Source organism: Salmo salar, chromosome ssa18 (genome assembly GCF_905237065.1).
Source record: "Salmo salar chromosome ssa18, Ssal_v3.1, whole genome shotgun sequence".
NCBI classification, from domain to species: Eukaryota; Metazoa; Chordata; class Actinopteri; order Salmoniformes; family Salmonidae; genus Salmo; species Salmo salar.
The window spans coordinates 58,999,440-59,287,797 of NC_059459.1; the positions used below are offsets into that span (position 1 = coordinate 58,999,440).

General features: G+C 42.6%; 8 protein-coding genes, 2 non-coding genes and 1 pseudogene across 27 annotated transcripts in view; 6 read left to right on the top strand and 5 right to left on the bottom strand.

The window, feature by feature from the left end:
• Positions 1-13,773, bottom strand: part of LOC106577580 (gastrula zinc finger protein XlCGF57.1) — a 14,562-nt gene extending 789 nt beyond the window's left edge. The window contains exons 1-8 of one of the 3 annotated variants that reach the window (XM_014155747.2): positions 13,449-13,773; positions 12,894-13,096; positions 12,465-12,566; positions 12,267-12,362; positions 8,511-8,621; positions 8,184-8,304; positions 7,051-7,365; positions 4,431-4,647 (exon numbers count right to left, since the gene is read on the bottom strand). In XM_014155747.2, the coding sequence (XP_014011222.2) occupies positions 4,431-4,647; positions 7,051-7,365; positions 8,184-8,304; positions 8,511-8,621; positions 12,267-12,362; positions 12,465-12,566; positions 12,894-13,096; positions 13,449-13,470 (1,187 nt within the window). In that variant the 5' untranslated portion in view covers positions 13,471-13,773. Of the gene's footprint in view, positions 1-2,461; positions 4,648-7,050; positions 7,366-8,183; positions 8,305-8,510; positions 8,622-8,899; positions 8,958-12,266; positions 12,363-12,464; positions 12,567-12,893; positions 13,097-13,448 lie in introns of those variants that run through there. The other 2 variants (XM_014155745.2, XM_014155746.2) reach the window with 2 other exon arrangements.
• Positions 13,774-22,053: 8,280 nt separating this feature from the next.
• Positions 22,054-27,633, bottom strand: LOC106577583 (tripartite motif-containing protein 16). Of its 3 annotated transcripts, none has more exons than XM_014155753.2 (6): positions 26,796-27,633; positions 24,376-24,471; positions 23,834-24,067; positions 23,427-23,586; positions 23,254-23,313; positions 22,054-23,155 (listed from the first exon to the last, which is right to left on the bottom strand). In XM_014155753.2, the coding sequence occupies exons 1-6, from the start codon at positions 27,384-27,386 to the stop codon at positions 22,626-22,628; spliced, it is 1,671 nt and encodes a 556-aa protein (XP_014011228.1). In that variant the 5' UTR covers positions 27,387-27,633; the 3' UTR covers positions 22,054-22,625. The 3 variants fall into 3 exon arrangements, with proteins under 3 accessions (XP_014011228.1, XP_014011227.1, XP_045557295.1); XM_014155752.2 differs by having other exon boundaries at positions 23,777-24,067; XM_045701339.1 differs by having other exon boundaries at positions 23,741-24,067.
• Positions 27,634-27,647: 14 nt separating this feature from the next.
• On the top strand, positions 27,648-37,018 carry LOC106577582 (HAUS augmin-like complex subunit 6). Of its 3 annotated transcripts, none has more exons than XM_014155749.2 (17): positions 27,649-27,818; positions 27,919-28,088; positions 28,292-28,387; positions 28,476-28,554; positions 28,679-28,811; positions 29,308-29,452; positions 29,871-29,933; positions 30,056-30,113; positions 30,229-30,402; positions 30,682-30,881; positions 31,043-31,172; positions 34,264-34,366; positions 34,469-34,529; positions 34,833-34,968; positions 35,367-35,465; positions 35,795-35,927; positions 36,043-37,018. In XM_014155749.2, exons 2-17 carry the CDS (start codon positions 27,961-27,963, stop codon positions 36,828-36,830), a joined length of 2,526 nt encoding a protein of 841 aa, XP_014011224.1. In that variant the 5' UTR covers positions 27,649-27,818; positions 27,919-27,960; the 3' UTR covers positions 36,831-37,018. The 3 variants fall into 3 exon arrangements, with proteins under 3 accessions (XP_014011226.1, XP_014011224.1, XP_014011225.1); XM_014155750.2 differs by having other exon boundaries at positions 27,653-27,818; positions 27,922-28,088; XM_014155751.2 differs by lacking the exon at positions 27,919-28,088 and having other exon boundaries at positions 27,648-27,818.
• Positions 34,609-34,739, top strand: LOC123728807 (small Cajal body-specific RNA 8). Its single transcript, XR_006760581.1, has one exon.
• LOC123728806 (small Cajal body-specific RNA 8) lies at positions 35,547-35,677 on the top strand. Its single transcript, XR_006760580.1, has one exon.
• Positions 37,019-43,964: 6,946 nt separating the features above from the next.
• Positions 43,965-124,573, top strand: LOC106577584 (DENN domain-containing protein 4C). Of its 3 annotated transcripts, none has more exons than XM_014155754.2 (34): positions 43,965-44,264; positions 76,148-76,458; positions 94,452-94,704; positions 95,081-95,150; positions 96,806-96,975; positions 97,444-97,685; positions 97,918-97,984; positions 98,145-98,203; positions 99,291-99,435; positions 99,645-99,820; positions 99,997-100,097; positions 100,485-100,703; positions 103,379-103,524; positions 103,856-103,894; positions 104,067-104,200; positions 104,927-105,059; positions 107,483-107,689; positions 108,157-108,285; positions 108,630-108,777; positions 109,064-109,225; positions 109,503-109,628; positions 110,058-110,201; positions 110,397-111,556; positions 114,204-114,408; positions 114,658-114,761; positions 117,775-117,950; positions 118,326-118,511; positions 118,804-118,984; positions 119,437-119,547; positions 119,863-120,000; positions 121,541-121,658; positions 121,898-122,051; positions 122,175-122,239; positions 122,410-124,573. In XM_014155754.2, the coding sequence occupies exons 2-34, from the start codon at positions 76,160-76,162 to the stop codon at positions 122,544-122,546; spliced, it is 5,904 nt and encodes a 1,967-aa protein (XP_014011229.1). In that variant the 5' UTR covers positions 43,965-44,264; positions 76,148-76,159; the 3' UTR covers positions 122,547-124,573. The 3 variants fall into 3 exon arrangements, with proteins under 3 accessions (XP_014011229.1, XP_045557296.1, XP_014011230.1); XM_045701340.1 differs by having other exon boundaries at positions 114,670-114,761; XM_014155755.2 differs by lacking the exon at positions 109,503-109,628.
• On the bottom strand, positions 123,590-143,913 carry LOC106577705 (NLR family CARD domain-containing protein 3-like; annotated as a pseudogene). The gene is made up of 10 exons (XR_006760289.1): positions 143,902-143,913; positions 142,473-142,654; positions 138,309-138,365; positions 129,533-129,617; positions 129,244-129,426; positions 127,274-129,044; positions 126,994-127,155; positions 126,441-126,614; positions 126,223-126,269; positions 123,590-125,452 (listed from the first exon to the last, which is right to left on the bottom strand). The product of XR_006760289.1 is annotated as an NLR family CARD domain-containing protein 3-like (transcript).
• A 153-nt stretch (positions 143,914-144,066) lies between these two features.
• Positions 144,067-159,804, bottom strand: plap (Phospholipase A-2-activating protein). Of its 2 annotated transcripts, none has more exon segments than NM_001140443.1 (14): positions 144,067-144,784; positions 146,720-146,887; positions 147,108-147,215; positions 147,402-147,473; positions 147,562-147,627; positions 147,903-148,122; positions 148,340-148,491; positions 156,632-156,801; positions 157,037-157,172; positions 157,522-157,689; positions 158,215-158,335; positions 158,513-158,613; positions 158,901-159,094; positions 159,572-159,791. In NM_001140443.1, coding segments are annotated over 14 exon segments (2,400 nt in total). In that variant the 5' UTR covers positions 159,721-159,791; the 3' UTR covers positions 144,067-144,209.
• Positions 159,804-168,887, top strand: LOC106577585 (palmitoyltransferase ZDHHC21). 2 transcript variants are annotated; one of them, XM_014155756.2, is made up of 8 exons: positions 159,804-160,121; positions 160,679-160,843; positions 160,930-161,028; positions 161,173-161,284; positions 161,657-161,795; positions 162,156-162,272; positions 164,909-164,952; positions 165,241-168,887. In XM_014155756.2, the coding sequence occupies exons 2-8, from the start codon at positions 160,690-160,692 to the stop codon at positions 165,383-165,385; spliced, it is 810 nt and encodes a 269-aa protein (XP_014011231.1). In that variant the 5' UTR covers positions 159,804-160,121; positions 160,679-160,689; the 3' UTR covers positions 165,386-168,887. The 2 variants fall into 2 exon arrangements, with proteins under 2 accessions (XP_014011231.1, XP_014011232.1); XM_014155757.2 differs by having other exon boundaries at positions 159,984-160,121; positions 160,642-160,843.
• A 17,353-nt stretch (positions 168,888-186,240) lies between these two features.
• On the top strand, positions 186,241-271,798 carry LOC106577586 (nuclear factor 1 B-type). 6 transcript variants are annotated; one of them, XM_014155761.2, is made up of 12 exons: positions 186,241-186,563; positions 191,603-192,134; positions 238,191-238,241; positions 239,913-239,981; positions 241,482-241,602; positions 241,941-242,059; positions 244,653-244,784; positions 245,120-245,304; positions 247,374-247,515; positions 247,684-247,766; positions 253,522-253,610; positions 266,081-271,798. In XM_014155761.2, the coding sequence occupies exons 1-12, from the start codon at positions 186,546-186,548 to the stop codon at positions 266,214-266,216; spliced, it is 1,677 nt and encodes a 558-aa protein (XP_014011236.1). In that variant the 5' UTR covers positions 186,241-186,545; the 3' UTR covers positions 266,217-271,798. The 6 variants fall into 6 exon arrangements, with proteins under 6 accessions (XP_014011236.1, XP_014011234.1, XP_014011237.1 ...); XM_014155759.2 differs by lacking the exon at positions 186,241-186,563 and adding an exon at positions 188,098-188,585; XM_014155760.2 differs by lacking the exon at positions 186,241-186,563 and adding an exon at positions 188,099-188,585 and having other exon boundaries at positions 247,374-247,503.
• A 6,064-nt stretch (positions 271,799-277,862) lies between these two features.
• LOC106577736 (uncharacterized) overlaps positions 277,863-288,358 on the bottom strand; it is a 14,185-nt gene continuing 3,689 nt past the window's right edge. Inside the window, exons 2-6 of one of the 2 annotated variants that reach the window (XM_014156056.2) lie at positions 285,609-285,641; positions 280,213-280,278; positions 280,013-280,087; positions 279,731-279,913; positions 277,863-278,671 (exon numbers count right to left, since the gene is read on the bottom strand). In XM_014156056.2, coding sequence (XP_014011531.1) covers positions 278,334-278,671; positions 279,731-279,913; positions 280,013-280,087; positions 280,213-280,278; positions 285,609-285,621 — 675 coding nt within the window. In that variant the 5' untranslated portion in view covers positions 285,622-285,641 and the 3' untranslated portion in view covers positions 277,863-278,333. The remainder of the gene's footprint in view (positions 278,672-279,730; positions 279,914-280,012; positions 280,088-280,212; positions 280,279-285,608; positions 285,642-288,358) is intronic. The other variant, XM_045701341.1, reaches the window with a different exon arrangement.

A 288,358-nucleotide genomic window follows, 5' to 3' on the forward strand; every position in this document is an offset into this window, starting at 1 on the left:
TTCAATTAGATTTTTAGAAAGGAGGAGAGGCGCTGTAATACAAGATGTTTGTTTTTTAAAGCTAAAAACATGCTTTTTGCTAGACTAACCTCTGGTGGCAGAGCATTCCATGATGACATGACTCTAAACAACTGAGCAACGCATTGAAATTGTTTTTGGTTGGGTACAGTGAAGAAACCAATAGTGGCGTATGTATGTCTGAAATGTACGCAAATAGATTATACAAAGTGGTTAGGCATTTAACACAAATGTTTCTTAAAAAGACTAGAAGATTATTTCTAGTCTTTTTAAGAAACTGACTATCATGCATGTTGTTGATGTTAGTTCTGTGTGTGCAGTTAAGGGCAAGGCGTGCTGCTTTGCGCCAGCTGCAGCTTTGCTAGGCCTTTCTTTGCTGCACATGACCATATTAACAGACAGTAATCAAGATGGGACAAGATCAGAGCCTGAACAACTAGTACAGTTTGTCTCAAAAACACAAAACATCTTCACAACATTGTCAATATGACTTGACCATGATAACTGACCATCCAATGTTACCCCTAGGAGTACAGCTCAACTTGTTAAATGGTCACACCCTTTATGCACAACTCCAGATGAGGTTTAGGGCTAAGAGAATGCTTTTGGTTTAGATGTATTTAAGACCAGTTTGTTAATGTCCCATTCTGACACTGACTGTAACTCCTTGCTAACATGCTGACCCCACCGCTCGCATTGCAAAATAAATGTACACATATACTACTGTTCAAAAGTTTGGCGTCACTTAGAAACATCCTTGTTTTTGAGAAAAGCTAATTTTTTTGTCTATTAAAATATCAAATTGATCAGAAATACAGTGTAGACATTGTTATTGTTGTAAATGACTATTGTAGCTGGAAACGGCAGATTTTTAATGGAATATCTACATTGGCGTACAGAGGCCCATTATCAGCAACCATCACTCCTGTATTCCATTGGCATGTTGTGTTAGATAATCCAAGTTACACCATTTTAAAAAGGCTAATTGATCATAAGAAAACCCTTTTGCAATTATGTTAGCACAGCTGAAAACTGTTGTGCTGATTAGATGCAATAAAACTGCCCTTCTTTGGACTAGTTGAGTATCTGGAGGATCAGCATTTGTGGGTTCGATTACAGGCTCAAAATGGCCAGAAACAAAGCCCTTTCTTCTGAAACTCCCCAGTCTATTCTTGTTCTGAGAAATTAAGGCTATTCCATGTGAGAAATTGCCAAGAAACTGAAGATCTCGTACAACGCTGTGTACTACTCCCTTCACAGAACAGAGCAAACTGGCTCTAACCAGAATAGAAAGAAGATTGGGAGGCCCCGGTGCACAACTGAACAAGAGGACAAGTACATTAGTGTGTCTAGTTTGAGAAATAGACACCTCAGAAGTCCTCAACTGGCAGCTTCATTAAATAGTACCCGCAAAACACCAGTCTCAACGTCAACTGTGAGGAGGCGACTCCAGGATGCTGGCCTTCTAGGCAGAGTTACAAAGAAAAAGCCATCTCAGACTTGCCAATAAAAACAAAAGATTAAGATGGGCAAAAGAACAGACACTGGATAGAGGAAGATTGGAAAAAAGTTATGGACAGACTAATCTAAGTTTGAGGTATTCGGATCACAAAGAAGAACATTCGTGAGACGCAGAAAAAAAAGGAAAAAAAGATGCTGGAGGAGTGCTCGACACCATCTGTCAAGCATGGTGGAGGCAATGTGATGGTCTGGAGGTGCTTTGGTGGTGGTAAAGCGGGAGATTTGTACAGGGTAAAAGGGATCTTGAAGGCCATCACTCCATTTCGCAACACCATGCCATACCCTGTGGACAGCGCTTAATTGGAGGCAAGTTCCTCCTACAAAAGGACAATGACCCAAAGCACAGCTCCAAACGTATTATCTACGGATGAATTGTCGGAGTACAGGACCTTGTGCATTTCAGGTAAAATAACAACCCAATGTTTATATCCCAGGACAAATTAGCTAGCAACAGCAAGCTAAATTGCTATACACGTTTAATGCTTTTTGACCTGTCCCCAAACTAATATAATTGGTTCAGAGTTTGTTTTGATATTTCAACCTGCGTGTCCTGATCGCGTCTGGTGTGGGTGAACAAAATCAACTTGCGTGCGGTTTGGTCAGCATGTAAGAGTCTTAGTGAGCTCACTGACTAAGTGCTGATGTGTAGAGTGTGCAATCATCAGCATGCATAATAATTGTAGTTTCTTGTAAAAAATAGAGAAGAGTAACAGCCCAAGGCAACTGCCCTGAGGGATACTCCACTGTACATATCTGATAGAGAAGCTTCCACTAAAGAACACTCTTGAGTTCTAATGGATATATAAGTAACTCTCCAACCACGTGATAGCAGGTGATGTAAAGCCATAAGTGAATTTTTTCAAAAACAATTATGATCAATAAAAGGCTGCACTGAAATCTAACAATACAGCTCCAACTAGCATCTTATTATCCATTTATTTTAACCAATCAGTCATCTGAGTTAGTGCAGTACAAGTTGAGTGCCCTTCCCTAGATGCATGCTGCAAGTCAGTAGTTAGCTTGTTCTTTAAAAAAAGTGACATGGTATTTGTTCAATGATACAAATGAAGTAAAAATGATTGACTTTGCTCATGATGCGCAACCCTCAAATTATACAATTGTAACAGCCTGAATGCACTGGACTTGAAACAATGATACAGATGTAACCATGTGCCATTTAATGTATTATCTGACCAGCACTAGTGCTCCCAAGTCAAAATTCCATTTGCATTCCACAGGTTGTTTACAAGTGAGTGTTACTTAAAAAAAGAAAAAAAAAATTAAATCAAGATTACCAGAACTTTAACGGCACATCAGAGAGCTCCTAAAAAAGGCACACTAGTGCCGTTTGGGAACCACTGGTTTAGCCAAGTCACCATAGTCACAAACTATGGATCTACCGATCACCACCACCATAGTCCTGTACAGATCTCAATGTCCCTCAAGACCAGGTGTCTCAAACTCATTTTCTTCAGGGGCCACATTCTGTCTTCGCTGAGGTTCAGAGGGCCGCACTGCAAATGTGATATATTACCATGCTGTCTAATTTCGCAAAAACAGTACCCCTGTATGAATCTGTTGTGAACTGTTTGACCTTCCCTGACTGATTTCAGTGACTGTTAGTAGGCAGGATAGTGAATATGTTTGTGAGATTACCTAATATATGGTGTTGAAAAGCTAGAGAAACCACTTAGAGAAACAAAGTAACCAATTATCTCATTATTAAAATAATCATATTACGCTGTCATTAAATGCCTCGCCATCACAAAATAGCCAATTATCTTGCTACTACGAGAAATAAGTTATTACAATGCAAGTCAACTTATTCTAAAATAAAAATAATGGCCCGGGAATCATAAAGTTCCAATATAATGTGTGTTCTTAGAACATGAACATAGTTTCTCCCCTCTGGGCTCCCGAGTGGCGCAGTGGTCTAAGACACTGCATCTCAGTGCTAACACAACCGGCCGTGATTGGGAGTCCCATAGGGTGTAGGCCGTCATTGTAAATAAGAATTTGTTCTTAACTGACTTACCTAGTTAAATAAAAAGGTGACATTTAAAAAATGTTCAATAAAAAAATAAACACACTGTGGCTACGGCAACTCATGTCCAACAACAAGTGGTGGAACATTGTATTTCTTTCTTTCCTTCTTTCTTGCCACACTTGGTGACTTGTGGTGGGCCGTACTGATATTACACACTGAAACCCGTACATTTGTGGCTGTTCCCCGATGAACTCGCTGGTGTACTTTCAGGTTGCCGCTTTCAGTGAATCTCCTATCGCACATTTTACACTGGTAAGGTTTCTCTCCTGTATGAATTCGCATGTGTCTGCTAAGGTCGCTGTGGGACGTGAAGCATTTGTCGCACTGTGTGCAGGAGAACGGCCGCTCACCAGTGTGGATCCGCCGATGTATTGTGAGATCGTAACATCTTCTAAACCTCTTCCCACAATGCTCACAGCTTTTGGGGCGTTCATCTGTGTGTGTTCGTGAGTGTACCAACAAGGCACCTGAAGTACTAAAACTCTTTCCACAAACGGTACATAAGTACGGTTTCTCCCCTCTATGCCACCGGAGGTGACCTATCAGTATTTGATGTTGAATAAATCCCTTCCCACATATAGAACAGACAAAAGGTCGCTCCCCGGTGTGTGTGCGTACATGTGATTGTAAAGTTCCTGCAGACCTAAAGCCTCTGCCACAATGTGAGCAAACATACGGCCTTTCTCCAGTGTGAACTCGATGGTGCTGTTTTAGAGCCACCTTTGTTTTGTATCTCTTCTCACACTGGTCACAATGGAAGGGCTTCACCTCAGAGTGAACGGTTTCGTGTCGTCTCAGTTCATATGAACATTTGTGACCCTTCCCACACTGGGAGCAGATGTACCTGTTCTTCCTGGCCTTCTTGGCTGAGGAACTTTCTGTCTCACTGACAGGCAGGACGTTGTTCTCAGCTCCAGCTTCTCCAGAGCCCAGGATCCCACTGTCCTCCTTTGGATGGTTCTTCTTGATGTGCTCCTGAAGTGTGAGCCATCTCCTGTTGGAGAACTGGCACTGTGTGCAGGAAAAGCCCTGGGACTGGGGGGGCTTGGCTTTAGCTTGTCCTGCAGGTACAAAACACAGGAGAGTGAAATAAGGGCTGTTTAGTTCAAAGTTCCATTGTAGATTGTTGTCACTAGCCGATGAGGCGATAATATAAAGATTTAGACTTTATTAATGCAGAAATCTGTGCAATTATAGAATCTGTGCACTAAATAGCTCAAAACTAGTGGAGCTGTGCATTAAGACATTTCTAAAATAAAAGTGACTACCAACTAGGGCTGTGGCGGTCACAAAATTATCAGCCGATGATTGTCAAGTAAATAAAGTCTAATTAATCCATGTAATATAGCCTACACCTTCACAATAAATCCATTATTTATTTTAGACAGGTCTAAAGAAACATGATATGAAGAAAATGTAGTCTATTTCAGAAGAACAGAATAGCATACTGAGTTGTCCTTAAGTTGGGCCCTGATATGGCTAAGCCATATGGCAGTGGGCTACACTAGTTAATTTAGCAGACAAGATTTGCTTAGAATTCCGTGGCATTATTTTATAGTATAAAGAATACAATTGCAAAGCTGAATAAAATAGAAAGGATGTTTTCTGCAAACGATTTCAGGGAGTGCGCACATGCAACTATTCTGTGTTGAGAGGTCAACAAAGAAATGGGTACTCCATATGCTTCATTTCAAGTTAATGTAGCTTTAGTTCTACAAACATTGGGCTATATGTTTAGATTTGTAATACATTGTAAGGCTGCATGATGCGTCTAATGATGACTTGAAAAAAAGTTGCTTGAAAGGCATGAGCTCTGCTTTGTTTTTGGCACAGGCTGTACACACTTGATCAGTATCTCATTCACAATTTGACAAGCACTTAAATGCCTCTAATTTCAGTGGCATCCCCTTTGTGTGGCCGTAATGCACCCTAAAACAATCTATGCCTTTTGTGGCCAGTGGCCATTGTGCCCTTCTCTCAGAGTGCGGAGCACTCTGAATCACCTCTCTCACATGGCTCTCCATCACGTGATCAGGTCTTTCTCACAGGCTACAAGTGAAGACAGACACACCGGGGACACAAGTGCGCGCGTCCTGATCCAATTCCGAGGTGCATATTGAAGATATTTACTTTGTCAGCCATCAAGACGAGTAGGCCTAACAAACAGCAAAAGTACTAGCCTATGTCAATCTACTATCCCCCACAGTACAAAAGTCAACCTATTCTGTGCGAGAAATAAATATTGCAAACATAGACTGTGGTGGGATGCGATAGACTTCAAATTAATACAACCACTAGCATCAAATGTTTTTACGCTATGTGGCTGACGCAACAGATCAGAACGTTTAGCTTAAAATGTTGATAAACTATTAGGATATTCCTTCACATTATAAGCGCAGCAATGCGCACATGGTAGTACGCTATAAGCGCGAATGTTGCATTAGCAGGAAAACACCATTATCAAAAGTGACCGCAAATGCAATTATGCATGCTTTTATTATAAAAATGCATTTTTAAAATGGTGAAAATTATCTTCCCCAAATTTGAAACGCACGTGCTGCTTATGTATGCCAGTTAGGCTCTACACCCCTTGTAAAGCGGATTAATGTGCTTAATTTGAAGTTATTTGGCCACTTTAGTTGTGATACAAACCTTATTAAAACATATAGGCATATGTGCTAGGCTACATGAAGTGTACAAGTATGATTCGAAAAAGTCGCAAAAAAAAAAAAGGCATTGTTTCTTATGCTGGGCATCATTCATTCATCAAGTGATAGGCTAATATTGTCACCCATCAGAATATTCTTGATTTAATCTTGTCTTTACATATACGTGTGAAATTTGTTTTGATTTAGAATGGACCATTATCATGCACCTGTATCGAAAAAGCACGTCATCTATGCACTTAAATAGCGAATGGTGGACGCTTTCCGCGTGGTTCATTTTCATCCCAGCCAGGTAGGCTATACTCCTGTTGTAAATATATGCAATTTGCTTAATATTAGGAAAGTGGAGAAATAAAAATAGTAGGCCTAGCCTATAGAGAGCTGATGGGATCCTCTTTTTAGTAGAGGCCATCACTCTATTTTCTTGAGCAATTACATAGCCTATAGAAATGTTGCGCAACATGAGCTCATGAAGTGTTTGATTAGATTTTCGATTACATTTGCATTGATGTCAGGGTGATTAGAGGGCCAAAAGAGTGCTGAGTACCAGGCAGTTAGCAAGTTTAGTAGGCTACTAATGACCAGGAGCAGCATCAGAGCTTGGAGAAGCCTAATTACCGTGACTAAGCGGTCACGTGGAATTTGACTGCCTTCACGACTCGTGACCGCCGGTAATACGGTCACCGCAACAGCCCTACTACTGACCCCACTCTACTACTGGACAAAGTAATCAACTTCACCAACTCAATTAGACAGTGTATGGATGTATGCAATGTATTCCGCCCTGAATTTCCTTACCATTGATGGCCACTAATGATGGCTGTTTCTGCTGCCCAGAGTTCCCAGAGGATTCCCCAGCCTCCACCAGTCTTTCAGCGCCCTCATCACTTCCCTCACTGGCGTCTTGGTCCTCCCCACTGACTTCTTGCTGTCCCTCACCACTCTCCTGTTCTTTCGGACCTTCAGCCTCTTCTTTCTCTCCCTTTCTCCTCACATCGCTCTCGTTCTTCACCGTGCCTTCTTCTATGCCTCTTTTGGTATGTTTAGACTTCAGTGAGGGAGCGAGGAAGGACAACGTGGACAGGATGTTATCAGAGTCATAGAACAAAAAATCTGGAAGAGAACCACGTTTACATCCACAGTTTTTATGCAAGTCATACCGTATATAAAATGTAAAATCAAGACAGCTCGTTTTTATGAATGCACATAGATAATTTGTTCGTTTGACATGGTGGGAGTTTTTGGTGCACAAAAATGTATTAGGGGAGAAACATCTTTATGCACAAATATTGATATAGTAACCAAATCGAAGTGAACTTGGTCATGTGATATGGTGTGTGGTCTTCCCACTACAACTCGGGAAACAATGCAGTTTATTAAGCTACAGATGAAATAAATGAACTTCACAGGGGGGTGAAAATGCAGTGCTGAGCTTGATGCTCCTTTCCAATAAATAGAGGGTCTTATTCTGGTGACAAGATGGTTGATGCTAAGCTGCCATTAGACAAATACAAATATTCCTTGCTCTTATGCATAATATTCTCATGTAGACTAGACTACCTGCACTGTAACTGCAAGCTGTTGGCTGGCACATTTGTGACAAAACTATCGGTGATGTTGAAAATGCGATGGAAACACATTGAACTTTAGATGTTTATTCGGTACATGAAAACTTAAAGTATAGTGTGTGTGCACTGCATCATCACGCACTGACTTGTATATCCGCATTAACACAGTTTGGTGCAAACACCACTGGTGGGAACATTTTCTTTATGCAGATTTTTGAATATTTGCAAGAAAATCTGTCGCCAATTGGATGGAAACCTTGCCAGAGAGAGAGAATCCAAATAATTCCAAATTCTCTTTCAGGAGAATCAGGTATTTCACCCAGAGGTTAACAAGTTCAAATAGATCACCTGAGGGATCCTAACCTTTTTTTAGGTGCCCCAGATTTCTATGATGCTGCAGCAGTGTCTTCAGATGCTCAGGATCACAGAGAGACTGCTGACACTCTTCCAGGTCAGTAGGGTTCAGGTTGAGAATGGATGCTGTCTGAGAGGGAGAGAAGAAGAAGTATGTCTGCAGAACAGAGAAAAGCGCAGTCCAATCCCACATGACCCCTAGCCACTACCCTGTTGTTTATTCATTCATGGAATAGGGTCCTTTAAAATTAAAATAAATCCTACATTTTAAGCAAATGTACAAATGAACGTCAACATGTTTTAGGTGATCTAATAGGATGGAGATGGAGTCAGTACCTGTGTAAAGCTGGGCACTGGCAGCATCTCCTCCAGTCTGTCAAAGAACTGCCACACCAGTATCTGCAGTGCTGTGTCATACCTAGTGCTGTACTGTACAGGGAACACCTCCTTTAACACAGAGATAGAAAGGCAGAGTCATGTGGTTTTAGCCAAGGCATATGTAGAAATGTAATCCTATTCAATATTTGCTATGAAGTCATACTAGTCCTTTGAACAGAAAATGGCGCTGGAATAAATGGCAGCAGTTTTACGGGCGCCTAACCAATTGTGCTATTATGTGGGGAGTTTTCGCGTTATTTGTAACTTATTTTGTACATAAATGTTTCTGCCACCGTATCTTAGGGCAAAAAAAAGAGCTTCTGGATATCAAGACAGCGATCACTCACCTCGGATTAGACCAAGATTTTTTCTTCAAGCAGGACGCACAGGACATTCTCCGAACACCTGACAAGGCCAACATCCCAGTTATTTGCAAGAGGAAGAGACGCAGGTACAGAGGACACATGGCGGGATTCCTCGTGAGGATCCGCAGAAGGCGAGTGGGAAAGCTGCCGTTACCGTCAATATTACTCGCCAACGTGCAATCATTGGACAATAAATTAGACGAGGTACGATCACCAATATCCTACCAACCAGACATCACCTACCAACCAGACTGCACCGGCAAGATAGAACAGCACACTCTGGTAAGACGGGGGGGGGGGGGGGCGGTCTGTGCATATTTGTAAACAACAGCTGGTGCACGAAATCTAAGGAAGTCTCCAGATTTTGCTCGCCTGAAGTAGAGTATCTTGTGATAAATTGCAGGCCACACTACTTGCCTAGAGAGTTTTCAGCTATACTTTTCATGGCTGTTTATTTACCACCACAGACAGATGCTGGCACTAAGACCGCTATATAAGGAAATAAGCAAACAGGAAACCACTCACCCAGAGGCGGCGCTCCCAGTGGCCGGAGACTTTAATGCTGGGAAACTTAAATCAGTTCTACCTCATTTCTATCAACATGTTAAATGTGCAACCAGAGGTACACAAATTCTAGATCACCTGTACTCCACACACAGAGACATGTACAAAGCTCTCCCTTGCCCTCCGTTTGGTAAATCCGACCACAACTCTATCCTCCTGATTACTGCTTACAATAAAAAAAATTATAGCAGGAAGCACCAGTAGCTCAGTCTATAAAAAAGTTGTCAGATGAAGCAGATGCTAAACTACAGGACTGTTTTGCTATCACAGACTGGAACATGTTCCGGGATTCATCCGATGGCATTGAGGAGTACACCACATCAGTCATTGGCTTTATCAGTAAGTGCATGGAGGACGTCGTCCCCACAGTGACTGTACGTACATACCCCAACCAGAAGCCATGGATTACAGGCAACATTCGCACTGAGCTAAAGGGTAGAGCTGACGCTCTCAAGGTGCGGGACTCTAACACAGAAGCTTATAAGAACTCCTGCTATGCCCTGCGACAAACCATCAAACAGGCAAAGCGTCAATACAGGGCTAAGATTGAATCGTACTACACCGGCTCCGACACTCGTCTTATGTGGCAGGACTTGCAACCTATTACAGACTACAAAGGGAAGCACAGCCGCGAGCTGCCCAGTGACACGAGCCTACCAGACGAGCTAAATCACTTCTATACTCGCTCAAGGCAAGCAACACTGAGGCATGCATGAGAGCATCAGCTGTTCCGGATGACTGTGTGATCACGCTCTCCGTAGCCAACGTGAGTAAGACCTTTAAACAGGTCAACATTCACAAGGCTGCGGGGCCAGACGTTTTACCAGGACGTGTGCTCCGGGCATGTGCTGACCAACTGGCAAGTGTCTTCACTGACATTTTCAACATGTCCCTGATTGAGTCTGTAATACCAACATGGTTCAAGTAGACCACCATAGTCCCTGTGCCCAAGAACACCAAGGCAACCTGCCTAAATTACTACAGACCTGTAGCACTCACGTCCGTAGCCATTAAGTGCTTTGAAAGGCTGTTAATGGCTAACATCAACACAATTATGCCAGAAACCCTAGACCCACTCCAATTTGCATACCGCCCAAACAGGTCCACAGATGATGCAATCTCGGTTGCACTCCACACTGCCCTTTCCCACCTGGACAAAAGGAACACCTATGTGAGAATGCTATTCATTGACTACAGCTCAGCGTTCAACATCAAAGCTCATCACTAAGCTAAGGATCCTGGGATAAACACCTCCCTCTGCAACTGGATCCTGGACTTCCTGACGGGCAGTCCCCAGGTGGTGAGGGTAGGTAGCAACACCTCTGCCACGCTGATCCTCAACCCTGGAGCCCCCCAGGGGTGCGTGCTCAGTCCCCTCCTGTACTCCCTGTTCACCCACGACTGCATGGCCAGGCCCGACTCCAACACCATCATTAAGTTTGTAGACGACACAACAGTGGTAGGCCTCATCACCGACAACGACGAGACACCCTATAGGAAGGATGTCAGAGACCTGGCCGGGTGGTGCCAGAATAACAACCTATCCCTCAACATAACCAAAACTAAGGAGATGATTGTTGACTACAGGAAAAGGAGGACCGAGCACGCCCCATTCTCATCGATGGGGCTGTAGTAGAGCAGGTTGAGAGCTGTAAGTTCCTTGGTGTCCACGTCACCAACAAACTACAATGGTCCAAACACACCAAGACAGTCGTGAAGAGGGCACGACAAAGCCTATTCCCCCTCAGGAAACTAAAAAGACTTGGCATGGGTCTTGAGATCCTCAAAAGTTTCTACAGCTGCAACATCGAGAGCATACTGACTGGTTGCATCACTGCCTGGTACGGCAATTGCTTGGCCTCCACACAGAGGGTAGTGCGTACGGCCCAGTACATCACTGGGGCTAAACTGCCTGCCATCCAGGACCTCTACACCAGGCGGTGTCAGAAGAAGGCCCTAAAAATTGTCAAAGACCCCAGCCATAGGCTGTTCTCTCTACTACAGCATGGCAAGCGGTACCAGAGTGCCAAGTCTAGGACAAAAAGGCTTCTCAACAGTTTTTACCCCCAAGCCATAAGACTCCTGAACAGGTAATGAAATGGCTACCTGAAGTATTTGCATTGTGTGCACCCCCAACCCCTCTTTTACGCTGCTGCTACTCTAAGGATATCATACATGCTTAGTCACTAACTATACATTCATGTACATACTACCTCAATTGGGCCGACCAACCAGTGCCGCACATTAGCCCGGTTAGCCATCTGCATTGTGTCCTGCCACCCACCACCCCCTCTTTTACGCTACTGCTACTCTCTGTTTATCATATATGCAGTCACTTTAACCATATCTACATGTACATACTACCTCAATCAGCCTGACTAACCCGTGTCTGTATGTAGCCTCACTACTTTTATAGCCTCGCTACTGTATATAGCCTGTCTTTTTACTGTTGTTTTATTTCTGTAAGTAAGCATTTCACTGTAAGGACTACACCTGTTGTATTCGGCGCACGTGACAAACTTTGATTTGATTTATACATTCATGTACATACTAACTCAATCAGCCCGACTAACCGGTGCCTGTATGTAGCCTCGCTACTGTTATTTTTCACTATTTCTTTACTTACCCATTGTTCACCTAATACCGTTTATGCACTGTTGGTTATAGCCTGTAAGTAAGCATTTCAATGTAAGGTCTACACCCGTTGTATTCGGCGCACGTGACAAATAAACTTTGATTTGATTTGAAAGAGGGATTTATGACATCAAGATGTTAGATATCTCACCTGAAAAAAATGTTCCCTCTTCGTCGAGTCTTCTAGCAGAGTTTGGACCAGCTCCACAAAGTTATCCTTTGAGGCCTCCACTTCTTTGTCTTTGCTCTGAATATGTAAATCACACACAAAACAACTGTAATCATCTACAATGAGAACTAGGTAAAGCAGACTTGCCATTACCAGACTGGTGTGTTATACGTTACTTACCCCTTTATGTGTTGTGCATGAATGGATTCTGTCCAGGTGGGGCTGGATGGTTTTGTAGCCAGCTGGGTTAGACTCCACACCACGACACAATTCAAGAACCAGCTGACACAGAAGATGTATGCATTAATAACAGTTGCCTGAACAATTTATATACTGAGGAAACAAACCGAGTCAAATATGTAACTGATCATGAGTGAACAGAAGTTGAATAAATTGTGATGAGAGCAATCTTCTGTCAGCATCCCTTGTCTCTGATTCAGAGGGGTTAGGTTAAATGCGGAAGACACATTTCAGTTGAATACATTCAGTCGTGCAAGTGACTAGGTAACCCCTTTCATCATATTTAAGTGGTAGACTTTTTTTATGTTATTCTCCTGACCCCCTACAGTGTACACCATTCCTAAACCTCAACACTTCCACCTGTCTCACCCTCGCTCTCAGTCCCAGGATGAGTTGGACCCTCTGCTTGAGCGTCAGGAGCTCCGGAACCATCTCTGTCACCAGAGTCACAAACTCCTCCAGCTTCCCATACTGCATCACGTTACGCTGCTGAGCCACTTGCCACATGGATGCAGACATCAGACGTAGTGGTGGCACCAGGAGACGCAGGGAGGATAGAGGGAGATGGGGACCTGTCACCAGAGGAGGAAGTTAGACAGCTCATGTTAGTACACTCCACTGTTTTCATGTGGCATGAGTCTTTGTAAAAAAAAACAGTGCAAGTGTCAAGTCTCACGGGCAGCGTTTAGACAGGCAGCCCAATTCTGATCTTTTGACCACCCACATCTTTTCAGATCTTTTGCAGAGCTCATCTGATTGGTCAAAACACCAATTAGTGAAACAAGATCAGAATTGGACTGCCAGTCCTTACACATTTTAGCTAACTATTGGTATTTGTCCAGCCGTTAGCTTACCAGAGTGGCAGGGTCAGGCTTGTCGACGTTACAGACAATAAAAAAACATGAACATAACAATTCAACAAACCTGAAAATGTTGTAGGGTCCATTTCCCCATTCACTTGAGGAAACTTTCCAATTAGCTAGCAGGTGCGGCAAAGGGTGATTTTAAATGTTAGCTAGCTAACTATGCATTGCCAGCAAAACATCATCGACAGCTGGCCTGGCTAGTAAACAATGTGTCTCCCTAAGATATGGTTTTACTATTTTCTGAACTACTAGGCTCAGCTTGTCACAACCATTTAACTAGCAAGTACTTTTTTCTGCAACCAGAAATGTTTTGAAACGAGTCTCTGCAGCTTTTCTTCAACACGCTCAATTTCTTCCGCATTATGGGAGTCACGTGGTATGCAGCAGAGCCTCCAATTAGCTCCAGTGACCCCAACAAGGTGTATCATTTAAAGTAAACCACTGGAGGGAGGCAGAAACCTATCAAATGAAAAACGGCGGTACGTGTCAATTGTTAATCGTGACTTCCTCTCTTTAGCTTCTTGCCTCGTTTTTATCGTGTGAAGTTAGGTCATGTGGATATTTGTTTGTCATTTATGGGGTTTTTTTAACACCAGCAAAACGTTCGTGTCGATAGATGCTTAGGGCACAACTGTGTTATTGAGGGGGCGATATAGAATAGGTAGCATTTTTGGAGGCCTCATCATAAGATAACACACCATTGTGATACCATGTACAACATACATGACGTGTTTGGTTTCCAACCATTCATCGTAATCTATTTACATCCAACCACAGAAAGTCGCATGAGCATTTCAACACAAATATTGGATGAAGAAAATGTAAGATACTAAAACCCTTTTAATTAACTGAAACTGTATGGCTAATAATCAAAATCTATTGCAATAGTTATGAGAATCACAATTATAACACGCAAAAATAATTCATCTTTCCTCTCTCTGTTTCATGATTGTCCTTCCATTTGCAAGAGGCGGAATGTATCTCACTGGAGAAAGCTTGTGAGCGAAACAGCGCCCCTCTGTCTCTGTATGTGTAGCCCATCTATCTGATGCTGTCTGGTCAAAAAGAGTATGATATTGTTGAAACTTCCATAGCATTGAAACAAGAGGGAATTTGGCCTCCCTTGAGTAAGGGGAGACCAAATGAATGGTGAATGGTCCTAGCACACCAAAAAAAAGTGTCAAGGGAAGACAGTTTGGAATTGGCTTCACACCAATCACATCACATCAAAAGTCAAATGCCATTGACAGAAAACAACTTGAATTGTTGCATCTCGTTGTGTTGTTTTCCTCCAGTGGCTAACTAGCTTGCTAAAATTGGGCCTTTCCTAAATTAGCCATGGAAGTGAGATAGGAATTTGGACATGTGGTTTTATTTCATTCTCCGTACTGGGCAATGATTATAACGCTAATTCTGATCCAACCATAAATTCATACATTGTGCCCCTGGCCTGAGAGGATGGAAGTTCAATATGTAGCTAGATGCAGTAGGCTAATGTTAACTAGCTGGCTCATCGTTGCCCATGAAAGTAAGTTAGGCTAGCGAGCAAGCATTTTAGCCAGGTAGCCTAGGACAACAAAAACTAAAAGTGTGTACTTTAGGACAGAGTCATAGACCTTTTCGGCAACATGAGAGGAGGATGGCATTGGCGTTTCTCTGCAAGTAAGGTGAGTCAACGTTCTTTACACACACACACACACACACACACACACACACACACAGAGAAATCAGTTCCATGGACAGCCACATGATATTTAGCTTACGTTGATTGGACTAAATTGTTTTTGGGATCTTTTAGTTGTCACTGTATTAGACTTAAGCATAGGGGATTTGGTGAAGACGTTGTAGTTGAAATGGTGCTGGAATAGTGGAGGCAGCTCCTGTTTTCTTTGCGACTTGCAGTAACTCTCCGGTGTTCTAAATCAATAGTTGTTTAGTAGTCTGAAAATATCGGAAACATTAACTTGATTGACCATGCAACTGTTTTTTACATGCAATATGCTTTGTGGACTCCACCGGACAGAAGTTACTCTTTTGTTTTGTGATGAAACAAAGGTGTGGTTGAATTTATTCTGCCACTGTGTCTTCTTATTGTCTTGGACTTAGGCCTATATATCACGGTGGCAATGCATATTAACTAACAGGTTATAGAGCAAACAATGCAATTATCACAACACATAGGTTGTAATATGGCTTATTTTTCGGGCTTGGCTTTCTCCAGTGATTTTTACCCACGCACTGGAACTGGTTGAAACCTATTGTATTTTGCTCTGTGACCCAACTTTCCAAATGGCTTCAAGGTCATGATATCTACCTTTCTCTTAAATGTCATTTGGACTAGATTTAGGCCCAATACAACAAAGGGTGGGAATGGGGGTTCTGGGAGTGTAATAATTGTTGACATTTTTATAATGTGCATTGTGGATAGATGGCAGCATTCGCGCAAAACTGAAAGCGCGAACCACTGCATTTAACCATGGCAAGGTGACGGGGAATATGGCAGAATACAAACAGTGTTGTCATTCCCTCCGCAAGGGAATCAAACAGGCAAAACGTCAGTATAGAGACAAAGTGGAGTCGCAATTCTACGGCTCAGACATGAGACGTATGTGGCAGGGTCTACAGATAATCACGGACTACAAAAGGAAAACCAGCCACGGCGCGTACACCGACGTCTTGCTTCCGGACAAGCTAAACACCTTCTTCGCCCGCTTTGAGAATAACACAGTGCCACTGACGCAGCCCGCTCCCCTTCTCCGTGGCCAACATGAGTAAGACATTTAAGCGTGTTAACCCTCGCAAGGCTGCCTGTCCAGACGGCATGGCTAGCCGTGTCCTCAGAGCATGCGCAAACCAGCTGGCTGTTTACGGGTATATTCAATCTCTCCCTATCCCAGTCTGCTGTCCCCACATGCTTCAAGATGGCCACTATTGTTCCTGTACCCAAGAGAGCAAAGGTAACTGAACTAAATTACTATCCCCCCATAGCACTCACTTCCGTCATCATGAAGTGCTTTGAGAGACTAGTCAAGGATCATACCTTACCTGTCACCCTAGACCCACTTCAATTTGCTTACCGCCCCAATAGATCCACAGACGATGCAATCGCCATCGCACTGCACACTGCCCGATCCTATCTGGACAAGAGGAATACCTATGTAAGAATGCTGTTCATTGACTATAGCTCAGCATTCAACACCATAGTACCCGCCAAGCTCATCATTAAGCTCGAGGCCCTGGGTCTGAACCCCGCCCTGTGCAACTGGGTCCTGGACTTCCTGACGGGCCGCCCTCAGGTGGTGAAGGTAGGAAACAACACCTCCACTTCGCTGCTCAGCCCCCTCCTGTTCACCTATAACTGCGTGGCCACGCACACCTCCAACTCAATCATCAAGTTTGCAGACGACACAACAGTAGTAGGCTTGATTACCAACAATGACGAGACAGCCTACAGGGAGGAGGTGAGGGCTCTGGGAGTGTGGTGCCAGGAAATTAACCTCTCACTCAATGTCAACAAAACAAAGGAGATGATCATGGACTTCAGGAAACAGCAGAGGGAGCACCCTCCTATCCACATCGACAGGACCGCAGTGGAGAAGGTGGAAAGCTTCAAGTTCCTCGGCGTACACATCACTGACAAACTGAAATTGTCCACCCACACAGAAAGTGTGGTGAAGAAGGCGAAATACCACCTCTTCAACCTCAGGAGGGTGAAGAAATTTGGCTTGGCACCTAAAACCCTCACAAACTTTTACAGATGCACAATTGAGAGCATCCTGTCGGGTTGTATCACCGCCTGGTACGGAAACTGCACCGCCCGCAACCGCAGGGCTCTCCAGAGGCTGGTGCGGTCTGCCCAACGCATCACCGGGGGCAAACTACCTGCCCTCCAGGACACCTACAGCACCCGATGTCACAGGAAGGCCAAAAATATCATCAAGGACAACAACCATCCAAGCCACTGCCTGTTCACCCCACTATCATCCAGAAGCGAGGTCAGTACAGGTGCATCAAAGCTGGGACCGAGAGACTGAAAAACAGCTTCTATATCAAGGCCATCAGACTGTTAAATAACCATCACTAGCACATTAGAGGCTGCTGCCTATATACATAGACTTGAAATCACTGGCCACTTTAATAAATGGAAAACTAGTCACTTTAATAATGTTTACATATCTTGCATTACTCATCTCATATGCATATACTGTATTCTATACTACTGTATCTTAGTCTATTCCGCTCTGACATTGCTCGTCCATATATTTATATATTCTTAATTCCATTCCTTTACTTAGATTTGTGTGTATTAGGTATATGTTGTGAAATTGTTAGATGTTACTTTTTTAGATTTACTGCACTGTCGGAGCTAGAAACACAAGCTACACCCGCAATAACATCTGCTAAACACATGTATGTGACCAATACAATTAGATTTTTAATATTAGAGGGTTCCAGGTGTGATTCTCCAGTTACTACAGTATTAGGATATTTTTAATGGGACATGGTTGCATGCAAGTTCCTGTCCGGGTTCACGGTTGATGTCCACTATGACATAATTATGACTTCATGGTCAACATAAGTTTATCTGTAGGCTACTTTGGCTGCTGCAGTTCAGACAGTTCAGGCAGACTGTGTCCATGGTTCAGACGTGTCTAGATGGCCTAGCCTAAAATACACATTTCTGCACTTTTTTTGTTTTACAACTTGATTCAATGGCAGATGACAAGGAGTTAGGTCTATTTTGTGCAGCTTTGTGTTACACAGGAAAAAACATGAACATTTTTACAATGTCTTCATGAACACCGTACGTGGTATGGTGATTTTAACAACACTTAATTGGAAGACCGTCACCAAGAGAAAGGGATGGAGGAGGAGGTAAAGGAAGAAGAACCAGTTGCTCAACTAAAGTAAGAGAACAAGGGCAAGTCTGGCAAGGTAAGATAGGTCCTCTGGTCATTTGGGTTCTGTGTCAGTTTTGTATTAGTCTTTTCAACAAAATGTTTATAGAATCTGTACAGATTAAAAAGGTAACTATTTAAATGTTGATGAACACTGTATAGGACTTGGAAGATAGTCATCAGAAGAAAGGGATGGAGGAAAAGGTAGGAAGAAGAGCCAGTTGAAGAGCTCAGCTGAAGAAAGAGAGGAAGGTATGATTGGTCCTCTGGTCATTTGCTAGGTTTTAATCTATCTGTCCTTGTATTGGCTAAATAATGGACTGCTTGACTTGATGTTGCACATTAGGGATAATCATTTATTACACAAGAGTTTACTTCACCCCTCAGGAATGGAAAAGGACGTCTACTTCCCAATCCTCATCAATTTCCTGATGAATCTCACTGATACTGTTGGTATGCTCAAAATCTTTCAATAGTGCACATTCTATATAAAACAAACCTGTCTGAACCAGTACAAAACAACTGAACATGTTTACTTGTGTCTTTATCAGGCAGTGGAAAGTGATTCAGGAGGGCATTTGATCTCCTGTAAGTTTCTGTCAACATTTTATGTGCGATTATTTGATAGAAAGTTTAACATTAAAGTTTGTCATATCGACTAACTAAGCACTTGACACAACATCCTCTCAAAAATAAAAATAATTATTTTTGTATTGAAACAGGTAACCAAAGTACACCTTGCCAAAATGTGCTGGAAGATAGCGAAAACAGTTCTTCCCATATAGCGGTAGAGATCCTCATCCCGGCCCTTGAACACATATTAAAGCTAGATGCTGCTAGAGAAGCTAGCTTCACCCCCTCGCTGACTGGATCAGAGTGTGCAAACATTGCAAGCATCCAGGAACTAAAAAGCCTGGCAGTTAAGTCAACGACTCAAGACTCCCTACCCCTCATCCACTGAATCTGAGCAGAGCCTGGAGTTGATGTGTGAACACAAAGTTACAACAGCAGAGAATTAAGAGCGAGTGGCAGTGGCACACAATATTACAATATTGCTTCTTCTAGAAGGTATGCTTACCAACCACATTTCAACGGTGTACCTGACCCAAATAATCTCATCACTGTATACATACTCAATTCAGGTTAACTTTTTCCACACATTACACAGCATTTGACAGTTCCAAGAATGAAAAGATAAAGAACTACTGTTGTGATGGTAAAGTAGGAAGGCCGACACCACATCTATAGAGAACTAAATATTACAATTATTGTGATGTAGTTGAATTCAAAGTATTCATTTGTCAAGATGAGTAGTTAAACATTAGACAAGAATGAGCAACTCTTGTGTTTTGAAGTTCCAAGACTTTGTTGCAGAGGGCACATGGAGACACTCGACTGACAGATCCTCTTAGTGCCCTCTATGGGATCACAGAGGGTACAATTCTTCAGGTTCTGGGAGATCAATCCTGCTCTTTTTGCTCACCTGGATTGACCAGCTCTGTGGTCAGAGATGTCGTGAGTCAGGTTAACTCTGACATCTCACTGATCATCTCCTGTTCCAGCTCAGGTAAATCAAGCCTAGTGTTGTGTGACACTGACAGGTGATATGCCATGCAGGCTGCCCAGAAGATTGTGTTGGTTATCTCTGCCAAGCTGCGGAGGATTGGAGTCACTGGACAGGCCACACCTCAAGCCGAGACCAATTCATCTATGGAGAATATGGACATTGAGGCTTCTATTGCACCGTTGCCAGGAGAGGTAATGGCTGTTATGGCTGGCTCTGAAGAATGCCAGCAAGAATCAATGGATGTGTTTAGAATAATGTTGCACACAAAGTACATATTTAGGCATCAAGTTGGTGGTCTTAATTGTGTTGGTCTTAATCTGGAACAATACGCATCAGAAAAACAAATCTCTTGAAGAGTCTTATCCTATGGCTGCATGGTGAGTCAAAAAAGCTCCAGAAATGCAATGTCAACCATTGAGAAACTCGATAGTGTTGACCTAAAGTCTGAAGCTATTAGCTTAGTTCTCATTAGGTCTAGCAGAAGTCTATCTGTACAAATGTCTGCTGGCAGACCTGAGACTTCAAGTAATCTGGCCAGTCAAACAAATCTGCCAGCTATCTCAGAAGAACATTTATCTACTACAGTTAATGTGGGTTCTGAGGCCTCTAGAATTATGGAGTTGTTTGTGCGATACACTTCATATCGCAAACAATCAGATTTGACAAAAGTGAAAGCTGTCCCAGTGGATTGTTAAAAGGTTGCAGAAAATGCTGTTTTACTCTCGAATTTTGGCCCCTAAAAGCTCAGATTGAGACAAAGAGGAGAATCTAGAGCAAGCTAAAAATGTTTCTTCAAAAGTATTTTTGATCCAGCAAGAGTGAGCCTATGCTTCCAGGGGCCATCTCACCAGAAGTGGTTCTTCATAGAGGTCAGAGCGAAAGCTCCGATGATGGCTCTTAGCCCTCAGATCATTCAGCTTCACCTAGACTCTACCGCTAAGGAGGTTATGAGCATGATTGTGTAATTTTACAAGCCAGAGGTTCCTGAGAATATGTCCCTTTTGGCTATTGTGTTTGTGGACAATGTCAATGTTTGGTTAAAGCTCATCTCTGCCGCAAGTTCCTCAACTTCTTCATCTGAGAATTTGTGCGTTGCTTACAGTACAGTATTTTGTGAACTCTTAGGTGAAACGTTTCATACAAAGGCACCTAAACAATTAAAACAAGTCCTACACCAAACAAAAATATAAACGCAGCATGTAAAGTGTTGGTCCCATGTTTCATGAGCTGAAATAAAAGATCCCAGAAATGTTCTATAAGCACAAAAAAGTATTTCTCAAAAATGTGCACAAATTTGTTTACATCCCTGTTAGTGAGCATTTCTCTTTTGCCAAGATAATTCATCCATCCGATAGGTGTGGCATGATTAAACAGCACGATCATTACACAGGTGCATTGCGATGGGGACAATGAAAGGCCACTCTAAAATGTGCAGTTTTGTCACACAACACAATGCCACAGATGTCTCAAGTTGAGGGAGCGTGCAATTTGCATGTTGACTGCAGGAATGTCCACCAGAGCTGTTGGCAGAGAATTGAATGTTCATTTCTCTACCATAAGCCACCTCCAACGTCATTTTAGATTATTTGTCAGTACGTCCAAACGGCCTCACAACCGCAGTATGGCGTTGTATGGGCGAGTGGTTTGCTCATGTCAACATTGTGAACAGAGTGCTCCATGGTGGTGGTGGGGTTATGGTATGGGCAGGCATAAGCTATGGGAAATGAACACAATTGCATTTTATTGATGGCAATTTGAATGTACAGACATACTGTGACGAGATCCTGAGGCACATTGTCGTACCATTCATCCACTTCAGCATAATAATGCACGGCCCCATGTCGCAAGGATCTGTACACAATTCCTGGAAGCTGAAAATGTCCCAGTTCTTCCATGGCCTGCATACTCACCAGACATGTCACCCATTTGAGCATGTTTGGGATGCTCTGGATCAACTTGTATGACCGTGTGTTCCAATTCCCGCCATATATACTGTTGGATTCAATTAATTTCCATTGTATTATTTTTATCTTATTTTCACAAAAACAGTTGAGTGTAACTCATTTGGTTAAATGTAATGTCAAACAAAGTGTTCATGCTGCTTGAGATGGAACCCTGGATAGGATAGTACATGCTCTGATTATCACTAAAGCATTAGAAGGCTCTGAATGTTAAATAAGTAGTTCACTAATCAGACGTTCAACAAATACGCTGTTTATTTATCAGTTTGCATTTGGTTTAGCATTGTCAATATTAAGTGAACACTGTAAATATAGGCTCAGTTGATTAAAAGATAATTGATACAATATGGACCTGCAGGGGACCTGTAGCATGATGTATTTGAGAGTTGTAGGACAAAAAGAAATACGATATGCAGGAAAAAAAAACAATGTGTAAACAGTAGCCTACATAAAAATTGCCAACATCTCTGACATAGAATACGTAACACACAGCCAGGACAAGTTGAGAGATCATTCTGAAAACAATGTATTTCCTGCCCTACTACATGCTGCTTTCAGAGGTAAAATCTCACCAGAGATATGGATTATCTGGCTAGGGAGAACATTAGATTAACTTTATTCCTAAGCGAGAACATTACATTAGATGAACTTTATGCCTAAGATTTTGGGGAAAATAACCTCAAATTCTATCTAGACTAGAGAGCTCACTCTGTGAAAGTCAATCCTCAGATTCATAAAAGGAAATGTTTATCTCTGATAAACAATTCGGAGTAGTAGGGGATGGTAAAGCATCACTATGACAGGGGCCACTACTCTAGCTCACATAGCTCAGCAGTGGTCTTAAAACAATGAAGCCAAAACCCAGGATAGAGGGGCTGAGTGAATTTAGTCTGGACTCTGTGCAGGAGGGTCATTTTGTCCGAAACACTGTAGAAGGACAGAGTGCCCGCCTGGTGATCAAGATACACTCCTACTCTGGAGGACTGAGGGCGTGCCACTTCAGTCTTGACATTATTATGTCGGTAAAAGTAACCATTACTACAGCACTCTAAACTCCAGGACTTGTCATTGTGTCCGAATTGACAATCGTCCACAGGCCCTGATCGGCTGATGTCTTTATATGAGACGCCTGCATAAATCTTCCACCCACTCCACTCCACCTCCCAGTAACAGCGCCCAGACAGACCTTCCCTGCACAGCACCTGACACAACTGAGTGAATCTGTCTGGACGGCTGGGGTAGGAGTAGCCTTTGCGCTTCAGTTTCACCTTTCTGTTTAGCTCAGACAGAAAGAGTTGTCTGTATAATGTGTGCGGGTCAAGGGTGAGCCGACAGGAATCTGAGGGAAGAGAAATTAAGAAATACAAATATGATATGAGTGTGGGTGAGCATCATTGGAGATACGACTGTTAGCAAATTCAGGATAAAGGGACTCACATTGTAAGAAGTCGGCTCTGGTCTTGGGTTCGGGAGGGTGTAGAACATCTACTAGATTCACTGAAACACACAATCACACACAGTAAAAGACTAACGATTAGACCATATAATGCAGTGAAGACGAACTGAAATCCCATCAAAGTATGCAGATGAAACTCTCATTTCTAACCTACCTCTGGTGGAAATTCTGCACCATTCTCTCTTCAAGATGCCCTCTAGTTTCTCTCTCAGGTTAGACACAGCCTCACTCACATCCTCAAAGTACGGAAGAGGACGGACAGCGATGGTGGGTAAATCTGTAAATACACTGGGACTGGCGAGAGACTGATAACTCTGCAGAGCGAGAGAGAGCACATAGCCACGAGAAAATGATTAAACAGTCAATCTTCTATGCGTGAACTAATAAATTCCTCAAATGAATCACTTTGCTTTTCTACGAGAGGGATGAGTTGAAGTCGGCTAGCTAGAGAAATAACATTCTACTTACTACTGTAGATAGTTTCAAAGGCTTTGGGAAACCCACCCCAGAATAACGAGTTCCTTTTGCAATAACAGACGGATGGTCCCTCAGTGTAGCTACCTCCAGGAAATGGATGTGATCCTCTGTGTGTGCGAGCTTCTCCAGCTCAACCCCTCTCATCTTCAGCTCAGCGATCTCCTGCTCCAAACGCTCCATGAGGTCTTCAGCTTGACTCACAGCCGTATACTCCTGGGCTATGATCAGCTCCTTCATCTCAGAGCGCCTTCGCTCAACGGAGTCAATAAATTCTGTGAAGATCCTCTCACTTTCCTCCACTGCTGCCTGTGCAGAGCGCTGTTTTATAAGACCGACAAAAACAAGAGAACGGTTCATGTTAAAAAAAAAATCTATTATCTCTCTAACTTGGAGCCCAGTGGGATTGGAGTGGCCTCTAACTGACTGACTGGTTAAAAAGCAGTGAAATGGGTCGTGATTCCAGGTTGTCTTTGTTGCAATTATACTGTGCATCTTAGAAGATTGCTATATCATACCAATGTGGTTCCTGAGATATCAAACACTTCTCCAGGCAGTGTGGGATCTGAATCTGTGCAACTCTACTGCAACAAAAACAACACGGTTAATCTACTCAGATCAATACTCACACTGAGAGACTCCACAGCCTTTTGCACTTCCTTCAACTCCTTCTCCCTCTCCTGGACTCTCTGCTTGACCTTCTGCTGACTCAGCCCTATCTGCTTCTGTGGACAAAAACAAACGTTATTTGTTTGACATTTTGCAGGATGAAATCTCTTGAGATGCACCATCTCATTTTCAAGTGTCCAAATGAAAAACAAAATCTAACAAACAATACTTAGAAACAAGAATAATATGGCAACTACTGTTTAACAATAATAAAATAATAATTCAAAACGTACATTAACAGCAAAAAAATCTAAATGTAGTTGTACAACTACTAATAGCCCTACAGCTATTAAAAACTACTGCTACAACTACTATACAACTAATGAAACTAAGTATAATATATACATACATATTTACTAATATCTCCACATGGTGATGTTTCTAATAGTTAAAAACACAAACAGTTTGTTCTTGACATTTTATAAAAAGGGCGTTCTTAAGTTCACTGTGTGAAATCTAAGTTGATACATTTCAAAATAAATTGGTACCAATGCAGTGGTCTTCTAGTTGGGAATGGCCATGTACTCTTATAATCTCCACCCGGCACAGCCAGAAGCGGACTGGCCACCCCTCAGAGCCTGGTTAGTCTCTAAATTTCTTCCTAGGTTCCTGCCTTTCTAGTGAGTTTTTCCTAGCCACCATATTTCTACATCTGCATTGCTTGCTGTTTGGGGTTTTAGGCCGTGTTTTTGTATAGCACTGTAACATCTGCTGATGTAAAAAAGGCTTTATAAATACATTTGATTGAAATAAATTGGATTGTTATAATGTGGGAAAGTGCAAATATTGAAACTATCGACAAAATAAAAATAAAAAGTTGAATACTTCTCCTTGCCATTATTATTCACCTGATGACAAGATGTGTAAAAAAAATGGTTTTGCTAACATATGGTGGGGATTCCTGGGTCACCGATTTGCTCGGGAGGGGGTTCCTCTGCAAGAAAAGGTTGAAGACCCCTCCTCTATTCATCAGGTTCAAATAATGTGGTTTTAAATCAAACAAAGTCCTATATCATGCTGTTTGGTACATGGCAAATAAACTCCACAGCTGGCAATTTCAAAATTGATGCACATAATTGAATAATGCTTATAAGTGTTGATTGTTTGAAATATCTTGGTTTGAGGATGGTTCTTAGTTATCTTTTGGAAAGCATATTGTTTATATTATTAACTACAAGCTTGGCTTTCTATACAGATCTTAGAATTGTTTTACTGTATCCATTAGAAAGACCTTAGTAACTCAACTGCTGCTTCCTATCCTAGACTATGGTGACATCATCTACCAAAACACAACCAAGACCTTACTTAATGTCATTTCTAACAATATTTGCTAATTAATTATTGGATGCCATTATAAGACACATCATTGCACACTGTATGAATCACTAAATTAACTGTCACTCCCAGTTAGAAGACAACTGCATTGGTACCAATTTATTTTTCAATGTATCAACTTAGATGTCCATGTATATATTAGGAACACCTAATTATACAGCCTATTTGCTAGAAAGGTAACTCCAAACACATTTTCGCTTAGACGTGTGTTGGCAAAAATGTATGTCCATGTCAAGAAAGCTTACCAGCAGCACTTGCCTCACTGGTAGCCTATTCGCGGTTGCTTTTTCAAAGCCTGTGTCAGATACTCCAGTGAGTGTAATTTGCTCAATATTAGGATTTGAGAATATTTTTTTTAAATAGATATTTTTGCTGACCCCATGCAGTACCTAGGACCCCCGGTTGAATACTTCTGTTATAGAGGACTGTATCATTAGCGTATAAGTGAAAATGTGAATTCTGACAAATTAGAGGCAATTCATTTATGAATATAGGACAAATAAGTAGGCCAATACGAAGCCTTGAGGTACTCCTCTACTGAGTGAAAGGAGTTCTGATTTGTGTTCTATGAAAACAGTGTTTTATATTGCTAAGATAGGCATGGAACCAGTTTAGTGATCTTTTAGTCAAACCAATGTTTTTAAGTTTTCCTAGTAACATTGAATGAATGATCAACTAAATCAAATAAAGATGCCACCATTTAGTTTGCCTTGGTCAGATGAAGAATTTGTATATCGTAGTAAGTTTCAGTAATATTCTAGTAGTAGTAGAATGGTTGGGTCTAAAGCCAGATTGAAAAGAGTCATATTTTATTTATCTAGGTACTGATATATTTGGGAATGTAATAATTTCTCACAGATTTTTGCTATTGAACAGATTACTATAGGTCTATAGTTATTTGGGGCTAAAGAGTTTCCACCTTTATGAAGAGGGGTCCTTACTGAGCTGCATGGTATTGATGTGATGTGACAATGCCAATCTGTCTCATATGCCCATCTAAATGTGATTTTTATCACAATAACTGTAATATTAGCTTGATTCTCACCTGTTTCTCCATCTTTTCAGCTGTGATTGAGACTGTATCATGGCCTTTATGTTCATCCATGGTACACAGATAACAGATACACTGCTGATCGGTCCGGCAGAAAATCTCCAGCAGTTTGTCATGATGAGAGCAGATATTGTCCTGCAATTGTGTGGTGGCTTTGATCAGCTTGTGCTTCATCAATGGAGCTATATTATAATGAGGCTGGAGATGAGTCTCGCAGTAAGAGGCTAGACACACCAGACATGACTTGAGAGCTTTCTGCTTTCTTCCATTGCAGAAATCACATTCCACATCTCCAGGTCCAGCAAAGCACATAGCAGGAGGAGTAGGCTGGAGTCCTATCTTCTTCATGTTCCCAACCACCATGGCTAGCAGGCTATTCTTCATCAGAGCAGGCCTAGGAGAGAAAGTCTGTCTGCACTGGGGACAATTGTAGACGCCCTTTGGATCATCCTTATCCCAGCAGTCCTCAATACAATTGCTACAGTAACTGTGTCCACAGTTGATAGTGACCGGCTCCTTCAGTAAATCCAGACAGATAGAGCAGCAGAACTGGTCCTGGTCCAGGAGAACTCCCTGCTCAGCCATTTTAGTTATCACTCACAAAGACCAATAACTGTATAGACAAAGACACACCCCGGCAGAAATGAATGAATCTAGGTAGACGTAAAATGTATCTCCCAGTCCAGCAGTTGAACTAGTCTAACTGGAATTCAATAATTTCATTTGTACCAGTCGTGATTTCAAATGCAGACGTCACAATTCAAATGTAATTGTTGATAACCGACTAGCAGCGACAAATCGATTCGAGATCGGCAGGGGGACATAATTATGCGCGACACAGGAAGTGTGCACACCAACATCCGGCTGATCTAATTATTTTCTTAAAATATTTGGCGGTTTGAGGAAGACATTCGTATAAATTGGCCTGCGTAATGTCGAGTAACTACATATTTATGGTGTTAATTTATTTTTTATGTCGTTAACTATATTTGTATCCTTTGTTGAATTTCGACCACGGTAAGGCGCATTACTAACTAGCCATGTTTGCTTTCTGTTTCTACCCAACTAATGTTAGCTTACCTCGTATCTGTAACGTTTTCAATCTTCTGCTAACTAGCAGTTAGTTTTTAGATCTAAACGTTTGCAGCTCGCTGGAAGTATGTCGAACATTCAGAGAACGAATGGCAAATATCTGTGGTGGTCGCTTTTGGGTCTTGGATTTCAACCTGAAGTCGCAACATCATCAGGGGCCAGCAAAGCCAATGTCAAACACATCATTCTTGGACCGTACGTGTTGATTGTCGTGGTAACGGCTAACGTTAACAGTTAAAGTTGACAGTATCAACATCAGTAGTGCAACCCTGTTTCAATCCAGTGAGACAAATTGGCGATGGCATGACAATTAGAATAAACTAATAGACAGACGGACTCTATTCTCTCAGGTCAGTCAAAAGCCTGTTTTGACACCAGTTTCTTACTCTCACCAACAGAAATATGTTTGACAAACCAAACAAGGATGCTTTCTACATAGTTACCCATTTCCTGTTAGAGAAACTCAACCCCACCCGCTTCCACGATACATACAGGTATGGTGATGGTCCCATTCCCAGCTTGTTTTTCTTCACACTTTTGTAATGTTCCGCAATCATGTAATATGTTGGGTCTTGTATGCAGGCATTGCTGGCCGGTGTTGGACCACAAAGCAGATGCTGAATTCCGTAAGGTGACCTGTGCTTGGCTGCGAGATCTAATGGTAAGGATTTGGCATTCATTTCAGATGTACAGGATTTGACATACTTGTTGTAGTAGATCTATACTGTCTGTAAGTATGGCTGTTAAGCAGGTCTAAAGCATTTGATCTTGATCTGTGCTTTCAGGATGAGCAGGGCAGCACAATTCCCAAAGTGGTGGCGTCACTGTTCCTCTCGCCTGGTGGTCCCAAGTTCGTCAACCTGATGCTCCATCTAGCCAATCATGTTGAGTTTCAGGAGATGCAGACATTTTCTACAGGTAGGAGGGCCAGAGAGGAGAAGGAAATGTGAGAAGATTGACTCCACCCAAAATCTATCCACGAACATAAGACCACAAAGTGAGGAATATTTGTATGGAGGTCAATGTGTGGAATTAACTTTTTTTTGTTAATTTGCTACCTGATCAAATAGAAGTTTCGTAATGAGGTTTTTAAGAATGCACTGATAAGTGGATACACACAAAGATGGCATTTCAGCAACTTTGAAAAAAATTACTGTCGGAGTTGTGCCTGTTCACAAGCATATCTGCCCTCTCTCATTGGCTAGAATGCTACCACCTGATCTCACCTGCCTTCCATCTTTGAGGACATGTATTCCCATTGTTACAGTAGTAACTCTACTATCTTGTCAAATAGATCATCTTTGGGAAGGCCTATGTATGACTAAGGTTTGGACTAAAGGCATCCTCCATCGATTTTCTTCTACCTGTGAAATTGTAAGCGTCTGTCTAGTTGTTTTTCAATGTGTGTTATTAGATGGTACGTGGGTCCCAGAGGCGGCGGCAGCCCCTGCCTCTTCTGTGCAAATGGCACTGAAGCGGTTTCAGCTGGTCAAGACCAGATTCCTGAGGGGAGCTGTAGAGCAGGACCGGATCCTGCAGGAGTACCAGAGGCAGGCCCAGTAAGTCACGGACAACTGTACAAACCACAAGCATTGGATAAGTTTCAGATAGTTATTTTCTGGACATTTACAATGCCTAGAAAAGTGTCATGTTTTTGTTGACAATTTCAGTTGGATTAAAAAAAAAACATCCTTTCATTGGGTAGGTATCATGTGATTCTGACTAATTAGCACAGGTGCAAATGATGAGCAGGCAATCAAGCCTTATTATAAAACATGGTTACAGGGGTCAACTGGACTGTGTATTCACAGGCAGCTAATTATTTTCCCTAATTTATATTCTGCCCAATCAGATCAGCTCTGAAACAAAGCTGGTGCAAAAAGATCAGAATTGGGCTGCCTGTGTAAACACAGCCCTGTTGGTTACTTTCTAATGTGCCTAGTTTTGCCATTCTACATCTGTGTCCTTTTCTTGTAGATCTGAAGTGAAGTCTTTGAGGGATTTGAGGGCTGAAGATGCAAAGTATGATGATTTGCTCAAGTATGTATGAGATATTCCATCTATCCTTCAATTATTTTGTTGTTGTAGTTGCTCTGTTTTCAGTTCACTTTTGGCATAAAACAATGGCAGCTGGTTAAATTCTTTATTTCCCCCCTGCACAGGTGTCACAAGAAAGAAGCTGACAAGGAGGATACTCCTCAAGCTGAGAAGATTCAAAAGGTTTTTCCTTAATTTCATAACTGTCTAGTTCGTAAACCGTCACTGGAAACTGACATTCATTACATTTCCATCTGCAATGTTCTGACCCTTACACCTCTGAATGAACAAACCCCAGGTGCGCTCCCTGTGGTCATCCATTGACGGAGTGCTGTCCGCCCTGGAGGAGGAGCGGCGCGTGGTGGGGAGTGTGATCAGGGGAGATGTGGACCAGTACACCCTGGACGGGACGGGCCTGGCCCTTAAAATCCCCCGGGTTCTGCTGGAGCGGCTAGAGCAGTTACCCCACGTGGTGAGAAGCACAAAAATGATATCGTTGCCTTTTTAGGTTAGTGGGTGACAGTGCATTTGGAACTTGATCCATATTTCAGTGCAATGTTTCCCAAATCTCTCCTCGAGTACTCCGATGTTCCACATGTTCTAGAACTAGCACAACTGATTGATTTAAATGAATGAGTAGTTATTAGTTGACCAATTTGAATCTGGTATGCTGGAAATTCATAAAATAAATGGAACTTGAAAGGGTGTACTGCTCTAGTCTGTGTGTTTATCACTAAGCTGTGTGTGTCAGTCGAGTGTGGGCAGTGTGTACGAGGCAGGCCAGCTGAACCTCCTCAGCATGCTGGAGCTGCTCCACCAGGCCCTAGGCCTCCTGGGGGAAGAGAGGGTCAAGATGGCAGGACACACCCCCATTGCTCAGCTCCACCCCCTGCTCCTGCAAGAGAGAAATCTGCAGATGGCCCGTGCCCTGGAGGACCTCCGACTCATGAGGTGGGTTACAGTGACTATTTATTTTTTATATATATATATATATATATAAAATTGATATATTTTTAAAACCCATCTTGAACTGTAGTAATAAAGCTATTTTAAATGGTGTTGCTCCTTTCTCCTTGGCATCACTGCATCCCACTGTCTCGCTCTTTGTCCAGGAAGAGGATTTCAAAGGAGGAAATTCCCGAGGTAAAGAGCGTCATCAGGAAGTTGGAGATGGCGTGGGACCAGAAGTGGGCAGACTGTCTGAAACGCACGCCGCTGACCTCGTTTCTCAACGAGGATCCTGTAAGTGCCTCTTAGGATTTGTGACCTGGATGTATTAAATGGAGGCTCTGTCCAGATATAACCAGTAGCCCTTACCCCCTGCAGGCTAGTGCTATTCTACTACGACAACTGTAATCTTTAACTTTACTGACTTTATTGTCCCCGTGGAGACGTTTTGTTGCAGTGTCATGTACATGTTTAAAGTGGCATTAAATACAAAACAAATTGACAATACAACTTTCATAAGTTACATACCAATAAAAAGAGACCAGGCTGCTGGCCTTACTGGGTCGATAGGAACATTAGCCCAAGCTATTTTGGAGGGATATCACACCTGGCACTAAGTGTCTAATTCTGTTTTTCCTTCTGGGTGGTGCCCTATACCTGTGCCCAGAGTGGAGTAGTTCAAAGTCCGGGTACAGGGGGTGGCTTGGGTCTAAAATGATTTTGTGAGCCTTGCGGAGGGCCCTGACTTTAAAGATCTCATCCAGGCCTGTCTGTTTGACTCCATGTACCTTACTTGCTGTGGTGATATCCTTCTTTGCATATATCTCTGGCTGACAGTGGCATTGCCAAACCAACAAACAATACAAAAAGTAAAAACTCAAAAGATTTGTGAAACACTCGGTATAGTACAGTCAACCTTAAAATATCCCAGCTTTTTGAGAAAGTACAGTCTGACTTTTTTGTTGTTGTAGATCAGGTTTGTACATTAACTCCACTGTAGCTTATTGTCAAAGGGTGACACCCAGATATTTGTTTTCCTCTACAGTCTCTATGTTCTGACCTCCGATAGCTGTTGTAGGTGTTGTGCATAGACTTCAGGAAGCGTACATCTCATTGGTCTTGTTTTTATTGAGGACCAAGTGTGATTCCTCACGCCACTCTACGAAGTCATTTAGGACCGGACCATGGTGTTTCTCATCATGCAACAGGCTGATCAAGGCAGTGTCACCAGCGAATTTAACAAGGTGTCTGTCAGGATGGGAACTAGTACAACTATTAGTGTACAAGAGTGGGGTCAAAATGCATCCCCGAGGAGAGCCTGTGTTGGTGGAGCGTGTGTCCGACACGTTGGGACCTACTTTGACCCTCTGTGACCTCTGGCTTATGAAGTCCAACACCCCCCCCCAATCTAATTAGAATTCTCTGGTTGATTGTGTTGAAGGCAGAAAAAAAGTCAACAGAACCCTCTTGGCACCCTATTGATATTCAAAGACCATGTTGAGAGTAAGAATGGCATCATCAACTCCTCTGATGGGCAAACTGAAACGGGTCGAGGAGCTTCTGGGTGGAGCTTAGAATGACTTTTCACAATTTTCTCAAAGCATTTGATTACTAAGGATGTCGAGACCACAGAGCAGTAGTCATTCGACACAGTGGGATTAGATGTTTCTCCGCAATACTGGCACATGTTGCTGGTGGAGCGAGGTTTGGAAAATGTCTAAAAACACCAGCCAGATGTTCAACGCAGTGCTTTAACACTTCCACTTTGTCTGGGCTTTTGTGTGCGTTACATCCCCTGAACAACTTCAAAACATCTGCCTGTTTAACAACAACCCTCTCAAACATTTTATAATGATGCTTCTGTTTGTTTTACCTCGGACACAAGGTCGTCAGATTCAAATCTTGAGAAGAATATTCAGTTCATTAGCCATGTTCTGGCCCTCATGTCTCCCAAGGTCAGCATTGGTTTTCCCCTTGCCGATGTAGGGGGCACAAGCCATGGATTTAATCCCTTGGCAGGCCACCCTTGAGTTTTCTGAGGAGAGGGTCTTCTCCACCCTTTGGTTGAATACCTCCTTGTCCGCCAGTATCTCTTTTGATCTCACGTTGTACATCTCTTAAAGCCTGTCTATCGCCCTCATAAACTGCCTTCTTCCTATTAAGTAGTGATTTAAGATTTTTTTTGATACCCTAGGCTTATTGTTTGGGCAGGTTTTAGTAGGCACAACTGACTCAACACAGAAGTTTACATAGTCTGAAACAACATCTGTGTGTTGATCAAGATCAGAGCTGCTGTCCTCATACCTCCCAGTCAAAACAAAACACCCTTGGAGACAAGTGATACTGTTGTCTTTTCAGATCTGGACAGTTTTAACTGTGGGCTTCCCCCTCTCCAGGAGCTGACGGTAGGTTGGCCGGAGGTAGGCAACATTGTGGTCTGATGTCTCCAGGGGAAGTCTGGTGGTGGCAGAGAAAGCATTTGGTGTTGTCCCACAGCGCAAATCAAGAGTCTTCTTTTTCCTAGTGACATTTCACATACTGGTGGTACGTGCGCAGGACCTTGTGCGAAGTACAGTTGTTAAAATCCCCTAAAATGTGGGTGCGTCGGGAGATGGATTCCGTTTTCTGTGACGACAGATTATACATTTTGGATTTTGCTGTATTAGCTTTTGGTTGTAAGTACACAACGGTCACAAACAATTGGGGCAACTCACGGGGCAGCTGGTAGGGTCGCAGTGACACAGAAAACAGTTCAATGTCAGGGGTACAGAGGTCGTACCAGGATTAATTTACACCACTGGTCCCTGACAAGCAGGCAGACACTCCGCCGTGAGATTTTCCCAGTGACGGTCCGATCACGGTCCGCTCTGACCGGTGTGAAGCCGGCCGGCTCTACCTCCCTATTCGGGACTCTTGTCATCCAGCCAAGTCTCAGTAAACGCCAGCAAACAGGCCATCCGGTATTCATGTTGGAAGTGCAGATTCGCTGACACTTCATCCCCTTCCCCCTCAGTGAATGGGCATTGATCAGCAAGGTGGTGGGTACATTTTTAAATTTTTTTAAGTCTTTGTCTGATAACCCTGCGTTTTCCACGTTTGTAATCCACTCGCAGACAATCAGGGATTAGATGGGCCATTGGGATATCCATCGCGTTTGAGTTGCGCTGTAGTAGGAACTTTTGCTGCCACCAGCGTTTTTCATCATTTAGTCTGTTGGTAGCGATCAACAAGATCAGTCCAACACCCCACCACTGTAAAGCTATAGTTGACAGATGGTTTACAAATAAAGTGAGCAAATTAAAAACATTTGTTTAAAACATAAGAACGCCACACCAAACGTCCCACACACTGCGGGATCCAGTAATTTCTCTCTCTCCCCCTTCAGGCCCTTGACTTTCTGTGCCCCGTGGCTCCTCTGTCCTTTGAGCCGGCCACAGAAGCCAGTTCTAAATCCAGCGTTTTCTCCCAGTATCCGGCGACGCTACCCAGTGAGTAGAGGGAAACTAAATATTTCCACTTCTAAGTTGCTTTATTGTTTAACTGCATATTTTAACAATCATTACCTTGTTTTTTTTTTCTTTTTAACTTAGAATTTTCTGAGGAGAAGCTTGCGGAGACTGACTCCATTCCAATGGATTCTGCCCTCAAACGGTATATTAATACTCAGCCTGTCTTGTTTTCATTGCTAATGGGCAACTAGTAGTCTGATTCCTCTGTATTGTGTTGTTGTTGGGAGGCAGATACCTGGGCAGTTCTGAGCTGTGCTCTGCCTGTCACTAGCCCTCCCTATAGCATACCTGCTCTCTGATGACCGGGGCGAGTTGAGTGAAATCGCAACGGACAGATACGGAGCAGACAACAATTATCCTGTCTTGTTCCTCTTTTCTTTTCTTTTTCTTAACCATGAACCTCATTTGATCCACAGATGTCTTTATAACGTCTCTTTTTGAACAGCCTTTTCCCTCCAGCTGTTGAGAGGGTTGCATCTCTTCTTCCTAGTGTGGTCTCTTCCCCACTGACTCCCCTCCATGCACTTTGTGAAACTCCTCTGGCTATCCCTGTCAAAGCTCCCTCACCAAGCCCCCTGCCGGTATGTGATGTGCACCAAGTGTCCTATTCCATGTTCAGACTAGTGGAGGCTGCTAAGTGGAGGATGGCTCATAATAATGGCCCGGAATAGAGCGAATGGCATCAAACACCTTAACCAGGTGTTTGATTTATTTGATATCATTCCACTGATTGCGCTCCAGTTATTACCACGAGCCCATTCTCCCCAATTTAGATGCTACCAACCTCCTGTGGTGCAGATTGTCGGAAGGTTTAAAAAAAAATATATATATATATATTTTTTTTTTAAGGCTCATTGATTTAGCTGATTTCAATATTTTAATACTGCTTTTCATTTTTAAAGGCTTTCGGCCTATGTCACTCCTGCACACAAATGTCCTTAATTCATGTTTAATCACCTGTGACAATCTTTCCTTATAGGCCAGTGTAAGGAAGACTCCTTGTGCATCTCCAAAGATGTCTGCAGTGAAGAAAAAGGCTCAGATCCTGGACTCTGAGTTTGACAACTTGGCAAATCAGGTACAGTTTCCATACATTTCCTTACTCGAACCACAATGCAGAATGAGGGCTGATCCTTCTAGTCATTATTTTGGTAGTTGTTGGGAGGCAGATACCTGGGCAGTACTGAGCTGTGCTCTGCCTGTCACTAGCCCTCCCTATAGCATACCTGCTCTCTGATGACCGGGGCGAGTTGAGTGAAATCGCAACGGACAGATACGGAGCAGACAACCGTTATCTGCATAGACATGACTGATTTGAGTCACCGAAGAAGGTAGTCAATGTACCATGCTGCTTAACATGCCTGGAGTATATTTTCAATTGCCTTGCTAAGCGTGTGTATGTATTAGTTTGCAGAGGCTGTGACCACCAGCCCTGGTAACGGAAGTTTACAAGGACTTGCGCTGGGTGACTTACTGTGCACTCTTGGCACAGACCCTTTCTCCACCAGGAAGCAGATTCCACGCACCCCAGAGAGTTTGAGTGCGTATTGGACCTTATTTGATTATGTACTTTGAAAGGCAGAATGCTCTTTTACCAGTTTTGCTTTTTGTTGGGCAGAGGAGTAATGTGTTTTTATTTTATTTTTTATCATCAGTTCTGGATGTGAGGAGTTCCTGGCGAAGGGCAGTGGAGGAAGGAGAGGCTCAGAAGGCCCGTCTGTCTGATAAGTTTGACGGCGACGGCATCCTCAGGCACCTCACGGCCCTCTGCGAGGTACCGGAGACCTCCCTCAGCCCCAACATGCACTCCCTGAGCACGGGCCTGGATCCCACCAACGCCACCGACGGTTGCAGTACTGCAGCCCCCGAGCAGGCATCGCTCATGTCCACCCTGCCCTGGGACTCCTCCAACACGGAGGCTCTCCATAGCCTGAGCAGTAGCGACGTGGTCCAGTTCAGAATCGACCAAGAGGCGTTCCCAGAGCAGTTCAGTATAGATCAGGAGACTCTCCCCGAGCTGCCGGGCAACGACGGCAGCTTCCTGAGCTCCAGTGACGCATCCAACACAGAGGAGGAAGAGCTGCTCCTCCCCCACATCCCCTCCCTCTTCCCCCACATCCCCTCCCTCCTTCCCATAGAGACTGAGCCGGCCCTGCTGGTCTCACGCAGGCATCTGGACAAGATCCAGCAGGCCTTCAGAGAGGCCTCCTTCATGGACCAACACCAGGGGGCACAAGAAATGTCTCCCCCACAGCATGACGAGAGGAACCCGGATGCCAGAGACTGGCTGATGGCAACGTCACTGGAGACTGCAGCCACAGTTGACGTGACGGACAAAGTCTTTTCTCTGGATCTGGACACGATACAGAGCCCTTCACCACCAAGAAAAGAGCAGTTTAGCCTCTCACAACTCCTAACATTCTCCCCCATAGAAGACCTGTAGTGCCTCTATCTATATATATCTATATTACCTGAACTATCTTCTAGTTTCTCACTTTTTCACAATTAAGTCTAAGCAACTTCACATGCAATTCAAATATTTGTACGTATGTGTGCCAATCCTATTTTTCTAAGAAACTAACATGAATTGTAAAATATTGTTAATAAATGGTCTAAATAGTTACATTTCAATCTGTTTAATCATTTTTCTGTGTGCATTTCCTGGGCCTGTGAATGCCTTGTTTACAATTGCATTAAGTTAGTTGTTAGGTGTAAACTATAACATTTTCTGATGGTCATTGGACTTTTCAATTGATGAAATGTCTACTTGATTTTTTTAAATTTAAGTAAATGCAGTAGACAGTCTTAGGCTATAGAAGACAGCCAAACTGTTGGTAGCTTTGAGATTTCACTAAATAAATACAGTAGCACCCTCCTAAACTTTTGACCAGTAGTGTAATGACTGCTGTGGTATTTAAGGTTAATAGAACACCTACTCAGTAAAAATAAAATAAAAACCGTTGAATGTTTTCTATATTGTAGAATAATAACGAAGACATCAGAACTATGAAATGGCATCATAACCAAGAAAGTGTTAAAATATTTTGATTTATTTGAGAATTCAAATATCCACTCTTTTCCTTGACAGCTTTGCATACTCCTGGCATTCTCTTAACCTGAAATGCTTTTCCAACAGTCTTGAAGGAGTTCCCAGAACATGCGAGCACTTGATGGACCGCAGAGTGAAGGAAAAGCAGCCAACTCCTCCCAAACCATCTCAATTTGGTTGAGGTCGAAGGATTGTGGAGGCCAGGTCATCTGATGCAGCACTACCTCACTCTCCTTCTTGGTCAAATAGCCCTTACACAGCCTGGAGGTGTGTTGGGTCATTGTCCTGTTGAAAAACACATGATAGTCCCACAAAGCCCAAACCAGATGGGATGGCACATCGCTGCAGAATGCTGTGGTAGCCATGCTGCTTAAGTGTGCCTTGAATTCTAAATAAAACATTGTCACCAGCAAAGCACCATAACACCACCTCCATGCTTTACGGTGGGAAATACACATCCGGAGATCATCCGTTCACCCACACGGCATCTCAAAGACTTGGCGGTTGGAACCAAAAATCTAAAATCTGGACTAATCAGACCAAAGGACAGATTTCCACCGGTCCAATGTCCATTGCTTGTGTTTCTTGGCCCAAGCAAGTCTTCTCTTCTTATTGGTGTCCTTTAGTAGTGGTTTCTTTCCAGCAATTTGACTGACACATGCAGTCTCCTCTGAACAATTGATGTTGAGATGTGTCTGTTACTTGAACTCTGAAGCATTTATTTTGGCTGCAATTTCTGAGGCTGGTAACTCTAATGAACTTATCCTCTGCAGCAGAGGTAACTCTGGGGTCTTCCATTCCTGTGGCGGTCCTCATGAGAGCCAGTTTCATCATAGCCCTTGACGGTTTTTGCAACTGCACTTGAAGAAACTTTCAAATTGCTTAACATTTTCAGGATTAACTGACCATGCCTTAAAGTAATGATGGACTGTCGTTTCTCTTTGCTTATTTGAGCTGTTCTTGCCATAATATGGACTTGGTCTATTACCAAGTAGAGCTATCTTCTGTATACCCCCCCCCATATCTTGTCACAACACAACTGATTGGCTCAAACGTATTAAGAAGGAAAGAAATTCCACAAATTAACTTTTAACAAGGCACACCTGTTAATTGAAACACATTCCAGGTGACTACCTCATGAAGCTGATTGAGAGAATGCAAAGAGTGTGCAAAGCTGTCAAGGCAAATTGTGGCTACTTTGAAGAATCTAAAATATGAAATATATTTAGATTTAACACTTTTTTTGGTTACATGATTCCATATGTGCTATTTCATAGCTGTGGCGTCTTCACTATTATTATACAATGTAGAAAATAGTAAAATAAAGAAAAACCCTTGAATGTGTAGGTGTGTCCAAACTTTTGACTGGTACTGTATATGTTGCATCTATAGCCTACTACTAGTTTATAAAGATAATGCACACATTTTCAGATAGACGGCATAAGAGGCCCATGGAATCTGTGGCCTACAACCAGTGCAAAAAGATAATGCACTACATTACAGATAGGGGGCATAAGAGGCCCATGGAAAAGGACGAAGGTTCTCGTCATCTGAACGCCATTACCGTTCTCTGAGCAGCAGGATTTTATGCTTGCTTTCGTTGGTGGATGTTTTCCCGAAGTTTAGTAAAGACATGCTAAACTTTGGGAATGCCGATTGTTTATTAAAGTTTTTGAGTACGTGTTTTTCACAAAATTGCAACCACTTTTGAAAAAAGAAATGGATAATTTGACGTATTATCCAAATATTGTATTATTTATACCAGCATTTCTTTTGAAATTTTACAAACATACTGGTATGTTGAAGGCTGTTGTGTAGGCGATCTTTAAAGAAATACACGTAATAAAATACATATGTTATTGGAACTATTCTGAGTCTGCAAAATTTAAATGTGTCTCTTGTGCTGGGCAACGGGTTAAATACAGAGTTCGTGACTCCTTACTCCACCCACTCCATTCACTGCAGTCAGTGATGTAAAGTACTTCAATAAAAATACTTTAAAGTACTACCTATGTAGTTTTGGGGGGTAACTGTACTTTAATATTTATATTTTTTGATAACTTTTACTTTTACGTCACTACCTTCCTAAAGAAAATAATGTACTTTTTACTCCATACATTTTCCCTGACACCGAAAAGTACTCGTTATATTTTGAATGCTTAGCAGGACAGGAAAATGGTCCAATTCACGCACTTATCAAGAGAACATCCCTGGTCATTCTACTGCCTCTGATCTGGCGGACTCACTAAACACACATGCTTCGTTTGTAAATTATGTCTGAGCGTTGGAGTGTGCCACTGGCTATCCGTAAAATAAAATAACAAGAAAATAGTGCCGTCTGGTTTGCTTAATATAAGGAATTTGAAATTATTTATACTTTTACTTTTGATACTTAAATATATTTTAGCAATTACATTTACTTTTGATACTTAAGTATATTTAAAACAAATACTTTTGGACTTCTACTCCAGTAGTATTTTACATGAGTAATTTTCTATTAAGGTATTTTTACTTTTACTCAAGTATGACAATTAGGTACTTTTTCCACCACTGACTGCAATGCAATACACGGTATATGGGATACTTATTGGCTTGTAGGGAGAATTTTTTACCGGTCTCAGCTAAAGTGGAATGGGAAATAGTCAGTAGGGTCGAACACACCCAGCAGCACTTCGTTCAGACTGCAATTTTGAGAGAATGTTGTTGAGATCATTGTTGAGATCAAGACATTTGCAGGTAGCATTTCCTTCATGAAAGATTCTATAATGTTATATAATGTTTTGAAGCCAGTGTTGAAGCAATGGTTGTGTAGTCTGTCCTGTTTTCACTGCATCCAACTGTGAAATGTCTTGCATACCGCCCCAACAGATGCACACATGATGCAATCTCTATTGCACTCCACACTGCCCTTTCCCACCTGGACAAAAGGAATACATATGTTAGAATGCTATTCATTGACTACAGCTCAGCGTTCAACACCATAGTGCCCTCAAAGCTCATCACTATGCTAAGGACCCTGGGACTAAACACTTCCCTCTGCAACTGGATCCTGGACTTCTTGACGGCCCGCCCCCAGGTGGTAAGGGTAGGTAACAACACGTCCGCCACGCTGATCCTCACGGGGGCCCCTCAGGAGTGCGTGCTCAGCCCCCTTCTGTAGTCCCTGTTCACTCACGACTGCATGGCCAGGTACGACTCCAACACCATCATTAAGTTTGCAGATGACACAACAGTGGTAGGCCTGTTCACCGATAACGATGGGAGGAGGTCAGAGACCTTGCTGTGTGGTGCCAGGGTACTAACTTCTCTCTCAACGTGATCAAGACAAAGGAGATGATTGTGGACAACAGGAAAAGGAGGACCGAGCCCGCCCCCATTCTCGTCGACGGGGCTGTAGTGGAGTAGGTTGAGAGCTTCAAGTTCCTTGGTGTCCACATCGCCAACAAACTATCGTGGTCCAAACACACTAAGACAGTCGTGAAGAGGGCACGACAAAGCCTATTCCACCTCAGGAGACTGAAAATATTTGGCATGGGTTCTCAGATCCTCAAAAAGTTATACAGCTACACCATCGAGAGCATCCTGACTGACTGCATCACTGCCTGGTATGGCAACTGCTCGGCCTCCGACCGCAAGGCACTACAGAGGGTAGTGCGTACAGCCCAGTACATCACTGGGGCCAAGCTTCCTACCATCCTGGACCTCTATACCAGGCGGTGTCAGAGGAAGGCCCTAAAAATTGTCAAAGACTCCAGCCACCCTTGTCATAGACTGTTCTCTCTGCTACCGCATGGAAAGCGGTCTAGGTCCAAAAGTCTTCTTAACAGCTTCTACCCCAAGCCTTAAGACTCCTGAACAGCTAACCAAATGGCTACCCAGACTATTTGCATTGCCCCCCCCCCATTTTACGCTGCTGCTACTCTCTGTTTATTATCTATGCATAGTCACTTTAACTCTACCTACATGTACATATTACCTTAATTACCTTGACTAACTTGTGCCCCCGCACATTGACTCTGTACCGGTACCCCCTGTATATAGCCTCGCTACTGTTATTTTACTGCTGCTCTTGAATTTTCTTATTAAATTTTTTTTTTTTTTAAGTACAGTACTTATCTATTTTTTTACTTAACACTTATTATTCTTAAAACTGCATTGTTGGTTAAGGACTTGTAAGTAAGCATTTCACTGTAAGGTCTACTACACCTGTTGCATTTGGTGCATGTGACCATTTTAAAATATATTTTATTTGACTTCTGAATTGCTGATTTTGACTCATTAAATCAACTCAAATTAAATTGTATTGGTCACATACACGTGTTTAGCAGATGTTATTGCGGGTGTAGCGAAATGCTTATGCCTCTAGTTCCGACAGTGCAGCAATATCTAACAAGTAACATCTAACAATTTCACAACATATACCCAGTACACCCAAATCTAAGTAAAGGAATGGAATAAGAATATATACATTTATGGACGATCAATGTCAGAGCGGCATAGACTAAGATACAGTAGTATAGAATACAGTATATACATATGAGATGAGTAATGCAAGATACGTAAACATTATTAAAGTAACATTATTATTACTCATACTGTTTGCTTTATGTAATCTTTTGTGACAGTCTTTGAAAGCGGATGTTTTCTTCAGAAATGTCAAAACAGGAAAGACCTTACCCTCAAAGTGGTTAGGGAAATAGTTGGAATAACATCAATATCTGAATCTGACTCACAGGACTGTGCTTGCGCACTATCAGATATTCTGTGAAGGCCCTCATTACATAATTCATAAAAATGTATAACTCCTGCTGTATCCTCAATGTCTGTAGATTTTATAGAGATAATCTATATAGAGATTATTTTAAATTTAAGAGAGTCAAATATAAAATAGGCCCAGTGGTGTCTTTTGTTGGCATTTATCCCTGAATGACAGATTACTGAGCTCAATCTGTAGGTCAACCTCTCATTGCCAACTGATGGAAGATCAATAAAATAAGATGGGGATACAGGGTTTTGAATTACAGTGGTGACTTTTGACCTTACACAAGAAACATAAAGTACAAAAATATCTGGAGTGCTAGTCCAAATTGTTTGTCTACTGAGTATTACTGCGCATTTACTGAATGTGTGTGGTGCTTCTCCCTTTGTAATAATTTGCTTGAAAAGAATGTCAAGCGTGCCTTTAATGTTTGGAAGTCAAATGCTAAACATTTAAGTTTCTAATAAGACAAGGGCCAAGTAATAATCTTCTCACAAATTACAATTTGGAGAGATGGGCTATGATCCATGAATGTCCAAAACCCGTTTCCAAAAGGCAAACCTTTGGATTGATTGCGACCAACGTGGGTTTAAGACAGTTGTTGGAAGGCTATGCATTATTGGGGTTATATAAGCCTATAGCAACATAATTTTACTAGGATACTACCTCGAAAATATTTTATTTGTCAGGCCAAGCGATTGACCCCATGCAATATTTGGCACATGTCAAGGCTGGCCTTGGGCTGATTTAAATGTGTCAAGGTGGATCTATTACCACCACCATTAGGTTAATCTTGGTTGTTAACAGGTATGCCAGTCCATCATTGTTTACATTGTGTCTTTGTTTACATTTTATTTCACACTAGAAGCAAACAAGGCAAGGCAACAAAAAAAAGGTGTTCAAGTGTTTGTGTTACAACTGATTTTCAACACAACAACAGTACATTAAGTTACTGTTTTGGAAATAATATAACATGCAGGACTAAATGCATATGTCTAGAACACAGTGCCCATCCAAAACTAAACATATTTGGTTAGTAGAGACCCTACTGAGTATTTCCCACCCCACTTTAGCTGAGACAGGTAGAAAAGTTATCTCTCTGCAAGCCAATATATATCCCATGTACAATCTATTACAGTGTATTGCATTGGGGGCTATGGAGGGGGTGGAGAACGAAGTGCTGCTGGATATGTACGACACAGTCCCCCTCCAAAACGAACCATATTTGGTTTGTAGAGACCTCACTAGGTATTTCCCACTCCACTTTAACTGAGACAGGTAGAAACTTTTTCTCTAGCCAATATGTATCTCATGTACAGTTTATTGCAGTGTATTGCATTGGAAGCTATAGAGGGGGCGGAGTGAAAAGCCAGCAGCAGGCCATGGGACACAGTCCACCTCCAAAACTAAGCATATTTGATTAGTGGAGACCCTACTGAGTATTTTCCACCCCACTTTAGCTGAGACAGGTAGAAAAGTTTTCTCTCTACAGCCCAATACACTCAACATACCAGTGTCAACATTGTATTTTTTCATTATTGCTCTTAATGTTTTTAAAACCCTATGTTTTATTTGTTTTCATGAATGACTTATGGCATTTTCTTGTTGGCACAATAAAAGTGGCCACTGATTAAAATGCATTATCATTTGTATGAGTTATCCACGTTGCAAAGTTTTGAAATGCAGGCTTTTATTTTGAAGGTTTGAATATTACCATACAAAATGACGTCACTGTTTGTGCTGCTGGCAGAATACCTGGTTTGAGCGCCAGTCATTATTCTCTGGGCGGTTCCATTCTGTCTCAAGCAGCGGTCTAAACAAACCAAGACTAGCTCACCAAAGTAGCTGACAAAACACGAACATGGCGCCTACTTGCACCGACAGCTACCGATAAAAGAGTGTCGCGAACAAGTGGGAAACAAAGTTTTCAAATATTATCGAAGTGCACCCACTTTGTGCCTTCAGTGGTGGATTTGGTAATGTAAAACACGAACGGAATAGCTCGAGCGGGTGAAAGCTGCAAGTTGCCTACATGACAACATTGTCTCTTATAGTGTTGTAAAGAGCTGGTAAGTATTGCAGCCTGCCTCTTGGTTGGGGAACAAATCACGTTTTTTTTGGTTGGTTTCGGCGCTTTAAGTTGATCAATACAAGTGGATGAAATTTTACTTTGTCATGACGCAGTTTAACGATATGATACATTTTTTTAGACATTTCAAATTTCAAGTACTTTGCGTGAATATATTGCAAGAGCGGTGGTGGCATAGTAGTTTTTACTGCGCAACAGAAAGACAGGCAGCGTAATTGTATTTCCTTGCGCAAACTAACACATTTTGAGTCTCTTATTGAGAGTGAAATGTTTTGTTTTCAGACGCTGTCATGAGTGATCGGAAGTTGAAGTACTTCTAAGCCGTAGGCAAAGATGCAACAGTTGGAACATAATTCTTCCCCCGACCCCTGTAGTCTAGACCCCCATATACTATGACGGATCGGTTCTCCTGTACTGTTATCAAACGTTGCAGGTGCTTGGGTGTGCCAACACTCTCGATAGACTATTTATTGGCAGGCAAAACCAGCGTTTTTCTTTTGAAATATCTATTGAAATATATATTGCTTTCCCAACATGAAATTCTTTCTCTCAAAGATCAAGTCTAACAATCAGACTGACTTGTAACCGACCTATGGTATTTCCTTGTTATTTTCTGCTAATAATGCTATATTCTCCACTGGAAATCTGACTGGGAAAATAATGTATTTTTTTTATGCCGTAATGGAACTAAAAAACAAACATGCAGAGCATTTGTAGTAGCCTAGTAATTCCAGAACAATCCTCTACTACATTATTCAAAGTGTGGACCTCAGTTTAAGCTACAAGCCTTATTAGTGTGTTTACTAGACCTATATCCCCAATGACCTTTGTGACTGACTGTGCAATGTCTGCATTGTGTGACCCTGACTCCTTGCAGAGGACATGTGTTGTTGCCACAGTCATAAACCCGCCTATTTCTAGATTCTCTCAAATTGAAGATTTTAAACCTAACCTTAGGTTACCCTTAACCACACTGCTAACCTTATGCCTACTTGAATGTCTGTCTGAAGCTCTGTATAGGTTCCTGTCTATGTGCACTGTCTGTCACTGAGTGCAAGTCAGAGTGCTCACATATCTGTGGCTCAGCACTTGACTGATTGCCAGCAAGCAACTGAGGTGCTGCACTGACAATATGAATCAGTGTCATTCCTTACTTCCCACCTCCATGAGTCCTTCCAAGTGTGTGTGTGCCATGGCATCTCTGTGCCAGTCTGTGGCATCGGTCCCAGCAGGGCAAAAAGGATGGTATTTCACCACAGGTACTGTAGCCACATTTAGGTTTCCATTAGGGTAGCAAATATCAATGCAGTTTGTGACACTAAATTCCCTCACTCTTGTGAGGGAGGAACATGATCTGACTTGTCTCAGAGCATGAGAAACAACGCACTATGCAACTATGATTCAATCTATTCAGATTTGTTGCTTGCACATCTTTTCAGCCCAACCCCTGGAATGCACTGAAATGCTGCTTTTGTAGCAAGTTTCACCCTTGTCCTAACTATATGTCTCCTGTGAGGGTATTGGAGTACATTTTTCCCCATTTCAGTGTTCTAAACTGGGTCATGTGCCCCAGGTGGGTGTTTGTCTTTGGCTGCTTTTACACAAGCAGTCCAATTCAGATTTTTTTTTCTTCTCACAATTATTGGCAAAAGATCTGATTGGTCAAAAGATCAATAACTGTGCAAAATATCAGAACTGTGCTGCTTGTGTAAACATAGCCAGTGTCTTTGTACATGTGTTTATTTAACTTCTACTTGTGTGCCACAACTAGGTGCCAGGTCTGTGACGGGAAATGAGGAAGTAAGGGAACCTTAACGGACAGGGCTCAACGGTTACCGGGCACCACTACTAGGCATTGTGGGTAGAAGAAAAGTAATAGTTCATTGGTACTGCAGCTACTTAGGTAGGACTTCTCATGTGAAAGAGAAATATGACACCATTTATATGCGTCACTTGCGCATGCAGTTTAGGTCCATAGTGTGAACAGGGGCAGAGTGCATTTTGCCATCTCATATGTGGGTAGTGGAAATAGAGATTGTCGCTCGTTATGTGTGAAGCAGATGAGAAGTACAGTATGAATCACTTCAGTCTCATAATTGACTTATAGCAAGAGTTCATATGAGGGTATTTAGTTTTTAAAACAAGACGTGTGCACATCACACACAGTCAGGAAGTAGTTTATAAATGGAGATGGTTCTCCAACTTTGCTAAAGCATGATTGAAAGAATCAGGTGACTTGTTCATTTCCTTTGTGACTCGCATGACTCGCATGTCTCTGTACTGTAGTCTTTGTCCTCAACTTTCAATGGATCTGGGACCATTTTGTCTATCGCTGTAGTTAGCGAGAGCAGTGAATTTTTCCACCTCCCTGTGGAAAGAATGCTTTTTGTCTGGCTGCTCGTCACACTCGAGGAAGGAGGCAGTGAGTCTTGTGACATTTCAGCTGAGCTTTCCTTCACCCCTCAGCTACCTCTGTCTGATTCCAAGGACCTGTACTTTATCTGTCAAGGACAACCACAAGCATTGTAATGGCACCAGAGCCATTATATAAAAAATATTGCAATCAAGCTTTTTCCAAGTCTATTTTAGCCTTTCTCTCTTCTCTTTCCTTTTCTATCTCATTTTCTCAGTCTCACACTCTCTCCTGCTGATGGCCATCTGTTTGACTTATGATGACTAAGATGGTATTTTTTTTTCTCTCTCTCTCTATACCTCGTTTATCTGCTGATAGTCATATGTCAGGCAGATGGTCAATAGGACTAGCCTTGTATTTATTCTGTAGCTCCTACAGCCAACACACAGCCCTCACAGGCAGTAGATGACGTCACACCCCACAGCGTAAATCTTTTATCAGACTTGTATGTAAAGCATGTCTGCTGTTGGAAATGTTGGCGGAATGTGCTTGACATTACGTGAAAATTAAACAAAAATGTGGCAGTACTATATTTCACAGTGCTAGACTTTCAGTTGTAAACAAAGCTGTCTTAGAATGTCACACAGAGCAAGAACCTACTTTTGGGTGCGGTTGTGAGGCCGGTTGGATGTACTGCCAAATTCTCTAAAATGACAGAGGCGGCTTATGGTAGAGAGATGAACATTAAATTCTCTGGCAACAGTTCTGGTGGACATTACTGCAGTCCGCATGCCTATTGCACGTTCCCTCAACATTTGAGACATCTGTGGCATTGTGTTGTGACAAAACAAGGTGCACGTGTGTAATGATCATGCTGTTTAATCAGTTTCTTGATATGCCACACCTGTCAGATGGATGGATCATCTTGGCAAAGGAGAACTGCTCACTCACAGGGATGTAAACCACATTTGTGCAGAACATTTGAGAGAAATACGCTTTTTGTCCGTGGAACATTTATTTCAGCTCATGAAACATGGGGACAACAATTTACATGTTGCGTTTATATTTTTGTTAAGTATAATTTGGTCTCCTGAGAAAATAAGCTAATTGATTGCACGCAAATTGACAATTTTAATGTATAGGATTCATATAATATTCTAGTTGATCGCTAAACAGATCTGTTAACTCAACGATAAAGTCTTGTTTCTATTTTAGTTTTATTTCTCTAGCGCTGTTGACGGTAGGTGCACCTGATTCAGCTTCCCTGCGCGCCGGGTCGGCAAAGTTTTCCGATTTTTGAACCATTTCATGTGTCTGAAGGTACAAACTCTGCTTTCCCGTCAGGCCCGGTGAGTAAATCAAGTGCACTATAGGCCTACCACTGGTCAATCGGATGGCTCAGGTTACCGTGTCTGCAGTAAGGTAGTAGGCGTAAAAGAAAGTTACAGCAAAGTTGATACTGTGAGATTTCTAAACTTTTAAAGCCATCACTAGAAAGGCTGTCAACGAATACAACAAAGAGCTGCTGGTTTTATGAGTAAGTTCATGTTTAATTTCTTACACAATTTCAACACTTTTATATAAGCCATAAAATGTACATTCATCCTACTGCCACTTGCGCTACAACCAGCACTGCAGCTGTAATGAATCAGTAGGAAAGTGTACCGATAGGCTTGCGTTGTTGTTGTGTTATTAGCGGCTTTGGTCTTTTTTTAATGTCGAGGAATATTTCACTGTCTCTGTTTTTTATAGGAGTAACAACATGAATTTGTGCATGAGGCAGAAATAATGTGGCGCAACTCAGAGTTTCCCCATCAGCTGGAACACGGTGTTCCTTTTTGGTCAGTGTCAGAGGAGGAAATGGAGAGCGGAGGGGCGATGAGAGGCGGGCCCTCAGTCTGCTGCTCTCTCCTTCCACTGAGACCGACCATCAGATGCAGGCATCATCAGCCCAGTAAAATGTAAAGTAAATTATTTACTCACCTGGATTAACCTGGTCAGTCTAGTCAAATGGCCAATTTGGGTGCAATTAATTAGCTTAATTTCAAAGATCAAATTAGATTTCAACAAAATATTTCAGAACAATCTGTGATGGTGGTTGTCATGGCTTGATGAAATAACATGGAACGACCCAGATGTGTCATTCAAATGACCCTCATATTTAGTCAGTGGACCAACCCCATGTTCGTGTCACTCAGACCCCGGTCACAAAGTCCTTTTGACTCCAACTGGTAGTCTGCATGTCTTCTCTTTCTATAGCTGGTAGTGAAGGGAGAACTCCACTTGGAAAGCCATACATATGCATTGAGACATTGTGCTCTTGCATACTAATTTGTGCACTGTATTGTAGCCTATTGGATTGAACTTGTGCTGATTATCTGTTTTTGGGCTCTTATGCCTGCCTGAGATGCAACATGAAATTGCCTTGTCCTTGGAAAAACTCATCACTTTTGACACACCTTTTCATAGAATTGGTGCGTGGGAGGTTTACAACTTGTGGTGCATAGAATTGATTTTTCTGCCGCCTTCTCTCTCGACTGTTGCATATGCTCTGTCTGTTGAAACAGATGATGCTCTGGTGTGAAATCTGACAATTTACTAGGACCTGGAACCTTTCCTGTTTCTTGAATGAAGATTTAGCAATATGACATTATCATACCCAGAAATCAACAACGGCTGTTTTAGGGCTATGTGCACACTGTATGTTTGTGAATTGCGGTATTACAGCAGAAGACTGTCTTATCATCATTGTTCATGTCAGTAGTAGGTTACAGGCTATGTTTTTAGACTGAATTACCTATTTTGCTGCGGCTCTTTTGCTTTGCTTTGTCTCACACGTCAGAAATATTGACTGTTGACCCATCCGGCGGATAAGAAAAGGTGTCTGTTCGTCAGTAATTGCGGGGAAAGTTCTGTCGTATTGCCCTCTCTGTCAAGAACTAGAAAGATGTGAACCACTCGTAATTCAGTGAAGACTATGCTTATTTTCCAGGTTGGCTAGGATAATGCATTAGCCTAGCCAACCTGAGCTGTGTAATATATTAGTCTGGATGCACTTGGTTACCCAGAGCAGGGAAACATCAGGAGTTCAATCTGACTTCTGTCAACAGGTTGCCTGCGCTTAAGAACAGGTGGTCCTGGACTACGTTTAATCGCTCTTTGGCCCAGTCGTGGATTTTCTCTCGTCTTGTTTTGCCAATTCTGCTGGATGGCCGCATCATTTCCTCCAGCTACGTAGACAGGTTTGTTTTCCATTTTGCTGCAAATTGCAGATGATGAGGCCTTATGCCTTTTGGCAAAGTGTTATAATAAGCTAATAGATATTTTCCCCTTTAACTGTGCACATCGGTGACATTTTGCGGATTGCTGCCTAATGTGTCTGGGAAAGGATTTGCAGTTCGGGGGGGGTCTGTGTTTTTGTCATCATGACCTTCTTCGTGAGTTCTTCTCAGTTCTGATTGACAAGTAATAACGTGGTAAACAACATCCATTGCTGATTGCCTCATTGGCTGGAATGAGTAGGCTCAGGGATAGGCCTCAGTGTTGTTGGCCTAGCTCTCACTGAGTGGGGAATGTCTTGTGCATACTGAAATCTCTCAATGCATGCATCTTCTCCCCCCTCCAACGCACCCTGTTATTTTCTTTACTCTTAACCCAAAAACTGATGTAGTGAGATGTCCTCTTCAGCATAGGAAAAGTTAACATCTTCTCACAATGCATTGTTTTGATTCATTAACAACACATTGTTTTGGTAATTACAAACTGCAGTTGGAATCCCAGCACACACATACCTCTGCCTCTGATCTGCTGGAATAATTGAGCCATGTCTGAACAGACTCAAGGTTGTCTGCTGTCAATGGCCACACGCGCATGCACGCAAGCACAGACTTACACACACACACACACACACCAGGGTTTCCGGTAGTCAGTAATAGCCAGCTTTTACCCCCCCAAAAATGATAAAAAGCCGATAAATAAAACTGCCGCTGACCAATTGTCCGGGAGAAAGAAAAAAATATCCCATTGCAAAATTATGCTTTTTAGCCAATTCATTGATGGAAATACCAGTCGATGGAAATATATTTGACCGGTCATGCTTATATGTTAATTTGTGGAATTAAATTGGCGCGTGTGTATTAGTCATTATGTTCATCCTATTTGCATAGCATACATATACAGAGCTTATGAGTGGGAAAATTGGTCAGACAGTGCGAAGCTGCTCAAACAGCTAATTTGTTGGTTCTGGTGTGAAACGTGCTTTTATAAACCCAATCATTGCATAACAATTTTAAAATGCAATCGAGTGTTAACAGTTTTGATGGCCACGATTTAAAGAGCTACTATTTGTATTAATTAAAGTGCGCTTCCCATTCGCCATTCAAGTGCAACGGTAGGCAGACTTCAGCGCATCACACACCACTGCAATGAGCTGGAGGCATTATGCACTTTTGAAAACTTATACTTAATTGTTTGACACCAAAACATTTTACTTCATTATGAGACGTGTCTTACCTTGCTTCAAAGTAAAATCTGACCATAGAAACGTAAAGGCAATTATTTTAAAGACTAATAAAATCAGTAGCCTATTTCTCTCATGCTCTAATGGTTTTCAAATAAACTTTCTTTCATTGTCCAGCAGCAAAAGGCATAATTCTAGTCATGTTAGCAACCCATGCTAGTTGTATCTTTAGATCTCCCCTATTTATAAATTTCTAACGGATATTTTGATCTCTCACATGAAACCGTTTGCGTTTGACTACTGTGGTTGCATTATGGAATGAACGTTTTGCGCACTTAAAATGTGAAGAAATAATATTTTTTAAACATTTTAAGCAAAACGTTCTGATCTGTTGCATCAGCCTCATTATTTAAAATAAATAAATAATGTTATGAAGCCTAGTCGCACTGGTTGTATGAATTTGGGATCTATATTCCCACAACTATCCCAGAGTTTGGAATAGGCTATTTCTTTCTTGCACAGAACATGCTGACCAATAGAATATGCTGACCAACTTTTCTACTGTGGGGGATATTCGTTTGACATAAACTAGTGATTTCGCCGTTCGTTACTCGTCTTGCTGGCTGAGGAAAAGTAAATATGGCAGTAATTCCAACGAGGGTGCCGATAGACATTTGGCTCCCAAGCAACTTTGCCGTATTTAAAAAAAAAAAAAATTAAAAAAAAATTCTTTCTCACATTTATTAGATCAGAGCAGCGGTACCTAACCAGCATTTCGACCAGAAATATGACTTTCCTGAATTGGATCCTTTGTCCGTACCCTCCTAGGCAGATCTACTTATCCCAAAGCCTGCTTCAAAACACCGCCAGCGGAGAAGAGGTATTCGGAGTGGACTTTTAGTCCGACTCAGTAGGTGTGCAAACCATCCACCGCTTCAAACGTCAGTACAGAGACAAAGTGGAGTCGCAATTCAACGGCTCAGTCATAAGACATATGTGGCAGGGACTCCAAACAGTTATCGATTATGAAGGGAAAACCAGCCATGACGTCTTGCTACCGGACAAGCTAAACACCTTTGTCCCCTTCGAGGACTGTGAGCTATTGTTCTCCGTGGCCGATGTATGACATTTAAGCGTGTTAACCCTCGCAAGGCTGCCGGCCCAGACGGCATCCCTAGCCGCGTCCACAGAGCATGCACAGACCAGCTGGCTGGTGTATTTACAGACATATTCAATCTCTCCCTATCCCAGTCTGCTGTCCCCACATGCTTCAAGATGGCTACCATTGTTCCTGTACCCAAGAAAGTGAAGGGAACTGAACTAAATGATTATCGCCCCGTAACACTCAATTCTGTCATCATGAAGTGCTTTGAGAGGCTAGTTAAGGATCATATAACCTCCACCTTACCCGACACCCTAGACCCTCTGCAATTTGCATACTGCCCCAATAGATACACGGATGAGGCCATTGCACTGCACACTGCCCTTCGTCTGTACAAGAAGAATACCTATGTAAGAATGCTGTTCATCGACGACAGCTCAGCATTCAACTCCATAGTATCCTCCAAGCTCATCATTAAGCTCGAAGCCCTGGGTCTGAACCCCGCCCTGTGCAACTGGGTCCTGGACTTCCTAACGGACCACCCCCAGGTGGTGAAGGTAGGCAACAACACCTCCACTACGCTGATCCTGAACACAGGGGCCCCACAAGGGTGTGAGCTGAACCCCCTCCAGTCCTCCCTGTTCACCCATGACTGCGTGGCCACGCACGTCTCCAACTCAATCATACATTTTTGCAGATGACGCAACAGTGATAGGGCTGAGTTCCTACAACGACGAGACAACCTACAGGGAAGAGGTGAGGGCCTTGGCGGAGTGGTTCCAGGAAAACATCTCCCTCAACGTCAACAAAACAAAGGAGCTGATCGTGGTCTTTAGGAGACAGCAGAGGGAGCACCCCCCCCCCATCCACATCGATGGGGCCGAAGTGGTTGAGCTATTCAAAAGCTTGAAGTTCCTCAGCATACACATCACTGACAATCTTAAAGAGTCCACCCACACAGACAATGTGGTGAAGAAGGCGCAACAGGAGGCTGAAGAAATTTGGCTTGGCCCCTAAGACCCTCACAAACTTTTACAGCCTGTCGGGCTGTATCACCGCCTGGTACAGCAACTGCACCGTCCACAACCAGAGGACTCTCCAGAGAGGGGTGCGGTCTTCCCAACGCATCACCGGAGGTAAACTACCTGCCCTCCAGGACACCTACAGCACCCGATGTCACAGGAAGGCTAAAAAGATAATGAACGACATCAACCACCCAAGCCGCGGCCTGTTCGCCCCGCTACCATCCAGGAGGCGAGTTCAGTACAGGTGCATCAAAGCTGGGACCGAGAGACTGAAAAACAGCTTATATCTCAAGGCCATCAGATTGTTAAACAATCACCACGAGCCGGCCTCCGCCCTGTACCCTGCCTTGAACTTTAGTCTCTTACCCCCCCCCCCCCCCCCATTTACGCAACCCTGCACCTTAGAGGCATGTCCTTAGAGGCAGGCCCTATGTACATAGACATGGAACACTGGTCACCTTAATGTTTACATACAGTTTTACTCACTTCATTTGCGTATATACTGTATTCTAGAGAAGGCCTATCCTATTTAACAATTGCTGTAAATCTTTTTATTAATTTTATTAACCTTTATTTAACCCTTGTGTGGTCTTAAGAGTCAAAAATGACCCGCCAGTATTTTTAACATTAGAGAGAACTTGAAATTTGATGACTTCCTAGAGTGACCCCAACATTAGAAAAAGTTAAACATCGCCTTCATATTTCCATGAAAGCTGTACACCACCAGGGTATAAAGATTGTCTTAGGGCAGTTATAAAATCATTTACACACCACAAAAAAACGAAAAGAGACACACACACACACACACACAATGAGAAATTGAGATTGTGTGCTACTGATTGAACTTGAACTTTCTTGTGCATGTGCAGCATCTCCCCTCCACGACCCCACACATGACTCAAGTTCACAGACAAAATAAAAACTATTTCAGACAAAATAAACATTCTTGAAAGCATAGTTTACTAATGGGGAATGCAGTCAGAGGCTATAAAGGTGCTGCAAATGACAGTCGTCCCCCCCCCGTTCTCTCTTTGCTGAAGCCACGAGTGCACGTTTCAGTGCCCAACAGGTCATTGGTCAGATTTTTTCAGATGTCCAGGAGGAACAAGTGAACAATGATTTAGAAGAGGTAGTATCTGAAGAAGAAGATGGGGAAGAATATAACCCAGAGCATGATGCATCATCTTCAGATGAAGAAATCCCCCAAGCTGAAAGAGAGACATTTTTGTCAAAGAACAGCAAAATAACATGGTCCTTGTCACCGAATGACAACCAGGGCATGATGCCAGCACAAAATGTAATAAGGATGACCCCAGGGCCCACAAGACATTCTACATGTTCATCACACCAGTCATCAAAAAAATCTTCATGGCGATGACAAATTTGGAGGGTTTCTGTAAATATGCAGACAAATGGAAAAGGATGGATGAGATTGACCTGCATGCCTATTTAGGGCTGCTAATCTTAGCGGGTGTGTATAGGTCCCGAGGCGAGGCTACATGTAGTCTCTGGAATGCAGAGAGTGGAAGGGTGATTTTCCATGCCACTGAAAGTCTTTCACACTTTCTCAAGAATGCTACGATTTGATAACTGTGAGTCAAGACCTGCAAGACATTTGAGAGACAAACTGGTGGCCATAAGAGAGGTCTGGGAGAAGTGGGTGGAGCGTCTGTCATACCTCTACAACCCTGGGCCTGAAGTAACAGTGGATGAGCAACTGGTTCCATTCAGAGGTACATTTTATTTTCATATCTGTAATCAAAGTGATTTACGCTGTTAATTTTATTATGTATTGCTGTAATATCATTGATTTGTGATTTTGTTTTCTGTGACACTGATACTAATTACTGATAGTCATCTCTTTTGTCAAAGGTTCGCTGTCCTTTCTGGCAGTATATGGCCAGCAAAGTATGGCATCAAGATTTGGATGACCTGTGGCGCACAATCCAGCTACGCTTGGAAGATGCAGGTCTACACAGGGATGCCGACCAGTGGAGGCCCGGAGAAGAACCAGGGGACGCAGGTTGTGCTTGATGGACTGAGGGGGCACAATGCCACGTGACAACTTCTTCCTCTTATGAACTCAGCCAGCTGCTCCTGAAGAGGAAGACCACCATGGTTGGCACAGTTAGAAAGAACAGGCCTGAGCTCCCCCCTGCGTGGACATCCTGGACAAGGTGATTGGAACTTACAGCTGCAGAATGATGACTGCCCGCTGGCCCCTGGTTATCTTCCATAACATCATTGATGTGTCCTCATACAATGCCTTCGTGATATGGAACAAGATCAACCCTACCTGGATGCCTGATAAGTGGAACAAGAGGAGGGTGTTCCTGGAGCAGCTGGGAAAGGCACTTGTAACCCCACACATTCAAAGAAGGGAGTGCCTCCCCCGCACTGCAGCCTCTGCAACGCTTGTGAAAGCTATTCAGGGGTCTGAATCTTGTCCTGATCCACCTGAGGCTGGAGCAGGCAAGAGGAGGATATGCCAATTCTGCCCCTAAAGAAGGACTGTAAAACAAATACTATATGCTGCACATGTGATAAATACATCTGCAAAGTCCATGCACACACACTTGCATGCTGTCCTACATGTGCTAATTAGTTGATTGATTAATGTTCTTCACATTTTTGTTTTGTATCTATCTTATTTTATTCTTATTGTTGTTTGTCCCCACCCACAAGGTGTATAATGGTTAAAAAAATGGGATGAAGACTAGTATTTTGTAGTTGAAATCCTCATTGTATAGTGTATATAATAGTATATCACTATCTTGCCAAAAACGTTCAAGACTGTTGTTTCCCTTCAATAAAATGCATTCAAAACTACTTTCTGCACACTTCTGCTACTTTCTTAGGCTCTACAAGTGCAATCTCTTGCTAAACAATTAATGTTTACACCTCTGCAGTACCTTTTTAGCAGTAATAATGAACCTCTACTTTAGTAAAGAGAACAATTTATGACAGGTGTGTTGTAATAAAAACGAGTGGTGTCCACTGATTAAATGCATTCTTTCTGCATTGTGAAGAAGGGAACCCCACATATTCACAAAGTTTGTGATGAATTACTGCTTGTTTCATCATGCAAAATAGCTAGCTTTATTTTAGTGAAGGTGGGTCATTTTTGGCCCATAGGACAAAGGGAGAATACAGAATGTTGAGACTACACAAGGATTAACTAGGCAAGTCCGTTAATAACAAATTATTATTTACAATGATGGCCAACCCCGGCCAAACCCTGGACAACGCTGGGCCAATTGTGCGCCGGCCCATGGGACTCCCAATCACGGCCGGATGTGATGCAGCCTGGATTCGGACCAGGGACCACAGTGTACATAAACTATTCTATCCTGTGTATTCTTCAGATATACTACATAATCTATCCATATATTGTCCATAATGTCTATACGTCCCATCATGACCAAAAGTATGTGGACACCTGCTCGTCCAACATCTCATTCCAAAATCATGGGCATTAATATGGAGTTGGTCCCTCTGTGCAGCTATAACAGCTTCCACTCTTCTGGGAAGGCTTTCCACTAGATGTTAGAACATTGCTGTGGGGACTTGCTTCCATTCAGCCACAAGCATTCGTGAGGTCGGGCACTGATGTTGGGCGATTTGGCCTGGCTCGCAGTCGGTGTTCCAATTCATCCCACACTTTGTCATGCTGAAACAGGAAAGGGCCTTCCCCAAACCATTTCCACAAAGTTGGAAGCCCAGAATTGTCTAGAATGTTATTGTATTCTGTAGCGTTAAGATTTCCCTTCACTGGAACTAAGGGTCCTAGCCCGAACCATGAAAAAGAGCCCCAGACCATTATTCCTGCTCCACCAAACTTTACAGTTGGCACTGCATTTGGGCAGGTAGCGTTCTCCTGGCATCTGCCAAACCCAGATTCGTCTGTCGGACTGACAGATGGTGACGCGTGATTCCTTCAGCGAGAGGGTCTTCCTCTGACACTGCCTGGTATAGATGTCCTGGATGGCAGGGAACTCTGCTCCAGTGATGTGCTGGGCCGTATGCACTACCCTCTGTAGCGCCTTGCGGTCGGATGCCAAGCATTTGCCATACCAAGTGCTGATGCAGCCAGTCAAGATGCTCTCAATGGTGCAGCTGTATATCTTTTTGAGTATATGAGGGCCCATGCCACATTTTCAGCCTCCTGAGGGGAAGAGGCATGGTCGTGCCCTCTTCACGACTGTTGGTGTCTGTGAACTATGATGGATCCTTAGTGATGTGGACACCGAGGAACTTGACGCTCTTGACCCACTCCACTACAGCCCAGTTGATGTGACTGGGGGTGTGCTAGGACCTCCGTTTCCTGTAGTCCATGATCAGCCCCTTTTGTCTTGCTGACATTGAGGGAGAGGTTGTTGTCCCGTCACCACACTGCTAGATCTCTGACCGATCAGGCCTGCCACTGTTGCGTCGTCTGCAAACTTAATGATGGTGTTGGAGTTGTGCGTGGTCATGGGTGAACAGGGAGTACAGGAGGTGACTAAGCACGCACCACTGTGGGGCCCCCGTGTTGAGGGCCAGCATGGTGGATGTGTTGTTACCACACACACACACAGCCTTTTGCTGTGGGGTTTTCAGCTCTTTTTTTCCCCCCATTAAAAGCCTGATTCCTCCTCCAGACGAGAACACATGGTTATCCTGTTCTTTTCAAATGGGGTTTTTGTTGCTGCCTTATCCCGGCTCTGTGCCGCAGACACCATACTGTGATGACAGGTGGCAGGGCCACTATTTTGCCATGGGCTCTGTGGAGACTACAGCCATGGAGTGGTACTTTAGAGAGACATGGGTCCCGCACTTATGAGGTGTAAGTCCAAGCTGTCACCAGATTGATGAAAGGGGCCACATACCATACGTTTTGGGCTGGCTTTACATAATATGCTGTTGCGTGTTGTATATGAAAGTCTTCCAAAGGATATTCCATTTAAAAATCAATATACCGATTCCTAAAGTTATGTGGATGAGACAAAAACACACATTGTGCTTCTCTTTCTATAATGTAGGTTAGAATTGTCAGAGCAATATTTGCTGTGTGAACTGGAATGAGCCTCAAGTTGATGTGAATTCATTTGCTTTGCTGGACCTCAGGAGCCTCTGGATAGTGGTTTGTGTTATATCTGTGTTCTATTTGACGCCCTGGAGATATTGTTGAATCCAGTAAGTGATTGGTCATAAGTATTGTTTGCTTATAGTACTCTAAAAGGGAAGGTGGCTTACTAAATTGTGTAGTGTAGGTTTTCAAGACAGTAATTTAGATCGGTGAAAATCAGACATGTTATAGGTTCATGTTATTGTAACATATTCAAATGTTCTTAAACATTTGTCTAGAGAGAAATGTCTGCTTTGGTAGGCAAACTGTCAGTCTTTTCTGTGATATGCTCATATTTCTCTGTATGACAGTGTTGTGTGTGTCACTCACTGCCATTGCCATTCTCCTCAGACAAGTTGGTCCCCGGTCTCCAGTGAATGGAGCTTCATGACAGAGCCTCTGCTCTGCTGGAATAATTGAGACAGGCTTGTCTGAACAGATACAAGACTGTCTGCTGTCCATGACCACACACACACACACACACACACACAGAAGAGCCCCCACCCCCCACAAGACCTAGCGTCCAGGGTCTGTTGTGTGACAGGAATGAGATGACTGACTGTAGAGGAGACCATTGGGGATGGAGTTGGGGGTGTTCCACTCCGTACAGCTCATGCTGAAGAGTGAACCACTCTATAACCCTATAGATATTTGCCCCTACAGCTTATGTGCTTGATTTATGTGGATCTTGCTTATAAGATGACAACGTAAAATCATTAACGTTATAAGAGTGCTTGGGAGAGTCTAGAGTGCTGTTAAAATTGGACGATAGCTTGGCACTTGGCACAATATGTGTGTGGTGAGGGTTCCTAGAAGAGTCCTCCTCTGCCTGAGGGCCGTTGGACTGGCGTTGCTGGCTTTTGTCAGGTTTTCAAGTTGAGACCAGCACCACAGCCAAGAATCATGACCTTCTGTAATACACAGGCATAGAGGGGCCTGGCCCCCTTTTCCCTGTGAATGGAATGACTCAATGGAGAGTAAAATATAATGAGTGAGGAATTGGCCAGCATGCACCCCACCCCCCCTGTTGACCAATGGCTAAAGCCAAGGGGACCTTCTGCCATATTGCTTACAGCAGGGCCATGTTCATAAGGGCACAGTGTAGTGAAATGTTCAGGTAGTGCCTCATCCATTTATATATTTTTTTCCCCCTTGGCTATATTCGGTAGGGCACACCGTAGCAAAACGTTTTGCAACAAAAACAAGCGTTTCTTTAACCCAGGTTGTCTCTCCATTTTTTTCTGTCCATTTTCTCCTGTTTGGTGTAAATACGACACAGCACTGGTGAACGTTGGGTGAAACAAGACTGGTTAGACAAGTGTTTGCACTTGCTATAGGCCTCTGTTGCTCATTCACACAGCCATCCCAGTGGAGACGGTGCTTAAATTAATGCAGAAAATTGCAAATCAAAACTTTCTACCACAGCGACTGTCATTTTTGCAAAGCCTATTTGATTCGGAGTTCGGACATTTAAAGTTTGTATTTGAACTATTTCTAAGATGCATACTTCCGTTTTTTCTGAACTCACTTCACTCGGGTGCAAGAGGGAGGCTTGCGCTACTGGTGCTGGCACATGCACAGATCAAGTACACAGCTGGAATGCTGATTAAGCCGTTAACATGCCCTAATAATTCCAAAGATTGCTCAGAAAACCAGGTTTTAATGGGCGTATGCTTACTTCGATTTTGACCGTACGCCCATTTAAGATAAACAGAGTAAAGTGTTTACATGACTAATGCCATACTCGGCCTACTGCCATAATCAGTTTAATATTGAATTATTAGTGTGCGTGTGCATGTAAACATACTCTGTGTGACACCCAAGTAGTTCAGCTCTGCCCCAGAGTTACACAGGGAAATGTTTTTGTTAAGGAGGGGACAAACTGTTCTGTTTATAACCTTTTTAGTGACAGGGGTTCAAGTTAAAACATTAGGAAAGACTGTAGTACAATGGACATTTCACAGACCAGTTCAATTGGCCTTTAATATTATTCAACTCTGTGCTTGATAATGCTCTCGTTGTATGAGGATGTATTTTATTAACCTACCTGCCCACGCCTGAGGCCTGCAGTTGTTTTAGAGTCAATGTTTTGTCTAAACACATTTATTGCTGAGTCATTTATTTTGATGTCAGATTGTAAGACAGTTAGTTCTGGCTACGCAATCTGATTGGCCGATTCCTCTTTCATGTTCCCTGTAGTCTACAGGGCCGCTATCCTCACAAGACAAGATGGCCGAACGTGAAAGGAGCACATGCCAGCTTCTGTTTACAATATCCTCCAAGGCTTTTAGTTTAATCCCTTCTCCTTCTCCCAAAGTACTGGCACGCACAGTTTATGGCTGAGAATTAATTTTTTATTTGCTTTCTGAATGTTTAACGTGTACTTTAAAAACGACCCTTCCCCGCTTTTATTTACAGTAGGCCAACGTCTTCATTGAACTGTTTTGTAGGCCACAGAGTTCGTGTAGGCATACATTCTCCACGTGACGCCCTTTAAAGAACCACACCGGATCGATTTCCTGCGGGGACTCACCCCTTCCCAGATAGAATAACAACATGAGTGGCATGGGGTCTGCCTGGCATTGTTGGGGCTGGGTTGCCATGGCAGAGCTAGTGTTTGTGTACATTGCACAGTCTGTCCACAAAGAGAATAAGTTGTGCTTGTCTTCTATTTTACTAGTGTTTGTGTTCAGGGTAGCCTAAATATAGGAAAAACACACATCCTCTACTCAGTGTGTGTGCATGTGGCCTACATATGTAGGATCTTAATTTGATCACCCTGTTGCAGGAGAACTTTCTCCGGGATGCTGGCCTTCTAGGCGGAGTTGTAAAGACTGGCCAATAAAAACTAAAGATTAAGATGGGCAAAAGAACACAGACACTGGACAGAGGAACTCTGCCTAGAAGGCCAGCATCCCGGAGTCGCCTCTTCACTGTTGACGTTGAGACTGGTGTTTTGCGGGTACTATTTAATGAAGCTGCCAGTTGAGGACTTGTGAGGCGTCGGTTTCTCAAAGTAGACTCTCTAATGTACTTGTCCTCTTGCTCAGTTGTGCACCGGGGCCTCCCACTCCTCTTTCTATTCTGGTTAGGGCCAGTTTGTGCTGTTTTATGAAGGGAGTAGGACACAGCGTTGGGAATAGCCTTCATTTGTCAGATAAGAATAGACTGACGAGTTTCAGAAGAAAGTTATTTGTTTCTGGCCATTTTGAGCCTGTAATCGAACCCACAAATGCTGATGTTCCAGATACTCAACTACTCTAAAGAAGGCCAGTTTTATTGCTTCTTTAATGAGGACAACAGTTTTGAGCTGTGCTAACATAATGGCAAAAGGGTTTTCTAATGATCAATTAGCCTTTTAAAATAATAAACTTGGATTAGCTAACACAACGTGCCATTGGAACACAGGAGTGATGGTTGCTGATAATGGGCCTCTGTAAGGCCTATGTAGATATTCCATTTAAAAAATCAGCTGTTTTCAGCTACAATAGTTATTTACACTTTATTTCTGATAAATGTTATGTTAAGTTAATGGACAAAAAATTTGCTTTTCTTTCAAGAACAAGGCAATTTCTAAGTGACCTCAAACTTTTGAACGGTACTATATATATTATATATTCTCTCTCATATATTTAATTGAAAAAAATTCTCCGTCCGGAGGAATGTGATCTGGGACTCTGTCTCATTAGGATAGTCATTAGTGAGGCTTGGCCTGGTGGATTAGGTGTTTGGCAGGCAGCTGATATCATCCTTGCTTTCACTGAGTTGTTCTCTCTCAAGCTTGACACCTTGACTTTTTCTCACGTCTCCCTACAACACACTGACCGTGTTGTGTGGGGTGCGTACATGCACGTGTGTTTTGTTGGGGGTACATTTCGAGGTGTAGGTGTTCAGCAGGTAATCCACTGTGCTGCAGAATTTCAAGCGATGGGGTTGGTTGAGAGTGCTGTTGTCAGGGAAACGTCGATGGAGCCAAACACTTTGCCAGGACCGTGTGCTGAATACGAAGCCGTGATGATGCTGCTTCTGTTTCAATGAACTCAGTCCCATCTTTAGCTCAGGGGGAATAGAGGAATCATCATCCAAACCAGACATTATTAGGAAGGGTGACGTTTCCTCTCAGTTGAATTCCATTCAAGGTTGTGTTTGATATGAGATTCTGTGTGCATGAGTTTACATACTCATAATGTAGTTTATATAGGCCTATTTGTTGTGGTTGTAGGAGAATTAGTTAGATGTAAAAGGATGGTAAAGTGTGATATTTTTCCTAATGGTAGGCTGATGGGACTAATGGGCTACTATTCCCGAATATTGGGATATGAGGTCTTTTTGGCATATGTTTTGTCTGAGCCTTACCAAGTACAAGGCCTAACGGTACATAACACGATGGGGGCGACGAAACAACGGAAGCCTCTACTTTTCAATGAAGGGAAGCGAAGTGGGCGGGGTGACCGTTGGGCGATTCGAGCCTGTGGTAACGTAAACGGGGGAGATCTAAATTGTGGAAAGCTGAACTTTATGCAAATACTCTGCGATGTCACGGTGCTATTGACCAATTTAAGCACATTATAGCTTCCAGCCCTACTGGATTGGCTGTTGATATTTAGCAGTACCTAGCTAGCACCCAAACGAGGGCGAGGCTGGCGAGGCAAAATACAAGTGCTAGTTAACAGGGCCGGTAACAGCGTTGGCAGGATTGTGGGTTGGCAGGACTTGTACAGTGTTTGTTTGCAGATCTCTGTTTCTGTTTACGTTTTGTCTTGTGGATCCTTTCATTACCAACCGCGCGTGTGTGTTTATTTATGTGAGAGATCAGGCGTCTGTGCCCACGCTGCCAGGAAGCTGGCATGGCCATAGCATGACCGTGAGTCATACCCACCACCACTGTGTGATACCAGTTTGCTCCTGACTCCTACTGGCACCATACTATCAGCTTGAGAATAAGGGTCTCTGTTTGTGTTACAGAGTGGTCTACCGTTAAGTATCCAAAGAAGAAGAAAAAAATGCTTCTTGTATGCCGGGTAGTGTGGTACTTGGTCTTCAATAATCCAGTGAGATTGTAAATGTATGGTTTGACTAGGTCATTGTATTCAACAGCTAGGCAATATGATTTGTTACAGTGGATTTTACTGGCCTACTTATCCTGACAATGTGTCCATAGTCCATCAATATGGATATTTGAATTGTCACATGGCACTTAGCAAGCTGCATTAAAAGACAATGCAGCTCAGCCTCGTTTAGCTATTGGTAATTCAATGCATGATTTAGATATTGTACCAAGATGCATAAATAACTCACTCCCAGTTGCGTGAAAAATATGTTATTGATTACATCAGCCACTTAAGTTGTGTGTTTTGTTTGGACTGCTGCAAATACCCATTAATTGAACAGTATGAACCTGGGCCTTCATCCTTAATCGTGTGAGCGTGCATGTGTGTGTGCATGCCAGACGACGCAATTCAAATGCCACTCTTGATCTTCGCTTACCCATGCAAGCATGTTGACTCTGAAGTCTTAACTATTCATGACATCTGAAATATATGCCGTGGGAGTAGCTTCTTCAAACCTTGAGCTGTAAGGCATGTACACTGAGTGTACAAAACATTAAGAAAACCTTGCTTGTATGAGTTGCCCTCAGACCAACCTTAATTCGGTGGTGCATGGACTCTACAAGGTGTCGAAGGCGTTCCACAGGTATGCTGGCCTATGTTGACTCCAATGCTTCCCATAGTTATCAAGTTGGCTGGAGGTCTTTTGGGTGGTGGACCATTCTTGATACACACGGGAAACTGTTGAGCGTGAAAAACCAGGCAGCGTTCAGTTCTTGACACAATCAAACCGGTTCGCCTGGCACCTACTACAATACCCTGTTCAAAGGCACAAATATTTTGTCTTTCCCATTCACACTCTGAATGGCACACACACATTCCATGTCTCAATTGTCTCAAGGCCAAAAAATCCTTCTTTAACCTGTCTTCTCTTCATCTACACTGATTTGAAGTAGATTTAACAAGTGCCATCAATAAGGGAGCATAGCTTTCACTTGGTCAGTCTATATCATGGAAAGAGCAGGTGTTCATAATGTTTTGTACATTCAGTGTATACCACTGTTACAGACCAGGGTTGTTTCTGTTTAAAAGCCTGATGTACTACTTTCTGAGTTGTGATCTGAAATGTCTGGAACAGCTTTGAGAGAGCCAGACCACTCTATGCATTCGCATTAAACACTAACAAGACAAGTTGTTTTCCAGTCACAAGTCCACTAACCACCACCAGACAAACACATTCTTTGTGCCATAAGAGCATTGATCTAGAACACATTTAATGGTGTGCTTTATTATACGGCAAAAAGTGTATTAAGACTGAAAGCTAGCTCTGACAGTTAACTGTGAGGTGTAACCATGGATACGGAGATTTAAATCTCTGCAGAAAGTAGTACCAACAGTGGCTTGTCTCCTCTGTCTGCTATAGTGCACTGCATAGCATACTAAGGACTCTGTTCAATCAAACTAACTCACTATCTGATGGTGAAGGGGTCCGGACGAACAACATTATTTTTGTGATATGAGAATGCACGGCCGGATTCATTTGGATGAGAACTTTGTTTACTGCGTGAAGCCAAAACTAAATAAACTTGACTGCATTTTCATTTGCACACACACATTCTCAGAGGAAGAATTGCTGCCTGTGGTTTTGCCCCCCTCTGAGCAAAGTAGATGGCCCAGGGAAAGAGCATGTTATGTGGGATGTATCTCAGCTCCTTTGTGCCTGAAGCCCAGTCCCACTCACTCTCTCCAGAATCGTTCCATGTCATTTCAGCAAGCCATGACGCCACCCATCTTCGATTGTTCTGAAATCTTTTCTGTAGTTAGAAACCGATAAGATAAGCATTCCTGTAACATTATTTTGTGAAATATAATTTGAACTCTGAAAAAAATGTAGCTAATAGATTGCACCCAAATTGTTCATTTTCATTTATGGATTCAGAAAGTATTCAATAAATATAGCAGCTATCATTTGATTTGGACAACATCTTCCTACCAGTGAGTAGTAATACATGAGGAATTCCCAAAAGATTCAGAATGCCACCAATGGACCCCCCCACACCCCATGCCAGTCCCACCACAACAACTAGTATCTGTTCTCCATGTCTGACAAGTAGTATGAAGCTGCGGTTTGGAGTATTGCTTCTTAATACTATAATGTATTCCTAGTGATTTTGGTAATGGTTATGTTCCGTCTCTTGCCTTAATTCCCATAATAGAGTGGGAAAGTACCAGGTTTTGCCCAGTAGATAGTGCTATTCCTGCTACCTACCTTTGTATCCAGTTTGCTGGTCTCGTGTTTATTAAATTGATCACAGTATTTTCTTTGAAAGTTTGGGTAGAAAACCATTAGCTCTAGCTCATGGTGATGACAAATTGTGTGGCCATCCTCACAAGTCAAGCCAGTCCTCCATGAAAGCAATTTAGTTTGTCCTTCTCTAGCAACCTAATGGTTCAACCCAACTCTCCTTTAATAGTCTAACAAATGGCAGCTCTCTGAGAGGGCTTATTCCTATGGTGCAATTCTCATGAATACTTTTCCTACAAGCCCACAACTTGGAGAAATGGGCTAGTGACGAAACTGCTGTGAGAACCCTAATAAAATAAAACAATTATAAACCATTGTGTGGCAGTCTTATGTTTTCCAATACAATTATTAGAAAACATCTCTATGGGTAGTATGATAAGTGACATTTACCATTAAACCCAATACCAGTGCCATTGTGTTGTTGGGACTTTCACCATTGTAGACCATTAGAGACCATAACATTTAAACCATTAGAACTGCTGTAGCCTAATGGTTTGCTTGTTCACCAGGAATGGTCTAGCTAATACACCACACACTCAAAGGGGCCGTTTCCTGGACAAAGATTAATCCTAGACTAAAAAGCATTTTCAACTGAGTTTTTCCATTGAGTTTGGCTGTTCTGTCTAGGCTTAATCTGTGTCCGGGAAACAGCCCCTCAATCCATTCTCAACCAATAGAAACTCATGATGCTGAAAAGCCCTTGGCTAAATAAATAAATGATCTCTCCAATACATTTTAATAGAAAGTTAGCAAAATTAGATAAGATCTTGATACCATAGAAAGGAAAATACCTGTCTATCTGTGGGAAAATCACCCTGATTTAACTCTTTAGTCATCACAGTTTACCTAGCGACCGGTTTTTTATTATTAAATGAGCAAAAAATATAATTTTATTTGGAATGGCAAACTAGACAAAATGAAAGGTCCTAGTTATATAATGAATATGAATTAGGAGGGCAGAAATTAAATATTAAAGCATTAGAAATTAAATATTAAAGCATTAGACCTCTCACTAAAGGCATCAGTCATACAAAAGTTATAGTTAAATCCAAAATGGTTCTCCAGTAAATTAGTAAGAATGTCTCACCCCATGTACAAGAATTGCCTTTTTCCCTTTATTCAGATTACAACCGCTCACTTTCGGTTATTTGAAAACGAAATCAGCTCCAAAATATCGTTATTTTTTAAACAAGCCATAGAAAGTTGATTGCAATTTCAGTTTAATCCACCTGAAAAGACAGAACAAGTAATACAACATATATTGTGGTTAAACTGAAATATACTAATTGATAAAAAACGTAGATTCTTTTTATAAAATGTAAAAAAAAATAAAAAAATCTCTCTATATATATATATATATATATATATATATATATATATATATATATATATATATATATATATATATAATCTTGGTAAATTATATCATAAATAGGACTGGTGGAGTTGTCACACATGCAGCTAACAAAGACATATGGAAATGTCTACTCAAAATTACAACCAACTAATTGCAGCATTACCGCAAAAATGTGCGGGGATAAGTAAGGAAATGGAAGGGGGAAAAGTAAGGAACTTGTCTGTCGGCCTTGCATTAAAGACCAAAATAGGTTCAAGAATATTGTGATAAATAAAAATATATACAAAGTTCATTTAAGGACCAAAAAAATGACAGCTGCACCACATAAATTGTAAAATAGTTGGGAAGAGATCTTCGATGTACCGATTACATGGCACAACGGCAACGGATTCAAAACTTCAAATTCTTCTATTTTAAATGATTCTACAAATTTCTTGCAACCAATAGAATGTTATATAAAGTTGAAGTCGGAAGTTTACATACACCTTAGCCAAATACATTTAAACTCAGTTTTTCACAATTCCTGACATTTAATCCTGGTAAAAATTCCCTGTTTTAGGTCAGTTAGGATCACCACTTTATTTTAAGAATGTGAAATGTCAGAATAATAGTAGAGAGAATGATTTATTTCAGCTTTTATTTCTTTCATCACATTCCCAGTGGGTCAGCAGTTACATACACTCAATTAGTATTTGGTAGCATTGCCTTTAAATTGTTTAACCTGGGTCAAATGTTTCAGGTAGCCTTCCACAAGCTTCCCACAATAAGTTGGGTGAATTTTGTCCCATTCCTCCTGACAGAGCTGGTGAAACTGAGTCAGGTTAGTAGGCCTCCTTGCTTGCACACACGGTTTTTTCAGTTCTGCCCACAAATGTTCTATAGGATTGCGGTCAGGGCTTGTGATGGCCACTCCAATACCTTGACTTTATTGTCCTTAAGCGATTTTGCCACAACTTTGGAAGTATGCTTGGGGTCATTGTCCATTTGGAAGACGCATTTGCGACCAAGCTTTAACTTCCTGACTGATGTCTTGAGATGTTGCTTCAATATATCCACATCATTTTCCTGCCTCATGATGCCATCTACTTTGTGAAGTGCATCAGTCCCTCCTGCAGCAAAGCACCCCCACAACATGATGCTGCCACCCCGTGCTTCACGGTTGGGATGGTGTTCTTCGGCTTGCAAGCCTCCCCCTTATTCCTCCAAACATAACGAGGGGCATTATGGCCAAACAGTTCTATTTTTGTTTCATCAGACCAGAGGACATTTCTCCAAAAAGTATGATATTTGTCCCCATGTGCAGTTACAAACCGTAGTCTGTCTTATTTATGGCAGTTTTGGAGCAGTGGCTTCTTCCTTGCTGAGCTGCCTTTCAGATTATGTCGACATAGGACTCTTATTTACTGTGGATTTAGATACTTTTGTACCTGTTTCCTCCAGCATTTTCACAAGGCCCTTTGCTGTTGTTCTGGGATTGATTCGCTTTTTTCTCACCAAAGTATGTTCATCTCTAGGAGACAGAACGTGTCTCCTTCCTGAGCGGTATGACGGCTGCGTGGTCCCATGGTGTTTATACTTGCGTATTATTGTTTGTACAGATGAAAGTGGTACCTTCAGGCGTTTGGAAATTGCTCCCAAGGATGAACCAGACTTGTGGAGGTCTACAATTTTTTTTCTGAGGTCTTGGCTGATTTCTTTTGATTTTTCCATGATGTCAAGCAAAGAGGCACTGAGTTTGAAGGTAGGCCTTGAAATACGTCCACAGGTACACTTCCAATTGACTCAAATGATGTCAATTAGCTTATCAGAAGCTTCTAAAGCCATGACAACATTTTCTGGAATTTTCCAAGCTGTTTAAAGGCACAGTCAACTTAGTGTATGTAAACTTCTGACCCACTGGAATTGTGATACAGTGAATTATAAGTGAAATAATCTGTCTGTAAACAATTACTTGTGTCATGCACAAAGTAGATGTCCTAACCGACTTGCCAAAACTATAGTTTTAACAAGAAACCTAAGTGTATGTAAACTTCTGACTTCAACTGTATATGGGTAATGCAATCTTCCCAGCTCTGTAGAGTTTGCTGCGAGGAGGCAGAGTCATTAGATCATTTATTTTGGTACTGTCCAGATGTAGTTCGTTTTTGGTCACAGGTCCAGGAATGGCTGAAGAATTGCAACATTTACCTAGAGCTAACGCTGCAGATACATTAGCACTACTGGGTGATCTGAAACATCATAGTCAATTGATCAATAATATAATAATTATTTTAGCAAAAAGTTTTCTTTAATTTACAATCTGTAGAAACTCTTAGAATCGAAAGGTTCAGTACTTTTGTGAAGCATCACAGCACAGTTGAAAAATATATGGCAAATGGAAATCCAATATTGATGGTGTTAAGTGATAGATGGGAGGGGTTGAATGGAGCTGGTGGGACTAATAACAAGATGATAACAAATGTAAAACATACTGGGTCTGTAAAATGTATATATGTTCAGAGCTTTTGTGAAATAGCACAGTTACAAATATATGGCAAATAGAAATCAAACTGGATGGACATCAGAAATTGAGGAAGGTCAGGACTAAAAACAAACAAAATATAACTATTGTAAAACAGATTGTGTCTAAAATGTATGTAGTATGCATAAGGTTGGAAGTAGAAGCCTACATGTTATTGTTTATTAGTTTACTCTAATTGGGGGAGGGGTGGTAGTGTTTGCTGGGAGTAGTAAAGGAAAATATATTCTAAGAAGATGTGTATTTGTATGTGTGCGTATGTATATGTGTGTGTGTGTGTGTGACACACAGCGTTGTACGAGATCTTCAGTTTCTTGGCAAATTCTCGCATGGAATAGCCTTAATTTCTCAGAACAAGAATAGACTGATGAATTTCAGAAGAAAGTTCTTTGTTTCTGGCCATTTTGAGCCTGTAATCGAACCCACAAATGCTGATGCTCCAGATACTCAACTAGTCTAAAGAAGGCCAGTTTTATTGCTTCTTTAATTAGAACAACACTTTTCTGCTGTGCTAACATAATTGCAAAAGGGCTTTCTAATGATCAATTAGCCTTTAAAAATGATCAACTTGGATTAGCTAACACAACGATCTATTGGAACACAGGAGTGATGGTTGCTGATAATGGGACTCTGTACGCCTATGTAGATATTCCATTAAAAATCAGCCGTTTCCAGCTACAATAGTCATTTACAACATTAACAATGTCTACACTGTATTTCTGATCAATTTGATGTTATTTTAATGGACAAAAAAATTCTTTCAAAAACAAGGACATTTCTAAGTGACCCCGAACTATTGAACGGTAGTGGGGATTGGAAATGATGCAGGCAATTACATTGATGGAAGCGACAATAAATACATTTTTAAAAGTATTTATTTTTAAGAAATAACTCTTAGAGTGGTCAACCAATCCTAATCCAACCATTCCTTATCATGACCATAATGGTGAATTTATACTGGATATGTAGTTATTGGCATCCTCTGACTGGATAAAAATATAGTAGAAACAGTGCCATTTAGTGGGCAAAACATGGCTGTATACCAAAAAAGACTGTATAGTGATTGTTGGCGTGGGGGGGTCCGTGTGTGGCTTTTGACCATTGTTTTGTGTTCCTCATGTCTTACTCATTGTAAGGAAGAAATTGGGTCCACGTCGGACGTTGGGAACTCTATCTATTGAATATTATCGGAATCCTATAAAGCAAAATTGCCAATCTGGGTGCGATCAATTAGCTTAATTTCTCAGCAATGAAATTATATATATTTATAATTTTGCAGGAATGCTAATCTTACCTGTTCTTTAATGCAAAAACTGTTTCAGAAATCCTCCTTGTGCTTTTTGAGGTGGAATGCCCCTCCATTAAGCTAGCCAAAGAGCCAATGTGTTCACCCCCCCCCTCCGCCATTTGACCGCTCCAGGGAACTTTAGCATTTCCATTTACTTCTTTTACCCTGGAGAAACCAAACCACATCAGAAGGGGCGCCACCCCTCCCTCATTATTAAAGGCGTTTTTTATTGCCTTCCTTGTTTGTGGAAACCCTGAGTCATTCATCCTTGATCTTTCACTTAACATGAAACTGTGTTGTCTCGCTCTGGACCATTATGCAATCCTTTTGAGGGGTGAAATCCAACAGGGGTGCACCACTCAGGCTCTTGAGTAGTACTGGGAAATAACCGAGTAAATTCACTTAACTTGCGTCCATCTAAGGACTATGATGATGCATCATGGGTGAATACAACTTTATTTTAAAAATGATTGGCGTTTTCACCGGAACTTGAAAAAGTGACACTGTTTTTACTTAATAAATATTATAGTTTAATGTAAACTTTGACTTGTTACATTTTTATGATTTATGGACAAACTACAGCAACATATTTTGTTTTATTCAAATAAATTAGGTTTTTCTAAAGTACAATTGTATAGAATGACTCGAGTTTAGTCCGGACACATTTCTGTAAAAAGAATTAACGGTGAAAAAGTACAACATTCTGTCAAAAATATATATATTTTCAAACAAGACACTTTGCCAAAAACTAGACTTCTTAGTCTTCAGAGTGATAGTTTATTTTTGCAAATGCATTATGGTTTTGTAACTACATTTTAAAGTTTAAAGCTAGTTTAATGAGAATCAAATAACCCTAATTCTATCCCTAAACCTAAACTTCACCCTTATGCCTAAAATAGCCTTTTCTTTGTGGGGACCGCCAAAATGTCCGCACTTGTCAGAATTTTCCTTGTCCCCACAAGGATAGTAAAATCAAACAAACACACAAACACCGACTTCATGGCATCCCACCTACCACGGCTGTTTGAGTTTAAACATACCCTTTCACTTACTGTAGACCGTATGTGGTTCATTATTGCTTCTGTCCAAATATGTATAGTTGTGAATGCACAAGTGCAAAACTCAGTACTACTTGTCCCTGTCCTTTCCTTGTACAGACAGGACACAATACCCATGTAGCTTAGTGCATGACATTTACTTGGAACAAACAGGGCACAGTTTGGGTCACCTTTCTGACATGGTGAGAGAGTGTTATGTATTTTTATGGAAGCAACTGCAGGGGTACAAATGTACAGTAGTCTGTAACCTAGGTGACAGCGCTGTTGTGAGGTCCCAGTCTTTACATAGGGCTGGCACAACTATTGTATAATCGTGTAACTGACAATTATGGACAATAACAGTGAACTTTAAGAAAATGATCGCCATCGTCTTAATACATTTATTTTAGGTGAGAGAGGGATTCAACTGTATATTCAAGTAGATATAGTTTACCTAATTGGAGTTCCCGTGTGGCTCAGTTGGTAGAGCATGGTGTTTGCAACGCCAGGGTTGTGGGTTCGATTCCCACGGGGGACCAGTACGGGAAAAAAAATAAATGTATGCATTCACTACTGTAAGTCGCTCTGGATAAGAGCGTCTGCTAAATGACTAAAATGTAATGTAAAGTGAGTTTGTGGTGGTTAGAGTTGGTAATAATTTTACGAGCAGAACAGCGTGGTCGGGAGAATAAGCTTAATTTCAAAAGTTCGAAGCGTTAAGATCATTAACAATTTTTTAAATAGGGGTGTCAACAAGGCTGTGTTGTATTTATTAGGTGCACTACATGGCCAAAAATATGTTGTCGAACATCTCATTCCAAAATCATGGGCATTAATATGGAGTTGGTACCCCCCCTTTGCTGCTATAACAGCCTCCACTCTTCTGGGAAGGCTTTCCACTAGATGTTGGAACATTGCTGCGGGGACTTGCTTCCATTCAGCCACAAAAGCATTACTGAGGTCGGGCACTGATGTTGCGCGATTAGGCCTGGCTCGCAGTCGGCGTTCCAATTCATTCCAAAAGTGTTCGATGGGGTTGAGGTCAAGGCTCTGTGCAGACCAGTCAAGTTCTTCCACACCGATCTCGACAAACCATTTCTGTATGGACCTCGCTTTGTGCACAGGGGCATTGCCATGGTGAAACAGGAAAGGGCCTTTCCCAAACTGTTGTCACAAAGTTGGAAGCACAGAATTGTTTAGAATGTCATTGTATGCTGTAGTGTTAAGATTTCACTTCACTGGAACGAAGGGGTCTAGCCCGAACCCAGAATCGTCTGTCGGACTGCCAGATGGTGTAGCATGATTCATCACTCCAGAGAAGGCGTTTCCAGAGTGCAATGGCAGCAAGCTTTACACCACTCCAGCCGACTCTTGGCATTGCGCATGGTCCTTTTAGGCTTGTGTGCGGCTGCTTGGCCATGGAAACCCATTTCATGAAGCTCCTGACGAGCAGTTCTTGTTTGAAACTCGGTAGTGAGTGTTGCAACCGCGGACAGATGATTTTTATGCGCTTCAGCACTCTGCGGTCCCTTTCTGTGAGCTTGTGTGGCCTACCACTTCGGGGCTGAGCTGTGTTGCTCCTAGACGTTTCCACTTCACAATAACAGCACTTACAGTTGTCCTGGGCAGCTCATTTGACGAACTGACTTGTTGGGAAGGTGGCATCCTATGACGGTGCAATGTTGAAAGTCACTGAGCTCTTCAGTAAGGCCATTCTACTGTGAATGGTTGTCTATGGAGATTGCATGGTTGTGTGCTCGATTTAATACACCTGTCAGCAACAAGTGTGACTAAAATAGCCAAATCCACTAATTTGAAGGGGTGTCCACATGCTTTTGGCCATGTAGTGTATGTCTGAGCAAATTTTCGAAGGTGCATTATGATAGATACACTACAAGCTCAAAACATTTTTCTACAAAAATTACGACTATGACAATCCCCATGTCCATTTGCGTGACAGTGTATCGTTTCCCAAAAATCCAGAATCGTCATAGCCCATACTTGACGCTGAGAGTTGTATGAAGAAGTGGGTCAAGTTGTTGTGACCACAATAGGTTATGTTACGATTATGGCAAGAAACGTTGGAGAGGGAGAGAGCAACAAAACGGATACACAGCCAGGAGACAGCAAGAATAATTTGCGGTCTTCTGGCTGTGTATCCGTTTTGTTGCTCTCTCCCTCTCCAATGTTTCTTTGATCAACAACAATGAACAAAAATATAAACGCAACATATAAAGTGTTTCATGAGATGAAAAAAAAAATAAAATCCCAACATTTTCTATACCTTATTTCTTGCTATAAATAATGGCACAAATTTGTTTACATACCTATTAGTGAGCGTTTCTCCTTTGCCAAGATAATCCATCCACCTGACAGGTGTAGCATATCAAGAAGCTGATTAAACGGCATGGTCATTACACAGGTGCACCCTGTGCTGGGGCATTACAAGGCCACTTTAAAATGTGCAGTTTTGTCACAACACAATGCCACAAATGTCTCATGTCTTGAGGGTGACTGTAGGAATGATTACCTGGGCCTGGCTCCCCAATGGGTGGGCATATTTTCCTACATGAACTGTAACTCAGTAAAATCTTTGAAATTGTTGCATGTTGCTTTTATATTTTTGTTCAGTATACAATGCAAACTTGAGTCGGACATTCAAATTGGTTCCAGATTATGAAGCCATTTTTTGGGGGCTTACATTCAGGTTTGACACTCGATACTCTAAATGTGATGGTTTTGGTGTGTTTCTGCGTTGAGTATGGTGATATTTATCAGTACTTCCGTGTGCTTCTTCATGCCATTGGTTTTTCCTGTATTGTACTCGATAGCATCTCCTCATCAAACTACACGTGAAACACCAGATAACATCTGACCAATTAAGTGTCAAGGATTAGGTCACAGTGCCGTGCTAAAAGTCTCTGAGACCGAGATTATTAAACACTGTTATGAAGTGGGCTAAATTAAGTCCAGAGCCTGCCTGGTGCTCCTCCTTCAGTTCAGAGGGGCCACGTTTCTCTCCTGCTCCTGCCCCATGCTGCAGCTGACTCACGACTGGAAAATGTCACTTCCTGCATGATTTTCCACCGCTCTTTGAAGAGAATGGGATGTTTGCTTTTTTAGCTTTTCTTTCTTCTTAGACAGCCGTTTGCTTCTTTTTGCCGTATCCTCCTCCCAAAGCCCAGTGTTTTTCTTGGACGTCTGAATAACCGCTTTTTGCACCGTAAAGTAGTTATCCTAACTGTATAAATCAAAATGGTCAGTGTTTAGAGGTCCCCCACTCTCCCACAAGCAAGGTAACCTGGGACTTACGCTGCCATGTTATTTGAGACTACCGTTGACAGTATTTATGCCTGTGCTTATTGTGCACAGTAAATGGCTTGTTCAAGGTATATGTTGAGGGATTTGAGTAATTTACAGACTATAATAAGTTATTAGTTATAATATCTACCAGCAGAAGAAACAAGCTGTGATAGTTTCCAACCCCTCTCACTGAGAGCAGAGGATTCGCGCCCCATTAGCTGTTAGACTAATTGCATCTAATTACTACCTCTATGCCATAGTGCTCGTTATGGCTAATTGATGAATCATTCTACTTCTTCTACAGCAGGAAATCGAAGCATCTGATTAATCCTCGCCCAGCTTTAGCATATGGTCGTCTTGAATCTCGGGAAGGAAGCGTTTTTATATCCCAAGTGAATAGAATAACAGGACCCCATGCTCTCGTTTTCCAGAGAACGTTTTGTAACACTCGTGTCATCTTGATTTATGCTTACAATGGTGTTTTGGTGCATTCCGCTCGGCTCTGCCGCTCTCCTCTGCCTCTCCCTAGTCACCGACGCTCCTAACTCTCTCCATGTCCCTTAGTATGGGACTGGGAAGTGATATACAGTGACAGGAGTGTTTGTGAATAAGTCGCGTCGTTTCACAAGACCCCTGTCATTCCTTAGTACTTTATGGTGGGATGCTGTTTAGACACGTATACGTATTCAGTCATTAGGGATTCCACATACACTGTTAGAATGTAAAGGACTGTCCCATGGTGCCTGTGTGATATAAGGAGCAGGTCATTCCCATGTGACTTGCTCTGTACCATTTTATAGACTACGACCTAGGCTACATTGCTCTTACAGGATAAGGCCCAAATTCGGCCCAAATTCCATAGACATATCCCTACGTTGATAACAAACAAAAAAACATTTTCCCATTCTCTGACCTCTATCCTCACTTTTTACCTTGCCCCACCTGTCTCTTCTCTCCCCAGGCACGACCAGCCATGATTGAGGACAAGGGCCACCGTGTGACCGACTACTTTGTGGTGGCCGGGCTGACGGACAAGTCCACGCCCCTGGAGCAGGACCTGTCGGAGACCAAGTCCAGCGGGCCCAAGGCGCCCATTACTGACCTGGCCGTCATCAACAAGTCAGCCGGCGAGACTGTTCCCGAGGGCTTCACCTGCATGGAGAGCACCTACAGTGGGCAGCAGGCCAACCTCAACCACGGCAGCCTTAAGAGCCACGAGCTGTTCCTCTGCTACAAGAGGGACCGCGACAAGCCCCCGCTCATCGACATCGGGTGAGTCCGTCTGTGTGCGCTTTGCTGTGAAACCCCCCCCCAAAAAAGGGTGTTTCACAATGGTATCATTAGGGTGAACTCTGAAACAGGTGCGCCATAGCCTCATAATCCCTTCCTCATCCCAATGAGACCAATTACCAGAATAGTCATCTCTAATAGAGCTGCAAAGTACATCTACCTTAATCCCTTTCTTTGAGAACGACACTGATAGGAGAGAAAATGGTAACGAAAATTGCCACTTGTCTATTATTGAGCTATTGTGGAATAACCCTCTGCAATGTAGGCCTATTGCTTGCTTATTATTTGTAGTGCTTTTGGGTTACAGTGAGGGGGAAAAAAGTATTTGATCTCCTGCTGATTTTGTACGTTTGCCCACATTTTAATGATAGGTTTATTTGAACAGTGAGAGACAGAATAACAACAAAAGAATCCAGAAAAATGCATGTTAAAAATGTTATAAATTGATTTGCATTTTAATGAGGGAAATAAGTATTTGACCCCCTCTCAATCAGAAAGATTTCTGGCTCCCAGGTGTCTTTTATACAGGTAACGAGCTGAGATTAGGAGCACACTCTTAAAGGGAGTGCTCCTAATCTCAGTTTGTTACCTGTATAAAAGACACCTGTCCACAGAAGCAATCAATCAATCAGATTCCAAACTCTCCACCATGGCCAAGACCAAAGAGCTCTCCAAGGATGTCAGGGACAAGATTGTAGACCTACACAAGGCTGGAATGGGCTACAAGACCATCACCAAGCAGCTTGGTGAGAAGGTGACAACAGTTGGTGTGATTATTCGCAAATGGAAGAAACACAAAAGAACTGTCAATCTCCCTCGGCCTGGGGCTCCATGCAAGATCTCACCTCGTGGAGTTGCAATGATCATGAGAACGGTGAGGAATCAGCCCAGAACTACACGGGAGGATCTTGTCAATGATCTCAAGGCAGCTGGGACCATAGTCACCAAGAAAACAATTGGTAACACACTACGCCGTGAAGGACTGAAATCCTGCAGCACCTGCAAGGTCCCCCTGCTCAAGAAAGCACATATACATGCCCGTCTGAAGTTTGCCAATGTACATCTGAATGATTCAGAGGACAACTGGGTGAAAGTGTTGTGGTCAGATGAGACCAAAATGGAGCTCTTTGGCATCAACTCAACTCGCCGTGTTTGGAGGAGGAGGAATGCTGCCTATGACCCCAAGAACACCATCCCCACCGTCAAACATGGAGGTGGATAAATTATGCTTTGGGGGTGTTTTTCTGCTAAGGGGACAGGACAACTTCACCGTATCAAAGGGACGATGGATGGGGCCATGTACCGTCAAATCTTGGGTGAGACCCGCTTTCCCTCAGCCAGGGCATTGAAAATGGGTCGTGAATGGGTATTCCAGCATGACAATGACCCAAAACACACGGCCAAGGCAACAAAGGAGTGGCTCAAGAAGAAGCACATTAAGGTCCTGGAGTGGCCTAGCCAGTCTCCAGACCTTAATCCCATAGAAAATCTGTGGAGGGAGCTGAAGGTTCGAGTTGCCAAACGTCAGCCTCGAAACCTCAGTGACTTGGAGAAGATCTGCAAAGAGGAGTGGGACAAAATCCCTCCTGAGATGTGTGCGAACCTGGTGGTCAACTACAAGAAACGTCTGCCCTCTATGATTGCCAACAAGGGTTTTGCCACCAAGGACTAAGTCATGTTTTGCAGCGGGGTCAAATACTTATTTCCCTCATTAAAATGCAAATCAGTTTATAACATTTTTGACATGCGTTTTTCTGGATTTTTTTGTTGTTAGTATGTCTCTCACTGTTCAAATAAACCTACCATTAAAATTATAGACTGATCATTTATTTGTCAGTGGGCAAACATACAAAATCAGCAGGGGATCAAATACTTTTTTCCCTCACTGTATTTGCTAGATTAATTGAATGCATCCCCCCCCATTTGTGAAGTAAATCACATTTAATTTTAAAGCACTTTACTTTCTATCAGGGAAATAACAGCAGCCAGTAGTGTTGCGTTTTGAAAGAGTAATGCCAACCACTATCCTCAAATGAGTGTTTAGCCTTGATCCAGGGGGTTTGTTGGCGCCTGTCATTCTACTCTGTTAGATTTGCTAGCCACATATCTCCACTCTTCTTAACCAAACAACAAACTGGAGTTTCCAGTTACTTGGCTCGACTGATTAACAACAAAAATCCTCTGTCTTGCTTTGGGAACGCACATGTTTCTCTTCAACCGTCACTGACTAGAGTGTAAACAGCAGATCAAATATCAAGTGTTTACCCAAATAAATTACATAATCATACTCTGGCTCGTTATAGGCTCGTGAAGGACACGTAAAGGACACTTCTGGGAGTGGAGAGAGAAAATTCCATCTTGGATTTAGGTAGTTCCAACGTAGCATAATTATCGGAAACAGACATGGTTTGGGATGTGGAGACTTAGAATTCATTTTGTTGTTGAGCTCCTTGCAGGTTTGTGAGATTGAAGGATGAGAATAGAGGCTTAAAGCTATTGCCCCAAGGCTTCGTCTAGGCTTTGACTGCTAACTCAATCCAGTGTAGAGATACAATCCAGACCCTTTATCCTAATATACTTCTACTCCACAGCAGGCAAAGTGTGTTTAAATTGTCATTAAAACCCACATTACAACCAGTTTAATTATATGATTTCAACCAATTTCACCCCTGGGTCCATGTAGCTAATACCCACAGGGTCAAAATATCCACCAGTCATTGGTTAAAGACAGACCCGGTACCAGGATAAAGTGACTAAGAGGGTAGTTGAAATCTGTAAGGGGGCACGATCATGGCCTAAAATGAACTTTTTAGTCCACCAGCCATTCAAAAAATCTCCCAGCCACTCATATTTTGTATTTATAATTTATTTTTGTAATTTCTACACCCTTTTTTCTCCCCAATTTTGGGATTACGTACTTGTCTCATCGCTGCAACTCCCCAACGGGCTCGGGAGAGGCGAAGGTCAAGTCATGCGTCCTCAGAAACACCCTTAATGTTACAGCCTGAATTTAAAATTGATTAAATATATATTGTTGTCACTGGCCTACACACAATACCCCATAATGTCAATGTGGAATTATGTTTTTTGAAATGTTTACAAATTAATAAATATTCTCCTTTGTCATGGAAAGGCTAAATAAGTTCAAATTTGCTTAGCAAGTTGCATAGAGTGAGTCCATATATTTTACTATGTGCAATAATAGTGCTTAACATGATTTTTGAATTACTACCTCATATTTGTACCCCACACATAATTATCTGTAATGTCCCTGAGCAGGGAATTTCAAACACAGATTCAACCATAAAGACCAGGGAGGTTTTCCAATGCCTCACAAAGAAAGGCACCTATGATTTGAATATCCCTTTAAGCATAAGTTATTAATTACACTTTGGATGGTGTGTCAATACACCCAGTCACGACAAAGATACAGGCGTCGTTCTTAACTCAATTGTCGTAGAGCAGTGGTTCCCAAACATTTTATAGTCCCATACCCCTTCAAACATTCAACCTCCAGCTGCTGGGTCTGCGCACTATCAAATGTTGTTTTTTGCCATCGTTGTAAGCCTGCCACACACACTATACGATAAATGTATTAAACACAAGAATGAGGTTGAGTTTTTGTCACAACCTGGCTCGTGGGAAGTGACAGAGGTCTTGTAGGACCAGGGCACAAATAATAATATAATAATAATCAATAATTTTGGTCTTTATTTATGCCATCTTACAGATAAAACCATATTTATTCATAAATTGTGAATAACTCACCACATGTTAATGATAAGGGTGTGCTTGAAAGGATGCACGTAACTCTGCAATGTTGGGTTGTATTGGAGAGAGTCTCGGTCTTAAATCTTTTCCCACACACAGTCTGTGCCTGTATTTAGTTTTCATGCTAGTGTGGGACGAGAATCCATCTCACATAGGTACTTGGCTGCAAAGGGCATCAGTGTCTTAATAGCACGATTTGCCAAGGCAGGATACTCTGAGCGCAGCCCTATCCAGAAATCTGGCAGTGGCTTCTGATTTTAAATAAAACATTTACAGAACCGCTTGTTGCAATTTTGATGAGGCTTTCTTGTTCAGATATCGGTAAGCGGACTGGAGGTAGGGCATGAATGGGATAACGAATCCAGTTGTTTGTGTCGTCCGTTTCGGGAAAGTACCTGCGTTATTGCGCACCCAGCTCACTCAGGTGCTTCGCTGTATCATATTTGACATTGTCCGTAAGCTTGAGTTAATTTGCGCACAAGAAAATCCTACAATGATGGAAAGACCTGTGTGTTGTCCTTGTTAATGCAGACAGAGAAGAGCTCCAACTTCTTAATCATAGCCTCAATTTTGTCCCGCACATTGAATATAGTTGCGGAGAGTCCCTGTAATCCTCGATTCAGATCATTCAGGCGAGAAAAAACATCACCCAGATAGGCCAGTTGTGTGAGAAACTTGGCATCATGCAAGCGGTCAGACAAGTGAAAATTATGGTCAGTAAAGAAAACTTTAAGCTCGTCTCTCAATTCAAAAAAACTTGTCAATACTTTGCTCCTTGATAACCAACGCACTTCTGTATGTTGTAAAAGCGTTACATGGTCGCTGCCCATATCATTACATAATGCAAAAAATACACAAGAGTTCAGGGGCCTCTAACAAAGTTAACCATTTTCACTGTAGTGTCCAAAACGTCTTTCAAGTTGACAGGCATTTCCTTGGCAGCAAGAGCCTCTCGGTGGATGCTGCAGTGTACCCAAGTGGCATCGGGAGCAACTGCTTGCACGAGTGTTACCACTCCACTATGTCTCCCTGTCATGGCTTTTGCGACATCAGTACAGATACCAACACATCTTGACCACCAAAGTACTTTTGATGTACAAAGCTGTCCATTACTTTAAAAACATCCTCTCCTGTTGTCCTGGTTTCCAGTGGTTTGGAGAAGAGGATTTCTTCCTTAACTGACCCCCCAAAAACGTAAGGGACATATACCAGGAGCTGTGCCAGGCCCGCCACGTCTGTTGACTCATCCAGCTGTAACGCATAGAATTCACTGGCTTTTATGTGAAGCAGTAATTGTTTCAAAACATCTCCTGCCATGTCACTGATGCATCGTGAAACAGTGTTGTTTGATGAAAACATTGTCTGTATAGTTTTTTTGGGCCTTTTCCCCCAGCGTTGTCCCAGGTATATCCGCGGCAGCAGAAAGAATGAAGTCCTCCACAATAGTATGGGGCTTGCTTGTCCTAGTCACTCGGTAGCCCCTTATTAATTGTATCTGTTGCTTTTATACATGTCTTACTACTCGAAAGTCATCTTAATTCTCATTCAAAAAACTCCTGTGACTTATTTTTCAAATTGTCATGTTTCGTTTCTAAATTTCTCCACAAGAGTGAAGGTTTCATCAAGTTGTGAGATAGTACTTTTGCACATATATCACACTGTGGCTGAGGAAAGGCACTACTCCCAATATAAGTGAACCCCAAATCAATGTGGTTCTCATCATATTTGCGCCTCTTCGATGTTCCAACGTCCGTGTCTGTTCGGTGCTTTACCGGGTAAGGGGGCAGTAGCTCTTCGGCTGCATCAGATTCACAACTGTCAGTGTCCATGCTAGCTGGACTAGCAACAAATGTAGAATTGCTGACGCTAGCATTGGATGTGCTCCTGGAAGCAGAACAACTTGTGTCGTCGGCAGGTGTAGTACTGCTGATAGTAGCAGTACTACCAGTAGAGCTGGTATGTGTCGCTATGGATGCGGGCCTTATCTTTTTTAACCATTTATCAATTTTCGAGCAAACGGAATGAGCAGCAGCTACGTTTGGCTACATACGGACCGTTAGTGGAATTCCCACGAGAGAGGAACGGTTAATGTGATTGGATGTTAATTATTTGACTAGGCTACCTGTATTTGACATTGTGTTGTTATTTCACTGAACACTAGATGGTTTAATTTTATTTTTGGTGGGGAAAAAACAAACTCACCCAAATGTATAGTGATTCATATGTTGATGTAAAAAATATATGCTGATCTGTGGTGTGTAATAAGGAGCAACCAGATGCTGCACTTGACGCATAAATGAAACTACTGATTCCAGTTACTAATAAGAACGCACCCATTAAGAAAATGACTGTAAAAACTGTTAAATCCCCTTGGATTGATGAGGAATTGAAAAATTGTATGGTTGAGAGGGATGAGGCAGAAGGTATGGCAATTAAGTCTGGCAGCCCAACTGATTGGCAAACGTACTGCAAATGAAGAAATCATGTGACTAATCTAAATAAAAACAAACTACACTATGAAAGAAAGAAATTATATGAAGAATGATAGTAAAAAGCTTTGGGGCACCTTCAATTACATTTTTTGGGAAAAAGCCAACTCGGCTCCTCCATTCATTGAATCAGATGGCTCATTCATCACAAAACCAACTGATATTGCAAACTAATGACTTTTCCATTGGCAAGATAAGCAAACTTAGGGATGACATGCCAGCAACAAATTCTGACACTACACATCCAAGTATTTCGGACCAAATTATGAAAGACAAGAATTGTACTTTTGGAAGAGGTGAAAAAAATGATTGTTGTCTATCAACAATGAAATGCCACCGGGGTCTGACAATCTGGATGGAAAATTACTGAGGATAATAGCAGACGATGTTGCCACTCCTATTTGCCACATCTTCAATTTAAGCCTACTAGAAAGTGTGTGCCCTCAGGCCTGGAGGGAAGCTAAAGTCATGCCGCTACCCAAGAATAGTAAAGCCCCCTTTACTGGCTCAATTAGCCAACCAATCAGCCTGTTACCAACCCTTGGTAAACTTCTGGAAAAAATTGTTTGACCAGATTACAATGCTATTTCACAGTAAACAAATTGACAACAGAATTTCAGCATGCTTGTAGGGAAGGACACTCAACAAGCACAGCACTTTTATTTTTTATTTTTATTTTTATTTTTTTTCACCTTTATTTAACCAGGTAGGCAAGTTGAGAACAAGTTCTCATTTACAATTGCGACCTGGCCAAGATAAAGCAAAGCAGTTCGACAACATACAAAAACACAGAGTTACACATGGAGTAAAATCAATGATGCAGTAGAAAAAAAAAATAAGACTATATACAATGTGAGCAAATGATGTGAGATAAGGGAGGTAAAGGCAAAAAAAATGCCATGGTGGCAAAGTAAATAAAGTATAGCAAGAAAAACACTGGAATGGTAGATTTGTAGTTTGAAGAAAGTTCAGAGATAAAAATATAAATAATATGGTGCAAAGGAGTACTTACACACTTACACAAATGACTGATGATTGGCTGAGAGAAATTGATGATAAAATGATTGTGGGGGCTGTCTTGTTAGACTTCAGTGCAGCTTTTGACAATATCGATCATAGTCTGCTGCTGGAAAAACGTATGTGTTAAGTTTGGGGGGGACAAGATCATACTTTTTGTAGAAATGTCCTTTGGTCTGATGAAACAAAAATAGAACTGTTTGGCCATAATGACCATTGTTATGCTTGGAGGAAAAAGGAGGAGGCTTGCAAGCCGAAGAAACACCATCCCAACCGTGAAGCACAGGGGTGGCAGCACCATGTTGTGAGGGTGCTTTGCTGCAGGAGAGACTGGTGCACTTCACAAAATAGATGGCATCATGAGGGAGGAAAATTATGTGTATATATTGAAGCAACATCTCAAGACATAAGTCAGGAAGTTAAAGCTTGGTCGCAAATGGGTCTTCCAAATGGACAATGACCCACAAGCATACTACCAAAGTTGTGGCAAAATGGCTTAAGGACAACAAAGTCAAGGTATTGGAGTGGCCATCACAAGCCCTGACCTCAATCCCATGTAAAATTTGTGGGCAGAACTGAAAAATTGTGTGCGAGCAAGGAGGCCTACAAACCTGACTCAGTTACACCAGCTCTGCCAGGAGGAATGGGCCAAAATTCACCCAACTTGTTGTGGGAAGCTTGTGGAAGGCTACCCGAAACGTTTGACCGAAGTTAAACAATTTTAAAGGCAATGCTACCAAAGACTAATTGAGTGTATGTGTGCACAGCCGGTAATACCGTATATATTCTGTGATGGCATGGTATGAAGGTATAGAAATCTGGATACTGCACAACCCTAGTGGGTAGGCTCTGCACGCGGAGCTAGCTGGAGCTCGGCAGCATCATTGCTGTTGGGCTTGACGGCGGCCTTGGTGGTTTGATGCTGCTGATCATCACTCTCCTTCTCTTTTGGCTTTGTTTGGGTACTTTGGCGAAGCCAATTTCTGATGCCCATCGTGGCAGATTAGCTGGTTTGAGCTAGCTAAATAGCCGAAGGCAGATAACACTAACGCTTTTTACAGCTAGCTAAGAAGCTTACTAAACTCTATAGTGGTGGTGTGAATGGCAGAGTTGAGTGAAGCAGCTTCAACAGTAAACTTGACCCCGCCCTCATAAATCAAAATCAAATATTATAGGCGGAGGCGTGTCACGTTATTCACTTAGCCTACAACAGATAAGAAGTGTCCCCCCCCTGCTTTTTATGGAAACCCAAAGGAGTCATACCTAACCGCTCTGGTGGCTTTCCATAGCCCCCATACACACACCGTGTCACGCTCTGTCCATTATGCTGACACAGCACAGCGGAGATTGATTTTTTTCTGTCACACAATCATTTGAACTTTTTTTGCTATATCGGGACATCAACTAAAACTGAGGGGGCACACATTTCAACTGAGGGGGCTAAGTCCCTTTTTGCCCCATCGTGGAGCCGGGCCCGGTTTAAGAAGGGACTGATTTGGTGTTTGCAAGTCTGGATGCAAGCCTCCTTGGCTGTTGTTCCATGGGATTCCTTCACTGGCTGCCTTGGTAAAGGTTTCAGAAGAATCCACTTCTTGTCAGAAAAGGGGGAGGTAGAATTGGGGATGAGGTCATAACATATTTTTGGCTCAGTGCCGCTCTCCCATCCATCTCAGCCATCTACGGATGACTATTCCACATCATGCTGTTATTCATCTCTGTCAGAAAGTTTCAACATAAGAATGGGCAAAATTATAAAAAATGGCACCTGTAAATTATTCATCGTCCTTCTGCTCTTCTCAGCAGTTGCAAGACCCCATTTCCTTGCCCCCCAGCCCCTGTGTTCAGTGTTTCACCATTGACTGTCACTGTTCCAACTTGTTCTTGTGTGTTAATTCGGAGTTCACTGGCGCTTGTCCTTCCTATGCGGCCTCTTTGGATTCTTTCGCCTCCCGTTCAGAATGAATGGTGCACCGGCTGCCAGATACAAAACATGAGGGCCTGGGACCTGTCTGTGTTCCTTCTCATGTCACAAAGTGTCCCTTCCTTGGCTCTTGTGACCTTCCCAGGATTGCAATTACTTGGTACAAGGAGGGCACGGCTATTGGCTGTGCCCAAGGCATGCTGCATATAAGAGACTCTGTCAAATCCTTGAAGGATATAAGGTCGGCGGAAGCAAGGATTTGACTTTGACTGCTAGTAACGTTGCTTTGGAACTCCTGCAGTAATTGCTGTCAACCAGAGTATAGGTTGTAGTGGTAGACTGATTGCATTCCTGATCACATCTAGATTCCTGTTTTTAATAATAATAAAAAAATTTTTACCCATATTTTACCAGGTAAGTTGACTGAGAGCACATTCTCATTTACAGCAATGACCTGGGAAATCGTTGCAGGGGACGGGGGGGATGAATGAGCCAATTGGAAGCTGGGGATGATTAGGTGGCCATGATGGTATGAGGGCCAGATTGGGAATTTAGCCAGGACACCGGGGTTAACACCCCTACTCTTACGATAAGTTCCATGGGATCTTTAGTGATCACAGAGAGTCAGAACACCCGTTTAACGTCCCATCCAAAAGACGGCACCCTACACATGGCAATGTCCCCAATCACTGCCCTGGGGCATTGGGATATATATATATTTTTTTAGACCAGAGGAAAGCGTGCCTCCCACTGGCCCTCCAACACCTCTTCCAGCAGCATCTGATCTCTTATCCAGGGACCAACCAGGATCAACCCTGCTTAGCTTAAGAGGCAAGCCAGCAGTGGGATGCAGGGTGGTGTGCTGCTGGCCTGTGTGGGTGGATGCGGTGAGGTAGTTTTAAAAACCATGGAATGCTGAAATCCGAAGACTTGCATTTTGATAATACTTAATACACAATATATTGCTTCGCCCTTCGGTCAACCTCTTGTGAAGCACTTTAGAAACATCAATGCATGATAGCGCCGCGCTAGAATGTGTCTTTCTCCAGTTTGCTCTCAACTGTCTGGAAGGTTGAAATTAGTCATGTGCTAAAGATGTCTGACTCAGATTGCCCAGTGAAGAGGCTGACCAGGAATAGTTCTATTCAGAGGAAGAACTGACTCGGTAAAGGGGAAGCCTGGATGGAAAACCAGCCTTCAGAAACAGGCAGTTCTGGCCACAAATTGACCCCCCCTCCCCCCCTCCCTTTTAATACTGTACAAACTACCAAAGTTCCTCAACACAAATAGAAAACCATGATTACTTGCCATGGCTATATTTCTTCTAAACATGCCCTAGGAGGGCAAGTGGAGACAACTGTACCTTGCATTAAACTGTGTGTTTTTAATATATGGATGAAGCGATGACACATTCACCTACCCCATCATACATCCCTCTACCTGTGAGAGTGTACTTGATCTCACAGCGAATCGGGTGGTAGCCCGACCTGTCAGTTCAACACCTTAGCCCTTACACCAAGAGGTCCCAATCCCTTCGAGGTTGCTAATTGTTGTACTAAGGTTGCTAGAATGTTCGGCCACAGTACCTAGTCTCTGGCCTGAGTGTCAGTCTGTTGGTGCTACCGTATCAACTCCTTGTAACTTATTGTCTTGCCTATAATGTCTGGCTTGACAATGACCTCAATGGAGTTGACGAGCACAAACCGATCTGGGACCAGGCTACCTAGTCTATAGCCTGCCATGTTGAGCTCGCTTCACTTCAGAACCCTGGTTGGTTCACTTCAGAGGCTATGGAGGAGACTGAACAAGTTTCTCAACAATTCCTTGAGAAGAAACCACAGTTATTCCCCAACCATCAGAAAATATTCACTCTCTTCCTTTGAGATTTGCCTTCGCTGCATGTTTTTGTTTCCAGCAGGCATGTGACATGTGGTCAGAGTGAGAGGTGCGTAGAAATTACCCCTATTGACTTGACTTGAAATATGACCACACTGAACTTGCAAAATGTTGCACCATGGAAACAAATCAAGATTCCTATACCTATTTTGGTGTTGCGAGGTTGAATAAACCTAAAACTTAAAAATACCTGTTTATTTCCCATTTGTATTTGTTTTCTGAAGGATCATTTATAGTATATATTGGAGTTAAACTCTAGAGAAAGCTCAGTTAAACCTGCATAAGTTTACTGTGGTAGTATAGACCTACTAGTTGAGAGACTGTCTGCATAGAGTGAGAGTGAGCATTCTGATTAGTGTGGCTCTGATTGTGTGGGCAGGAGTCATTCTGCTGCCAGCACTTTGGCAGATAGCAGAGTGGTGCAATCTCAGCTTCCTCACAAGCTGTTGACACTCCGGCCTGTTGAATGCAAGTCAAAGGCTAGCCACATGAGCGAAGACATTATTCTGTCTCACTCTCGCTCCTCTTTCTGTCACTCTACCCTGCTCTCTACCTCGCTTCCTCTCTCTCATTCTCTCTACCTCCCTCTCTGGCTATCTGGCCATCTTTTCCACTTCTTTCTCTGCAGTTTGCTAAGCGGTGCAAACGGATATCCAACATCAACACCAATTAAAAATGCTGCTTAGTGCAGTTCACCTGTGGTCCTATATGGCCTCAGGACAGACTTGTCATCGAAGGCCATGGGATAGTTGGTGGTACAAATAGGATTTAGCCATGAATTAATTACATTCCTGCTCTCTAGGTCACTCTAAATGCACTGTATGTGGAATCCCTCTATTATGCTACTTGCCTAAGGCCAGGCAACAATGGATGGCAGTATTTTTGTTAGCGGGTGGGTACATTTATGAAACTGGACCCAAGGCTATCCCAGCTTGAGCCCAGACGCTCCATTGTGATACAAGGTCATGGTGATTTGATTGCCCATTGTTGCACTCCGATACAGCGTAGGCTAAAGTATTTAGATGGCAGTTGAAACCGAGTATCTGTGTTAGTTGTTACATACTGTGGGATATAGCGGTATTTCGTCTTTTTAAGGCACTTTCATTCTTTCCAGTTTATGAAAGACTATACCTGTCCACAGAAGTGGGTAAATCATTGCTCCCCAACCTCCAGTCCGCTTCACCATTTGTAAATAATTCTGGCCTGTGTTCGGCCTGATTACCAGCAACAACGAGACAGCCCACAGGGAGGAGGTGAGGGCCCTGGTGGAGTGGTTCCAGAAAAATAACCTCAACGTCAACAAAACGAAGGAGCTCATTGTGGACTTCAGGAGACAGCAGAGGGAGCACGCCCCCATCCACATCGACGGGGCCGCAGTGGAGAAGGTGAAAAGCTTCAAGTTCCGCGGCGTACACATCATTGACAATCTGAAAGGGTCCACCCACACAGATAGTGTGGTGAATAAGGCGCAACAGGAGGCTGAAGAAAGTTGGTTCAGCCCATAAGACATAAGACCTTTACGAACTTTTTACACATGCACCGTTGAGAGCATTCTGTCAGGCTGTATCACCGCCTGGTATGACAACTGCACAGTCCGCAACCGCAGGGCGCTCAAGAGGGTGGTGCGGTTTGCCCAACACATCACCGAGGCACATTGCCTGCCCTTCAGGACATCTGCACCACCCAATGTCACAGGAAGGCCAAGACGATCATCAAGCTTCTGAGCCACGGCCTGTTGACCCCGCTATCATCCAGAAGGCGAGGTCAGTACAGGTGCATCAAAGCTGGGACCGAGAGAAAGAAGCTTTTTCAATCTCATCACTTTCGCCATCACTAGCCGGCCTCCACCCAGTACCCTGCCTTGAATTAAGTCACTGACACTTGCCGGCTACCACTCGGTTACTCAGCCGTGCACCTAAGAGGCTGTTGCTCTATGTTCATATACATCAAATCAAGATTTATTGGTCACATACACATGCTTAGCAGGTGTTATTGTGAGTGTAGCAAAATGCTTGTGCTTCTAATTCGAACAGTGCAGCAATATCTAACAAGTAATATCTAACAATTCCACAACAAATACCTAATACACACAAATCTAAGTAAAAGAATGGAATGACAATATATACATATATAGATGACTAATGACAGAGCAGCATAGGCTAAGATGCAATAGATAGTATAGAATACAGTATTTACATATGCAAGATATGTAAACATTATTAAAGTGGCATTATTAAAGTGATTAGTGTTCCATTTATTAAAGTGGCCAATGATTTCAAGTCTATGTAGGCAGCAGCCTCTCTGTGCTAATGATGGCTGTTTAACACTCTGATGGCCTTGATATAGAAGCTGTTTTTCAGTCTCTCGGTCCCAGCTTTGATGCACCTGTACTGACCTCGCCTTCTGGATGATAGCGGGGTGAACAGGCAGTGGTCTGGTGGTGGTTCTCCTCGATGATCTTTTTGGCCGTCCTGTGTTATCGAATGCTGTAGGTGTCCTGGAGTAGAGGTCGACCGATTTATGATTTTTCAACGCCGATACCGATTATTGGAGGACCAAAAAAGTCCGATACCGATTAATCGCCCGATTTTCTTTTTTAAACTCGGGAGTTGATAGGCTTGAAGTCATAAACAGCGCAATGCTTGAAGCAAAACGTTTTTTCTTTCAGTGAAATACGGAACCGTTCCGTATTTTATCTAACGAATGGCATCCATAAGTCTAAATATTCCTATTACATTGCACAACCTTCAATGTTATGTCATAATTACGTAAAATTATGGCAAATTAGTTCGCAACGAGCCAGGCGGCCCAAACTGTTTCATATACCCTGACTCTGCGTGCAACGAAAGCAAGAGAAGTGACACAATTTCACCTGGTTAATATTGCCTGCTAACCTGGATTTCTTTTAGCTAAATTTGCAGGTTTAAAAATATATACTTCTGTGTATTGATTTTAAGAAAGGCATTGATGTTTATGGTTAGGTACAGTCGTGCAACTATTGTGCTTTTTTTGCAAATGCGCTTTTGTTAAATCATCCCCCGTTTGGCAAAGTCTGCTGTCTTTGTTAGGAAGAAATAGTCTTCACAGTTAGCAACGAGCCAGGCGACCCAAACTGCTGCATATACCCTGACTATGTTGCAAGAGAAGTGACACAATTTTCCTAGTTAAAAGAAGTTCATGTTAGCAGGCAATATTAACGAAATATGCAGGTTTAAAAATATATACTTGTGTATTGATTTTAAGAAAGGCATTGATGTTTATGGTTAGGTACACGTTGGAGCAACGACAGTCCTTTTTACACAGAAGTATATATTTTTAAACCTGCATATTTAGCTAAAAGAAATCCAGGTTAGCAGGCAATATTAACCAGGTGAAATTGTGTCAGTTCTCTTGCGTTCGTTGCACGCAGAATCAGGGTATACAGAATCTGGCTTGTTGCGAACTAATTTGCCAGAATTTTACGGAACTATGAAATAACATTGTAGGTTGTGCGATGTAACAGGAATATTTAGACTTATGGATGCCACCCGTTAGATAAAATACGGAACGGTTCCGTATGTCACTGAAAGAATAATGTTTTCGAGATTATAGTTTCCGGATTTGACCATATTAAGTCCATATTGTTAAGTCTATGATTTGATATTTGATAGAGCAGTCTGACTGATCGGTGGTAGGCAGCAGCAGGCTCGTAATAGTCAAAGGTATATGGTTTAGAGAGAAATAGTCGACGTGTCATAATTCCTGTAATAACTTGCGGCTGAACTTGAAAGGGGTTCCTTCGTTATTTTACCATTCATGTCTTCCATAGAGAATGCCTTGATCTACTTCAAATAAGGTCTGTGTTTTGTGCTTAAACCGCCTCAGCGTTTTGATACCCGTGTAAATCTCACTAGGTAACGTTTGTCAACACATTTTCATAAATCCACTCTACAAAAAAAATTATCTTCGCTTATATTGATCAGAGTTATATCCTATGGATATCTACACAGTTATAAAATTGGCAAGGTGGTGTAAGCCTAAACCAAACACAGACCTTATTTTAAGTTAATCTAAAAATATCCTATGGAATAAATGAAGGAACCGCTTTTCAGATTTTGCTAGAAGGTGTCATGGGAATTATGACTCGCACTTTGGTAGTCAATTCTTACCATGCCCATTATTAAAATAGGATTTCCTGCATATAGAAATTACAGTTTTTGTTTTCAGCATTCATTACAGGTAACTTAAACTCTATTTTTATTATTCAAACAGTTTTTGTCTCCTAAGCAGACTCTTCAGTATCGTTGTCACTTCAGAGCTGTGTGTGTGTGTGTGTGTGTGTGTGTGTGTGTGTGTGTGTGTGTGTGCGCGTGTGTGCGTGCGTGCGTGCGTGTGTGTGTGTGTGTGTGTGTGTGTGTGTGTGTGTGTGTGTGTGTGTGTGTGTGTGTGTGTGTGTGTGTGTGTGTGTGTGTATATATTTTTAAAAAGCGTAGCAATATTTGGCCGATTAATCGGTATCGGCTTTTTTGGGCCTCCAATAATCGGCATCGGCGTTGAAAAAAATCATAATCGGCCGACTTCTACTCTGAAGCATTTATTTAGGCTGCAATTTGAGGCTGGTAACTCAAATAAAAAATTAATAAAAACATGTTTAACCTTTTTATTTAAATTAGCAAGTCAGTTAAGAACATATTCTTATTTACAACGACGGCCTACCATGGCCAGACGCTGGGCAAATTTTGTGCCGCCCTATGGGACTCCCAAACACGGCCGGTTGTGATACAACCCAGGATCGAACCAGGGTCTGTAGTGACGCCTCTAGCACTGAGATGCAGTGCCTTAGACCGCTGCGCCACTCGGGAGCTCCAAAATACAGTGCCATGTCAGCCAGGAGACACACACAGACAGACATACAGTTGAAGTCGGAAGTTTACATACACCTTAGCCAAATACATTTAAACTCAGTTTTTTACAATTCCTGACATTTAATCCTAGTAAAAATTCCATGTCTTAGGTCCGTCAGGATCACCACTTTATTTTAAGAATGTGATATGTCAGAATAATAGTAGAGAGAATTATTTATTTCAGCTTTTATTTCTTTCATCACATTCCCAGTGGGTCAGAAGTTTACATACACTCAATTAGTATTTGGTACCATTGCCTTTACATTGTTTAACTTGGGGCAAACGTTTCGGGTAGCCTTTCACAAGCTTCCCACAATAAGTTGGGTGAATTTTGGCTCATTCCTCCTGACAGAGCTGGTGTAACCGAGTCAGGTTTGTAGGCCTCCTTGCTCGCACACGCTTTTTCAGTTTGAGGTCAGGGCTGTGTGATGGCCACTCCAATACCTTGACTTTGTTGTACTTAAGCCATTTTGCCACAACTTTGGAAGTATGCTTGGGGTCATTGTCCATTTGGAAGGCCCATTTGCGACCAAGCTTTAACTTCCTGACTGATGTCTTGAGATGTTGCTTCAATATATTCACATAATTTTCCTCCCTAATGATGCCATCTATTTTATGAAGTGCACCAGTCCCTCCTGCAGCAAAGCACACCCACAACATGATGCTGCCACCCCCGTGCTTCACGGTTGGGATGGTGTTCTTCGGCTTGCAAGCCTCCCCCTTTTTCCTCCTAACATAACGATGGTCATTATGGCCAAACAGTTCTATTTATTTTTTTCATCAGACCAGATGACATTTCTCCAAAAAGTACGATCTTTGTCCCCATGTGCAGTTGCAAACCGTAATCTGGCTTTTTTTTATGGCGATTTTGGAGCAGTGGCTTCTTCCTTGCTGAGCGGCCTTTCAGGTTATGTCAATATAGGACTTGTTTTACTGTGGATATAGATATTTTTGCACCTGTTTCCTCCAGCATCTTCACAAGGTCCTTTGCTGTAGTTCTGGGATTGATTTGCACTTTTCGCACCAAAGTACGTTTATCTCTAGGAGACAGAACGCGTCTCCTTCCTGAGCGGTATGACGGCTGTGTGGTCCCATGGTGTTTATACTTGCGTATTATTGTTTGTACAGATGAAAGTGGTACCTTCAGGCGCTTGGATATTGCTCCCAAGGATGAACCAGACTTGTGGAGGTCTACAATTTTTTTTATGAGGTCTTGGCTGATTTCTTTAGATTTTTCCCATGATGTCAAGCAAAGAAGCACTGAGTTTGAATGTAGGCCTTGAAATACATCCACAGGTACACCTCCAATTGACTCAAATGATGTCAATTAGCTTATCAGAAGCTTCTAAAGCCATGACAACATTTTCTGGAATTTTCCAAGCTGTTTAAAGGCACAGTCAACTTAGTGTATGTAAACTTCTGACCCACTGGAATTGTGATACAGTGAATTATAAGTAAAATAATTTGTAAACAATTGTTGGGAAAATGACTTGTGTCATGCACAAAGTAGATGTCCTAACTGACTTGCCAAAACTATAGTTTGTTAACAAGAAATTTGTGGAGTGGTTGAAAAACGAGTTTTAATGACTCCAACCTCAGTGTATGTAAACTTCTCACTTCAACTGTACATCGGACTCCGACATTGCTCGTCCTAATATTTCTATTTTTCTTGATTCCATTATTTTACTTTTAGATTTTTGTGTATTGTTAGATATTACTGCACTGTTGGAGCTAGGAACACAAGCATTTTACCCGCAATAACATCTGCTAAACGTGTATTCGACCAATAACATTTGATTGGAATGTGTTGTGGATGTGCATGAATATGTGTTCATCATTGGCTCATATTGTTGAGTGTGTGTGTCTCGGGTGGTCTACAATGATTCTGGCCTAGATCTCATTAGTGAATGTGTTTGGTGTTGTATGTATTAATGCGTGTGTGGGTGTATGTGAATATGCACATAGTCATTGACTCATATGGTTGTCTCTCTCTCACAGGGTGTTATACGAAGGGAAGGAGCGTCTCATCCAGGGCTGTGAGGTCATTCAGGCCACGCCGTACGGCCGTTGTGCCAACGTCAACAACAGCTCTGCCACCTCGCAGCGCATCTTCATCACCTTCCGCCGCGCGCCGCCCGTTCAGCCCCAGAACTCACTGGCCGTCACCGACATCTGCGTCATTGTCACTAGCAAGGGAGAGACGCCGCCGCACACCTTCTGCAAGGTGGACAAGAACCTCAACTGTGGCATGGTGAGTCCTCTGGTCCTCTGTGGCTCAGTTGGTAGAGCATGGTACTTGTAACGCCTGGATTGTGAGTTTGAGTCCCGAAAATGTACGCACGCATGACTGTGGTTAAAATCATCTGCCAGATGTCATATCCTTTACCACTGGTAATGAACTAAAGGCCCACATGCTCAATTTCTCCAACACATATATATATTTTTTATGGTTTGCAACATTTCAATCCCTGAAAGGATCTTCTCCGTAAAAATAGGGTTTGGGGGGAATGTATGGGGCTGGAATATACCTATTATGAAATTGAGGCCATGGCACTCACCACAAGTACGTCCTGTTGAAAATGTTTTTTTGAGCCCAAACTCAGATGGTCTTATTTTTCATCCTCCAGTGGGGCTCCAGTGTTTTCCTGTGCTACAAGAAATCAGTGTCCGCGTCCAACTCCATCAATTACAAAGCCGGTGAGTCTTCTTTGTTGTCTCTAATCTACCATCTTTTCGCATCGGTCTGCCTGTTTTGTTCACATTGACGGATAGTTATTTCCTGGCCTTTGTTCAATGCTGTTTACCATATATTTCCACTTGCTTCGCGCCTGAGTCGGCTTCAAAGTAATTGTATGTTGATCTCTTATGATTCATCTGAATTGACAGGAGCTTTCCCGTGTGCTGTAGATGAGACTAAATGCACTGGTATATGCCAGCTCTGTTATCTGTCACTCAAACACCTGTAAACTGATGATTCCTGGAATAGATGGCTGGAAAATGGCACGATTAATTTGGGGGGTTTTGTCGCTCTACTGAATCTTAAGATATGGGCTGCGTCTCAAATGGCACTCTGTTCCCAATAGGCCCTGGTCGAAAGTAGTGCACTATATATGGAATTAGGGTGCCATTTGGGACACAGTCCTAGTTTCAAATCAGTGCATCTATCTGGAGTTTGGAAAAGGGCAGAGCCTCACATTAGAATGGCTCACGGCAACTCAGAACTCTTAATGCTCCGAGTGTTTCTCCTCAGCATTCCAAGCCTTATTTCTGGTCCCAATTTATTTCAAGGTGGAAAGCGGTGTCATTGTGCACCATTGCAATTGCCCTCTTTTTCGCGTTTTGGTTTTTCACTTTAATGACCTCCAAACAGGTTCTTATGGAAAATAGAATGGCATGTGTTCTTACTATACACTAGGAAAGGTAATGTTTCTGAGGACTGCTAGCCCAGAATTAGACATTTTGTAAGGCCCTATTCAGCTGGTTTCCCTCCATGTACCAGTATCCACATTCTTGTAAATACAGCAGAGTTGTTCCCTGTCTCGCACTTGCTACTTTCTGAGGTTAGAGCTGGGTGTTGGCTTAGACAGGCCCCTGTTCAGATACTACGCACATACGCCTTATCTCCACTAGGCCTTCTTCCTGTGAGGTGACGCTTTTTATTCGGCAGACTGCTTCCTACCCCGCCTACTCTTTCGATCGCTTTATTTTGACAACGTTCTCTGGAATTCACAAAAGGCCATGGGTGACACAGGCCTTGATCAGCAAAGTGTTATCCTTTGAAAATAATGTGTTCTGTATCTCAGCACACTGGCTCATGTCAATGAAAATATGACGAAGGGAAAGGGGTTTGATTTTATTCCAACAGCCAAGTGAGCCAATTTTTGTCCTTCCCTTCTCCAGTCTTCACTTCATAGATGTTGTTATTGTGTAGTGGGATCTGTAGACATAATTTTCCTTGGTATATGTAGTCTAGTGCTTTCAGTGTACCCTAATGAAATTAATGTTACATGTATTGATGTCCTTTGGGTGGTGGATCATTCTTGATACACACAGGAGACTGTTGAGCGTGAAAAACCCAGCAGCGTTGCAGTTCTTGACACACACCAGTGGCACCTGCCACCTACTACTGTACCCATTTCAAAGGCACTTACATTTTTGGTGTTGCCCATTCACCCTCTGAATGGCACACACAGACAATCCATGTATCAAGGCTTAAGAATCCTTCTTTCAGTCGATGTCAGTCGATGTCATGGAAAGAGCAGGTGTCCTTAATGTTTTGTACACTCAGTGTATGTCTTATGTGTCACTTGCCATATAAAAAAAGAATTGCTTGATTGCTCTCTCTCCTCCAGGCCTCATCTTCCGCTACCCAGAGGATGACTATGAGTCCTTCCCCCTGTCTGAGTCTGTGCCCCTGTTCTGCCTCCCCATGGGGGCAAAGATCGAGTGCTGGGCCCCCAACACACGCTACCCTCTGCCCGTCTTCTCCACCTTTGTGTTAACCAACTCCTCTGGGGAAAAGGTAGGTGTAACAGCAATGGCCTTATATCAGTTAACGTGATTTACATTGAATCGTGAATAGATAGTTATGGATGGCTGGAATAGTCAACATTCAAGTCTCACTTCCTGAGCTGCATGTGACATTGGGTCACTGTGGGAATGGGTAGAATAATTTGTTTCCTCATCAGGCTGTGTGTTTCAATGCACCTCAATGTCAGCTGCCGCTTGAGCAAACTACAATCTGATCAAAGTTTGTCCCAAACCACGCCACATCTCTCTGAGCTAGAGTAATGAAATTGTACTTTGTTGTGTAAACGGTTGAATGCCAGTTGAGATGACGGGTGGCGTTCAACGTTAAACGCATTTAGCAATTTAGTGTAAAGTGTGCACAAACGCTACTCCACCATATCATTAAAATGCGTGAAGGGCGTTTGTTAACATCCCTTATGTTAACACAGGAATCGATCTGTTATAATTTGATCTGTCCCAGATGTACGGCGCTGCCATCCAGTTCTACGAGGCCTACCCCATAGATCTCCTCAGTGAGAAGCAGAAGGTGCAGCTGGGCCTGCTCACCACAGTGGAGAAGAAGATGATCCCCAACCGGACGGTCAACACCAACAAGTGCATCTGCCTGCTCTCCCGCTGGCCCTTCTTCGAGTCTTTCCGCAAGTTCCTCATGTTCCTCTACAAGCTGTCCGTCTCGGGTCCCCACCCGCTGCCCATCGAAAAGTAAGGATTGCGTAGTTTGTCAAGTTGGAGGCTTGATTTAGCTTGTGGTTTGCACTTTTGGTTCTATACCATTGGTTCCTTTGTACCAGGACAACTAAATCAGGCGCAGCTCAAGATGTATGTGTTTTATACATGTATTTGACTTTTTTATAAATTGGATAGTTTGGAGAGGGGTAGGTGGGTGTTGGTAGAGACTAATGTGGTTTTGTTTGCTGATTTGTTTCATTGACAGGCACATCTCGCACTTCATGCACAACGTGTCCTTCCCTTCACCTCAGAGGCCCAGAATCTTGGTCCAAGTGAGATGTCATAGTTTTTTTTTGTGTGTTAAGAGAGGGAAGTTTGTTGGTGTTTTTGCTTCTGTGTCTGTACCTTTCTGTGTGAATGAATGTGTTTGATGTGTGAAAAAAAAAAAATGGTGTCGTGGCAGGGTGACATCTTTTTTTTTCTCTCTTTCAGCTCTCTGCACACGACACCTTGATGCTCGCACAACCTGTGTGTACTCCTCTCCCTCTCAGGTACCACCTATTTAAAGCTGGCTGAATGGATCCATGCGAATGTGTGGTCTCCTGGACATTATCGGCTGTTTCAAAGGCTCAATCTGATTTTGTACTTGCACGCATTTAGAACACAAACACACAATGAAAAAATCAGAACCGCCATTGTATCCTCCTAGCTTGATTTCAGACGGTACGTCCTCCCCACAAGTTTAGAGCTGTGAAAGTCTAGGCTTCAGGAACAGAAAGAGAAACGAAGCCCAGTTATTGTTATCATTGCAGATCATCAACCACATATTTTCCAAAGGAAATACCGGGGTTAGAAAAAAATCAATCATCCAGCACCCTCCAAAGGTTCTAGTTTGGTAATGCAAAACGCATTCATTCTTGTCAGTTTTCCCGAGGTCAAATAGTCACGCTTTGAAACAGCCAATAGAAAACAGGCATTAGGACTGCCAGAAACGGCACTGCCTGTCTGTCACATTGTGGACAGGTCCTTCATTATTAAGTGCATAAGCCCAGCCTGTACATATTAAATAAACTGTTATGCTGCCATTGCATTCTGCCAACAAACCTCAAAATGTTCTGAAAATACCAGATGTTCCATCATTATCATCAGGCTTTTTCCTCTCCAGATTTATAATTTCACAGTGGAATATGTTGTTGTTGGTCAGCTAGAGAGATCATGACATTTGGCACTGGAAGACTTGCTGGCTGGTGCCTTTGGGACAGATTTACAAGTGTTTGCTGCTTTGGAAAGTTTGAACTTGTTATTCTCTGAAAAGAAAAGTACATTCCCCTGAAAAGGTTTTTAAAATAACAGGTTTTGTCTTAAGGGCTCAATGTAACCTGATCTTCTGTCTCAATCCAGTTTACCTTCACCCCCTTCCTTCCTTATTTAACCACACACCTTCTCAGTGCGCCTGTACCAATTTCAAACCTCCCTTCAACGACGGCTGCCCTTCATCCAATCCAACCTTTGATGACCCAGCCGTTGTATCCCCGAGTCTGTTTTGAATCGTTTCCCCAATCCCTCTGTGCTCCTCTCTTCCCAACTTGCCTCTCATCCCCTCCTCTCTCTCCTCCTCTCCTGCTCTCCTCTCCTCAGTGGGGCAGACTACAGTACGTTGCTGATGAACCTGGGTTCGGAGAACTGTGCCACGCTGCTGCACTTTGTCCTGCTGGAGAGTAAGATCCTGCTGCACTCCCTGAGACCCGCTGTACTCACCGGGGTAGCCGAGGCCGTAGTGGCGGTGAGTGATACAGGATATGGTCATTCAGCTTTTAAAATGTTGTAAAAAAAGGACTATTCGAATAAAATGTCATTGTTAGTTAGTTGGTTGGAGTTTTTATCCAGTCTTTTATATACAGCCTTTTATATACAGCGTGTGGCCCATGTAGGACTGATTTTAGGTTAAAAGTTAGATCAAAATGTTAAATAAAAGTTAGAATTTCTCTCCAGATGATCTTCCCGTTCCAGTGGCAGTGCCCGTACATCCCCCTCTGCCCGCTCTCCCTGGCGGGGGTCCTCAACGCCCCCTTTCCCTTTATAGTGGGCGTGGATTCCCGCTACTTTGACCTTTATGACCCCCCGCCGGACGTGGTCTGTGTGGACCTGGACACCAACACTATTTACCTGTAAGAGCCAAACACTTTAAAGGAGCATTTCCCTCATTTTGACATGTGGATCTGTTTACACCCTGTTGTCGATATCCCCAAACAGTTTTTCGGTACATATTTCGCATGTTAAATATTTTGTTATTTACACGAGAATGAGCATATTCCAAAAACACTATACTGAACCAACTGTGCAGGTCTGATGAGAAGAGACACAGTAACTGGAAAAACCTCCCAAAGAAACCCTGCAAGAGCCTGTTTAACTCCCTGGCCAACCTGCACCACCAGCTGGGCATCGGTAGGTACACATAGTCACAGTCACCTCAGCAGGTTTCTCATAGCCAGTGCATTCAGGATAAAAGTACACGAATTGTACGTATGATATAGAAGTGAATTCTTTATGAATATATGTCTTTAGATATAAATTATGAAAGAATTCTAGCTATCCAGCCGATGATGAGGAAATGGTGCGTTCAGCTTCATATGCTCATGTAATATAATAATAATATATTTGCTTTACCAGATCCTATTTCCAGTCATGCGTGCATACATTTCACGTACGGGTGTTTCCAGGAATCGAACCCACTAGCTTGGCGTTGCAACTGAGCGACATCGGACCACCTTTGGTATGTTAAATTTGAATAAAACGAGAAAGGTAAATATCCGGTCTGGTGGCTGTTTTCAGTGCGTCGGACAGCCCAGGAGGGCTTGGCGGTGGAGATGACCCCCATCGAGGCGGACTTCACCTGGCACAAGAAGATGACCTCCCTGGAGATGGAGATCCAAGAGGCCCTGCTGCGCTTCATGGCCAACATCCTGAAGGGCTACCGCTCTTACCTCAAACCCATCACCCAGGCCCCCTCCGAGAAGGCCACCTCCGCAGACTCACTATACGACCTACAGGGTTAGTGCAGGCTGTGTGTGTGTTACCGCTCTTACCTCAAACCCATCACCCAGGCCCCCTCCGAGAAGGCCACCTCCGCAGACTCACTATGTGACCTGCATGATAACAATGGAGAATGGATGGATCATTTTTAGTCCTTAGTCCTTCATTTATTTGCCCAGACAATTCATCGCAGCACGCAGAACAAAATCTTATGCAGGCGCTGTTTTGTAGTTCTCAAGAGACTACACAAAACAGACAAAAGAATAGACAAATGGGTTGTCGATGTAAAAAAAAAAAAAGGAAGAATACTTTGTATACTAACACATCAGAAAAAGAAGGGACTCGCACACTGCTCTTGATAGCATCACTGCTCTTTAATACGCTTTATGTATCGGCCTCACGGCCTTCGTCAGAGCTTTTTAAATCAGCACCCTTATGTAGACCTAGCCCCACACACATTGAACGGGGTTGGAGTCGAGGGAAAACAAATAAGTGCTATCAAATATAACAATATGCATTTCATAACTATTCAAATAAAGTGTCTACATAAAACGTATTAAACACGTCTGTAAAACCACAATGAGGACATCGACCTACCAAGCAAGTTTTCAGAAATCATTGGGTACAACGCAAGAAAAACGTCAGCGTAATCTGAAATAGGGGCTGAATTCATGTTCAAATTTACAACATAACATACATAGGCATTTCATCATTAAGACCTTCAGGAAATAATGTCTGGAGGGTGAAAATCCCAAAACATTGTCTTTTACTCAGAGTATTATTAATATCAGAATGTTGAGATATCAGACAGGGGGGGTGATATGAATAATACTCTGAGTAAAAGAGAATGTTTTTGGATTTTCACCCTCCAGACATTATTTCCTGAAGGTCTTAATGATGAAATGCTTATGTATGTTATGTTGTAAATGTGAACATGAATTCAGCCCCTATTTCAGATTACGCTGACGTTTTTCTTGCGTTGTACCCAATGATTTCTGAAAACTTGCTTGGTAGGTCGATGTCCTCATTGTGGTTTTACAGACGTGTTTAATACGTTTTATGTAGACACTTTATTTGAATAGTTATGAAATGCATATTGTTATATTTGGTAGCACTGATTTGTTTTCCCTCGACTCCAACCCCGTTCAATGTGTGTGGGGCTAGGTCTACATAAGGGTGCTGATTTAAAAAGCTCTGACGAAGGCCGTGAGGCCGATACGTAAAGCTTATTAAAGAGCAGTGATGCTATCGAGCAGTGTGCGAGTCCCTTCTTTTTTCTCATCTTATTCAACTGTTGCCATGCCTCTGCAGAAAAAGATAGCTCAGATGTGCGAGTGCCTTTTGAATTTTGAGTATACTAAAACATCAGAAAAGTCCAATTTTTATTTGTTGCAATCTCACACATTTCTCAAAGTATTTAAATTGCGCAATGTATTTTATGCGTTATGTTGATGTCAACAGAAACCATATCTGACTGCTCCTCCAAGTCTTCATAGCAGGCAAATGTCCTATTTCACAGGTCTACTTAGTGATTGCTCAGTGTCGGAAATCAATCATCCATGGCATTGGCTGTAAAGACTTTCCACTGACATAGGCTTTTTGGAAAGGCATCGATCGCATCCTCATTTAGGTCCATGAAGGCCAATGGAAGCTTGCAGAACCAGTGGGGAAAGAGCTGCACATTGATTATGGCTAGCTTTATTGGCTCTACACCTGGGTTGAATACCTTCACTTTCACTTATATAATGCATTCTGAAGAAAATGTAGTGATATACGGTGCATTCGGACAGTATTCAGACCCCTTGACTTTTTCCACATTTGTTACATTACAGCCTTATTCTAAAATGAATTAAATAGTTTTTTCCCTCATCAATCTACACACAATACCCCATAATGACTGTAGCAAAACAGGTTTTTAGAGGTTTTTGCAAATGTATTAAAAACGTAAATATCACATTTACATTAGTATTCAGACCCTTTACTCAGTACTTTGTTGAAGCACCATTGGCAGTGATTACTGCCTCGAGTCTTCTTGGGTATGACCCTACAAGCTTGGCACAGCTGTATTTGGGGAGTTTCTCACACATTTTTCTATGCAGGTCCACTCAAGCTCTGTCTGGTTGGATGGGGATCGTCGCTGCACCGCTATTTTCAGATCTCTCCAGAGATGTTCGATTGGGTTCAAGTCCGAGCTCTGACTGTGCCACTCAGGGATATTCAGAGACAGAGACACTCCTGCGTTGTCTTGGCTGTGTGCTTAGGGTCGTTGTCCTGTTGGAAGGTGAACCTTCACCCCAATCTGAGGTCCTGAGCACTCTGGAGCAGGTTTCAATCAAGGATCTCTCTGTACTTTGCTCCGTTCAGCTTTCCCTCGATCCTGACTAGTCTCCCAGTCCCTGCCACGGAAAAACATACCCACAGCATGATGCTGCCACCACCATGCTTCACCGTAGGGATGGTGCCAGGTATCCTCCAGACGTGACACTTGGCGTTCAGGCCAAATAATTCGATCTTGGTTTCATCAGACCAGAGAATCTATTTCTCAGTCGGGCAGCTCTAGAAAGAGTCTTGGTGGTTCCAAACTTCTTCCATTTAAGAATGATAGAGACCACTGTGTTCTTGGAGACCTTGAATGCTGCAGAAATGTTTCCTATGAAATAGGCCCATTGACCTGGCTCTCTGTCCTCTCCCAGGGTTTCTGAGGAGCAGGGAGCGCACCCACCAGAAGTTCTACTCCCAGCTGACCAAGACTCAGATCTTCATCCGCTTCATCGAGGAGTGCACGTTCGTCAGCGACAAGGACACGGGCCTGGCCTTCTTCGACGACTGCATTGAGAAGGTGAGCATTGACAACAAACAGGCATCAGGGATCAGTGCTGGGGCCAATTCCATTCTAACTCCCATCAAGCCGGGAAGTGAATTGAATTGAAAATGTACCCACGACCATGCTAGACAAGAACATGTCTTCCCTCCATCATCCTAGTGCCTCAGACGTCAATTTTCGAACCCAATTTCTGTGGCATTTTTCAGTTTCCACCGTTCCCCATGAAAGACCTTTTTGTTACGTGTTTTATTGTTGACTCAGTCGTAACATTCCTCCAAGGGAGACGGACGGAGGAAGGCTCATTTCCTCTGATTGAATATGTTCCTTTCACTTTTCCCCCCTGCAGCTATTTCCCTCCGATAAAGGCAACGACAAAGGCACTAAGGTAATCCCTCACACCGTAATCATGTTTTAACACCTCCTTTTCCAACTGGGGTCTGTCAACTTTTTATGCATCGATTAGAAGAATGGTTTTGGATCTGGTTGTAGTGATTTGATTTGTCTGTGTGTGTACGGCCATGTGCGTGGACTCTGACAACATGTTTTCCTCTCCATAGGTGGAGGGTGAGTCCTCAGAGGACACCAAGCTTATGGAACTAGACGAATCACAGAAGAGCGAGCACACCGTCTTCGTCATGCCCCCAGAACCCCCCGCCACCGAGGAAGGGTCCGACCCCCCTGCCCACTACAGGTGAGCTTATACCCTTCTAATTCCTGCTGCACCACTAACACATTGGCATTACTATAACACCAGTGAGCCTGGTAGTGTTTTATAGTGTGAGCATAGTATGTGTAAATCTGTGGTGAAAGGTTGACCGTGGACCTGGCCAGGAGGATCGGAAGCGGGTCTGCATTGGCTTTACTCTCTCTGTGTCTCTCCCTCTCTCTCTGTCCCTCTTTCTCTCTCTGTCCCTCTTTCTCTTTCTGTCCCTCTTTCTCTTTCTGTCCCTCTTTCTCTTTCTGTCCCTCTCTCTCTTTCTGTCTCTCTCTCTCTCTGTGTGTCTCTCTCTCTGTGTCTCTCTCTCTCTGTCTCTCTCTCTCTGTGTCTCTCTCTGTGTCTCTCTCTCTGTCTCTCTCTCTCTCTCTCTGTCCCTCTCTCTCTCTCTCTGTCCCTCTCTCTCTCTTTCTCTTTCTGTTCCTCTTTCTCTTTCTGTCCCTCTCTCTCTTTCTGTCTCTCTCTCTCTCTGTGTGTCTCTCTCTCTGTGTCTCTCTCTCTCTGTCTCTCTCTCTCTGTGTCTCTCTCTGTGTCTCTCTCTCTGTCTCTCTCTCTCTCTCTCTGTCCCTCTCTCTCTCTCTCTCTGTCCCTCTCTCTCTCTTTCTCTTTCTGTTCCTCTTTCTCTTTCTGTCCCTCTCTCTCTCTCTGTCCCTCTCTCTCTCTGTCCCTCTGTCTGTCTCTTTCTCTCTCTCTCTCTTTTAGTTATAAAAGTTTTCCTCGGTTGTGTATGGACCTGTTTGACCGCCCCAGGGAGGTGATACCAGCGCTGAGGAGTAGTACACCTGGGGCCAGTCTGTCCAGCAGCCCTGCACTACTGGCCAAGAGGACCAAGCAGGTACACGATCACACAGTCAGACAGATAAGCAGGTGCAACAGTTTGCTTTATTGCAGCTTTGCAGGGAAGGGGGGAAAACAACAAAAGAAACTGACTCACAAATTCTGGTACTTTCCTGATCGTTCTGGTTCTACCCACTGTAAGCTTGCTGTACTGCACTGACCACCTAACCACTTCCCCAGTCAGGGAATAACCAAGCCTGCAATGGACACAGTCTGCTGCGGAGTCATTTTCTCAGGCTGTGATGGTTCCAATAACAATAACTGACTCACCACAGTCACCAGCAGAAACTTATTTACAGCAAGTCAGAGGGGTTCAAAGCCAGTCTGCACGCATCAGCCTCCAACACTAGCTTTTATTTGGACAGTGATGGAAGAGCGAGGCATGTGTGTGTGTGATAGAGGCATGGCCGATTAATTAGGGATGATTTCAAGTTTTCATAACAATCGGTAATCTGCATTTTTGGACGCCAATTATGGCCGATTACATTGCAATCCACGAGGAGACTGCATGGCAGGCTGACCACCTGTTACCGAGTGCAGCAAGGAGCCAAGTTAAGTTTCTAGCTAGGATTAAAGTTATCTTATAAAAAACAATGAGTCTTAACATAATCACTAGTTAACTGGTTGATGATATTACTAGGTTAACTAGCTTGTCCTGCGTTGCATATAATCGATGCGGTGCCTGTTAATTTGTCATTGAATCACAGCCTACTTCACCAAACAGGTGATGATTTAACAAGCGCATTCGTGAAAAAAGCACAATCGTTGCACCAATGTACCTAACCATAAACATCAATGCCTTTCTTTAAATCAATACACAAGTATATTTTTTTAAACCTGCATATTTAGTTCAAAATAATTAATGTCAGCAGGCAATATTAACTAGGGAAATTGCGTCACTTCTCTTGCGTTCTGTGCAAGCAGAGTCAGGGTATATGCAGCAGTTTGGGCCGCCTGGCTCGTTGAGAACTGTGTGAAGACCATTTCTTCCTAACAAAGACCGCAATTAATTTGCCAGAATTTTACATAATTTTGACATAACATTTAAGGTTGTGCAATGTAACAGCAATATTTAGACTTATGGGTACCACCCGTTCGATAAAATACGGAACGGTTCTGTATTTCACTGAAAGAATAAACGTTTTGTTTTCGAAATGATAGTGTCCGGATTTGACCATATTAATGACCAAAGGCTCGTATTTCTGTGTTTATTATAATGAAGTCTGATTTGATATTTGATAGAGCAGTCTGACTGAGCGGTGGTAGGCAGCAGCAGCAGGCTCGTAAGCATTCATTCAAACAGCACTTTCCTGCGTTTTCCAGTAGCTCTTCGCAATGCCTTGCGCTGTTTATGACTTCAAGCCTATCAACTCCCGAGTTTATGCTGGCAATACTATAGTGCCTGTAAGAACATCCGATAGTAAAAGGTATATGGAATACAAATGGTATAGAGAGAAATAGTGCTTAATTCCTATAATAACTACAACCTAAAACTTCTTAACTGGGAATATTGAAGACTCATGTTAAAAGGAACCACCAGCTTTCATATGTTCTCATGTTCTGAGCAAGGAACTTAAACGTTAGGTTTTTTACATGGCACATATTGCACTTTTACTTTCTGTTTTTTTGTGTTATCTAAACCAAATTGAGCATGTTTCATTATTTCTTTGAGACTAAATAGATTTTTATTTATGTATTATATTAAGTTAAAATGAAAGTGTTCATTCAGCGAAGTTGTAATTGTCATTATTACAAATATATATATATATATATGTGTATATAAAAATCGTCCGATTAATCTGTATTGGCTTTTTTTGGACGTCCAATAATCGGTATCACCGTTGAAAAATCCTAATCGGTCGACCTATAGTGTGTGTGTGTGTGTGTGTCTGCGCAGAGGGAACGGGGGCCACTGTGACCTGTTTTCTAGAATAATAGACCTCCCAGGAAACAATACTTGTTGTCTTTTCTCCCTCTTTCGTGGGAGGCCAATATATTGTTCCAGTTCCGACAGAACTGTATGTGTAGCTTTGTCTGGCATATTAACATATTCACGCATATTCTCACCACAGGCACAAACACATTGTGTAGTTGTGGGTGTCGGGACAGGATGTCAAGCCAGTGTGTGGGCGTTGTTATGTCTAAGCTGCTCTTGTCTACGCTCTCGCCTCAGAAGGCCACGAGCAGTATTTGTTGGCCATTGTTCTACGGAGGGACGGGAGGTTCACCATTAGGAACGTGCACAGTCACACTCGCTCCAACTCTCTCCTCCCAACTCTGACCATCAGGAAATGGCGAAGGAGAATAATCGGAAATACATAATCTGAAATCAATCATAATCAGTCAATTGCGTGCACGTCCCCCACCCCTATAAAAGGGACAAATTAAACTCATTGAACTGAACTCTGTGTCCCGCCACAGGAGATCAAGCTGGCCTACAAGATGGCCAAGCGCTTCTACTCCAACCCTCCGCTGTGGGCCAAGTGTCTGTTCAGCCACTGCTACAGCCTGTGGTTCATCTGTCTGCCCGTGGGGGTGAGGCTGGCTCAGTCCAAGAGCTGGGCCATGCAACAGGCCTACAACGTCCTGCTCAAGATGAGGACCTCTGAGGTGGAGGTGCTGGATGAGGTGAGGGGAATTGGGGGTAAGGGGAGCTTGGGGTTTATTGGGTGTGTGGAGGGGGTAGGAGACACTGGTGAGTGATGGGAGCAGACTCAAACCTAAAGTAATCCTTCTAACCCCCCCTTAAAAGATTTAGATGCACTATTGTAAAGTGGTTGTTCCACTGGATATTATAAGGTGAATGCACCAATTTGTAAGTCGCTCTGGATAAGAGCGTCTGCTAAATGACTTAAATGTAAATGTATAGGGTCGTGAGTGCTTTTGCTTGGTTGTCTGTCGACGTATGCGGACATAAGTGTGTGTGTGCATTTGTCTGAGAATGTTTGTGAACGAGTGTTTGTGTGTGTGTGTGTATGTTCTACTATTACCGCTTCCACTACAGTGATGACAACTTCAGTGGAAGTCTACTGTAGCCATTAGGTTTTTATCTTGTTGTGTCCTCTCACACATAGCCACCGTCTGTCCCTCCATAGGTGTGTTACCGTGTAGTGATGCAGCTGTGTGGTGTGTACGGTCAGCCTGTCATGGCCGTCCGTGTTCTGGTGGAGATGAAGAAGGCAGGGGTGCACCCTAACGCTATCACCTATGGATACTACAACAAGGTAGGGTACTTACACCAGCCCATACACATGCATACGCTCCCATTTCACTCCCTTCGCCTTGACCCTTAACCTTTAATGTTCGGTCAGGATATTAGGATGTGTAGTTGTGGATCTTCCACCATATTGCTTAGGCCTTACATAACTGCAACCATTTAGGGTTAGGGCGCTTAAAGGGACAGTGCAAGATTTTGGCTTGCTAGCTGTACCTGTAGGCTTCCAGTCATTGCGCTAGTTAGCATGGACAAACATGTCAACAATCTCGCACTATCCCTTTAAACTAGCCTATACAAATACCTCAATCCAAAGTAGGTCCGTGTTAATCTCCTCTCCACTCATTTCTCCAGGCTGTTCTGGAAGGCCCCTGGCCCAGTCGGAACCGCAGTGGGCTCTTCATGTGGGCCAAGGTGCGCAACGTGGCGCGCGCTCTCTCTCAATTCAAACAGGCAGTCCACCGGACGCCCGCCATGGAAGGGCCCACCGTCACCACGACAGGTGAGGGTGTCCGAACACTACAGAGACAGAGCATGGGAGAGAGTCAATCACTTAGGTTGGAATGCAATCACCACAGTTGTTGCACCAAATGCATATCACATTCTACTTTTTTCATATATTTTAACTATGTAATGTACCTGTGCTTGTATGTAGGACAATACTCTCCATTTACAATATACTGTAGAGGCTCCCTTGCTTTATTGTTTGTTTGTATTGCTCTAACATGTTTAAGTGTAGTAGCTCCCTTTTTTAGCTTGCTCACCTAAAACTCTGATCTGGGACACAGGAAGTGATTTAGGCCCGTCAATGGGTGGCTCGGCGAGCAGCGACGGCGACCGGCTGAGCCACGGGAGTGCGGACAGCTCCAGCGAGGCGAACGGAGAGGATCACACCCTGTTCACACGCAGCCTCATCATAGGAGACGCCGCAGACAACCACTGCAGCGGAGGTAGACTGCAGGCTGGAGACACTGGGCCAAGTCCCTACATGTACAGCTTCCCCTAGCCCCTAACTATTAGCCCCTAGCTACTCGCCTGTTAGCCCCTAGCCTCTCGTCTATAGCCCCTGGCTACTAGTCCCTAGCCTCTAGCCCTTAGCCCCTAGCCTCTAGCTCCAACACCCTAACTTCTGGCACCTACAGCTCCGAGCCTCTAGTCCCTACCCTTCAGAAGTGCACAGATCTGAAAAGACTAGGTAGATTAAGACAGTATGTTTGTGTCCCGCAGGAGTTCAGTCTGATCAAGGCTACGGCTCTAAAGATGAGTTGCACCAGGACCTAGTGGATTTGGCTCAATCAGCAGCACTTGTAATCGCTGTGGATCAGTGCAGCAAGTCCGCAGCACAGCACAACGGTAACCAGCTCAGCCCCCCGTCCCCCATCTCAGGCATAACATAAGATAGTCATGGCGAGAGTTCATCTGCTAGATGGGAATGCAGTGTGTCAGTCCTTGTATTCATAGTTTTTTTTTGATGAGCATAAATAAAATAACAAATTATTCAATGGCGAAGGTGCATAAACATGGCGGCCACCATGTACTTACCACATGCCTCGTTTGCTCAGTTTGCAGTATTGTACATTGCTCTCCGTTACTCTTATTTGTTTTTGTATCGGCAGTAGCACAGTATACATGTAGATTGTACTGGTTTTATTGGCACGTTGAAGCATGTCATGCGCCGTACTTTAAAAACCCTATGGGTACTGCTATAAACAATGACGTCATATCTGAATTCCTCTGATCTTCATGCACCTTCGCCATTGGTGTGCAATCTTGTCTCGTCAGGTGGGGACATAGCTGGCTCGGTGGACAGTGCAGTGGCTGTAGCGGAGCCCCCCAGCCCTGTGAAAGCACTCCCACATGTCCCTAGCATCGTCAAACTGTCCACAGGGGCGAGTTTTGATACCGCCATGAAGAGAGGAGACACTGGTGAGTGATGGGAGCAGACTCAAACCTACATCTAAACCTTATCTCATATCTGAGGTTTACTCATTTGATATTTGGGGTAACATGTTTGTCTTCAAAACAGCACTGAACTCTGCTTATGGTTATTGTGGGAAATTATGGAAAGAAAATGTCCCCCCGGTATTGAAGGCATGCCTATGTGTTCATCTCTACCGCCAGCCCCTGGGAAGCTGTTCTCTCTGCGCAGCCAGAGCGAGGACATCTCCCTGCCGGTTGAGGGTAAGTCTGCAGCTCCGGGTGGCTCTGGGGTGGCGGGGCCTGCGGTCCAGGTCCAGCGCCAGAAGGCCTTCTCGGAGCGCAGCTGCAGCTTCAGCGCCGAGAGCCGTGCCGGTATGCTGATGGAGAAACATGGTGTGGACCACATCGTCAGCCGCATGGGCGCCGATGCACGGATCTTGGCGGCGGCTCTCTCTGGGGGCGGCACCACCCCCCCGCCTACCAGTGCGGCCAAAGCCCTCTTTAAGGACCTGGAGTTGGAGTCTGAGGAGGGGCGGGGTCCGACGCTGGGGAAACTGTCAGAGGAGGGGCCAGTAACGGACCCAACCCCACTGGAGGAGGGGCTAGGAAAAGAGGAGAAGAGGATGAAAGGTGACAGGAAGGAGGCAGGAGGGGAGGATGAGATGGGTCTAAAGTTGGAGGAGGAAGATGAGGAAAGAGATTCAGGGGGGAGGGGCTCTATTTCTCTGCCAACCTTGGAGATTAAGGAGGTGCAGGTAGGGGCAGACCCCCTCTCCCTCCTTGTCTCAGAGCACGAGGAGTTAGCCTCCGTAACAAGTCAGGAGCTGCCGCAATCCCTGCCTGCCGTGGTGTCCCGAAACCTGGCAGACGAGATTGAGATGTATATGAGCCTCCGGAGCCCGCTTGGCCCCAAATCCTGTAGCATGGAGCTCCACCAGGAGGGCCAGGGAGGGGACCCTTCCCCGGATGCTGCCCCAGTGAAGCAACCTCTAGAACGGAGGTCCAGCCTCCCCGTGCCCCCTGTCAAACACCCAGGGGGGTCAAGCGGGGACACGACGCCTAAACGCAGCCCCGCAGCAGTCACACGCTCCAAGACCTTCGCTGTGAAGGCCTCCAGGAGCCCTGCCTCTTCTAGGGGTGTTGGGGCCAGCCCAAGGTCGTCGCCGCTGACTGCCCTGGTGAGGTCGTCGCAGAGCGGTTCGCTGGGGTCGGTCATCAATTCCATCTCGGGCATGAAGATGGACACCCTGCTCTCGGGTCCCAAGATGGACGTGTTGAAGTCAGGCATGAAGCAGGCAGGGAACCTGGCCAGCAAGGTGTGGGGGGCTGTGGCCTCAGCCTACTCTTACTCTGACGACGAGGTGAGTGGGGATGGACTGCAGAACATGCATACATAACTAGATGAACTAAAAGATAAAGTAAAATGGTAATTAATTGCACAATAATAACCTGCAACAGCCGGATGACATACAGTGAGGTCTGAAATGATTGACACCCTTGATAAAGATGAACAAAAATTATTGTATAAAATAAAGAATTCAAATACTGAGCTATATTGTATGCAAAAAAAAAGGTAAGTAATCTTATTTTATTCTAATACAATTGTTTGGTGAAAGAGATTTTGTTTAAGAAGTAAAACTTTTTTTCTCAAAAAGTTGGGGGTAAAAATGTACACCTCTGTTTTAAATACCTTTTAATACCACACCTTACAAGGATAACGGCACTGAGCCTTTCAAAAAATTGGAAGACACATTGGGAGGGATCTTAGACCATTCCTCCATACAGAACCTTTCCAAATCCTTGATATCCTTCATCTGCTCCAGGGGAGAACGACTGCCCCTCCTCTCATTGAAGCCATGGAAGTTCAAGGCCGACCGTGGTACTGCAGGCATTAGCAGAAACCAGGATCCCCATTATAGTTAATGGAAAAATTGTTATCTTTGTATAAATACAAAAAGTAGTACCAATAATTGCTTCTAATACAACAGATGGTCCTTGAACCGATTATTTTAAAATCGCACATATAAGGATCATTTAGTTGCTTATGGCAGCCTACAGTACCCCTGGTCGTCCTTCCAACTTGAGTTACTCAATGAGAGGGGCAGCACTGAGCTAGCCTGCAACGTCACTTCCTGGAGCAGCTCAAACTGTACATGTTGTGTCTACATGAGACGCCATCTTAACTGACTTCATTTGGCTTCAATGCGCTATTGAGTCTTCACATGGTAATTAATAGTGTCACTTGATTGATGGGTTTGTCCATTCATATATATACAGGAATTGGTCTGCACTTATAGAAGCAAAATAGCCCCATAACCAATGTTTAATTTGAGCCGGATCCTGCCGGAACAGGTTTATGATTTGTGCAACATTGTAGCCTTTTGACCAACGTGTGGCCATTGCTGTGGTGAGAGAGGGAAGCGCACCTGTATCTCTCACAGAACTAGAATGAGATTCACTTTCTATGATCTCTCTCCCTCTCTCTGCTCTGCTAGACATGAGCCTGCAACTACCATCTCTCCAGAGTCATTTATTTCCTTATAGAATCATAGCCATGGGAAGGATGCTGGTGGTGCTGCAACACCCCTGATAAATTTAAATACATTTGCCAAAGTTCTAGAATTACTGTTATCTGTTCAGAAAGAAATGAACTCATTCAGAAGACTACACCGGGAGTAGCCACCGAGGATCAATAGACTTTTTAATTATTGCCTAGCTGTGGAGTGTAGCCCAATCACAAGGCATTGCCTACAGTCGGAAATGCACGGCAAAACTGTCAGTGAACAGCATGCAGCCAAAACACGCCTTTCGCAATACTTCAAATACAATCGTGGGAAAACACAGATTGGAAAGTAAATGGCTCCTGCTGAAAAGAGAAGACTAATCTGCCTTTAGGCCACTAAATATGTTATCAACTTCCAAATAGACCTATTGAGCGAACAACATTTTTTACAATGTAAAACACGGGGCCGTTGTACAATGTCTCCGCACACCTAGGCTATTGATAGATTCAAGACAAGGTCGTCTTTATTGATCTCAGATTCTCGTCAGCGTCAAAGTAGACTGTCATTTCGATCATTTGTGAGGTATAAAAATTTTTTTTTTTAAAGAATGACGTCTTCAGTCTGAAATGATGTAGAATTGCATGCGATGTATTTATAGAAGGCAAACATTTTCCCAGACCCTACAAAACGTTATCCCCATGTGTGCAACTTCTTCAATCGCCTCTACTTAACTGCTCTATGCTTGTACCCAAAAGCGAGGATAGTGCATGCAATGCTTTATTATAAAGGTGTTTTTTTTTTTATATATATATATATATATTGTTTTGCGTTCCGATACCTTCCGCTGGTCCTGGGGCCCTTGTTAAGGTCAACGGCATCATGAACTTTACCAAGTACCAGGAGAGGTTTGCCCAGCAAGAGCCACAAAATCAACATTTTGCAATGGCCATCTGTCTCCAGACTTGAAACCCATTGAATACGTGTGGTTTTAATTGAAGAAGGCAGTCCATACACGCAGACGAAGGTTCCTCCTCTCTGTATGGAGGAAACTCCCTCCCAATGTGTTCTCCCATCTCATAAACCATTTTAGAAAAAGGTTTGGTGCCGTTGAAAACGGGTGTCAATAATTTTGACCCCTACATTTTGAAAAAAAACAACACAATCTCTTTCTCTATGCAATTGTATGAGTAAAAAATAATTACTTTTCCCCACTTTTTTTGCATAAAATATAGCTAAGTATTTGAATTATTTATTTTCTACTGTTATTTTTACAGTTATAAGTGTCTCAATAATTTTGGACCCCACTGTAGATACCACACTGTAAAACACCATTATATACAAGACAATGATGTAAGACTTTGACTATGCAAGCAGAGCATCTCATTTCACAGGTTCATCTTGCAAACCTTATTGCAGAATGCATTCAATTTTGTACAAGTGAGTAACATGAACGTTCACAATCGTTTAGAAGTTTACATTTGGCCTTATTTCCCCCTCTTCCCAGGATGAACTGGGCCCCGGCTATAGGGAAAGGGACAGTTTCCCTGCCGGGCTGGATGAGTCCATGCTGTTGGGGGGTGGAGGAAGTGACAGTCCCACCCACAGAGGGCCCACCCAAGGCCTTGTGTCCAACGGCCTGACCCAGAGCAGCACCAGCCTGGGCAGCAGCAGTGGGAGCAGCGACACAGGGAGAGGACCCCACTCCACACGTAAGCATACACACACTTGACACACACACACAGCTTATATAAATAAAAAAGTATGTAGGCACACACACACACACACTGTTTATTCATGCACGAGAAGACAAACAACATTACCCGTATACCCATGAACAAACACACTCACAAGATGTGGAAGGGTGTATGGTTGAAAGTGTGTGATTGTATACTCTGTGTGTGTGTGTGTGTGTGTGTGTGTGTGTGTGTGTGTGTGTGTGTGTGTGTGTGTGTGTGTAGATGTGACTCCAGGAAGGCCAGGCAGAGGTCCAGACTCTGAGAGGTCAGACCAAGGATCCCACCACACCAGCTCCTCTAGTATCTACCAGAACTGTGCCCTGGAGGTGAGTCTATCATACTTTATATAAATACAGTTGAAGTCGGAAGTTTACATATACCTTAGCCAAATACATTTAAACTCAATTCCTGACATTTAATCCAAGTAAGAATTCCCTGTTTTAGGTCAGTTAGGATTACCACTTTATTTTAAGAATGTGAAATGTCAGAATAATAGTAGAGAGAATGATTTATTTCAGCTTTTATTTCTTTCATCACATTCCCAGTGGGTCAGAAGTTTACATACACTCAATTAGTATTTGGTAGCATTGCCTTTAAATTGTTTAACTTGGGTCAAACGTTTCGGGTAGCCTTCCACAAGCTTCCCACAGTAAGTTGGGTGAATTTTGGCCCATTCCTCCTGACAGAGCTGGTGAAACTGAGTCAGGTTTGTAGGCCTTCTTGCTTGCACACACTTTTTCAGTTCTGCCCACACACTTTCTATGGGATTGAGGTCAGGGCTTTGTGATGGCTACTCCAATTCCTTGACTTTGTTGTCCTTAAGCCATTTTGCCACAACTTTGGAAATATGCTTGGGGTCATTGTCCATTTGGAAGACCCATTTGCGACCAAGCTTTAACTTCCTGACTGATGTCTTGAGATGTTGCTTCAATATATCCACATACTTTTCCTCCCTCATGATGCCATCTATTTTGTGAAGTGCACCAGCCCTCCTGCAGCAAAGCACCCCCACAACATGATGCTGCCACCCCCGTGCTTCGCGGTTGGGATGGTGTTCTTCGGCTTGCAAGCCTCCCCCTTTTTCCTCCTAACATAACGATTGTCATTATGGCCAAACAGTTCTATTTTTGTTTCATCAGACCAGAGGACATTTCTCCAAAAAGTTCGATCTTTGTCCCCATGTGCGGTTGCAAACCGTAGTCTGGCTTTTTTATGACGGTTTTGGAGCAGTGGCTTCTTCCTTGCTGAGCGGCCTTTCAGGTTATGTCGATATAGAACTCGTTTTACTGTACCTGTTTCCTCCATCTTCACAAGGTCCTTTGCTGTTGTTCTGGGATTGATTTGCACTGTTCGCACCAAAGTACGTTAATCTCTAGGAGAAAGAACGTGTCTCCTTCCTGAGCGGTATGACGGCTGCGTGGTCCCATGGTGTTTATACTTAGATGTCCTAACCGACTTGCCAAAACTATAGTTTATTAACAAGAAATTTGTGGAGTGGTTGAAAAACAAATTTTAATGACTCCAACCTAAGTGGGTGTAAACTTCCGACTTCAACTGTAAGTGGCTACCGTACTCAATATATCGTCTCACAAAGACTGAGTACATACAGTGCATTCAGAAAGTATTCAGACCCCTTTTTCTACCTTTTCTAACGTTACAGCCTTATTCTAAAATTGATGTAAAAAAAATAAATAAAAATACCCTCATCAAACTACACACAATACCCCATAATGACAAAGAAAAAACAGGTTTTTAGAAATGTTTGCAAATATATACAAAAATAAAATAACTGAAATATCATATTTAAATAAGTATTCAGATCCTTTACACAGTACTTTGTTGAAGCACCTTTAACAGCAATTACAGCCTAAAGTCTTCTTAGGGATGACGCTACAAGTTTGGTACACCTGTTTTTGGGGAGTTTCTCCCATTCTTCTCTGCAGATCCCCTCAAGCTCTCTCAGGTTGGATGGGGAGCGCCACTGCACAGCTATTTTCAGGCCTCTCCAGAGATGTTCAATCAGGTGCAAGTCTGGGCTCTGGCTGGGTCACTCAAGGACATTCAGAGACTTGACCCGAAGCCACTCCTGCTTTTTTGGCTGTGTGCTTAGGGTCGTTGTCTTGTTGGAAGGTGAACATTCGCCCACAGTCTGTGGTCCGGAGCTTTCTGGAGCAGTTTTTCATCAAGGATCTCTCTGAACTTTTCTCCATTCATCTTTCCCTCAATCCTAACTAGTTGCCCTGTCCCTGCTGCAGAAAAACATCCCCACAGCATGGTATTACCACCACCATGCTTCACCGTAGGGATGGTGCCAGGTTTCCTCCAGACGTGACGCTTGGCATTCAGGCCAAAGAGTTCAATGATGGTTCCATCAGACCAGAGAATCTTGTTTCTCATGGTCTGAGAGTCCTTTAGGTGACTTTTTGCAAACTCCAAGCAGGCTGTCATTTGCCTTTTACTGAGGAGTGGCTTCCGTCTGGCCACTCTACCATAAAGGTCTGATTGGTGGAGCGCTGCAGAGATGGTTGTCCTTCTGGAAGGTTCTCCCTTCTTCACAGTGGAACTCTGGAGCCCTAACCAAGGCCCTTCTCCTCCAATTGCTCAGTTTGGCCGGGAGGCCAGCTCTAGGAAGTGTTGGTTGTTCCAAACTTCTTTCATTTAAGAATGATGGAGGCCACTTTGTTCTCGGGGACCTTCAATGCTGCAGAAATGTTTTGGTACCCTTCCCCAGATCTGTGCCTTGACACAATCCTGTCTCAGAGCTCTACGGACAATTCCTTAGACCTTATGGCTTGGTTTTTGCTCTGACATGCACTGTCAACTGTGGGACCTTATATAGACAGGTGTGTGCCTTTCCAAATCATGTCTATCAATTGAATTTACCACAGGTGGACTCCAAGTTGTAGAAACATCTCAAGGATGATCAATGGAAACAGGATACATCTGAGCTCAATTTGTCTCATAGCAAAGGGTCTGAATACTTTATTTTTAATACATTTGACAAAATTTCGAAAAACCTGTTTTCACTTTGTCATTATGGGGTATTGTGTGTAGATTAATGAGGGAAAAAAATCTATTTTAGAATAAGGCTGTAATGTAACAAAATGTGGAAAAAGTGAAGGGGTCTGAATACTTTCCGAATGCGCTGTAGTAATCTGGCAGTTCATACGTACAGAGCTAGAGGGCGCTATAGGCTCATAATGGACTGTGACCTCTTTCTATCCGTAACTGATAAGAGTTTGTTACTTAGCCAGGTAGCTTCAAGTAGCCTATGCCAGGTGCATCTGTAATGTTTCTCTCCCTCACTCTCTCTCTCTGTGTGTGTCTGTGTGTCTCTAGGTGCTGATGTCCAGCTGCTCCCAGTGTCGATCCTGTGAGTGTCTGGTGTACGATGAGGAGATCATGGCGGGCTGGACGGCAGACGATTCCAACCTCAACACCACCTGTCCCTTCTGCCGCACCGCCTTCCTGCCCCTGCTCCACGTCGAGTTCCACGACCTGCGCACCACCACAGCGTGGGTGTTTGTCTGTCTGGGCCTTGAAGTATACACTTGTATAATAGTGTATTCAATAAAACAGGATGAGAGATTTTCTATGCTAATGTTTAAATTATACTTACTAGTTCATGAAGAACTCACTAAATTGAGTTTTGTTGTGAGACACGGTACTATTCAAATAAATCTGTTTACATGTACAAAACCAGACAATTAAGCATACTTACGGAAACGGCTACATAGGAAGATGCGGGGGCTTTGACATGGGCATTAATTACATTTTAACCTGCTACAATTGTACATACGTCATTATCTTCGTCTAAGTCATTCAGATGTTCTATGTGGCTGGATGTGTGTGCTCTTCCCTTGTTTCATTGTGTGTGATCTCACCTACAGGTTCTACCTGAACCCCAGCGCATCAGGAGACAGTATCCACAGCACCAGCCACCAGGCCACAGCTACAGGCTCCACCGAGAACAAGGTAGGGGCTGCAGTGGACACCCCGAGCCCGGGCCTCATCAGCTTCCCAGAATCTGAGGACCCAGGAGAGGCCCCGGCCAGCCAGACTGCCACGCACAAGAGGTCGGTTCACAGAAGTGCCTGTCTCAAAAACGCATTTAATATTCTGTCACCATCGTTATTACCTTTTATCCTTCATCTGATTTGGTGCCTTCTATTCAGTAAATTAAAGGGTTAGCGTGTACCCAAATGATGCTAATGTGTAGCTAAGCGAACTTGTTCATCTGTCAATTGAACTGTAAGAACTGAAAAATCACAAGCTGAAAACTTGACGTGGCTCACTCTTGCGTTACATTTTTCTGTTGTTAAAGATCCTCTGTCTTTGCCCTCTCCTGTCTGTCTGTCCGTCCGTCAGTTTGATACCGGAGCCGGCTCAATCGGATCCCCTGGGCCTGCTAGAGCACCAGGCAGGGAAGAGGGGGACGTCTCTGACACGCAGCAACAGTGTGGGCGGGCCTCTACAGAGCCTGGTTGCCCAGAGAGAACCAGGACACAGCGTGTCCACCACCAGCCTGCCTTGCAGCCTGATAGAGATGGTGAGTGTCCTTAGAATGTCCTCGCAATCCTTCCCACTCAGCGCACCAGGGCTTGAGTCAATTAAATTTCAGGTCAGTAAATTCAGGATATGAAATTTAAATCAATTCAACGCTTATGAATTGAAAATGAATTATTGTTTTCTCTTCGTGGACTTTCATTGAAATAGAATTTACTCTGAAACTGCAGCACATGTACAGGCCATGCGTTTCTATTCTATTGAGAAAGCAAAGAGGTTGTTTACACACAGTGCTGTCAAACCACATTTGTCAATATCCAGAAATAAAATAACTTGGGATACATAATCAGTGGTCACTGTCCAGTGGAATAGGTGTTTCACTGTGTATGTAGGTGGGAGGCAACAAAGGTTCTATTTATGTGGATGGTCAGGAGTTATGCAACTGACTAAAGCGCTGTGTGTGTGTGTGTGTGTGTGTGTGTGTGTTTCTCTCAGGATGGCCTGGGACAGAAGCGGCCCAACCCAATGCCGGTGTCTGTGCCCTACCTCAGCCCCCTGGTCCTCCGCAAAGAACTAGAGACCCTACTGGAGAACGAGGGAGACCAAGTAACACACATTTAACAGATCTAAGAATATTTTCAGAAAGAAGCAATATTACAGGACAGCAAAATGGGGCCCATAGATTCTCACATGTAGTATGACTTACAGTATGTGGCATTGATGTTGAAGGGCCCCTGTGTTTTTTAAAATGTCATAAATGTAGCTAGTTGTTGTAGGAGTCCCTTGATGTTCTGGTCATTTGTCGCCCTCGCTGTTGCTGCTTCTATTTTTATTTAACCGTTAACCCAGTGTCTTTACAGATTTGAACATTAAGCTGTAGTATCGCTTAATAAGCACAGTTTAATTGGTTTTCTCCATCAGGTCATCTACACCCACAAGTTCCTGAGCCAGCACCCCATCATATTCTGGAACCTGGTGTTTTATTTCCAACGCCTGGACCTGCCCAGCTACCTGCCTGGCCTCATCCTCACCTCGGAACACTGTAACAATGGAGTACAGGTACATAACCATGCAGAGCTCACACACAAATATTCACACACAGCTTACAAACAGTGCTCTCTACTCGTGATCACCTCAGAGCGATCAGCCACTGTTTTTAAAAAACATTTTTAATTTAACCTTTATTTAACTAGACAAGTCCGTTAAGAACAAATTCTTATTTACAATGACCATCTACCGGGGAACAGTGGGTTAACTGCCTTGTTCAGGGGCAGAACGACAGATTTTTACCTTGTCAGCTCGGGGATTTGATCCAGCAACCTTTCGGTAACTGGCCCAACGCGCTAACCACTAGGCTACCTGCCGACCCCTGTTAAAGGTCATGAACTATCAAAATCATGTTTTTCATTAATGATGACATTTGAAGGGAACCAGATCAAAGAATGATGACCAAAGTATGAAAAATGACTCTCTTTGCCCCAACCTGGGATCGAACCAGGGACCCTTGCACACATCAACAACTGACACCCACGAAGCATCGTTACCCATCGCGCCACAAAAGCCGCGGCCCTTGCAACGCAAGGGGAACAACCACTTCAGGTCTCAGAGCGAGTGACGTCACTGATTGAAACGCTATTAGCGCGCACCACCGCGCCATTTCACATCGGTTACATTGATAACGTTTGATCATAAAGTTACTGGTCTCCTCCCCCATGTCAAACACTTGGATTCATTATTAAGGGGACAAGGTGACATCACCTTAACTCTCTTTTTAATACAGCAATGGTATCATGCTATTCTTTTACCTAATTTAAATCTGTACCACCTTGTAACCAACATCGGAGAAGACATGGTGTTTTATAGCTAGCTAGATAGTTACTCTACTGGTGCCAAAATTTGACGGTAGGGTGTCAGCAAAAATAATGTATAGTATACCCTATTCATCTATGGCAAAGACACATATGTTTCCCCTTTCATCCGTGTCTGGTGTTAGCTAGTTACTGACTAGCTAGGTTTTCATCTGTGTCTGGTGTTAGCTAGTTACTGACTAGCTAGGTCTTCATCTGGGTCTGGTGTTCGCTAGTTACTAACTAGCTAGGTCTTCATCCGGGTCTGGTGTTAGCTAGTTACTGACTAGCTAGGTTTTCATCTGGGTCTGGTGTTACTGACTAGCTAGGTTTTCATCTGGGTCTGGTGTTACTGACTAGCTAGGTTTTCATCTGGGTCTGGTGTTAGCTAGTTACTGACTAGCTAGGTTTTCATCCGGGTCTGGTGTTAGCTAGTTACTGACTAGCTAGGTTTTCATCCGGGTCTGGTGTTAGCTAGTTACTGACTAGCTAGGTTTTCATCTGTGTCTGGTGTTAGCTAGTTACTGACTAGCTAGGTTTTCATCCGGGTCTGGTGTTAGCTAGTTACTGACTAACTAGGTTTTCAGCCAGCATGGAACAAAAGGGGGGGATCGTTCAAAACTCTGATGCAGTTGTCATGTCAACACAGCCATGAGAGAGAAAGTACTTTTCAGAATGACTGTTCAGGACCTTTAAAGCAGTGCAACAGTAGATAACTGTGTGTGTGTATTTTCCATTCACTATGTCCACAGCTCCCCCAGACATCCCTGTCTCAAGACAGTAAACAGGTGTATGTTCAGCTGCTGTGGGACAACATCAATCTGCACCAGGAACCTGGGGATCCCCTCTACCAGAGCTGGAGGACCCTGAGTGACTACACACTCTCTCACACATACATAGCTCTCATGCATCTAATCGAGCAATCATCCTCAGAGCACTGAGCAGTCTGTCTGTGTCTCTGTATTGCCTTTTTAACATGCATGTCCTGCTCATATTTGTTAATGGAACACAGTTTGAGATAACAGCTAATGAAAAGAGCCATATACATAAAACCAATTATTCTAATGTACTGAATAGTGACTGAGTACTGAACCATCTCTGTTTCCCAGTGGAGAAGAAGGGCACCCTGGCCCCCACGGACTACCAGGAGACACGGACCATCTTGAACAGCATCGTCCGCAGCATCCAGACCAACGACGTCTACGGCCCCATCAACCTGCTTCTCCGGGAGGTCAAGAGGAACCCAGAGGTCAAACGCCAAAGGTCAGTCCTCTAAAGCTTATATGTGGGGGTGATACATTTTATTTGTGAGCTAATGTCAAGGTTTGGTGTGAACTTCTCTATTGTAAACTTCAGATTTTGATCTATTTATTGGTCTCTTATCAGGGGAATCTATAGGGAGATCCTCTTCCTGGCCCTGGTGGCATTGGGACGGGAGAACATTGACGTCGGTGAGTGAACTGCATGACACAACCAGTCTTTTTTAAACCAAGACTTGGATTTGGGTAATTCCAATCATCCAGTGTCTTGTTCTGATGGCTATAGTTACCACAACTACTATGTGCTTTTCTATCCTGAGTTTGATGAGCTAAATGATTCTGTATTTTTGTCTCCCCAACAGAGGCTTTTGACCGTGAATACCGCCTGGCCTTTGATGAGCTGAGCCCAGAGCAACTCAAGGCCCTGCACAAGATCGACCGGCCACCCAACACCAACATCCAGTGGTGCCTGAAGTGCTTCGGTGCTCCAGTCATCTGATTTGGCCACTGCTGCCATCTGCCGGACGGTCTGAGGACCTCACTCACACTGGAGAGAAGCAGACAAGAGAAAGGGGGAAAGGAACTTGATGGGTGAGGGTGTAAGGGAGAATTTTTGCACCTTCATATCACCCAAAGATGGTACTTTTTATCCCGAAAGTCCCTTTTGTTGTTGTTTCTGCTTCTTGCAGCTTTTCCCGCGGGCAACTCATTGTTATTTATGTAAATACTCTGGAAGGTCAGGAAAAGAGAGCCTTGTTTATAAAATGGTGTGTGGTGAGAATGAATGACGCTTGTACAGTGTTAGTTAGTCCCTTTCATGATCGAGTATGCGTGTCTCTCACTGCCCAGTCCTGAGTGGCCTTGCTCCATCTCTGTCCTATAGCCCCAGGGTCTGACCCCAACACCCCTGGCCCTAGAACCACTTTGTAGTATTCTAGTAGACGATTTACCCATGGACAGAATACTGATCGTCACTGTCATTGATGTGCACTTTTAGAAACGGTAGCTTTACCAGTCGTTGTCTTTTTTGTATATATTTTTCTACATGGGGGATGCCGATAATGATTTCTACAGATTCAGTCTTCACTAATGTTATTGTGGGTGTTTGTCTTGGAATGCAATTCATTTTTGAGAATTAGATTTCTCTCGTTTTGTGTGTAAATAAGTGTTGGAGATCAGTTCGAGAACATTCCAGAACCCTGCAAACGTGTCTTAAAAGAAAAGCCTGAACTAAATGTTTTATTCTTACAACATAGACATCCCAATGGGAGAGAAAAGGAATCCGTCGCAGCATACTCAACCTAGAATGTTTCAGGTTTAGCCACCAGCCATTTTGGGGCTAAAAATTAAACGTAACCATGAATAGGAAGGGAACTGAGATGCCAAACTACTGAAGTGCAGCTCTTTCCTTCTCGCTCCATGCCTTGAGAAAAAGACGAGAGCCGTTCTGTCACAGGGAAAGAAACCATGGTAAGTTACTCCGGTGCCTCAGTAGTAGTGACAAGACAGTCAGTCCGACGTGTAATGTTTTTAACCATTTCATTTTTAACTGCAAACATACAGTTCAACTATTATGGTAATATATGCTTTCATGTGATTAAAAATCTGCTTGTGTACATGCTTGGGTTACTCCATAATATATAGACAGTATATCTGACTGACATAGAAATATCCCTCCCTTTGAAAGCTTAACCATCATGAAGCATTGTAGTTAAGGAAAATACTGTTTGCTTTGGATAAGCTAGCTTTTTACGGTTTCCATATTAGTGTGGTCTGCCTTAATTCATTTTGTCCCGTCTCTTGTTTTCCTTTTATTGTGAATGGAATTTTGACATTGAACAGCGGAAGAGACTTTACACAGCACATAAAGGGCGTATTTAAACTGGATAAATATGCACTGGGCGCTGACCTAGGATCAGGTCTACATAATCTTTATTATTTGAAAGGCAAAACTTATCCTAGCTCAGCACTCCTACTCTAAGAATACGAACCCAGATGACATTACATAAAGTATCACAACTCCTGCTACAACGTCTCTACACACCACGTTGTAGGACAATGGTTAGAGGTGCTCCTTTCTAGATACAAATGGGAGAGTTCCACAGAAGTGTGAATACTCTCTATGTCAGATTGCACTGCTTAGATTATTATGTGATTTAACCCCAATAGGGATCATCTGTTCCAACATCTTCAAGGTCAAACTTTACCACCGCGGAACATTTCATTTACCACCCATTTCTTTACAAAACAGAAAATGTGATGACAAAATCTAAAACCTCCATCCAACAGTTTATTATTATAACATATGGACTACAGAACATGTATCAAGCCAATCACAGTGGTGTTATACATTTGATAACTAACTTCTTATATCGAAGCGATTCCATCATGACATTTGAGCATTTCCTGTTGGCTAAAAGCTGCGGATGTACAAAATGGTTCAATCAGCCGTCCTGTGGAATGCATGTGAATGTCTATACACTATTGTACTGCAATAAATGAGTTGTGACCTGATTCAAAACAAAACCTGCCAGTAGTGATGCATTTTTATACAGTAGTCAAAGCATGGGTTTGGGGACAATTACTCACCTACTCTTCAACATTGCATTAAGGGAGTACTTTTTGCCATACCAACACAATTCTGGAAAAGTTCCTGAAGAATGAATGATTTAAAATAGTTAAATGCATTTTAGCTTCACACATTGAGGATTATCATCATAGCTCTCTTACAGCAATCGCTCAATAAAATATAAAGTACAAGATCATAAACTGTATCGGAATATTTAACATTTACTCAGTTCCCTCTGTGGTCTGCCAATAATAGAGAAACACATCTTACAAGTTCTTCTACTCCGCCTGGCACAGGATGCTATTCTATTTTGCAAAGGGACACTGACGTGCCATTAGCCCAAACCCTAAAGGCTGGATAGACAGGCTCAGAGAACTTTGTGTGGAATGTATGAAGATGGGTCAATGTGCTACAGGAGACACTGTAAAAGGACAGAGTGCCAGCTGACCAGTACAGATACAGTCCCAGTTTGTTGGAGTGGACAGAGGGGACAGGTATGACAGTGCTCACCATATTGTGCCAGGCCATGTATTGGTCATCAGCATAACGCAGACTCCAAGACTTGTCATTGTGTCCAAGGAGGAGGTCGTAGTGCCTTCCTCTCCTGCTGATCTCTTTGTATGCTACTCCTATATAAGTTGAATACTTGTTCCCCTCCACTTCCACCTCCCAGTAACAGCGTCCAGTCAGGCCCTCTGTGCATAACACCTGTGCAGGGCGCTCAAACCTGTCTGGGTGATCAGGATATGGTTGCATTTCTCCTCGGGTGACTCTTCTCTCAGACAGAGAGAGCTCTCTGTGTGCCGTGTTTTGGTCCAGTGTCAGCTCACGGGCATCTAATAGGAATGACAGACGAGAAACAAAAAAATACAAATATTTCTATTCATATCCATTTAAATTATATATACTGATAAAATATAAACATGCCACAATTAACGTTTTTACTGAGTTACAGTTCATATAAGGAAATCAGTCAATTGAAATAAATTCATTAGGCCTTAATCTATGGATTTCACGTGTGGGCCTGAGAGGTCATAGGTCCACGCCAGGCCCAATGAATTAGAATGAGTTTTTCCCCCACGAAAGGGCTTTATTACAGACAGAAATGCTCCTCAGTTTCATCAGCTGGTCTCGGGTGATACCACAGATGTGGAAGTCCTGGACTGCTGTGTTTACACATTGGACGTACTGCCAAATTCTCTAAAACGACGTTGGAAGCGGCTTATGGTAGAGAACTTAGTATTAAACGCTCTGGTGGACATTCCTGCAGTCAGCATGCCAATTGCACGCTCCCTAAAAACGATGTCTGTGGCAAAACTGCACATTTTAGTGCCCTTTTATTGTCCCCAGCATAAGGTGTACCGATCATGTTTAATCAGCTTCTTGATATTGTACACCTGACAGGTGGATGTATTATCTTGGCAAAGGAGAAATGCTCACTAATGGTGAGGTAAACAAATTTGTGAGAAATAAGCTTTTTGTGCCTAAGGAACATTTCTGGGATTTTTTTATTTCAGCTCGTGAAACATGGGACCAACACTTTACATGTTGGGTTTATATTTGTTTTCAGAATTTAGGTTTATTAATCAGAACATTCTTGACTTACAGTTCTTCAGGCCAGCTTTTAACCAGCATTCTGCATCATGTTCAACACTAAAGAAGAAGCAGAAGATTAGATAGTGTTTGAGTGATATACACAATCTACAGCCCCTTCATAGCCATAGCGTGCCTGTGTGCAGAAAGGCCACACAATTGTCACACTGACAGCATAGATAAGTTATAATGGTTTCTACATTTGTAGTTACCAGATGGTCTGTTTCCTACCTGAGTTTCCCAAGATTATAGAGTGGGTCCTCTAGTAAAGTAGAGAGCAGTTTCACTCCTGGCTCTCCTGGGTTGTTGTAGCTCAGATCCAGTTCTTTCAGGCATGAGGGGTTTGACTTCAGAGCAGAGGCCAGAGAAGCACAGCCTTCCATCGTGACTCCACAGAATGGCAACCTGCAGTGCAAAGATTTCCATATTGCGGAACATCCACGTTAGCTCGATTGAAATGTAAAGGCAATGATCCCACGTTCGCGGAGACCGCATTTACGGTAAATGATGCATATGTCGGCGCAATCGGAAATTACCGTTACATTTTAACGAGGATCTTCCTCTATACTTCTGTGTTACAAACTGAATCCAGACCTTACTCTAGACATGGACTCACTAATATGGCAAGTTAATTTTCTCAAGAATCACATATACTCTTTGACCCCAATGTCCTACTTTATATATACTATTTTAATACTATTTTATTCGGTTATGAGAGAGCAATACTTAATCAGAGTAGTTGTCGTTCAAGGTTTTTTTGAGTAGGCTACTTTTGAGGGGAAACCTATTACATTGTGGATTCTTCAGTCCAACAGAGAGCAGCTTCACTCCTGAATCCTGCAGGTCATTGTCGCTCAGATCCAGCTCTCTCAGCTGTGAGGAGTTTGAGCTGAGAGCTGAAGCCAATGCTTCACAGCATTTCTCTGTGAGATTGCATCCATTCAACCTTAAGAAAATGTTGAAATACAGCATAGTCAAGAGCTGACCAGTATGAACACATAAGTGAATGCATTTATAGTGTATTGTTTTTGTTTGTAAAATAGGCAAAGTATTCAAGTTCTTACATAGCTTTTCTGGAGGCTTTGACCACTGGCAGCAGCCTCCGAAGACCTTCCTCTGATCTGGAGTATTTCTTCAGGTCAAACACATCCAGCTCCTCTTCTGAAGTCAACAACACAAAGACAAGGGCTGACCACTGTGCAGGTGATAGTTTGGCTTCTGAGAGACTTCCTGAGCTCAGGGAGCTTTGGATCTCCTCCACTGGGGAATGGTCATTCAGCTCAATCAGACAGTGGAACAGGTTAATGCATCTCTCTGGAGAAAGGTTTTCTCTGATTTTCTCCTTGATGTACTTGGCTGTCTCCTTGTTGGATTGTGGCCTGATATTGGTCTGCGTCAATAAACCTTGCAGGAGAATCTGATTGGACTCCTGTGAGAGACCAAGTAGGAAGCGAAGGAATAGATCCAGGTGTCCGTTCTTGCTTTGTAAGGCCTTATCCACTGCACTCTTGTGGAGGATGCTTGTTGGCATGTGGGTGAGCAGTGGTTTCTTTGAACTGGGAGGTTCTTCTACCATCAGATTGTCACTGTTGTCGCTGAAGATGAGAAAAACATACAAAGCAGCAAGAAACTCCTGAATGCTCAGATGCACAAAGCAGTACACCTTCTTTTGGTACAATCCAAACTCTTCTCTGAAGATGTGTGTGCACACTCCTGAGTATTCTAAGGCTTCTTTGACATCAATGCCACACTCTCTCAGGTCTTCCTCATAGAAAATCAGATTGCCTTTTTCCAGTTGTTGAAAAGCCAGCTTTCCAAGTGACAGGATGGTTTTCTCATTCCTTTGCTGATTCATCTCATGTTCTCCATGGTACTTCAGGTCCATCTGTTTAGTCAGGAACGTCAGGTAGTGTGTGTACATTTCAGTTTGAGTCTTTGGCATTTCTCGTTTCTTTGCTTCAGACAAAATGTTATCCAGAAGATGGGTATGTGGCACATAATGTGGAGGCTCCTAGATTTCTTCAGGTGCGTGATGATTTTGCCAGCCAGGTTCTCGTCACAGAATTTTTTCTTGAAGTACTCCTCCTTCTGTGGGTCATCAAACCCTCGTACTTCCGTCACCTGCTCAACACACGTAGGGGGGATGCGGTTGGCTGCTGCTGGTCGGGAGGTTATCCAGAGTTGAGCTGAGGGAAGCATATTCCCCATGATGAGGTTGGTCAGCAGCACATCCACTGAGGTTGACTCTGTGACATCACAGCAGTTCTTATTGTTCTGGAAGTCTAGAGGAAGTCGACACTCATCCAGACCGTCAAAGATAAACATGACTTTGTATTTGTCATAGTTGGAGATGCCTGATGTTTTGGTTTCCAACAAGAAGTATTGAAGAAGTTCCATCAAGCTGTACTTCTCCTCCATCAAATTCAGCTCACGAAATGGCAGTGGAATTATGAGTTGAATATCTTGATTTGCTTTTCCTTCAGCCCAGTCCAGAATGAACTTCTGCACAGAGATTGTTTTTCCAATGCCAGCAATTCCCTTTGTCAGCACAGTTCTGATCGGTTTGTCTTGTCCAGGTAAGAGTTTGAAGATGTCATTGCATTTGATTGGTATATCTTGTGTTGCTCGTCTCCTGGATGCTATCTCAATCTGTCTCACCTCATGTTCATTATTGACCTCTCCACTTCTACCCTCTGTGATGTACAGCTCTGTGTATATGTTACTGAGAAGAGTTGGGTTCCCCTGCTTAGCTATTCCCTCAAATACATATTTGCTTCTTTTCTTCAGATTGGCTTTTTGTTTCCTTTGGCACACTGCTAGCTCACCTAAAAAAAACTAATAACCCAGAAAATAACGTTATTAATCTGACATTAAATCTATGTGAGAATGGTTCTTTATCACTTTTTGTATGACTCCTTTACACAGATAGTATCAGATCATTTAATTAATATATTTTGGTCGTTCCACTAAGAGGGTAACATGAAGAATTAAAAAGTGAAGACAGTGAGGTCTTACTTTTTTCCAGTGAGCTAGCAAGTTCTTCTTGGTTCATCTTCCTCAGCATGTGCAGTGTGATCTTCAGAGCCCCCTCTCTGGCGCTGCTGTCCTGCTTCTCAGAATCTGTTCCCACCACTTCCTCATACTTCTCCAGACTCAGAAGCTTATTAAACCTATTCAACTCAGTCTTCATAAAAGTATTGACATTGTCTTCAAGCAACTGAAATACACAAAGTAAATTAACATTTACAGATGTGACCTTGATAAAAAATAAAGATTGTGTCACAAACTGAATAGCAGCATGAATAACAGCAATGACAGTATACCTTGAATATGGAGGACAGGTCCATGTCATTATTCTGGGCAGACTGTTCACTGTCATTCTCTGATTCTGATATATTCTTCTGATCTCTGTGAAAAAAACACAAGATAACATCAACTTGCCTTCACTATGAAAAGGTAGTGATAGTTCAAAAAAGGTGCAAAAAGTTCTTACTCTTGGTCAGAAGAGATGGCTTCTTTTCTGAACATAATTGTCCTGTCTATCGATTGGTCACTTTTGAAAGACAAAATGCTTGGTGCAGGTAACTCTGGTCTCTTCTGCTGGACTCTGTCAAAAGGGCACAGTGAGTGATTAAGCCTACATTAAAAGTAAACTTTTTTTTTTAGGTTGATTAAACCATCAGATTCAGTTTCCTTTTGTAACACTAACTAGGTTCCATCCAATTGGCGACAGATTTTCATGCAAATATTCTAAAGAATAGAAAAAATATATATATCCCACCAGGTGGGAAGGTGTTTCCATCAAACTGACTTTGTTGTGAGTGATGATAAAAGCACTTACGCGCTTAAGTCTTCATGTACAGAACGAAATAAAGTACGTTTAGTCCCAGCTAGCACATTTGGTTCTTTGGAAGTTGTGGGAATTTACATTTTTGGTTTCCCTTTGGTTCTGGGAACGAAGCCATAAGTTTCCTGACTGGTACAGCAAAAACTTTTAGAAACGTTCTGAGAAAGGAGGTGAAAATATTGCACGTTCTAAGAACGTAAATGTTTACGTTGCAGGGAGGTTCTGAGAATGTTTCACTATGGTTCCTTGAAAGTTTTCCTGGGAGGTTTTATTAACGTTCTGCGAAAGGAAATAAGTTATTTGGAGATTTTTGAATAACTTCCACTAAATGTTTCAATAAGACTTTTAACCCAATGAGTCACGCTGGCGTGATTTAGAGTTCTATCCCCTTTTAAACATCATGTGTTTGAGCTACAGACTTCTGGGTTGTACCATTGGAATCATCTATACATCTTTCTTCAACCATTAGTCTGTGTGATTGAAGTTAACAGCCCCCGTTAATGTTACACATTTTGCCAAGTGTCAAAGACATGTTTTATATACTGAACAAAAAAATAAATGCAATATGTAAAGTGATCCCCAAACTTTTCTGTACACACAAAAAGCTTATTTCTCTCAGATTTTGTGACAAATTTGTTTACATCCCTGTTAATTAATTTGTTTTATTTTGCTGAGATAATCCTGACAGGTGTGGCATATCAAGAAGCTGATTAAACAGCATGATCATTACACAGGTGCACCTTGTGCGAGAGACAATAAAAGACACTCTAAAATGTGCAGTTTTGTCACAACACAATGCCACAGATGTCTCAAAATTTGAGGGAGTGTGCAATTGGCATGCTGACTGCAGGAATATCAAGGAATTGAATGTTAATTTCTCTACCAATTACTGTGTAAGTCAGTGGAAGGGGGTGAGAACCATGAGCCTCCTAAGTTTTGTACTGAAGTCAATGTACCCAGAGGAGGATGGAAGCTAGCTGTCCTCCAGCTACACCATGGTGCTGCCCTACAGAGTGCTGTTGAGGCTACAGTAGACCTTTGCAAAATAGTGTGTTTTAATCAATTACTTTAACGTGATTATATTTAGTATAGTTTACATTTAAAATTGTTATGAAATTCACTGAGGAGGATGGTCCTCCCCTTCCTCTGAGGAGCCTCCACTGGTTACAGTTCACATAAGGAAATCAGACAATTTAAATAAATTCATTAGGCCCTAATCTATGGATTTCACATGACTGGGAATACAGATATGCATATGTTGGTCACATATACCTTAAAAAAAGGTATGGATCAGAAAACCAGTCAGTATCTGGTGTGACCAGCATTTGCCTCATACAACGCAACACATCTCCTTCACATAGAGTTGATCAGGCTGTTGACGGTTGCCTGTGGAATGTTGTCCCACTCGTCTTCAATGGCTGTGCAAAGTTGCTGGAATTTGGCAGGAACTGGAACATGCTGTCGGCATCTCGATCCAGAACATGCAAAACATGCTCAATGGGTGACATGTCTGGAGAGTATGCAGGCCATGGAAGAACAGAGGTTTTGAGCTTCCAAAAAGTGTGTACAGATCCTTGCGACATTGGGCCGTACATTACCATGCTGAAACATGAAGTGATAGCGGCGGATGAATGGCCAAAAATGGGCCTCAGGATCTCGTCACGGTATCTCTGTGTTGTTATATGTGTCGAACTGCTTTGCTTCATCTTGGCCAGGTTGCATTTGTAAATGAGAACTTGTTCTCAACTTGCCTACCTGGTTAAATAAAGGTGAAATAAAAATGTAAAAATAAATACATCTCTGTGCATTCAAATTGCCATCGATAATTGTGTTCATTGTCCGTTGCATTGCAATTGCGTTCATTGTCTGTAGCTTATGCCTGCCCATACCATAAGCCCACCGCCACCATGGGGCACTCTATTGACATCATCAAACCACTCACCCACATAACGCCATACACGCTGTCTGCCCGGTACAGATGAAACCGGGATTTATCCGTGAAGAGCACACTTCTCCAGCAAGCCACTGAAGGTGAACATTGACCACTGAAGTTGGTTACGACGCCAAACTGCAGTCAGGTCAAGACCCTGATGAGGACGACGAGCAGAAATTCTTAAATCGTGCAAACCCAGTTTCATCAGCTGTCTGGTCTCAGACAATCCCACAAGTGAAGAAGCTGGATGTAGAAGTCCTGGGCTTGCGTGGTTACACGCGGTCTGTGTTTGTGAGGCCGGTTGGACGTACTACAAAGGGAAGCACAGCCGCGAGCTGCCCAGTGACACGAGCCTACCAGACAAGCTAAATTACTTCTATGCTTGCTTTGAGGCAAGTAACACTGAAACATGCATGAGAGCATCAGCTGTTCCGGACGACTGTGAGTAAGACCTTTAAAAGGTCAACATTCACAAGGCCGCAGGGGCAGACAGATTACCAGGACGCAAACTCCGAGCATGCACTGACCAACTGGCAAGTGTCTTTACTGACATTTTCAACCTGTCCCTGACTGAGTCTGTAATACCAACATGTTTCAAGCAGACCACCATAGTCCCTGTGCTAAAGAACACTAAGGTAACCTGCCTAAATGATTACCGACCCGAAGCACTCATGTCTGCAGCGATGAAGTGCTTTGAAAGGCTAGTCATCGCTCACATCAACACCATTATTCCAGAAACCTTAGATCCACTCCAATTTGCATACCGCCCAAACAGATGATGCAATCTCTATTGCACTCCACACTTCCCTTTCCCACCTGGACAAAGGGAACACCTATGTGAGAATGCTATTCATTGACTACAGCTCAGCGTTCAACACCATAGTGCCCTCAAAACTCATCACTAACATTTACATTTTAGTCATTTAGCAGACGCTCTTATCCAGAGCGACTTACAGTAGTGAATACATACATACATTTCATTCATTTTTTTTTGTACTGGCCCCCGTGGGAATCGAACCCACAACCCTGGCGTTGCACACACCATGCAGGCGTTGCAAACACCATGCTCTACCAACTGAGCCACAGGGAAGACGGTAGTTAAATCAATGGTTACACTGAATAAAAATATTAACCCAACGTGCAACAATTTCAACAATTTTACAGTCAGTTGCCGTCAGTGCCGTTTAAGGGGGGGGGGGGTTTCTTTATGAGCATGGCATTCATATTTCATTCACCTAGTTCAATATAACAGCAATAGGTTTAGGCCACTACATGATTGTCATATTTTCCCTATACACAACAAACCTAGCCTATGAATGACAGTTTACAGCGTAGGTGCACACAGGTCGAGAGACAAATGTGCCTGCATCTAGTTGATATAGGGTGTAATCATTAGTACAACAGTTGCAAACGAGAGTTTCTATTGGAGAAATTCAGGTATGTTTATCCCCGTTTTGTTCCATTTGCTTCCGTTTAATAAACCTTTTTCAACAGAATCAGTGGAATGAATCTGATCAAGTGTAAACACTTTCATAGCAGCCAAGTTGTTATTCCTTCTTGCATCTATGCACTTTCCTCCTCTCACCTTGTCCCTTCACTTGTGGACTTCAACGCACAACATATCAGCTGTATGTGACCGGGCGAAAAAACCTTTCCAAGCCAAACCGCTAAACAGTCATCGCCAGCAAGCTAACATAACATCCCTTTGTCTGAGCAGGATGATTCAGTAGGCTAAACTAGCTTGCTGAATTTTCTAACAAAGTAAGTGAAAGTGAAAAAAAAATGACACTTTCTCTCTTGCTTCTCCTTCATTTTGGAATAAATTAACCTGTTTAGGATAGGGGGCAGTATTTTCACGGCCGGATAAAAAAGTACCCGATTTAATCTGGTTATTACTCCTGCCCAGAAACTAGAATATGCATATCATTATTTTATTTGGATAGAAAACACCCTAAAGTTTCTAAAACTGTTTGAATGGTGTCTGTGAATATAACAGAACTCATATGGCAGGCCAAAACCTGAGAAGATTCCATACAGGATGTGCCCTCTCTGACCATTTCTTGACCTTTAGCCTCTTTATGGAAAACAGAGGATCTCTGCTGTAACGTGACATTTTCTAAGGCTCCCATAGGCTCTCAGAAGGCGCCAGAACGGGGAATGATGACTCTGCAGTCCCTGGGCGGAAAACAGTAGCGCATTTGGATAGTGGTCGATCTGAGAACAATGACACGGGTGCGCGCGAAGACACCATTTTCTTCTTTCAGTCTTTGAACGAAAACAACGTCTCCCGGTCGGAATATTATCGCTATTTTATGAGAAAAATCGCATAAAAATTGATTTTAAACAGCGTTTGACATGCTTCGAAGTACGGTAATGGAATATTTTGACATTTTTTGTCACGATATGCGCCGGCGCACCACCCTTCGGTTAGTGTCTTGAACGCAAGAACAGAACGCAGCTATTTGGATATAACTATGGATTATTTGGAACCAAAACAACATTGGGTGTTGACGTAGAAGTCCTGGGAGTGCATTCTGACGAAGAACAGCAAAGGTAATCAAATTTTTCTTATAGTAAATCTGAGTTTGGTGAGTGCCAAACTTGGTGGGTGTCAAAATAGCTAGCCATGATGGCCGGGCTATCTACTGAGAATATTGCAAAATGTGCTTTCACCGAAAACCTATTTGAAAATTGGACACCGCGATTGCATAAAGGAGTTCTGTATCTATAATTCTTAAAATAATTTTTATGTTTTTTGTGAACGTTTATCGTGAGTAATTTAGTAAATTCACCGGAAGTTTGCGGTGGGTATGCTAGTTCTGAACGTCACATGCTAATGTAAAAAGCTGTTTTTTGATATAAATATGAACTTGATTGAACAAAACATGCATGTATTGTATAACATAATGTCCTTGGAGTGTCATCTGATGAAGATCATCAAAGGTTAGTGCTGCATTTAGCTGTGGTTTTGGTTTTTGTGACATTATATGCTAGCTTGAAAAATGGGTGTGTGATTATTTCTGGCTGGGTACTCTCCTGACATAATCTAATGTTTTGCTTTCGTTGTAAAGCCTTTTTGAAATCGGACAATGTGGTTAGATAAAGGAGAGTCTTGTCTTTTTAAATGGTGTAAAATAGTCATATGTTTGAAAAATGGAAGCTTTTGGATTTTTGAAGAGTTTGTAATTCGCGCCACGCTCTATCATTAGATATTGGCGAGGCATTCCGCTAGCGGAACATCTTGATGTAAGAGGTTAATCTACCCAAAACCATTTCAAGCGTAAGTTCCAAATATATCTAACTGTCGCCCCATCGTGAGTATTTATATTTTTCGTGATGTCAGAATGCACTCACTGTTCCAAAATGTTACGCAACAGGACAGTTTATGCCTTTTTGGTACACCAGAAGTAAATCCACTTCCAATGGAACTCTGCGTTTGCCTTGCAGCAACATTTCGACAACATCCGGTGAAATTGCAGAGCGCGAAATTCAAATTAAATTAGAAATATTTTTCTTTCATAAAATCACAAGTGCAATACACCAAAATAAAGCATAACTTCTTGTTAATCCAGTCACCGTGTCAGATTTCAAGGCTTTACGGCGAAAGCAAACCATGCGATTATCTGAGGACAGTACCCCACCATACAAACACATGAAAATCATATTTCAACCAAGTAGGTGCGACACGAAAGTCAGAAATAACGATATAATTCAGGCCTTACCTTTGAAGATCTTCTTCTGTTGGCACTCCAATATGTCCCAGAAACATCACAAATGGTCCTTTTGTTCGATAAACTCCTTTTTATATCCCCAAAATGTCCATTTATTTGGCGCGTTTGCTTCAGAAAAACACCGGTTCCAACTCGCCCAACATGACTACAAATTATCTAATAAGTTACCTGTAAACTTTGTCCAAACATTTCCAACTTTCCTAATTCATCCTTAGGTATCCTAAAACGTAAATAATCAAATAAAATTTAAGATGGAATATACTGTGTTCAATAGCGGATGAAATCAATGTGGAGCGAGCTACAGGTCACGCGCCCCAAACAAAAGAGTCCACTTGGCTTGACACTCATTCTGAATAGCCGTACTTCTTCATTTCTCAAAGGAAAAACATCAACCAATTTCTAAAGACTGTTGACATCTAGTGGAAGCCATAGGAACTGCAACCAGGTGCCTCATAAATCCAGTTTCCCATAGAAAACTAATAGAAAACACAGTGAACTCAATTTTTTTCCCTGGATGGTTTGTCCTCGGGGTTTCACCTGCCAAATAAGTTCTGTTATACTCACAGACATTATGTTAACCGTTTTAGAAACTTTAGAGTGTTTTCTATCCAAATCTACCAATTATATGCATATCCTTGCTTCTGGGCCTGAGTAGCAGGCAGTTTACTTTGGGCACACTTTTCATCCGGACGTGAAAATACCGCCCACTATCCCAAAGAGGTTTTAACAGCCCCCAGCCCATAAGAATGCTGAAGAATTAATCAAATGGCCACCTGACTGTTTACATTGATAGTACACTGCTGCTACTCGCTGTTTATTATCTATGTATAGTTACTTCACCACTACCTACATGTACAAATTACCTCGACTACCTCGACCCCCGCACATTCAGGGTACCCCTTGTATATAGCCTCGATATTATTTTGTGTTACTTTTTTATAATTTTTTACTTTAGTGTCTTTGGTAAATATTTTTTAAACTCTTCTTGAACTGCACTGTTGGTTAAGGGCTTGTTAGTAAGCATTTAACGGTAAGTTCTACACTTGTTGTATTCGGCGCATATGACAAATAAAGTTTCATTTGATTTTGCATAGATAGAAAAGTATTTTACACAAGTGTTCTTTACAAAGGTTGTACTGATAATGATGAGCTAATGCTAAGCTATTTTGTAATGACGTTATAGAATGCATTCTGGGTGTCACGTAAACTCTCATGAAATGAATCCTATTATCGATGTTTAAAGATTCTCTATTTGAAACGTTTTTAGTGAAAACAATTCCTAAATATTTAACTTCCTTTTTAACATGAATTGCCATGAGATCACATTTGTTATGGTTGAGAGTCAACCCAGAGGCCATAGACATTTGGTTAAAAATAAGCCCTAGACTGTTTGCCCATATTGTGCAGCCCTACGTGGCAGTGTGGAAATGATCCCAAATGAGTGCAGGAAATGCAGAAGATTATGAAAATGCTGAACATTTTTATTGAACAGAAATTAACAGTATAAAACATTCAGAATAGGGAATGACCCATTGAAATCACTTAAAATGTATGTGTTGTCACACTATTCATGAAGCAAATTTTGAACTTTTATTATTCAAAAACATAAAACACTGTCAAATACAGTCATACCATTAAATGTTTTTATAATACTGTGATATTTTTGGGCCATATTGCGCAGCCCTACCCCCACCCCACCCAGATGATCCCGCAGGTCAAGAAGCCGGATGTGTAGGTCCTGGGATGTCTGAAGCTTATGCCTGCCCATACCATAACCCCACCGCCAGCATGGGGCACTCTGTTCACAACGTTGACATCAGCAAACCACTCAGCCACACAACGCCATACAAAGTGTCTGTCATCTGCCCAGTACAGTTGAAACTGGGATTCATCCATGAAGAGCACACTTCTCCAGCGTGCTTGTGGCCATCGAAGGTGAGAATTTGCTCACTGAAGCCAAACTACAGCCAGGTCAAGACCTTGGTGATGAAGACGAGCACGCAGATGAACTTCCCTGAGAAGATTTCTGACAATTTGAGCAGAAATTCTTTGGTTATGCAAACCCACAGTTTCATCAGCTTTCCTGGTGGCTGATCTCAGATGATGCCGCAGGTGAAGAAGCCGGATGTAGAGGTCCTGGGTTGGTGTGGTCTGCGGTTGTGAGGCCGGTTGTACATACTGCCCAATTCTCTAAAATTACATTATGGTTGAGAAATGAAAATGAAATTCTCTGGCAACAGCTCTGGTGGACATTCCTGCAGTCAGGATGCCAATTGCACGCTCCCTCAAAACTTGAGACATCTGTGGCATAACTGCACATTTAAGAGTGGACTTATTGTCCCCAGCACAAGGTGCACCTGTGTAATGATCATGCTGTTAAATCAGCTTCTTGATATGCCACACCTGTCAGGTGGATGGATTATCTTGGCAAAAGAGAAATGCTCACTAACAGGGATGCAAACAAATTTGAGAGAAATAAGCTTTTTGTGCGGGTGAAACATTGCGGCTCACCAGGATCAGAATTGCCCACCTCTGCACTAGTCTAGTGGGATAAACCCAAATCCTGCCCAAGATGTGTGTTAGCCTACCTTCTGGCCAGTGGGAGGTCTTCCAGAGCAGGCTGATGTGCTCTGTGGTGGGCTGCTCTGAGGCACAGGGGAATACAGACAAGACACTAGTAGTTTCTTCAGGCTCTCCAGGACCTCCTCAGAGAGCCTGTATTCCCCAGGGGCCCCACCGGTGGAAGGGCAACGTTAATATACAGAGGCGCTATTGAGAATGAAACAGACACTTTATAATACCCGGTATGTAAGGTTACCATACAGTGAGGGAAAAAAGTATTTGATCCCCTGCTGATTTTGTACGTTTGCCCACTGACAAAGAAATGATCTGTCTATAATTTTAATGGTAGGTTTATTTGAACAGTGAGAGATAGAATAACAACAAAAAAATCCAGAAAAACGCATGTCAAAAATGTTATAAATTGTGTTTCTGTGGATGTAATGTCTAAGTTTCTATTCATTGAATATATACAGGCAGGTCCAAAGTTACTGGCACCCTTGATAAAGACAAGCAAAATCTACTATAAATTAAATATAAATACAGTTGAAGTCGCAAGTTTACATACACCTTAGCCAAATACATTTAAACTCAGTTTTTCACAATTCCTGACATTTAATCCTAGAAGAAATTCCCTGTCTTAGGTCAGTTCGGATCACCACTATTTAAAAAATTTGAAATGTCAGAATAATAGTAGAGTGAGATTTATTTCAGCTTTTATTTCTTTCATCACATTCGCAGTGGGTCAGAAATTGACATATACTAATTGAGTGTTCGGTAGCACTGCCTTTAAATTGTTTAACTTGGATCAAACGTTTCGGGTAGCCTTCCACAAGCTTCCCACAATAAGTTGGATGAATTTTGGCCCATTCCTTCTGACAGAGCTGGTATAACTGTGTCAGGTTTGTAGGCCTCCTTGCTTGCACACACTTTTTCTATAGGATTGAGATCAGGGCTTTGTGATGGCCACTCCAATACTATGACTTTGTTGTCCTTAAGCCATTTTGCCACAACTTTGGAAGTATGCTTGGGGTCATTGTCAATTTGGAAGACCCATTTGCGACCAAGCTTTAACTTCCTGACTGATGTCGTGAGATGTTGCTTCAATATATCCACATAATTTTCCTGCCTCATGATGCCATCTATTTTGTGAAGTGCACCAGTCCCTCCTGCAACAAAGCACCCCCACAACATGATGCTGCCACCCCCGTGCTTCACAGTTGGGATGGTGTTATTCAGCTTGCAAGCCTTCCCCTTTTTCCTCCAAACATAACGATGGTCATTATGGCCAAACAGTTTTATTTTAGTTTCATCAGACCAGAGGACATTTCTCCAGAAAGTACGATCTTTGTCCCCATGTGCAGTTGCAAACCGTAGTCTGGCTTTTTTATGGCGGTTTTGGAGCAGTGGCTTCTTCCTTGCTGAGCGGCCTTTCAGGTTATGTCGATATAGGACTCGTTTTTACTGTGGATATAGATACTTTTGTACCTGTTTCCCCCAGCATCTTCACAAGGTCCTTTGCTGTTGTTCTGGGATTGATTTGCACTTTTCGCACCAAAGTACGTTCATCTCTAGGAGACAGAACGAGTCTCCTTCCTGAGCGGTATGACGGCTGCGCGGTCCCATGGTGATTATAATTGCGACCTATTGTTTGTACAGATGAACGTGGTACCTTCAGGCATTTGGAAATTGCTCCCAAGGATGAACCAGACTTGTGGAGGTCTACAATTTTTTTCTGAGGTCTTGGCTGATTTATTTAGATTTTCCCATAATGTCAAGCAAAGAGACACTGAGTTTGAAGGTAGGCCTTGAAATACATCCACAGGTACACCTCCAATTGACTCAAATTATGTCAATTAGCCTATCAGAAGCTTCGAAAGCCTTGACATCATTTTCTGGAATTTTCCAAGCTGTTTAAAGGCACAGTCAACTTAGTGTATGTGAACTTCTGACCTATTGGAATTGCGAAACAGTGAATTATAAGTGAAATAATCTGTAAACAATTGTTGAAAAAAATGACTTGTGTCATGCACAAAGTAGATGTCCTAACCGACTTGCCAAAACTATAGTTTGTTAACAAAAAATTTGTGGAGTGGTTGAAAAACAAGTTTTAATGACTCCAACCTAAGTGTACGTAAACTTCCGACTTCAACTGTAGCTACACTGCCTTCAGAAAGTATTCACGCCCTTTGACTTATTCTACATTTTGTTGTGTTACAGCCTGAATAAATTTTTTGGCCGTTCAGGAGTAAAAATTTGCATGGACTCACTCTGTGTGCAATAATAGTGTTTAACATGATTGTTCAATGACGACCTCATCTCTGTATCCACACATAATTGTAAGGTCCCTCAGTCGAGCAGTGAATTTCAAACAGATTCACTGACAAAGACCAGGGAGGTTTTCTAATGCCTCGCAAAAGGGCATCCTATTGGTAGATGGGTATTAATAAAAAAAGCAGACATTGAATATCCCTTTGATCATGGTGAAGTTACTAATTACACTTTGGATGGTGTATCAATATACCCAGTCACTACAAAGATACAGGCGTCCTTCCTAACTCAGTTGCCGGAGATGAAGGAAACCGCTCAGGGATTTCACGAGGCCAATGGTGACTTTAAAACAGTTAGAGTTTAATGACTGTGATAGGAGAAAACTAAAAACGGAACAACATTGTAGTTACTCCACAATTCTAACCTAATTGACAGTTAAAGGAAAGCTTGTACAGAACAAAATATATTCTAAAACATGCATCAAGGCACTAAAGTAACACTGCAAAAAATGTGGCAAAGCAATTAACTTTTTATCCTGAATACAAAGTGTGTATATTTGATTTGCCCCAAACATATTACGGAGTACCACTCGCCATATTTTCAAGCATAGTGGTGGTTGCATCATGTTATGGGTATGCTTGTAATCATTAAGGACTGGGGAGTTTTTCAGGATAAAAAAGAAACGGAATGGAGCTAAGCAAAGGCAAAATCATACAGGAAAACACAAGGCCAAATCTACACTAGTGTTGCTTACAAAGAACACAGTGAATGTTCCTGAGTGGCCGAGTTACAGTCTTGACTGAAAACGACTTGGAAATCTACGGCAAGACCTAAAAATGGTTGTCTAGCAATGATCAACAACCAATTTGACAGAGCTTTAAGCATTTTTAAAGAATAATGGGCAAATGTTGCACAATCCAGGTGTGGAAAGTTCTTAGAAACTTACCCAGAAAGACTCATATTTTGAATTCAGGCTTTAACACAACAAAATGTAGAGTAAGTCAATGGGTATGAATACTTTCTCAAGGCACTGTATGTATACTGAACAAAAATAGATGCAACAATTTAAAAGATTTTGCTAAGTTCATATAAGGAAATCAGTAAATTGAAATCCATTAATTAGGCCCTTATCTACAGATTTCAAGACTGGGAATTCAGACATGCATCCGTTGGTAACAGAAACCCTAAATAAAAGTATGGGCGTAGATCAGAAAACCAGTCAGTATCTGGCGTAACCTCCATTTGTCTCATGCAGTGCAACACATCTCCTTCGCATAGAGTTCATCAGGCTGTTGATTGTGGCCTGTGGAATGTTGTCCCACTCTTCTTCAATGGCTGCGTGAAGTTGCTGGATATTGGCGGGAACTGGAGCATGCCGTTGTACACGTCTATCAAAATGGGTGACGCTCAATGGGTGACATGTCTGGTGAGTATGCAGGCCATGGAAGAACTGGGACATTTTCTGCTTCCAGGAATTGTGTACAGATCCTTGCGCCGTGCATTATCATGCTGAAACATGAGGTTATGTTGGCAGATGAATGGCACGACAATGGGCCTTAGGATCTTGTCACGGTGTCTCTGTACATTCAAATTTCCATCGATAAAATGCAATTGTGTTTGTTGTGGGGCACTCTGTTCACAACGTTGACATCAGCAAACCGCCCACACGACGCCATACACGTGGTCTGCGGTTGTCAGGCTGGTTGAGCGTATTGCCAAATTCTCTAAAACAACGTAGGGTAGAGAAATGAACATTCAATTATCTGTCAAAAGCTCTGGTGGACATTCCTGCAATCTGCATGCCAATTGCACGCTCCCTCAAAATTTGAGATAGCTGTGGTATTGTGTTGTGTGACAAAACGGCGCATTTTAGAGTGCCCTTTTATTGTCCCCAGCACAAGGTGCACCAGCACAAGGTGCACTGTCTGGCCACCGGCAGACACTGGGCCTTGGCCTCCAGGTCAGGCTGGCCGTGGAGTGAGCCGGCGTAGTTGAGAACGAGAGTCGCGAGGGCGATGTGAATGTTCTTGTTGCAAACAGAGCAGAGGTCGGAGGCGTGGGACAGGACAGCCTCCCGTTGGGCGAATAGGAGGGCCCGGCCTCCCTGCCAATGTGTTGTCCAATCTCATAAAAACATTTTAGAAAAAGGGTCATTATCATCGCAAGGTGAGGTACTGAAAACAGGGGTGCCAATAAATTTGAATGATTTCTTGTTAAAACAACATTTCTTTCTCTGAGCAATTGTGTATAAAATACACATTTCCCATGTTTTGTTGCCTACAATATAGCTCAGTATTTGTATTATTTATTTTATAATCTTTTTTGCTCATTTTATCAAGGGTGGCAATAATTTCTGACCTGACTGTTGATATACCAGTACATACAGTGAGCTCCAAATGTATTGGGACAGTGACACATTTCTGGTTGTTTTGGCTCTGTAATCCAGCACTTTGGATTTGAAATGATACAATGAGGTCAAAGTGCAGACTGTCAGCTTTAATTTGAGGTTATTTTCATCCACATCGGTGAACCGTTTAGAAATTGCAGCACTTTTTGTACATAGTACCTCATTTTAGTGGACCAAAAGTAATGGGACAAATTTACTTGTGTATTAAACTAGTCAAAAGTTTAGTATTTGGTCCCATATGCATAGCACGCAATGACTACATCAAGCTTGTGACTACACATTTGTTTGTTTTAGTTGTGTTTAAGATTATTTTGTGCCAGAAATGAATGGTAAATCATTATTTTGTGCCAGAAATTAATGGCAAATAATGTATTGTGCCATTTAGGAGTTACTTTTATTGTATATAAGAATGTTTCAAAACACTTCTACATTAATGTGAATGGTACCATGATTACAGATAATCCTGAATGAATCGTGATTAGTGAGGAAGTTACAGAAGGACAAATATCATACCCTCCCAAAAAATGCTAACTTCCCGTTATTGTAATGGTTAGCGTGTCTTGGGGGTACGATATTTGTGTGTCTAACAAAGATATTCAGTGATATCTGGCCCCAGAACTGCCACAATATTTGTAAAGGTCACTGTGGTTAATGGGTGATTTCTTTCACCTGTAAACATCCAGGATTCCAGATGGTCTTGTCAGCTGATCCAGACAGCATGAGGCCTTGTTCAGGTAATATGACCACTGCTGCTGTGTGTCCCTACAATACAAAGAGCACAACTTGCCATGGTCACTCACCTGGGTTGTGTTCAATTGGGAGAAAAAGTATTGAAACTTATCCAATTAGAACAGATTTTAATTTTATGTTCCAAAAGGTTTTGCTACAGTGAGCCCTACTGAACATGACCCAGATCAAAGTTAGACAAGTCTCAGACACTTTACCTGTAAGGTCATCATGAGCCAGTGTTCCAAACGTCGGAGGACAGAGTACACACTGTGGATATACATAACATGGACAGTTTCAAAGCATTAGAAATGTCCCTCATTTCACTATTTCTACTTACTCACCAACTCCATTTATAATTAATAAAGACAAGTCAGGCTTCATGAAAGATTAAATTTGTACATACTTTTATTGCAGCACATGCAATCCAAGTCTCAAAAGTAATTTAAACACTTGAACAGAGACTAGTAATAATATAAGGAGAGGAAAGGGGAAACCAGTGTGTCTTAAGTCACAGGAAATCAGATCACTGCAGTTCTTTTAAAACCAGCTGGCAGCACTCGCCGACCTTGGCTGGGTCGGTGACCGAGGTGTACTTGGCGATCTGTGACATGACCCCCAGTGACTTGGCCAGGTCCTGGGCTGTCTGGTCAGAGGCCACTGTGGTCCCCAGGGCCACCAGGAGCCTGAACACTGCCTCCTTGTCCTGCACCGACTCCAGTGCAGCGCTGGCCACCGACAGACACTGGGCCTTGGCCTCCAGGTCGGGCTGGCCGTGGAGTGAACCAGCGTAGTTGAGAACGAGAGTCGCGAGGGCGATGTGAATGTTCTTGTTGCAAACAGAGCAGAGGTCAGCGGCGTGGGACAGGACTGCCTCCCGTTGGGCCAATAGGAGGGACCGGCCTCGCCAGCCACTGAAGCAGTTGCACAGTATCCGCAGCGCCAGCATCTGATTGGCTGGCCGACCCTGAGGCTTCATCAGGCTCAGCAGGTGGTTGCAGAGCGCCACGCCATCATCCGCGTCGCCGCCGCATAGGCTGTCGTTGACCTGCGGGTGGCGCACCGCCAGCCGCAGGATGTCCAGGACGGGGAAGACGATGTCTGCAGGACAGGAGAGAACAGGTGATCACAGCTCAATGAAAATGGTACATTACCATATGTTCAATTATTGTAATGTGCAACGGTTTCACATACTTGAAAAGGCCGATGGGGCCTTTTATTCTTAAAACAATGAAACTGAAGTAAAACAAAATGCTTATCAGGACTTCAGAGGGTAAAGTGCAAGAGTGGGCAATAAGTGCTGGGGGCTTGCAGTCCACTAACACACCTGACCATATTTGCTTGACTATCTATACTGAACAAAAATATAAATGCAACATGCAACAATTATAAAAGATTTTATTGAGTTACAGTTCAAATAAGGAAATCAGTCAATTGAAATGAATTCAATAGGCTCTAATCTACGGACTTCACATGACTGGGCAAGGGCGCTGCATGGTCAATGCTGCATATGCAACAATGAAGACAACGATGCTGTTTTCACTTTGCTTCTTAATATAAATCCACTGGCGTTCTATAATTAAACTATTAGTTTGCTTCTTTTTTTAACCCTTTTTCTTCCCAAGTTTGTGGTATCCAATTGGTAGTTACAGTCTTGTCTCATCGCTGCAACTCCCGTACGGACTCGGGAGAGGCGAAGGTCGAGAGCCGTGCGTCCTCCGAAACACAACCCAACTAAGCCGCACTGCTTCTTGACACAATGCCCACTTAACCCAGAAGCCAGCCGCACCAATGTGTCGGAGGAAACGCTGTACACCTGGCGACCGTGTCATGGTGCACTGCACCCGGCCCGCCATAGGAGTCGCTAGTGCGCGATGGGACAAGGACATCCCTGCCAGCCAAACCCTCCCCTAACCCGGACGAAGCTGGGCCAATTGTGCGCTATCCCATGGGTCTCCCGGTCGCGGCTAGCTGCGACAGAGCCTGTAGCTATACAGTCTGATAATACAAATGATGGTCTAGACCTACATCTGCATGTTTTTTGTGCAACAGTATCTTCTAAATCAAATATGCAAAGCAAGAATATGTTAACTGCATGAAGTTCTAAGATGTACCCAAAGATTGTAGGGCCCCATAGGAAACAGTTGTCAACACTTTGGTTCCTACCCTGTCACAATAACTACAGTTTAAACTGGGATTCATCCATGAAGAGCACACTTCTCCAGCATGCCAGTGAAGGTAAGCATTTGCCCACTGAAGCCGAACTACAGTCAGGTCAAGACCTTGGTGAGGACGACGAGCACGCAGATGAGCTTCCCTGAGGCGGTTTCTGACAGTTTGTGCAGAATTTCTTTGGTTGTGCAAACCCACAGTTTCATCAGCTTTCCTGGTGGCTGGTCTCAGATGATCCCGCAGGTGAAGAAGACGGATCTGGAGGTCCTGGGCTGGTGTGGTCTGCGGTTGGACATACTGCCAAATTCTCTAAAACAACATTGGAGTTGGCTTATGGTAGAGAAATTAACATTAAATTCTCTGGCAACAGCTCTGGTGGACATTCCTGAAGTCAGTATGCCAATTGCACACTCCCTCAAAACTTGAGACATCTGTGGCATAGTGTTGTGACAAAACTGCACATTTAAGTGGACTTTTATTGTCCCCAGCACAAGGTGCACCTGTGTAATGATCGTGCTGTTAAATCAGCTTCTTGATATGCCACACCTGTCAGGTGGATGGATTATCTTGGCAAAGGAGAAATGCTCACTAACAGGGATTGCAAACAAATCTATGCACAAAATTAGAGAGAAATAATATTTTTGTGCGTGTGGAAAATTTCTGGGATCTTTTATTTCAGCTCATGAAACATGGCACCAACACTTTACATGTTGCGTTTATATTTTTGTTCACTATAAATCAGTTTGCTAGTGACTGGAAGCAAAAGCCTGCACACATTGCGGCTCGCCAGGATCAGAATTGCCCACCTCTGCACTAGTCTAGTGGGATAAACCCAAATCCTGCCCAAGATGTGTGTTAGTCTACCTTCTGGCCAGTGGGAGGTCTTCCAGAGCAGGCTGATCTGCTCTGTGGTGGGCTGCTCTGAGGCGCAGGGGTTACAGACAGACACCAGCAGTTTCTCCAGGCTCTCCAGGACCTCCTCAGACAGCCTATATTCCCCAGGGGCTCCACCATTCAGCTCCTTCAGCTTGGCTGATGAAAGGGCAAAGTTATTATAAAGAGATGCCATTGAGAATGAAACAGACACTTTATAATACCCAGTATGTATTTACTGTAGTAAGATTACCATATAGCTATCCACATTATTTCAGTTCAGCCACAGTGCTGGTTGATCAGTTTTGTACGCTGAATAAATAGACAGACTATTACGGTTCGTAAAATATCAAAAAATCATGTTCTGTTCAGTGCTTACCCATTATCTGTGTTGCGTTAGCCTGCTCGAAGGTCACACTGTCTGTTTTTGGGAAGTAGATGTTTGTGGAGGTCTGCCTCGAGGCAGCCGAGGAGTAGGCACCCTCACCTGGGAAGACAAGAGGGGGGTAGAAGTGTTAGCCCTACCCCTCAACCAAACAAAAGATTATCTGCTTTAGCAGTGATATTGGGTTTTGTCTTTTAAGTGTAATTTTTGGGGGGAAAAACACATTTGAGTGTTAATGTGACCTCTGATTAAACCCTTGACATTGAAGGAGTTGCTATAGTGACAAACCTGTGAAGGGGTCTGCCACTCCCACCGGAGCCCCTGTAGGAGTCCCCGATCCTGGGATGTACCGCCCAGTGCCTGGGGAAAACACCATATTAAACGTATTAGAACAGCATGTCCTCATCAAACTGAAATGTACAAGAAAATTACATTTGTGTTTATTTACCTGTGAAGGGGTCAGCCCCAAAGCCTGCTCTGTTGTCAGCAGCTCCAGGAATGTATCGGCCTGAGCCTAATGGTGAACATGATAAAAGCAGGGTGAAAATACAGTTAGTGTGCTATTCTAAACGCAATTTGAATTTCCATGACCTGTCTATTTCAAATGTTACGGTAACTTTGAGCACCTTGTCTTAGAAAAGGGAACGATCATCCTATAGAGTGAAAATGGCCAGTCGGCCCTACCAGTGAATGGGTTGATACTACTGGGCTGGGCCGGTGTGTGTTAAGAATGTACGCGGTGTGTGTTAAGAATCTAAAAAGGTAATGAAGATGGCTCAGTGGCCCTACCAGTGAACGGGTCAGCAGCGCTGGGCGCGGCGGCTCCCAAGGTGTGTCCTTTGGTGTTTTCGATGATGAAGTTGGCCACCTGGTCCAGGAACATGGGGCTGAGCTCGTTCTTCTGCAGGAAGTTGTGGGCTGTCAGCCAGGGGTCGTCCGTCACGTTGTAGGGCAGCTTCATGGACGGGCCACCCTCGTTGATGTCGATGGTGAAGACAAAGTCGTACTCCTGGAAAATCATTCAAAAGATGGCTTGGACCTGTGTTGAGAGATTCACTGTGTGACAGCTCGCTTCAGTTAAGTGTAGATGAAATCCCTTGTGAATAATGTGCCTCGTGTCTGTACTTTGGACATTGATTGTATTTTAGTACAGCGTACAATAATTTTCCTCTGAGGAAAATGTTCTATTGTTATCACCATTCACCCAACGTTGGGGTGCACATCACCTTCCCCTCATAGTTGACTTTCTTGGAGGTCTGCTGGTTGGACCCTCCCACCACATCTCCAATCTTCATCCAGCGGCTGTCGGCCACGCTCCACTGGTACGCCTCCACGTTCTGGCCCTCTTTGATAAGCCGTGTCTGGCCGTCCCGGTTCCCTGGGAGACAGACAAACAGACATCTTAATGTGTAATCATATTGTATGCACTACAACACAACAAGGATGTTATCTGGATTACTCCACTTTCACGTGCATCTGTGGTTTTTAGTTGTGCAGGTTTTACTAAAGCTTGACGATTGGTCAAATAAGTTGATCATTCATGTAAGATGTCAGTGACCAGTGACTGTAGATGCAAAAAACAATAATAGCCAAACAGTGATTCTGTGCATGTAATGTCTTTATAGTTTATATTCATTGAATATATACAGTCAGGTCCAAAGTTATTGGCACCCTCAATAAAGAAAAGCAAAATATACTATAAATTAAATACAAATACTGAGCTACTGTATATTGTATGCTTTTTTGGGGGGTGAAAATTACATTTTATACTCATTCAATTGCTCAGAGAAAGAGATTTACATTTTTCTCAAAAAGACAGGGGTCAAATTATTGGCACCCCTGTATTCAATACATCACCTTGCGAGGATAACGATAATGAGATTGGAGAACAGATTGGCAAGGATCTTACACCATTCCTCCATACATAATCTTTCCAGATCCTTGAAATCCTTCATCTGCACTTATAAACTGCCACATGTTTAACCACAGGTTTTCAAATGGGGTTCAAGTCAGGAGACTGAGATTGCCATTGCAAAATGTTGATATTGTGGTCAATTAACCATTTCTTTGTGGATTTTGTTGCGTGCTTGGTGTTATTGTCTTGCTGGAAGATCCACTTGCGGCCCAGTTTCAGCCTCCTGGCAGAGGCAACCAGGTTTTTGTCAAAACTCTCCTGGTACTGGGTAAAGTTCATTATGATGTTGACCTTAACAAGGGCCCCAGGACCAGTGGAAGCAAAATAACACCATACCTTCAAAGATCCACCACCATATGTCACAGTAGGAATGGGGTTCTTTTCTGCTTATGCATCTTTCTTTCGACACAAAACCCACCACTGGTGTGTGTGTGGCCAAAGAGCTGTATGTCATCTGATCATAGCACCGGTTCCAATCCAAGTGCCAATGCCGTTTCGCAAACTCCAAGCGTTTACATTTGTTTGATGACATGAAAATAGAGCTCTTTGGCCACGCACACCTCACAAGGTGAGGTATTGAAAACAGGTGTGACAATCTTTGAGAGATTTTTTTCCCTTGTTAAAGAAAATGTCTTTCTCTTAGCAATGGTATTAGTATAAAATAAAAATGTATACAGAAAATATTCATACCCCTTGACTTATTCCACATTTTGTTGTTACAGATGGAATTCAAAATTGATTAAATTATATGTTTTTCTCTCACCCAAAACAAAATCAAATTTATTGGTCACATAAACGTGTTTAGCAGATGTTATTGCAGGTGTAGTGAAATGCTTGTGTTTCTAGCTCCGACAGTGCAGTAATATCAAACAAGTAATATCTAACAGTTTCGCAACATATACCCAAAATACACAGAAATCTAAGTAAGGAATGGATTAAGAATATATATATATATATATATATATATATATATATATATATATATATATATATATATATATATATATATATATACACACACACACACATACGTCAGAGCGGCATTGGACTAAGATACAGTGGCATAGTATAGAATACAGTAAATACATATGAGATGGGTGATACAATATTTACACAAAATTAAAGTGACTAAGATACTGTAGAATAGTATAGAGTACAGTTTATCCATATGAGGTGTTTAATGCAAGAAACGGAGAAATTATTAAAGTGGCTAGTGTTTCATTTCCTTAAAGTGACCAGTGATTCCTAATCTATGTCTTATAGTCAGCAGCCTCTGATGTGCTGGAGATGGCTGTTTAACAGTCAGTGGTGTAGTATAGAATACAATATACACAAATGAAATGGGTGATGCAATATGTAAACACAATTTAAGTGACTAAGATGCCGTAGAATAGTGCGGAGTGCAGTTTATACATAAGAGATGAGTAATGCTAGATACGGAAATATTATTAAAGTGGCTAGTGATCCATTTCTAAAAGTGGCCAGTGATTCCTAATCTATGTCTTTAGGCAGCCGCCTCTGATGTGTTAGTGATGGCTGTTTAGCAGTCTGATGGCCTTGAGATTGAAAAACAGCTTCTGTCTCTCGGTCCCAGCTTTGATGCACCTGTACTGACATCGCCTTCTGGATGGTAGCAGGGTGAACAGGCAGTGGCTCGGGTGGTTGATGTCCTTGATCTTTTTGGCCTTTCTATGGCATCGGGTGCTGTAGGTCTCCAGGAGGGCAGGAAGTTTGCCACCGGTAATACGTTGGGCAGACCGCACCCCCCTCTGGAGAGCTTTGCGGTTGTGGGCGGTGCAGTTGCCTTACCAGGCGGTGAGACAGCCTGACAGGATGCTCTCAATTGTGCATCTGTAAAAGTTTGTGAGGGTTTTAGGTGTTCAGCCAAATTTCATTAGCCTCCTGAGGTTGAAGTGGTTCTGTTGCGCCTTCACCACACTGTCTGTGTGGGTGGACCACTTCAGTTTGTCAGTGATGTGTACGCAGAGGAACTTGAAGCTTTCCACCTTCTCCACTGGTGTCCCATCAATGTGGATAGGGGGGGGGTGCTCCCTCTGCTGTTTCCTGAAGTCCACGATCATCTCCTTAGTTTTGTTGACGTTGAGTGAGTTTATTTTCCAGGCACCACACTCTCAGAGCCCTCACCTCTTCACTGTAGGCTGTCTCATCATTGTTGGTAATCAAGCCTACTACTGTTGTGTCGTCTGCAAACTTGATGATTGAGTTGGAGGTGGGCGTGGCCACAGTCATGGGTGAACAGGGAGTACAGGATGGGGCTGAGCACCCACCCTTGTGGGGCCCCAGTGTTAAGGATCAGGGAAGAGGTGTTTCCTACCTTCGCCACCTGGGGGCGTCCCGTCAGGAAGTCCAGGACCCAGTTGCACAGGGCGGGGTTCAGACCCAGGGCCCCGAGCTTGATGAGCTTGGAGGGAACTATACATTTACATTTACATTTTAGTCATTTAGCAGACACTCTTATCCAGAGCGACTTACAGTAGTGAATACATACATTTCATAAAAAAAAAAAAAAAAGTACTTACATTTTTAATTTTTTTTAAATATGAGGTGATTTGAGTCATGCTTCTTCAGTAGTGGAATAAAGACAATTAGCACTTGAATGTTGTAAAGAAATACTGGAGTGATGTGGGATTGTTAATAAAATGTATTATAGACCAATTTATTATACTGCGTCCATGTGTATAGGCTGCAAGTACATTGAAATGAAGCTGTTTTCAAGTCATTGAAAAAACGACCAGAAAATACATCTTTTCAACTTTCACTTTCAACAACAACCGAACATATATTGGAAGTCGGGCATAGTCTTATTTTCAACGTCTTTTCAATAACATTTTGCTAAATGAGAATAGTGCAATGTCAAAACACAGTTTTAACGTGTCCAAATCAATAACCAATATGTAGAAACAGTTTGTGATAAACTATAGTGTTGAATGCTGAGCTATAGTCAATGAACAGCATTCTTACATAGGTATGCCTCTTGTAAAGATGGGACAGGGCAGTGTGGTGGGGGCGATTGCATCGTCTGTTGATCTATTGGGGGCAGTAAGCAAATTGAAGTGGGTCTAGGGTGGCAGGTAAGGTGGAGGTGATATGATCCTTGACTAGTCTCTCAAAGCACTTCCTGATGACAGAGGTGAGTGCTATGGGGCGATAGTCATTTAGTTCAATTTCCTTTGCTTTCTCAGGTACAGGGACAACGGTGGCCATCTTGAAGCATGTGGGGACAACAGACTGGGATAGGGAGAGATTGAATATATCGGTAAACACACCAACCAGCTGGTCTGCGCATGCTCTGAGGACGCGGCTAGGGATACCATCTGGGCCGGCAGCCTTGCGAAGGTTAACACGCTTAAATGTCTTACTCCGGCTCCGGAGAAGGAGAGCCCACAGTCCTTGATAGCGGGCCGCATCAGTGGCACTATTATCCTCAAAGCAAGCGAAGAAGGTGTTCAGCCTGTCCGGAAGCAAGACGTCGGTGTCCGCGACGTGGCTGGCTGTCCTTTTATAATCCATGATTGTCTGTAGACCCTGCCACATCCGTCTCGTGTCTGAGTCGTTGAACTGGGACTCAACTTTGTCCCAATACCGACGTTTAGCCTGCTTGATTGCTTAGCGGAGGGAATAACTACACTGTAGTTTTGTGCAAAGGCTCCCATACATCCACAGTTTCTGGTTGGGGTAGTTTTAATAGTCACAGTGGGTACAACATCTCCTATGCACTTCCTGATAAACTCATTCACCGTATTGGTATGTGTGTCAATATTATTTCATCCCCATTCTACACACAATACCCCAAAATATGGTTTTAGAAATGTTTGCAAATTAAATGCATAAAATAAATTTACACCACTGAGTTAATACTTTGTAGAAGCATCTTTGGCAGCAGTTACAGCTGTGAGTCTTTCTGGGTAAGTCTTTAAGAGCTTTCCACACCTGGATTGTGCAACATTTGCCCATTATCCTTTTAAAAATGCTTCAAGCTCTTTCAAATTGGTTGTTGATCATTGCTAGACAACCATTTTTCGGTCTTGCCATAGATTTTCAAGTAGATTTCAGTCAAGACTAACTCGGCCACTCAGGAATATTCACTGTCTTCTTGGTAAGCAACTCCAGTGTAGATTTGGCCTTGTGTTTTTGCCTGTGCTTAGCTCCATTCCATTTCTTTTTTTATCCTGAAAAACTCCCCAGTCCTTAATGATGACAAGCATACACACAACATGATGCAGCCACCACTATGCTTGAAAATATGGAGAGTGGTACTCAGTAATGTGTTTGGGGCAAATCAAATATAACACAACACTTTGTATTCAGGACAAAAATTGAATTGCTTTGGCAAATTTTTCACAGTGTTACTTTAGTGCCTTGATGCATGTTTTGGAATATTTATTTTTGTACAGGGTTCCTTTTCACTACCAATTAGGTTAGTATTGCGGATTAACTACAACGTTGTTCCATCCTCAGTTTTCTCCTATCACAGCCATTAAACCCTGTAACTGTTTTAAAGTCACCATTGGCCTCATGGTGAAATCCCTGAGTGGTTTCCTTCCTCTTCGGCAACTGAGTTAGGAAGAACGCTTGTATCTTTGTTACGACTGGGTGTATTGATACACCATCCAAAGTGTCATTAATGACTTCACCATGATCAAAGGGATATTCAATGTATTTTTTTTATTAATACCCATCTACCAATAGGATCCCTTCTTTGCGAGGCACTGGAAAACCTCCCTGGTCTTTGTCAAGGAATCTGTGTTTCAAATTGACTGAAGGACCTTAGATGTATGTGTGGATACAGAGATGAGGTAGTCCTTGAACAATCATGTTAAACACTATTATTGCACACAAAGTGAGTCCATGCACATTTTTACTCCTGGACTTATTTAGGCAAAAAAATGTATTCAGGCTGTAACACCACAAAATGTGGAAAAGGTCAAATGGTGTGAATACTTTCTGAAGGCACTGTAGCTATTTGTATTATTTAACTCAGTCTTTTTGCTCAACTTTATCAACAGTGCCAATAATTTTGGACCTGACTGTAAATATTAATACATACAGTCATGGCCAAAAGTTGAGAATGACACAAATATTAATTTTCACAAAGTCTGCTGCCTCAGTTTGTATGATGGCAATTTGCATATACTCCAGAATGTTATGAAGAGTGATCAGATGAATTGCAAAGTCCCTCTTTGCCATGCAAATGAACTGAATCCCCCAAACACATTTCCACTGCATTTCAGCCCTGCCACAAAAGAACCAGCTGACATCATGTCAGTGATTCTCTCGTTAACACAGGTGTGAGTGTTGATGAGGACAAGGCTGGAGATCACTCTGTCATGCTGATTGAGTTTGAATAACAGACTGGAAGCTTCAAAAGGAGGGTGGTGCTTGGAATAATTGTTCTTCCTCTGTCAACCATGGTTACCTGCAAGGAAACACGTGCCGTCATCATTGCTTTGCACAAAAAGGGCTTCACAGGCAAGGATATTGCTGACAGTAAGATTGCACCTAAATCAACCATTTATCGGATCATCAAGAACTTCAAGGAGAGCGGTTCAATTGTTGTGAAGAAGGCTTCAGGGCGCTCAATAAAGTCTAGCAAGCGCCAGGACCGTCTCCTAAAGTTGATTCAGCTGCGGGATCGGGGCACCACCAGTACAGAGCTGGCTCAGGAATGGCAGCAGGCAGGTGTGAGTGCATCTGCACGCACAGTGAGGCGAAGACTTTGAGGATGGCCTGGTGTCAAGAAGGGCAGCAAAGAAGCCACTTCTCTCCAGGAAAAACATCAGGGACAGACTGATATTCTGCAAAAGGTACAGGGATTGGACTGCTGAGGACTGGGGTAAAGTTATTTTCTCTGATGAATCCCCTTTCCGATTGTTTGGGGCATCAACAAAAAATGCTTGTCGGGAGAAGAGAAGGTGAGCGCTACCATCAGTCCTGTGTCATGCCAACAGTAAAGCGTCCTAAGACCAGTCATGTGTGGGGTTGCTTCTCAGCCAAGGGAGTGGGCTCACTCACGATTTTGCCTAAGAACACAGCCATGAATAAAGAATGGTACCAACACATTCTCCGAGAGCAACTTCTCCCAATCATCCAGGAACAGTTTGGTGATGAACAATACCTTTCCCAGCATGATGGAGCACCTTGCCATAAGGCAAAAGTGATAACTAAGTGGCTCGGGGAACAAAACATCCATATTTTGGGTTCATGGCCAGGAAACTCCCCAAGCATTAATCCCATTGAGAACTTGTGGTCAATCCTCAAGAGGCGGGTGGACAAACAAAACCCCATAAATCCTGACAAACTCCAAGCATTGATTATGCAAGAATGGGCTGACATCAGTCAGGATGTGGCCCGGAAGTTAATTGACAGCATGCCAGGGCGGATTGCAGAGGTCTTGGGAAAAAAAAGGGTCAACACTGCAAATATTGACTCCTTGCATCAACTTCATGTAATTGTCAATAAAAGCCTTTGACACTTATGAAATACTTGTAATTATACTTCAGTATTCCATAGTAACATCTGACAAAAATATCTAAAGACACTGAAGCAGCAAACTTTGTGAAAATAAATATTTGTGTCATTCTCAAAACTTCTGGCCGCGACTGTACATTGAGCTCCAAAAGTATTGGGACAGTGACACATTTGTTTTTTGTTTTGGCTTGGTACTCCAGCACTTTGGATTTGGCACAAATATCATAAACCCCCCCCCCAAAAATGCTAACCTCCCCTGTTACTGTAATGGTGAGAGGTTAGCATGTCTTGGGGGTATGATCTAAAATGCTAACCTGCCCTGTTATTGTAATGGTGAGAGGTTAGCATGTCTTGGGGGTATGATCTAAAATGCTAACCTCCCCTGTTATTGTAATGGTGAGAGGTTAGCATGTCTTGGGGGTATGATCTAAAATGCTAACCTCCCCTGTTACTGTAATGGTGAGAGGTTAGCATGTCTTGGGGGTATGATCTAAAATGCTAACCTGCCCTGTTATTGTAATGGTGAGAGGTTAGCATGTCTTGGGGGTTTGATCTTTGTGCATCTGTAACTTTCTCACTCATCATTATTCACAATTCATTAAGGACTATCCATAATCATGGTAGCATCCACATTAATGTATTAGTGTTTAAAAAAATATTATATCCTTATTCACAATAACAGTGACTCCAAAATGACAATACATTATTTACCATTCATTTCACAAAATAATCTGAAACACAACCAAAACAAACAGCTAATGCATCCAACAAGTTTGTAGAGTCGCAAGCTTGATGTAATCATTGCATGTTAGGAATATGGGACCAAATATTAAACTTTGAACTACTTTAATACACAGGTGAATTTGTCCCAATACATTTGGTCCCCTAAAATGGGAGGACTATGTACAAAACGTGCTGTAATTTCTAAACAGTTAACCCGATGTGGATGAAATTAAAGCTGACAGTCTGCACTTTAACCTCATTGTCATTGTATCAATTCAATGTACAGAGCCAAAACAACAACACATGTGTCACTGTCCCAATACCTTTGGAGCTCACTGTATATAGTGGAATGGAATAACATAATAGAACATGCAGATACAAATTCATTTACCAGGCTCCTCGAGGTGCTCCCTTCCTGGAAGATCCTCCATCTTGATGTCCCCCATGTCCCCTGTCTTGGGGTCGATGGTGGTCTTGGAGAGCTCGTCCTCGAAGGCCTGGAGGTCCTGGGGGCTGGCCATACGATCTTCCACCTCAGTGAACACTCTGATGAGGCCGTCACTGTAAGGCAAATAACACGACCGGTGACACAAAAGCAAGGTCATATCAGAAATATCGCTCTCACCTCACTTCCAACTATGTTTACCCTGTGTGTGAAGCTATAAGGAGGTAGGGGGCATCATGATATTGTATGAGCATACACCAAAGAGAAGATTATTGTATTTGGTTTATAATTTTGGTGGAGTAGCAGTATAGATGCCAATATGCCACAAAATAAATAGACAGTGGGGTTTACCTGGCGCCCACAGCTATATCCCCGTTAGGCAGGATGCAACAGCACCACACGGACTGGGCTGGGAGACGTATGGTCTGTTGGCAGTCGCCCTGCTTCCATATCCTCAAGGTCCGGTCCTCTCCTGTGCTTACGAAACCTGAGAAGGGAGGGGAGCACCAACCAATTGTCTAGAAAAATGTCTGACGGAAACGTCAACACAGTAAATGTGCAGAGATAATATTTTGTGTGCAGGAGTTATCTTTTTGACTATGAATCACACAAAAGAGACAAGCGGCCAATAACAATACAAAAGGTTCTGTTAACCATTTACAAATTATACACCAAACTACATTTAAGTAGGAGCAGATCAGCCTATAGATTACAATACATCAGGACGGATAACTATAACTATGAATCACCAACAGATTGTCACACTTTCCTAGGGCATAGTGGTTCCACAAACAAGTCACTAGTAGATTCTCAGGGTTCAGTCGTCCATACTGTACCTTGTCCATTGGGGAAAACGGCCAGGCTGTAGATGTAGTTGGTATGGCTGTAGTACACTTGCACACATTCTCCAGTCACCAGCCATCTCCTGATAGTGGCGTCGTTGCTACAGGAGAAGAATTCCAGGTCGCTGATCACCGCTAGCCCCCTGACACAGTCCTCGTGACCTGGGACAGACAAGGACATTTAGTGATGTCTGGCCCCAGAACTGACACAATATTTATAGGGGGCAACGTGGGTAGTGGGTGTGTGATGAAAAATGTTATGTTTGTGCTTTTCTAATAACACATTTCTGTGTTCATGCAAATGCCTGACTGAACATGCCTGGGAGGAACCCTCACTAGCAGTATGTGCAATTTGGCAGTACGCCCAGAGCATCGTTTTGAAAACGGAAAGGGATATCTCAGTTTGAAGGTCTCAGCTTGGAGAGAAGAAGCCTTGCGAGGTATTGGTCGGTCACATGCATGAACCAAACGTTAATGATGAATAATGAATAAGATAAATCATGCAAATATAACTTGTGTGTGTAAGCAGAATATGAGATATCTAACAGAGGTTGCTTCGGACCGGTACTTTATGTATCTAAGTTTGACTGCGACCTCCATCTTGCTGTTAATAAAGAATTATTCATTTAAGATTGACATCGAGTGTCCCTGTGTAGAATTTCCACGATAGGTGCATTAATCTCTCACCTGTAAACGTCTTCTCACAACGTCCAGCCTTCCACAGCTTGATGGTCTTGTCAGCTGATCCAGACAGCATGAGGCCTTGTTCAGGCAATATGACCACCGCCCACACTGCTGCTGTGTGTCCCTACAATACAAAGAGCACAACTTGCCATCGTCACTCACCTGGGTTGTGTTCAGCAGGGAGAAAACTATTTCAGATTTATCCAATTAGAACACAGATTTTCATTTTATGTTGCAAAACATTTTACTACTGAACATGACCCAGATCAAAAATACTATAGACAAATCTCAGACACTTTACCTGTAAGGTCATCATGCACTTCTCATTGAGCCAGACTTTTGCTGTGGTGTCCCAAGAGCCACTCAGTAGTGTTCCAAACTTCCCAGAGGACAGTGCACACACTGTGGACATACGTAACATGGACAGTTTCAACTTATAAACAACGAAAGAGTCATCAGACCAAGTTGGCATTTTAAGTAGCCAAGTTGAGTTAGTTGTTCCAGAATGATGCATTACATTTACATTTCAGTCATTTAGCAGACGCTCTTATCCAGAGCACTTACAGGAGAAATTAGGATGAAGTGCCTTGCTCAAGGCATAGAGACAGATTTTTTCACCTAGTTGGCTCATTACTGGCCACACGCTCTTACCTGCTAGGCTACTTGCATCAACAGTATATCAACTATACCTGTGTTTTTGTGTCCCTTGAGTGTGAACAACGGTTGTGGTTGGTCCAGTGTGAAAACACAGATGTTGTGGTCGTTTCCACCTGTGGCTATGAGTCCCCGAGGATACGTGTCGCTGGGAGCGATTATGCATACACAGGATACAAAGTTCTCATGGCCTGTCATACAATGCATTTCTGTAAAACCCCTGTCTGGGCTGTAGAGAGAATAGCGACACATTACATATGCTATTTAAAGTTAAACTTGATTACATTGAAAACACAGCTTTATATAAAAGCTTACTGTTAGCTATGAAACTACTTGCCATATGGCCTAGAGAAACCTTGTGCGCAAAGATTGTCATTCAAAGTTTAGAAAGCTTGTGTCACGTTTGTGTCCCGTACAGTTTGTGTGGCAATGTTATTAATGGGGGGGGGGGGATATCAGAAGTGAAACCAAACGTCCAGACCATAGTGTGGTTAGGTTGCATATTTCAGTTGAGTGAATGACAACGCTAATTATGTTAGCTAGCTAGTATGTTTTAGTAGAGACTTGTAGGTTTCGCCTTGAAATTATGGTTATGGTAAATTGAGGGGAATCGATATATGTGTGGCTACGGGCTGCTAAATGATTCTTTACAACATTAAAATGGTAAGACAAACATAGTCATTTGAGCTAAGCTAACTAGCGGTACCTTGAGTTTGGTACCCAGACTCTTCCGGTTCGGTCTCTGGAAACAGACATAAAGGCTCCGTCAGGGAAAATAGCAGCTGCAAGACCTCTAACATCCATTTCATGGCCAGGTATGGAGCAGCTTAGTTTATATGAGTTAGGTGATGCCATTGTATCACCAATATCACAATGTTGTAATCGTAACTTCTAAGCAGAGAACTGGCACCCCTTGTCAAGAAGAAATCGGCCGGTTAAGTAAGGCGGAAGTAGTAAGGAAAATGAACCTTGACCTCAGATCGCATGCTGGGACAATTACATTTCTTTTTTGCAATTATATATATATTTTAGATAAATCATACAAATAACACTACCAGAATAATATTTTATTTGGCTTACAAAAAAATACATTATACAAAAAAAGTTCGAACGCACGTCCAGTAGGTGGCAGCAGGACAAATCTTTCTGACAGCAAATCATAACACAGTCACAGAATATTTCATTTGCGGCATCTCCACGGAAGTACCCAGTAAGAACTGAACCGGTGGACTCATTGGAAAAGACAGTACTAATAAGTGGGTATCCCTCTGAATTTTAGGAATACATATTCCCAGCTTGAAGTGTAGGTGGAGTAACGTGATAGCTAGCCACATTTTGATCTGTTACTGCTAGCTAGCTATCTACAAAGACCAAGCCCGCTAGCTAGCTACCTGTCAGAAAAGCTCGCCAGCAATCAATATATTTTTTATGGGTCTACTGTCTACCTTGTATGCTTGACATGGTCTACTTTCAGAAAATATGTAGCTAGCTAGTAAAGTGTCAGTATGTTAAGGTACAATCAGAATGTATTACATTTGTGTGTGTGTGTGTGTGTGTGTGTGTCATAATGTGACTTATGGGTGGGGGGTGCACACTAACATGTCATCATTGGTTCATGATGTACACAGGCATCCAATAAGAATCAGAAGAGTATGAGAAAGTGAGATAACGTTGACTATGAGTTCAATTTTTATTGAGTAAGACCTTCACAGGTGCAACCTAACCTATTGATTAACACTGATCATAAACTGCCAATGGGCATATCTTTTTCTCCAGGGAAGGTTATGACACTTCGTCTCTCTGTGTCCCCAAGTCACAGGAACCATGAAGCTTCGGCTGCACTTTGTGGTGGACCCCATGGGCTGGTTCTGCATCAGTGTGGTGTTGGCCATCTGGCTCTACAACTCCTTCTTCATCCCCAAGTTGGTGCTGCTGCCACATTTCTATGAGGGTCATATCCACTGGGCCTTGGTTGTCAGTGAGTATCAATCCCACAGACCTGGAGTTATTTCTGACTAATCAAAGACTTTTACTGCTGTAGTCATCCTGTTCCTCTCCTCCTAGGTTACTACTTAGCATCAGCCTTCTGTATGGCAGCACTTTTTAGAGCTTCTACAGCCGACCCTGGCAGACTCCCAACCGACCCCCACATCCCTCACTCAGGTAATGTGGCATTCTACAGCCTCTCCCTCTGTGTCATGAATACAGATAGAAGATCCGCTGATATAAGGTTTTTTATATGACAAAAGTATATCATTTGACATGGTCAGTCATGACATGGAGACCTTTTTTGCTACTTTGTTTCAGAGCGAGAGCAGTGGGAAATGTGTAGCAAGTGCAACATGATGAGACCAAAAAGGTCCCACCACTGCAGTCGTTGTGGCCATTGTGTACGTAGAATGGACCACCACTGTCCATGGTAAGGCTTCAGACACTTCTATCACTCCCCTAGGAGATTCAGCTATACAGGGCAGCTCTTTGTGGGGGGGGGGGATTTTGAATTTTGTGTAGCATTCAAAGAGCTGATGGTGATATTGTCTTTCCTCGAACTGGCCAAGAGAGGGGGCCGCCTGTACAGTATTTACACCCCACACTGCACCTCTTCTCTAGCAGCACCCCCGGGATTGCCATTTGCCACATTGCTAAAAGCAATAGACAGTTAATTGAACGGTTTATGCCTAAACAATTTTTTATCCTCTTAGGAAAATCTGCTTGATATTTGACTAGCTTGTAACTAGGCCTATGAGCAGTCCTGTAAAAAGTATCGTTTCTCCATCTTGTCTCCTGGCAGGATCAATAATTGTGTAGGGGAGGACAACCACTGGCTCTTCTTGCAGCTCTGTTTTTACACACAGGTCCTCAGTTTGTTCACCCTGGCTCTGGACTTCTGCCAGTACTATTACTTCCAGCCCTTAACCACATTGGACCAGGTAAAGTCAAGAATGAAAAGTGAGGCCTTATCAACACTGAACTAGCATTAATTCAAGGAATTCATCACCGGACAGAACCCTACATGGTTTGAATCATGACTTGGTTCTATTTGGTAAAAGCGATCACAAGGAAGCATTTCGTCAAAGTTTTTGATCAAGATTTGACTATTTCCTTGGAAAGTATGGTATCAAGCTCTCACAGGTACCTGTCTGTTAGACGCATAAAAAGCACTCTCCCGTCTATGTTTTGATGATTCATATTTGAATGGAGATGGTATGCTGAATGTGTGAAAAGAGGACGGGAGTATGTGCATGGTGCTGTGAAGTTGACTTTGGCCTCTTCTGGTTGTTCTCTCATAGGAGGCATTTACAGCACGTCACGAGCTCGCCCTGATACGAGTGTCTGCGATCATGGGTCTGGTGATGTTCGGAGGCATGAGCAGCCTTTTCTATACTCAGCTGGCTGGCATCCTGACAGTGAGTCAAATCTCTCTACTGTCTCTCATTACAGATTGTGGTTAGAAAATTGTGGTCAGGTAAATATCGAAGTTGTTGTTATACTGTGCATTCAGAAAGTGTTCAGACCCCTTCCCTTTTTCCACATTTTGTTACGTAACAGCCTTATTCTAAAATTGATGAAATATTTTTTTCCCCCATCATCAATCTACACACAATATCCCATAATGACAAAACAAAAACAGGTTTTTAGCCATTTTTGCAAATGCATATTAAAAAAAAAACTGAACTATCACATTTACATTAGTATTCAGACCCTTTACTCAGTACTTTGTTGAAGCACCTTTGGCAGCAATTACAGCCAAGAGTCTTCTTGGGTATGATGCTACAAGCTTGGCACACCTGTATTTGGGGAGTTTCTCCCATTCTTCTCTGCAGATCTCTCCAGCTCTGTCAGGTTGGATGGGGAGTGTCACTGCACAGCTATTTTCAGGTCTCTCCAGAGTTGTTCGATTGGGTTCAAGTCCGGGCTCTAACTGGGCCACTCAAGGACATTCAGAGACTTGTCCCGAAGGCACTTCTGCATTGTCTTGGCTGTGTTGTCTTGGGTCGTTTTCCTGTTGGAAGGGGAACCTTCGCCCCAGTCTGAGGTCCTGAGCTCTCTGGAGCAGGTTTTCATCAAGGATCTCTCTGTACTTTGCTCCATTCATCTTTCCCTCAGTATTGACTAGTCTCCCAGTCCCTGCTGCTGAAAAGCATCCCCACAGCATGATGCTGCCACCACCATGCTTCACCGTAGGGATAATAATGGCCAGGTGATGAGCAGGGCCTGATTTCTTCCTGACGTGACGCTTGACATTCAGGCCAAAGAGCTCTCTTGGTTTCATCAGACCAGAAAATCTTGTTTCTCATGGTCTGAGAGTCCTTTAGGTGCCTTTTGGCAAACTTCAAGCGGGCTGTCATGTGCCTTTTACTGAGGAGTGGCTTCCGTCTGGCTACTCTACCATAAGGGCCTGATTGGTGGAGTGCTGCAGAGATGGTTGTCCTTCTGGAAGTTTCTCCCATCTCCACAGAGGAACTCTGGAGCTCTGTCAGTGACCATCGGGTTCTTGGTCATCTCCCTGACCAAGGCCCTTGTCCCCCGATTGCTCAGTTTGGCTGGGCGGCCAGCTCTAAGACGAGTCTTGGTGGTTCCAAACTTCTTACATATAAGAATGATGGAGGCCACGGTGTTCTTGGGGACCTTCAATGCTGCAGAAATGTTTTGGTACCCTTCCCCAGATCTGTGCCTTGACACAATCCTGTCTCGGAGCTCTACGGACAATTCCTTCGACCTCATTGCTTGGTTTTTGCTCTGACATGCACTGTCAACTGTGGGACCTTTATATAGACAGGTGTGTGTCTTTCCAAATCATGTCCAATCAATTGAATTTACCACAGGTGGACTCCAATCAAGTTGTAGAAACATCAAGGATGATCAGTGGAAACAGGATGGACCTGAGCTCAATTTCGAGTCTCATAGCAAAGGGTCTGAATACTTATGTAAATAAGGTATTTCTGTTGTTATTTTATAACTTTGAAAACATTTCTAAAAACCTGTTTTCACTTTGTCATTATGGGATATTGTGTGTACATTGATGAGGGGGGAAAAAACGATTTAAGAAATGTTAGAATAAGGCTGTAACATAACAAAATGTGGAAAAAGTGAAGGGGTCTGAATACTTTCCAGAATGCACTGTATGTCAAAGTAGCATGTTATGCACTGTTTACTGATGTATGCCATTCGGCCTCAGTTCTGTTCCCTGGGTATGTGACTAGTGTATCCACACTCAGACCAGATTTTTACCTATTGCTCTCGAAGTAGTTGGAATATTAGGATGTGTTTGTAAACTTTACCATGTCCTTGGCTGTCATGACCTAGATGAGCCCTCACCTTTAACCTCTGTGAGTGGATTGACAGGATGTAATGAACCAACACCAAGGTGCAATAGACTTAAAAGCTTAAATGTGAGCCCAGCTGAGTAAAACCATCTGGACTGCTAATCCATTATTGTCCCTGTAGGTAAACATGGGTCCTTCTCGCAGCTCAGGAAGGCCTATTTAGTCCAATACTCACTCGTCTTGTTGTTGCACAGACCTGTGAACAGGCTTAGTAAAAGATTTGCTGATTGGCCAAATCCCTACACCTCCAAGTCTCAATGTATGGACGTACGCCACCAGAAGCTATTGGCTATTTTAATACAACAAAACATATGGTAAGGAGGAAGGGCAATGGCAGGATGTTGGTCAGTTGATTGTTATTAACCGAGAAAACAACCTAACAGGAATAAGATGATAACAATATGTAACAAATGTACAGTGTTGTTAGGGTTTGGCCGGGGTAGACCGTCATTGTAAATAAGAATTTGTTCCTAATTGACTTGCCTAAGTTAAATAAAGGTAAAAAAATTATTTAAATCTAATTTGCATTTGGTGTGTTTTCTGTTTGGTGAATCGCTTTGTGTGTAAGGCCTCCACTTGAAGAGGTTTACCTGGCTAAGTAGTACACATCCTATTAATTAATGCAAATAAATGTTCCAGGGCAGTCTGTGATCATGCAAACTACTCAAATATGTTAACTGTTTAAACTATTTCCCTCTTGTGTGACCCCCTAACAGGACACCACCACCATTGAGAAAATGGCTAACTTCTCAAATAAAATGTAAGTACCATGGGTTTGCTCCTTTGTGCTGCCTTTGATACAAGGGACAAGAAAATCCTTTTAGTACTTGCAGACTTTGTTGAGCTCTGTGGACAGCCTCTTCAGTTTCATGTTTTAGTTATCTGAATGGAAACAATTTGTCCAGCCTGCTAGTTGACAAATCATCTCAGTACCATTTCGTTGAATTTGGTGTTCCACAAGAGTTAGTTTTGGGACCTCTGTTTTTCTCTTTAGGGACCATTCGGACTTGCATGCTTGTGCACATTATTTTTCCTTTCTCTTTCACAGAGGCGGGGCTGGTGGTGGGTCAAAGGAATCCTGGCAGCGGACTCTGGCTGAGGTGTTTGGCACTACCTGGAAAGTTCTGTGGTTCATCCCGTTGAGGAGCAGGCAACCGCTGACCTTTCCCCACCACTTCCGCACTCACGTGTAGATAAGTGAAGGAGCTCTGTCCCACTTCGAACCAGACGATAGGCTGCCATCTCTGACAGAGAATACACTGTGCACACTTTCAGCACCCCCCGCCTGCCTTCACCTCCCTGTTTTGTGCCATCTAAGCTCGGTGGTAGTCTTGGTTGGTCAGTGGATACACACAGTCTTTTTGTCTTTCTCTATAGGACGTAGGATTGACAGTGCCTGAACTGGATCACAAACCTCTGCAAGAGTCGAGTACATGTTACCAAGTGCAACCTAGTCCCCTTTCTAATCATTACTAGGGGCTCCATTGTGCTCTATTGTCCCATTGCAGAAACCACTTTAAAGGGAAATTGCTTTTGAGAGAAACTCAAAAGGAAATCACTAAGAACCTCAAGTTGATTATAGGGCCATGTAGACCTTCAAACGACACTAAATATTAACCCTAACTCTGTACCCAATACACAGCCTGATTTTTCTATAATTTGTGCCATGACACTTTTAGTCAGTCTCCCAAATGGTTTGGATACACGCTTTTTACAGAAGGCTATATAAGTAATTATTTTGGGAAGAAGTTGGCTATCAAGTGGTGGGCAAGTTGGTTTATGGGTTGCTATATTGTAGAGCAGTACCATGATTTAACTGCATTCCATAATTATATGGTTCAAGGGTTCCTTTGCTTTACTGATTACACTCATATTTATTTTTAAAGATTTTTTAAAGATGCTCCTACCACTATTAACACCTTAATATTAACTACATAGTAACCAACCATTACCGCTGTGAATGGAAAATAAGTAATGTCTTGTGTTCCACTTTCATTACTATCAATTAGACAACATTTCCACAGAAGTGCTGAACCTTCACAGATATCCATGATTAAAAACATCTCACAATGCTAGAAAGTCATCTGTTATAAAACACTATGTTTGCTTGAGACTTTTTCAAACCTCCACACTGCCTATTGCCAAATTATTTAACCTTACCAATGAAGATGATTTGAAAAATGTCCCAATGGGGAGTCACAGTGAAAGAAGTGGATTGTATCAACATTTATTTCAAGCTATACCAAATACTTGTATTTATATGTATCTGCTGTTGTACACTTGGCTGTAACATTGTGCATATGCACTGATATATTACCTCTATATTATTTGTACACATTCCACATTCTTTCAGTATACATATGCTGTAGAAATCTTTGAAGAATTACTCCTTTTTTAAGTTTATTGATTTTTATTTCAATGTTCTCATCACTTTTTGAGTTGATCATTTTTAATGAATTTAATGTATGATAATAATATTGAGTCTCCTGTTCCTAATGTAAGACCTAGTGGAGTCTCAGAACACTGTCCATGTAAGTGAGTAGGCACTGGTTGATGTTGATTTGTTATGTTGAATGTGGGGACAGCTGCTGTAAATTGTCTGTCATATTTCTAGTTTCTCCTTTTTCTGTACCTTGATTGGTCATAAATGGTAGTGGATGCTGGGATCTTTTTTTGTATTAACAATAGGGTCTTTAATTTGAATTTCCTGGTTGACATTGTATTATGTTTTCTACTCTTTACTTCCTTCATCATAGGATGCATCATATATGGGGAATGTTAATGTTACAATAATGAAAATACATGTTTTTCGTTTAGACTTGAAATATTTGTCAATGGCACATCACCAATAGGAGTGCCACCAACTGTCTTAAACCATAGATGTATGTACAACAATATTTTTTAACACTACATCAACTGTAAGTCTATAAAGGACCTTGGTGAGGAGCTATATCCTCATTATATCAACTGGTGTCCCACAGGGCTTGATGCTAGGTCCCTTGCTGTTCTTATGTGTGTCTTCTACACTCCCCAACCCTCCCCTTCTTAAACGTTATCTCCCTCCTAACTTGATCACTCGTGATGGATGCTCCATTGTCTTATGACACTATATAATGTAATGTACCACTTTCTCTGTAATCATTCAACTTCATGCTACTGAAATCTGCACTTTATTACATCCCATGATATTAGAATGTAGCACTTTTTTATTTTAGTAAGGAATTTGCCATTAACCTTTTCCATAGCCATTAACATAGATCTACTTACAAGTCTTTTTTATTTGGTTGTTTGGCTAAACCCTTATTATAATTAACTTTTAATAAGTGGCTCTAGATAAGTGTCTATGCTAAATTACAAATGTACTAGGAAGGAGAGTCCACATATACAGATGTAGGATCTTAATTTGAGCCAGTTTGCTACAGCACGAACGATTATCCTGCAACAACAGGACGTGAATTATTATGTGGATTGTAATTAATTGACGTTTTTGTTGAATTGATACATTTTTCATGAGGAAAAATCAGATCTGAAATGTCAAAGTGGAAATTACAAACTTCAGAAGCCTTTCTAAACCTCAAATACGCTTTCCTCCATTGCAGGAAAGTTCTCCTGCAACTGGGCAATCAAATTAATATCCTACATCTATTGAGTCTTGTAGTTGCGGCATACGTCTTATTTATTTTTTTTATCTAATGTTATTGACACATGATTCATGCATGTTCAGGTTATATTACTTGTTGTTTACATATTTATTTTTTACATATAAGAACACCAATATTTTACAGTTAGAGATTTCAGCTTGAAGTACCAATGTTGTGCTGACTCATGCATTTGGCTAAATGATTCTCGTTAGGCCTTTTTGCTGCAACAACTTTTCTTTCTCAATGTAATTAAGAAGAATGCATATATACAGTAGATCATTAATGTGTTGTGCATATATCATACATATATTCCTGACTGTTGTGTAATGAATTGGGCTCCAACCTGACATCAAGACCGACTTGAGGATGCATTAGAATGTATAGAGGCTTGAAGCTTAAGAATCTTTTGTCCTCAAGAGATTGCAATAAGATGGAATTTAATTTCATTGAGTTCAATTGAAATGTATCTCCATAACTTAAATATAATGTAGACGTCCGTATACTCAACATAATATATATATTTAAAGGGAACGTCTCTTAAGATGTTGGTATGCCTCACATACATTGCCTCGCATACACATGCATTTCAAATAGCCACCTACATTTTACATTACCTACAAAGCATTACTGTTTTTTATTGTACCCATAATACCTATATTCTGAAAATTCTAACATTTAGTTAACTTACAGATCGATTAAGGTATGGCATAAGGAATGGAACATCAATTTTTGCCTAATATTGTCCATTTGAGAATCAATTTCAGGGAAAAATTTAGATTTAAAAAAGGTTTTTAACTGATGGAATTAAAGGAATTTGTTAATGACTTGAAATTCAGTTTGAGCTTTTAAAAAATTGTTCAGTTGAAATCTGTTTTGGGAAGACCGAATTTAAAGTTAATGTGATACATGTTGGTTATTTTCTGTGTCTCAGGTTATAATTATATTCATTTTCTTTGACAATTAAGAAAAAAACCATTGTTTTAATCATGGGAATATAAATGCTGCCAATACACATGATTATTTACTAAATAAATGCTGTAACTAAGTTCTTAAATGTGTTTTATTGTTATTTCTTGCTCATTTCTGTTCATCAGAGGTGGCCCACCCCCTCCTACTGGAGAGCTACTGGGTGTGCAGGCTTTTGCACCAACCCTGCTAAAACACATTTGGTACATGAATCAACTACTCTTCAGGACCTTTATTAGCTCGGTCAAGTGTTAGAGTAGGGTTTGAGCAAAGTCCTGCACCCCAAAAACGTTAAGGAGGATACAATTAACAGACCCTTCATCTTGGTCAGGCACTGTTTTTACACAATGTGTCTAAAGTCAAAACCCAACAAAGTATGTAGTTATGAATATTCACTGTTTGAATTCAGTAAAACAATATGTGGGTCATCTTTGTCAATTGTCCCTAACCCCAGGTCTTAACTCAATGAAGCGTTAATAATGTGTGCATGAACCCAGAATTTAATTTATGTTACCATTGTTGTCTTCCAGACAACCTAAACTGGCAACAAGTATGGAGTGCGTTCCTCCTATGAGTGATGAGCCTTTTGGATGCTCCAAGCAAAGCTGACATACAGATGTAGTATCTTAATTTGACCAGTATCGTTTAAACTAAATAATCCGGCAGCAACAGGATTGGAACATTTAGTCCATAATGTTGCTTGATCAGCGGTTAGGCTATTAGCTGGAGGCTACATGGAAAGTACAATACTGTTAAGATAACCATGTGTTAGTACGGGTTTTCAGTGAATTTATGAACATCATAAAGCTAATCTGCATTTCCTGCGATGTAGGAAAAACCTCAACAACAAAAGAGAGATCAAATTAAGATCGTACACATGTAGAGGTGTCTTTACATTTACAAAGTAAAAATGCTTCATAATCAGTTTATGGTTACTGTGGTGCTATTATCTAATCCAGTGACATTCCAATTTACCTTAAATGAGTAAAATAGGCTTTGTGTTACAGTAAATTGTATAACAATGCATTGTATGCATGTTATAAGTACACACGCCATGAAATAAACATGTTGCACAATACGTTCCTAGTCAGGGACTGAGCTAAGACAGATCCCTTTGTCCATACTGTGATAGTTGGTAGTTTTGTGTGCAGATTAGACAATGGCAATGGATTTTTTAATTAACCAATTAAACTTGATTAAACTTAAACTTGAAACATACCCTATATGCCCATGCTCAGACATGTCCACATACTTTATGTATGTCTGAGTGAGTTTACAAAATCATTGATGAAGATAAAATAGGCCTAATTCTTACACATCAAGAGTGGTCGACACCAATGACATATTTCTTTAATTTCTTTAAGTCATTTTATGATATGAAAATTTTCTACCAAGAGTCCAAGTTAATTTATTTCCTTAATCTCTGGTCTTGCTTCATCAAGTGGACTAATTAAACAAGTGGCCACCTGTTACCAGCACAGGAGTGGACATCTGGCGAAACAAAGGAAATAATTAGGGGCTTGATATAAACATAATATCTAAAGCGTGGAGGAGTGTCTTTTAAGATGCAAGCCGTGTCTATATACAGTTTTATTAGCAGTATGATTGGAGGTATTACTGTCCCAATGTGCTTTGCTCCATTTCACCAAGCCTAGACTAGGATTAAGTATGCAGTAGACATGTCAAACATTTTTGGATTTTTAATTAGTAATTAATCGCAGACAATCTTTTTTTAATTTCAGGTTTGTTTCCATATGGGTCATGTTTAATCCGTGGCATATGATTGTAGCATAGAAAAGGCTGGTGATATTTGCATACAAATGTATTCATTCTAACACAATTATTTTCAAACAAAAGAAATCATAGTACATCTTTCGCCAAAACAACCAACATGTAAACATCTCATCTCTATAAAAAATGTTAATATATTGTGCCTTCTCACATTAGAGGAACCACGAAGAACTTCCCGAGAACTTGAAAGATGGCGCTGATAGAGATGGCAGCTTCGCTTCAAGTCCTTAGGAAACTGTGCAGTATTTAGTTTTTTTATGTATTATTTCTTACATTGTTAGCCCAGAAAACCTTAAGTGTTATTACATACAGCAGGGAAGAACTATTGAATATCAGAGAGACGTCAACGTACCAGCATAACCAGCACTACGACCAGGAATACGACTTTTCCTTTGTATGCACCTCCCAGGGCATTTGAACTGATTGCAGAGGCCGACCCAAAACAACGCCATCGGAGGAGAGGGTGCCGGAGCGGTCTTCTAGTGAGGCTTCAGATGCGCGCACACCACCCACCGCTTCTGAGTATATTACTCGCTAATGTCCAGCCCCTAGTTAACAAAGTCGACGAAATTAGGGCAATAGTTGCTTTCTAAAGAGATATACGGGATTGTAACATACTCTGTTTCACAGAAAAATGGCTAGCTGGGGATATGCTGTCGGAGTACGTACAGCCAACGGGATTTTCAGTGCATCGTGCCGACAGGAAAAAACATCTCTCTGGTAAGAAGAAGGGCGGGGGTGTATGTTTCATGATTAACGACTCGTGTTGTAATTGTAACAACATACAAGAACTCAAGTCCTTCACCTGACCTACAACTCCTCACAATCAAATGCCGATCGTATTATCTCCCAAGAGAGCTCTCCTTGTTTATCGTCACAGCCGTGGATATCCCCCTGCAAGCGGATACCAGGACGGTCATCAAGGAACTTCACTGGACTTTATGCAAACTGGAAACCATAAATCCTGAGTCTGCATTGATTGTAGCTGGATATTTTAATGAAGCTAATCTGCGAACAAGGCTACCTACATTTTATCAGCATATTGATTGCAGTACACGAGTGAGTAACACACTTGACCACTGCTACTCTGTCTTCCACGATGCATACAACGCCCTCCCACGCCCTCCTTTTGGCAAATCTGATCATGACTCCATCTTGTTGCTCCCCGTTCTATAGGCAGAAACTAAAAAAGGAAGCGCCCGTGCTTAGGTCTATCCAACGCTTGTCTGACTAATCGGATTCCACGCTTCAAGATTGCTTCGATCACGTGGACTGGGATATGTTCTGGGTAGCCTCAGACAATAACATTGACGTATACGCTGACTCGGTGAGCGAGTTTATAAGGACGTGTATAGGAGATGTTGTACCCACTATGACTATTAAAACCTTCCCTAACCAGAAACCGTGGATTGATTGCAGCATTCGCGCAAAACTGAAAGCACGTACCACCGCATTTAATCATTGCGAGGCGATTTGAAACATGGTCGAATACAAACATTGTAGTTAATCCCTCCGTAAGGCAATCAAACAAGCAAAGCATCAATATAGAGACAAAGTCGAGTCGCAATTCAATGGCTCAAACATGAGACATATGTGGCAGTGTCCACAGACAATCAGAGATTACAAAAAGAAAACCAGCCCCGTCGTGGAGATCGACGTCTTGCTCCCAGACAAATTAAACAACTTATTTTTAGATCAGGAAAAGGAGTCACCCAGGTTCCTCAACAAGAGAGGGAGAGGACGTGGAAGAGGCCAACACGGAGGGGGAGGAAGAAATCAAGACTATCCAACCACACGGAGCAGGACCAGAACAAGGCTGTGATCAACATTTCTGGAGAACCCCTTTCTGATGATTGTGTAAGGGTCTTGTCTAAAGAATTGTCCTTTGCCCCCACATACTCAACTAATGAATTCAATACAAAGATTGACCTATTTCGTTTCTACAGGAATCTACATCTGAAGGCCTGGTACAAGCAAAACATCTCTCCAACTACAGACACCAGTGTCTCAGGTCAGGCAGTTTCTGTGCCCTCAAAAACACCTTTTAAGCCCTTGTCCACCTTTTGTTCCATCGTCCAGAATGCCACACTAAATACATTTGCCAAGAAGGTGAATTTTGATGTGGAGAATCTGTTTAAGGGTAAAATTGACTCCACCCAAACATGACGTAATCTTTCTGAGACAGAGAGGGATGCAGTTCAATCATTGTCCAAAAACGAACGGATTGTGGTTAAAAAAGCAGACAAAGGTGGCGCTATAGTAGTGTGGAGTAAAGACAAATATGTGACAGAAGCCTACTGTCAATTAGACAATGATGAATTCTACCAATCTCTTACCTTCAACCCTACAGAGGACCTAAAAACTGAATTGAAAGGGGTCCTCACAGAAGCTAAGGAGAATGACTGCATTTCAGACAATGAGTTCAAATGTATTTTGAATGGCAGTCCACGTATGGCTTCTTTTTATCTTCTTCCAAAAGTCCACGAGAATCTTGAAACCCCCCCAGGCAGACCAGTCATTAGTGGTAATGAAAGTCTGACAGAACCCATCGCTAATAACATTGATTACTTTATTAAGCCTTTTCTGACATCACTCCCAGCCTATCTTCAAGATACCACAGATGTGTTGAACAAAATTAAAGAATTGAAAAATATAGGTACAGCTTCCTTTTTAGTCACCACAGATGTGGAGTCTCTATACACCACCATTGAACATGAACAAGGATTGGCAGCTATGCACCATTTATTGAGTACCCGGCATGAAACTGAGATGCCTCCCACAGAATTCATTGTCTCACTGACTGAATGGACTCTTAATCATAACACCTTTATCTTTCAGGACCGTATTGTTGAGCAGGTCAAAGGATGTGCCATGGGAGCTTGCTACAGCCCATCCTACGCTGGTTTGTACTTGGGTAAATGGGAAAATGACTTCATTTTGGATCCTTCTAATAACCATTTCTTTGACCGGATTATATGGTGGGGACGATATATTGATGATGTTTGCCTGTTTTGGTCGGGCTCAGAAGATTAACTTATTTCCTTCCACCAATACCTTAACAGCATTAACCCTAACATCAAACTAACTATGGAGTACAGCAAGGATAACATTCATTTTTTGGACCTCAACATCAGTAAAAATGACAAAGGTTGTTTGCTGACATCAATCTTTAGGAAGCCTACAGATGGGAATGCCATTCTGAGGGCAGACAGCTTTCACCCCAAAAGGCTAAAAGAGAACATTCCATATGGCCAATTCCAAAGAGTCCGCAGAATTTGCGATCAGGAAACAGACTACAGTGTCAAATCTGCTGAATTGGAGAATCGCTTCTTGAATCTGGGCTACAGCATTCAGGTCCTGAAAGATGCAGGTATAAAGGGCTGGAATACTTGACAGAGAGAACTTGTTGTGAAGGGAAGTGCCTCGTGATACATCAGAGAGAGTGTATTTTGTTACAAAATACAGCACTGAAGCAAAGAACATTAAAAGAATCATTAAAAGTAATTGGGGAATCATCCAAAGTGATACGCAACTACGCCAAGTCTTCCCTGAGCCACCAATTATAAGCTTTAAGAGATGTCCTACCCTAAATTACAAATTAGTCCACAGCTATCTTCCTGGTGACTCTCAAAAAACTTGGCTTGACTACAAACCCAAGGGCTCTTTTAAATGTAACCAGTGCAACCATTGCAGAAATATTGCACAGAAAAAGTATTTTGTTGACACAGCTTCTAAAATTGAGTATTACATCAAGCATTTCATTAACTGCAAAACCACTCATGTCATCTATAGATTGGAATGTCCACAGTGCAAGGTGTTCTACATTGGACGGACAAAGAGACGCCTTCAAAACCGCTTAGGCGTTCTGATACTTCTAGCTTGGAGTTGAATTTTTTGATAACATAGCTAAATTATTTCACTTTTTAACGTGTATAGTATTGCTTACTAGGTGTGTCCAATCAATTTTGTAACCACTCCCTCTTCAAATTAGGGCTAATTGAAAAAGCTGTTCAAAAGAGGACTTTGTATTATTTCTTTGTAATCCCTGACGAAGGCCATGCAGCCGAAACACGTCGGATTTTTTAAAACTTTGTTTCTGTTGTACATGCCATACAAATAAAGGCATTTGAATTAATTATATGAAGAGTGCCTTGGTCCTCCTTTCTTTTTGATTAACTTCTTTGCCCGTTTTGAGGTCAATACAGTTCCACCGACACGGCCTGCTACCAAAGACAGTGGGCTCTCCTTCTCCGTGGCTGACGTGAGTAAAACATTTAAACGTGTTAACCCTCGCAAGGCTGCTGGCCCAGACGGCATCCCTAGCCACGTCCTCAGAGCATGCGCAGACCAGCTGGCTGGTGTGTTTACAAACATATTCTTTCAAAAAAATTATTTTTAATCTTTTACCCCTTTTTCTCCCCAATTTTTCGTGGTATCCAATTGGTAGTGTCTACTGTCTTGTCTCATCGCTGAAACTCCCGTACGGACTCGGGAGAGGCGAAGGTCAATAGCCATGCGTCCTCCGAAACACAACCCAACCTAGCCGCACTGCTTCTTGACACAACGCACATCCAACCCGGAAGCCAGCCACACCATTAAACAGCCACCACTAGCACAGAGAGGCGGCTGCCTACCTACAGACTAGATATCATTGGCCACTTTAATAAATGGAACACTAGTCACTTTAATAATGCCACTTTAAGAATGTTTACATGTCTCGCATTACTCATCTCATATGTATATACTGTATCCTTCACTATCTATTCTTTACTATCTATTGCATCTTAGCCACTCTGTCACTGCGCATCCATATATAATATACTTATATATTCTCATTCCTTTACTAGATTGTGTGTATTAGGTTTTGTTGTGGAATTGTTAGATATTACCTGTTAGATGCTGCTGCACTGTCGGATCTAGAAGCATAAGCATTTCACTACACTCACAATAACATCTGCTAACCATGTGTATGTGACCAACTTGATTTGAAGAGCAGCATGAATTAGAGTTTGACGTGTATCTACACACCTGCAATCTTTAAAATGACATGTTCACTTGTGATTTAATCAATTGAAGAATATGTTTTTCATGAAGTAGATGACCATGTGTATGTACTTGATACCAGTAGCATTGAATCACATTCATTGAAGTGCAGTAAAAGGTTGTGTGGTTCAAAAAGTGTTTTTTGTCCCCAATACTGTCCCTCCAGTAGCAGATGCTGGGAATATGCCTCCCCTTCTATTTTTTTAGTCATTTAGCAGATGCTCTTATCCAGAGCAACTAACAGTAGTGAATGCATACATTTCATACATTAAATACATTTCATAATTTTTTCCCCGTACTGGTCCCCAGTGGGAATCGAACCCACAACCCTGGCGTTGCAAACACCATGCTCTACCAACTGAGCCACACGGGACCGTGTGGCTCTAGCAGCTGCAGCAGAACAACTTTCTGCACTGGTCACTGGAGGTATTGATTTGGCCTATTGATTTTCACATTAGCAGTCATTGTAGTTGAAAAAGAGAGTAGAAATCCAACTAAAGCTGGATCTCCAAACAGTTAAGCCTAATCCAATCAAGACTACGAAATGTATCGATTTTTCTTTCCAAATCAATTTTGTGCGTGCCGACTGTCAACCTTTCAGTGTATGTGAGCGTGGCCCTTAACTTTCTCTTCTGCATGCCTGAACAAGCCTAGGCATCTAGGCAATGCTGTTTCAGTAAACTTTTATAACTGCTGAACAGTTAATCAAATGGCTACCTGGACTATTTACATTGACCCCCTTTTTGTTTTTGAGGTTTTTTTGCACTGACCCTCTTGCACTGGCTCTATGCACACAGTGTACTACACTGACACTCCAACACATACATTGACACCACAAACTGACAACACACACACCAGTGGAGGCTGTCTCATAATAATGGCTGGAATGGATTTGATGGAATGGTATCAAACCTGTTTCCATGTGGTTGATACCATTCTCCATTCCAGCCATTGTTATGAGCCATCCTCCCCTCAGTAGCCTTCACTGACTCACATGTGCTGATGCTGCTCTGTTTATCCTGATTGCCGAGTCACTTTTACCCCTACCTACATGTACATTGTTACGTTTCCCAGCAAGAAAACCAAATATTGTCGCTCAAACAGAAGGGGGAACTGACAAAGAGTCACTGACAACAACCAGGACAAAACAGGGGGGATTCTGAAAGACATTCATGGGGGTGTCCACAACTACAACCTAAAAGACACCCACCATGAGCACACACTAAATTTGGCAAAGAGGCAAACAAAAGAAAAACCCACACCAAACTTAATGATAGGAAAAGAAGACTAAAAGGTGACGCAGTTTAGAACTCTAAATAGGGAGCGCCAACTAAAGGTGTTAACCCTTCACATTCATCAAGATAACTGGAGCACTGGACCAGCCACTCTTATTAAAGAGCCTGGGCCAACAAAGGTGAAACACCTTTCCACTAACGAGATGGCAACCAGCACAGGTGTATCACGTACTGACTAACGAGGTGACACCAATCGGTGCGCCTTACGTGCTAACGAGCTATACGTGCTAAAGTCCAATCTCAAAACATAAATGGAAAAACTAAAGCCTGAAACAACATATTACCTCAAATACCTGCACATTGACTTGGTACCGGTACTCCTTATATATACCCTCGTTATTTTATTATATTTATTTTATTTATATTTTCTTTTTAACTCTGCATTGTTGGGAAAGGGCTCATAAGTAAAAAATTCACACTAAAGTCTACAGCTGTTGTATTCAGCGCATGTGACAAATAAAATGTATTTCAATGTTTCAAGGTTTCATGTACAGTATGTCTCATGTTATTGCTGCTTGTGTAAGTGCCTCTTGTGCAATACATAAAGTTAAGAGAATCAGACCTCAAAGTAAGTATAAATGGGTATAATACCTGTGATTTTGATGAGATGTTACAGTACTATTCAGAACAATAACATTAATAAAAGGATACCATTTGTAGGCTGGTGCCTAAATGATCTACTGTGATTTAGTCAGGGCTGATTTCCCAGACACAGATTAAGCCTAGTCCAGGACTAAAAAGCATGGTCAATGGAGAATCTCATGTTTTTTGTCCAGGACTAAACTTAATCTGCCCCTTATTGTATTGCCATTTAATTGGTCAGGTAGCTAACTTTAGGGGCATACAGTAAGTGATTCATCAGCCAAATAGTCCACCACCCCCAACTACCTTTCCTGGCATTTGGGTAAATGCATGCAAGAGTTGCACAACACTCAAGGTATTTTTTCCAATGGCCTTCTGTCTAAACGCCAACGGTTCAGACATTGAATGCCAACGGTTCAGAACCACTGCCATTCATGTTTTACGTGGGGTAAACCAGCTGCCTGGGAGAGGACAATGTGATGAGTTGGTGGCTTGGAATGTGTCAGGAGTGAAAAGGTCTTTTCTACTGCCCCTTTAAATAATATGTTAGAATCAATCAACTTCTTTAGTTGACCAACTAAGTGAGCAGGTATAATTTAAGGTATTATTTAAGCTGTTTGAGAGTTTTATGTGTTAATCTCCAGAAGCAAACCATATTACTTTTGTTGTTTTATAAAAGGGGTGAGGCATTGTAATCAGGAGGGGTAAACAGAACTGCATACAAGAGACAAAACAAGGACACTTCAGCCAGCAATGCGTCACAACTAAGCAGCTAGACACCCACTGCCTGACTCTTGAGTCTTTACAAAAGAATGATGCTCCTGTTTTCAACTCTGCTTCTTCAAGATTAATCCAGACTGAAGGGGTGTGTGTGTATGTACTGTACGTATGTACATGCGTGTGTGCGTGCGTGTGTATGTGAGAGAGACACACACACACCGAGTAAGAGAAAGGCGGGGACTATGATAGAGTCGGGACACGGATCATGGTCCTTGTAATCATAGTGGTTTAAGACACTGGTTCGTGTTGTAGCTTCCTCCCATAATGCAGTCTGTCACATAGGTTGGCCTACATGTAGCACAGCATGCCACTTGTGACTGATCTCTCCTTGATTAGGTATCTCATCCTCCACTGAGCTGTGTCCGATGAAGGTAGCAACAACAATGGCTGGAAATAAAGGAACAGACAGTGCCATTAAATGGCAGCTGTGTTACGATATGTCAGCCCGGACCTGGTGGATGGTAAGATATGTTTTATTTCCCTATCTGTCATTCTCCCTCTTTTTTAATCCTGTCTTATCCAGGCTCAACGTTGTTGCTGTGAGTTGTGTATTTGTTCAAAAGTTCAGCTGCAAGTAGGATCTAATTTAAAGGGCACTTATGTTAGGTATGCTGCTCTTCAAATCAAATGTTGGGTAATTGATGTTTGACAACTGAGTTTTTTTTGCTGACTTCTCAAAGGTTACTTAGTTACCTGTCATTATGTTTAAAGCCCACTCTCTTTAACCAAACATAATTTGGGTGAAGGTCTCAGTATCTCTGTTAACTGTTCCGCTATGTCTGTGAACAACCTGGTCTCAGAGCATTTTGTATTATTCTGTACGTAAATCCTATTCTGTAAGTAAATCCGAGACACTTCATTTAGTATGATATGTTACATTATTGTATGGTATGTATTCATTTGTGGATGTCCATAATCCATTTCGTATGATAAGCTACAAATTGCAAATCATATGTTATAAATTGGCTAAACGTACAATATGTTACGATTTCCAATTTGTTGTGGTTAACATTAGCTAGGTGGCTAATGCTAACATTAGCTAGCTGAGTAATGTTAACTAGACCAGGGGTTAGGGTTAAAGTTAGGGTTAAGATTAGGGTTAAGGTTAGGGTTAAGAGAAGGGTTAGCTAACATTCTAAGTAGTTGCAAAGTAGCAAAAAATGGCTAATTAGTTAAAATGCTAAAGTTGTATGTGATGAGATTCAAGCACACAACCTTTGGGTTGCTAGACATTCGCGTTACCGATCGCCCACCAACTCACTCCAACCAATCACACTCAAGTTTTCAAGAGATGTAACTTTCAAAAAACAGAAATCATCCCCGTATGATGCATTTTGCGCCATATGATGCTGCGTTTTGCATCATATGATGCAAAATGGATCATACAGGGATGATTTATGTATTTTGAAAGTAACATATCTTGAAAACTTGAGTGCTGACAGTCCCAAAATGTTTTGCTTATGTCAACAATGGACTAATTAAACAAATACCAAAAGATAGTTTATGGCTGGAATTCTCCTTTAAAGCTGAAATATGTAACTTTTTGGGAGACTGACCAAATTCACATAGAAATGTAAGTTATAGATCTTTCATTCTCATTGAAAGCAAAACTAAGAAATGGTAGATATGTTCTATGTTCGCTATTTCTATGCTTCCTGGTCTTAAGTGTCGTTTTTGTTTCTTTTACTTCTGGTTTTGTGCAACAGCTTCAAACAACCAAAAACACTTTGTAACCTGCCAAACGTAACATATCACACTAATTCGGGTGTCCCGGATTTACGGTAATATGTTACGTCTAGTCTATGAGACCAGGCTGGTGTGACTGTATCTCTACAGGTCAAGCCTGAGAAGCTTTTAGAAGGGCTATGTTTGCAGTGGTTTGGCAATGGTTCTTTATTGTGACAGACAGGTTGCAGCTACAGTTGTTCATAATCAGCATGCTCTTGTCAACCACCAGCATCTCACTTCTCTAAACACTGTCCTTGTTTGGATGACTAAGTCAAGCAATCACTGATAAAGTTACCGGAGCTTGACATTCTGAGTGGCTGCTGATGAGAACAGGGTATCTTCAACAGTGGTTGTATTTGTGTGTAGCCTTCTCTAGCACTTCAATGTCTTATTAAGTCTCTCTTTATGTAGTGTTGTGTTGTCTCTCTTTTCGTGATGTTTTGTCCTATATTTTTACTTAATTTATTATTATTATTATTATTATATCTATTTTTTTTTATCCCAGCCCCCGTGCCCGCAGGAGGCATTTTGCCTTTTGGTAGGCCTTCATTGTATATAAGAATTTGTTCTTAACTGACTTGCCTAGCTAAATAAAGGTTAAATAAAACATTAAAATAATTGTATTTTTATTTTACAGTAATAAGCATCCCTGGGTTGGCTAGAATACTACCTCCCTGTCCCAAGTCCTATCTCTCTTCCTAAACTTTGCTTCACAACTGCTAAGGTCTTTGTTACTTTACTTTTATAGCCACAGGCTAGCTTTTCTTGCCTGACAACCCGTGTTTCTCCAGATGGATATAATTGTTGGATTTGCTCAGTGTGCTGCTTGCAATATACCAACTTCATGAAAGGTTTTCATCCTATCTGAAGAAGGGAGAGAAAGAATAATAATTTTAAAATAATTTAAAAAAATGACAGTGCATGTTAAATTAGGAGGTGACGGGAGAGAGACATATTTACAATTCATTTTCTTTGGCTATGTTGAGAAACGGAGGAGTTTATTTCTGTCATAAGAGCTTTCTACTCGTTCACCATTGCTGTGTTCATGTAGCGATCTCCATGAACAAAAGGCCGTTATACCCACGCGTTTCACATGGTGAAGGAAGGACTTCTGGCTACCAGTCACTTATAAATATTAACTCAATTATTGCACATAGTGGATTTCTGGACTGTGCATTCCTAACTGTTTGACGTTGACACTTGAATTAGGATTCGGCAGTCCTAAACCACTGTTGTGCCAAACTCAATGAATAGCTCTCACAGTGAAGAACACTGGCGCCTCCTACTGGAATAGAAAAGGAGATCCGATCAAAATAATTTTAACCTCTCCACACCACGATGCGATACTGTGTACCTACTGCTACTACACTGTACCTACATAGGCAGTACCATGTTAGTACTATAGTATAAGGCGTATGCAGTGTAAACTGACAAGCCAGTATATCAATAATAAGCAGGGGGGGGGGGGGGGGGTTTACAATTTAGTGACGTCTTGAAATGGTTAGGGAAGGCTGTTGATGATATCATATCCACATTTGGTGTTTGAAGTATAACATCAATATAAAGGTAAAATGAGAGACTAAAAGAGGGACTGTTCTTCCGGGAACATCAACGAGAGATATTTTCTTGAATTTTTATTCCGCACCGTAGTAGACTGTTTTAGAATGTATATACAATGCAATCCCACACAATACCACTGGGCGGCAATAGGCACAAAGCAGAAAGATTTCAGCAATCGCTTCCATGGCATAAGGATAAGATAGATATTAGACAGGGTTGCAATCAATAACTTGTTTAACCACATCAAGTCAGTCAATCATCAGTAAAATCACTGCTGAAAACAGCGGCCAATTTAATCATTTAATTAATCAAATGTTCACATAACCATCAAAAAACGGGAGTAACATTATTGATAACTTTGTCAGATACACCCTATGAGTCTTTCACAATGTTCATTCATTTGTGCTCCAAGTCAATATTGCTGCCTATCCCACTATTTGGCTCCTTGTATAGTCTACACTTCAAGTTGGAGACCAGCAGGGCCCTCGCTCCTCTCTCGTCTAAAACAGGCAAAGGTCCATGAATCTGGTCCAAATCTCCCAGCAAGCAGCAACCACAACTGCTGATCTCATTTACGCTATTGCTCTCTCTGTGCTAGATCTACTTGCTATAGTACAAGTCTGTTTATTAATCAGTATATTTATCAATATACAGTGCATTCGGAAACTATTCAGATCCCTTGACCATTCACACATTTTTGTTGTGAGACTCAATTGAGCTCAGGTGCATCCTGTTTCCATTGATCACCCTTGAGATGTTTCTACAACATGACTGGAGTCCACCTGTGGTAAATTCAATTGGTTGGACATGATTTGGAAAGGCACACACATAAGGTCCCACAGTTGACAGTGCATGTCAGAGCAAGAACCAAGCCATGAGGTCGAAGGAATTGTCCGTAGAGCTGGGGAAGGTTACCAAAACATTTCTGCAGCATTGAAGGTCCCCAAGAACAAAGTGGCCTCCATCATTCTTAAATGGAGGAAGTTTGGAACCACCAAGACTCTTCCTAGAGCTGGCCGCCCGGCCAAACTGAGTAATCTGGGGAGATGGGCCACTCTGATGATCACTCTGACAGAGCTCCAGAGTTCCTCTGTAGAGATGGGGGAACCTTCCAGAAGGACAACCATCTCTGCAGCACTCCACCAATCAGGCTTTATGGTAGAGTGGCCATACGGAAGCCACTCCTCAGTAAAAGGCACATGATAGCCCCCTTGGAGTTTGCCAAAAGGCACCTAAAGGACTCTCAGACCATGAGAAACAAGATTCTCTGGTCTGATGAAACCAAGATTGAACTCTTTGGCCTGAATGCCAAGCGTCACGTCTGGAGGAAACCTGGCACAATCCCTATGGTGAAGCATGGTGGATGCGGCATCATGCTGTGGGGATGTTTTTCAACAGCAGGGACTGGGGACTAGCCAGGATTGAGGGAAAGATGAATGGAGCAAAGTACAGAGATATCCTTGATGAAAACTTGCTCCAGAGCGCTCAGGACCTCAGACTGGGGGCAAGGTTCACCTTCCAACAGGACAACAACTCTAAGCACACAGCCAAGACAACGCAGGAGTGGTTTCGGGACAAGTCTCTGAATGTCCTTGAGTGGCCCAGCCAGAGCCCGGACTTGAACTCGGTCAAACATCTCTGAAGAGACCTGAAAATAGCTGTGCAGCAACGCTCCCCATTCAACCTGACAGAGCTTGAGAGGATCTGCAGAGAAGAATGGGAGAAACTCCCCAAATACAGGTGTGCCAAGCTTGTAGCATCATACCCAAGAAGACTCTAGGTTGTAATCACTGCCAAAGGTGCTTCAACAAAGTACTGAATAAAGGGTCTGAATACTTATGTAAATGTATTATTTTAGTTTGAAAAAATTATGAATTTTCAAACATTTCTAAAAACCTGTTTTTACTTTGTCATTATGGGGTATTGTGTGTAGATTGATGAGGGGAAAAAACGATTTGATAAATTTTAGAATAAGGCTGTAAAAAGTCGAAGGGTCTGAATATTTTCCAAATGCACTGTAACCATATACACCACTGTCCTTCTGGTAACCATGAGGGAAAAGGATTTCTGTGTCTGTTATACATTACAATTCAAAACACACAGTCTGGGTCTAAAGATGGGCAGCAATGTGTTAATGTATTGCTATTGTAACATTGAGGGTGCTAAAACTAAGAAGGGAGAATTACAAGCTTTGGGAAGTCTTGTCTTTAAATGGACCTTTGGCTTGTTTTCTACTGCCAAATGAGTCACACACTAAGTATGAGTATGACAGTGTTTAACATAACAGAATTTACAGAAAGTGTACAATACAAAGTCCCTGATAGAAGCTGTCGTCTTGGATTTCAAATTGAACAATGGACATTCAGGATGTATGATTATTTTGTGAAATCGTAGTGAATAATCCTTATCATAATATGATTCAATGAAATTAATAAACTCAGCATCCAATTGTCTCATTAGGCAACATATATATCATGTCCATATTGCCAGCATATGTCCAACGGTCAATAGAACAAGATTCAGTAACTTCGAACACACTGAAATGTTCTTCTCGCTGTCCGCTGAAGCGTTTTGAAAAGGTGTGAAAATGTATATATCATAATTAAAAATATTTGTGCAATTTGAACACAGTAAGCTATAGGAAAGAAGACAATATACACAGTGCATTTCATGCAAAAATAACATCTAAGTGTGGGTGCGTAATGCGTGCGTAAAATGCGATCTGAAGAAGATTGCGGTTGTTTCGTTGAGGCATATAGCATACTCTTGAGTTATTTCGTCTGCGTCTTAGATTTTGTCACATCTTATTCATGCATTTATCAAAACACCTCAAAAGCAATATCGAAACGAAAATGATCACATTTTCTCTCTTGAAATAGCCTACGTTCTCAAATTCACTCTCAGCGCAGTCAACCCACAACATCGATCATGCAGTCTTCGAAGTTTCGGTTGACCAACTTTTCCAACCTCTCTCCTTGGTGTCGATTTATACGCCACCTCCCTCTTCGTAAAAAGGGAAGGACCGCTTTAAAAAAAACTAAATTCCGAGTTTATGAGTTGAAATCAGATGAGGACAAATGGAGAAAGTTGTTAATTACCAGTAGCCTATTTATCGTAAAACGTGTTGGCCAGATAAGCATAAATTACGTGCACACATGCTATAACATATATCTCTTGTTTAGTTAATTTGACTGAGTTTTTGCAGAGTGCATTTTTCCCCTCCGTGCATGTCAGGGACATATCTAGGACAACATCAAGAAGTAACTTAATAAAGCATCCTCATTTGCGCTTATAACGGGATTTCTGAACAATCAATGTTAATTGGCAAATGGAATATTGTTGCATTGATTGGAGGTCTGTGTCAAACACTTAAAATGATATAGCCTATACATATTTTTTCCCCCCGGAGTTAAACAAATGATAAAGAATCAATAACTCACTTTCAGATAAGCTGTGTTATATTAGGCTGTATGGTTCAGTGACCTCTCTAGGCCATATTCACAATCTACAGTTCTGTTGGACGTTTGTAGCCTATATATGTCGCATCCTCTGGAGCTATATTCACTTATCATTCATCAGACATGTTTAATTATAAAAATATGGAACTACAATAGCAATGTATAACACAAAATGCAGAGTCTTTGGACTGTATAAACCCTGTCACTTTCCATTATCCATTGTCATTCGCAGTCACCCAAGCCTGAACCTCCCTACTGTATTGGTTCAGAGAAATGTGATGCAATTGCCTCCTCATATAGAATATCAAAGATTTCCATATTAATAAGGAAATACTTCACCACGAGTAGTTCATTAAACCTAATTAGTTCAAATCAATAAAGGACAGTAGCCTTTACTGTTGGTAACCTATAGTACAATTTGATAATTTCTTGAAATTATAGTCTGTAAAAACCCCAAATTGTATACAGTTTTTGCCTATAATAATCATGATAATATGCTAATAATAATATTACTAGGAATTTTATAAGGATCATTAGTAGTAGTATAGTAGTAGCCCAGTATAGCCTGTAATATAGGCCTGATGATGATAATAATAGTGTATTAGGATTATATGCCTAATTGACATATTGACTTTCTTTGGTTTTCCTTGTAACCACAGATAATTTTATGGTGTAATCTGCAGTTGATACATCCATTGTTGTAGGCCACATATAATGCAATAATGTCTACCCATTGATTCTCGACGCATATAACTTAGAAATGCCTCATGTGCTTAGTTTAACCCACGTCAAAACCAAAAACGTAAGCTTGTTTTATGTAATGTTTGTAAACTAAATAAATGTAAACAAACACTATATAGCCTCAACATGGTTCAGACTGTTTATGTATTTTGTATCCATAACTCTGTCAATGAATTTGAGTGGTTACATTTATCCAGCCCCATCCCTCAGCTTTATACCGAGCTGTATTATTGTTTCAACTACTGATTTCCACTTTACATTAACTCGTATCTATAAACCCCGAATAACCACAATTTATGCCAGTCCTGCAGTTTGCAGCCTATCATGTATTGACATGCAAGTAAAAGCCAAAAACACTGAGTAGCGAACGGAAGTGAAGGGCCTACTGATGCCGCCGCCGCCCTGACCAATGAGAGGCGAGAATCCAAGTTTTAGGTGCGGAGCTCTCTTAGCTGCGCAGAGCTGCACCGGAGGCGAGCGGCAGTCAGACAGGGAAAGTGAAGCAGTAGACCTGCCCAGTTACGAAAACTCAGCCTCTTCTGGATTGCGTTCAACAACTGAACAAACCAAAACCAATCCAAAAGTAAGACTTGGAGAGGAAGGAATAAAAAAGCTGAGCTGCTCGCTGACTTGATTTTACGCGCCTTTCTGCCAATAATTCTTTTCCGGTGTTGATTTTTTTGCAAGCACTAGCCTACAAAGTTGAACGTGAAAAATGTGAAGGCAACCGCCTTGTTCACCCAGGTTCCAGGATCCCCCTTTAAATCCATGCAATACAGTTCAATGGTACGTGAACGTGGATTATTATTGCTATGTGTCATTTTCAAATGTTACAACATTGTATTTTTCCCATTATTGACCTGCTCTTCACCGTCTGGTTGAGCGGGAATATAATTATGACAAGTGGACAAGACTATTATCAGATATACGATTGTTTATGTTTTTTTTTCTTTCGGTTGGCACACATCCCGCGTTAAACTCCACCGCCCCTCTGTTGGCAATGGACTACATTTGGAATGTGTGGAACAACAATTCTATAGGAGGTTACACATGCAACGCGTTTGGCGCAATATAGTTTTCTGCAACCGCATTTTGAGATAAAGAAGATCACAGCTGTAGAGATAATTGTTCCCCTTTAGGCTACATCATATTTACACCACTGATACAGTCCAATAATGAGCCGTAACTTCCATGAAAAGGAAAATGTTAACATGAATTTATGAACACCATTGAAAAACAGGCGTCCAGCCTACAGTAGTCCAGCCTACTTTTATGCCTCATCGCTTTTTAGTCTCCCAGTCAGGATTAAAATAAAACATTGTTTACTATTTGATTTACACGAAATTATAGTTTAGGCGAACTCAGGCATGCATAATACTGTGGAGTTGAAGCGGAGCGTCAGTGCCGCCGTTGGTGTGAATTATAGGGTTGGACTCGTTGACAGGCCGCTCCTGTCCTCTGTTCCAGTAGTTCCTAAATGGTGGGTCTGGATCACTAGTCCAGACCTCATAGGTCGCAACTATGTGTTGTCATGGTGAAAAACATTGTAGTCTCGTTTATGTGGTGGGTCATGCGTAAACTGAAAGGACCTCAGGTGGGTCAAAGTTTTGGGAGCAGTCAACTGTTTACCCAACTTAACATCAGAACCATAACATACCGCCCATTGAACAATGTCCTATACTGGTATAGTTTAGAAACGTGACTACCATTAAAACCACAACAGTTAATTATATATTACATAGTTGACTTAGAATGTGTAGCTATGTGTATTTAACATCGAAACTATAATGATCCACTGTTGCTAAACGCTATCAGGCAATAAGAATGAGTGAGGTGACTTCAAATTCTGAACCATTTTCATTAAACCTTTGCCATCCAGGCAAATTTCATTGCACTTTGATTTCACTCTCAAAATGTATTGTGAATGGAGGGTGACGTCGTATATATTGTGGAGTGTGAAATGCATTTTTGAAGTGTATTATAAGCCACGTTGGGCATTTCTATTAGATGTTCTGTTACGTTATGCCTAGCCTATACTGTAAAGGGAAATGATCGACGCTATTAGGCTTGTTTGTAAAACAGAGAGTTCGAATAAGTCCCCGAGTCCATACTGTATCTGTAAGGGAAATTTCCATTCCTTTTCTTTTCGAACCTGCGCGCTGGTCCAAAGTCTTCTGCTTAAAAAAAATCATAACTCAGCGCGGGGGGGGGGGGAGTTTAATGCTGTCTTTTCCGAGGGAGATGAGAAGGTGGGCTGGTGGCAATGGAATGCGTTTGTTGGAGGGGGAGGAGTATGACTATGTAATTAAGTGAGAAGAAAAATCTTGGCGACTGATTTGTTAGTATCGCTCAGACGGAGGTTGTACCGGTCGATATTCTAGGCTATCAAGTTTGAAGAGTGTGGGTTTCCAAAATTCTGCGCTTTCTATACTTTTCAAAATGCTTTTATGAATTAACTTCTCACATTATAAAGCGAACGGTTCCAGAGTAGCGAGATTTATTTTAATTTGCACCGGCTCGGATTGAAATAGCCATATAGGCATTCAGAGTGCTTATTTGTAAAAGCATAGCCTATCTGCCATATCGTCTCCATTTGAACTGAGACATGGGAATGTTTGGACTTCCACAATCTCACTGATGTTCTTGGATAAGACCTTCTTTACACGGATAACTTCTCCACAATTTTGCATGGTGCTTTACGGGCAAGGAAGAATGGCGCGATAAACTGATTTTCAGAGAAATCAATCGAAGTACCTATTTTGTGTACACTGTTGGCTGATGATGTACTCTCCAATTTGTCTTACTCAGGTATAGCCTAAGCAATGTTTTAAAGTTTTGATTTCTTGTTATTATCGATTATGTGCCATGCTTATTATATAGTCTATTGCGGCGTGATTTATTTAGTAACTTTGTTATTATTATTATTATAAAATATTATACAACTTTAGCTTATATAATGCCTATATTTTGTAGCAGTATGAAAAGTGTCTAAACCCATTTGGTTTCGTGCATATTTTGGTATTGATGTGGTTTTCACCTGGTCTAATAATGTGTGCTGTTTTAAAGCGCTTGAAATACTGTATATTGTATTATAGGATGACAAGTTAATTTTGAGTAAGAAATAACGTGTGTTACCAGTTACCAGCGAGGAAAGAAGCCAAAGGAGTCTGTGCAGTACCGCCATGTGTATTCTAAATGAACTAGCTCCAGCGTGTAGGTAAAGTCCTCTTTCAAAACGCCGTGATAAGATGATATAGGTTATCAGATGATATTATAGAAAATCTAAACTTCATTCCTTTTGACCTGTGTTTGACGTGTAAACTAAAACATATAAACGGACTACTATTATTCTATATATAATTTTTTTAGATGACCCCAAATCGGTTTTGGCCTGGTAATATTGGACAATACTTTTTTTCATAGTGCGTTTCAGGAGAAAGTTTCACTCAGTTCGAGTTGCATGGGAGCCACTTGCAGTGAATGAAGATGAAAACAATGATAAGTGGTTGGGAAGAGTATCATGGCTTTTGGCTGACTCAATTTGACTGTTTGTATTTCACTTGGCTAAAGTAAGTGATTGACTGAGATGTGGTTTAGTTTGTGCTTAAAGAGGATTGTGCTTTTATGACCTCAGCTGCACACAGGCCCTTGCCAACTCATTTATCTTAAACGTTGAACTTTTTAGTAATTTAGCAGGCACTCCTATCCAAACAGCACCACATGCAATTCCACGGCTTACCGTAGAAATGTAGCATAGCCAAACCTTAATTTTTAGTGCAAACTAGGCTTACTTTCTTATAGTAGAGAACAAGTTAGGAGTTTATGAGCTGGAATTGGTTGCTGTATAACTGCAATTCATTATAATGTAGCAAATAGGAAATGTAATGCCATTATGGTTATTTGTAAGTAAAGCTAATTTATATCCTATATACCTTACTGTTGCCATATAAACTTTTACGGTTAGGTAATGGCAATATTCTAAAAAACTAACTTCACTATTATTACAACTAATGTCTTGCTTAAAATGTCCTATCACTTTCACAGTTATTGACTGTTACTTTTTTCTAAAGCCTCAAAAAACATTGTTTTTATCTCAAAGAAACTCACTTTCTAAAGAAAAAAGGCTATACAGGGAAAAATAACAGCATCAGTTCCTAGTTCATACTTTGTTAAAAATTGGATGAGTTGTTATTGATGATAGATTTTGCCTTCAGTGTGTTTGTTCAGCGCCCAAAGTCAAGTTTTGTTGGCAGATTACAGTGCAGATCAACAATGTGGCTTTCTCTGAACAACACCAGTGGGTAGTTTAAGAGCATAGAGATAACTGGGATTGGATCTCTGTGGTTTTCCCAGAGCCCGTCTGCCTGCTTACACAAAGAACAATATGTGATTTAACTCTTCCAAGGCCTTTTTCAAAATAACTGTCTTACAGTTATTGATTTTGACATAGTAATGACTTAAAAATTCGAATGTTAATGTTTCTGCTGTTTATTCAACACTAGCAGCTACTAGAATATGAGATTATTTATGTTAAAATTGTAATAAAGCACTTTAGGTTGGCCATAGATTTGACTAAACTTAAAATTATTTGCAATATTTAATTATCATTTGGAAATCTATTAATGAATTCTGTTTCATAAATTAAAAGAAAAACGGTTTAATTTAAGTCAATATAACCTAATACTTTGTCTTAGTCAAAATGACATGATCCGTGGCATTGCGCTATGCACCCAAAAAAGCTATCTGAACATAGGCCTACATGTGAGAGGAAAAACAAATCTAACCTGCCTACCTAAAGTGGATTTAGAAAGGATTTAATTCCCGCTTAGCACAAGGCATTTCAATGCCGCCCTTATTAAAGGAGTAGTGAAAGTACATAGAATCTGCAGGTTGTGCCAAGATGCCATTTTCATTGTCAACCTTGGTTAGATTTTTGAATGACTCTGAGTAAGTGCCATTCATCTATGAAAACACATTAAGGGACTTGGCGTGGGACTGCAAACATAGATTGGGACTATGTCAATACTGGCTCTAGGTTGAGGCGTACTATATGTTTTTTTCCTACCTTCTACTCCTTGCCTTTGGAACATGGAAGGTGACTGTTTGTGTTGAAGGAAAGGAGGGGGGGGGGGGGGGTTGAGGTTTCTCCTTTCCGCCCCTTCAGTCATGCAAGCATTTTTTTACTACACTCTAGTCCCCCCTTCCAGACTACCCTTTCTCCGTTTCCAGTGAAGGGCAAGTACATGTTGGAATGTGGACGGTTTGATAAGAGAAATGCGAGTGTGAGAGGCGCTTGCTTCTCGTGCCAACAACCCAGCAGTCCTAGTCGGAGCATGCTCGGGGGAAACAGGAACAGCATCTGACCACATTCTATTGTGGTGTTGGTGGTTGTAATAAACACGGTGGCATCCTCGTATCTTCATCAACCTAGATTGTTATTTCTCGGTTGTAATCCCAGCCGTATTGAAGAGGGTAAAACTGCTTTTTTTCTGAACAGATTTGTCCTATAAACTCTCAAGCCAGATAGACTTGAGTGTCTTATAGGAGTCAATATGTCATGAAATTGTGGTTTGTCTACAGTACATCATTGTTTAATTTTGTTGTTGTCATTTTACTGTATTGTAACCACAAAATGCCTAATGTCAACTTGTGTACATGAGGTATTCTGTCAGCCTTTTCCTGTAACAATGTGAATGTGTATATGGGCTATTTATCTTCTGTTCAGGAAGACTTCTGGCTCAACTTTTGCGAAAAAGGTCACTTGACATGACTATGCCAACTAACTTCTCTTTCTCTTTATTTTCTGTCTTCCCCTTGCCTTTCAGGATGAATTTCATCCCTTCATCGAGGCACTTCTCCCTCACGTCCGTGCCATCGCCTACACGTGGTTCAACCTCCAGGCGAGGAAACGCAAGTACTTCAAGAAGCATGAGAAGCGGATGTCCAAGGACGAGGAGCGTGTGGTCAAGGACGAACTTCTCAGCGAGAAGCCCGAGATCAAGCAGAAGTGGGCCTCCAGGCTCCTCGCCAAGCTCCGCAAGGACATCCGCCAGGAGTACCGCGAGGACTTTGTGCTCAGCGTGACAGGCAAGAAGCACCCGTGCTGTGTCCTCTCCAACCCTGACCAGAAGGGCAAGATCCGGCGGATCGACTGTTTGCGGCAGGCCGACAAGGTGTGGCGCTTGGACCTGGTCATGGTCATCCTGTTCAAAGGCATCCCGTTGGAAAGTACAGATGGAGAGCGCCTCATCAAGTCGTCGCATTGCACCAACCCAACACTTTGCGTCCAGCCGCATCACATAACAGTGTCGGTCAAGGAACTGGACTTGTTTCTAGCATACTATGTCCAGGACCAAGGTAGGTTGACTTACTGTGTGAATCACTGGTTGGGTGGGTGGAGTTTAGGGTTGGCCAAGGTCAAGGGTCATATCCGCTGCCATTTTGGCAGCCTCATTGGCTGGTTGGAGTGTCTCCGCTATGGTGGCTTTAGAAGGAAGCTGGCCTGTCGTCAATGTAGATGAACACTGGGCACTCTTGCAAACAGGCATGTACATAAAAAAAGCAATACAATACAACCAGTCAAAAAAAACATGATATGCACACATATTTTGCCCACACAGACAATAGAAGATTGGTTTGATCGTTTTCCAAATACCGCTGCATATTTTGGATGTGCTGTGCATTCTGTATTGTTTAGGCACACACAAGTTCTCTTTACAGAGACTTAATACATTATAGTGCTGACAACTTACAAGTACTGTCATTCAATAGTCTCTGAATAAAGAGAGAGGGTTTTACTCATGGACACAGATAGGGTATGTGCTCACAAAAGGGATTGTACATTTTTGGATCAGTAAACATAATAAAAATTGAAACAAATAATTTAAGGTCACGGATATGAATTGATGGTTTAGAAAAAGGGATTTGGGCAAAAAGGGAAATTTGTACATTTTGATTGATGTACAGTATTTGCTAGTTTTATCCTGACAAATGTTGATATTAGTCTTGATCTTTGATTGGATCTTTAGTATAGTTGTTGTAACAAGGAGTTCCTGCACTAGATTTTTATTAATAAATGTGGTTTGTTAAATGAACAAATGTGTTACCTAAAATTCTGCATATAGTCAATTAATCAAATTGGCAAAATTGCTAAAATAGTTCATAAATAGATAACAATGGAAAAATATATACATTACATTTCATGATTCTTTGGGTAAGAAATTGCAAATGTGTAGGACATTTAAAATGAACATGTAATACAGACATTTTCATTCAACGTAATGCCTAGAAACTCAAAAGTAGTCATAGTATTTCTAGATATTACGATAGAAAGTGATCTTTATATTGTTGTAAGAAGAGGAAACTGACAAGAACCCTCATTTTCTCAGACCAATACTGCACTGCGGATATATATTCTGGCAAATAGGGTTGTTTTGTTATTCAATCTCGTAGGTATTTTCCACTTAACTTTTCTTTACTACATGAACAACTATTCCCTTAACCTTTTGTTACATTTTTTTTTTTACAAGTGGGAATTTTAAAGTTATTTCGAACTCCCTGGCCCACAATAAATTCTCCAACGATAATGCCAACACATGCAGTAAGGTACCCGTAATGCATTGGCTGTTGGAGAAGAAACACAGACAGTCTAGCTAGCTCATTGTCATGAAAGGCAGAGCCTCCATTTTGTGTTTGATAAGTGCCAGGGAAAGCAGAAGGCACAGCAGAGAGACAATAATGGTTGCCACTGGCACCATGGTTGGCATCAGACCCTCTTTTGTGTCTTTTGTAGGGCGCCGCTGATTCTCATGTCTAGTTTGCATCTGCCGCAATTGAACTGTTAACAAACGAACAGTATCAGACAGCACACCACAAAATGGCTCAAATATGGTCCACTGATATCATGTAAGGAATAAGAATTTACAAAGTACACTACAGGTTGTGTTAATATAATTGGTTGAACAACAATGTGTATACATGCAGTTACCAAGTTGGGCAATCCTAAAATATTTTTTTCAGTTATGAATATTTGTCCCATGTGATGAAAAATAATCAGCTTTTCCCATATTGGCAGCTTACCATATTTATTTTTAGAGTAGCCTAGATACCATATAGCGAGCCTTCATTTGCAATAGGACTGACATTCTGTTCGCCATTTCATTTGAATGAGACTTTCGACAATTTTTTCAATCATTTTTTTATGCTGCCGAGTATAGAGCAAAGGGCAGTCTTTGGCATGCCGTTACCAGTGCCCAGCTTTCTAGACAATGTAGCCACATTGTGGTAGCGTGTGGGGCGGGCGCCATTTTGTTTGCGCTGTGCCAGGCAGGCAGGGAAAACGCCAGTAATGGTTTTTAGAGGTTCCGAGGTTGGCATCAAACCCTCTTTGTCTGCTTGCAGCGAGCCTTTGATTCGTTGGTTGGCATCCGCAATGCAGTGGGCACGCTGGAAAGTTTCTGACTGTGGCAGAATGGGGACCGCCATGCTTTTGTTCTTCTGCAACTGCATGAAACAAACAAACAAACACAAAGAAGAAACTGCCAAACTGCTGCCCCGCTTCGACAGAATATGGCATTTCCGTTAATCGTTAGGAAAATAATGTCATATGTCCCATGGTTTCTTCGATTTTTCACCTTATTACATTTCAACTTTAGTATTCTCCCAGGTGAATTATACATTTTTGTAATATGTAGCTACATTCAAATCTGTTAAGAGTAACCCTCTTAAACTATTTGGTGCTAGCTGTTTAATGTTTATGTAATGTTGAGTTTGAGTTATACATATTTATTAACGTTGCAGGGTTGATGCCCAAGAAAGGTCGCTGGCTCGGTGAGTGAGTGGGTCATTTTAGAGAGGTTTCTCAACCCGTTGTTGTCAGGCATAGATGCGCTTAGCTGGGCAAAGTCTGCCCTAGCAGCACCCATGTGCATGCCCAGATGAATGCCAGCTGGAAGGGGGTTGGGGGCAGGGTGTGGGGGTTGTGGGAGCCATTGTGCCAACCTGCCAGTCTTTTTCAATGGAAACCCACTGGCATGAGATAATACCCTTCGCCATGTGCTGGCGCTAGCTGCTAAAACTAGTAACCACCTTGTGTTCATCAAACATTTCTCGTTCGTATTGTAATTTAGATGATTTTTTTCTTTCCGTTTTGGATGTTTCGCATATCAAATATTTCTGATTAATAATTCGATTTGCTCAAGTCAGGACATGGAGATAGGGCATCTGTTCATTCAGTTTCATCACTGTTTCACAAGCACAAGGTACCATTGTGCTTATCATATATGAACACACAAGGGGATACTGTAGACTTATTTGTACAAATATTCAAATAAGAACGCACAGCATTTACTCAAACCAAAGCTCTTGATTTCCATGAGATTTCTGATAAATATCTGGGTCCCTATAGTAGCTAAACAGTGATTGTGATGACTAAGGGAACATTTTGAGGAAGGCTTTGAAAAAATTGTATCCCAATGCCAGATCCCTCAGTGGATTTAATAGATTCTGCAGTATTTATTTAGTATTTATCTGACTTGGAATCCCCTTTTTTACGCTTTGTGTTTGCTCTGATCTAGGCTAGGAGGAACACTATTGTTGAAATATAATCAGAGCCTCAAAAGACCAGTTATTTAATATGAATGAAGGGCCTCTTATACATGAAGGGCCTGTCTGAGTGCTTCTCTTTTAGATAGCTGGCCCCTCTGATGTTATACCCCACTAATGAGGACTGTGAAAGAGAACTGATGTCTATAACGCTTGTGTCCCAAAGTTGTTCATTTGTCTGATTTTGCTTTTAATTTCATTTAAGTTCGAATTTCAGATTTTTTTTTCTTGCATCATTTTTTTCCCATCCAAAATTACTCTTGTAAAATTCATTCAACTTTTAAGGAGATCAGTGATCTCCGAGTTCATGTTAAAGTAAAAAACGACTTAACGCGTAGCCAGTGAAAGAACAGGCTTGGTTGATCCACGGTAGGATCCCATGAGGTCAAGGGCCAAGTCCCTTCCCCATTATCCTAGTGCTGAAAGTTAACATGGTCGTAAAAACATAGTCATATTTTCACGTCTCTAAACCTTCCCCCATTTCATTCTTCAAGCTTTTTTTTGACAGTCCTGATAGGTCCTGGATCCGGATGGATTACCCTCTAATACGGTTTGCCATGTTAAAACGACGGCTATGTTTTACGATAGCCAGACCATGGAATGGAACGCCTTGACCTTGGCTAAGAGATGTGGCGGGGTGTCCTCTGAAGTTTAACTGCGCAAAATAGATCTGTGAAAACACATGGTTGGCCCCAAAGCGCGTGAGTGGAGTAGGGAGCTTTTGGCCTAAGGGGGTGATGCGGGACTACCTACAAAGCACCCCCCCCTCCCTTTGAACCCAACAATTGGGGTCAGCCGTCGTGCTTCCCAGACCACCAGTAGTCCCCTGACAACCATTTGTCAGTCTGCACCCCTCCCCCTGTCCGCATGTCAGGTTTTCGAATCGGTGAGTGGGAGAGGCAGCAGAAGACGTGCTCCCTCCCAGGTTGGCAGGGTGTCAGTGTTGGTTGGTTGTCTTCTCTGGTCATTGGCCGGCTGGTTGCGCTGCACTGCGTGGGGTAACGCTTTGAGCTGTGTGCCCCTCGTTTTCCAGCTGGCTGCATTTGAGGCATGGTCAGGGGGAGTGAGTTTGACCTCTCGACCTCCGGGTCACAGTGGAGGTCTGTGGCTAAGCACTACATCCCCCCCCCTCTTTCCCTCCCTCCCTTCTTCCTCCTCCTTTCTCCTCCTCTGCCACCAAGAGTTGCGGCACACTGCCCAGCCCTCTCTGACTGACTCTCCATCAAGTCACCCCCAGACTCCTGTGACAGCTGCTTCAGGCCCAGGGCTCATAGCCAGAGAAGGATGGTTGGGAGGATGCCAGTAGCGGGAAACTAAATCGTTGCAGGCACACAATGTTAAGGACACCACCATTCCATGTTTTACAATTTTTTTTGTGGTTAGGATGACAAAGAGCTGTTTTGTTAGTACAGTACAGTAGTCTACTTATTGTTTGAGTTCCGTCAATAGAAGCATGGTTGACCTTTGGATGAAACTTGTTTTTATGTACAGTACAAATTCACTATACAGGCAAATTCTGTGTGACACAGTACACATACACAGACACACAGGATGGTTTGTGCATATTTAAAATAGGTTTTTAAAGTGTAAATATACAACAATAAAATAATTCCTATTCAGGCTTCGTCCTGAATTTAGCTAAGAATTTAGCTAAGACATTCTGTGAAGGCTTTGTTCAGTGTGAACCACACAAGCCTGTGCTGCTCAGCTCTGGCTCGTCTCATCAGTATGCTGTTGGGCCTGCGGTGAATATCTTGCTCTGAGCCATAACCTATCGAACACATTCTCCCAGTCTAATCCACTTAGAACAAGTTCCTCTCAGCTCTGCTGCCCACTTTATTGATTTCCTCTTCCTGCTAAACATCCCTCCCCCTTCTCTCTCTTCTCTCTGCTACTCTACTCTTCTACCCTGTTGCTGTGTAAATTATGTGGTCTTACTTGCAGCTACATTTAGTGTTGGTAAAGCTCTCTCTTTTTATTTTATTTTATTTTTTCTCCTCCTTTGTTTATGGTCTTTGCCCTGCACTCTCCGACGCCAACTCTGGTTCTCTGAAACCAGGTTTTTACCACGCAGTATCAGCCGCATGGCATTAGCACCAGGGTTTTGCTCTGACAAACATCTCAGGGCTTAAACAACCCATGTTACCTCCTTAGCCCTCTTTTGTGTGCACCGTGTACATAAATCTCCATGGAAACAAGACAACTCCATGTAGAGGTCACAGCCCTATGTGGATGCCTGCTTCTCAGCCAACTTCATCACTCATTTTCACTCTCCAAAAGGAATCTGAAAATGTGGCCCTGTAACTGATATGAGAAATGTGGAACTCCTTTAGCACATCTTTAGGCCTTTTGTGGTGTTTTTGATCAATATAACAGTGCAGGTGAAGACAGGAGTCTGATTGGAGAAAGGAGTTCAGAATTTCTTCTAGAAGTTGGCACAGTTTGTAGGCTACATACGGATTTTTCTGTGGGTTCCAATAGCGGTCAGCTCATAGAAATAGAATTAGAACACGATTATATTTACGTAGTATATTATACACTGAGTGTACAAAACATTTAAGAACACCTTCCCAGTAACTGTTGAGCACCCCAGCAGCGTTGCAGTTCTTGACACAAACCGGTGCGCTTGGCACCTACAACCATAACCCGTTTAAAGGCACTTCAATCTTTTGTCTTGCCCATTCCATGTCTCAATTGTCCCAAGGCTTAAAAATCCTTATTTAACCTGTCTCCTCCCCTTCATCTACACTAATTGAAGTGGCTTTAACATCAATAAGGGATCATAGGCTGACCAGGATTCACCTGGTCAGTCTATGTCATGGAAAGAGCAGGTGTTCATAATGATTTATACACTCAGTGTATATAGTTTATCTTATGGTTAAGCTCCATCAGAGTTTCCCAGGCTTTGTGAGGTTAGCCGAATACATTTCAACCCCCCCGAGACCACTTGACAGGAGGGCTAGTGCCACCCCCTCCTCCTAGCTAGTCCCTGTCCCGTCCGCCAGTCCTCCCAAATGAAGACAAATGGGTACATTGACCCCCTGTCCCACACCGCACATTGTACACTACCTCACTGTCCTGGCTTACAAAGACGCTGCTGCTGCCTCGACTATTACCATCCAACGGCTGCAGTCTGCTCTACTCTGCTCTACTCTATTCTGCTCTATTCTACTCTGCTCTACACTAATCTATTCTACTCTACTCTACTCTACTTTACTATGCTCTACTCTATTCTACTCTACTCTACGCTAATCTATTCTACTCTGCTCTACTCTATTCTGCTCTATTCTACTCTGCTCTACGCTAATATATTCTTTGCTACTCAATTCTACTTTACTTTACTCTGCTCTACTCTATTCTACTCTACGCTACTCTGCTCTACTCTATTCTGCACTACTCTATTCTGCTCTGCTCTATTCTACTCTGCTCTACTCTATTCTACTATGCTCTACTTTATTCTGTGCTACTCTATTCTACTTTACTCTGCTCTACTCTATTCTACGCTACTTTACTCTACTCTGCTCTACTCTGCTCTACTCTGCTCTGCTCTACGCTACTCTATTCTGCTCTACTCTACTCTATTCTACTCTACCTCCCTCTTCTCCTCTTTCCTTCTCTCCTCTCTTCGACCTGCCAGTCGGCCTGCCTACCAGGCCTTATCTGACAGCTGTGATTATGGATTTGAGCCAAAGAGAGAGCGAGAGCAATAGAGAAAAAGATCAGAGGGGAATGACGGAGGAGGATGAAAAGAGAGAAGGAGCTATGTAGACCAACATTTAGAACCAGAAAGTAAAAGTATATTATAGAATACTGGCCAGATATTCTGATACAGAGAGCGATAGAAGCATGGGAGAAGCATTTCTTCAATGTAAACTGTCTTTCAGATCGAGAGCATGCAAAACCAATGTGCGTCCTTCATCAAGCTAAAGAATAGGGGGAAAAATAAAGGGGTGGTGGTGGAGGTGTGTGTGGGTGGGGGGGCAGGAAGGGCCAGACAATCGGGGGAGGTTTCCAGGGAGACGGTTACTTCCCCGTACCCCCTCCCGCTTTCCCCATCAGACTCTTTTCATTTGGGACAGGCCCGATCAGAGGTCTAGAGTGATGGTAGTCTCGTCTTTTGTCTGCATGTACAGTACCCCCGTCATTGTATGAGTTGCCAGGTTTAGGACGGATAGAGAAAAAGGAATCCATTACAGTGTTTATGTGTGAGTGTGTCTCTGCTTGTGAGCGAGCGTGTGCCTGGTTGTGTGTGTGTACGCGCATGTATGCATGCATGTGTTTATGTGTTGGGGCTAAGCGTATACTGCATGTTGTTTGTTGGGTGAATCCCCAGTGGAATGCTGGATAATGTCATCCCTTGGGTCAAAGAAAGGATATGGCGTCTGGGGCTTAGGAATGGGTGTTTGGTATCAGTTAGCGCCCCATTGAGTTGTCAAATTCTGTAGAGGCCCTCTGCTCCTCCCTCACAGATGTCTGTGGCACTAAAACCACTCTCCTGACATTAAGATTTAACTAAAACCACCCTCCTGACATTAAGATTTAACTAAAACCACCCTCCTGACATTAAGATTTAACTAAAAGTACCCTCCTGACATTAAGATTGAACTAAAACCACCCTCCTGACATTAAGATTTAACTAAAAGTACCCTCCTGACATTAAGATTGAACTAAAACCACCCTCCTGACATTAAGATTTAACTAAAAGTACCCTCCTGACATTAAGATTGAACTAAAACCACCCTCCTGACATTAAGATTTAACTAAAAGTACCCTCCTGACATTAAGATTGAACTAAAACCACCCTCCTGACATTAAGATTTAACTAAAAGTACCCTCCTGACATTAAGATTGAACTAAAACCACCCTCCTGACATTAAGATTTAACTAAAAGTACCCTCCTGACATTAAGATTGAACTAAAACCACCCTCCTGACATTAAGATTTAACTAAAAGTACCCTCCTGACATTAAGATTTAACTAAAACCACCCTCCTGACATTAAGATTGAACTAAAACCACCCTCCTGACATTAAGATTGAACTAAAACCACCCTCCTGACATTAAGATTGAACTAAAACCACCCTCCTGACATTAAGATTGAACTAAAACCACCCTCCTGACATTAAGATTGAACTAAAACCACCCTCCTGACATTAAGATTGAACTAAAACCACCCTCCTGACATTAAGATTTAACTAAAAGTACCCTCCTGACATTAAGATTGAACTAAAACCACCCTCCTGACATTAAGATTTAACTAAAAGTACCCTCCTGACATTAAGATTTAACTAAAACCACCCTCCTGACATTAAGATTTAACTAAAAGTACCCTCCTGACATTAAGATTGAACTAAAACCACCCTCCTGACATTAAGATTTAACTAAAACCAGTCTGATATTAGGATTTAAAAACAAATTCAGCACAGCAGTGTAGCTGACCCAACATCCAAACGCTATTCACACCATTAGAAGTCTAATTTAAAGCAGTAGGATGAGACAAAATTGTTAACAAATCGTATCGAGTGTAAAATGCGGCCATGGCGTACGTATATTGCCACTTATTTTTCAATGACCTGCTCTTTTTCAAAATGAATCAGCAACAAATCAGGGTAAAAAATGAATACGTTAATTAAAGCCATGGTGATTTACTGAAGCTCAGTGCTTCTGCTGACATGACTAAAAAAGACTCAAATATTCATGATATTCAACAAATTTGTTCTACACGATGGAAAAGATGAATACATAAAAAAATATATCCGATTTTCTATGATTGGGAAGCAGATTTCCCTGAAACGTGTTCTAGCTGCGTGTGGACATCCTGTAGGGTGGAACAAGCAGAAAATGAATCCCAAATCAGTGTAACTACAGATGTCAGAGTATGTCTGGACAGCTACTTTCCCCCTGTGATAATCATATCCTGTTTTCACACACAGCGAGAGACACATACAACCCCCCCACCCACACACACCACACAAAAGGAGAGACAGAGATTTTCCAGTTGGTAGTTAAGCCTACAGGAAGAGAGAGATTGGTGCAGAGGGAGATATTCAAAAAGTTACCAAGTATTCAGATGGTTTATTTGACGAAAACGTCTTATTTCAAGTGTAACCAAGAATACATACATGAAGTCAGCCATGCGATACATGAGAAGATATGTGAGGAACCAACGTTTGAGTCAAATAAACATAAGAGAAAAAATAACATCTGATCTGGTCATTATCTAAATTCAGCCTGAACATACACTTTTGCCTCCACCACATTAGCCAAGTATGTTTAACGCCATACTCGGCCTACTGCCATAATCAGTTTAATATCAAATTATTAGTGTTCATGTTGTCATGTTTCACCTTACTCTGATTATCTTAATCGGCGTAAGGTTATTATTAGAGTAAGCATACGCAAATTAAAACACCTGGATTTTTGAGCAATCTTTCAAATTAGTAGGTAAATTAAGTAAATGCCTTAATCGGAGTTCCAGCTGCATATGTATTCTGCGCATGTGCTAGCACCCGCAGCTCAAGCCTCCCTATTTTGCGTGAGCGAAGTGAATTTGGAGAAACTGAAAGTATGCATCATAGAAATCGTTTTCACATACAAACTGTATATGTCCGAACTCAGAATAAAAAATAACATGGTCACTGTTGTAAAATGTTTATTTTGATTGGCGATTTTCTGCATTTATCAATGTCCCTGATTTCAGATTTGTCCATGTAAACAGGATTATTAGGGAAATCGTTCTTGCAAAGCATATAAACATTTTAATCGAACTATTATATGAATCTGAGTATTCACAATAATTATATTATTGTGTGCATGTAAACGTACTGTGACTGACTCTATATGATAAATATTTGAAAGACCCTAAGAAACCACCATTATCATCACTGGTAGGTCTTGATAGATCAGTGATAGATGATAAAACGCGGTTCAACTGCTCTCTGTGTTTTGAGGAGCCAAGTGGAATGGCGTCAGGACGATGTGATTCAAGCAGCTGCTGCTATGATAACAACTAACGGAGTTCGCTAATGAAATCATTGATTTTACGAGGAAGACTGAGGTCTCGTAATGATACTTTGCACTGAAAGGATATACGTCCTGCCGCTGGATAACTAAAATGTTTCTCAAATGGAATTCCCTGCCTTGGCTGGGCTTGGCTGGGCTTGTCCCTTGTCATTGGATTCCAGCGGTTTTTGGGTGAAGACTCTGCTGACCTGGAGAAATACCTCCACACATTCGCAAATGTTTATGCACGCAATTGGCAATTGTGTGTTTGGTGGAGTCTATTTAACCAATCGTGTTTGTTGAAGAGTCTGGTAGCTTCCATCAATGTAATTGTCTGCATAATTTTTGTAAATATATATAGTCCCAGTCAAAAGTTTGAACACCTACTCATTCCAGGGTTTTTCTTTATTTTTTACTATTTTCTACATTGTAGAATAATAGTGAAGACATCAAAACTATGAAATAACACATATGGAATCATGTAGTAATCAAACAAGTGTTAAACAAATCAAAATATATTTTATATTTGAGATTCTTCAAAGTAGCCACCCTTTGCCTTGATGACAGCTTTGCACACTCTTGGCATTCTCTCAACCAGCTTCATGAGAAATGTTTTTCCAACAGTCTTGTTTTTAAGCCCTGGATTTATAACCCTTTGATATTATTGTTGGATCTGATTTTAACAGCTAACATTTCAATGGCAATAATACAAATATATGCCGATAGTGGACAACCTTGTTTTACTCATCTTGATAGTTTAAAACATTCTGATAAGAAGCCATTATTTACCATTTTACACCTAGGGTTACCATACAACTTCAATCCATTTTATAAGAGATTCTCCAAAATTGAAATATTCCAGGCATTTATATATAAACTCCAGTCGTATTTTATCAAAAAGCCTTTTCAAAGGCAGCTATGGATACCAGACCTGGTTTCCCAGATTTTTCATAGGAGAAGCTATTCATTCCTCTATTGGATCAGGCATAAATAACCATGCAAAATACACTCAACTTAAATTGAAAGAGATGCTGTTTGGAAACACTGATGGATGTCAAACAGTTGGGTTCTTATCAGGATAACTCAAGGTGCCGAACTGGCCAGTCTAATAGCATTCATTAACCCTTCAATGGCTGGTGAATTATAGCATCAAGGACGAACATTGAGCTTCATTGAAGTGGATTTTGCCCAATCTGATGGCCGAGTTGATCTATATCTCAAAACTGTCAGAGTACAAATCAATCATTTTGCGATGTCATGGTAAATGGTTAGACATGGTTTGTGTTGGTATGACCTCAGGATCATGTTGAAGAAGAGAGTGAGTCGAGGCAATTCCCTGCCATTACTCCCAGAGACTATGCATGTGATATAGCCCTCTGAGCTAAAGCCTAGGCATCAACTTGGGAAGCTAACACAAGTCTTCGCGTATCAGGCATGTTTACTCATTCCACAAGGGTACAGTGCATTCGGAAAGTATTCAGAACCCTTGACTTTTCCCACATTTTGTTATGTTACAGCCTTATTCTAAAATTGATAAGGACATATTTGTATTTAATCAATCTACACACAATACCCCATAATGACAAAGCGAAAACAGGTTTTTAGAAATGTTTGCAAATGTATTACAAATAAAAAAAAGAGATACCTTATTTACATAAGTATTCACACACTTTGCTATGAGCCTTGACATTTACCTCAGGTGCATCCTGTTTCCATTGGTCATCCTTGATGTTTCTACAACTTGATTGTAGTCCACCTGTGCTAAATTCTAGTGATTGGCCATATTTTGGAAAGGCACACACCTGTCTATATAAGGTCCGACAGTTGACAGTGCATGTCAGAGCAAAAACCAAGCCATGAGGTTCGAAGGAATTGTCCGTAGAGCTCCGAAACAGGATTGTGTCAAGGCACAGATCTGGGGTAGGGTACCAAAAAAATGTCTGCAGCTTTGAAGGTCCCAAGAATGCAGTGGCCTCCATAATTCTTAAATGGAATACCTTTGTAACCACCAAGACTCTTCCTAGAGCTGGCCACCCGGCCAAACTGAGCAATCGGGGGAGAAGGGCCTTGGTCAGGGAGGTGACCAAGAACCCGATGGTTACTCTGACAGAGCTCCAGAGTTCCTCTGTGAAGATGGGAGAACCTTCCAGAAGGACAACCATCTGTGCAGCACTCCACCTATCAGGCCTTTATTGTAGAGTGGCCAGATGGAAGCCGCTCCTCAGTAAAAGGCACATGACAGCCTACTTGGAGTTTGCCAAAGGCACGTAAAGACTCTTAGACCATGAGAAACAAGATTGTCTGGTCTGATGAAACCAAGATTGAACTCTTTGGCCTGAATGCCAAGCGTCACGCCTGGAGGAAACCTGGCACCATCCATACGGTGAAGCATGGTGCTGGCAGTATCATTCAGTAGGGAGACTAGTCAGGATCGAGGGAAAGATGAACAGAGGAAAGTGCAGCGATATCCTTGATGAAAACTTGCTCCAGAGCGCTCAGGACCTCAAACTGGGGTGAAGGTTTACAGGACAACGCCCCTAAGCACACAGCCAAGACAACGCAGGACTGGCTTTGAGACAAGTCTCCGATTGTCCTTGAGTGGCCCAGCCAGAGCCTGGACTTGAACCAGAGCGAACATCTCTGGAGAGACCTGAAAATAGCTGTGCAGCGACGCTCTCCATTCAACCTGACAGAGCTTGAGAGGATCTGCAGAGAAAAATGGGAGAAACTCCCCAAATACAAATCAAATCAAATTTGATTTGTCACATGCGCTGAATACAACAGGTGTAGACCTTACAGTGAAATGCTTAGTTACAAGCCCTTAACCAACGATGCAGTTTTAAGAAAATACCTAAAAAAATTAAAAGTAAGAAAAAAGTAAGAAATAAGAAAAACAAATAATTAAAGAGCAGCAGTGAATAACCATAGCAGGGCTATATACAGGGTGTACCGGTACAGAGTCAGTGTGTGAATGTGCGAGGGCACCGGTATCGAGGTAATTGAGATAATTATGTACATGCAAGTAGGGTTGTTAAAGTGGCTATGCATAGATAATAACAGAGAGTAGTAGCAGCGTGGGTGGGTGGGTGGGGCGGGGGTGCAGTAGTCCACAATCATCTCCTTTGTCTTGATCACGTTGAGGGAGAGGTTGTTGTCCTTGCACCACATGGTAAGGTCTCTGACCTCCTCCCTATAGGCTATCTCATCGTTGTCAGTGATCAGGCCTACCACTGTTGATCAAGACACTGTTGATCATATAGACAGCTACGAAAAAAATAGAAAACTCTCTGGGTAAATAGTGAGCTTATCATAAGATACTCCACCTCAGATGAGCAAAACTTTGAGATTTCCTTAGATATCGTGCACCAACTGTTGTTTACATAAATGCATAGGCCCCTGTCTTACCAGAGGCTGCTGTTCTGTCTTGCCGACAGAGTGTATATTAATGTCGTCGTTCATCCACGACTTGGTGAAGCATAAAATATTAGTTTTTAATGTCCAATTGGTAGCATATACGTGCTTTCAGTTCGTCCCATTTATTTTCTAGCGATTGAACTTTAGCTAGCAGAACGGAGGGCAAGGGCAGATTAGCCAATCGTCGCCTGGTCTTCACAAGGCACCCTGATCTTTTGTCTTGGAATCGCCGTTTCCTTCTCCAGCGAATCAGGTGTGCCGAGCTTATAGTGTCATACCCAAGAAGACTCAAGGCTGTAATCGCTGCCAAAGGTACTGAGTAAAGGGTCTGAATACTTATATATTTCTGTTTTTTATTTTTAATACATTTGAAAAAATATTTAAAAAACTGTTTTTGCTTTGTCATTATGGGATATTGTGTGTAGATTGATAAGGGGAAATAAAGGATTTAATCTATTTTAGAATAAGGCTGTAACGTAACGTAACAAAATGTGGAAAAGTCAAAGGGTCTGAATACTTTCCGAATGCACTGTATGTGCTCCACCAAACCAACTATGTTACAATGGAATAATAAGACAGATAAAGCCAGAAAAAGGGCATTTATGACAAATGGCAGCAGCTGTTGAAACTAATCTCTCCGTAGCTTTCACAAATGGCGTCCAATTAACAATGAGCCACTGTGGGGTCCTAATCCACGCTGTAGCCATTCTGCACTGCAGCCAATCCGCACTGCAGTCTGCAGCCACCTTCTGGCCGGGGAAACTCTATGCTCCGCCTGTTGAGTTCCATGGACTGGACTGGAGGATGTGGGAGCCAACCCTGACTTCAGAGTTGGGGGACTTTAGCCTGCTAAACTTAAGCCTAGGGATTAACGTGGGGAGCTAATGGAAGTTGACTATGTTCTATTTCTGTGGATAGGAATGTGAATGAGTGCTCCCCTTACAGTTTTTTAGTTCCCGTGTCTTTGGGTTACATTTCCAGTAGTTCTACAATGATAAACTGATGATTTCTCTGGAAATCATCAGTTTTTCTTCTTTGTGTAAAATATCCAACCTCCAACCCACTCCTGAAACTGTTAGACTATCACAATGTCCCTAGACACCACTGAGCGTTCACATACATCATGTTTCCAACAGGCTACTGGGAATATTGTTGTCGGAAAATATCTTGTTTGGATGGGAACCGTATTGGATTTACTCTTAACTTACAATAATAGCTCTTGTCATAAAATGTATTGACCTTTCTTCATAAATATGAATCAGTCTACATTGGTGTTGGTCAATCCTTGTTACTAGGCATACAGTTGGTGTTGGTCAAACCTTGTTACTAGGCATACAGTTGGTGTTGGTCAAACCTTGTTACTAGGCATACAGTTGGTGTTGGTCAAACCTTGTTACTAGGCATACAGTTGGTGTTGGTCAAACCTTGTTACTAGGCATACAGTTGGTGTTGGTCAAACCTTGTTACTAGGCATACAGTTGGTGTTGGTCAAACCTTGTTACTAGGCATACAGTTGGTGTTGGTCAAACCTTGTTACTAGGCATACAGTTGGTGTTGGTCAAACCTTGTTACTAGGCATACAGTTGGTGTTGGTCAAACCTTGTTACTAGGCATACAGTTGATGTTGGTCAAACCTTGTTACTAGGCATACAGTTGGTGTTGGTCAAACCTTGTTACCAGGCATACAGTTGGTGTTGGTCAAACCTTGTTACCAGGCATACAGTTGCAACCTGTTTCTTTCCCAACTCAACTCCGGTTCCACCACATTCTCCATTTATGATTCCACTTTACTCTTATTTCTATTAATCATCAGTCCATAGAAATACAGAAAATCTATTTAATTATACACAGTTACGAACGCCTGCCTTGTCCCAGTTGGTGATCTCTTGGCCATCATCCAAGAGAAAGCCAACAAGCAGAAGCTTGAAAACTTGGCACTGTCTGAGGACTGGGGTAAGTGCAGACATTGCTCTCCGCCCTTCCAAATGACACAGAGTAACTGGTGGAATGTCAATGAAATGAATGAAATGAAATGGAGAGAGCTGGAAAGAAATTAAATGAAAATGGGTTTTGGTAGTGAGGCCTGGCACTGGCAGAGGGTTTCAAGGGCAGTGCCAACTACTATGAATAGGGAAAACCACTAGAGAAAAAATTTTGTTTGGGCTTTTTTCACTCCAAGAATAATTAACCGCGTCCATGCAGCCCTTCTGGTCATGGCGCTTAGCCCTGTTGGACAAAGCCACAAGTCACTGTAGCAGGCTAGCAGCAACATCCCATTTCCACCGTGGAGACCGATAAGGAGAGGGGGTAAAAGTAGGGGGATGCAAGGCAGTTTCAGCTAGCTAGCTACTGTATGATGAAAGTATGGAGGGAGAGGGGAGGCTGTACAACTTGAAGAACCTTCTTTTAGTGTTGCACTGCAATAATGTACATTCAAAATTACGTTCTCAAAACCTTGCTGAAGTTGAAAAAAATGCTCATTCATTTCTTGCTGAGTGGGACCAATGTGTTAGGCAATTTTAAGATTGTTTGATTTAATAATGTTGACAGAGGGATATACAGAAAGAGATACAGAGTGTACAGTATGAAAGCACATGGATGTGTGTGTGTGAGTTCCCCAAGAGAGCTTATAGTTGGCTGTGCCACTGGTTTTGCTGGAAGGTGGAGGGGGCTGGGTGTTAGTGGCTGAATGTCATAAATCTCTGGAGATGGTATACTGTAGGTATCAAAGCATACCAGGACTGAGAGGTGTGAGATCGGGGGGAGGGGTTACATGATGGAGAGAGCACCCTGGCTGGTTAGATGTATGTTTATATATAGGGAGGGACTCAACTCCTACTGAAAGTTCAGAGCAGGACACGAGAGACATACGTTCCCTATCACATGCATTCTGTCACGTACACCACGCTCCACCGTGTTATAGGTGAACCGTCTGAACTGTACTGTAAACTCACGTACACCACGCTCCACCGTGTTATAGGTGAACCATCTGAACTGTACTGTAAACTCACGTACACCACGCTCCACCGTGTTATAGGTGAACCGTCTGAACTGTACTGTAAACTCACGTACACCACGCTCCACCGTGTTATAGGTGAACCGTCTGAACTGTACTGTAAACTCACGGACACTGGTTCTTCATGCATTTTACTGCCGCCTGTGCTACGTGGGCTTGAAAGTGCATGTCATGTCCATGGAAAGGGAACCGGTTTGATATACCTACTATCTGTACGTATCCCTATCTGCTTTGAAGTTGCGTTGATAACTCATTGAACTTATTTGTTGTGGTGAATATAATCATGTAAAAAAAATTCTAAAAGCACCTCATCCCATCTCCCTTTCAGTGTCAGAACTGGCATAGGAGAAAATCCATGAAACAATGATCATCGTAGTTATCAGCAAATTCTCAGCCCTGAGACATGAAACAGAAGAAAGCCCCATTGACAGAGATTTGCTCGCCAGTCTTTGCGCTGATCTTTAAGAAAAGACTTAGTGTTGCCGCTAGCCCATAAGCCCCCCCCCCTCCTCCTCTTCCTCACTCCTACCGTCTATATGTCTTTATACTCCGGCAGCTGGGGGGGGGGTGGGGTGGTGCGACGGTGTGTGTGTGTGTGTGTATAATCGGAGGCTGCAACGGTGTATGCATCTGTGTGTGTATCGTCGGGGTGACTCTGTCCCATGCTCTTAGGCGGGCGGCGGGCCCTGCACGGGGCTGAAAAGAGGGAGCCGTCACCTGCCAGACTAGAGGAATGTTAATGCCGTGGCCCTGGTAATGGGATTTAGTACACACCGTCTATGAGGAGGCGATCAGGAACTCCCTCTTATTGTTCCCCATACCGGACTGGGACCTCTCAATAGAAGACGTGTCTGTGTTTATACAACCACTCACGTCTCAATAAAGACTGTTTACAATGCGTGTGTTTGTATGTGTGTGAGCGAGAGAGTGTTTGTGTTTGTGGGTGGGGGTGGGGGTGTCTTTGTGAATCTGCGCACATGTGTGTTTAAGATAGAGAAAGTGGGAGGGAGTGTGTGGGTTTGTCATTATCTCTATGGGAAAAGGTCTTTATGTCAGGGTTTGATGGTAGCTAGTTAATCTCCTCTGGGTTATATACAGGTAACTGCCAAAATAAAGGAAACACTTGAGTAAATGAGGGATACAAAGTTTATTGAAAGCAGGTGCTTCCACAAAGTGTGCTTCCTGAGTTAAACAATTAAAACCTCCCATCATGCTTAGGGTCATGTATAAAAATGCCCAGTTGCCCATTGTTTTGGCTACCGTGTCTAGCAGAAGAGATCTCCTTGAAAAAGGGGTCTCAAAGGAGCATAGTAGGTTTTAAAGAGGTGTGTGTCCTAGTCACCAGATCTCAACCCAACACTTATGGGAGATCTGGAGTTTCTTGTGGAAGAATGGTGTCGCATCCCTCCAATAGAATTCCAGACACTTGTAGAACCTATGCTTATGGTGGCCCAATGCCCTATTAATAAGACATTATGTTGGTGTTTCCTTTATTACCAGGTCTATTGTCTATCTAGGTCAGTGGGTTACATTGTATGTAGGTGTGTCATATTCCTTGCATGTAAGTCCCATACTCATTATTTTGCACCTAATTATGCTAATGCTAAGCTCTAGCTAAGTATTACAATTAAGTTCAGATTGTGATTAGCTGCCTCCGGACACCAAAGAAAACTTTGTAGGCATCCAAAAAGATACAGGGAATTTGTATGCTTTTTACTCGACCCTTTGAAAACTTTGTCAGAAAATTATAATTAAAAAAAACAACTCCCAGCTTAAGTTTCAGGGATTTAATGTTTGTTATAAAACATCCATGTCTATTTGAAGGTCAGAAGTAAGATGGGCCACTGTTTTAAGGGTGGAACAAACAGTATGTTAACTGGTACCATTATGGGAGGTAATGGCTCTGTGTTTGTGTCTGGGGCAAGAAGTGGAATCAAGCCTCACCGCCCCTGACATCCTTGTTCCCCTCGCTCCCCTTTTCTGGGCCTCTCTCGCTATTTCCACTAAATGATGGCTCGAGCTGTTTAAATGTCTCTCCGCTAAAATGACCTAAATTCCTTCATATTCACCTCAGAAGACCCCTGCCTTAGCAACCAACCCTGCTTTTCCCCTCTTCCTATGAGAGCTTGGTTAGAAGCTAATGTACGGTTTGTCTGTGTGTAAAAGTTCCTTCCTGTACATAAGGAAACAAACTAAACTGCCCCACCCCCTCTCCCCTACGACCGTTCCTCCGAACAGAGCTAGCTGCACAAACAATGACAGAGGTCTTTTTTTTCATGCTTTTGGCAGGGTGACTTGTTGTGGTTAGATAAACAGTTATTTAATTGTGTTTAATCTGTGTTAAAACGAGGCGTTTGGAACAATTACCCCGTGTGGGTTTCCCAACAGCTGTTCTGTAGCTTTTTAACACGTTTCCCAAATAGAGAGCGCTTGTCCTTTTAAGGGTTCTCTCTAGGTGAGTGAAAATAAAATAAAGCTTTATGGAAACTGAAACGGTCCTTTTATCCTGATGAGGAAGTCTGGTCAGTATTCACATTCCTTTAGAAAGCATGCCAGGATTACCTTTCTTCTAGTGATAGTATTCCTTATGTCCTTTTCAACCTGTTTGAACCAGTTTTCAAACTAGTATGGGCTCAGTCAAAATGAAAGTTAAACACTTCGCACCACTAGAGACTTTTTTTTTTAGCACACATCTCAAAGTTGCTGGCTTGGTTGTAGCCTGTCCATGTATAATGCACCAAGCGAATGCAAGTGATAATGGACGCCGCCATAATTTCCCCTCTTTCCTTGCCTGCCAGCTGTGTTCTATTGCATAAACGATGGTCTACATAGGCACCGTTGGGCTAGCAGAGCTATCCGTGGGTTTGTACCTGCTCCAAGCAGATGTTGTTGGAACTGTCCCCGGAGCCAACCAGTGACTTCGACTTCAGGAGGAGTTCAGTAATTGGAGGAGAGCACTTTGTGAATGCTATTTTGTACCATATAAGGGAACTCCGAAAATATATGCACGCACGCACACATAGGTTCCAGAATTCAGAATACATTACTGGAAACATTCACTACAAATACAGTCTGCGTCTGTGACAACTAGGCCAGACGTCTGTGAGTGGGGGTGTGTGTGTGTGTACGTATATCCCTTTGGTTTAGTATTCATAATGAGGTGTTGCGTAAGGTGGACTCTATCTCCTGCGCTCTTCTCACTAACCACCTGTGTAAACATGGGTGGTATTATGAAACGAGCGGTTCCAGGGAAAGACTCTTCCCTTTCCGGGCCTGTTGTCAGAATGAGATCAGTAAATGCCTCGCTTTCTACTCTCTCTCTCTCTCTCTCTCGCTCTCTCTCTCTCTCTCTCTCTTCTCTCTCTCTCTCTCTCGCTCCTCTCTCTCTCTCTCTCTCATTTTCTCTCTCTCTCTCTCTCTCTCATTTTCTCTCTCTCTCGCTCTCTCTCGCTCTCTCTCGTTTTCTCTCTCTCTCTCTCTCTCTCTCTCTCGCTCTCTCTCTCTCTCTCTCTCGCTCTCTCTCGTTTTCTCTCTCTCTCTCTCTCTCTCTCTCTCTCATTTTCTCTCTCTCTCGCTCTCTCTCGCTCTCTCTCGTTTTCTCTCTCTCTCTCTCTCTCTCTCATTTTCTCTCTCTCTCGCTCTCTCTCTCTCTCTCTCTCGCTCTCTCTCGTTTTTCTCTCTCTCTCTCTCTCTCTCTCTCATTTTCTCTCTCGCTCTCTCTCTCTCTCTCGCTCTCTCTCATTTTCTCTCTCTCTCTCTCTCTCTCTCTCTCTCTCTCTCTCTCTCTCTCTCTCATTTTCTCTCTCTCTCTCTCTCTCTCTCTCTCTCTCTCTCTCATTTTCTCTCTCCTTCCAGAGTTGAACAATGTGGCCACTTGATGAAGTCCCTATAGGAGGTAGTAGTGCAGCATCAGTAGTGGTTACCTGAACCTTCTCTGTAGTTAGTGTGTGTAGATTACACGTGGGGCATCGAGAGGGGTGCTTTCCTTTAGGTCAGGATGACTGCCAGAGTATGACTTGTGCTAACATTGCAAAAGGCTTTTCTGATGATCAACTAGCCTTTTAAAATGGTAAACTTGGATTAGCTAACACAACGTGCCATTGGAACACAGGAGTGATGGTTGCTGATAATGGGCCTCTGTACGCCTATGTAGATATTCCATTAAAAATCAGCCGTTTCCAGGTACAATAGTCATTTACAACATTAACAATGTCTACACTGTATTTCTGATCATTTTGATGTTATTTTAATGGACACTTTTTTTGCTTTTCTTTCAAAAACAAGGACATTTCTAAGTGACCCCAATCTTTTGAACAATATGTGTTACTTTGTGTATACTCAAAAGTGACCTGAAACAACAACCTGCCTGAATGCAAACAAGAACCGCTGTTGGCTTGAGAGGAAACAAGGTTGCTGGTCAGTACATCGCAGATACAGCGCTGAAAACACACACAAACTCAAAACAGATCAGGAGACGGAGAGAGGGAGAGGTCTGAGGGAGGAGCCGACCAATGACAAGCTGCTGACATCATCCCCTACGGCTCACTACACTCCCGTCAGTGGCCCAGTAACACTGTCACTGACTGAACAGTACCACCTGAAGGACTTTCCACACACACACACACACACACACACACACACACACACACACACACACACACACACACACACACACACACACACACACACACACACACACACACACACACAGAGCCCAAACAGCTACCACCACCGCCGCTACTGCTGCTTTCAATTTCACCACTGTGGCCTCGGTTAATGGCTTCAGCGTTTTGCGGTCTGCCGACACATATGGTCCGTGTAGTCATGGTGTCCCCATCCCTCCAGTGAGGGAGCACGTGGGCGTGGGGGACACAGACAGCCTCCAGCCGGCAGGCCTCCATAATAGGGGCACAGTAACAGGGATGGGGTATGGCTTTCATTATGGACACTCTGAAGAACAGATTCTCGAGCCAGGCCCATCACCACCGCAGAGTGAGGAATAAGTACACTCGCCTGTATCCACATCGACTGAGTTTAAAAAGACAACAGTGTATTTTGTTTAAGTTCACTTTTCCTACCGTTCCTACTTACGAGCGACAATGGAGTAGCTGTAAATTATCACTGAAATATTCATACAACCACTTCTACCCATGCTTATTGAATCACAATAAGTATAGTCCTTTAATACTAGCTTTAACTGATATGACTACTCTAACAAGTTTATAATTGCTGTTACCCTCAACAAAGTTTCTCTTGAAACATTACCTGTTACCATCATCATTAATGCCATTATCACAAATGTAGTTATTTGTGATAGTTTTTGTATTACTACAGTTTCCTTCAGTCTGACCTAAAGTGAAGGTTATTTGGAGGAACTACAGTACAGCTTGTGGTTACTTAGGCTCGTCCTTGTTGGGTTTCCTTATCTGGCTTTGTCTGGGCACACATCTTGGGACACAAAGCGGCCATTTTATGCCTCCTCTCTGGAGATAGTGTTCCAGACACGACCCAGGCAACAGGGCCTCTGAGGGAGAGAGTGGGGCTGCGGAGAGGGGGCCGCCGCAGCGCGACGACTTATCCGCTTCCACGACTTATCCGCTTCCTCGACTTCCATCATACGATACATGTGCACTCTCTTTACTTCTCTGAGCACGCTCTGTCCCTGGGCCGGGGTAAAACGATCGGCAAGGGCAGATGATGTCATGCCAGAAGAATTCAGAGATATCAAGCCCGACGGTATAGAACGTGGTGTGAGGCAGGCCGGCCAGCGGGCCTGGACTTATAAGCTCTCTGGTTCAACAATACTTCAGAGCTGTTTGTTGTTCCCCACAAACCATGTGTGAACTGTACTGCAGAAATACATTCTGTCCTTTTACTAGAAAGGTGAAAGTAGCTGTGAATAGATGAAATAGTTACTATCTTGTACAGTTAGAGACATGCTAGAGACTTGGATAGTACAGCACTTTAAGAGTTATGTTTGAATCGCTGTTGTCCTGCCTCAAACTTAATTTGAGAGAGTGACGGGCAGAGGGCTTGTTCAATACACCATTTGACCCCATCCCTACCAGAACGGCTCACTACACTCCCGTCAGTGGCCCATTAACACTGTCACTGACTGAACAGTACCACTGTTGATGCCTCAAGTCCTCAACTGGCAGCTTCATTAAATAGTACCCGCAAAACACCAGTCTCAACGTCAACAGTGAAGAGGCGACACCGGGAGGCAGGCCTTCTAGGCAGAGTTCATCTGTCCAGTGTCTGTGTTCCTTTGCCCATCTTAGTCTTTTTATTGGCCAGTCTGAGATATGGCTTTTTCTTTGCAACTCTGCCTAGAAGGCCAGCATCCCGGAGTCGCCTCTTCACTGTTGACGTTGAGACTGGTGTTTTGCATGTAGTATTTAATGAAGCTGCCAGTTGAGGACTTGTGAGGCGTCTGTTTCTCAAACTAGACACTCTAATGTAATTGTCCTCTTATTCAGTTGTGCACCGGGGCCTCCCACTCCTCTTTCTATTCTGGTTATAGCCAGTTTGCGCTGTTCAGTGAAGGGAGTAGTATACAGCGTTGTACGAGATCTTCAGTTTCTTGGCAATTTCTCACATGGAATAGCCTTCATTTCTCCGAACAAGAATAGACTAACGAGTTTCAGAAGAAAATTCTTTATTTCTGGCCATTTTGAGTCTGTAATCGAACCCACAAATGCTGTTGCTCCAGATACTCAACTAGTCCAAAGAAGGCCAGTGTTATTGCTTCTTTAATCAGAACAACAGTTTTCAGCTGTGATAACATAATTGCAAAAGGGTTTTCTAATGATCAATTAACCTTTTAAAATGATAAACTTGAATTAGCTAACACAACATGACATTGGAACACAGGAGTGATGGTTGCTGATAATGGGCCTCTATACGCCTATGTAGATAATCCATCAAAAATCTGCAATTTCCAGCTACAATAGTCATTTACAACATTAACAATGTCTACATTTTATTTCTGATCAATTTGATGTTATTTTAATGGACAAATAATGTGCTTTTCTTTCAAAAACAAGGGCATTTCTAGGTGACCCCAAACCTTTGAACGGTAGTGTATATATTAAGTGGGAATAAATACTTTCAATTGTATGAAGTTCTGGAAGCAGTAACTTGGACTTGTTCATTACCAATTGCAACAGTTGTCTAAACTCCCTAACAAAGAGCAATACTTCATTGTAATAGGTAATCTCTTACCAGTTTAGCCTCGTCCTTTTTCCAGACAATATTTGACTTGCATGTACACGTAATCAGGAAATGAACCACCATACCAGGCCGAAAGTCACCTTCTGTTATCTTAGCTTCACCTCTCCCCTCACTGTACACAGTACATACGTGTAGTGTCAAGTTCTGCCATGGTTAACTTTTTCCTCTCATTCCTCAAACTCTGTGTGTTTGAGAGAAAGATTACATTTAATTAATACCAGCTCAGGGAATAACCAAATGACGTTATTCTTTACGGGGAACAAAGATCATGTTTATTGCAGTTTTCTGTTTAGTCGCTCAAAGGAAAACATGGTGTAGCTTGTAAACATTGAGGGGAAAAACAAAATGGCCGTATCCTGTCAATCATTTTGATGTCATGGTTACAGCAGCAGATTTCTGGTTGTCTTTTGAGTTTGTTAAAGAGTACAGTATCTTATATTATCCATGTAGGATGTTTTTTACTTCCTCGTTCAACTTTCCATCGAAGCCTCACTAGACTATAACCAGGGGAGAATCCCGCTGCATTGAATGTATTAGTTCAGGGTATTGTGTTACATAAAGCATACTTCATGCATAGTGATTGTTGGCCATTTGCAGGAAGCACTCCGATGATTTGATTTAACACCAAAAATATACCAGCCGGTTCCTTGCCAAAGTCCTGGACATTTTGCTCTTGAAGAAATGCTTTGCATGCTATACTGTATTTGACGCATCTTTGTCTCAAAGCATGTTTGTCTCTGTTATTTGCTAATTCCTCCCGCTGAATCCATCCAGGTGGCTTGCTGCTTACTCATCTAGCTCTATCAGGTGTTCTACTCCAAAGGAACATTTCCCGTACAACGGATAAGTTTCACTTCCTCGTCAATGCCTTAGTAAATCATACACCCGCGGCAAAGCCAGATAGAGATCCTATACAGACCGAACTGTGTCTGTTACAGAAGGGAAAGCCCGGCTGTAAGGCTTATCTCTCCGGCTCCAGCGTCTATCATCTGCTGCCTACAGACAGAGTGCTCTTTCATTCACTCCCCTGAAAGAGAGCTCAGAGAGAGAGAGAGAGCGAGCGAGAGATTTAAGGGGCAGCATTGTTTGTGTTCTGTGATGCTTAATCACTTTTGATTGGACACCATATTAAAACTTTGGCCCTTGCTGGGAGAACTTAGTGACTGGTGGGCGAGCTCGAGCGCACGCACACACACACACGACAGACAGCTTATGGCAGACCTGAGGGGGGAAATGGTTGGAGGTGGCTTCTGCTCCCACTGGCTTTGTGCAAGTAGGGAGGAAAGAGGGAGAGAGACAAAAGCTGAGCAGCAAAGGCTTCTGGTACAGAGTTTACGGGCTCCACTCAAAATGTAATTGTGTGTTTCTTAGTGTGTCTCTATCGCTTGAAACAGCCCTTATTGGGAGAAGCTATAGTATCAAGGAAAGCTTTCTGAAGATCTTTAAGAAATCGTTGCCTTTTGGCTTTGGTGTTTCTACCTAGAATACTTCAATGCATATTTTCATGGCTTATCAGTGAGAGAAAAGTCTTGCATTTCCATCCTCAAACTCTTGTCTTTTCCCACGAGCCAGGGGTATGACAGTCCTCCCCACCACTTTCCTTCCTTCCCACACAACCTTTCCCTCAATCTCCATTACACTGAAGGACTGATTACACATATGTTTACGTATTCCATAGAGCCCCGAGAGAGGAGATAAACCACTTCTGATGCTTATCCCCTAGCCACAATGTGGAAACCACTAACATAGAACATAAACCAAGGGTTGCAGCAGCCCTTTCATGTCTTAAGTGCCAGTGGTGGGTGTTTGGCTTGTACCTTAATAGGCAGGCTTAGGGAAGGGGTGGCATAGTGTTGTTTGATATTGTAGGCTAACCTTAAGAACATGTCTGCTTAAAGCAGACAAGGGTGCCCACGTGGACGATACTATTCAAATGACTTTTGATTGTGAATGTAAGGCTTGTGTCCATTGTAGAAATGCTTGATACAGTATATGTACTGTAACTAAGACATGGCCGGTGTTTTGGAATGAGCATATGCAACGGGAGAGGTTTTTGATATGGAAGTGAATTAACGACTCACAGAATGACTCTCATAAAGCATGTGCTGGGCCTACTCAAAGGGGGACATGTATTTACTAGTGCTGTTCCTCTGGTTGGTACAGTCATGTTGTCACTTTCTGTAGCTCGGTGTGGTTTGCAGGCCATTAGCAGTAAATGTGACCCGGCGAAATATCACCCGCCCTAAAAATACCCCCTCACAAGCGTATTTCTCATTCACATATAGCCCCCTGTTTGGATCGGAGAGTTTCTTCTTCTTAGGCCACTGCAGACCAGTTCTGCACAGCTGTGGATGAGATTCAACTGCTAAAACCATCAAGACATCGAATGTCGAATACATTTTCTGGTCTCGAAACATCGCATCCAGTGAAAACTTGCAGTTTTGGATGCGGCATCAGACGTTTTTTTTTGCCGTTGTTCTTTTCTTTTTTTACTGCATGTTTTCAACCCTTCCAAGGCTATGCAATACATTCCCATACGTAGGCCTACAGCTAAGCCAGGTTTTCATTTCCCACATAGCTCGCACAGCGCACCACCACACCCCTGTTTTAATGAAGTGCAGATGTGAATACGTGTGACCTTCACCTAGAGCTCCGTACAAGTCAACCAGATTATGCTGCAGTTCACCAGATCAAATTAGCTAACATTGTTCATCGCTTCAACATTTCCCACCAAACTACGAAAGTTTCTAATTTAACAAACCTAATTTAACCCTGTGTGCTAAAGCTGTATTCAATTGCCATCAATGTTTTATATCAGTAGCCATTACCTCAAATTGACATATTTGAGGCTTCCTATTCAAATGTAATTTTCTTGCCTCTCAGCTCTCATTGTATACCTTCCCCAGAGCATAGGACATCTTGATGATATACAAAAAAATGACTTGTTTACCCTCTCTCTCCCTACACCATAGAACACTAGTCTGCTAGTGAAGAGTTAGCCTAATAAATATAAACCTAATCCACTAAGTGTTTGAGCTCATCCCTCTTAATTTGTTTGTTGCTTCTTCCTCCAACGAGGATATCCTCAAGTGACGCTCTAAGCCATAGCGTCAACAACCCCAAGTGACTGTCTAATACTCTGTCAGATACTTCTCTAGCCTCTTGATGATTGTCTCTCGCCTTTCATTGTGTTTGATGGGCTATATTTTCCTCATCTCGTTCTCCAAAGACTCCTGATAAGGCGGCCATTTTAAGTGTGCAGCAACATTAGCTGTCTGACTCGGGTTTAGTTGACTACTTATTTACCCACATGGGCAGAGCTGAGGCAAACTTTAATTATGAGTGACCCACTTCCAAATATGTTAATTTGTTTTTAAAAACTCAAATTATTTACTGTCTAGAGATGACGACAGCTGTCCTATAATGCTCCTAAGCATTTCATACTAGTTTGTGACTACTCAGCATTTAGGACTTATGCCTCTCTATACAAGTAATCTGTCTATTTGCAGAACTGTGATGCCGAAGGGCTGCTTTGACTTGTCTGATGTTCGGAAACCTAATCTGTAGCAAAGCATGAAAAGAGCTCCTTTTATGAGGTGATAATGGACTGCTAATTCTTCTGGAAGTTAAGCAGAGTGACCAATTGTTCAGTCAACGGTTTTATGACCTATTTGACTTATGACCCTGTCCACACCAGGGTTAAACAGGGCAGCACCTTGTCTTTTCAAATTCATGTCTACTCTCTGTGGGTTTCTTGGAATGTGTGGTCTCGCTTTTACGGAACAGCAAAGTACATGTTGGCTGTTTGTTTGCAGTGTTTTTTATCACCTACAATACTGCAACACCAACCGAAAAATAAAGCAGCTATCGTAATGTATTGTCATGCTCTAGACTGTGGTATTAAAATTATGAATAGGCGATATACTCAAACCAGATACCAAATCCTCTGTACCTGATAAATGGGTCTAATTTAGCAGTAAATAAGGTGTTTACGAGTTCTATTGGTGGCCCTTTGGCTTTGGTGACGCTCCCTTTTCCTCAAATGCAATCCAGAGGCTCTTGGCCTCGATATACTATTATACTATCTCACTACGTTTGGATCTGTTGCCTTTTCCTTCCTTCGCCGGCACACACCACAAACTGTATCGACTTCAATTAGTTATTAGCCCTGTCGTCCTCTCCCTTGTTTCCAGACCGAGGCAGTTTACTGGCAGTTGTTGTGTTTATGGTTTCCCCTGGCCAAAACGTGCATAAAGAGCATCGGCGGATGAAACGAGACGTGATTTAGTGGCCTCATCACAATGTGGTGTGGCGGTGCTGTTCCGGCGGCCAGCTTCCTACCTTTGTGTGGACGAGGGCCCAGGGGTGCGGCTAGAGGATACATGGCCCGCGCTCCGGGCTCCCGAGGCGGGGAAGGAAGCTCGGTGTCAAAGGTGCTCGGCAGTCGCTCTCCCTATTATCTGGGCCAAAGACACTCGCTCCTCCATAGTCCAGCAACATTAGGGCTTTCCTTTGTATGGTTGAGGACTGTGACCGATATAAATGTAAAAGTTGATACTTAAGTCATTTTATATAGTTATAGTTTATGAAAATGTACATCTCGACAATACTTACAAAATTGAGTTAAAATTTGAACCGTTTCTTTGTGTCGAATCGTCAGGCCCTAAATGCTTGCTCCTCCTCATACTTCTGCTTCTCCCTCCTCCTGTAACCTTGAGGCCCCAAGTTCAACGAGTGCATAAGGCATATTTTTGCTGAGCGTGCCTGGGCCGCCCCCTTCCAAAGCCCCCCCCCCTTCCCTCCCTCCTTCCATACTTTCCCCCCTCCTAAAACCTTTCACAGTCTCCACAAAGGGAATACATTATGTGTAAAAAAATTATTCCATATGATCTGTGGAATTCTCTCTCAATTGATAATAAAGCCTGCCTTACCTGCACTGTTCTGTTTTTCGTGTTTATTCTGTGACTTGCTGACTCGCTTGTATAGTTAAGCAATAAGGCCCGAGGCGAGAAGGTGTGGTATATGGCCAATATACCCCGACTAAGGGCTGGTCTGGACACAGCCCTTAGCCATGGTATATTGGCCATATACCACAAACCCCGAATGTGCCTTATTGCTATTATAAACTGGTTACCAACGTAATTAGAGTAGTAAAAATACATGTTTTGTCGTACCCATGGTATACGGTCTGATATACCATGGCTGTCAGCCAATCAGCATTAGGGGCTCGAACCACCCAGTTTATAATAGCTTATATAACGACCTCCCCGGGAAGATTTTTTTCTGAACTCTGAGCTGTGCTGTCCTTTCTACTCAGCGTTGTTTGCTGTATTTGCTGTTGCTGTATGGCCTCCCGGAGTGGATTGGCCCACTGCTGGCATGTGTTTAGAGGAGTCCTGGTGTGTTCCAGGTGAGCCATGCCAAAGCTCAAGTGGCTTGGACCTGGCCCCAGCACTGCAAATGGGAAGTGTTTTGACAGGGCTGCCAACTAGCCAGCCAGGGTGAGGACTAGGACTACTGTACATGCCTGCCGTCGGTGTCAGTAGAGAGATAGTGTTTTCACTTGCCTTTTCAATGAACAAAAAAAACTTGTCCTCACTGCTTTCCAAGGGCTGGTGTTTTCTGGGGATGTTTTTAAGCTCAATAGATTTATGGTGTGGAAATCCCACTCATTTGGTCCTTGTTGGCATTGTACATACATTTGTGGAAACTATCTGAATTGGAAAGTACATTCAATGCAAAGCCTACATATTTAATTCAAAACGGAATGTAATGAGCATATCAGCAAACAGTATTGTTCCTACATACAATACCTTGACTGTTGTCATGGTGGATTATTTACATTATCTCCTATCTGTCTGTGTAGACATTTTGGTGTAGACATTTTGGTGTAGACATTTTGGTGTAGACCTTTTTTGGTATTTGACTGCTTTTTATTATTCATTTGGCTTTTTTCACTCTGGTTACTTTAACACAGTGCAGATGTGATGGCAAAAATGATTATAACTCCAAATAAAATGAATAAACAATGAACTACCATAGCATAAAATCAGCTCAGTACTACATAGCCTACCTGCTAGTTTGTTGATAGCACAACAGGTTGCCACTTTTGTTAAGCGTTTGTACTTGCCGGGCGTCTGGTTTTGACATAGAGTGTGTGTGTGTGTGGGGGGGGGTTCCCCCAAACGATGGAATGTGTCCCGAGGCTGAAATAACAAATGCATTTGATGCTAGGTTGTTAAAAAAAAGGGTTTAATGGCGCTCTGTTCTAGCCCTTTGCATTTGTCTGAAGGTGAGGAGACAAGGTGTTCTAGAATGGAAACAATTTATGTTTGTGGTCCGAGGCACTCGCTCGCAATGTTTTCCGAGGCACACGCTCTCGATTGCGACGGTGAGGGGTGATTAGGGAGGGAATCAGATCACACTCAGGAGAACACAGAACAACGCTAACAGTAACACACAGGGCAACTATTCACCTTCTCTTCCCTTCTCTTCCCTTCCCTCTCTGCCCTGTTGCTTGGGACCCTGAGAGTGAAACATGTCCCCCTCGAAACAATACACGAAGGCCCAGCTTTGCCCCGCTGTGTATACCTTCCTGAACACACACACACACACACACCCGCTACCCCTCCGCCCCTTCCCTACCTCATCCAGCCCCCCCACCCCTACCCACTGAAGGTTTGGCTTCACAGATAAAGTGAAAACGACATGCTAGGATGACTGGGAAGCAGCAAGGCAGCTTTTGGAAGCTAGCTGTGAAGCCTGGTGTAAAGACCCCCATTGTCAGGCTGAGTGGACAATCCTAGCGAACTGGAGGAAGTGGAGGAAAGAGCACCGAGGGAAGGAGGGAGGGAAATGGGGGAGGAAAGAGCACCGCGGAAGGAGGGAGGGAAATGGGGGATGAAAGGGGGAAAGTGGCGAAAGAGGGGAATTCCTGATTTTCCTCCAAACGATGGAAAAAATGGCAGTTGTGTGATATTTAGGCCTAGTTCTGCTGTTCCATGTTTCTGTAACATGGCGCCCTGCTCCTGCTGTCATCTGTGTGAATATTTTCGAGAGATTATAAAGTCGGGAGCCTCGTGGGAAAGAGTGAAAAAGCTTTATGAGGACAAATCCAACCAAAAGTTAACTGTAAATCTCTCCCTCCCTCAATAGTACCTTAATAATGAACGCCTTTCAAGGCTCTGACAAAAAAAAAAACTGCAGAATTAGGCCACACGACAGGTGTCTTTGTTCTTGGTACTGTATCATCCCTGTATTTTGGCAACAGCCCCCAAAAATGGCCTGCAAAATAAAAGCCTTTCACATTTTTAGCATTCTGACTAGAGAGGGAGGGGGACTGGGCTTGCCATGCCAGGCTGTCGTGATACCCACCTTGAGTATACCTCCTGTGTAATTTAGGCATAATTTGCATACCCTTTAATTATTTCCTTTTAGATACATCAATTACGACACATCGATATCCCTGTGGCACTCATCCAGGCCCAGTTCTTAAATACCAGGCTTTGTGAGGCATTGTTTATGGCTTTTCAAACAATTTAGCAGTTGGTTCCCTCTCCAACTGTTGCCCATATAAACTGGGGCTGTGCTGCAGCTCTGTACCCAAACCACGTGTTGTTACGGCTGCAGTGTGGCGCCGAGGGGCTGCCCCGGAAGGAGCACCGAGACGGGAGCACTGAGACGATTTGCTTCCTATAGTCGTTGCCATGAATGCGGAATGCCATACACTCATCAGATACGCTCTTCAGACACTGCAGCTCCACGCTGCCACACCTTGTGAGGAGGAACTCATAGGTTGGAGGACTTTGTGTGTTTGTAGAGATAAAAGTGGGGCACTGCTAAACCATATCTACAATGTGCAATCTGGAGTTTTAGCTGTGGTAAATAAAAAAAGTTACGATCGGCCCTGCATGGTTGCGAGGGAGTTGTTTAGTTGTGTGTGGGCGCGTGTGTGGGCGCTACTTTGTGTGTTTGATTATTGATTTGGGAGATCCCCATGGCGATAGCTCCATCAGGGGTGGAGGAGTTCTTTACTGCCTCTGGAACCCTGCCAGATCTCTCTGACGTTGTGGTGGGCACACGGTCTTTGTTTCTCCTGAGTTATGCGAGAGCATGTGCTTTTCCAACCACTCAGCTCTGCTCTGCTAAGACGGACTGCTCCGCGTGAGCCTCCAGCTAAACTGGATGAGCGAGCCCATCTCAAAATCTTGCAGTATCAGGACTGCAGATTGCTTCTGTTACCCAGAAATGCCGCTGAACACCGCCGACCAACAAATGTGTTTACGTTTGGCTACACAATTTCCTCCCTGCCCCCCCCCCCCCCTGAAACCTCGTCCCAGGTGTGGTACCGTTACTTGGGCACCACCCTCCTCGATTTCCCCGTGGCTGGCATTGATTTAGCCCGGCCCTGGCATGGGGTTTAAAACATCATTTAGCTAGCTCCGATGTTTGGGCTCATTAGCAGGAAAGGAAGGGTTTTACTGGCCTTGCGGCATGCAGACATTTTTATAACACCGACTCTATGGCCTCTCGTCCTCTTATAGCCAAGCCGGGTATTAGGAACCGTTAAGAGGTTTTAACAGTCTTTACCTGAGGACATTACAGGGTGAATGCTGGGGAGTGGAGGAGGGTGGAAACATTGGAAATCCAACTGTTGATATCTGCTAGTAGTCTGTTACACCGCAAAGCTCCGTTCTGGACCCGTTTACATTTGTGGTGTTCAAGCACTAGAGCGGTACATTTGGTTGCTTGATCTCCATCGGATGCCCATCTCGGAGGAAATGTGTCATCATCAAAATATTCAGACAGGTTCTCTTCCTGTTAGCTTTCAGGACTCCATTGTTAGCCAATCCAATACTTCTCCATATCTCAATCACAGCAGAAGATGGAGCACAGTTGTGCGAGGAAAAAAAGAACGAATAAGAGAACGTTCTGTCTTCATTTGCACCTGTTTTTATGTCTTCCCTATTGAAGTTACGTCATGGCAGTAAAAAAAAAAAAGTGCTTGTAGACATCTGTTGGCAGTGTTGGTAGTCAGTTTTTATGTTTGTAAAAACACATTAAACACCACTCCGTTCCAAACATGGGTACCACTGCCAGCGAGCTGTCTGAATGAGTGCACAGCTTTGTTCCATTGTCTGTCTTGGGCCAAGGCCTCTCCGCCTTGCCTTAGATGTGGAATTATATGATCCAATATGTCATCCAACGTCGTAATTAAGGTGTGGGAGGTCGTTGGCGTTGTGTGTAGGGGTATGTTTACTTCTGTGCCGTTGGCACAGGGTGAGGGTGGCAGAGATCTTTCGTGGCCTCCTGCCAGTGGGGATTCTGTTGGCTAAGTCAGCGGCCAAAGGCTTGCGGTTGTAAGCATTGGCTAATGGGAGTCACTGGCATCCATCATTGGCTGGAGTTCATAGTTATAAAGATATGGAATCCTCCATTCACAATTAAGATTCTTCAAGTATTTGTTTTTCCTCATAAGCCATTTATCAGACTCTTTTATCCAACGCGGCTTACATGTATGCGTGGGTACATTTTACATATGGGTGAACCCGGGAAACAAACCCACACTCCTTGCATGGCAAGGGCCATGCTCTACCAACTCAGCCATACACGACCTTGATCAGTCTCCATTGGTCAGTGTATAGACATTTGAATCAAAACTAAATTGATTGCAGTTTTCACAACGTAACAGTTTATTTTTGTCTGAAACTCATTCGGTTACGATGAGATTATTGGACAATTTTACCCCTGGATATTATAATAACTTTTTGTTGTTGTAAAACATGAACTTCCAGGAATATGTCATAATTCAACTTTCACAGACCACCCCCTGGAGTTTTGCTAAAACATCGACTTCCTGGAATGTTATTGGAAGGAATGTTCACATAATACTGTTACAAAAGATAGGTTAGAGAATGTTAGCCGGCTAACCCACCAGAAACACTTTTTCTGCTGGCGTTTGTCAAAGCTGAAGATCTACCCGACTACCACCCGGCACTTTCCTAGAAAACACTTTACACCACCTCCTTCCCTCCCACTTCTCTCTCTCTCTCCTCCCCCTTCTCTTTCCATCCATCCATTTCTTTCTCTCTTTCACTCTTTCTTCCTCTCCCTTTCCTAGTCCAAACGACGTGTAGCAGGTTTGAACCCCCCCTCCTTCCACTATCGCTCTCTCTCACTCTCTCCTTCCGCTATCGCTCTCTCTCTCTCTCCTTCCACTTTCTCTTTCTTTCTCTCTCTCCCTCCATTTCTCTCTTTCTTTCTCCCTCCATTTCTCTCTTTCTTTCTCACTCTCGCCCCCTCTCCTGTCTTTATCTCTATTTTTCCATCCCTCCATTTCTCTCTCTTTTTTTCTTTCCCCCTCTCTCCTTTTCCCAGTCCAGACGGCGTGCTGCAAGTTTGAACCCGCCACTGTGGGGCTCCCATGCCACTCATCAGCAGGGGACCCGTGCATTTGTCTCATAATTATCAGACAGGGGGTGTGGGAGGAAGGGATGATAGGATGAAAGAGCAGAATCACACAGCCCCTCCGTCAAAGGTCTGTCTGTCTGTCTGGGTGGGTTTTCTATGATGTGGCGTTGTGCTAATAGCAGCCCCTTCCCAAAATCCCAACCCCCCCCTGTCCCATGCAGTCCCACACTTGAGAGCTGCCTCTATTGAACCATTCCCGTCGCGAATTATCACGCATCATCACGATCCCGCACACGTGCATGCGCAAACACACACACACACGCACACATCCCAACTCCCGCTGGTTCATTCACAAATACAAAACACCCCGGTAGCCTCTCTCTCTCTCGCTCTCTTTCTCTCTTCTTTTTCACTCTACTTTTCCTCCTCTATCCCCCCTCTCCTCCTTCCTCCTCCTCTTCACTATTTGCTAAGAGTTAATGGACTGTTTTGGCTAGCCTCCAGGCGGTGAGTGTCACCTCATTAGCCCAAACAGCCCCCAGACTGGTGAGAGAGAGGTGAGAGAGAAAGAGGGGGCTCCGGCGGAATGTCATTGGTCCTCACCCCCCACCCCCCTTTACCCCTCCCTTTCCCACCCCCACCACCATCATGAATGAGAAACACGCATGCATAATTAAATCTATAGTCTCACCCTTCCCTCCCCTCCTTTCCCTCCCTGCCTCCACCACATATAAAAGGGGAACCTTGGACATTTGCCACCGCCAAAGATGGCTCCTCCTGGTCCTGTGGAAAGTGGCATCAACCTCCTCACCACGTAACCCATTATGTTACCCCAAGACTAGCAGCTTGGGCAGTGGGCAAATGCAAATGCCAGCTAGACAGTCAATTAAGCGACAACAAAGCAAATTGTGGGTCTGAGGCATACCAAAATCATTCTGTTGCTTTAACGCTCATGTGCTGATGGGTGCATTGTTTCGACATGATAGGTGTCTTAGCTAACAGCCTGGAACCAACATAGTGTGATGTGTGTTTGCACTGTAAAGAGCAGTTTTGTTTGTGAGGCTGACTTGAGCTTAGGTTAAGGTTATCCTGTCTTAATGCTGACTTCCCAGTAAGTCGGGGGGGGGGGGGGTAAAATGTTATTTTAACATTGGAATTGTCTGCTTCCTGCTTTTGATCACTTGTGTAGGTTGTAAGTGAAAGCCTGATCTAGTTTTAAAATATATATGACAGAACCTTAGTAGTGTGACTGGGACTTTGAAGTCATGTAAAGCACTCTGTCATGTCACGGTCAGGCTATGTCTTGCATGGCTGGAGGCTTTGTCATGGAACAGGTTACAGCTGGGAATGCGTGTGTGTCTCTCCGTGTGTGGAAACAGTGACTGGGGCAGTGTGCGGTGAAGCCCTGCCTGCATGCTTTTTTTCATGGGACAGCCAGATGAGCCTCTGTTGTGTTGTCTGCATCCCAGGCCCTGACCACAGAGCACATGTATGGCACAGCACAGCTCTCAACAGGAGAGTGTGTGTGTGTGTTAAGCTTGCAGCACTTCAGAGATCTCAATTATCACAGACCTGAATCATTTGTGTGTTTAATAGTGTGTTTATCTGTGTAATTTCATAGTGTGTGTATGCATCTGTGTGTTTGTGCATATCTCAGTCCACATGAACAGATGTCGGATCTTAGTTTGAGCCAGTTTGCTACAGCAGGAACATCTTGCAGCAACAGGATATCTGAATTATTATGTGGATTATAATGAATGAACATTTTATGTTGTCGTTGATACAGTTTCAAAGTGGAAATTACAAACTTCAGAAGCCTTTTTAAACCTCAAATACACTACAAGTTTGAAATGTTGTGCATTGCAGGGAAGTTCTCCTGCAATAGGGTGATGAAATTAAGATCCTACATCTGCATGTGTGTGTGCATACATGCGTGAGTAAATGTGAGCATGCACGTACATATGTGTATATGCCCACAGTCTCCTCTCTCTGCCCTCTCTCTCCTCTCTTCTCCTGTCTTTGTATTCCCGGCTACTTACCCTTTCCCTCTCTCTCTCCTGGTCTGGCCTGGCCTCATTAATGATGTGTCAGCCGATTCAGCCCTTGTTCCCGTTCCTCTCTGGAATTAATGTGGGCGATGCCACACTGTTTGTTGACCTGAATGAGAAGTCTGTTTTCTCCGGCTCGGTAAAAGCACTCGTCTTTTCACCCCCGTGAGAGTTTATGGACGAAACAGCATTGAGTCCCCTAAAAAAGTGTAAAAGAAAGGGGAACCGGTCTCCAGTATCATTAGTATGCACATCTCTTCTTCCCCAGAGGGCACACACACACACGGGTCATTCTCACGAAACTGACATTTGACCAAAACATTCTCAAGTGTCATTTTTCATAAAATTTCCTCTTGGATCACCGAGATTAGGATCTGTACTTATCTATTTCATAATTATCATTATATTTTTGGATCAGATATTATGCATTTTAGCACAATTTTCACAACAACCAACACAAAAATTCTCATTACCGCAACAATTTTCCAAAGTCCAAAAAAGTTATAAACAAATGTCTAATATTATAGTTAAACATAACACGGAAAATTGAATTAAATTACGAAATAAAAGTTCTCATTACCATAACACAACCTTTAAATTTTCTTTTGTCATAATCATTGGCGTGTACATGTTATTTTTATTTTATTTATGCACACCTATTTGGATAAAGAACAAAAATCACACTATCAGATGAATCCAAAATTGCTAAAGTATGTTTTATATTGCCTAATATTTCCTAAATATTGGTGCATTACAGTAATGATAAGCAGGTTTCGGGGATGAGACTGCATGTTTCGGTAATGCGTAAAGTATAGTTTGCCAATGAAAAACTGTACTGATCTCTATCAGAGATTCAGTAAACCAAAATAATCATCAGTGTCAATTGTTCATCCCAAATAATACTAAAATCACTGATTTATTAAAATACCTGTTATTTCAGTGTAAGTATTGTAATTACATGCATTTATTTTCAAAAGTCAAAAGTGGATTTAAACGTAACAAGGTGACTTAAAAAAAAGTTACAGTTAATATTTGTGTATTAGTACATGGATATTTGTGGTTAAGGTATTTTAGATGTATTTCTGGATTGGATGGGATCCTATGGGCAAACAGCATGACACAATATGCCTATAGGTATAGGTAAGTGTAAAAGCAGGTACACATGTCAAAATTGGGGATATCCTCCTTTAAGTGGTGGGGTTACTCTTTGTTGAAACACAAACTGCAGATTGTGACTTTAAGTAAGTTAAATGGGGTTTATACACCCAATATTTCTCGACAAACCCTACTTAATCAAATAACTGTTGTTTTACAAAAAATCTATACAATTGGTCCAAGTAAATAAATAAAGTTTACCAGCACAGCACACCCATTGACTATACATTAGAATTAGCTTATTATCATTACTGAAATTGAGGTTCTCATTACTGAAACGGACCCAAAAATTACGTGGTAATGAGAAATGTGTGTTTCGGTAATGAGAGGCCCATAGCTCAATCTGCAAATAATAGGAGACAGCCGTAATGAGTCAGCAAACAATTGACCACATCACTAAAGCCTATTCATGTCTCCATGTTGGTAAGGTAATGGTTCTCTGACTTTTTCCCAATTTGAGCTTTTTAGCTGTTTCGGTAATGAGAAGGCAAAGTGGGGTAAAAGGTGTGTTTGAGAATAAGAACCGCATTCTGAAGGCATATAAGCAAATCAAATAACTTAACTAGTGCTCATCGAAGGACTACTCCTCTAAATGATGCATCATGGGTGTATAAAACTTTATTTAAAAACTAATTGGAGTTTTTACAGGAACTTGAAAAGGTGTTACGGCAATGAGACATGTCCACAGGCAGTGTTTTTACATAATAAATATTATAGTTTAATGTAAACTTCAACTAGTATACAATTTTTATGATTTATGGACAAACTACAGCAACATATTTATCTTTTTATTCAAATAAGTTAGATTTTTCTAAAGTAGAATTGTATAAAATGACCTAAGAATTTAATCCGGATGCATTTTGATAATGAGAATGTGGGGTGAAAATGTACAGAATTCTGGTGAAAATGTACAATATTTTTAAAATAAGACCCATTTTCAGAATTATGGTTGATTTTTGCAGCTGCATCATGATTTTGGAATTCAATTTCCTACAGACATGTTTAAAAGTGGTTTCATGAGAATCATGAGAACCCCCGCCACACACACAGTTTCTGTAGCTGTCTGTGAATGCTTCTGCCCTGAAAGTTGTATGGCCCCCCCTCCTCCTCCACATCGCCCTCCTCTGTCTGACCCTGTCTGTCTGACACTTGATTCCTACGTCTCAAAACCTGACAGTCCCACTGTCTCACTGTCTCGTGGGTGTGTGCGTGTTCCATTCAAACAAGTCTGTGGTGTCTCTCCGTCGAAGAAAAAGAAGGCAAAATGTCATTGTTCCTTCAGTCTTTTCAACTTTACCCTCCTTGTCTCTCCCCACCTCCCCCTAACACTCCCACAAGCCTTAAATGTGTTCCTAGACAGGCTTTTTGTATCATGTCTGCAGTCGATCTAAAGCAAATGTAGCTGAATCTAATTAACATGATAGAAGACTTTATTTGTCGTTGATATGCTACTTAGCTTTTGAGTTGCTCAAAAGCCTTATAAGGAGGGGGGGCATTCCTAGAAGAATGCTTTGCTGTCTTCATATCTGTCCATTCTGCACACACAGTAAGATTTATACGTTTCTTAACACATTTACTGCTGTTTTCTGGGTTTGCGTTTGTATGGGCTCGTTTTACCACACATGCTCTCTAGGTATTGGCAAAGGATGAGTTCTCAAAATGGCCGTCAACCTTAGCATGTCTTCCTCGTCTTCTTTCCTCGATATTGGTCTCTTGGCAGACAGGTGTCGGCCTTCAAATAATATTTTGATACGTTAGTGCATTAGATGCCAGGGCATGAGACTGCCATTGTGCAGACTGGCACACATTCACAATGGCCTCCCTGGCATGATAAGATCCTCCCTCCTCTGGGTAGATTTCCTCGCCCTATCTTTTGTTTGGCTTGTTTGGGTTGCGGCTCTCTCCGATAAAGGCCACTTTGTTTAGTCAACAAAACGAGGGAGAGAAGGGGCAAAAAAAGAGAGGGAGAGAGAGCGACAGAGAGTGAGAGAGAAATAGAGGGCCACTAAGAAGAGAGAAAGAAGGGAAAGAAAGTGCGACAAAAAAAACGTGAAAATGGTGTAGGATTGAGAGATACCAGGTTAGATGTAGATGGCGATTTAGAAGTGGAGAGGAAAGCATATACCATACTATACAATTCAGACTAGATAAGAATTGATACAGCTGACACAGTGCCTGATACAGAAAGAGAGATAAATGTTGGCAGGCACAAGAGGAGACAAAAGAGATACTGTTACAGACCCAGAGACGGAGATACACAAAAGTATGTGGACACCCCTTCAAATGAGTGGATTTGCCTATTTCAGCTCACCCGTTGCTGACAGGTGTATAAAATCGAGCACACAGCCATGCAATCTCCTTAGACAAACATTGGCAGTAGAATGGCCCGTACTGAAGAGCTCAGTGACTTTCAACAAAATCAAATCAAATTGTATTTGTCACATACAGTACACGTGTTTAGCAGATGTTATTGCGGGAGTAGAGAAATGCTTGTGCAGTAATATCTGACAGCAATATCGAACAATTTCACAACAATATACACAAATCTAAAGTAAAGGAATGGAATTAAGAATGTATAAATATTTGGGCGAGCAATGTCAGACTAAGATACAGTAGAATAGAGTGTGCGTATATATATATATATATATATATATATATATATATATGTATGCAAAAGATGTAAACATTATTCAAGTGACTGGTGTTCCATTAAGTGGCCAGCGATTCCAAGTCTATGTATATAGGGCAGCAGCCTCTAATGTGCTAGTGATGGCTGTTTAACCGAATTTAACGTGACACCTTTCCAACAAGTCATTTTGTCAAATTTCAGCCCTGCTAGAGTTGCTCCGGTCAACTGTAAGTGCTGTTATTGTGAAGTGGAAACGTCTAGGAGCAACAACGGCTTATTCGTGAAGTGGTAAGCCACACAAGCTCACAGAACGAGACCATAGAGTGCTGAAACACGTAACATGTACAAATCTTCTGTCCTCGGTTGCAATACTCACTACCCAGTTCCAAACTGCCTCTCAAAGCAACGTCAGCAAAACAAATGTCTGTCAGGAACTTCATGAAATGGGTTTCCATGGCTGAGCAGTTGCACACAAGCCTAAAACCACAATGCTCAGTGCCAAGCGTCGGCTGTAGTAGTGCAAAGCTCGCCGCCACTGGACTCTAGAGTAGTGGAAACGCATTTTCTTTGGAGTGAGTAATCACACTTCACCATCTGGGAGTCCGACGAACGAATCTGCACAAAGCAAGGTCGAAGCAGAAATGGTTTGTCAAGATCGGTGTGGAAGAACTTGACTGGCCTGCACAGAGCCCTAACATCAACCCCATCGCACACTTTTGGGAGGAATTGGAATGCCAACTGCGAGCCAGGCCTAATCGCCCGACCTCAGTAATGCTCGTGACTGAATGGAAGCAAGTCCTCGCAGCAATGTTCCAACATCTAGCGGAAAGCCTTCCCAGAAGAGTGGAGGCTGTTGTAGCGGCTAAAGGGAGGACCAACTCCATATAAATGCCCATGATTTTGGAATGAGATGTTCAACGAGCAAGTGTCCATGTACTTTTGGCCATGTAGTGTAGCTGTAGAATGCAGTGATGGAGCAACATGTAAGAGAAAGCTAGGATCTGGAACTGGGCCCACAACGATGAGGTCATCATGGCTAAGCCGTTAAGGATAAAAACCAGGAGCAGAGGAGGACACAGGACAAAGTCCACACACACACACACACACACACACACACACACACACACACACACACACACACACACACACACACACACACACACACACACACACACACACACACCATGGCTATGTGCACCAGGATCGACCGACAGACAGATGGACAGCTTGCCTACCCCGCTAACGGCTTGCTCCTCGGCCAAACTGGTGCAGAAGAGGGACAGAAAGTGTGGCCATGTCAAATATTTACACTACACACAGCTGTATTGTTGAAATATTATGGGCCTAGCGCTGCCGTAATTAGGCGATATTTCTACGTCTCTCTCGCTCTCTCTCTCTTTCTCTCTCTTTTCTTCTCTCTCTTTCCCTCCCTCCCTCTCTCGGGCCGCTGAGATGCGTCTTGGCTCGGGACCCATGCTTCTGGCAGCCACAGCTATACATGTGCACAGACCCCGGGTGCAGCAGTCTAAAATGGCTGCCAGGCGGCTTCTCTCTTCCCTCCCTGAAATGTCGACGTTGGTATGCATCTGCGGCGGCGTGTGTGTATGTGAGAGCGTGTGCGTATGTGAGAGCGAGTATGTGCTGTGGGACGTGTGTGTTTGTGGGATCAGGTGGGTGTACTGCAACGAGTGAGTTTGTAAAAGTATGCGACTGGTTTAATATACACAGTGGGTTGGGGGTGGACTGAGAGTTTCTTCGGGGGAAGTTATGGGTATCATTCCAAACGAGAGAGAGAGAGAGAGAGAGAGAGAGAGAGAGAGAGAGAGAGAACAACAGGTAAAAGAAGCCTTCACAATAGCAAAGAATCCACGTTGTGCCATTATGCATAAGGTACGAAACAAAGTCCGTACATGTCAATGTCGATACTCACTACTCCCCACAATCCCAACGTGTAGGTCCTCCTCACTCAAATCACAGCCAAGATCCTCAAATCCTCTGTTTTGCTTTTATTTTCTCCTCCTCCTCCTTTGCGGGCCCAGTTTGTTTGTTTAAACAAGTGGCAGGGACGGAGAGGTGCCAAGAAACGTTGTTTTTGGAGTGTGGCTGTGTCTCTGGTATCTTGCGTTGTGATCCGGGCCTTGCCAAACTCTCAGGGCAGAGCCAGAGCTCTACCTCGCAGACCGAGACCACACTGTTTATTTACGGGTTGTTGGCGCCTGTTTGAAGACGATTGGATTGGTCTTGGATTGGTCTCCATTTGGAAGGTTTGATGCGTCTTTTTAATGGAGATTGGAGATATTTTCTGTAGAGGGAAGTCTTCACCCCTGTTTTAATTTCTGTGTCAGACAGTTTATTTCTTGTATGCAGACTTACATTTACACAGCATACAATTGTACAACATACAGTGCCTTCAGAATGTATTCACACCCCTTGACTTTTTCCACATTTTGTTGTGTTACAGCCTGAATTTAAAATCGATTAAATTGAGATACTTATGTAAATGTATTATTTCTGTATTTAATTTATAATAAATTTGCTAACATTTCTAAAAACATGTTTTCACTTCGTTGATATGGGGTATTGTGTATAGGAGGATGATTGAAAAAGAAAATATTTAATCCATTTTGAATTCAGGCTGTAACACAACATAATGTGGAATAAGTCAAGGGGTATAAATACTTTCTGAAGGCACTGTAGGCACTTTTCATTTTTCTAGTTAGAATAGCGGTTATTTGGAATTATACCTTTTAAATGTGTTCATATGTTGATTTTATTGTTAATTTCCAAAATATATATAAGAATATTTTCAACCCTGGCCTGATCGACTGCTTCTATGTGGCTATTAACACACTTGAACTTGAACTGGGATTTGAACTTGAACCTGAACTTGAACTTAACCTCAAGCCCCCACAACAACCTCCTACACCTCCCTAGCTACAGGTCAAGGGTGAAATGTATGTGAGATGTCAGGTGTTTTCCAGTTCTCAGATGTATGGTGCTCCCTCAAACCTCTGAGATGAGTTGACAGCAGATGCCATATGCCTGGATCCCACCTCAACTCTTCCAGGTGGCTCCTCTGTAGGCCTACAGTACTGTAGGGCAGCAAAGTGAAGATGCTGCTTCTGCTGCCTGGGTTCTTTAATTGCCACGACCATCTGGTCTTTTGTCAAGGCTGCCTGTTCACTCACAATGGTGTGTTCCATGTTAGACGAAACAGCTCCCCACCTGTTTTCTCACAATGGTCTTTTCCATGTTAGATGAACCAGCTCCCTACCTTCTCTTTCTCTCACAATGGTCTGTTCCATGTCAGACGAAACAGCTCCCCATCTGTTCTCTCACAATGGTCTGTTCCATGTTAGAAGAAACAGCTCCCCACCTCTCTCTCTCTCTCTCTCTCTCTCTCTCTCTCTCTCTCTCTCTGTTTCTCTGTTTCTCTGTCACTCTCTCTCTCTCTGTAGCGCCCTCCCACTTTCTCTCCTCTCTCTCCCTCCTCCCCTGTCCCTCTGTCTCTCTCTTTCTTTCTCTCCTGGGAGAGGGCAATAGTTGACAGTTGTAACTAGACTGATGGATGGGTCTGAAAGTGGCATGAGGGTGGGAGGTGCCAGGGCGGCTGGGCGGCTGGGTGGCTGGGTGGCAGGGAGCAAGAAAGGAGGAGGATCTCCCTGCAATCACTTACTGTATGGACGTGGTTCCACACAAACCATTGGCACAAAAGCCCCCGACTGTGGCGTGTAACATAGAATTCGATCTCGTTATACAGTATTTTTATGGCGTGCCAGTCAAATGACAAATGTGCTTGCATGATGTGCCCGAGAAGTCAATAGCACCATACAGTTTTTTTTGCTGAAATAATGTGAATTGCCATCCAGAGAGTCCTTTCTTTTCAGGTAAATGGTGGATTACAAGCTTACAAAAGAGACAAGCTAACAAACTAGCCAGCTTAGAAAAATAAGTTGCACCTAAAAGAGAGCAAGCTATTGGCATTGGACTTCCCTTGTGTCCTCTGTATCCTGTAGAGAGAACTCAAAGTTGTGACTGTTCAGGGTTAACCATAAGAGGAGATATTTTTTGTTTAACGTATGGTGGTGTTGTTCTCTACCTATTTTGTCAGTGTTGAGCCGCAGCCAAGAACATTCTGTTTTTGCAGTGCCGTTTAATGGTCATAAATCTCTGGGGGTTTTTTCTTCACATTTTTTTCTCTCTCTCTCGCTCTCTCTTTCGTTCTCTCTCTCTCCTTTACATCTAAAATTAAGCTTATGAGAGAGGGAAGGCTCTGCAGCAGCAAAAGGAGTGTTGTGTTGCAAGGCGAGGATATCTGAGTTCACCGTCTCCCGCCTCTTGTCCTCACTTCTCAGCGTTTAAAGGCGTAGGGCACAGGAGGAACACGTGGGGGGGGGGGCTGTGGTGAATCATTATGGAACTCAAGGCAAACAAAGCCTGGCCATTCAGTGTTGTACTGTTGTACTTTTACCCCCTCGTGTGCTGCTTTTTCCCTGGATGGTTGGTTGAAGCGGGGGCTGGTGGAGGGAGGGGGGTTGGGTCCTCCTCTCTTCCTCTCCCATATGTTGTTGGCTTTTGGGTGACGGCGATGTCGCCCTACTCCGGTAGGCTGACGCTACAGTAGACTTTGTGTGGAAGAGTGGGTGTGTGCTGTCGTGAGGAACTGGTGTTTATGTGAAATCTAAGTCAGCTCTTTGGAACTAATTTGCAACTGCAGACCTATGTTATATGATATGAACTAGTGTTTATGTTGTCGGTGTCGTCCCCCTCTGATATGCCTGGACTAGTTCCTCACTACTCTACACACCCGCTCTTCCATACAAAGCCTACTGTACTAGTTTTTAGGTGAAATGAAGTGAGCTCTTTGGAGCCACTTTCTATTGCTGACTGTATATGACATGGTCAAGTGTTTACGTTAAAAGCCAGGCTCTCGTGGGCATCGTTTGAATATCTGTTAGTGTTGCGTGGCAGTTGAGCCGCGAAAAACGGACCTGGCGGTCGGCGGTGACTAACGAGCATGGTGGCGGCTGAGGAACGCCAGTTACCCCACCAAAGGTGCTGTAAGGTAACATCGTCAATCAGAGGGAGCGCTTGGAGGCTAAGCTAGGCTACCTTATGGGGAGAATTCCTGATGTGTTTCAGAGTGTACCCCCCTCCTGTTGCGTGTGCTATGTGCATGCTTCTCTCGGGCAGGGGCAGGGCAGGATGAGGCAGAGACACACCATGTTTTCCCTAACCCAGGCCCTGTAAAAATTCAGACAGAATCAACCAGGTCAGGAGAACTCTTCACCTCGTCTTTTTTTTAAACATTTTTTTTAAACTTGTCTTATTGTTTCTTTCCACCCCTGTTGAGCACTTCTTTTGTTCTGCTGGCTTTTGACTGTAGCCCCCACTCCCCCCGCACCCCCCTTTTCTCTGTCTCCTCTTTTTTTTTTAAACAACAGCAAATACCATTGCACATCTGGTTTGGTCTGTCAGGACTGACACGTCTGCAGAAAAATTACGATAAAAACCTCAGACACATTCTAGGGAAGCTGAGGAGTATTCATTATATAATCCCTATGACTCCAGCTGATATTATGTCTAGGTTGAAATGAAATCTGATGACCAACAGCACCTTGCTTCCTTGTTTTTGGCCACCTGTCACATTCAGGGTATTTTTGACGTGTCCTTATAGTAGTGGGCCATTGTATTGCTTTGGCAACACTGGGTGGTTACCATCCGTGCCAATAAAGCTAATTTGAATAACTTAAATTGATAGAAGAGTGCTGAACTTTGATGACCTTTTGTGGTATTTCATGATTTGAGGTTCAATGAAATGACATGGAACAGATGTTGAATTGACGTCTGTGCCCAGTGGGATGGTTCTATAATACTAAGCATGGTTCTCTATCTGTGTTACAGACTCACAGCAGTCAGGAAGTCCCAGTAACAATGAGCCAGGCAAGAACCCAGGTATGTACCTGAACCTCACTGTCACGGTCCTCCAACCTCTGTCCTGTCAATCACAGCTCTATAGTTCCCAGTTCCCTCTCTGTACTTGATATGGTCTCGCCTGGTAGACGATTCCAGAATCTGTTTATGATAGTTACTCTTTGTGTGTATGCTCTTACCTGGCATAATTATCTTTAAACAAGATGTGACCTTTCACAGTTATGCAGACTACACCCATTTTAAGGTTTCTATGGAATTACAGATTCATTTAATCATCCTGTTGTAGGATAACTTTTTTAACTTGTAGTGTATCTGAGGTTTAAAAAGGCTTCTCAAGTTTGTCATTTCCACTTTGAAATTTGAGACTTTATTTTACAAAAAATGTATCAACCCCTACAAAAATGACCATTAATTATAATCCACATAATAATTCACAAATTAAGATCCTACATCTGTATAGACCAGTGGAGGCTGCTGAGGGGAGGACGGCTCATAATAATGTCTGGAATAGAGTGTAATGGTGTTTGATACCATTCCATTGACTCCGTTCCGGCCATTATTATCAGCCGTCCTCCCATCAGCAGCCTCCACTGGTCTAGACACCAAAACAAAACCGATGTCTGAATCTAAGAGACAAAAAAGATTGGGAAACACGAAGGCTAGACAGTTATGTGCTCCTCTCTAGTACACTAGTGGATGTCTGAGGCCATAGTTCTTGTCCTTGCCAATAAGGGTTGGATAGCTAAGCTACGTCTAGTAGCCAGTCTGCTAGCTAGCCAAACAAAATGGCCACTGTTCCAAATCATCTCCGGCAGCCTGTTGCTGCTTTCCTGGACTGACCTGGACTATGTCATCACGGGCCAGGAATGAAAATAGAGCAAGAACGTAATTAGCTCCGTACCTCAAGAGTAGGTTCTGCCTACCCTGCATGTGCGTCTCGCTGCCAAGTCAAACACTACGTTGAGCCAACGTTGAGCCAATGACTCAGGCCCCGTGAGGGCCTCCCTAGCTGCTCCCACTACAGTGCCACAGTTCCCCTGTCATTCTCTGGGACGCCCGCTGGCTTGCATTGAGGAATTAGGAGGAAGAAAGTGCTTTTAGCTGCCAATCGGAATCTAGACTCACGCCTCCCCCCCTATGTTGTTGGCACACCCAATGGTCCTGCTCAGAACATCAAAGGATGAAATGTCGAAGTCGTTTTGGATGTCAGTGACATGTCTGTCTGAATGGCTGACAGACTGACATTAGCCTGGTCACAGTTATGTTTGTGCTATATCGCCGACTCCTATTGTCATGACAAACATATAAACAGCACAAACTGATCTGGGACCAGGCTAGACTGATGGGTCATAATAGTTATTTTTCTCACATTCTGGGCTCCATACATATTGTACTTCAAAGCCTCCATGTTTCAGTATTGTCAATATTGCCATTATTCAGGCTGGAGCTGTGCTGGGTCGTGTCGCTATGGTTGATGGGTAGATGATGGTTGCTCTATTTTAGAAAACAATATTTGGCCAAGACTTTTTGCTCGTCCTGTGTATCGTAAGCAGGGAATCAAGTAATGATTTATTACTTTAGCAACAGCTCGAATCACTACGAATGTAACTTACTCTTAGTTACGAGAACACAAAGCATTGGGTTTAATGTTGCATTGATATATTGTCTATCTGTGTTTTTTTGTTTCTGCAGTTTACTTGGAAGACAGCTTCATCAAATCAGGAGTCTTCAGTGTTTCAGAGCTGGTGCGTGTGTCCAGAAGTAAGTATATACTTTATCACCATCGCCCTCAATACCCCTTATCCTCATTGCCGATTCAAAACAGCAAGCTTCACAGTACAAAAACAGAAAATCCAGTCGAGCAAGTCTCCAGCATTAGAATACAACATGAGTGTGTGTACAGTACACCGGTGTGTATGTGTGTGTATGTGTGTGTGTGTGTGTGTGTGAGACTGTGTGACCGTGTGTGTTTGTATAGACTTGCCTGCCCTTTTCAAAGACGATGACGGATGTTCTTTCAGGAATCGCTCTCCCCAGCTATCTGAGGACAATGGTCCCCTCAGGCAGGATTTACCTGTATGCCTCAAGGGCTGTTGTGTTCTATCACATACCTATGGGATGTTGTGTCCTGACCTCTAACATGCCTGGGGTACACTAAGAACTCACTGACACTGACGTACAACTCGTGTTTTCTACTTAATGTTTTTTTTTTAAGCCCCTCTGTAATTTGTACTGCCATTTTTGATTTGTTGTTTTACGGATTGCGGAGTAGACCTTTTAAGCCAATTGAAATTCAGTCAGTGCTGTGATTTTGCAGTTCCAAAATGCACATTCAAATTAAAGAAGAGGAAAAAACGTGAACAGGTGTTTTAGCATCGTTGTGATTTTGCGCCTGGCATTGTTTGGATTCAGAAGTCAGGGTTGTATTTTCTTTAACAGACGGGGTTAAATGACTTGGCTGGGAGACAGAGCAAGTGGTATTACACACAGTATGCTATGCCAAAAAGAGAGATAGAGAGTGAAGGAAATAGAGAGAGAGAGGGAGAGTCTCGTTGGCAGTAAATTAAAACACAAATGCCCTTGGGTAGCCAATGCCAGGGCTGCTGTGGGTTGCCAGTTCCAAGACTGCAGTGCTGGGGTTGGAGCTCATGCCAGTGGTGAACCTCAGACCACAACAGACCCCACCACACACTCCAGTCTCTCGTCGAGTCCAAACCAATCTACCCACCCACCCACCGCCCTCACAGGGCTCCCATCGCGGGCTGCAGCTTCAAGAGCGGAAGGAGCTTTTACACAGTGCCCTAGTTATCACTCAGCTGTCCTCCCTGAAACAATATCCCTCCCTCGCGGTTGTCAACCACAGGGGGGAAAAAAAGTCGACTTTCACACAGTGGTGGGCTGTGGTTTCTCAAAGCATATCACACATAAGAGCATCATGAAAGTGAACTTCAATGCACTTATTCATATGTGCTTGACCAATTACAATAGGTCATTGAGAATGGTCCTATGCTCAGCTGGATCAATCAGAGAGGTGATGTGTGTGTGGCCTAGTTCATGAGTTTGCATTATGCTGGTGGAATGCAAAGGTTCAATGATTTTCAGTCATGTGAGAGGGGATCATGTACACTGAGATCATTTCAGTGAAGTTGTGGGCCATGCTCAAGGTCACATCATATCAAAAGCCTATCACAGCTTCAGCAGGCAACCAATCAGCAGGCCAGTGACCAGGAAGTAACCTCTTTTTATCTCCCTACTCTTCAGCGCCCATTACCCAGGGGGCAGGGGTGAACTTCTCCATGGCCGACATGCCAAGTCAGCCGTACTACCATGACCTGAACTCCAGCGTGGGCCTCCATCGCTCCCTCTCCTCCCCGCCTGGCAGGTCAGTCTACTGCAGGACCCTGCTTTAACCCCACTCTCCTTCTCCCGCATCACACCTTGACCTCTGAACTTTGAATGAGATGAAGAGGGGGGTGGATGCAAAACTGATTTCAGTTTTCTGTCAGAGGGGCAAATTGATAATCTTACTCCATCATGTACTTCCATATTTTAGCCATCTGTTCTAGTTCAACTTTATTAACACCCACACATCTAGACGATACGTTAGCAGTAAAGATATGACATTTTTCCAACATCAAGGGGCAGTGACAGTAGAGACACACAGGGATCAGAGGGCACATACAGTGTTGTGACTCATCATTTCTCCGCCTTCTTCTCCAGTAAACGGCCCAAGACCCTCAACATAGACGAGAGCATGGAGACCAGTCCCACTGGCCCTGACTTCTATTCTTCACCTAGCTCCCCAGCTAGCGGCAGCAGGACCTGGCACGAGAGAGAAGGTGAGAGGGGAGGTGTGTGTGTGTGTGTGTGGGGGGGGGGGTCTACAATATTACTGTTGAATAAATATGATAAGAACAAACAGGCTGGGTGAGTAACAGAAATGTTGACAGGAAATATCTTGACTGAGAACATGCCCCTGTTGATAAGCTCGTTTGGAGGGTTGTTGAGTTCGCTGGTAGTTTGCGAGCTTCCTCATTACTTCCTGTTTTCTCGCCAGTCTGAGCGAGTATTGGAGTTTTGAAGGAGTGTTAAGAGTTGCAATGTTGAAGCGATGTGAGTGGAATCTTCATTCTGGTAGCGATTTAATTGTGGAATGCAGGGTTGCACCAATGAAAGTGAGAAGGAAGACATGCTAGTGAGAGCTGTAGCAATTGTGGCTGTGAGCAGACTTAGTAGAGAACTTTATTAATAAACTTGTTGTGTTATTAGACTGCAAGATTGAAAAGGTCATGCTAGGGTTAACAGGTGTGTGTGTGTGTGTGTGTGCGTATCCAGGCATGTGTTTGCATGTGTGTGTGTCAGAGAGAGAGAGGGAGGTGGAGTGAGTGATGGGAAGGTGTGGTGGCCTCTGTTTGAAGCTAGCTAGGTCCCAGAGGAGCTGTCTGACTCAACAGGTGGCAGGCCCAGTTGGTGGGCCATCCCGTGCCTAGCCCTGCTAACGCCACTATACTGACAGGCAGCGAGAGAGAGAGAGGGTGTGTGTGAGAGATCCTCCAGGGAGGGGTGTATGTCTCATTACCTGGTCTCGTGGTGCAGGCCAGGGCCCGTAGCTTTTTTAATTAAGCCCTCACTGTCCCGTGTTTCCAGATTGTTCTCCTCCGACACACACACAGACACACTCCCCTTCTCCCCCCAGGGCTTAAGCCCTAGAGTGGAAGGGAGAGGGACACCTCTCATCTCACTACCCTACGACAGATAAAACACTTAGGGTACAGAATGTCCCAACATCCGACAGCATAAGGTGTTTTTTTTCCCCCTTGCTTCTTTAAACGAAACTTCGTTGGGATTTACTGTGTTTTTTTTCCCCTTCCTTCTCCCGCTGTTTTGTGTTTTTACCTTTCAGTATCGGGGGGGAACACATGCTGAAATGTAATGGCTAGGGAGAAGAGGAGAGGAGAGATCAGGACATTGATGGAAAATGACTCTGTAAAGAGGGAATAAAGAAATAAGTGGATTGATATTGATATAACTGATATGAGGCTGTCCAAAGTGCCAAACGGACATTTATTTTACATGCCTAGTCCGACAAAACCCTTTTACACTGCACATGGATTAGGCGTAATTCTGTTTTTTTTTGTCATCAAAAGTAAGCTCACTGAAATGTCTTTCACTGTTACAGTACAGCTGACGCCATGTTGTGGAGTTATGTATACCTAGCCACTCCCCTTACATATTTTTTGGCACTGCTCTCAAATCCTCAGTCAGCGACTGGTTTGATAACGAACAGCTGTTTGCAATGAAGAAGAAGGTTTTTCATATCTATGCTCCTACGAAATGTGCAGTACTTAATCCTGGCTCCTCGTACTTACCCGGTGGTGCATTTCATAGCTAGATATCTGCTTGGTAAGATTCATAGCCCTTTTGTCTGTCTGGGACACCCTGGCCTGAGCACACACCCTGGTTTACTCGCTCATTTTTTGGGGTGGAACTTGAAGTAACAGAGTTCATAAAGTTAAATCGTTTTGACATATAGCAATGTGTTGTTATCTAAGGATTCTAAGTGAATTCTAGGATTTTACATTGATCAGTTCCCAGACCAGCGTGACTTTTGTTGTTAGAGAAGTCTGTTGATGTTAATTTCAATGTTTTTACAATTATAGGTCTCTCTCCATAAGTGTCCATCGTGTAATTCTGTCATTTTAGAACATTTCAAGAATATATTAGAGCGAATGTTACACCACAGTAAAAAAAAAAACAACTGTCCCACTGGGTCCAGACATCAATTCAACATCTATTCCACCTTGGAAACGACGTTGATTCAACCAGTATGTATGTGCACAGTGGGGTGGTACCATAGTCTGAAAGTCTTGCAAAATGGAAGATCCATCCATCTTGTCTGAGGTATTGCTCAAGTTGCTAACAAAAAATAAAAAAATGAAACGACTTAAGCTGCTTCCTTTTACAAAATTCTGAGTGGGGAATTCCCCTGGATTCCTGAGGTCTTTGTCCCTTTCCTGGTTGGGTATGAGTCACCTTTCCCTCTTCAGGTGAATTCTTCTCTATTGTGGGGAGGGAGGGAGGGATAAAGGTCTTGTGACAGGGCCGGGGACACTTGAGCTTGACCCACGGTCGGGGGAGAGCGGCTGCTGTCACAGAACATGAGGTCTCGGAGTCCATTCGTTTTCATGTTCAGTCCTATTGTCACACATTACCTTGCATGTAGACATTAGAAAACATGTCAAACGTGTCAAATGACAGCGATGGCAAGCCTATACTATGACTGCCACCACGCCACAGCGTGGGAGTATGTTTGAAAGATGTCGCAGCAAGAACAGCGATGCTACTTCTGTCAGCGTCTGTGCGCGTGGCTCTGTGGTTGCCAGGTAACCCCCCCCCCCCTGACCAGGTGTGTATGTGTTTCCTCTCCTCCAGACATGTCGTCTCCCACCATGAAGAAGCCAGAGAAGCCCTTGTTCAGCCCCACCTCCCCGCAGGACTCCTCCTCCAGACTGAGCACTTTCCCCCAGCACCACCACCCTGGACTCACAGGGGTCGGACACAGTGGTCAGTAGGCTAAGCACCTGCCCCCTACTAAGTCTAGACATGCTCACTCGGTGACCTACAGTGACCTCTACAAGAAAGTGATTGAACTGAAAGTGTTTTTGTCATGCATCCCCCTCACCCTTCCCCCAAAAGTCCTTTGAATTAGTTGGGATTGTAATGTGTACGTTTTTGTTCTCCATTAGTGTATTTTTCAATAGTTTGTTTTTCTCTCTCTCTCCCTCCCTCTCTAAATCTATGTCTCTCTGTCTGTCTGTCTTGTCTGTCTGTCTTCCCCTATTTCTCTCTCTGTTTCCCTCCCTCTCTCTGTTTCCTCCCTCTCTCCCTATCCCCTTCAGTTATATCGACAAGGAGCCCTCCACCCCACTCCCCCCTTCAGTTCTCTGCCTCGGCCATCTTGCCCCCTGCCCCGTCACCCTACTTCTCTCACCCCACCATCCGCTACCCGCCCCATCTCAACCCCCCTGACTCCCTGAAGAGCTACGTGCCCAGCTACGACCCGTCCAGCCCACAGAGCAGCCAGGTGAGTGTGAACTGCAGCACACTGGAGGGGATTCGGGTTGGCCTACATTCCTATTTCACTTATTTTATTTAATTAAGAGAACTTGACTGTGTACAATCTCTCTCCTCAGTAGGCCTAACTGACTGACAGTGTTTGTGAACAGTGATATGATTGGATGTGAAGTTCGGGAGTTTAGTAGAAAATGTGTTTTATGGCGAACGTTTGATGAAAAACAATGGATATTTGACACTACGAGAAGTTAAAGGACACCGGACCAGCTTGGCTATACTGTAGTACACTTTTCAATGTGATGATTGAATCAAGTATCAGTTGCATTTTCATTTAATTTAATAATGAGTTCAATTTTTCTCTAATAAAACCAATTATTAAATTGAAAAATGTTCTAAATGTTCCTGTCTCTATCAAAAATAATACATGCCCCATACAATTGTGCCTTGACATTTTTACAACAATTGAATGTTGATCAAATGCCACTTTCCTGAACATTATTTTAGCTCCTTCCAATTTTAGTGGCAATCTTAATAGTTAGCTTTCACCTGGAGAATAATTTTTGGGGATTGGGTGCTTTATAACATTTGACACATGAAAACGGGTGGACAATGTTTATAATCGTTGAGAAGACTAGTTAAATCATTGCACATAGTAGCTTCACAGCACTAGCCTTCCTGGGGTACGTTTGTTTTGCACAGGATTGGATGGAGGGAGTTGACACAGGATTTAGGAATTGGCAGTGTCGTTGGACGCACCAGGTGACTTCTCAGCCAGGTTCTTAATCAAGTGTCAAGTTTAACCCCCTCCATTCAGAATATGCTGCTGTTGTGATCTAAACACTTTTTAAAGTGCAGAAAAATCCCTTTATGTAATGACTGAATGCCGACCTAACTCTGAAATACTCTATAGATCTGTTTTGATAAGAGCCTAAATGTAAAATATACACTGTAAAAACCACTAACTCAATATTCCAAAGAAAATCCAGGCCCTTTTTCATAAAACAAATATAATTACAGTGGGTCATAACGCAGTTTTTTTTCATGAACTTCTGATAAACCTGACAGAAGACTTTATACATTAACTGGGTACACACTAAAGCCTTGTGTCACTGTGCTGGGAGCGTGTGGGGGGGCAGGGAGGGAGGGAGGGGGCAGCCATAGAGAGATGAGAGAGCCGTGAGATATTTATGTGAGTTTTATATCCCCGCTGTTCTCACTGAAAACAATGGGCTCATAGACGAGGCTGGATCTATGCGGCCCGGGACTGTTACTTCAGACAAAACCACAGGGAACGATAAAGGCCGTAAATATTTGCCGTTGCCGGGGCCTCTGCTCTCTTTTGGCGGAATTACTGGCCCCTCTCCTCCACAGTGCTGGATGGGAGAAGGGGGAGTGTTTGTGTGGGTGTGTGTGTGTGTGTGTGGGTGTGCAGAGGAGGGCGTCTCGGCAAATAAAACAGCTCTTATAATCCCATGGACGGCAGCCAGAATGTTTTTATGCTTGCTTTAACGCAGATTATATTACACTCTAATTAAACATTATATTCACATTTTTAAGGAACCCTGTGGACACAATTCTTTTTCATAAAGGCCTTTTTGAGGTTTGAACTTGGGGCGCCAAAGAGCCCAATACACCACAGACCGTCTCCCGCAGTCTGAAAGAGTAGCTCCCACTAGCTCCTTTTCTCTCTTAAAACACTAGAGATGATCTACACAGGCTATTTGGGCAGGGCTGTTCTCCCTTCCTCCATACTCCTTTCTCCTTGGACCCCCTCCCTTCATAATTCTCGCCCCTACTATTAGCCCCCTTTCTCTCTCTCTCTCCCTCTCTCTCGCAGTGTCAAGTGAGGGCGACATTTTCCCACACAAAACAGCACTGAACTGACTGTGAAAACAATACCGTAAAACACACTTTACTGTCCTTTCTTTTCCTTAACGATTCCAAGTCATTTCAATGAAATTGACGTCTGTGCCCAGTGGGATTTGTCAAGTGGCCACAGTTCAAGTAATAGAGGAGTTGTGTCACTAACTGCCCCCTCCTCTATTTTGTTTCCCTGTCTTTGCCCCCCCCCCCCTCCAGCCTAACAGCAGTGGCCAGGTGGGGAAGGTTCCAGGCCACTTCACCCCAGTCCTGGCCCCCTCTCCGCACCATGGCACAGTGCGACCCGTCTCTCTCTCCATGCCCGACACCAAGCCCATCACATCAGAAGGTGAGTACAACGGTGAGCTCCCTTTCCTTCTCTCTTCCTGGCACTGCAAAACCCCTCTGTATGCCATTACTGTAGCAGTTTCCATTTTGCGCACTTTATAAAGAATCAATCAATGTAATATTTTCTCATTGTGTCCATGTGTCTCTCTGTCTGTCTGTGTTTGTGTGTTTGCTCCTCCAGGATACTCAGCACCGGGCACCCCCACAGCCAATCGTTTTGTAGGACTGAGCCCTAGAGATCCGGCCTTTCTTCACCAGCAACAGGTGAGACACATTACCAGTACTCTTCTTTCACATCCTCTCCTCCCCTCTTCCTTCCCTCCTTCCCTTCCTTCCTCTCAACCTCTCCAAAAGGGATCTGAGACCACAGAGATATTTCATTCTATCTGAGAGCGAGACCTTATTGTCGGTTCTCGCATAGATACATGCGGAGTCTGAGAAGTAAAACGATCACAGAAATGAACTGTTTCTCAAAGTGCTCGCTCCAGTAAGTGACAGCACTGTAATTCTATAGTTGAGACATATACTCCCCTACGTATCTATTTGGACAGTGAAGCTAAAACTAATTTGGTTCAATAGTCCAGCATTTTGGATTTGAGATCAATTGTTTCATATAAGGCGGTAGTACAGAATGTAACTGTTTATTTGAGGGTTTTTTCGTACATATCTGTTTTCACTTATCTGATTTATTAGTGACAACATACTCCGAAACAGCCAAAACAAACTACAAATGCATCCAACAGTCACAAACTTTGTAGTCATAGTGTGCAAGGAAAATGGGACCAAATACAAAATTTTTTGACCTCTTCAATACATATAAATTAATTTGTTCAAATACTTATGACACCTTCAAATAGGGGGACTAGACACATTAAATGCTTTCATTTTTAAATGGTCAAATAGATAAGCATGTTAATACCCTCAAATAAAAAGTGACATTCTGTACTGTCACCTCATATAAAACATTTGATCTCAAATCCAAATGCTGGAGTATAGAGCCAAATTCAATGTTTTAGCTTCACTGTCCTAATAGAGCGCTTTCAGAAAGTATTCATACCCCTTGACTTTTTCCACATTTTGTTGTGTTACAGCCTGCATTTAAAATGTATTAAACTGTGATTTTGTGTCACTGGCCTACACACAATACTCTACAATGTCAATGGAATTATGTTTTTAGAAATGTTTACAAATTCATAAAAAATTCAAAGGTGAAATGTGTTGAGTCAATAAGTATTCAACCCCTTTGTCGTGGCAAGCCTAAATAAGTAAAAATGTGTTTAATAAGTCACATAATAATTTGCATGGACTCTGTGTGCAATAATAGTGTTGAACATAATTTTAAAATGACTACCACATCTCTGTACCCCACACACACAATTATCTGTTAGATCCGACAGTCGAGCAGTGAATTTCAAACACAGATTCACCCACAAAGACCAGGGAGGTTTTCCAATGCCTCACAAAGAAGGGCACTTATTGGTAGATGAGGTGGGGGGGAACAGGCATTAAATATCCCATTGAGCATGGTGAAGTTATTCATTTGGATTGTGTATCAATACACCCACTAGCTGGAGAGGAAGGAAACAGCTCAGGGATTTCACCATGAGGCCAATGGAGACTTTAAAACAGTTTCAGAGTTTAATGGCTGTGATAGAAAACTGAACACGGATCAACAACATTGTAGTTACTCCACAATACTAAATGACCGAGAGAAAAGAAGTAAGCCTGTACAGAATAAAAATATTCCATAACATGCATCATGTTTGCAATAAGGCACTAAAGTAAAACTGCGGAAAAAGTGACAAAGAAATTAGCTTTATGTTCTGAATACAAAGCGTTATATTGGGGCAAATTCAACACAACACATCACTGATTACCACTGTTCATATTTTCAAGCATGGTGGTGGCTGCATCATGTTATGGGTATGCTTGTCATCAGCAAGGACGAGGGAGTTGTTTAGGATAAAAAGAAACAGAATAGAGCTAAGCACAGAAAAAAAGCATAGAAAACCTGGTTTGGTCTGCTTTCCAACAGACACTGGGAGACAAGTTCAACTTTCAGCAGGAAAATAACCTAAAACACAAGGCCAAATATACACTGGAGTTGCTTACCAAGACGACATTTGAATGTTCTTGAGTGGCCTACTGTAGTTACAGTTTGGGCTTAAATTGACTTGAAAATCTATAGCAAGACTTGAAAATGTCTGTCTAGCAATGATCAACAACCGACTTGACCGAGGCTTTAAGAATTGTTAAAAGAATAATATGCAAATATTGTACAATCCAGGTGTGCAAAACTCTTAGACTTACCCAGAAAGACTCACAGCTGTAATCGCTGCCAAAGGTGATTCTAACGTGTATTGACTCAGGGGTGTGAATACTTATGTAAATTAGATATTTCTGTATTTAATTTTCAATAAATGTTCAAACATTTGTAAAAACATGTTTTGACTTTGTCAATATGGGGTATTGTGTGTAGATGGGTGAGCAAAAATTATAAATGTAATTCATTTTGAATTCAGGCTGTACCACAACAAAATGTGGAATAAGTCAAGGGGTATGAATACTTTCTGAAGGCACTGTAAATACGTAGGGGAGTGTTTGGGCACTTTTTTTACCATTCCATATACTGTATGTAATTCATATTTAGAAATATCTTTTACCAAATTATTTTTGGTATGGGGCAGAAAGTAAATAGAAATACAGTAATATGATGAAGGTGTAATGTGCTCTACAGTTTTCTACAAATATTTTTCTGTATGCCAATAAGTCATCACAGACATAAAAAGAGACCAGTATTCCCTTCATGCAATTTGTTTAGCTTAATTTCACAGTCCATTGAAAAACAAAATAATGGTTTCAAAAGCAAGTACAAAAGTAAGAATGTGCACACAAAGACAGACAAATATGTCAATTACTCCTCCGTCGTGGTTCAGTACCTATTCAAAAATGTGTGCTATTCTTCACATGCTGTTCTGGAAGTCACAATATTCAGCCTGAGACACGTGAACAGACAGTGTACGATACAGACCAGGGCCAGACTGTTTGGTGTTGTTGGCGTCGAGCGGTCGTCCCGGCGGCCAGACCGGGCAGATGTGGCCGTGTGGCGGCTGAATTGTGTGTGAGGTTAGGAGCATTGCGGTTGGCGAGGGTGGAAAAATGAGGCTTGGAGCGCCAGCCCCTCCTCATGAACCCCCCCCCCCACACACACACACACACACACACTCACACACGCACACACACTCACACACGCTGGTCCGAGGCCAAATGTTTTCAACCATGCTTAATTTAATGCATCTGCACGCAGCTACATAATAATCAGTGGTTTTTCTTCTCCACTGTTCCTGTTGAGCGTAATGACAAAGCCTGGCCTGTATTTCTCTGCAGCTTGGTAGAGCAGGCAGAAAATGTGGTGTTTTGTTAACGATGCTATGCTTCTCTATAGCGGGGAGGACTCTTTTGGACAGCGTGTGTGTCCATGCATGTGTGGAGTTTATACGCCACATTTTTTAGTAACCTTGCTACTTCTGTCAGTTAACTCACTGAACAGCAGCTGAACTGCTGCCGATAGACTAAATAAGACCCCTTTTTTTATTTGATAGATTTCTTTCATTTATTTAACCAGGTAGGTTAATTAAGAACAATAGTTTATAATATTCTATTTTTAGTATAGTTTACATAGTATTCTTTACCCTAACGCTGCCACTGAATACTGAATTAATAGAAATAGACCTGGAGGAAATACAATACAATAGCCATTCATCATGCTAATCTTATATTAGTCAGGCTTTGTGTGTGTGTTCTGTGGTTCAGGATGATTTAAACCTAAGAAGCTAGGTCTTTTAACCTGTGGTTGATGACACTAGGCCACTGTTCCCTGTGGAGTAAACAATGTCATAGATACTCTCCTTTTGTTGTTATTGTCAGTCACCCCGGCTCTGGATAATTATTTGGTGGAGTTATGAGATGCATTGACACTTTTCTCCTGTGTGTTTAAGGGAGACCTTTGTTCTGAGGCTGGTTGGGTGGAGAGAGGAGACATACGAGGTGGATTAGTTTCACCGAGTTAAGGTGTCGTGTTTCCGATGCAGTCACAGGCGATATTCCAGAGATAAAGTGTAGTCAGAACCCCAATGTCCCCAGGGCCTATTCTACAACCCCCCCCAAAACACACACCTTCCACACCCCTCCTCCTTCCAAACAACAATTCCTTGGTGGAAAATCAGTGAGGAGAAGGAAAAAAACTATTTTTCATGTCTTCTCCTTGGTTAACCCTTAAAAGGGACTGTTCCTCCACCATGTGCTCCAGTGGGAACGTTCGGTGATCAGATGACATTTGGTATTATCTGAGGCAGCCTGCTAATCCCCATTCTGCCTGCATCTGTTTTGCTAACGTTCCCCTAACGTTCCGCGGCGACGTCTTCCCTGTCCCTCTTACCGCTGCCGCTGTGATCTGGCAGTGCCGGCAGACAGATGGCGAGCCCCCCTAGAGGAGTGCTGGCAGGCCTGGCACAGAGCGTGTGGAGGAGGAGGGGGTGGGGGTGGGGGGTGGTAGAGCGTCTGGCACAGCCAGAGCGTTCTCTATGCTCAAAGCTTTGTCAGAGCAGAGCAGCAGACTGCTGGGTTGTGTAGAGGCAGTGTAGGGTGTTGGTGTGCTGTGTGGTGTATGCAGCACCCTGGCCTCTGTTACTAGTAGAAGGATAAGGCTGGAGACTTAACCATTCACTGCTGGTAGTAGAGCCTTGGTGTTGGAAGAATTAGTCTATATGATTTTAAGAAATGAAGTGACGGCCTCTGTTTATATCCTCCTTTGTGTGCGTGTGCGAGTGTGTGCATGCGTGCACGGTGGCGTCCATTTTTTGGAGTTTGTTTTTATTATTGGCTAGTTAATGCTTCCACATGGCAGATGCTTCCGCATTTTCGATACGCACAAGATAAACACAAGAACTAGAGGAAATCAGTCATTCACCTCAAGATGTAGTGCAGCAGTGAGAAACCGTTCAGTGTGGCTGTGCGTACAGGTGGCTAATGTTATCGACCATCCTAAGTGGGTTTTGAATATTCAGTGTGTGAGGATATACTGTATGATTAAACCATCTTAAGAGCTCTTCAGTTTGCCACAGCGGCGGGGAGATTGCTCACGAGGCACTTTTTCACGACGCATTACCAAATGGATGTGTTGATTGTGTTGACTAAAGGTGCAAGGTTAGCTGGGTATTGGCTGAGATGGCTCTCCACTGGATTGTGGATACGTGCGTGTGAATAATGCATGGGATAGGAGAATGTGGGATTCATGTGTGGTGGTTTCGTGTAAGTGTACATTAAGGTGTGTGTGTGTGTGTTCTTTTTGTAGAACATTAGAGACAAGCCAGCAGCCCGTATCTTACCTTCCATAATCTCATCTAGCTACCTGAGTTTCACCATAATACTGCTACTTCCATATGGGGATAGTTAGACTAGAATGTGTCTGCTATAAAAGACAGAAAGACCTCAAAGATGCTGTTTGCAGAATAGCAATGAATAATACATAGTAGCCAGTAACAACATGCATGTAACCTGTGGAATGCATGGCTCCATAGGCTAACCATAGGGAACTCCTGCCTTATACAGTAGCTGAATGACTGCCATTTTGACATGACTCACATCCTGTAAACTAACCTCTTCTTTGCTTCCAGGTCAGACTAGAAACGTAGTACTAATTGTGATGAAATTCTCCCATGTTCTTTCCCTATATTTTAACTGTAGAACGATGATCTAATGTTACTGAATGATAATGACTGTCGTATCATATGTGTTTATGTTCAGTTACAACCAGAGCTGTAACAGTTTGGGCGTAGGCCTATTTTATTTTGGGGGGGGGGCCCAGTTTGTTCTATGTTTTCAGCTTTAGGCTTTGTTTGCATGCATGACTTTGTTTCCCTAGTGACATTGTATAGTAACTTTGTGTAAGTGATATCAAAGTGAGTTGTGAGAGTTGTGCTACTGGCTCCGTGTCTGACTGCTAGGTTTATATTGACAGCTCAGGATATGTGACTGGACCATGAATCAAAACGGCAGGCATTATGGCCCCAGTGGCACTGAGGATACTTTGGGGATTGCTTGGCAAAGGTAACGTTTCCATTATTTCAAACAATCTCTCTATCACTTGTCTACAAACTGTCTGATGAAACACACACACGCACGCACACACACACACACACACACGCGCATGCGCGCGCACACACACACACACTATACTGTGTAAGTATTACCGAGTTCATTCATACCTTGATTAAAGTCTACCCTTTCAGATGTTCAGACAAAGGGTTCAACCCACACCTTTCTGCATTCCTTTCATTGCTGCCACCACAACATACCCATAAAGAATGTGAACAATCTGTTGAACATCACTCACTATCCCAGTAGGCTCTAACCCTCAGCTCATTTGTTGTAGATACAGTGTAGTCATTATGATCATTCATAGACTGCCAGAGGAATGTCAACCAAGCAATAACAGTGCCAAATAAGATATTTAAGGTATTTAGAGTGTGTTAGGTCCTAGATACAGTAGGATTAACGTTACCTGTTCACTTGTGTGTGTTACTGGACATTATCAAGGGGTATTCTGCTATCGTCTAGCATGCCTGTGTATACTACACTGTGTGACAGGGTGCTGCAGACTTTATTTGTCTGACTGGGTCTTAGATTTATGGGACATGATTTCTCCGTCCAAAGAATAGCAGGTCACAAATGGTTAACCAGTGATCCCTGTCTGTCTTTCTTTCTCTCTTTCTTTCTTTCTTTCTTTCTTTCTTTCTTTCTTTCTTTCTTTCTTTCTTTCTTTCTTTCTTTCTTTCTTTCTTTCTTTCTTTCTTTCTTTCTTTCTTTCTTTCTTTCTTTCTTTCTTTCGTTCGTTCGTTCGTTCGTTCGTTCGTTCGTTCTTTCTTTCTCTCTCTCTCTCTCTCTCTCTCTCTGTCTTTATCTTTCTTTCTCTCTCTCCCCAATGCAACACATATTTATCTTTCATTTTTGCTCCGAGCCTTAGAAAGTCCTTGGGTTGGATGGGCTGTGTGTCACGGAAAGTTAAGCACACATAAAACATCTGTTGGAGGCCTCGGCGGTGTGACAGCTCACATAAATAGTATTCCTGCATCCCAAATGGCGCCCTCTTCTCTATGTAGTGCACTACCTAGTGCACTACCCATAGCGGAGTAACGTTTATTTTTCAATATTTTCCTCGCACTCTATTTGTTTGGTTGTACTTGAGTCTCAAACTGTTTTTAGGAGACAGTAAGCCCATCTCTTCCACCTCCACGTGCGCCCAGCTCTCCGGCTTTGTCCTCGATCCCCATTCCTCTTCCTACTTAAAGAGACACGTACCTCTGTCAATGCTCTCTCTCGTTTTCTCTCTCTCTCTCTCTCTCTCTTCCCCACTGTCTCACTCTCCTTGGAAAACATGTTAACTTCAATTTAAACAGGGCCGTGTCTGCCAGAGAACCTAGCTCAGCGTTTCCTCATTAGTTTCTCCTTGTTCTGAAAATGGTAGAACATAACTGTATAGCTAATAGGATATAGGGAGAGGCGGGCTGTGCGTGTGTGCTCTTAAAGCCTCCGTCGGGCCTACTCTGCCCTCTGTGAGGTTACAGGTTTTTTTTTGAGAGCCCCTTCTCTAGGCCTCCTAATAGACCAGTGAAGGTAAGAGGAAATATGTGCCCGAGCTGCAAGGAGGCCTCTCTCGCTCTCTCTCTCTCTCGCTGCTCTCTCTCGCTGCTCTCTCTCGCTGCTCTCTCTCTCTCTCTCGCTGCTCTCTCTCGCTGCTCTCTCTCTCTCTCTCGCTGCTCGTTCTCGCTGCTCAGACATGACTAACAGAGATTCGACTCCTGATCGTACAGTATATAGGAGCGATGAGCGCTGCAGTGAAAGAGTAACGCAATTCTTGCCATACATGATTTATTGATTCACGAGCACCGTCAGGATACCAAAATTCCGATTCATTTCCGTATACATTTGCAGTGAAGTGTGGTTTTTAATGGCTTCCATATTTTCTGTAAGAGAGTTCATAAAATCATCAGTACTGCCTCTTGAAAGATAAAGACCGCAAGAGAGAATAGCTCAAGTTTATTGTCTTCTGTTGATTTTTCCAGAAACGAAAGCATAACGAGTTGGGTGAGCTTCAGTGTCGGTCTGACAGAAACGGAATTGAAATGTTGCCGAAGAGTGCCAGGATAGATTGCTAACTGAATCTGTAGACCACGTGGTTGACAATAGAGAACTTGGCACTATATTGACCCTGACATGAACGTTCATGTCACCTGCAACATTTACTTACACCTCAGACCGAGAGATGTCTTGGTAATCTGAATCTCGGGGGTAGATGAGGTATTCCGTATTCTTCTCAGCAAAGTATTGACAGTCTAAATAACCTGGTGCATCCCCCCCCTTCGTGGACTATTGAGACATTGCATTGATTTTCTCTTCTCTGTCTTATCCTAATGCATTCACTGCTCCTTCGCACTGATAATCTCAGAGAAAGAGGAAGTATGCCATCAAATCCCTAGCGAAGGTTTGTTCAATGGATTGAGAATCTGAATGCACTGTTTTTAAGTGGCATTGTATTCAGATTACATGTGTTTGTATTGTCTTGCTCCCACTTCTGCGTCTTATATAGTCCCTCACACTAGGACCCAAAATAAAACACTCCCACACTTGCATGTTGCCGTTCGGCAGGAAATGGGTCAGCAATCCATTAAGATGCCATTAGATAATCTAATTCGGATGGCTTAATCCTTAAATGAAGCCCACTGGACACTGGAGCTCTGCTTGTGTGGAGGAGAATTAGTGTGATTTGGGGCTGTGGAGCTCTAAGATAGGGCTAAAGGAGGCCATGGGTAAAGGTAGGGGGTGACCATGGGGAAAGTTGTTTTTCTCATTAGTGATTGTGTGTGCCCTCGTCTGAAGCCACCTGCAGACCTGTGCTGGGGAAGGGAACTTGGGCTTAATAATGAATGACATCCCCAACTCAAACAAAAACGTCATCTTTTTAGTATACAAAGAGTCATTTGGAGAAATAGAATAGTAATATGGATTGACCAAAGAGAGATCCTCTAATTCTATATGTAATTGTATGGGATTGACAGTGTGATGGACTGTATAGTACCTTTTAATGTCTCTACTCTGTCTTCACCTGAGAAGGACTTTAGAGTAGGACTCGGAGTGGGAGAGAAAGAGAGGTGTGTGTGTGTGTGTGTGTGTGTGTGTGTGTGTGTGTGTGTGTGTGTGTGTGTGTGTGTGTGTGTGTGTGTGTGTGTGTGTTAGGGAGAGGGAGAGACAAGGGAATGCTGCAGGGAACTAGCCTGCTCTGAGCTTTCTTTGTTCAGCAAGGTAGGAAAAAACGTAATCTCTCATTTCCTGTCAGATGATTTTTTGGCAGGAGAGAGAGAGAGAGGGGGAGTGAGAGAGTTAGAGAGAGTTAGAGGCAAAGAGAGAGAGAGAGTTAGAGGCAGAGAGAGAGTTAGAGGCAGAGAGAGAGTTAGAGGCAGAGAGAGTGTCAGAGGCAAATAGAGAGAGTGAGAGAGTTAGAGGCAAAGAGTGAGAGAGTTAAAGGCAAAGAGTGAGAGAGTTAGAGGCAAAGAGTGAGAGAGTTAGAGGCAGAGAGAGAGAGAGTTAGAGGCAGAGAGAGAGGTAGAGGCAGAGAGAGAGAGAGTTAGAGGCAGAGAGAGAGAGTTAGAGGCAGAGAGAGAGAGAGTTAGAGGCAGAGAGAGAGAGCGAGAGGCAGACAGAGAGAGCAAGAGGTAGAGAGAGAGCGAGAAGCAGAGAGAGAGTTAGAGGCAAAGAGAGAGAGAGTTAAAGGTAATGAGAGAGAGAGCGTTAGAGGCAAAGAGAGAGTGAGAGAGTGTTAGAGGCAACGAGAGAGAGTGGGAGAGCGGCAAAGAGAGAGAGTGAGAGAGTGTTAGAGGCAATGAGAGAGTGTTAGAGGCGGAGAGAGGCAGAGAGAGAGAGAGAGTCTTAGAGGCAGAGAGAGGCTTAGAGAGAGAGAGAGTTAGAGGCAGAGAGAGTTAGAGGCAGAGAGAGAGAGTTAGAGGCAAAGAGAGAGTTAGAGGCAGAGAGAGAGAGAGAGTTAGAGGCAGAGAGAGGGAGAGGCAGAGGCAGAGAGAGAGAGCGAGAGGCAGAGAGAGAGAGCGAGAGGCTGAGAGAGAGCGAGAGGCAGAGAGAGAGAGAGTTAGAGGCAAAGAGAGAGAGCGAGAGTTAGAGGCAGAGAGAGTTAGAGGCAAAGAGAAAGAGTGAGAGAGTTAGAGGCAAAGAGAGAGAGAGTGAGAGAGTTAGAGGCAAAGAGAGAGTGAGAGTTAGAGGAAGAGAGAGAGGGAGCGAGAGTTAGAGGCAGAGAGAAAGAGCGAGAGTTAGAGGCAAAGAGAGAGAGCGAGAGTTAGAGGCAAAGAGAGAGAGTGAGAGTTAGGCAAAGAGCGAGAGTTAGAGGCAAAGAGAGAGAGAGAGTTAGAGGCAAAGAGAGAGAGAGTTAGAGGCAAAGAGAGAGAGAGAGAGAGAGAGAGTTAGAGGCAACGAGAGAGAGAGAGAGAGTTAGAGGCAAAGAGAGAGAGAGTTAGAGGCAAAGAGAGACCGAGAGTTGGAGGCAAAGAGAGCGAGCGAGAGTTGGAGGCAGAGAGAGAGAGAGAGAGAGAGAGAGAGAGAGTTAGAGGCAGAGAGAGTGAGAGAGTTAGAGGCAAAGAGAGAGAGTTGGAGGCAAAGAGAGAGAGTTGGAGGCAAAGAGAGAGAGCGAGAGTTAGAGGCAAAGAGCGAGACAGAGCTGGAGGCAACGAGAGAGAGAGTGAGAGAGTTAGAGGCAAAGAGAGAGAGTGAGAGAGTTTGAGGCAAAGAGAGAGAGTGAGAGAGTTAGAGGCAAAGAGTGAGAGAGAGCTGGAGGCAACGAGAGAGAGTGAGAGAGTTAGAGGCAAAGCGAGAGAGTGAGAGAGTTAGAGACAAAGAGAGACAGTTGGAGACAAAGAGAGCGAGCGAGAGTTGGAGACAAAGAGAGCGAGCGAGAGTTGGAGGCAAAGAGAGCGAGCGAGAGTTGGAGGCAAAGAGAGCGAGCGAGAGTTGGAGGCAAAGAGAGCGAGCGAGAGTTGGAGGCAAAGAGAGCGAGCGAGAGTTGGAGGCAAAGAGAGCGAGCGAGAGTTGGAGGCAAAGAGAGCGAGCGAGAGTTGGAGGCAAAGAGAGCGAGCGAGAGTTGGAGGCAAAGAGAGCGAGCGAGAGTTGGAGGCAAAGAGAGCGAGCGAGAGTTGGAGACAAAGAGAGCGAGCGAGAGTTGGAGGCAAAGAGAGCGAGCGAGAGTTGGAGGCAAAGAGAGCGAGCGAGAGTTGGAGGCAAAGAGAGCGAGCGAAAGTTGGAGGCAAAGAGAGTGAGCAAGAGTTGGAGGCAAAGAGAGCGAGCGAGAGTTGGAGGCAAAGAGAGAGAGTGAGAGAGTTAGAGGCAAAGAGCAAGAGTTAGAGGCAAAGAGAGCGAGCGAGAGTTGGAGGCAGAGAGAGAGAGAGAGAGTTAGAGGCAAAGAGAGAGAGTGAGAGAGTTGGAGGCAAAGAGAGAGAGTTGGAGGCAAAGAGAGAGAGTTGGAGGCAAAGAGAGAGAGTTGGAGGCAAAGAGCGAGTTGGAGGCAAAGAGAGAGAGTTGGAGGCAAAGAGAGAGAGTTGGAGGCAAAGAGAGCGAGAGAGTTAGAGGCAAAGAGAGAGAGTTGGAGGCAAAGAGAGAGAGTTGGAGGCAAAGAGAGAGAGTTGGAGGCAAAGAGAGCGAGCGAGAGTTGGAGGCAAAGAGAGAGAGTTAGAGGCAAAGAGAGAGATTGAGAGAGTTAGAGGCAAAGAGCAAGAGTTAGAGGCAAAGAGAGCGAGCGAGAGTTGGAGGCAGAGAGAGAGAGAGAGAGAGTTAGAGGCAAAGAGAGAGAGAGTTGGAGGCAAAGAGAGAGAGTTGGAGGCAAAGAGAGAGAGTTGGAGGCAAAGAGAGAGAGTTGGAATCAAAGAGAGAGAGTTGGAGGCAAAGAGAGAGAGCGAGAGTTGGAGGGAAAGAGAGAGAGTTGGAGGCAAAGAGAGAGAGCGAGAGTTGGAGGGAAAGAGAGCGAGCGAGAGTTAGAGGCAAAGAGCGAGACAGAGCTGGAGGCAACGAGAGAGAGTGAGAGAGTTAGAGGCAAAGAGAGAGAGTGAGAGAGAGAGAGAGTGAGAGGCAAAGAGAGAGTGAGAGAGTTAGAGGCAAAGAGTGAGAGAGAGCTGGATGCAACGAGAGAGAGTGAGAGAGTTAGAGGCAAAGAGAGAGAGTGAGAGAGTTAGGGACAAAGAGAGACAGTTGGAGACAAAGAGAGCGAGCGAGAGTTGGAGTCAAAGAGAGCGAGCGAGAGTTGGAGGCAAAGAGAGCGAGCGAGAGTTGGAGGCAAAGAGAGCGAGCGAGAGTTGGAGGCAAAGAGAGCGAGCGAGAGTTGGAGGCAAAGAGAGCGAGCGAGAGTTAGAGGCAAAGAGAGAGAGTGAGAGAGTTAGAGGCAAAGAGAGAGAGTGAGAGAGTTAGAGGCATAGAGAGAGAGTTAGAGGCAAAGTGAGCGAGCGAGAGTTGGAAGCAAAGAGAGCGAGCGAGAGTTGGAGGCAAAGAGAGTGAGCGAGAGTTGGATGCAAAGAGAGCGAGCGAGAGTTGGAGGCAAAGAGAGAGTGAGAGAGTTAGAGGCAAAGAGAGCGAGCGGGAGTTGGAGGCAAAGAGAGCGAGCGAGAGTTGGAGGCAAAGAGAGCGAGCGAGAGTTGGAGGCAAAGAGAGCGAGCGAGAGTTGGAGGCAAAGAGAGCGAGCGAGAGTTGGACGCAAAGAGAGCGAGCGAGAGTTGGAGGCAAAGAGAGCGAGCGAGAGTTAGAGGCAAAGAGAGAGAGTGAGAGAGTTAGAGGCAAAGAGAGAGAGTTAGAGGCAAAGTGAGCGAGCGAGAGTTGGAAGCAAAGAGAGCGAGCGAGAGTTGGAGGCAAAGAGAGTGAGCGAGAGTTGGATGCAAAGAGAGCGAGCGAGAGTTGGAGGCAAAGAGAGCGAGCGAGAGTTGGAGGCAAAGAGAGCGAGCGAGAGTTGGAGGCAAAGAGAGCGAGCGAGAGTTGGACGCAAAGAGAGCGAGCGAGAGTTGGAGGCAAAGAGAGCGAGCGAGAGTTAGAGGCAAAGAGAGAGAGTGAGAGAGTTAGAGGCAAAGAGAGAGAGTGAGAGAGTTAGAGGCAAAGAGAGAGAGTTAGAGGCAAAGTGAGCGAGCGAGAGTTGGAAGCAAAGAGAGCGAGCGAGAGTTGGAGGCAAAGAGAGTGAGCGAGAGTTGGATGCAAAGAGAGCGAGCAAGAGTTGGAGGCAAAGAGCGAGCGAGAGTTAGAGGCAAAGAGAGAGAGTGAGAGAGTTTGAGGCAAAGAGAGAGAGTGAGAGAGTTAGAGGCAAAGAGTGAGAGAGAGCTGGAGGCAACGAGAGAGAGTGAGAGAGTTAGAGGCAAAGCGAGAGAGTGAGAGAGTTAGAGACAAAGAGAGACAGTTGGAGACAAAGAGAGCGAGCGAGAGTTGGAGACAAAGAGAGCGAGCGAGAGTTGGAGGCAAAGAGAGCGAGCGAGAGTTGGAGGCAAAGAGAGCGAGCGAGAGTTGGAGGCAAAGAGAGCGAGCGAGAGTTGGAGGCAAAGAGAGCGAGCGAGAGTTGGAGGCAAAGAGAGCGAGCGAGAGTTGGAGGCAAAGAGAGCGAGCGAGAGTTGGAGACAAAGAGAGCGAGCGAGAGTTGGAGGCAAAGAGAGCGAGCGAGAGTTGGAGGCAAAGAGAGCGAGCGAGAGTTGGAGGCAAAGAGAGCGAGCGAAAGTTGGAGGCAAAGAGAGCGAGCGAGAGTTGGAGGCAAAGAGAGCGAGCGAGAGTTGGAGGCAAAGAGAGAGAGTGAGAGAGTTAGAGGCAAAGAGCAAGAGTTAGAGGCAAAGAGAGCGAGCGAGAGTTGGAGGCAGAGAGAGAGAGAGAGAGAGTTAGAGGCAAAGAGAGAGAGTGAGAGAGTTGGAGGCAAAGAGAGAGAGTTGGAAGCAAAGAGAGAGAGTTGGAGGCAAAGAGAGAGAGTTGGAGGCAAAGAGAGAGTTGGAGGCAAAGAGAGAGAGTTGGAGGCAAAGAGAGAGAGTTGGAGGCAAAGAGAGCGAGAGAGTTAGAGGCAAAGAGAGAGAGTTGGAGGCAAAGAGAGAGAGTTGGAGGCAAAGAGAGAGAGTTGGAGGCAAAGAGAGCGAGCGAGAGTTGGAGGCAAAGAGAGAGAGTTAGAGGCAAAGAGAGAGATTGAGAGAGTTAGAGGCAAAGAGCAAGAGTTAGAGGCAAAGAGAGCGAGCGAGAGTTGGAGGCAGAGAGAGAGAGAGAGAGTTAGAGGCAAAGAGAGAGAGTTGGAGGCAAAGAGAGAGAGTTGGAGGCAAAGAGAGAGAGTTGGAGGCAAAGAGAGAGAGTTGGAATCAAAGAGAGAGAGTTGGAGGCAAAGAGAGAGAGCGAGAGTTGGAGGCAAAGAGCGAGACAGAGCTGGAGGCAACGAGAGAGAGTGAGAGAGTTAGAGGCAAAGAGAGAGAGTGAGAGAGAGAGAGAGTGAGAGGCAAAGAGAGAGTGAGAGAGTTAGAGGCAAAGAGTGAGAGAGAGCTGGAGGCAACGAGAGAGAGTGAGAGAGTTAGAGGCAAAGAGAGAGAGTGAGAGAGTTAGAGGCATAGAGAGAGAGTTAGAGGCAAAGTGAGCGAGCGAGAGTTGGAAGCAAAGAGAGCGAGCGAGAGTTGGAGGCAAAGAGAGTGAGCGAGAGTTGGATGCAAAGAGAGCGAGCGAGAGTTGGAGGCAAAGAGAGAGTGAGAGAGTTAGAGGCAAAGAGAGCGAGCGGGAGTTGGAGGCAAAGAGAGCGAGCGAGAGTTGGAGGCAAAGAGAGCGAGCGAGAGTTGGAGGCAAAGAGAGCGAGCGAGAGTTGGAGGCAAAGAGAGCGAGCGAGAGTTGGAGGCAAAGAGAGCGAGCGAGAGTTGGAGGCAAAGAGAGCGAGCGAGAGTTGGACGCAAAGAGAGCGAGCGAGAGTTGGAGGCAAAGAGAGAGAGTGAGAGAGTTAGAGGCAAAGAGAGAGAGTTAGAGGCAAAGTGAGCGAGCGAGAGTTGGAAGCAAAGAGAGCGAGCGAGAGTTGGAGGCAAAGAGAGTGAGCGAGAGTTGGATGCAAAGAGAGCGAGCGAGAGTTGGAGGCAAAGAGAGCGAGCGAGAGTTGGAGGCAAAGAGAGCGAGCGAGAGTTGGAGGCAAAGAGAGCGAGCGAGAGTTGGACGCAAAGAGAGCGAGCGAGAGTTGGAGGCAAAGAGAGCGAGCGAGAGTTAGAGGCAAAGAGAGAGAGTGAGAGAGTTAGAGGCAAAGAGAGAGAGTGAGAGAGTTAGAGGCAAAGAGAGAGAGTTAGAGGCAAAGTGAGCGAGCGAGAGTTGGAAGCAAAGAGAGCGAGCGAGAGTTGGAGGCAAAGAGAGTGAGCGAGAGTTGGATGCAAAGAGAGCGAGCGAGAGTTGGAGGCAAAGAGAGCGAGCGAGAGTTGGAGGCAAAGAGAGCGAGCGAGAGTTGGATGCAAAGAGAGCGAGCGAGAGTTGGAAGCAAAGAGAGCGAGCGAGAGTTGGAGGCAAAGAGAGCGAGCGAGAGTTGGAGGCAAAGAGAGCGAGCGAGAGTTGGAGGCAAAGAGAGCGAGCGAGAGTTGGAGGCAAAGAGAGCGAGCGAGAGTTGGAGGCAAAGAGAGCGAGCGAGAGTTGGACGCAAAGAGAGCGAGCGAGAGTTGGAGGCAAAGAGAGCGAGCGAGAGTTGGAGGCAAAGAGAGCGAGCGAGAGTTGGAGGCAAAGAGAGCGAGCGAGAGTTGGAGGCAAAGAGAGCGAGCGAGAGAGTTAGAGGAACAGAGAGAGAGTGAGAGAGTTAGAGGAACAGAGAGAGAGTGAGAGAGTTAGAGGCAAAGAGAGCGAGCGAGAGTTGGAGGCAAAGAGAGCGAGCGAGAGTTAGAGGCAAAGAGAGAAAGAGAGAGTTAGGGGCAAAGAGCGAGAGTTGGAGGCAAAGAGAGAGAGCGAGAGTTGGAGGCAAAGAGAGCGAGCGAGAGTTAGAGGCAAAGAGAGAGAGTGAGCGAGTTAGAGGCAAAGAGAGAGAGTGAGAGAGTTAGAGGCAAAGAGAGAGAGTGAGAGAGTTAGAGGCAAAGAGAGAGAGTTAGAAGCAAAGTGAGCGAGCGAGAGTTGGAAGCAAAGAGAGCGAGCGAGAGTTGGAGGCAAAGAGAGTGAGCGAGAGTTGGAGGCAAAGAGAGTGAGCGAGAGTTGGAGGCAAAGAGAGCGAGCGAGAGTTGGAGGCAAAGAGAGCGAGCGAGAGTTGGAGGCAAAGAGAGCGAGCGAGAGTTGGAGGCAAAGAGAGCGAGCGAGAGTTGGAGGCAAAGAGAGCGAGCGAGAGTTGGAGGCAAAGAGAGCGAGCGAGAGAGTTAGAGGAACAGAGAGAGAGTGAGAGAGTTAGAGGAACAGAGAGAGAGTGAGAGAGTTAGAGGCAAAGACAGCGAGCGAGAGTTGGAGGCAAAGAGAGAGAGCGAGAGAGTTAGAGGAACAGAGAGAGAGTGAGAGAGTTAGAGGCAAAGACAGCGTGCGAGAGTTGGAGGCAAAGAGAGCGAGCGAGAGTTGGAGGCAAAGAGAGCGAGCGAGAGTTAGAGGCAAAGAGAGAAAGAGAGAGTTAGGGGCAAAGAGCGAGAGTTGGAGGCAAAGAGAGAGAGCGAGAGTTGGAGGAAAAGAGAGCGAGAGAGTTGGAGGCAAAGAGAGCGAGCGAGAGTTGGAGGCAAAGAGAGCGAGCGAGAGTTGGAGGCAAAGAGATCGAGCGAGAGTTGGAGGCAAAGAGAGAGAGTGAGAGAGTTAGAGGCAAAGAGAGAGAGGGAGAGAAATGAAGAGTGAGAATGATGAAGGGAAGGGGTCCAAAGAGAAAGCAGTAAGGAGGAGGAGAAAAAAACCTGCCCAAATAGCCTGTGTAGATCATCTCTGGTGTTTTAACCCTTTATAGGACTGGATCTGGCTTCCAACATTTTCCACTTACAAATGTAGTTGTCAAATTTCTCTCGCTCTCTTTCTTTCTTTCATTCTTATTCTCTTTCTCTCTCCTTCCCTCCTCTCCTTCTCTCTTTTTTCCTTTACTTGTTTTATTTTCTAAGGAGTCTGTTCCCCTTAGAAACATGTATTAAATATGTGGTTCCCATTGATTTTAGTTGAGGCTGAGCCACTAGGAGAAGTTTTTTGTATAAAATGCAGACCAGATCATTAGACACCATTCATGGACACAGACAGACAGTCGTGTCAGATGGGATAGCCTCAGGGGGGAATTAAGTCTGTGTTTCACCATATCCGGTCCCCACTCCTCTCCTCTTCCCCCGTTAGCTCGTCTTCCTATCCCACTGACAACAATAATCAACTTTTTTCCCCCTCTCTCTTTATCGAGGAAGTCTTACACCTGCATGGAAACAGTGGAGGGACTTGGTTAACCTACATAACCTTTCAAACATATCCCTCATTCTTTGCACCCCAAACGATAAAACCCGCTCCTGTCTAGTGTCTGTATACCAGGCTCTGTATATAGTGTTGGCCTATAATGTAGCAATTGTGCAAGACAGGTATTTCAGATGTAGTGGGTAGTGGGGGTAATTGATTCATTATTCAACGTGTACGTATCATTGAGCCCCTTGAGAACAACACACTGTTTGTTTCGCAGGCAGGCCGCGTTTTCAGTTTGCGCCTCCTGCGAACAATCGCTGTGTTGTGTTGCATTAGCGTGCGTTGAATAGGGATGGGGCGGATTTGTAAAGACCCCAACCCCGTTCTGTAGCACCATTGATCGACATGGAGAGGGTCTGTTGATATGGAATTAGGTGTGATCCTCGCTTGACATCCTTCTCAGAGGAATCGGTGGAAAACACCGGAAGCGCTTTGTTTGACTGTGTCCCCCTCGAACCATAGACTGATTAGACTAGACATAAGGCCTTTACATCATTCTTCCTGGGTAAAGCAAATGCACTGGGCACACACTGGTTGAATCAACATTGTTTCCACGTCATTTCAAGGGAATTACATTGAACCAACGTGGAATCGACGTTGAATTGATGTCTGTGCCCGGTGGGAAGTGATTGGGGAAGAGGGATGAGTCTATAGTGGACTTGGGACATGCTGTTGTCAAATGGTCTGCGTGAACATTTTGTTGAAATAGTTTTAGGGGATATTCATTAAACATTGCCATAGAATCGTAGAAATGCGATCGGCGGTGCATAATAATGACGGATGTTAACAAAACATAATGCTAATTACTCAGAATTGTGTTCTGCCTAACAAAATAATTGGGTAGTTGAATGTGGTTTTTAACATTATGAATGAACCCTTTTGTCTTTTTTTCTCCCCCTCAGCTGACTATCCCTCTAAAGTGTAACTGTTCATTTAATAGTGATGTGTTACAGTATAAATGTAATGACTTGCTGCAGAGCATTTCATCATTGTGCGTGTAGAGCATCAGATTGGTGCTGTTGTCTTATCTCTACTCATGCTTTCAAAAGCTTCCGATGCTCAAATGAAGGTGACTCAAAACCCGCTTCTGTTCTCTCCCTTCTCTCTCTGTTGTGTTTCCATAGTCCTGGTACCTGGGCGAGCTTAGTTCCATTCCAAGTCACGAACGGGACTCCGATTCTGCCAACAAATGTCCACCAGAACTACAGCATAAACATCATTGGTGAACCCCCCCTCCTCCACACAGAGGCAGAGAACTGAAGACCCGTCGGGGGGGGGGGGAGCAAGAAGTGTCGGCAACGGGGGAAATAATCAGCAAGCAGCACTTAAAACAATTGTGTTTGTCCTTTGTCCTTTGTCCCCCCTCCCCTCCACCCTTTCCTCCCCAAACCTCTCCTCCCATCGGGACATTGGCCAAGAAGACTTGAGTTGGTTTGGAGCGAATCTGATCCGGTCTGCTCTAGCTAACCCTATGCCATGCCAGTCAGTCATTGTGTGAGAAGAGACTTTCCATTCAAAATGCTGTGACGTATTCTGTACAAAAACATTTAGATGCCTTAATATTTAGCATGAGAACTCTTAGTCTGATGGTGGTCTTCTTCTTCTTCATTCTGTTGTTGGGAGTTTTTAACCTTGGTTTACAAACAGGGGAAGTGATCTGAAACACACAAAGGCTGGCTGGTAGTACATTACCCGACTGTAAGTTATTCAACTCTGACCTTTACCCCTTCTGCAGAAGAGGCTCCCATGTCAAACTATTGACTATGTAACCATAGGAACAAATTGTGAATTCAGTGTTGTTTTTTTTCTTCTTTGATTTCAGTTTACTGTGATACAATTTTTATTTTGTCTGAAACTCGTTATCCTGTTGATTCTGTACTGCTATCCACTTAAAAGTTAGTTATACTCCTTAGAGTTGTGAACTCTTACTATGGTAAAAAAAAAGAAGAGAAAAACACTATATTTTTAGGTTAGAGATTTGACCCGTTTTTTAAGAATTCGTATCTCCTTTAGAAAAGGATAAAAAAAAGACAAAAAATGATCTAAAAATCTCGAAAGAGGCAAGTGCAATTTAATTTTTGAAGGGAAGCTATGTCTGTCAGCCCTAAGACTCTAAAGGAAGGAGGGTAAATATGAAACTTTGTTGTTTGAGATACGTAAACGTAAAAAAGTTTAAAAAAACAAACATTTGATTTGATTTCAGTCGCATTTCCGTGTATCTAAATATGGAAAGAAAAGAATACTAAGCCTGAAATGCAGTGATGTGTTTGAAGGTGCGCATTAAGCTACCTGTGCAGAACTGAATATGAACAAGCCAGCACTTCTATTAAGCCCTACTCAGTCTCACGGGGAGCTTTTTATTTATTGAAACACACGTAGTGTATAAAATGGCATCTGAAATCAATAACATATGCATTTGGCCATCAGCTTATGAAGCTTGTGTTTATAATATGACTTGACGAGAAAAAAAGAATGCAGGCTGTTAAAGTCATTCACGAAAATGTATGTGTATGTCGAAAAATCTACACTTTTGTGCAACCCTGAACCTTCAAGGTTGCAGAGGGTTGCACATTTTGCTTCTTGAACACTCACATCCCAGATACAGTGGTGGCAGTCCCTGAAATCTAGAATTGTGCACGGCAGGTCTATTGCCTTGGCCTCTCTCCAAGTCCAGATATATTTCTATGACAAATCTCTCCAATACTCTTCATTTGCACGATGACATACTTGTCCACATTACGTGCCTTGCCTTTTGAATATAGAGACATCACTACACTTGTTTTTTTGCTGCATTTATTACCATTATAGAAAAGAAATTAACATTTTTATGATAAGATAATTGTTTTGTACTCTGAATGAAAATTGTGACATTGTTGATTTGTAACTTTCATTTACTACTTTATCTCACAGTTACATTGCATATCAAGGCTGTGTATCGTCGCCGTTTTAAAGTTTATAATCAACCATCATTATTTTTCAGTATTTTCGGTGGTTTTTTAATAACCTTTAATTTTTGTTGTTATCGTTTTTGTCATTTCGTTTTTGTTTTTCATCTTCCAGTTACTATCGAGGAGGGAGGAATTCAGATGTATGAAAATTATGCAATACCAACTTTTGCCTATGTAGGTAGTGCTTATAGATACGTCAACTATTAGAGGCTAGTTTGGAGACTATTGTAATGCATTTATTTTGTTGATATCGTTGTTGTTGTTGTTGTTGTTGTTGTTTTCCTTTTTTTAATTGACCAAAGTGGGGACTGCTTTCTATGCAGTGTATGACAAGGTCTTTTTTAGTGTACTGAGAGATGGAGAGACATGTTTCAGTGCGTTTTGAATTCTTGGTGGGGGAGGGAGGGGGTATTTTTTCTAACCTTACAGTTTGTCTGTTAAGAATGCACCCGTATAGTCTCATCTGGCTGCAAAGTCACTGATCTGTCTACTGTGACAAAATGTACTATTTTCTTTCAACTTCCCATCTGGGGTGCTAGCATGTGACATTGACTAAGCTCATTTTCACAGGAGAGACGGCTTGACTTGAGTGTGACAATCATTTAAAAAAATAATTCAGGAGAGGAACACGTTAACCTTAGTCAGACCCGCAATTTCAAACTGAAATCATACTGGGTACTTGTGAAAAGCCAACACTTTGATCATACTACTTGTATGCAGGAAGCTATATTAGCATTAACCCTTAACAATCATCTAAGCCATTCTATCAGTCGCTGTGTGCAATTCCCAAGTAGATGCCTTAAACTATATATAAAGTTACCTGTTACACATGCGCTACAATCAACAAACTGACAAATGCTTGTGAGGTCGGTCAAATCAGTCTAAAGAAAGTATTTGGAAGTAGTCAAATTTATGCACTAGATCTCAGGCGTTACGTGGCATTAAGAATTCTAATGATAACTCTCCCACTTTGTAATATGAGAAACTACTTTTATAACTCAAATAGACACTATCCATAGTGATGTTTGTTACCTGTTGCACTCTATCCCAACAATTGTGAAAGTTCTTACCTGCTTAATTCGAAGAAAGGTACTGTATTACATACCCAACACTTTTTGAGAGGCCAGAAAGTATATAAAACGTATTAAACTCAAGTCAAGCTTATTCTCTCCTCCTTCACCAAGATACTTATTCTGATTTTGTGAAGAAAAAAACATTACAAAAACAAAAGCCACCCCGTTCTATGTGCACTGTTCTGCCTTTTTTTGTGTGAAAACATAAGTGCTTTGCAGCCTCTGGCCATTGGAGACCCCACTGAAGGGCATTTTCCCTGAGTCAAGTGCGATAGAAACGTGTCAGACGCGGTGTTGATATTTTGGGTAGAAGACTGTGTGTATATAAAGGTGAATACTGTGGTGGCGTCGATAGCAGTAGTCTTTTGGGGTCAGTTTGTGAGTAATGTGTGTTTTGAGAATGTGTGAGTATGCATGTGTGTGCTTGTAAGAGAGAATGTAAGAGGGATAGAGAGGGTGAAACTACACAGCGAGCGAAGATGAGGGTATTTCTATTGAGAAGCCTGCCTTATAGGCAGGAGTTTGTACACTGTAGTCTTTTTCAAGATTTTTCTTTGACGCCCTTGTTTGTAAATGTTTTCAAACATCTTGGGGAATATGAGTCAATTCCATTTTATGAAAAAAAGAAAAAACAATGAATTGGTTGCGGAGGCAGGACTTGAGTTACAACTCTCCAGCTTTCCCCAAATAATCGAAAATAAAAGTATTTTATCAATTTTCCATATTCCTGTATTTAGGGGAAGTATCCTATACAGAACCCTAAAATGTAAAAAAAAATATATCTGTTTTTTTAAATTGTGTTTAGTGCTTATAAACTTTCCATTTTGGAAACATTTCAGTAATATTTGAAATTCTTGTTTTTGTTAGTGTGGCCATAGTACAGAGTGTGATGTGATTATGTGGTTTTGAATCCATGTCGGAGAGCGAGAGAAATAGAGGTTTGATTGGGGTTCTATGTTTAACGGTAGGGGATATCTATTCATGTCACTTTACAATAAAGTCACCTGATTTGAGCCTACCACCAGTGAATACCAGGGTAACGTCTTAAGTGACATCATAGGTTGTTCTACTGTGCTAAAGTGTGTTGTGTCAATCGTACGTAAGTCCTCCTTTAGAAATGTGCCGTATAGCGTTTCGCTCAGAAAAATCGTAATTACAGGATGATGCAACAATCTGTGAGAAGTTTGGCGCTAGCATTTGACAATGTTTTGATATGTCTATTAGGGTTTTGGAACAGGCATGTGTATGCAACATCAAGCAAGTAGTTCCGCTGTGAGGATTGGTTGATGTAAGTCCTTTGTGGCCCCCAGGCATCACACATTTTTGCACTTTCCATAATTTAACCTACATTTGATTCAAGCCCTTCAAGTACTCGTATAGAAATTGCCCTTAGATTCTCCAGACCTTTTATATCAGTGTTTCACTCATGGTATATCTTTCATAGATAGGTATTGCCAGTTTTTTTTTTGCACATATTTTTTAAGGTAATATTTATTTTCAAAGGGCTACTTTAATTTGATCATCTCTGGACAGTATGTACACAGGTGAAACCGTTTTCACAGAATGACATGTAGGCCTACGGATAAGAAAGGCTTGGTAGAGATGAGTATTATTCAATATTCAGTAATGATTGTTGAAAGCTATCCATGGTCAACCATTCAGTTAGTACCTTATGCAAGGAGGACCAGTGGCAATCATGCAATATCTGTGTAGTTCTAGTTACTGAATGTTTAGTGCTCTAGGGACTAAGAGGACAGATGGATGGCCGAAAACGCTTTCAGGAGGTGTGTTTTTACGCAAGCAATAGACGTGTTCCATGTATTGGTTATTAACATCAGGTTGTTGTTGTAAGCAGGAAACATAAAAACCAGCATTTTATGTATTATTAATCACCAAACAAAATATATTATTAATTCAGTGCCTGTTCAAGCTCACCGTGTCAGTGGAGTGTCCATTGTTAATAAATCTGAAATCTGAAAAAGTTCAACAACTTAAAATGAAGCGGTGTGTGTGGGGCGCCTTGGCGTGTTCTCCCAAATCTTTTGTTTTTGTTTGTTGTTTTGTTTTGAGATGTGGTTCACAAGAGCGTTTTTTTTGTGCTTCATTCATTTGAAGGTCTTGGTCAACTGGGTGCGCACGTCTCATGCTTGCTCTTTGAGGGGAATAAACTATGTGTACACGTCATTTGGACAGTGTATTTATTTGGATTGTCAAATGCTACATTATGTAAACTAATGTCATTTAGAAACGAATGCTTGCCAACTTCTCCGCAGGGTTGACTTCTTATGGGTCTTGTGGCACTTTTACTCCCTCTGTGCACACATTATTACGATGGCAAATCACTTCAAGGTGAATTAAAAAACACAACAACAACAACAACACCAATGAAATAATGTAACAGTCTCCAGTAGGGAATTGTAGTAACACTGCAGGTGTGTGCAAAAGGTCTATGTATGTATTGAATGTACGTTTTAGAGAACTTTTGAAATCTTTTTGTTTATATCTTGTTATTTTACAGTTTAGGAACCACAGGTATCCGTTGTGAACTGTATAGCGAAGGCCTTGATATCCCTTCTTTTTTTTATTGATTTTACAACTTTAAAGCAGTAGGCAATGCCTTTGAGATGGTTACATTTGGTGCAGGGGCTAAAATTGCCACAAGATTAAAATCAATGTAAATAAGGCTCAACATTTTTGTGATTGTTACTGTAATATCCAGCCTATACTGCTAGCAGCTGTTTTTACTGCAGTCAATTACTGGAAGTGGATATATTTCCTATGCAAAACTGTTTAAACAATAAAATGAGCTATGCTACAAAAATGTCTGTTGTATTATGTCTTCTCTGTGTCAGTCAAACATCTCAGGACTACATACTTCCATACAACTGTACATTTGTCTTTTGAAATAGTTACTTTGTTTTAAGTCAACAGTTGGAGACACTCACTTGGCTAAATGACAAAACCCAAAGCGTAATAACTGTTCTCTGGTTGAGACATCAATCACAATGAATGAGACAACATGCCTAGAGCATCAACTGACTTCATCACTGCATTCAAAAGGCTTGCAGCCATTTTTATTTTATGAAACAGTTTGAGTGCAAGGAAAGGGGGAAGATTGGTATGGAGAAGTTGTATGGTTATATTTCAAGCTAATTGGTTAACTTTGTGGGTGTCAACACATGAGCCATTTTAACTTGGAATGTTCTGATATATGTTGAGTTGTGAGCTGACTGCAGACAGAGGAGCTAGTGATGTAATTCCCCATGTGGGTCACTATGACACGACCAGTCGTTACTCAACAAAAATTACTTATTACTTCTTTCAACAATAACAAATTAGTTTACTTATTACTCCCTGGGAAAAGTAATTAGTTACACTAATCGTTATATTACTTTTGCGTTACACCCAAAACGTTGCGTGTCCTCACTCAGTAGAACAATGTCAATGTTATGTAGGCCAAACACCAACACAAGTAACCTAATAATGACAGACAAAATCTACTATACACCCAGCTACAAGCTTGTTCAGCTTTCCCTGGGTTACAGCCTTGGTTGTTTGGATGAGGTAGGCCTACAGTTAACTTCAGCAGCAGTGATCAGGCCTCAGGGGTCTATCGCTACGAGTTTTGTCTTGGCGTGTTACTTTTGCAGGTGCTTCAAGAGATTGGAAGTTGTGTTTCTAGCAGTGGAGAGGTGTTTCTCACCTGGGCACAGTTGACGTTTAACAGTTATATTCAATTTGTCTTCTTAACAAATCAAAGTAATGGGAGTACTTCCAAGCGGAGAACATGTTTCAGACACCATTTTTCATCTCCCTTACTAAAGCAGAGTAATGCGTGCGTAAACCGGAACTTGGCGAGAGGACATCAGACTTAGGACGAAAACAATTAGAATCTGGGGTGGGGGGGGATTTTAAATATTGCACCAACAGGGAATAATAATCATCACAAGTATGTATTTAGATCAATAACTGTAATAGGAAGGGAATGGTAACAAAAGTAACAAAGTAACTACAGTACGACCTATCTTTGATCAGTAACTAATATTATTACTCAAATTGAAACAGTACTCTGTTATATTATTTGTTACAGCAAAAAGTAATATTATTACTGTAACGCATTACCCCCAACACTGGTCATGACTATGAAACATTGAACTCCTAAGCCCTTCACACAGACCTAATGGGATTCTGGACATTGCATAAGGCACAAAGCAGGCAAATACTCCAATTAACTCCTATTTAAGCCAACCGAAACCCCATTGCTATGCTCTACAATATCATCTGCCATCAAAACCCCCATCGCTGTGCCCACAAGATAAGCCACTGCAAAAACAAAAATGGCTGCCGCCGCATTTTCACTAGGACAGGATGCTGTGGAGACACACATGCCATGGTTCTGATCAAGGTGAAACTAGCACCTGGCCTTGAGCACCGAGCTGAGTTCATTTGGTCTATAAAAGAAGAACAACATTGTGCCGGACTGATATAAAATTACCCCGATGTATAATAGTAATCATTATGCCATTTATCAAAATTGGCCAGTTAAAGTCAACATCTGGCTTCAATAGAGGAGCTACAGTCTGTAGGGTTTTGGCGGTTCTCGTATCCTACATATTTTCCATTCTTTTTATCAAAGCCTGCTGTCAGTGATTTGAAGAAACTAAATAGATGGCGATTCGCTCTTATTAGGTTTCTCGGGCCTCAAGTAAAGGGGATTTCATGATTGCCTTTGTTTTAGGCCTTTTTTCTTCCGGGGTGGACCTTGCGGAGGCTCGTGAAACATGAAGCTCTTCCCTGAGCGCTCTCAGTAAACTACTGCAGTGTAAAGAGAGGAAAGGAGGGGAGGACGGAGTTACTTCAGCAAGACAGGAACAACCAGTTCTCTAACACAAACATGTGAGCACCTACAGGAACTTAACCCTGGGTGCAGTCAAACAGAGAAATGTAAAAGAATATGTTTACAGTTAATTTTGATCATCATTTCTCTGTTTTTACTAACCTTACCTCATGGATGTATTGTTTTATCACTACTCAATGCTTACATACTGTTTGTGATGTAACTACTTTTATCATGATCTTCTTGAAAATGAGACGCTACACATCAGGAGATTATTCTGCCTAAATATCTAAACAGAAAAGTACAGTGGCTAGTGAAAGTGTACACACTCTTTCTACTGATCTACACAACCTCAAATATGTATATTTTTTTATTACAACAGTGAATAATTTGGAATAAGATTCTACCAACCTTACAACTCTTAGGGCAACATATGTCCATTGCTTTTGACAAAATTGCCCAAGCTCATTTAGGAATCATTGATGAACAGCAATATTCAAACCTTGTCTCTGATTTTCAAGTCAGGACTAAGACTGGACCATTCAGGAACACCTCAACTTTTTCTCATGGTTAGGTTTTCAGAAGACCACGGCGGATTTTCCTTTAACCTTTTACCAGGGCTTTTCTCCTTATATATTTATTTTGATCCTGACAAACCCCCAGTCCCTGCTGTTGACAAGCATACTCATAACATGATGCTGCTACCACAATACTTGAAAATACAGAGGATCAACAACATTGCATTCACTCCACATTACTGGCCTATGTGACAAAGTGAAAAGAAGGAAGCCGGTGTTAAACAATCCACTCCAAATCATCCATTCTGTTTACAACAAGGCCGTTAAGTAATACTGCATGACAACACAGCAAATAAATACAATTTTTGGCCTAAATGAAAAACTACAGGTTTTGGTCAAATCCAATCCAATACAACACAGAGTGAAACCCTCTCTATTGTCATGTATTGAGGTTGCAGCATCATGTTATGGGTATGCTTGTCAACAGCAGGGATGGGGAGTTTGTCAGGATCAAAATAAATATGAAAAGAGCAAAGCCCAAGTGAAAAGTTGGGATAGAGTTGTATTTTTCAGCAGGTCGATTACAGAAATTGTAAACCCAAAGACACACCAGAATGGCTTTCCAAGAGATTTTGAGTGTTCCTGTCCATTCTTAGTCCTGACTTAAATCTGCTTGATAATCAGAGACACGGTTTGAAAATTGCTGTCCATCAATGATTCCCAACCGAAGTTAGCGCTTGAGCAATTTTGACTAAAATAATGTATATATGTTTCCCTAAGTTATAAAAAGTAGGTAGAATCTTATTAAAAAGTATTCACAGCTGTAATGGCCAAAGTTGCTCTCACCAAGTATTAAGTCTGGGGTGTGAAGACAAACACAATCAAGACATCTTGTTTTTTACATGTTCTTAGTAATTTGGAAAATGCTTAATCATTTTATTTTACTTTGAAAATGTTGAGGGGTTGTGTAGATCTGTAGGAAACAAATAAAATGTAATCCCTTATAGATAACATTTTACAGCAGCAAAATGTATAGACGGAGCGAGGGGTGTGCATACTTAATTAACTAGGCACTGTAAGCATTTTGTTTTTATCAATAAAACCAATCATAGCTTAATTATTTGGAAAAAAAAACACTGACAAATCCCATACAAATTGTCATCCATTTCCTAATCAAATGTTTTTCCTTGTGGTATGACATCCACAATCAACACACTGAGGCCAATTAGTGTGGGACATATAGGTTTGGATGTTCTTCAGACCGTGGGATTTACACACATATTGATGTGTGGAATAGAAACAGGTGTTCGGCTGTGCGTGTTTTTGTGTGTGTTTGTGTGTGCTTGTGTGTGTCAGGAGGGGGTTAAATGGGGGGGGGTTGTATTGAAAAGTCCTCTCCTAGACTCTTCAACGTGGTGGATTAGCTCCACCAGTTTCCCATGGATCCTCTTGCGCAGCCCCCTGCCTATTTGCATAAGGCACAGACAAGAGAGATATGACAAACAAACCTGGCACAGAGTACCGGCTGGCTTTTTCATTAACTCACTCCTCTCTGAAGAACCGTGCCGAACACCACCCAAACACACGGTCTCTCTCAAACTGTCACACCATCTTGCATTCAGACAACAGGGGGCGCTTTAACTCAGGAGACGGCAGAAGATACTGCCTGTCTGCTATAATGGGATCGGAGAATAGCTGTACAGCAAGTGTCAAATGACAAAGTCCGACCACAGTAGGCCTATTCTTTGTTCGATGATAGTGATTTGCTAGTGAAGGAATGTCACCAGCAGGATCCCCAGGAGGAGGAGGTGAGAGAGGTTGGTTTTCATTGTACTGCCATTTCCCCCAATTCCTTCTTTGTAGGAGACCTTGTCCTTATACCCCTGTACATCCTCCTTCACGGTGGTAATGTTCACCTTAAAACATCTTTACCATACAGTGTACATCACATAGCTGTGCTGCACTGCTGTCGGGCAGCCAAGTTCCTATCAAGGCCCAGATTTATGGCATGAGATGCATTCCTTGGCCGCGGTGGGGACCGTTTCGTTGAAATATGAGTGGAGATGCAGGGAACACAGTCGGAACACAAATGACAAGCTTCACTTCGACTTACCCCTTGTGCTGTTACTGTAAGTTATGTACAGTATATTTTGCTATAACTGGAGCAGGCGAAAACTGAAATGTTACAATGAGTGGAGTCAAACATGTAATATATTATAATACAGTAGTTGAATGTGTTTGGGTGAAAAACTATAGCATTTTTCTGTGTTATCGAACAGTCATCTTCAGAGGAGGAACTATTCCAGCTATGTGCCGTCTGTCCACCTCATCAGCACGGCTTGTCAGATGATAACCCCCCAAAAAAGAGTAACTGTAACCCAGCTGTCATGAAAACCTTTCAAGCGACCACAAAACCCTCTTTTGTTACTGCTGACATGCAGCTTTCACCCTCCTAAATTACATTGGGATTAAATATGTTAACCAAGACTCCTTCCCTCTCCCTCTCTACTCATGTCCAGTCAAATTGGATGCAAGTGTAGGCTGCAGGAGGAGAAAAGGAAAACCCAACTTGTTGGTATTATTCTGGAGCACAAATATGGCTGACAGATATTTGATTTATTTCACCTTTATTTAACCAGGTAGGCTAGTTGAGAACAAGTTCTCATTTACAACTGTGACCTGGCCAAGATAAAGCAAAGCAGTGTGACACAAACAACAACACAGAGTTACACATGGAATAAACAAGCGTACAGTCAATAACACAATAGGAAAAAAGAAAGTCTTTAATATACAGTGTGTGCAAATGGCGTGAGGAGGTAAGGCAATAAATAGGCCATAGTAGCGACGTAATTACAATTTAGCAAATTAACACTGGAGGGATAGATGTGCAGATGTGCAAGTAGAAATACTGGTGTGCAAAAGAGCAGAAAAGTAAATAAAAACAATATGGGGATGAGGTAGGTAGATTGGATGGGCTATTTACAGATGGGCTATGTACAGCTGCAGCGATCGGTTAGCTGCTCAGATAGCTGATGTTTAAAGTTAGTGAGGGAAATATAAGTCTCCAGGTTAAGCAATTTTTGCAATTTGTTGCAGTCATTGGCAGCAGAGAACTGGAAGGAAAGGCGGCCAAAGGAGGTGTTGGCTTTGGGGATGACCAGTGAGATATACCTGCTGGAGCGCATGCTACGGGTGGGTGTTGTTATCGTGACCAGTGAGCTGAGATAAAGAGGAGCTTTACCTAGCATAGATTTATAGATGACCTGGAATCAGTGGGTCTGGCGACGAATATGTAGCGAGGGCCAGCCGACTAGCACATACAGGTCGCAGTGGTGGATGGTATATGGGGCTTTGGTGACAAAACGGATGGCACTGTGATAGACTGCATCCAGTTTGCTGAGTAGAGTGTTGGAGGCTATTTTTTAAATGACATCACCAAAGTCGAGGATCGGTTGGATAGTCAGTTTTACGAGGTGCACCCGTGACCAGCTCGGAAACCGGATTGCACAGCGGAGAAGGTACGGTGGGATTCGAAATGGTCAGTGATCTGTTGGTCAGATATCAAGCGCATAGATTGAAAGTGGTGGTGTAGTTGGTTGTCCCTTTTTGTGATAAAGTATGTCAAACTGCATGACCCATTCACTTTACACACTATCAAACAATTTCTCTAACTGGCTTTATTTTGAATCAAACGGTAGAGTACAAAGAACGAAAGCACAACTGTAAATAAACACTTTTTCCTCTAATCGTTTTGAAGCAGGCATAATCAACCAGGCATGCCTTGAAAAGACAATTAAAGACAAAAAGAGTACTCCAAGATTAAATTATTTAAAGGTATACAGGTCCATTAATACTTTCGATCCACTTTTAATCGTTCAAGTTTCTCTGAAGATGTTTTCTCATCCCCCAAAAATGTAATCCACAGATTTAAAAAACAATCAACTAAAGCACCTGTGGGCTGCCTTTCATAATAGCTTCCATATGAGTATGACTACTGTTTCTTATCGTATAGTAGACTCTTCGAAACACAAATAAATAGGGTCATGACCTAACAAAAACAACCCCAAGCTCTTAAAGATCATCTCAATTCTGACGCATCCGTAGAACTTGAGGCCAACCGTTAACAGAAGAACCATAAGGATCCATATCAGAGAGGTAGAGAATGCAAACAGGTATAGAGTTTTGTTGCAGTACTCTGGGTTGGTGATGGTCTGGTTGTTGCTCCCACTGCAGAAGGTATGGTTATAGCTCTCGTTGGCAAAGGTCTGGTTGGAGCTCCCGTCGCTGAGGGTCGGGTTGTAACTTGTTGTTTGAAATACAGCGAAAACAACCCCACTACCTATAGTAGATAAAGTGGTAGGGAAATAAATGTATAAATATAATATATTTGTATTTATAATATTTTTATTGACAGAATCCAAGCCGGTGCCATACTACCACCATCAGTTGAAATTGGACTCACAGCTCTTGGATCATGGTGGATCCCTGAAACAAATTTCTTCCTTGTAAGGAGAGGAAACTATGTATCAAATTTGGAGACTCTAGGAGACTAGTGGGGTGTTTACATGCTGTTGGAGTTATCGGAAGTTTGGATTTCCGACTGGGAAATTTCACTTGAATGATCATCCAAGTCGTAATTACAAATGGGAAACTGAGAAAACTGACCTTTCACCACAGACCTTTCACCTTTTCAACCATATGGATAATGTAGCTAGTTGTACCTTATTTTCAATGTTAAGCAAGATAGCTAACTTTATTATTAGCAATGTAAGCTAGCTTATCAAGCTAGCTAAAATATACTGAACAAAAAATATAAAGGCAACATCCCGCAGGTGAAGAAGTCGGATGTGGAGGTCCTGGACTGGTGTGGTTACACGTGGTCTGCGGTTGTGAGGCCGGTTGGACGTACTGCCAAATTCTTTAAAACGACGTTGGAGGCGGATTATGATAGAGAAATTAACATTAAATTCTCTGGCAACAGCTCTGGTGGAAATTCCTGAAATTCCTGTTGTGTGACAAAATATGCCGCACCTGTCAGGTGGATGGATTATCTTGACAAAGTATAAAATGCTCACTAACAGGGATGTGAACAAATTTGTGCACATTTGAGAGAAATAAGCTTTTTGTGCGTATGGAACATTTCTGGGATCTTTGATTTCAGCTCATGAAAGATGGGACCAACACTTTACATGTTGCATATATATTTTTGTTCAATATACTGTATTTTTGTTCAATGTATAATAAACGTGTACATACAGCTTTTCATATAATAAACTATTATATACAAGACACAGGTAAGGGAGTGCCATGATTGTTCCTTGAAGGAAGGGAGAAAGGATGCATTTTCAAAATAAGTTCAAACAGTGCCACATATGTCTGGATTGGGAATCTCGCTCACCAGCAAAGAGGCAGAACACCAGAATGAGCAGACTGATCCTTATGACCCATGAGCAGAATCCTTGGCAGTCTTTGATCGTCATTAACATAGACAGTAACATCAGGACCACATAAAAACATCCCAACCCTATCAGGTAGATAGGGATGAAGAACATAACAGGGCAGTCATTGAAGCACTCAGCACCTAAAGATAGAGAGGTAAAGGAATTTTAGAAGGGTAGCTTTTGCATAATGGTTACGCAATGATGTTTTTGCGAAATGGTACTTCTTCACTACTACTTACCTATGACAAAGTGGACCAAGGGGATAACTGAAACAATAATTGTAACAATACAGCGGATGATGAGAGAGATCAATGCTGGGGGAATAAAGAACAAGGCATATCATCATTTTTCCCACGATGGAGATGCATTCACTATTTGTTTTTCATTATTGTCATTATTTGTACAAAGTGTATTTCATTTTAAAGTAACTTCTACTTACCTATAATAATATGGGCGTAGGGGATAAATAAACCGATACTGGTAATGATAATGACACTGATCCATTCTGGGGGAATACATGACAAGACTAATTAGCATTTTCATTAGTGTTATCAGCATTTTATATAACAATAAAAGATAGGTTCAAATGAAATCCCAAGTTCAAGAAACATTGGGAAATGTGATAATGCCTTCGAAGCCGGTGTTTGAAGGATATATTGGTGAAACTCCAAAAAGTTTAAAAAATGTAATTAAATAAAAAAGGATGTCACCTCATTTCACTAATATATCCTCCAAACACTGGCTTCGAAGGCATTATCACTTTTATACAGCGGGTTAACAACATATTCAAATAATGATGAATTTGTATTTGTTTAAGTGACATTTTCTAGTGACATTTATTTGGACACATCCATAACAATGAGCTATTGATGCACGATTTTACCTGGCATAGAAAATGTGCTCTCTCATCAGGACACTGTTGTTCAGAGGAGCTAGCCAACAACACAGCTAACACAATCCCTTCAAACTGAAGCTGGACAGTCTTCAAACTAGCTGCACTTTGTTTTGTTTTATGTTTTCTATTGATAGTTCTTTGTATATATCCATAAAAATGATGCTGATTCATGATTTCGACTGGCTGAGAAAAGCTGCCTACCTGTCTGTCTCATCCCCACTCCTGACACTTTCATTACTATGCGACAGCTGGAGATCGAATTTGAATATTGAAACAATGTTGCACATGTCAGAGAGACAGACATCAAGGTTTATACGAATATCCGCTGTTGAAAACTAAATGTTACAGTAGTTTAAAATAAATTAGACAATGTCTAGATGCTTTTTATAGTGGAGATCAAGTTTCTAAATTGCCTGGTTGGGCTGATGAGACAGTGGATTGTGCAGTCAGATGGAACAGCATAAAATAGGCATTTTAACGCCATAGATTTAGCCTGTGGTAACTTGTGGAATAGACACCGCCTGGAATGCGGTTTTAACCAATCAACATTCAGTATTAGACCCACCCGTTGTATAATTATGCTGTTCGCAAAGGGCCGGGGAAACAGCCCTTAGGAGGATGCTATTCACAATAAATCCCATGTTTAAGGGCTTTTATTGCTTTTATAAAACGGTTGCCAACATATAAAAAAAGATGAACAACATGATTTGATTAAAAACTTTATTTTAATCAGTAAATATATTTTTATTCATCCTAACACCATATGATATAGTCATGGCAAAAGTCAGTCGTTAGTTCTGAGATTCTGAAGTTGCTAGCCAAACATGCTGATTGCTATCCCAAAAAATGTATAATATGGTTAATGATTTTGATTGGCGATTTTGCAATTTTTCTAAGTCCCATCTAATGCCGGCTCCCTCCCTCTCCCGTCAGTTCCAAACGGTCCCACACTGTTACCAGATTCAATATGCCAGCAATTAGAGCCTAGGGACAATGCTACTAGCTAGCCAACTAAAGCTAACACACAATCACATCAAGCTGCTGAAATGACAGCAAACTGGGCCTTTTCATTTGCCATTTCCTGGATCCTGATAAATGAATTCGCCTGGCTCAGAGAAGCAGTCAGTCTCGTCCAAACATATTCATTCTCTATGGCATGATGGAGATCGCAGAAAATAAACTGCAACATTGCTGCGCAGGTCAGAGAATCTGAGCAGCAAGGTTTGGACAAACCCCAACTGTTGCTAACCAAATGCTAGCCTAGTAGCATGGGGAAATACATTTGACATTTTACAGGGAAGATTATGAATTGACTGGCTGGGCTGTGCGACAGTGAATGCACATTGATAATTCAAATGGAACTTTTAACAGCCATTACCTGGAAATTGTGGTGAATAACTCCCTGCTATCAATCAATACGCATCCAGGATCCAAACAACCCATTTTATAATATTGTATACAGTTTCTTAGCAGTGGCAAACCATAATTCTAGGACCTTCAGAGAGACCAAAAATCTTCCAATATGAAATATTTTAAAAAATCTAGAAAAATAACAGAAAACATAACATGCGCCCAACATTATATCTTCTGTAGTCGGGCCATTCTAGTTCTAGTGAAGGAAGAGCAATTATTTATGATTACATTATGAATGAATCAGACAGGCCTGGCGGCGCTTCGGGCTGGCACACACACAGAGACAGAACCGGCATGGACACAGCATAAAATAATGCACTGCATAAAATAATGCACTGTTTACACAACATATGGTAGCCAACAACACTATCAATAGCATCAACAACAGTGTCACATCAATGGTGACAGGCTCATGGTGCTGAAAGGACAGAGACCGTAATACCTGTGCACTCCATGGCACTGAAGGAGAGACCATTTTGGTCAAACACATAGACACGGCTGATAGACAGGAGACAGCAGTCACACACAACATCAAATAATGTTAAAGAATAAGCAGCCCATTCACTCCAGTGGTCCCCATGAAGTCAGAACAATACAAAAGCACCACCATTCCATGTCCCAAAATAAATTGACAAACCAGCTAGTACTTCCATTTGATCACTTTCATCACACTAACCATTCATCTAAAGTTTAAATGCTAAAATGTTTCACAGTCATTATTTTCAAAGAGATAGCTAACAGCAAGCAAACTGCAACAAAAAACAGTGCAACTCACCAGATTATGATCATTTGTAAACAATATTTGAAAGAAGTGATGCTAAAGAATGTGCAACAACATCCACCTTGAAGATGATAACAGCTGCTGCAGCCGCTGTCGCCATTGTCACACTACTACAACACAAGCTAGTGAACGTTGTTAGCGTTAGCGTGGGAAAACTACTGCTTGGAACACAAATGATTTTCTATTGTGCTCGCTTCTTCTTCTTCTTTAAGGTTTTATGGCAGACTACAACCTATTAGTGCAGTGGTTCTCAATCCTGGTCCTGGGGACCCAAAGGGTGCACATTTTTGTTTTTGCCCTAGCACTACACACCTGATTCAAATCATCAAAGCCTTTGTGTATTAGTGTATTGCCACCACCTACTGTATTGGCTGTTATCAGCCTGCTATTCTGTATTATGAATTCATTACCTCTTGCACTCTCAGTAGTGAGTTGTCTAGGCCTTCGTAGATACGTCTCTTTAAAAAAAAAAAAAAAATCCCATCCATTGCAATTCAAAATGTGATTGGTTCATTCCACTGTCACTCCAAAATTCTGCTCTAACACAGAAGCTGGACAGAGGCCTTCTGTCCAGCTTCTGAAGACCTAGCCAATGGCTGGCTGAGCTACCTATAGTTTTCTACCCAGAAACCACCAAAGAAAATGCCGACTGGAGAATTTTTCCTTTTCAGTGTTAACCCTTCTCTTTCCAACACAAACTGAAGAGATGAAATCTGAAAATTATTACAATTACTGTGAAGATGAAATGGAAATTAAAACTAAATGTATGTAAAACATATACATTTTAAGAAATCCTTAGGCCTTTTCTGAAGGCCTAGAAGGCCCTGACAGTTCGCCACTTACCGTATAGACCCCTCAAACTCAACAAGTTCCACAATGTTTTTTCATTGTTACCCTCTAAATCAATCAGGGACTGATTTAGACCTGGAACACCAGGTGGGTGCAATTAATTATCAGGTAGAACAGAAAACCAGCAGGCTCTGGACCTACGAGGGTAAGAGTTGAATACCCCTGGTATAGACCCTTGCTATCTATATCTTAGCTATGCCCCCCGGTGGGAGACCTCTGACATTAAAAATATGCTACTGTAGCTAGCTACAGTGCCTTCAGAAAGTATTCACACCCCTTGACCTTGACCTAAATCAATAATGTTGTTTTGTTACAGCCTGAATTTAAAATGGATTAAATCAAGATTTTTATTCAGTGACCTAAAAACAATATCCCATAATGTCAAAGAGGATTTATGTTTTTAAAAATTTGTACAAATTAATAAAAAAGAAAAGCTGAAATGTCTTGAGTGAATACGTATGCAACCCCTTTGTTTAGGCAAGCCTAAATAAGTCCAGGAGTAAACAGTAACATAATCACATAATAATAAATTGCATGGATTGTGCAATAATAGTGTTTAACATGGTTTTTCAATGACTACCTCGACTCTATACCCCACACATACAATTATCTATAAGGTCCCTCAGTTGAGCAGTACATTTCAAACGCCAATTCAACCACAAAGATCACAAAGACCAAATATTCCAAAACATGCATCCTGTTTGCAACAAGGCACTAAAGTAATACTGCAAAAAAATTTGCCAAAGTAATTAACTTTTTGTCCTGAATACAAAGTGTTACTGTAAGTTTGGGGCAAATCCAATATGACACATTACTGACTACCACTCTCCATATTTTCAAGCATAGTGGTGGCTGCATCATGTTATGGGTATGCTTGTAATTGTTAAGGATTGGGGAGTTTTTCAGGATAAAAAATAAACGGAATGGAGTTAAGCACAGGCAAAATCCTAGAGGAAAACCCGGTTTTGTCAGCTACCCACCAGCCACTGGAAGATTAATTCACCTTTCAGCAGGACAATAACCTAAAACACAAGGCCAAATATACACTGGAGTTGCTTACCAAGAAGACAGTGAATGTTCCTGAGTTGCCGAGTTACAGTTTTGACTTAAATCTACTTGAAAATCTATGGAAAGACCTGAAAATGGTTGTCTAGCAATGATCAATAACATATTTGACAGAGCTTGAAGGATTTTGAATAGAATAATGGGCAAATGTTGCAAAATCCAGGTGTGGAAAGCTCTTAGAGACTTACCCAGAAAGACTCACAGCTGCAATCGCTGCCAAAGGTACTTCTGTAAAGTATTGACTCAGGGGTGTGAATACTTACAGTACCATTCAAAAGTTTGGACACACCTACTCATTCAAGGGTTTTTCTTTATTTTACTATTATCTACATTGTAGAATAATAGTGAAGATATCACAACTATGAAATAACACATAGTATCCAAAAAAAGTGTTAAACAAATCAAAATAGATTTTATATTTGAGATTCTTCAAAGTAGCCACCCTTTGCCTTGATGACAGCTTTGCACTCTCTTGGCATTCTCTCAATCAGCTTCATGAGGTAATCTAGTCACCTGTAATGCATTTCAATTAACAGGTGTGCCTTGTTAAAAGTTAATTTGTGGAATTTCTTTCCTTCTTAATGTGTTTGAGCCAATCAGTTGTGTTGTGACATGGTAGGAGTGGTATACAGAAGATAGCTCTATTTGGTAAAAGGTCAAGTCCATATTATGGCAACAACAGCTCAAATAAACAAAGAGAACCGACAGTCCATCATTACTTGAAAACATGAATGTCAGTCAATCCTGATTTCAAGAACTTAGAAAGTTTCTTCAAGTGCAGTTTCAAAAACCGTCAAGCCACAGGGCAAGGGTCTAGAATACAGGTACGCACCTTTAAAGTCCATTGTGAGAGAAGCACACAGACCTGAAAGAAGACACAGGCAATGTAAAATACCCATCATAGCGTACTACATACTTAAATTGCATACTGTTTACTCATCGTCTATTAATTTAACACGTACTGTTAAGTAAAAAGTTAGTAGTATGCAATAGAGGCAACGCAGTAGTGCCTCTTGATTGTCTTAGGTGAGGTGGGGCCGACTGCGGGTGGATTTTTCTTCGCATTAACCCACATTAACCAGCATGATAATAGCTAATTTCAAATTTGATTAATTTCTCTAAACTTTGAATAGAATAGGAATTTAGTTATAGGCCTACTCAGGCTGGTTATAGGCGGACTATCACATTTGACCTATACCGTAGTAGACTATATAGCCCATCTATCCTATTTTAAAATGACAGAAGACAGAAACAGATACGGTACTTTGGTTCCAGTTCAACATATATATATTTTTTATATTTTTTTACCACTTTTTTTCTCCCCAATTTCATGGTATCCAATTGGTAGTAGTTACAGTCTTGTCTCATCGCTGCAACTCCCGTACGGACTCGGGAGAGGTGAAGGTCAAGAGCCATGCGTCCTCCGAAACACAACCCAACCAAGCCGCACTGCTTCTTGACACAATGCCCATCCAACCCGGAAGCCAGCCGCACCAATGTGTCGGAGGAAACACCGTACACCTGACGACCGTGTCAGCGTGCACTGCACCCAGCCAGCCACAGGAGTCGCTAGTGCGCAATGAGACAAGGATATCCCTGCCGGCCAAACCCTCCCTAACCCGGACGACGCTGGGCCAATTGTGCGCTGCCCCATGAGCCCCCCGGTCGCGGCCGGCTGCGACAGAGCCTGGACTCAAACCCAGAATCTCTAGTGGCACAGCTATCACTGCGATGCAGTGCCTTAGACCACTGTGCCACTCGGGAGGCTGCAGTTCAACATATTTATTAGTGAAACCAAAGTGCTGTAACATACAGTACCATTCAAAAGTTTGGACACACCTACTACACTGTAGAATAATAGTGAAGACATCACAACTATGAAATAACACATATGGAATCATGTAGTAACCAAAAAAGTGTTAAACCAATTAAAATATATTTTAGATTCTTCAAAGTAGCCACCCTTTGCCTTGATGACAGCTTTGCACACTCTTGGCATTCTCTCAACCAGCTTCACCTGGAATGCTTTTCCAATAGTTTTGAAGGAGTTCCCACCTATGCTGAGCACTTGTTGGCTGCTTTTCCTTCACTCTGCAGTCCAACTCATCCCAAACCATCGCAATTGGGTTGAGGTCGGGTGATTGTGGAGGCCAGGTCATCTGATGCAGCACTTCATCACTCTCCTTCTTGGTCAAATAGCCCTTACACAGCCTGGAGGTGTGTTGGGCCATTGTCCTGTTGAAAAACAAATTATAGTCCCACTAAGCACAAACCAGATGGGATGGCGTATTGCTGCAGAATGCTGTGGTAGCCATGCTGTTTAAGTGCCTTGAATTCTAAATAAATAATTGACAGTGTCATCAGCAAAGCAGCCCCACATCTCCTCCTCAATGGTTCACGGTTGGAACCAAAAATCTCACATTTGGACTCATCAGACCAAAGGACAGATTTCCACTGGTCTAATGTCCATTGCTCGTGTTTCTTGGCCCAAGCAAGTCTCTTCTTATTATTAGTGTCCTTTAGTATTGGTTTCTTTGCAGCAATTAATCCACGAAGGCCTGATTCACGCAGTCTCCTCTGAACAGTTGATGTTGAGATGTGTCTGTTACTTGAACTCTGTGAAGCATTTATTTGGGCTGAAATTTCTGAGGCTGGTAACTCTAATGAACTTGTCCTCTGCAGCAGAGGGCCATCATAGCGCTTGATGTTTCTTGATAGCACTGTCTATAGATCTGTCTATTTGAGAGTGATTACATTTTTCCAGCCCTATCCCTCAGCTGTTCACCAAAACAGGTTTGTAATTGTTTGAACTACAGATTGCCCCTTTATTGCTCCCAGTCATAAAAGTAACACACACAGTAATAATGAATGATAGTTCCAAAGTCCTCCCAGTGTTGGTGCCACCGTTTCCATGTAATAAATCTGTGCAGCTCTCCTTTGAATATCGAAATCCCGATGTGGCCCTCGAGACAAAAAGTTTGCCCACCCTTGGGCTAGATGCTTCACAAATTATTCATTATGTTAGTGCATTATAAATGCTTCAGGGTTTAATGCATTTTTATTCACTCTTTTAACGGACTGAATTGACAAAATAAGCTGTCTCAGAAAAAGGTCAGTTCTATCAATATGCCTTAAAGAGGCTTTTCTGCCCATATCAGATATGTCTATGTCCTGGGATTTTTTGGGGTTTCTTACAACCTCATGCTAATCACATTAGCCTACGTTAGCTCAACCGTCCCACGGATGGGACACCGATCTTGAAGAAGTTTTAATTAAAGAGGCTATACATAACTTTCCCAAGATAGGCTTGCTTTTTAACCTTCCATATTTATCTTTAAATTAAATGTTATTGTTCATAGAATCATAGTATATGGGGATAGGCGGTGATTTGAGACTCTGCATTTAAGTTTTACGGTAATTCAAAAATTCTAGAGCGCATAAATAACTTGGTAGGTTTGGCGCTACTGTAGCTTGGGTCTCCAAATTTCATCCCTACAAGTGATAAGGACATAATTTAAATTCTGCATAACGGCACCGCATTTCATACTTCACTGTGGGAAAGGGGAATAAATACCTGTCGTG

Excerpts from the sequence above, each read along its gene's own strand:
- LOC106577583 (XM_045701339.1), bottom strand. The coding sequence starts at position 27,386 with ATGGCTGAGCAGGGAGTTCTCCTGGACCAGGACCAGTTCTGCTGCTCT. Across the intron at positions 24,472-26,795 it reads CTGAAAAGATGGAGAAACAG|AAGCAGATAGGGCTGAGTCA; the intron begins GTGAGAATCAAG and ends TTTTGTCCACAG. Across the intron at positions 23,314-23,426 it reads GTGCAGAATTTCCACCAGAG|TGAATCTAGTAGATGTTCTA; the intron begins GTAGGTTAGAAA and ends TGTGTGTTTCAG.
- LOC106577582 (XM_014155749.2), top strand. The coding sequence starts at position 27,961 with ATGTCGAACATTCAGAGAACGAATGGCAAATATCTGTGGTGGTCGCTT. Across the intron at positions 34,530-34,832 it reads ATGGATTCTGCCCTCAAACG|CCTTTTCCCTCCAGCTGTTG; the intron begins GTATATTAATAC and ends CTTTTTGAACAG. Across the intron at positions 34,969-35,366 it reads CCTCACCAAGCCCCCTGCCG|GCCAGTGTAAGGAAGACTCC; the intron begins GTATGTGATGTG and ends CTTTCCTTATAG.
- LOC106577584 (XM_014155754.2), top strand. The coding sequence starts at position 76,160 with ATGATTGAGGACAAGGGCCACCGTGTGACCGACTACTTTGTGGTGGCC. Across the intron at positions 103,895-104,066 it reads GCAACGACAAAGGCACTAAG|GTGGAGGGTGAGTCCTCAGA; the intron begins GTAATCCCTCAC and ends TCCTCTCCATAG. Across the intron at positions 111,557-114,203 it reads ACTCTTACTCTGACGACGAG|GATGAACTGGGCCCCGGCTA; the intron begins GTGAGTGGGGAT and ends CCCTCTTCCCAG.
- LOC106577586 (XM_014155759.2), top strand. The coding sequence starts at position 188,556 with ATGATGTACTCTCCAATTTGTCTTACTCAG. Across the intron at positions 238,242-239,912 it reads TGAGCCAGGCAAGAACCCAG|TTTACTTGGAAGACAGCTTC; the intron begins GTATGTACCTGA and ends TTGTTTCTGCAG. Across the intron at positions 244,785-245,119 it reads CACAGGGGTCGGACACAGTG|TTATATCGACAAGGAGCCCT; the intron begins GTCAGTAGGCTA and ends TATCCCCTTCAG.
- LOC106577585 (XM_014155756.2), top strand. The coding sequence starts at position 160,690 with ATGAAGCTTCGGCTGCACTTTGTGGTGGACCCCATGGGCTGGTTCTGC. Across the intron at positions 160,844-160,929 it reads CCACTGGGCCTTGGTTGTCA|GTTACTACTTAGCATCAGCC; the intron begins GTGAGTATCAAT and ends CTCTCCTCCTAG. Across the intron at positions 161,029-161,172 it reads CCCCCACATCCCTCACTCAG|AGCGAGAGCAGTGGGAAATG; the intron begins GTAATGTGGCAT and ends ACTTTGTTTCAG.
- plap (XM_014155492.2), bottom strand. The coding sequence starts at position 159,720 with ATGGCATCACCTAACTCATATAAACTAAGCTGCTCCATACCTGGCCAT. Across the intron at positions 159,014-159,571 it reads GTCTGGGTACCAAACTCAAG|CGACACGTATCCTCGGGGAC; the intron begins GTACCGCTAGTT and ends AATCGCTCCCAG. Across the intron at positions 158,336-158,512 it reads AGTGCATGATGACCTTACAG|GGACACACAGCAGCAGTGTG; the intron begins GTAAAGTGTCTG and ends TTTGTATTGTAG.